This window comes from Glycine max, chromosome 6 (genome assembly GCF_000004515.6).
Source record: "Glycine max cultivar Williams 82 chromosome 6, Glycine_max_v4.0, whole genome shotgun sequence".
In the NCBI taxonomy this organism is placed as follows: Eukaryota; Viridiplantae; Streptophyta; class Magnoliopsida; order Fabales; family Fabaceae; genus Glycine; species Glycine max.
In genome coordinates this window covers 7,509,330-7,763,014 of record NC_038242.2, presented here as the reverse complement: position 1 = coordinate 7,763,014, position 253,685 = coordinate 7,509,330, and the positions used below count along the sequence as shown (strand labels likewise).

The 253,685-nt window shown below is 33.0% G+C and overlaps 26 protein-coding genes and 1 pseudogene across 45 annotated transcripts; 13 read left to right on the top strand and 14 right to left on the bottom strand.

Annotated features, from left to right (window-relative positions):
• Window positions 1-5,131: 5,131 nt before the first annotated feature.
• On the bottom strand, window positions 5,132-7,370 carry LOC100785318 (F-box/FBD/LRR-repeat protein At1g78750). 3 transcript variants are annotated; one of them, XM_014776302.3, is made up of 3 exons: window positions 7,093-7,370; window positions 6,006-6,960; window positions 5,132-5,539 (listed from the first exon to the last, which is right to left on the bottom strand). In XM_014776302.3, the coding sequence occupies exons 2-3, from the start codon at window positions 6,921-6,923 to the stop codon at window positions 5,303-5,305; spliced, it is 1,155 nt and encodes a 384-aa protein (XP_014631788.1). In that variant the 5' UTR covers window positions 6,924-6,960; window positions 7,093-7,370; the 3' UTR covers window positions 5,132-5,302. The 3 variants fall into 3 exon arrangements, with proteins under 3 accessions (XP_014631788.1, XP_014631791.1, XP_014631789.1); XM_014776305.3 differs by having other exon boundaries at window positions 5,132-5,520; window positions 7,093-7,312; XM_014776303.3 differs by having other exon boundaries at window positions 6,006-7,307.
• Window positions 7,371-8,259: 889 nt separating this feature from the next.
• LOC100784257 (GATA transcription factor 24-like) lies at window positions 8,260-15,251 on the bottom strand. Its single transcript, NM_001255457.3, has 10 exons — window positions 14,679-15,251; window positions 12,666-12,752; window positions 12,443-12,576; window positions 11,433-11,543; window positions 11,196-11,307; window positions 10,637-10,696; window positions 9,666-9,734; window positions 9,507-9,581; window positions 9,257-9,337; window positions 8,260-9,073 (listed from the first exon to the last, which is right to left on the bottom strand). Exons 1-10 carry the CDS (start codon window positions 14,937-14,939, stop codon window positions 9,008-9,010), a joined length of 1,056 nt encoding a protein of 351 aa, NP_001242386.2. The 5' UTR covers window positions 14,940-15,251; the 3' UTR covers window positions 8,260-9,007.
• A 2,326-nt stretch (window positions 15,252-17,577) lies between these two features.
• LOC100784789 (GATA transcription factor 25-like) lies at window positions 17,578-23,239 on the bottom strand. Of its 2 annotated transcripts, NM_001255555.2 has the most exon segments (8): window positions 17,580-17,936; window positions 18,039-18,098; window positions 18,765-18,870; window positions 19,041-19,148; window positions 22,031-22,164; window positions 22,469-22,552; window positions 22,653-22,811; window positions 22,866-23,167. In NM_001255555.2, coding segments are annotated over 8 exon segments (861 nt in total). In that variant the 5' UTR covers window positions 22,986-23,167; the 3' UTR covers window positions 17,580-17,846.
• Window positions 23,240-24,924: 1,685 nt separating this feature from the next.
• LOC100801573 (BEACH domain-containing protein B) lies at window positions 24,925-68,292 on the bottom strand. Of its 5 annotated transcripts, none has more exons than XM_041016371.1 (42): window positions 68,034-68,292; window positions 67,777-67,847; window positions 67,475-67,700; window positions 65,949-66,012; window positions 64,456-64,675; window positions 63,901-64,077; window positions 62,387-62,707; window positions 58,801-59,023; window positions 58,340-58,408; window positions 57,495-57,956; window positions 57,030-57,345; window positions 54,579-55,043; window positions 54,289-54,447; window positions 54,033-54,182; window positions 51,082-51,237; window positions 50,842-50,883; window positions 50,364-50,708; window positions 48,250-48,423; window positions 47,964-48,124; window positions 47,533-47,851; window positions 46,963-47,398; window positions 46,526-46,862; window positions 46,226-46,414; window positions 44,122-44,377; window positions 43,728-43,913; window positions 43,437-43,655; window positions 43,115-43,291; window positions 42,501-42,613; window positions 41,924-42,385; window positions 41,431-41,644; window positions 40,607-40,828; window positions 40,018-40,488; window positions 39,604-39,927; window positions 39,026-39,478; window positions 38,880-38,926; window positions 38,660-38,753; window positions 29,572-29,778; window positions 29,266-29,391; window positions 28,779-29,150; window positions 28,432-28,666; window positions 26,551-27,319; window positions 24,925-25,432 (listed from the first exon to the last, which is right to left on the bottom strand). In XM_041016371.1, exons 3-41 carry the CDS (start codon window positions 67,591-67,593, stop codon window positions 26,628-26,630), a joined length of 9,774 nt encoding a protein of 3,257 aa, XP_040872305.1. In that variant the 5' UTR covers window positions 67,594-67,700; window positions 67,777-67,847; window positions 68,034-68,292; the 3' UTR covers window positions 24,925-25,432; window positions 26,551-26,627. The 5 variants fall into 5 exon arrangements, with proteins under 5 accessions (XP_040872305.1, XP_040872303.1, XP_040872304.1 ...); XM_041016369.1 differs by having other exon boundaries at window positions 67,475-67,680; XM_041016370.1 differs by having other exon boundaries at window positions 67,475-67,676.
• A 4,307-nt stretch (window positions 68,293-72,599) lies between these two features.
• On the top strand, window positions 72,600-80,655 carry LOC100801030 (serine/threonine-protein kinase CTR1). 4 transcript variants are annotated; one of them, XM_041016376.1, is made up of 12 exons: window positions 72,600-72,798; window positions 74,136-74,338; window positions 75,082-75,582; window positions 75,695-75,735; window positions 76,001-76,069; window positions 76,903-77,003; window positions 77,095-77,179; window positions 77,255-77,353; window positions 77,444-77,512; window positions 77,926-78,057; window positions 78,290-78,384; window positions 79,871-80,655. In XM_041016376.1, exons 1-12 carry the CDS (start codon window positions 72,785-72,787, stop codon window positions 79,902-79,904), a joined length of 1,443 nt encoding a protein of 480 aa, XP_040872310.1. In that variant the 5' UTR covers window positions 72,600-72,784; the 3' UTR covers window positions 79,905-80,655. The 4 variants fall into 4 exon arrangements, with proteins under 4 accessions (XP_040872310.1, XP_014631782.1, XP_014631786.1 ...); XM_014776296.3 differs by lacking the exon at window positions 79,871-80,655 and adding an exon at window positions 78,799-79,860; XM_014776300.3 differs by lacking the exon at window positions 79,871-80,655 and adding an exon at window positions 78,140-78,191 and having other exon boundaries at window positions 78,290-78,364.
• A 62-nt stretch (window positions 80,656-80,717) lies between these two features.
• Window positions 80,718-81,795, top strand: LOC100783725 (uncharacterized). The gene has a single exon (XM_003526507.4). It carries the CDS (start codon window positions 80,981-80,983, stop codon window positions 81,647-81,649), a length of 669 nt encoding a protein of 222 aa, XP_003526555.1. The 5' UTR covers window positions 80,718-80,980; the 3' UTR covers window positions 81,650-81,795.
• Window positions 81,796-82,451: 656 nt separating this feature from the next.
• LOC100783193 (geranylgeranyl transferase type-2 subunit alpha 1) lies at window positions 82,452-87,759 on the bottom strand. The gene is made up of 8 exons (XM_003526506.4): window positions 87,603-87,759; window positions 87,347-87,500; window positions 87,071-87,231; window positions 86,758-86,862; window positions 85,034-85,819; window positions 84,750-84,930; window positions 84,007-84,190; window positions 82,452-83,401 (listed from the first exon to the last, which is right to left on the bottom strand). Exons 1-8 carry the CDS (start codon window positions 87,716-87,718, stop codon window positions 83,013-83,015), a joined length of 2,076 nt encoding a protein of 691 aa, XP_003526554.1. The 5' UTR covers window positions 87,719-87,759; the 3' UTR covers window positions 82,452-83,012.
• A 1,127-nt stretch (window positions 87,760-88,886) lies between these two features.
• On the bottom strand, window positions 88,887-92,358 carry LOC100782651 (double-stranded RNA-binding protein 1). 2 transcript variants are annotated; one of them, XM_006581446.4, is made up of 3 exons: window positions 92,170-92,358; window positions 91,490-91,752; window positions 88,887-89,895 (listed from the first exon to the last, which is right to left on the bottom strand). In XM_006581446.4, exons 1-3 carry the CDS (start codon window positions 92,192-92,194, stop codon window positions 89,092-89,094), a joined length of 1,092 nt encoding a protein of 363 aa, XP_006581509.1. In that variant the 5' UTR covers window positions 92,195-92,358; the 3' UTR covers window positions 88,887-89,091. The 2 variants fall into 2 exon arrangements, with proteins under 2 accessions (XP_006581509.1, XP_003526553.1); XM_003526505.5 differs by having other exon boundaries at window positions 88,887-89,883; window positions 92,170-92,357.
• Window positions 92,359-103,465: 11,107 nt separating this feature from the next.
• LOC100782113 (protein ECERIFERUM 2) lies at window positions 103,466-107,447 on the top strand. The gene is made up of 2 exons (XM_003526504.5): window positions 103,466-104,109; window positions 106,338-107,447. Exons 1-2 carry the CDS (start codon window positions 103,672-103,674, stop codon window positions 107,232-107,234), a joined length of 1,335 nt encoding a protein of 444 aa, XP_003526552.1. The 5' UTR covers window positions 103,466-103,671; the 3' UTR covers window positions 107,235-107,447.
• Window positions 107,448-109,190: 1,743 nt separating this feature from the next.
• Window positions 109,191-117,095, top strand: LOC100781568 (NADPH--cytochrome P450 reductase). Its single transcript, XM_003526503.5, has 18 exons — window positions 109,191-109,954; window positions 110,853-110,912; window positions 111,112-111,188; window positions 111,277-111,334; window positions 111,456-111,542; window positions 111,619-111,655; window positions 112,202-112,271; window positions 112,427-112,621; window positions 112,697-112,789; window positions 113,502-113,727; window positions 113,886-113,969; window positions 114,079-114,230; window positions 114,321-114,417; window positions 114,581-114,730; window positions 115,348-115,425; window positions 115,504-115,626; window positions 115,705-115,818; window positions 116,522-117,095. The coding sequence occupies exons 1-18, from the start codon at window positions 109,661-109,663 to the stop codon at window positions 116,600-116,602; spliced, it is 2,076 nt and encodes a 691-aa protein (XP_003526551.1). The 5' UTR covers window positions 109,191-109,660; the 3' UTR covers window positions 116,603-117,095.
• A 4,464-nt stretch (window positions 117,096-121,559) lies between these two features.
• On the top strand, window positions 121,560-131,975 carry LOC100799956 (uncharacterized). Its single transcript, XM_003527835.5, has 8 exons — window positions 121,560-121,869; window positions 121,946-122,138; window positions 123,418-123,504; window positions 124,636-125,022; window positions 126,189-126,345; window positions 130,685-131,022; window positions 131,132-131,257; window positions 131,370-131,975. The coding sequence occupies exons 1-8, from the start codon at window positions 121,805-121,807 to the stop codon at window positions 131,835-131,837; spliced, it is 1,821 nt and encodes a 606-aa protein (XP_003527883.1). The 5' UTR covers window positions 121,560-121,804; the 3' UTR covers window positions 131,838-131,975.
• A 1,267-nt stretch (window positions 131,976-133,242) lies between these two features.
• Window positions 133,243-134,129, bottom strand: LOC100781025 (uncharacterized). The gene has a single exon (XM_003526502.5). It carries the CDS (start codon window positions 133,963-133,965, stop codon window positions 133,396-133,398), a length of 570 nt encoding a protein of 189 aa, XP_003526550.1. The 5' UTR covers window positions 133,966-134,129; the 3' UTR covers window positions 133,243-133,395.
• Window positions 134,130-136,027: 1,898 nt separating this feature from the next.
• On the bottom strand, window positions 136,028-139,488 carry LOC100799426 (protein NETWORKED 2A; the record flags this gene model as incomplete). The annotated part of the gene is made up of 2 exons (XM_006581445.4): window positions 136,028-137,089; window positions 137,710-139,488. Coding segments are annotated over 2 exons (2,805 nt in total), but the record flags the coding sequence as incomplete, so codon positions are not given.
• A 1,556-nt stretch (window positions 139,489-141,044) lies between these two features.
• Window positions 141,045-143,068, bottom strand: LOC100798904 (uncharacterized). Its single transcript, XM_003527833.5, has 2 exons — window positions 141,874-143,068; window positions 141,045-141,419 (listed from the first exon to the last, which is right to left on the bottom strand). The coding sequence occupies exons 1-2, from the start codon at window positions 142,352-142,354 to the stop codon at window positions 141,367-141,369; spliced, it is 534 nt and encodes a 177-aa protein (XP_003527881.2). The 5' UTR covers window positions 142,355-143,068; the 3' UTR covers window positions 141,045-141,366.
• Window positions 143,069-144,891: 1,823 nt separating this feature from the next.
• LOC100780483 (argininosuccinate lyase, chloroplastic) lies at window positions 144,892-148,131 on the top strand. The gene is made up of 6 exons (XM_003526501.5): window positions 144,892-145,319; window positions 145,392-145,772; window positions 145,899-146,047; window positions 146,152-146,443; window positions 146,583-146,747; window positions 147,550-148,131. The coding sequence occupies exons 1-6, from the start codon at window positions 145,005-145,007 to the stop codon at window positions 147,796-147,798; spliced, it is 1,551 nt and encodes a 516-aa protein (XP_003526549.1). The 5' UTR covers window positions 144,892-145,004; the 3' UTR covers window positions 147,799-148,131.
• Window positions 148,132-149,895: 1,764 nt separating this feature from the next.
• LOC100779955 (kinesin-like protein KIN-4C) lies at window positions 149,896-155,389 on the bottom strand. Its single transcript, XM_003526500.5, has 12 exons — window positions 155,090-155,389; window positions 154,589-154,705; window positions 154,383-154,499; window positions 154,201-154,281; window positions 153,913-153,984; window positions 153,700-153,793; window positions 153,569-153,600; window positions 152,550-152,623; window positions 151,484-151,546; window positions 151,215-151,359; window positions 150,649-151,089; window positions 149,896-150,541 (listed from the first exon to the last, which is right to left on the bottom strand). The coding sequence occupies exons 1-12, from the start codon at window positions 155,213-155,215 to the stop codon at window positions 150,251-150,253; spliced, it is 1,653 nt and encodes a 550-aa protein (XP_003526548.2). The 5' UTR covers window positions 155,216-155,389; the 3' UTR covers window positions 149,896-150,250.
• Window positions 155,390-159,495: 4,106 nt separating this feature from the next.
• Window positions 159,496-163,029, top strand: LOC100779415 (protein YABBY 8). 3 transcript variants are annotated; one of them, XM_006581444.4, is made up of 8 exons: window positions 159,496-159,831; window positions 160,200-160,241; window positions 160,349-160,483; window positions 160,729-160,855; window positions 160,972-161,020; window positions 161,097-161,172; window positions 161,442-161,549; window positions 162,648-163,029. In XM_006581444.4, exons 2-8 carry the CDS (start codon window positions 160,239-160,241, stop codon window positions 162,723-162,725), a joined length of 576 nt encoding a protein of 191 aa, XP_006581507.1. In that variant the 5' UTR covers window positions 159,496-159,831; window positions 160,200-160,238; the 3' UTR covers window positions 162,726-163,029. The 3 variants fall into 3 exon arrangements, with proteins under 3 accessions (XP_006581507.1, XP_006581506.1, NP_001344732.1); XM_006581443.4 differs by lacking the exon at window positions 159,496-159,831 and adding an exon at window positions 159,903-159,999; NM_001357803.1 differs by lacking the exon at window positions 159,496-159,831 and having other exon boundaries at window positions 160,018-160,241; window positions 162,648-163,018.
• Window positions 163,030-167,962: 4,933 nt separating this feature from the next.
• On the bottom strand, window positions 167,963-169,188 carry LOC100500450 (DNA-directed RNA polymerase subunit 10-like protein). Of its 3 annotated transcripts, none has more exons than NM_001349797.1 (5): window positions 169,042-169,066; window positions 168,864-168,945; window positions 168,669-168,727; window positions 168,401-168,495; window positions 167,963-168,315 (listed from the first exon to the last, which is right to left on the bottom strand). In NM_001349797.1, the coding sequence occupies exons 2-5, from the start codon at window positions 168,897-168,899 to the stop codon at window positions 168,290-168,292; spliced, it is 216 nt and encodes a 71-aa protein (NP_001336726.1). In that variant the 5' UTR covers window positions 168,900-168,945; window positions 169,042-169,066; the 3' UTR covers window positions 167,963-168,289. The 3 variants fall into 3 exon arrangements, with proteins under 3 accessions (NP_001336726.1, NP_001336725.1, XP_040871905.1); XM_041015971.1 differs by having other exon boundaries at window positions 168,055-168,315; window positions 168,864-168,942; window positions 169,042-169,188; NM_001349796.1 differs by having other exon boundaries at window positions 168,864-169,066.
• A 4,493-nt stretch (window positions 169,189-173,681) lies between these two features.
• LOC100778348 (phosphatidylinositol 3-kinase, nodule isoform-like) lies at window positions 173,682-183,093 on the bottom strand. 4 transcript variants are annotated; one of them, XM_006580918.4, is made up of 18 exons: window positions 182,856-183,091; window positions 182,614-182,710; window positions 181,678-181,774; window positions 181,299-181,451; window positions 180,985-181,194; window positions 180,336-180,514; window positions 179,469-179,616; window positions 179,022-179,117; window positions 178,320-178,455; window positions 178,111-178,232; window positions 177,351-177,545; window positions 177,010-177,180; window positions 176,699-176,836; window positions 175,847-176,001; window positions 174,908-175,051; window positions 174,660-174,807; window positions 174,403-174,583; window positions 173,682-174,045 (listed from the first exon to the last, which is right to left on the bottom strand). In XM_006580918.4, the coding sequence occupies exons 1-17, from the start codon at window positions 182,965-182,967 to the stop codon at window positions 174,446-174,448; spliced, it is 2,439 nt and encodes an 812-aa protein (XP_006580981.1). In that variant the 5' UTR covers window positions 182,968-183,091; the 3' UTR covers window positions 173,682-174,045; window positions 174,403-174,445. The 4 variants fall into 4 exon arrangements, with proteins under 4 accessions (XP_006580981.1, XP_040871918.1, NP_001242315.2 ...); NM_001255386.2 differs by having other exon boundaries at window positions 173,684-173,914; window positions 182,856-183,076; XM_041015984.1 differs by having other exon boundaries at window positions 173,682-174,583; window positions 182,614-182,692; window positions 182,856-183,092.
• Window positions 183,094-184,916: 1,823 nt separating this feature from the next.
• On the bottom strand, window positions 184,917-187,956 carry LOC100798376 (kinesin-like protein KIN-4C). The gene is made up of 5 exons (XM_003527832.5): window positions 187,435-187,956; window positions 187,158-187,305; window positions 186,897-186,989; window positions 186,220-186,744; window positions 184,917-185,531 (listed from the first exon to the last, which is right to left on the bottom strand). Exons 2-5 carry the CDS (start codon window positions 187,257-187,259, stop codon window positions 185,064-185,066), a joined length of 1,188 nt encoding a protein of 395 aa, XP_003527880.1. The 5' UTR covers window positions 187,260-187,305; window positions 187,435-187,956; the 3' UTR covers window positions 184,917-185,063.
• A 4,783-nt stretch (window positions 187,957-192,739) lies between these two features.
• On the top strand, window positions 192,740-202,253 carry LOC100777815 (mechanosensitive ion channel protein 2, chloroplastic). Its single transcript, XM_006581442.4, has 14 exons — window positions 192,740-192,997; window positions 193,304-193,516; window positions 193,614-193,673; window positions 195,817-195,974; window positions 196,701-196,824; window positions 196,918-197,015; window positions 197,335-197,448; window positions 199,526-199,586; window positions 199,903-200,052; window positions 200,300-200,410; window positions 200,596-200,763; window positions 200,849-200,962; window positions 201,134-201,190; window positions 201,335-202,253. The coding sequence occupies exons 2-14, from the start codon at window positions 193,439-193,441 to the stop codon at window positions 202,085-202,087; spliced, it is 2,046 nt and encodes a 681-aa protein (XP_006581505.1). The 5' UTR covers window positions 192,740-192,997; window positions 193,304-193,438; the 3' UTR covers window positions 202,088-202,253.
• Window positions 202,254-203,814: 1,561 nt separating this feature from the next.
• LOC100797302 (mechanosensitive ion channel protein 2, chloroplastic) lies at window positions 203,815-210,843 on the top strand. The gene is made up of 14 exons (XM_006581441.3): window positions 203,815-204,084; window positions 204,207-204,336; window positions 204,446-204,505; window positions 204,952-205,103; window positions 205,897-206,023; window positions 206,114-206,205; window positions 206,288-206,401; window positions 206,711-206,771; window positions 207,086-207,235; window positions 207,434-207,544; window positions 207,703-207,870; window positions 207,966-208,079; window positions 209,402-209,458; window positions 210,008-210,843. Exons 2-14 carry the CDS (start codon window positions 204,232-204,234, stop codon window positions 210,677-210,679), a joined length of 1,983 nt encoding a protein of 660 aa, XP_006581504.1. The 5' UTR covers window positions 203,815-204,084; window positions 204,207-204,231; the 3' UTR covers window positions 210,680-210,843.
• An 804-nt stretch (window positions 210,844-211,647) lies between these two features.
• On the bottom strand, window positions 211,648-217,096 carry LOC100777290 (O-fucosyltransferase 31). The gene is made up of 10 exons (XM_003526495.5): window positions 216,753-217,096; window positions 216,542-216,604; window positions 216,315-216,396; window positions 216,110-216,180; window positions 215,848-215,936; window positions 215,550-215,753; window positions 213,932-214,187; window positions 212,452-212,679; window positions 212,074-212,271; window positions 211,648-211,917 (listed from the first exon to the last, which is right to left on the bottom strand). The coding sequence occupies exons 1-10, from the start codon at window positions 216,885-216,887 to the stop codon at window positions 211,708-211,710; spliced, it is 1,536 nt and encodes a 511-aa protein (XP_003526543.1). The 5' UTR covers window positions 216,888-217,096; the 3' UTR covers window positions 211,648-211,707.
• A 556-nt stretch (window positions 217,097-217,652) lies between these two features.
• On the top strand, window positions 217,653-218,922 carry LOC102667391 (protein TIME FOR COFFEE). Its single transcript, XM_006581440.4, has 4 exons — window positions 217,653-217,839; window positions 217,947-218,013; window positions 218,098-218,466; window positions 218,575-218,922. Exons 1-3 carry the CDS (start codon window positions 217,751-217,753, stop codon window positions 218,380-218,382), a joined length of 441 nt encoding a protein of 146 aa, XP_006581503.1. The 5' UTR covers window positions 217,653-217,750; the 3' UTR covers window positions 218,383-218,466; window positions 218,575-218,922.
• A 6,680-nt stretch (window positions 218,923-225,602) lies between these two features.
• On the top strand, window positions 225,603-231,639 carry LOC100776749 (MADS-box protein SVP-like). 2 transcript variants are annotated; one of them, NM_001252943.3, is made up of 10 exons: window positions 225,603-225,707; window positions 225,854-225,970; window positions 226,191-226,397; window positions 229,462-229,540; window positions 229,827-229,888; window positions 230,052-230,151; window positions 230,255-230,296; window positions 230,682-230,723; window positions 231,016-231,194; window positions 231,308-231,639. In NM_001252943.3, the coding sequence occupies exons 3-10, from the start codon at window positions 226,216-226,218 to the stop codon at window positions 231,324-231,326; spliced, it is 705 nt and encodes a 234-aa protein (NP_001239872.1). In that variant the 5' UTR covers window positions 225,603-225,707; window positions 225,854-225,970; window positions 226,191-226,215; the 3' UTR covers window positions 231,327-231,639. The 2 variants fall into 2 exon arrangements, with proteins under 2 accessions (NP_001239872.1, NP_001401566.1); NM_001414637.1 differs by lacking the exon at window positions 230,682-230,723.
• Window positions 231,640-233,603: 1,964 nt separating this feature from the next.
• On the top strand, window positions 233,604-244,560 carry LOC100796777 (probable ubiquitin-like-specific protease 2B). The gene is given in 17 exon segments (XM_041016368.1): window positions 233,604-233,794; window positions 234,918-235,264; window positions 235,349-235,439; window positions 235,544-235,590; window positions 235,991-236,185; window positions 236,271-236,346; window positions 236,547-236,655; window positions 236,973-237,029; window positions 237,393-237,524; window positions 238,792-238,992; window positions 239,079-239,165; window positions 239,167-239,298; window positions 241,142-241,235; window positions 242,186-242,305; window positions 242,798-243,196; window positions 243,585-244,335; window positions 244,338-244,560. Coding segments are annotated over 17 exon segments (2,958 nt in total). The 5' UTR covers window positions 233,604-233,700; the 3' UTR covers window positions 244,364-244,560.
• A 2,327-nt stretch (window positions 244,561-246,887) lies between these two features.
• Window positions 246,888-252,387, top strand: LOC100796245 (pyridoxine/pyridoxamine 5'-phosphate oxidase 1, chloroplastic-like; annotated as a pseudogene).
• The last annotated feature ends 1,298 nt before the right edge of the window (window positions 252,388-253,685 follow it).

Below are 253,685 nucleotides of genomic sequence, written 5' to 3'. Positions count from 1 at the left end.
GTTTTGTGAAACACCTAAGTATCATAATCACCTGTGCATCAAAGATCTCTCAGCTTCTTTCTATCTACGAGAAATTTCATCCAGTAACCATAAAACAACCTCTTTTGCATCTCTATTGAACTGTCTGTAAATTGAGCCGTATGTAAGGCTTTTTTGATGAAAAAAATTCAAAAGTATTAAGTTACATAATTCTTTTAACTTCAAAAGAAAAAGTATTAAGGCTCTGCTACAATAGTAGGAATAAAGACTACATTTAATCAACATGTACAGTTTAGGCATTTATAGAAAAAGAAAATTTTAATAAGAGGCTATCATTAACACTACATTAAATATTAATAGGAGCATTCTTGTTTTAGTTTGCTATTAATAGGAGCATCCTTGTTTTAGTGGACGAAAGTGATAACTTTATCAAAATAAAATTCTTTCTATTCTCAGGTTCTTTGAGGCTATCACTGGTTTCAAGGTTAATTTGGCTAAGAGCATTGCAGTTGGTTGAATCTGGTCCTTAATTCTTTCTTTTCATGCGTCTTTGGCTTGTTGTCAAACCTTACACTGGCCTCATATCTTTTCAGTATATTTGGGTGGCACATGGTAATTTGGATCTTGTAGTTCAAACAGTCTCTATGTATTTGGATAACTTTGAAGGATTATTTTTATTCTTTGGGTACTGAATTTGTGCTTATTCAGACGTGTTTGTTCAAAGTTCCCCTATCATCTCTCTTTTAAACACAGTTCGCACACTGAAAATCCTTTCCTTCTTTACATGGCTCCATTTTTTCCTGGATTTCAACTTGCATAGGAAATTTAGTGATGATGTACATGGCTCACTATTTTGTTTTCCTTTCTCAATTTTTTATGATCCTCCAGATGAAAATTCTCTCATTTCTTTCTATTAATTTATTATTCTCTTATCCCCAAAAATAGAAGTATTATGTCTTTTGAGATTTCTTTTTTTCTTTATTGAATGAGACTGTTATATTTGATGAATTTGGTGGCACTTGAATAGTGTAGTTAAGACAATATAACACACAAGATTAAAATTGGAGCGAAAAAGAATTGCAGTTAATAGGACAAACAAATTGCAAGAGAGTTGCAAGGGGCACTTCAAAACAAAAGAAGTAGTGAAGAAATCAAGCAAAAGTTGACAGAATTCATTGAAGGCATACAGGGATCATGGAAACATAATTGAAATGAAATATTAAATAATCAACGTTACAATGTGAATTCAACTATCTGGAATTGATCAACTGGTGTTCTATATGCTAATTCATTTAAAAATTCCCACTTTTTCAGGAACTTTTTAATTGCAAGGGGCCAAAAGGGGAGAAATGCGGAACTAACATGTGGAGCTATTGAAACAAAGCACTTGCGTAAATAGCTTCATCAAACAATCGATTAATATCAAATTCTGCATTTGAGAACAACATTCTGTTTCTAAACTTCCAAATAGCCCATGTTACCGCTAGCCACCAATATCTCCACCTCTTGCCCCTTATCAACATTCTGCAATGAAAATGTGGCTGCCACCATTAATGGTTTTTGAAAATACCTATCAATGCGAGAAAGTCTTAAAATTGTACAAAAAAAAAAAAATTGTCCTTTCGGCATGACAATAATGATAACAACAAAACTAACCATAATCTCATAGTTATGAACATGATATATTTGCTTTGACAGTACATCTGTTCCCCCTATAAAATTCTCTATAAGAGCTGCTGTTGATATGGCTCCTTTGGCATGCCCTTCAGAATGCTTTTGCAACCAGTCTTCAATATTGTATTTCCTAAGGTAGGAATAGTGCATACCACTTCTGAGTTGATCTCTGTTATCATTCACAGGTTTTATTCTTCCAGTTAGATAGCTATTCCGTGACTTGGTCAAGGTTATTCCTTTTGGTAAGTGACTTGGGAGCTCTCTCAATGCAATATCATAATTTTGCTGCACCAAAAATGTGCAAGTATAAATGGGACTGAAATTTGTTTCAGAAAATGAATAATAAAGTTTGCATAACCAAGTTTGGCATATCTTTGATACAACAAAACATAGAGATCATACTTTTATTAGCATAGCTACAGAAGAAAGACAACAAAAAACCATTACACAGGAAAAGACTCTATATGTAAACGAGAGACTAGGATGAAAATTACCTATCCTGGAAGGTTCACTTCAATGCATAGGCTGTCATTTTATATTGAAGAAATATTGCCTTTACTCATGATAGAAATGAAGAGGGGTACAAGTGCATCAACAATATTAATTCCAAAGAAATTTAATATTTTACTTATTGATAGTTATGGATCTTCAAGTTGTGACTTTAATTCTTAAGGCTACTTGTAATTTGTAAAGGTTATAAGATTTGTTGTTGGTAATTTACCACTTCAGTAAATGAGAGCAAATTTGAAGGTACCCTTGCAAAGAGTATCTATATGTATGACATACTTTGAATTTGTTATAGGACGGAATGATTCAGAATCTGATTTCACTATCTTCTTGCACCTTTCTCTTTCCTTTTTCTTTCTCTCTAGTCTCTACTCTATTTGCATTGTGCTTTTTCTCTAATCCCTTTGATGTTCAACATGTCACATTTTCTAAAATAAGCTACATGTACACAACACCATATTAATATAAAGTTAGCTAAAATTATAATTTACGACTCAACGAAAAGCCTTGTACCGCAAGCTGCATTCCTTCAATTAGATCAAAATGAAGAACACGAGGAGAAGCCATGGCATTGTTGCTTGACCCAGACGGTGCCATAGCTACTGTTTTAATTCGCAATGAAAACGCAAAATGGAAAGAGAAGCATTGAGTTTCAATTTTTATAGCTAGCAATTTCCTTTATTAGATCCTTTATTTTATTTTATTTTTAATTTGTTTTATGTATGAAAGAGATGCTGCAAAAGATTGGAAGGACCATTTTCCAGGTTGAGTGCCACCGCTAAAATTGAAGTATGGAAAAAGAACCGAATGCTTTGCTTTGCGAGCAGAATTTCGAAAGATGCTACAAGTTGTATCGACGAGAACACTTGTTAGCGAAATATAAACCATCAATTTGTTGTTTTTCAGACGCAATCAATTTGTTGTTCAAGTATTACACTCGCTCTTAAAATAAAATAATAAAATTATACAAAAAATTCTTATTGAATATCTGATTTTTTTACGACAAATACTGTATCTAGATAGAATATATATTAATTTAATTCCTAAATCAATCTATTTATTAAATTTCAGAGTCTAATTTGAAAAATTGTTCAATATTATTACTGATATAACATCAAATAGGCATTAGGCATTTATCATGTAAATCAAAATAAAAATTAATAGCATAAAAAACTAATGAAAATAAGATGAGTGACAAGATATATATTTTTTACTTTTATGTTGAAAAGTGAAAACTCATCACTAATCACCATCATGAGTAGATTTACTCTTATTAAAAAGTGGAAATTTATATATTATAAATATTTATTTTGACACATTTTTTCCTAATGAAATCATGTTATTTATCATTTTTTATTGACAAATATTAATTATTAATTTATCATTTTTTATCGGTGAGAGAAATTTGAATATTTTTGTTTCTCTCACTCTTAAAAACGCCACAAAGGCTTGAGCTCTTTCATTTCTAGTCCAGGAAAGTTTTCACGTAATCAATTTCACTTCAATGTCATGCTATAGTAAAAAAAAACATTGCTTTTTAGTTATAGAATTCTAACATAGTCACCTAGGGAGAATCTGTTTGAGTTCTTTCTACACCTTTGAAGCATCATTGGGGTATATGATGCTAGTAGCAATTTATAGGGAAATGGTATAATTGATCTGGAGAAAACAAGACTGTTGAAACGTTTCCAAGCACTGTGTAGGAGATCTTGATCATTCGTCTTAGTGATGTTTCCATCAACAAACTCAAATACGTTTATTATTAGGGAAATGGGGTGTCTTTACATTTCCAATCATTTACTTGTATTTCAATTTACAATTCTTGCAACTTACATTATCGGTCAACCTCTACTACTCGCTTCGGTGTGCTTTCATCTATTGTCCATCAAATTTTCTGCTCGAATATACTTGTAGCTTCTAAAAAAATGCAATTTTGAGCTTCATATTTGGTTAAAAATGATACCATATCAATGAAATGCAAATAAACACAATGTTGCTCTATAAATCAACACGAAAAAGTGGAATTATCTCGATGCAAAACAAAAATCACAGCCAAAAAGAAAATAGTCATCAATATACCTGTCTAGTAGAAACTAAATGATTTATGAAGGCTCCCAAAAACAAAAGGGGTCCATGCATATGCAGACAAAACACATACAAATGACAGAGAACCTGAGTCATACATTAGAATTTAGCATATGAAGGATACTACCGGTAACTTGTTTGACATGCATATTAGAATTCAGGTTTAAAATTGAGATTGTATTCAGTAAGGGGGGTCTTATGGCCATCCAGATGTATTGTCATTTGTCAAATGAGACCACAGATGCTCCACTTAAGTTAGCAATTTTTCTCCCTTGTCTGATATCTAACATCTCTAAGTCATTTTATTCTTAGAATCCAGAATGAATGTTAACAAAAAAGGCACTATAAGAGCTATATAGTTTTGCACTCTTCACTCACTATCTAGCAGTGGATTTGGGTTGATGCTTCTCGATTGTACCTTCATTTGATTCACCTATATAGTTCAAGATCCCCAAAACAGTGAAATCAAGGAGTTGAAACAAAGCAAATATAAACAATAATTGAACATGGAAGATATCAATACTTGTGATCGAAAATCAATCACTTTGCAATAAATTTTTTTTGCTCTGCTGCATTTGATCAAGTTTTGATGTGAAACTTCAGTACGCAGATCCTTTGGATGAGTAGCATCATGAAAATGAAATCAAGCACAAAGAAATTTGAGGGGAAAAACTCCAAATATGCTATAATCCCTTTTACATTATCACCAACTAACAAAATGTACTTGCACACAAATTCGTCTCATTTTCTAAATTCAGAGTACTCCGCATGCTTGCATAGCTGATCATCAACTTCAATCTAACCAAATGTCCAAATAGACTAAGTATATTTCAAAATCAAAAGTACCATATAACAGAAACTCAAAAGTAAGTAAGATGAACATTAGTGCCTCAATTTCAATAATTAGTTTGAGACTGATTTTAATACATCTACAATTTGTTTCTCTACCAAAAGAACTTGCAATCTATCCACTAATAATTAGTCATAAACAGATGAACTAAGGGAAACAGAAACACGGAAGGAAGTAAAAGCCAAACCAATTACAATAATTCACATTTCATCTTGCGAAATCTATCATGTCAACTTTTGCTGATGGCGAGTTTTGAAGCAAAAAATCCACTATCCCATCAGGCATAGGCGGTGGAGATGGTTTCAATGCTGCTTTCCACGACTTGGCAGCTTTCAGTCTCATGGAAAATATAGGTGAGAGTGGTTTCAGTTCCACTTTCAAAGACTTCAAGTTACCCAAGCAAGGGAGTTTAATCTTCAACAACTCTGGAATTAAGAAGAGAACCTAAGCAACGAGGGTTGAGGAAAATTAGAAACAAGTTACTGCAAACGAAAAAAAATAACAATAAAGTAATAATAAAGCCTTAGAACATGCTTATGCTCTATTTAGATAAAGTTCTCCAAAAGTACTGATAGCAAAAGAAAATAAAAAAAGGTAAAATGAATTGAGCTTTTCTGGTAAGCTAAAATCAACTAATGCACTTAATTTTCATAGAAACTCTCTTATCTAACTTTTCCAAAAGCTGAAGTACACAAGTTAATTTTAGCTTGGGTGAGAAACTAAGTGCATGGTCCGAACCAAATGTGCAACGTGCATCATCACCCTCTCTCGATGTTTACCAGAAGCAATGTGAAGTAGCTTCTGCATCAATTGAACCTACTGAATTGATTTTTTTATTGTTGATGTGGAATGGTGGTTTACGTAGAAATTAATCTATCTAAACATAGCCTTAGTTAAGGTGTATATATACCTGAAGAGTACTTGCAGAGACTGTCAATGATTTCACATTGGCAAGCTCTAACAGCCAACTCAACAGAATCAAAGGAGACTCCAACGAAGTCGACCAGATTTCCGCATCAATACTCACTCTTTCGAGCGAAGAAAGATTGCTCCCAAGCAGTTGCTGATAAGGTGCACCGGTGAAAGCAAAAGCGCAAAGATTCGGCGTAGACAGCACAATTTTGTAAAAATCCCCCGACTGATCAGACCGCATAGTCAAACTCACAAGCGTAGCACTCGAAATGCAGAGAATTCTCGCATCCTTCACAGTGCAATAGTCAATAGTCAAATCACACAACCTACGGCAAGCATAAAACGGTTCAGCCATGTCATCATCATCATCATCGCCTTTACAGAAGGTGAAGTGCTGAAGATGCAAGGTGGTTAAGGCCGTGAGATTCAGCGATTTCGGAAACAGCGTGCTGCCGTAGATGTAACCTCTAGGGCAAACGGAGAGCTTGAGAGAGGTCAAAGTCTGGCACGAGAAAACGCACTGGGGAACGTCGCGGATGTCGCACTTGACGGAGATTCCTAACTGGCGGACGTTGTGGGAAACGGCGTATTTGACGATCCGTTTGAGGAGCTGCGGCTCGATGCAGCCGTGGCGCTCGAAATCGAGTTTGAGGAGTGCGAGCGAGGCGTCGCGGAGGGAGAGGAGGCGCGAGACGAATTTGGTGAAACCCTTGAAAGTCCAGAAGTCGGAGGAGTGCAGAATTAGGGTTGGAAGACGCTTCCAGAGGTCCTTCCATCGAGTCGACAACACGCAGGTTCTTACGGCGTGTTTGGCGTTCAGGAATGTTAGTATGTGGAGGAGAACGCATTCGGGTAAGTCGCTCAGTCTGTCTTCTTCGTTTCTGCCCTCGCTGTGGCTGCGCTTTCTCCGTTTCATCTTACTCGTGCGCTAGATTACGCCTTCGGAGAAGAATCTGAGCGTGAAAGAAATAGAGAAATGGAAATGAGAAATTAGGAATACCTGATGGTTGAGAACATGTTTGAAAATACGTTGCAAAATTACGTTTGAAGAAAAAATAATTTTATTAACGGATCACGAGTTTTACATTGGAATAACCGTACTTTGCAGTATTTTTAACTGCAAAACTTCTTAGTTGTGAGCGATTCGAATAAGGGAATGAAATGGAGATGTTATGAACCCTGTTTGGCGTTGGTTCGGAACGGAAGGAACGCGGATAGCAATTGTTGTTGCGTTTCGTTTTCGGGTTGATGGTTTTAATTTCGCGCGGACGGGTAGGGTGGGGTGGGGTGGGGTTTTTAATTGCGCGGTGTGGTGTTCGTTGGCGTTGGTGCGAATAAAATTGTTTTTCAAAGAAATTTGGGTTCCTTGCTATTGAGACTCATATGCGTTAAGTTAAATTAAGTTTCAGGGTGTTACCAAAAGAAAATAATTAAGTTTCAGGGTTGAAGTTCAACTTGTTATTACATAGAATATTGGTTGAAGAACGTGTTTGATGTAAACCCTAATTCTATTTTTCTTTTCTCCCTCACCTATGCACAAGTCCACCGGACATATGATAGAAAAATCATAATAGTGTAATGAAGCACTTGGATGGGTAAGTTTATTGCCCGTGCAGCTGGATGATTTGGCCAGTATTTTTGTGTAGTCTTTTTTTGTTTTTCCCCACCTTATGTACAAGGATGCAAGATATCATAATCGATCTCTAACAGACAGGTTTCAGATGGAAAATCAAAAGAAAAAGAAAAACAATCGGAAAGGCATTGAGTATCAAGATGGATTGACAGTTAACAAAGGCCTCATTGAGGTTGTGTCTTTGACTTTGGGCACTATTTGGCACCTATCCGTGTTATATCACCCTACTAGTTTTGGGTGTGTTTCTCTTCATTCTCGGTATCTGTATGGCAAAAGAAGACTCAGCGATAAAAAAAATAAATTATGAATATAGAAGTATCAAGACGAAATTAATTGCATATAACAATAACACTAATGAATATTGTTGTAGCCTATTTTTTTTAACCCAATGGATTGTCCAAGTCCAATGAAACATGGGGTGTGTTCCATTCGGCTGACATAACGTAATTGACAAATACTGAAACAAATTTAAAATTTTGTAAACAAAAAGTTATATTATTATTATACTCTTACCGTACAATAAATTCAGTTTGAACTTGCTCATAGTCTGGCAGCAATTAGTTGTAACTAACATGAACAGAAGTTAATAGACTTGAAGGTAGCGTAAAAATTCCAATAATTTTATTTGATTATAACTATGCTTAATATAATATCAGGCTATTGGGATATGATGATGACAAGAATGGCAATTATTTTCGGGCACCACAACAGCAATGATAACATAAGTGTGAAAGAACATAGAGAAGACGACAACCAATATTTATTTATGTATGTACATTTGGATCTAGTCTATCTGTATTAATTAACATATCCAAATGTTCTCACCAGGAGCACAGCAGCACAAGCCTAAACTCCATCAAAGGTCGTGATTAGCACACCGTTGCGTTGATATTCAAACCAGCAACCCATCCTTGAGTGGCATAGCATAGCATATCACCGAAATTTCATCTCTAAAATGAGGGTAGCAGAACTTTGATCTCAATGAAATTATTATAGTCAGGGACAAGCAGACCGCATTTTTACAACACAGGCCCTAACTAATGAATTTTTTTATATAAACACAGAAGGAAGATCATCGGATAACATATACACAAACAATGTCTTGGCACTTATACCAGCATCAATATCGCAGACTACTACATAATTGTTAGACCGGAACAGCAGAGCTTCTTGATTGACACTTGCTAATCGGTAATCATTTCCATTTCTGAGGGCTACAATTATTCATAACCCCAAATTTCCTAATTGTCTCTGGTACGTATCACTTTCACTGCTTCTAGATCTGCATCTGATTAGTACACCAACAATATACTACAGAGGGGACCATTATATAAAACTCCTCAACTTAATGAATCACTTAGAACCTTCTAATCAAAGTTTCCTGGAATATCAATATCTGTATCTGAAGGATTAGAAAGCTCGACCAGAGGTTCCTGTTGATCAAATAAACCCCACGTAAGAGGTAACTACTCATATGCATCTTATAAAGAATTTTGTTACCTACATACTCATTATAGTTGGCTCCATTTTAAGTTTCATTGGTAAAGTGGGGCTATTTAAACCCAGATGAAGCCGCCTGTACAGTTGTGTAGGTAAGATTACTCAAATAGGAATACCTGTTCATTCTCATTTGTTGAAGAATGCCCAATTCCCAGTGGCAGAACGTTCGTAAAGTGTTCTGCAGTTTCAGGCAATTCCTGAACAAGAAAATCACCCCAATACCCATTAGACAAGTATCATAACAATTCATTAATTAGAAGCTTTCAATTTCTCAATAACAGAGAAAAGATGTTGGAATCACCCTAAATTATCTGTAAAAGAATTTCTGTGTGTGTGTGCAGAGGAAGAGACTGAGATTAAAACTACCTCATCACTGGGGTTTACAGCATGATTACTAGAACCATCCGCTGCATTGGACTTGGAAGGATCTTCAGAACTATCCTGCATACCCCACAAAAGGTTTCATGAAAATGAAAATACATTTGCACTGCTGAAAATGAATTTGCAACATGTAAAGGATTCTACTTGCTCATCATGGATGCCTGGCAATTCCCCTTCAAGAACAGAAGTAGGCTTGACATCAATAGGAGTGTCCTGCAAATACCATACAGGTTGATAGGTAAACCACCTATGTATATAGGACTATGATGTAATTAAAAGGACCTAACAGTATGCACCACAAAGATTTTCAGGTAAGGCTGTTAAAAACAACTAGTGTTCAAGTCCCAAATCAATTCAAACAACCCAACTCAAACTATAAAGTTGATTTAGTTGCTTTTCACCCTTGTTGGGGTTTAGGTTGTTTTGGAATTCTTTTGAAAAAGAACAGGTTCTGGTTAGAAATAATTTTAACCCAAATCTTCATATTGAACCACAGTGTTCAATAATAAACCTTTTACAAAGAACTAAATGAAAGTTATTATCATGTCAATGTATACTGTTCCATCTGTTTGTGGCAATCAGAAGTCTAAACTGGTGAATTTATTTATTTGTATCATCTTCACTGAAATTTAATTGCAAATGTTGATAAAAAAACATTTTATTTAGCTACAGATGTATTATTTGATATTAGTGTTGTATGAATTATCCATGCATGTCAGAATTCTTTAACTAGTAAGTTTCATCCAGATACCTTATTGAATGGGATTTTGACCTGTGATCTTTGACTTTGTTAAGAAAGGGGGAGTAACTGAATCGTAATTAGGACATCAATAACTTGACTTATGACTATATTATTATCCTATTCTAATAAATTTAATTTTCCCATCACAAAAATATGGAATTATTTTTCTTTTCCTATCCAGAAAAAAAAAAAAAAAAACTTAAGATATTGCACACCCAAGAATTTACAAGTTATAATAGATCCATCACTGAAACCATTTCATTGGGAACTGATAATTAAAAATATAAGTAGAACTTATCCCCCTTCGCATTTACAATTGGCTTCCAATCAAGGAATAAATCTGGAAAAACATTAAGCTCTCTGTCTTACATACCAGATCACTTTGCTCAACAGAAAGATTCCTTCCGCCCTTACTGAGATCTCTAAGTGTGCCCTGTCAGAGTTAAGTGGATTCAGGGTAACCGAAGATATTTGCAAGGTGCAAACAGTTAATGAGATTGAGGATGCAGTGCATAAACAGGAATGCAAGGTAAAAAAGAAACACAAATTAATATTCTAACCAGCATAGCATATAGTTAGAAACTAGCCAATGCTAAGGAGAAAGGGCATCTACTATAAACTCCAACCAGTTCCTCCTATACGGTTATACCATTGGGACCATAGTCCAAAGTAGTTGTCAATTATCTTTTGGAGGGGGTTATATGAAAGGGGAAAAATATTGTAAATCAGATTGTGATAATTCTACTTTTAGTTTATATGGCCTTCCTGAAGACTAGAATTTTGACATAACATGATGGTATCATTTCAACCATGTAGCTGACTCCATTTAGAGGTGAATATTTTTGTTGTTGTTGTACTTCAAATGAAATATAGAAGTTCAAGTTCACAACAAGCATTTCATCACATCCAAACTTTTTAGCACAATGACTAACCTTGTTAGCCCACATAAGGCCGCATGCATTACATAAAGTCCTTGGTCCAGCTGGCCCCCGACGCATTGCAGGAGTATTATTTTCACTGACACCACAATGGTGACATCTACGTCTAGAAGGCATGAAAAAGCAATGTGGATAATATTTACAGAAATGCAATTAAATCATACACGCAAAAGAACCACAACATTAGGATAAAATAATATATATGTAGGAAATTCAAGCTTTAAAACTCACACAGATTCAGAATGAGAAGTGCCATCTTGACCAGAACTCTGTGCAGAATCCCAATTAGATGAACCTGGGCTTTCCTTCAAGGAAGCAAACTGCCCATTCTTCCGATGCATCCTAGCAAGAATAAAAGACAGCAAAAACAGAACAGAATTTTTTTATATAAATATAGAAGAACAAATCAAACTTCAAAAACAACCTGCAATCAAATAAAACCTACAAGAAGCCCTCAAAATGGCACTCAAGTACCAACTATCAACACAAAGCATTATGTTCCTCAGTCCTTAGCTGTTGAGAAATATGCTCACTGATTTGACTTTACCTGATAACAACTCAGGCCTAATATTTCACGATAAGAAAGTTCATCGTAAAAACAATTTTAGTCAGACCAGACACAGACCCTCTTTTACATTATAAATTCTACTTATAACAAGCAAGTTCAAATATATTAGGTTCGTCCTCTTAGTCTGAATAACTTTTCTATAAGTTGCTTACCGCAGGAACATATACTGCTAGAGATGACGACATAATAAAAAAGCAAGTCTTTCTATTTTTTTAATTTTTTTTTGTGGCATTTCAATGGTGTTAGTGCTAAACAGTTTATCACTGGAACATAATGCTAGGGAATATAATAAGCATGTGGTTTTTTTTTTTTACCTCCTTATGGATTAAAGCACATTGCTTTTCTCAACAAACACCCTTGATAATTTTTGTGAAGGGGACAAGGAATGTCTATTAAGTTAGTTTATTTCTTTTTCTAAAATAAAAAACAAATGTAAGCAACAGTCTTCTCAGGAATATTATTCAGATGCCAGCGGCACAAAAATGGTGTAGACATGATAGTATGTCCAAGATGCAAAACATACAAATGACTTTCAAATATCAACCACAATTATCAAGAGCATAAATGGTGAGACAATTGAGTGACCATATTGTTTTCACAGGCAAGTCAATTTCCATTGGACAAGAGTCATCAACTATTTGGGTGAAATGGTGCAGTATGGAATTTTATTTACCTCTGTGCCACCTCTTTTCTGACGGAATACCTAATTTTCTTGTCAAAACATCTTTCCTTGCGTTTCTCACGGAACCTGACTAAGGATGCTATTCTTCGTGAAAGGTTTGAACGCTTTGGAGTATCACCCATGCCCTAGAGATTTTAGTAAAGTGCTCAAATGCAAGCATAAAAAGGCATTACGAGTTATAAAACTGATATCGTCAAGTAGATGTATACACTACCCTGTTACTTTGGTCAAATGGTTGTTCAACAGCAGGCACCCTTGCCTGCACATCACGTCCTCCCAAAAGCAGCAAGACAGCTTGCACCTGCAATGTTAAATTTGATCACCAAGCATTCCTCAGTCATCATCCTTGTTGAAAAACCACCTTAATTGTGGTCACCCGAAGGTAAAAAGGGGTGTCTTGAAGGCCCGTATCGTGACAGTAGCGGTGGGCAAAAAAAGGACGTATTGAAGTCGGTTAGAGATAATGCCGACATAGAATAGATATATAACTGGGAAGTAAAAGAACCTTACAAGTCAATTTTATAAATTTGAGTTAGGTTAAAAACCCATATTCTAACAATCCTTTTGAATAATTTAGAAGTAAATAGATATAATTTAAATGCAGGTTGCCTTGTAACTTTATTCTATGATATTGGTTAATCTTTTATGTTTTATCATTCCATTTTAAATTACAAGAACTCTGAACTAATTTATGATTGGTAACTTCATTGTTAATATCAAAGGTTTGTTTATAACTTCTCTGTCTTGCCATGTGAACATTAAGAGCATTTTAATGGAAGAATTGTTTTTAGATTATTTTTTATAGGTCTCATGATAAAGAACTTTTATCATGTTTACTTTACTGATAAAATTCAATTTGGATTTTTGGATTTTACTTGTACATAAAAGAAAAATAAGATCTTTCTTTTCCCTCAAACGACATTAAAAAATAATACTTTTTTGACAAAAGTAAAATTCTTGAGAGTTCTTTCCTTAGGATTCAACTTTCCGCATGAAATTTTTTTAAACAGGAATAATAATAGATCTGGTGGATAGAAATTCTTGAGCTCAATAATTTATATTAAAGATACTCTAATTAAGCTTAAAAGATGACACACTTTTAATATATTCTTTTATTGATTAAAATTTATGTGAGACCCATCAAATAAAGATTAAGATTTAGTGGAATTCATATCATTTAATGAAACTTACATGAATTTTATTTGATAGTGTATTGTTAGCATGAAGCACATATTGCAATACAAATGTCAAACACTAAAACACAACTAAAGTATAAAACATAAAACACAAGAATATATATATATATATATATATATATATATATATATATATATATATATCAAGTTGTTAAGTTTTATTATATTCATATGATAATAAAGCTCAAAAGAAGGTAGGAAGACCGGTCATATTTCACTATACAAGAACTTTATCTCTTTACATAAACAATATAAATAAAACAATGTGATAAGTTCTTTAAAAAAAGTCTAAAAAAACCAAGAAAAATCATCATTGAAAAGAAAAATTTAAACAAATAACTTGCAAATTTAATTTTTAGGTTGGTTTTTTAAAAGAAAAATATTTAAAAAAAATGTGTCTAACGTATGTCTGACATATGTTCGAGCAGTGTCAAAACAAAACAAAAAAATGAAAACTACAAAAACGTGCCTGATACGTGTTCGTCACATGTTGGTGTCTGACATGTCCTTTAACCGGTGTGTCCGTTGTTCATAGATTTCTTCTGAGCTTAATTTATTTTATATTCTCTCATCAGTCATGCTAAGTTAAAATTTCAAATCCTTAAAGTATTCGTTATGGGAATAATACTCAAAAGATGAAAACACACGCTAGTAGGCTACATCTATTGTATCTATTGTTCCTATTATTAAGCCTTGCAAAATCAAACCCATGCCCCGCATAGTATCATTCATTTTGCATTACCACAAAAATAAGATTAGATAAAACTACTATGTTGATTGAATTTTACTTGACCGTGTACGGCTTCATTAATTATCTCTGCTTTGAATATATTGGCAATCAGCATGCCACTTAGCCTTTAATTTAATACAACCTTGTGTTAATTTTACACTAGTAGTAAAACTTAACAGTTAACAACACTCCCCATCCCCCTCAATTTGTTAAATTTAACGAAATCTATACAACAATCATAGCATAATAAAAAATAAAAAAAACTTCAAAGTACGAGAACTTTCCAAGAAAGTAAAATTACCTTCTGAGGAGTGATAGCGGGAAAGACATAAACCTCGCCCTCGAAAGAAAGAGTGAGCTCGCTAGTTCTGGAAGGCATAGCCACTACCGCTTCATGATTTACACTCGCCGCGGCATTAGCAGCAACGTTCACTGAATTAACATTCGCATCCTCCAAGTCATCCATAGCGTCATCATCACCGCCGTCGTCGTCGTCGTCATCGTCGTCGACGGGTATAGCAGGGTCCTCGAACTGCAGAGGCTGCGGATTCACGGTCGCCATCGATTCCTCCACGCGCCTGTCGGAAACCCTAATTTGGGAGGCGGTGATGCATGGTTTACGTGACGGAAATTGGAAGCGTGAAAATAAGTTTGGGAATTCGTGGGAGAAAGAGAGAGCAGAGAAGTGAATGAAATGGAGAGGGGATGTGTTTCCTGGAACGCACTCAAGTTGGTTTGACGGCGTGAGCGTGTCGTGAATGGAAAGTTGTTTCTCCTTTAAGAACAAATAAAGGACAAGTATTAGTAGGAGTTAGTTATTATCCATTGTGATAAGGTTAAGGCAGTGAGCCTAGGTACTACTTCTCAAGTTAACGGTTCGCTAGCTGAGTGCTGACAAATAAGTTAGGGAATTAATTAATAATTGCTGAATGGGAATGCCGGAAATAACAGCTGAAATAAATCATAAAATAATAATTAAATTTCATATAAATAATTTTTTTTTAATAAATTTTAATCAATCATTAAAAATATATGCTATGAAATTATTAATTCTAAGCAACACTACTTAATTCTCTAGACGATGACATCAAGTTATACTTACATAAGTATCGTTGTTTACATAAATAATATGTTTCATAAATATTTTAGAATATATAAAATTATGTGAAGAATTTATTTTAATAATCTTAACATTAAAGAGAAATTTTGTATGAAGTATTTAAATTTATGTAAAATTATAAGATCCATGAAATTAAGATAAAAATTTAATTTAACTTACTAGTTACTATACATTATAAATATTCACTGAGAGTTAAAAAAGAGTGTCAAGAGGATGCCGTTTATAGAATCTTGCTACCGTTCCTCTTTAATTCACTAGCAATTTACCAAATATCCTTGATAAACGTGTTTGTTAGTATATAAGATTATAAAACAACATTAAAAATAGTGTTGAAAATTGTTGTGTTATCATTTTTATAGTTGTGGATTTCAGTGATGATGTAACGTGTGACGGTCTGGTCTGAGAATGATTGGAAGTGGGAACCAACCATTTATAGATAGTTCGTGGGATGAATATTATGATGTTGTATTGGAATCTGCTTTCTGGTTCATTGGTCTCTTGGATTCTATTTGTGTCATTTTCTCTTGATTAAAAAACCTATAATTATTGTTGCACTTACTATTTTAGATGTTTACTACAATACAATTATGCCATTTGCATTTATGAAACACAGCAAAATCCGAAGATATAATCATTTAGACATGTAGCAAAATTAGAACATATAAATAAGTAAAAAAAAAAAGGTAGATTGATGTATAATTGGATTATAATATATATTAATGTAAAGTAACATATGTATCCATTAATATTAATATTTCACCAAAAAATTATTTATCCATAATTCCATAAATGTATAATTGGAGTGTATTTTATTTTATTGACGGCTGCATTACTTTACCAGCATCTGTCGGTATAATAGCCGTAGAAAGTAGCATCTTTTGTTTGGACTTTGGACAGTCCAGCAGAGAAAGTATAAACATTCCTTTACAAAATCTTTATATTAGTTTGAAAAAGACACCACATTTAATCCCCATATTGTAAAAATATTATGTATAAAAGTTTTATATTTAAAATAGTTTAAAATAAACCCTAAATATTAATTATTTAAGTGTTTTCTAGAGACAGGTTTACTGCACAAAATAACTTAAAAGTCCTAACGTATAACATTTTTTACACTTTACTATGTGTTTTTTTTTTAAAAAAATACAAAGTGTATCTTTAAAAAAACAAAAGCAACACAGTCTGCACTATTACATAGAAATACAAGCGTATCAGATGAGAGCGTGAAAAAAGTAATCTTGATTATTTAATTAAACTAGATGGTCAAGATTATTTTTAACCACTAGTCTTTTTTTTTTTTTTAGGGAACACAATAATCTTTACTATTCACATGGGATAATATGATCAGGAATTCATTTATATATTAGTGTAAATAAGGATAAATGGGGGTAAGGGTGAGCCCCTCAAATTTTTTATTTTATACTAAATTTTAAATAATGAAATAGCAAGAAGACAAAGTGATCACATATATACCCACCCTGTTACTAGCATAGGTACTTGTTTAGAAATTACCCACTGAGTAAAAAAATCTATAGATATCCATGAATGCTTTCTAAAAAAAATAAAAATAAAAATAAAAAATCAAAGAAATTGTAAGCTCCATACACATGCTGCAAATATCACTATAAATTTATAAATTAAAAAATTATTGTCATTTTTTAAAACAAAAATATTTTAAATCCGTACCAATAATCCCAAACGTTTGATGATTCTTTATTACTTTGTCCAATGCGACTATACTGTCATCTTTACTAGTCTAACGACTAAAACCATAACCTCGTGTCTTTTATTCAATCTTAAAATTAGGTTTCGAAAACATCAATTCCATCGCTAACATCTTTGCCTAAGCTTTGGTTAAAAAGTTCAAAATTGTACGAAGCAGGGCTCGATCCCAACATATACACATTCCAAAATAAAAAATAGGGACGTGGAAAAAATTTTCACCAGAACTATTGCATGTCGTTGCGCACATTTTTCACGAGACAAAACTAAAACCACAAACCACTGTATGAGGATCAAGTTCATTTCAAATTCCAGTTTATACATTCATAGATAAACAGTTAATGCAACTGTCCGAGAGTATAGGAATAGATCTCTTGTATTCGATCAAGTCATTCCAAATTCCAGTTTGTACAGTCATAGATAAACAGTTTAATGCAACTGATCAGAGAGTATAGAAATAGACCTCTCTTGTATTGACGAGAGCTTTGCTATATACTGTACATTCTATAGGTCAAACTGAATGGAATTACTAAAAACCTGCGAATGTCACAGTCAAGGACTTGCATTTCCTGTGAGTGGAAAACTCAACGATCAGATACCAAAGCTTTGTTATCATTAACAAGATTGTTAAGCTTTGTTATCATTAACAAGATTGTTATGTTGTGCAGGGATGCCACTCCGACAGTCAAAGTCATTATTATTACTGCCCTCATCAACCTGGTCATCAGATGCAAAAGAAAAAAAAGGATGCATTTGTTACCATACAGGCAGACAGAGTAAAAGATAACCCGGTATAATAATTAATTAATGAAAACATACCTGCTCAGGTGGTGCAAGAGAGTGTTCCTGGTTTCTCTTAGAAAGATCCCTCAAAGTGCCCTGCAAAATTGCAGTGTCAGAGGGACTAATGAACAATCTTATTCAGAATTACTGAATTTAGCAAATTTCAGATAGACAGTTGGGCAAATTTGAATATAAAGCTCACAAGAATATAATCGCACCTTCCTTGGCATGCTTTGAAATGGGAAGGAAAGGAAATTAAATTAATATAGGATGTCTCTAAGAAGAAAATAGTATAATACTATAGAGCAAAAGAATTGTGAGAGAGATCAGTGTAGAAGAATAGGACTTGATGTAGAGCCCACTCCTAAGTCATAACAAGCAGACAAGGCAGAGTCTTGGCTTTAAATGAGTTCTGGGTCTCACCCAGCTTATATGGGACTCATTCCTACATCAATCCCATCTGGCCAGAAAGAGTGATGTCATAAAATACCAAGGGTTTAACCTATAGCACTTGAGAAATAGAGGAAAGAATAGGAAGGAGATGCAAAAGATAGCCAAATGTGAGTGTCGGTTAGAAGAGTAAATTTTGCATTTTTTAATTTCAATAGCTTTAGATAGATTAACATACAAGTACAGAAAATAGAAAACAACATGAACCGACTACCCCCCCAAAAAAATAAAATAATATATATATATATATATATATATATATATATATATATATATATATATATATATATATATACACGGAGAAATACTTACCCTATTTGCCCAAAAAAGCCCACAAGCATTGCAAAGTGACCTTGGACCAGATGGCCCCCTACGCATCATTGGAGTGGATTTTGAACTTATTCCACAATGTGTGCACCTATACATTCATAACCATGCAATACAAAGAGATGGTAAAACATCTATTGGCATATCTCAACCCAAATTGCACCACCAGAAACCCACAATCAGTCACCAAATCATATTAGGATGAAAGAAAGATTCTGATTTCTGGCTACATGATTGCATGGGTAACATGGTGAAACTTACAAGGTTTCAGATTGAACAGCATCCTGCCCTGACTCTTGATCTGAACCCCAACTATTAGTTCCATCCTGATTCTTTGATGAAGTAAATTGACCCTTATTACGATGCATCCTACATTTAAAAATCAAATAAGGAATATGCATTGATGCAAATTAAATCAAACAGCTAAAATGGTGAGCAATAAGAATAAAATGTGGAACATAGATGATGTGCAATAGTCCATGGGAAGATGTGAGGTTCTTCATTTGATAGCATTAATTAAATATGAAACAACAAGTGCCCAAAAAGGTTCTTGCTGATAAAAACGAAGCAATTTTTTAAAATAATGCAACCATGTACATACCAATACACACACACACACACCCATGGCTATAGCAACAAAAATCTCAGTGTCCAAAATTTAGCCATTCACTGGAGCATAGATATCCAACTTGCTGGCAGAGGATGCTGTTGAAGCATGCATTATATTTGAAATCTTGTTGTCATATGGAAAGGGGAAGCAAAAACATAAAAGCACTAATGCCAATTTCATCTTAAATGTATTAAGGTCAAAATTTGTCAAACAATAATAACAAAGTAAGAAACAAATAAAGTAGTTAATGGAAGAACATGGCTGGGAGTGAGTCAAGTGACTACCCCCAAAAACGCTGTAGAGGCATTGTTGATTATAGAATGGCCGCTACAGCAAACATAGCAGCTGCAATGGAAAGATTCAAGAATTTTTAAAAATTAATAGTGCAAGTATATTTTTTTTTGGAAGGCAGAAAATATATATATTATTAATCAGAAACACAGCAGCACCAGAGGTACTGCTGGTGACATATACATAAGTATAGTGCAAGTATATTTATCCTTTATACCAAGAAAAAAAAAAACAGCAAACGAAGTTTCAATTCTCAAAATTTAGTGCACTTATCAATTATCCTAGTTAACTTATTAATTATCCAAGTGAATAAGTCATAAAATAAAAACATAAAATACAGTAATGAAAGTCTACCAAGCAGAATTAAATAAAAGGAAATACACTTATTATCCCCTAAAAAAAGACAGTGTAATCAATTACAAAACACAAAAAAACAGTAATGTAAAACAACACATCTTTTCCCTTGCAGTCACTGTCTACTTGAAAGGTAGAAAGCAGAAAGAAAAGTTCAGAAGACAGTGTGGTGCAAATCAGAGGAAGGAGTGCCATGCGTTTCAGCTACCAAGAGCTATTGTGGCATTCTGCACCATAACAGCAAAACACTCCAATACATTTGGGAGCAAAGAGGCTCCACTCCGGTAGGGCAATTACAGTCACACAGGCCACTATTAACTACTTCAGAAACCTATTATGCATGGATACTCCAAAATTAGTGAAGTATCTGTACAGTTTTACTATACAATACCAATACTTGTCAATATAACAGCATTCATATATCTGGCATATCTCTATTTTTTTACGTAAATGTGTTCACTACCTGCAATGTTTTGGTATAAAATAAATCTAAGATACAGATTCAACTGATGTTCTCACTTACCACTCTCGAATCATATTTCCACTCTTGAAATCATATCTAACTAAAATCATGCATATAATGTAAAGTTTCTCCTTATTACATGAGGGAAGAATTAGAACACATGGGACTTGTATGGCAACAATCATAAGCAGGCGAATTGTATTTTACATACATTATTATATATTTTATTTGATATATCCTGTCATGCCCATATCTTAATTTTTAAAAAAATTATTTTACTTGCATGTCGTATTGGTATTGGATACTTGTACTGGTACACATGCAACATAGCTTGAAACAAAACCCTTTCAATCCTCAGATTTTGAAATACCTTCATTGTAAAAAACACACATTTAAAGTACAATGGAATTGGTTTGGCATATATCTCAGAACCGATATACTTGTTTCAACTTTGAAGAAAAATATTTGAAAGTATCGGTTTTTACAATATGAATATAGGTTTTTACAATATTTAAATGTACCATATAAAATTCATATTGTCAACGCTGAGCCTTTCTCCTTTATTGCCTTCCTCCACCGCTCCAAATCCCATTGTCACAAACCCCATCACAAAATCAGTGAAGCTGTAGATCCACCATGCCTCCACACCTACCAAGGTTAACCCCACAGTCGGCTTCTTCTATCTCCTTCCTTCACTCTCTCAATCAGTAGCCAAGATTGGCCATCGCTGCAACGACCACACTATAATGCTCTCCTCTCGCCCCCGTGGGCATCGCAAGAGCGTCTTCCTTGAGTGTTTGAATGAGAATACGCGAAAGGGATGGACAATAATTGGGAGATCAAGCCACGTGACTTATTAAAATTGAATTTTAATCTCATCCATTAAACTTTTTTAACTGTGATCTAAGGGCTAAAACTGATTCTCATTTCTCATTATAAGATGTGTTCTCATTTGAAACATCCCCTGCCCTAAATAAAATAAAATAAATAAAACACCCGGGTGACAGGAGTGAATTACAAGAACAAAAACATCGTTAAATTTATACAAAAACAAATTAAATTAGAGTGAAAAATAATGCACAGCATTAAATTTATCAAATCTTTAACGGTCTTCTTTGTCAATTAAAAGTTTGCTAGGTATCAGTTTCCATTATTATTGCTGCATAGCATAACAAAATGAAACATAAATCAGGAACCAGTCCTACAACTTCCGCTATACAAAAGTGCTGGCTGTTGTATACTGCACTTTAGAGATTACTCCACGTCAACCTAATCCTTCAAAATATACATCGTAGATTGATCTGAGTTCTTCACACGGTAAAACTACAAAACCTCTACATTCATGATAAGATGATGCTTTTTACAAAGCACATATTATTCTTGGCTCTTTACCATACTGATCAATAATATAATATACCTAGTAACACGCTTAAGATATAAATGGTTTGAGAAACAAAGAAATGCAAAATATCTTGATATAATTTAAGTTCAACATTCCAACTGCAAATAGAAAGCTTACTATCAGATTCAAACCTGAGTGCAACTTCTTGACGTACACTATATCTAACTTTCTTATCAAAGCACCGCTCTTTCCTCTTCTGACGAAACCTATTCAATGACGCTGCTCGCTGTGGTAGACTACATTTTGCAGGATATTCCTCCTCACCCTACATCCATCATCAACAAACAAACAATTAATTAGAAAATACCTTCACAAAGATCCGTTTGAATAAACTAACTGCTCCAAGCACTTACACAGGACAAAAATATAAGAAAGTAAAATGAATTGAGCGTCTCTCGTATAAGTTAAAATCAACTTACACATTTTAACTTTTACAGAAGCTTTCTCATCTAACTTGTCTAAATATTAAGGTGATACGTTAATTTTAACTTTGAATAAGTTCCAATTTATTTTCCCTTCTTAATTTCTGAGATGTTTAAGCCTAAAATTCTCTAAGCATCCAAACATACAGTCTGATTTTGAGATGATAGCTCCGCACATTGCGAACCCGAAGTTAGTTCATTTCCTCCCAACAGCAACAACACTGCTTGAACCTGAAACGGCGCCGTCGTAACAGTGAAGAAAAGAAGAAGCATAAATTAGTTCATTCTTAAAAGAGACAGTGATTATAAAAGAGAAGAAGAAAAAAAGTGCCTTATCAGGTGTAACAGCGTCGAAGACATAGACTTGGCCGCGAAACGAGATCGTGAGCTGGCTAGAATCGTTGATAGAGATTTCAAGGGGCGGAACGGCGGAAACCTCTTCGACAGTGGCGCCGCCGTCTTCTTCGATGGTGTGGGAACTGTAATGGATGTGGTGGTTGGAGACGGCGCCGTCCTCTTCGATGGTGTGGGAACTGTAATGGATGTGGTGATCGGAGGCGGCGCCGTCGTCTTCGATGGTGTGGGAACTGTAATGGATGTGGTGGTCGGAGACGGAGCCGTCGGTGTCTTCAGCGGAGACGATCTTGTTCATGGAGCCGAACATTGTTGTTGTTGGAAGGAGGGTAGAATTGGGGGTTTTCGACGCATTACATTACGCGGGTAAAGTAAAGAAACCCTAATCTTAGTTCTAACCCTAACACGGTTTGATTGAGAGGGAGTAAGAAAGAAAGAACATAACCAGAATGGGGATAACTATAAATAGTCTCAGAATGTGTTTGTTGTGTTGTGGGGTGTGAAGGCGAGCAATGTCGGAGTGAAGAGACTCGAGAGAGAGAGAATGCTGTTAAAGTGTCCCCAATGCTGTCGATATTTACGAGGCTGCCCCTCGTTAATAGTATTTCCTCCGGACTGAAATTTAAGAAATGAATAAATAAATCACACTCATAAAAAAAAGTATTACTCTTTTTTTTTGTCTTTTAAATTGTTCTATCGAAATCAAGAAATATATTAATTTTTTTCAATTCTAATAAAATAATAATAAATTTTTCTATTTCATTTCTTTTCTCATTCCACTCCACAATATAAATTAAATGAAGATGAAAAAAAATAAGCAAGAGTATAATTAATAAAAAAATAATAAATATGATCTTGAACTTTAAAAATGACATATAAATAAAAATAAAATTTATCCAAATATCCAATAACAAAAAAAAACTGAGAGAATAGTCAATATCATTTAATTTTGATAGTCTCAATAAAAAAAAATTACTAGAAATAATTCATTTCCTAAAGTCATCTACATTAATTGCAGAAGGTTGTTATAAATAAAACTTCTATTAAATAAAGAGTGTTTTTTATATTCTATCATAGTAAAAAATTAATTTAAATCTTTTATTTTGTTCCAACACATATTCAATTTTTTTTTCCTTCTATTTCAATTTGTGTAGGGAGTAGTACCTAGTAAGTAGTAACACACTAAGATTTAATGGTTCCTTTTTTGTGTTTGCATTAAAAATTATTTTTTATATCTAAACATGTTATGTTAGTAGAGAAGTTTAAACCTATGATTTTTTTTATCCTTCTAACTTTTATGTCCTAAAAAAAATACTACTTTTATATATATATATATATATATATATATATATATATATATATATATATATATATATATATATATATATATATATCTTTTAACTATTTCAAACTCATTAAGAAAATTAATAATATTAAATTTATTTTATTTTATTTTCCAAAATTTGTCACAAAATTGTTTACACTCATCATCTCTCTTTCTATCTAATTAATTAATGTGTCAATCTTTTTCTCCAATTTTATATGAGAAAATATATTTATTTTTTAATTCATAATATTTATTATAAAGTAATTAAAAATATTTTGATAAAAAAAAGTAAATTAAAAAATCTTATAAAAAAGTACAAACAAATTTGAAAAATGTGTTACATTTAAGAAAAATATCTATTGTCATATAATTTTATTTACACAACTAATATAAATGAAGATATAAAAAGAATTAGATGATTAAGAAAGAATGAAAGAAAAAGAAGATTACCGAGTTTAATTTTTCTGCTAACAAAATACATTTGCTAATAAAAAATTTAGTAACAATGATATCAAAAACTTAATTTTTGCCACGTGTTTACTACAAAGAATGGACTAATATCTAATGAATCAATTGTTTTATTTTTTCATCTTTTTCAATGATAACCGCTTTATTATGAGATTGTGTAGCTACTCGAATTGCAGAAAATCGTGGACTAATATCTAATTTTAACACAAACCTGGCAAACATAAACGAGAAAAAAAGTGAGAGGGATGCATTGGCAAGGGTATGTAAGAAGCAGAAAGGTCGAAGCGGAAGTGAATTAAGAGGTTAGAATATACTGTTTTAATAAAAGAAACTACTAAAATATTCTGTTGTTTTACGAGTGATAATTCTCCGTTGCCGATATTCCCAGTCATTTGTTCTTAGTATCCTTAAATTTCATTTCATAGACATTAATTAAGTGAGCAACATCAGCAGATACAAGACATTGGCGGAGAGTTATCCTTCGCCTGTATGATAAGGCATTCAGGCCTGTCTGTACAATCCAAGTGTTACCAGAGAAAACCAAAAATAATAGCACAGGTACAATTTTAGTTCACAACACAAGAATCCTATTGAAGAATTAACGAATATAATGTACATGTATGAACAAACCCGCCAAGTCTTCACCTCCCTATAATCTAAAACATGAAAAAACTGATTCCAGGAATCTAATTGCCTCACGGAGTTTAGAAAGTAGATGATACACCACCCAGTTCTTCTATTCCACAGTACGAAAGAAGTCGATATGCTGCTTTCTATATTCAGGTAAAGCTGGTACTCACTCATCTCATCTCTGATCTCACAGAATCCACAAGCACTTCATGGGGATGATACTCAAAATTGCCAAAGGAGGAAAATGAGAAGATCATCACGTAAGTGTGATATCAGCAATTTAGCATAACCCCAAATATGTTGTCAATTGCCAGTAGGTGCAACTGTAACATCTGTAAAAGATAAAGGGTGGCAAATTCATGTAACAAATAAGTTTCCAAAGAAGTTCAGAAAAGAGATACATTCAAGGACAAACTGTCACCCATCTATTAAAATGAATTAGCCAGAGTTGTTCAGCTCCAAATATATATCTTGAAGAAAATTACGAGTTCTAAGACAAAACTTGCATTGCAAGTAGTATTGGTGTTGCTGAGCAAAAAAAAAAAGTAGTATTGGTGTCACCTCTGATTTTAACAGTTTAATTACAAGTTCTGAGACAACTTACATTAACCAATTATAACGTATAACCAATAAATTGTTAAGAACAATAGTTTGATTGATAAATGATTTTCTTATGTGGTAAATGTGTATTGAGACATTGGCTAAACATAATGTCAAGACAAAGTATATAAGTATAGGATAACCCTCACCTTATGATCTATCCTTTAAAGTTATGTTAGACCTAACTAAACTCACATTTCTAAGATTGCATCAGAGCTTATCTTAGATCCATTAAATGGGTCACCTATCATGTTATCCACGCACCAAATCCAAAAGTGTTGGGCATGAGGGAGTGTCTTGGGAAATACTCAAGTCTCACATTGACTAGAGATTGTGACAAAATAGAAAATATAAATGCAGACTGGCATTCCAAAAAAATCTCTTCACTCAACACAGTCAGCTCTCAAATAATAATTTCTACACATTTTATATGGAAAATTAAACCAAAGTATGCATCTTTGTTATTTGCAGTATAGTTCGCAAGAAGTCAACAATAGTACTTTGAAGGATAGTTTGATACCTTCCAAAGCTTTCCCAATCAATCAAGCTTAAAGGATAATTATATATAAAAAAAAAAGACCCTCAGATATTATTTGAATAAATTTAGTAATTTCTATATGTTTCCCTTTTTATCTTTAACAGAAGAAATGACTAGCAAATTGTAATAAGGAACAATAGGGTATAGGCATATTGTTAGTCATGGATAACTAAAGTGCATGGGAAGTAATCTATCGGAATTCTTATGTTATAGATAGATATAAGCATTAAGCAATCTGCAATCAAGCACAATCCTAAGTGTTGAGAAAGAAAAAAAGGAAGCAAGTAGTCATAAAATTGACGGCATTTTTACCTGAAACAGTCATCATGGAGCACCTCTAACTGTCAAAATTCCACATGCACCTTCAGCATGTATTGCTATATTTTCTGTTATGTCAGTTTTGATTTTGTACTTTTGCTGTGGCTATTTTTACGAATCTGAGGATTTTCTATTGAGTACACTAGGAGGCTTCCATCTTTTGTGCCAGCTAAGAAGCATTCTTCTGGGGTTACTGCCAGAGATGTCAAAACCTTTCCAACTCCTTGATATTTCTTAACAACTTCAAGGGTGTTCATAGAGCGAACAACAATCTGCCCCTGGTCACCTGCACCTACCAAAAACTCTCCACATCTGCTCAATTGAACAGCATTAAGGCGTCCATTGGATTCAGAGGCAGCAACATATTTTCCATTAATTGAATACAGGTGCAAACTAAGATCATCATCAGCATAAATCACAATCTGGCCACGCTGAGAGACAACTAGCTTGGTGATTGGACTGCCTGATGGATGCCGTAAGGATCTGACATATCTACCTTCTCGCAGGGTGTGGAATACACAAGTTCCATCTTTTGATCCACTAATTATAATATCAAGTTCATGATTAACATATAAACAAGTTATTATATCATCATGCCCACAAAGGATGTGGCATGGAGTTTCAATTATGACATAATTCTTACGGGGCAACTCAGATTGACTGTTGCGAATTCTCTTTTCTGCGGTTTTACCACGAAAAACTTCCCAAACCATTACTGTTGTATCATAGCTTCCAGTTGCAAGGATACTTCCATCAGATGTAACTGCAGCACAGTTATCATTCTCTAGTCAGGCAGGAGCAGAAAATAGAAGGTTCAGGGTTGAACAACACAATGCAAACAATATGTTAACAACACGCTCACTGAAAGCTGTCAAATGAGACATTTATATATAGGAAAGAAATAACAAGTATCAGTAGCAACCTTTAGATATACAAAACATGCAATTCAATCGTTCAACCAACAGCAAAGAAAACATCTTAGAATACAATGATGGTTGAAATGAAGAGAATAGGAATGGACTATTCTGAAATTCATATCGACTCAAATATGCAATTGTTAGACGTGTTACAATGTGATTACAAAAGAGAAACCACTAATCCCTATTTATATATTTGTACTATACACTTAATTCTAAATAAATATGGATATAAATAATCAGATAATAAGGAAATCAAGAAACTAATCTTAAGAAACTCTAAATTATTCCAAGATAGAATCAAGATCATAGAAAGAATATATCTGAATGTTGTGCGTTGTATGTCCACACATGCATCTTATTTATAATCACATCATTAGAGTACACTAAAACAACAACAAAGCCTTATCTCACTAGGTGAGGACTGCTACATGGATCGCACGACATCATTGAGCAAGGTTCAAAAAAGTTTCATAAATATTATGAAGTCTGAGATCTCCCTTGATGATTTCTTCAAAAAAAGTCCTTTTTGGTCTCCCTCTTCTCCTATTCCCCGGACTAAAAATCAAGCAATCTACTCTTCTAACTGGCACCTCTAGTGGCTTTCTTCATACATGCCCAAACCACCTTAACTGATTTTCTGACATCTTTTCCACAATGGGTGCTACATCAATCTTCTATGGTATAACATTTCTATAGTTAACATGTATTAAACATGCTATCTGATAAAGATATTAGTCGATATTTTTCATACATTCTAGCAATGATCATAATGACTGTATTTATGGCTCTATGCCAAAAAAAATCTTTATCACTTCATTGGATAGGGAAGATCACAGAAAAAAATAGATTTAAGGAATGCATGCCACTTTTCAACAAACAAGACATATATTGCAGGACATCAATGCTAATTATGTAGTCACCATATTAGGAATCCTTTCTGAACCATTAAACATACCTGCAACACAGCTCACCACATCCTTGTGCTGTCGAATACTCTGTACCATTCTGCCATCGCTTAATGATATGACCTGAAAACTATTTTCCCAATTGCCACATGATATTAAGAAATTCTCAGAGGGTGTCTGCATTGTTGCAAAACATTGAGCTCCAAGTTCAACATTTTCAGGCACAGGAATCCCAATTTTGCGTGGAGAAAGTATGTCGGAACCAACTCCAAAGAATGGATCCTGCTAAAAGTTAGAGGTTGTTTCATTACTCATGAAACCAAACATAATTCTAATCAAAATACACCAAATAAATATCCAAATGTATTTTTCAGTGTTTGATGAAACCAAACCTAACCTGGGAACCAGAAAATGTAAAATTTCCACCAGACTGTAGTTGAGTTGTCAACCACATCTTTACAGACAAGTTGAGACCCTCATCCACAAGGACAATATTTGAGTCCATCAGACCAACATACAGCATAGCAGACGAATATTGACTTGTATTACAAACAATGGAACTCAAACTGATAGAATCAGGAGCAAAGTACAAAGGATGTGCAATTGGAATAGGTGGCCCTCTTCTTGGGTGTTTCTTACGAAATATCTGGATTGGAGTCTGACCAAAGTTGGCTATCTGGTCTTCGATAGCTGCTCTTTGCAAATCATCTTCCGTTGTTTCCAGATCAACAGCCCCTTCATAAGTCAAGTAGTAGAAGATGTTCGCTGCCTATAACCCAATGTTCAAATTTTTAAAACTCAACTAACCTGAATTTTGAAAGTTTAGCCAATTCTAATTTGCATAAATGGTCATTGAAAAAAAAATGTGATCTTGATGTATATACCTCTACAGCAGGTTTTCCACGTTGCTTGTAACCAAATACCAAATCTATCCAGTGATGAAGATTTGAGCTAACATATTCACTTTCAAGGGCCTCCCGATTTCTCCTAATGAATTCTTCAGGTGAACCCTGTGCAAATAATTTATAACTAAGTCCTTTCTATTTATTTAGATTTGAGTAGAGAAAATGAACTCAGGTTTTATTGAGCCTCAAATAAAATGGTTCAGTAAAAGATCATAAATTAATAATTAATAAATGCCACCAGCAGTGTTTGAGTATGCTACTCTGTTTTGCATATAGTTGGTGTACCTTAGCCCAAGGAGGCAGGCAAACATCCCCAATAGGTTCACCATCCTGTTTAACTCCTAGATGATAAGAGTTTGAATTGACAAGAAACTCAGGCATGTAAAAGAACTCAGGTATTAACTCCTTCACATCACTAGTATTCGTAAGGCAATTTCTGTAGGTACCCTCAACACCTTGAAAAAGACGGTCAGCATGATCAAATTTACCACCCTGACAACAACAAAGAAAAACCATTAGCAAAAATCATGAGGTGTTGTTGTGAATATCAGGAAAAAAAAAAGATAAAAACAGAAGAAGGAAATACAAAGCAATGTTCAATACACACAGAAGGCCAAGAAACTAGCTCTTGGCTAGTCATAGCTAAGTACCTTGAAACATAAGATGAATAATTAAAGGGCATACACATACGTTTATGAATTTAATCAGTTTATAAAAAGTATACTCTTTTCAACCTGATTCTGGTGCTTCTCACCTGCTCATATTCCTCTTGTTTCACCTTCCCCTAATGAACTCATTCTTCTCAACATGCTGAAACTAATTCTACTTCTGTAAGTGTTGATCCCTCTAGATCCCTTAATAATGAATTCCCTAATTCTCAAAATGTCACATCATCTTCTCCCCTTTCAAATGTTGAACCAAATTTTGTTACTAATAAGCACTGTAACATTGTTTCTGACTTAAATAGAAATCCAAGTAAACTGTCCAGTATCTCTTCTTCTCAGTCTCACACTGTCGGTTCTCCTGAAGCCATATTAGGTAATCATTTTGAAAATAAGAAAGAGAAAATAGTGAGATGTATAGAGAGAGAAACACTGGGTGGGGGAGTGATAGGTTTAGAGGAAAGGAAGCCGAGAGTGATAGAAGGCACCTCAGGGAGGCACCCCGGCGGGGCTATGCCGGACACAAAGGAAAAGCTCAGCAATACCATGCTGTGACAAACTGGAGAGATAGTAAGGATATCACATCTTTCTATTTCACCCGTTTTGCGGACGATACTACAGTGAGGGAGTTGTGGCACCATTTCAAGAAGTGGGGGGACGTTAGGGAAATCTTCATACCGAACCGCAGGAACTACACGGGAAGAAGGTATGGTTTCGTCAGATTCAAAGGGATACGTGACATTCAGTACACGGCAAAGCAGCTAGATAAGATCGTAATTGGTGGGTTGAAGCTATTTGTTAACATCCCTAAGTATGAACGGGAGCAATTAAGGAAGGAAGGTCCAGGGTGGAAAACACAGAGCCATGGCGAGAAAACCCAAACAGTGGGAGACCAAACTAAACGAGCACACCAGACAAGACCTTTTTCTTACCGGGATGCACTGTTACGTACTAAATGGATGCCGAAAAATGGTTTGGCCCTCAACAGCCAATCCCATACCCCTGGTTATTCGATTTCTTCGCTTCACATTGACATTGACTCAGAGGACACCAAATGGTTGAAGGACGCGTGGGTAGGAAGATTAACGAACCCAGCCATTTTCGAAAGACTGGAGGATGAATTATGGTGGGTGACGGGAATGGACTTAACGCCCAAATACATCGGAGATGATTTAGTTCTACTTTTCGGTCTCACTGATAAGGATGCAGAACAAATCATGAATGGTGGAACGGACGGAGGCACACTGGTCTTCTATTCCATGGAAAGATGGAACTCGAACCTACGCCCAGGTCGTAGACTAGCCTGGGTTCAAGTCTGGGGAATCCCACCTCAAGCTTGGACCACGAAACATATCCAGCAGATTACGGCGGTTGTGGGAGACATGATAGACATGGACGATGAGGTGGAGGAGAAACGGAGGTTGGATAGAGCAAGGGTGCTTGTCAGGACTCCATGGAGGCCAACCATCCAACATACCATTGACGTCTTCATTGGTGGGGAAATTTTCAAGGTGCATGTTGTTGAAGAGAGTGGGGGTGGGTATCGTGAATGCAGTGGGAAGGCACGGAGTATGGGGGGCTCGTCAGAGGAGATCGCCTCTGACGATAGTCACCTTGAGTGCATATCGCCGACCTCGATGGAGAAGATGCTGTCCGAAGACCGCATGCGCAACTCACCGGAGAGGATGACGGAGAAGTCGATGTTCGCGGACCAGCGGACAATAGATTTATCCAGAAGTCTTGATAACCACAAAAACCCACTGGGTAATGGCGAAAACCTGCGGTTTTCTGGCGGAAGACAGCAGTTTCGGCATCATGGGCAGACACGAGACCAAGCGGCGACAGCAACAGTCACCTACGATCGTGACCACACAGCCACACAAGGATAGGAGCGGGTGATTTCTTTTCTCGATGATGTAGCAGTTTCAAAGCAGATTCACGAAAATGGCAAGTTGGAGAAGGGAGAAACTAGTAACCTTGAGGATTTATGTGGGCCAGAGGAAACATGTGATGAGCCTCAGCAAGGTGACAACTGGTGGCCACGTGACAATGCCCAAAGTCAGGGAGGATTTGAATTAGCACATGAAGACACCATAAGGGAGCAAAGTTCAGGGGACAATAATGGGTTAACTAAAGAACTGGGCCTTTCAACCTACACCCCCTCTGAAATAACAAGCAGATTGGGCCTTAGCCCAGTTTGTAACAAAAATGGATCTGAAAATAGATGGCAGGTATACTCTAGACAAAGGAAAGGCAAAAAGAATTCTCAAATGGGCTGTTATGTTTCTACAGCAAGGTTAGAAAGTTATGAAAATAACATTCAGACGCCACCCATACAAAACATGCTACAGCAAGAGACACTGCACATTGCTGGCCCCACTCAGGGCATGGTTACACCTGATCACAATGGCGAAATAAAAGCAAATCCTGAATCAGAATTTCTGCAGGAACAAGAGGCAGAACATATCTGGACTAAGGCCAAACAATTAGGGGTTTCAGGAGTGGAGGAGCAGGAGATGATCATTGAGAAAATTAAGATCATGGAAGAAAGGGACAAGTTAGAAGCGGAAAGGCGGGGAGACAGAACAAGGACCCAATGAATATAGTCTCATACAATGTTAGGGGTCTGGGGAGGGGGGTAAAATGGGCAGCTATTAGAAGATTGAGAAACATGGAGCAAGCGGATATGATTTGTCTTCAAGAAACAAAAAAAGAAACAATTGACAAAGCTATGTGTCAGGCGTTGTGGGGAGATGTAGAGGTTACTTGGGCAATGCAGCCAGCAAATAATACAGCAGGGGGTATTCTCTGCATGTGGACTGAAAACTCTTTCAAGCTTCACAGGAAAGTCATTGGAAATGGTTTTGTTTTCCTGATGGGGGAATGGGTCAAAGAAGCACAGCAGATTAATATAATTTCCATCTACTCACCATGTGACATTCACAATAAGAGAATTCTATGGGAGTCCATAAAGCAGCTGAAAGGTGCAATGGTAGGGGGACTTTGGTGTCTCCTGGGTGACTTTAATTCTATCAGGGACCATGACGAACGATTTGGTAATAGCCAAAGGCTATCCACAGACAGCAGTATGAAAGAATTTAATGATTGGATAGATGATTTGGAGGTTCTTGAGCCACCATGGATGGGTAGAAAGTTCACTTGGTACAGACCAAATGGTGAATCCAGGAGTAGGTTGGACAGATTTTTGGTATCCCCGGAGTGGCTTGGCAGATGGCCGGGAAGCTTTCAGACCACCCTTAGCAGGAATTTTTCAGATCATTGTCCAATTTTGCTTCGATCTAGAGTTGTTGATTGGGGTCCTAAACCATTCAGGGTTCTGGACTGTTGGTTATCAGATAAGTCCTTCAAAGAAATTGTTTACCAGTGCTGGACATCTCACCAACAGTCAGCTTGGGGAGGATATGTGCTCAAAGAAAAATTAAGAAGATTAAAACAGAGAATGAAGACATGGAACAAGGAGCAGTTTGGTGATACCTTCAAAAAAGTGAAATTGATTGAGTCAGAATTAAACAAACTGGAAGAAGATACAATCCAAAGGCAGCTGTCTCCTCAAGAAAACATGAAAAGGAAACAATTACAGGAAGATCTATGGGTAGCGGCACAAGCTCATGAATCTTTGTTGAGGCAGAAAGCAAGATCAAGATGGATTAAGGAGGGGGATTGCAACTCTCGCTATTTCCACTTGCTGATGAGTGCTAACCGCAGGAATAATGCTTTAAAGGGGATTATGATTGATGGGACTTGGATAGATGAGCCACATAAGGTGAAGGAAGAAGTTAAGAATTTCTTTGCACAAAGATTTCAAGAACCATACTACTGCAGACCCAAGCTTGATGGTATCCATTTTCAGACCATTAATCTTCAACAGAATAATTTGTTGGTGGCCCCTTTTCAGGAGGAGGAAGTAAGACAAGCCATTTGGGACTGTGGAAGCAAGAAATGCCCAGGTCCTGATGGTTTCAACTTCAAGTTTATAAAGAGATTTTGGCAGATGCTTAAACCTGATGTTCTCCGATTTTTAGATGAATTTCATGTCAATGGTGTTTTTCCTAGGGGCTGTAATGCATCATTCTTAGCATTAATCCCCAAGGTGAAGGATCCACATCTTCTGAATGATTATCGACCTATTTCCCTTATAGGGTGCATGTATAAGATTGTGGCGAAATTGCTGGCTAAAAGAATGAAGAAAGTCATGCCATCTATTATAAATGAGACCCAATCAGCTTTTATTGAAGGGAGACACTTACTTCATAGTGCACTCATAGAATATGAGGTGATACATGAAGCCAAGAGGAGTAACAAACCATGCCTTGTCTTCAAAGTGGATTATGAAAAGGCTTACGATTCGGTGTCATGGGATTTTCTGTTATACATGCTGAGTAAAACGGGCTTCAGTCCAAAATGGATTAAGTGGATTGAAGGGTGTTTGAAATCTGCATCTATTTCAGTCTTGGTGAATGGCAGCCCAACAACTGAGTTCTTGCCTCAACGGGGTCTTAGGCAAGGTGATCCACTGGCACCTTTCCTATTTAATATTGTGGCTGAAGCATTGTCTGGATTGATGAGGAGAGCTTTAGAGGCAAATCTGTATAAAGGCTTCCTAGTTGGTACCAATAATGTCCCCGTCAGTGTCCTTCAGTATGCGGACGACACTATCTTCTTTGGGGAAGCGTCTAAGGAGAATGTTGAAGCTATAAAAGTTATCCTAAGGTCCTTTGAATTGGTCTCAGGCTTAAAGATCAATTTTGCTAAAAGTAGTTTTGGAGCTTTTGGAGTATCAGACCAATGGAAGCAAGCTGCGGCCAACTATCTGAATTGTGGTTTGATGACTTTTCCTTTTGTCTATCTTGGCATACCGATAGGGGCCAATCCGAGGAGGTGTCATATGTGGGAATCGATTATCCAAAATTGTGAGAGAAAGTTGGGAAAATGGAAGCAAAGGCACATCTCATTTGGGGGGAGAGTGACATTGATACAGGCAGTACTAACATCAATTCATATTTATTTCTTTTCTTTTTTCAGGGTACCTCAATCAGTGGTAGATAAGTTAGTGAAAATACAACGCAGATTTCTATGGGGAGGTGGTTCTGACCAAAAGAAGATTGCATGGATTAGATGGGAGACCGTCTGTTTACCAAAAGAGAGGGGAGGCCTTGGCATCAAAGACATTAATACTTTTAACCTAGCCCTGCTAGGCAAATGGAAGTGGCATCTTTTGCAGAACCAAGGGGAGCTTTGGGCTAGAGTTCTGGAGTCGAAATATGGTGGAGGGAGGGGGTTGGAGGAAGTGGACAGGGCAGCCAATGAGTCAGTCTGGTGGAGGGACTTAAAAAGAGCTCTACATTACCCATGCCAGGGTAGAGTCCTCCAAGATGGGTTTAGATGGAAGGTTGGAGTGGGGGAAAGGGTCAAATTTTGGGAGGATAGGTGGCTGAGTCAGGGGATATCACTAGCAGAAAAATACCCTAGAATTTATCTCATTTCATCACAGCAGCACCAGTCTATCCGACAAATGGGATTTCACAATGTTAATGGATGGGAGTGGCGTTTCCTTTGGAGAAGACCATTTTTTGACTGCGAAATTGACTCGGCCATTAGTTTCCTTGGAGAAATTGAATGGATAGGTCATCAATCAGGTATATATTCTACACATAATGCATATCAGTTTTTATGGGAGGGGGAAGCAGCTGGAAGCAAGGAGGAAGGTTTTGCAGAGATGTGGAAGTTGAGGATCCCCAAAAAATATGCAGTATTCGCGTGGAGATTGTTTAAAGATAGATTGCCAACAAAGAAAAATTTACAGAGGAGGCAAGTGCAGATTATGGAGTTCTTATGTCCGTTTTGTGGCAACTGGAGGAGGAAGCATCTCATTTATTCATTCACTGCACTAAAATTCAGCCTATTTGGTGGGAAACTTTGTCGTGGATGAATATTAGCAGTGCTCTTCCTTTAAACCCTCGCTGCCACTTCCTTCAACATTCTTTTGTCCAGGTGGATGGCATAAGGGTTAAGAGATGGCAATGCTGGTGGGTGGCTGTGGTATGGTCCATTTGGCAAATGCGCAATAGAATTGTATTTTCAAATGAAAGCTTTAATGGAAACAAGCTGCTGGAGGATGCAATGTTACTAACCTGGACCTGGCTTACAAATTTTGAGAAAGATTTCACAATTAACTTTAACCACTGGTCAAGTCATATTCGACAAGGCTTTTTGTATCACTAGAGGGTAGATTTTTACTGGGGCTTTAGCATATGTATTAGCCATAATATAGTTCCTAATTAAACTGTATTAGTTTTTTTTAAGGAACCATATCTATGGGTTCCTATCTATGTACAAAGTACCTCTGGTACTTCATCAATATTTACATAATGAAATATATATATATTTTTGCCGATCAAAAAAAAAAAACTGTCGGTTCTCCTTCTTCTAATCATGTTCTTCCCTCACAAAATGTCCATCCTTTGCAAACCAGATCCAAGTCCGGAATTCATCAACCTAGGTTGCATCCTTCACTGTTTTTGGCACATTGTCAACCTAAGACTGTTAAACAGGCTCTTGCTGACCCTCAATGGTTTGCTGCTATGAAACAAGAGTATGAGGTTCTTCTTAACAATAAAACATGGGATCTTGTTCCCCTTCCCAAAGACAAACAAGTTGTGGGTTGTAAGTGGGTCTTCAAAATTAAGGAGAATGCTGATGGGACTGTTAACAAGTTCAAGGCTAGGTTAGTGGCTAAAGGATTTCATCAGGTTGCTGGTTGTGACTTTAATGAAACATTTTCTCCTGTGATAAAACCTATTACAATCAAGCTGATTATCACTCTTGCTCTCACTAATAAATGGGATTTGTTCTAGCTAGATGTCAACAATGCCTTTTTAAATGGCCATCTTGAAGAGACTATCTACATGCAGCAGCCACAAGGCTTCGAAAGTTCAGATAAAACCTTGGTTTGCTAGCTACAAAAGCTTTGTATGGCCTTAAACAGGCCCCAAGACAGTGGTTTGATAGGCTCAAAGGAACTCTTTTACAGCTTGGGTTTGTGGCAAGCAAGTGCGATCCTTCGTTGTTTGTTTATAAAGACAAAGGACACATTATCTACATTCTTGTTTATGCGGATGATATTATTATCACTAGTACCTCCAATGTTATAATTCAGTAACTCACCACTAAGCTGCATTCCAATTTTTCTCTTAAACAATTGGGAAAACTTGACTATTTTCTGGGTATTGAAAACAAATCAGTGGCTGATGGGACTATTCTACTGACTCAAAGCAAATATATCAGAGATTTGCTTCAGAAAACCAAAATGGCAGAAGCACAACCTATTTCTTCCCCTATGACTGCTAATTGCAAGTTAACCAAAGCTGAGTCGGATTTATTCAGTGATCCATCTCTCTATAAGTCTGTTGTTAGTGATCTTCAATACACAACCATTACAAGACCTGAGTTAAGCTATGCTGTGAACAAGATCTGTCAGTTCATGGCTAATACTATGGACTTTCACTGGACAGCTGTTAAACGCATTCTAAGGTACCTTAAAGGCTCTATTCATCATTGTCTGCATTTCAAGGCTGCTCCTTTCTCTCAGCCTTTTACTATCAAAGCCCTGTGTGATACTGATTGGGCCTCGGATCCAGATGATAGAAGGTCTACTTCTGGTGCAGTGATTTATTTTGGTCCTAATTTGGTCTCATAGTGGTCCACGAAACAACAAATTGTAGCTACATCTTCCACTGAAGCTGAATACAGGAGCTTGGCTCAAGCCACAACTGAAGTTACATGGATTCAAACTCTTAACAGAGTTATTTGTTCCTTTTCAGACCCAGAGGTTTACTGTGACAACCAAAGTGCAGTAGCTATCACTCATAATCCAATTCTTCATTCCCAGACTAAGCACATGGAAATTGACATCTTTTTTGTCAGGGAGAAAGTCTTAACTAAAGAGCTCAAAGTGTATCATATTCCTACTATAGATCAATGGGCTGATGTCCTCACTAAGCCTATATTACCAACTCGATTTCTCTTTCTTAGGTCCAAACTCAATGTAGTTGAGTCCATTTCTGAATCTCAAGCCCATTGAGTTTTAGGGGGGTATTAGGGTATCATTAGTGTATTAAGTAAGGTTTACTTTGTGACTCAATTAGGGCAACTGTTAGAACAGTTATGATTCAGTTAGGACAGCTGTGGTTTTGTTATTTCTGTTATTTTGTTAGAAGTTGTTATTTCTGTTAGAGCAGTAACTAACTTTGGTTAGTTAACTGCCTAAGTCAGGTTATGTGTAATCATATTTGTTTTTTCTATAAATAGAGAAACAGAATCAGTTTGTAACTAACTGTTTCATTCTGAATCAATAATAATATCTTCCATCTTTCTTCTTCTTTTTCTCTCTCTCAAACTCTATGCAAAGATGTTGTTTCCAGATTCAAACCCATGATCAACCAATCACCAAGGCACAACTTTACCATTATGCTAGGACTCACCCTCAATTTCAACAATTATTATCTTTTGTAAAAATTATTTAACAGAAAACGAGGGGTAAGGGAAAACAGTCCCTAAAAAACTGTGGTACATTCATTGCAAGGCATTTCATGCTAGATTAATAGTACATAGAACACTACATCTACCATCTAATTGAACATAAAACACAAACCAGGAAATAAATTTTGAAAATATGTTGTGGATTCTGATACCTGCAGATTACGGTGAAGAGAGGTAAAGGGCTCCAATCTAAGAAGGTAATAAAGCACAATACCCATACTTGAGTAATGAGATCCATAGTAGAAACTGCATCAATAGACAAACACCATTACATGACACAAAGTTATCTATCTATCTTTGTGTGTGTGCGCGCGCATGTGTGCGATAAATAAAGGATCACTGGAAATCCTAAACCAAGCCTGACCAAATTACCTGGGTATATCAGGATCACAGAAGTTACGGTATCTATCTTCAAATACCTAAATTTAAGAAGCATACACTAAGAATGATAATTAAAAAAGAAAAAGAAAAAAAGACCAATACCATCCACATTTAAAATAATAATAGAACAAACTAACCTCAAATCGTTTAGTATCAAGTGCTCCAACAGGCTTTGAGAGATCTCGAAATGTAGATGATTTGTTAAAATCAAGAACCTCTGATGAGTGGTCAGCCAAGACCCAAGGAAAAACGGGATATTGTGTCAGATCATTATAAGATCTTCCAGCAAGTGTATTGAGAATCATTAAATACTCAAAGTTTGTTATATCCCTTCTCCTCCAGCTTTCTCTGGCAGTTTCTGCCATTTCCTGTGCCACTCGTCGATCAACAAAACTAATAGATCCACTCTTATCCCTTCCACTTCCTTTGGGAAATGAATATTCATTTCTTGTAGTAACTATCAAGTTTCCTATATCTTTTGCATCCTTCTGCGATGCAAAGTTTAAAAATACTGGGGCAACTGAATCACTAAAGAAAATCTCTATTGCAGTATATCTGAGCAAATATCGCGTCCAATGAACAGCTTTTATCTAAAATGATAAACAGACAAAGAGTCACCCAGAAGAAAAGAAAGAAAAAGGGACAATCAAATTTCAATCTGTGAAGTGAAAAAGAATACGTGAAGAAATTAAGAAAATGAAACCAGTAAACCAACCTTGGCTACACTCCATCTTCGGTGGCGTTTAACACATCTCATAAGTTTAACAGATCCATTTCCATTTATTAGCTCCACGTTCCCGACTGCAGTTGCCTTCTGAGGATCCATACCAGAAACAGGCCACTTCAATGATCTTTGTTTTAGATCAGACTTGGTCAGATCAGAATTAATTGAGGCATCAAAGTTTCTAAACACAGATGATCCACCAGTACCCTCTACCAAGAACTGAGCAAAGAAATGCAAAACATTTTTCATCACTGCCAAATGACCAGCTAATTTTCTCTTGGGGGTCACGAGAACACATGGAACAGATACAAGCACCTGAAAATTGAAATTAGGCACAACATCAGCATTACTGTTTCAGACACCCTTTAAATATCAAGAGACCATATTCCTTCATATACCACATACCTCACTAGCTTCTGTTTCAGGAGAAGAGGAAGTATCTTTTCGTTCTTGCACAATATCCTTTCTGTCACTGACATCCTTTAGTAAGTCTGAGGATTGGCAGTCTGAATAGTCAATGGGAATTTGAGTCTTTTGTCCACTTATTTCAGTATTGGTTTCACTAATGTCCAAAGTTCCCTCATCAGTTATTTTTCTCATCCCTTTCAGCAAGATCTGCTTCATTTGTTCAGGTATATTACCCACAAAACCAGGATTACTTTCATTGACAGGAGTAGCAAGCCCACTACCAATGGCAGAAGGAGGACTACACAGATTTTCATCAAAATGGTAATTTTGCCTTAGTTTTGGCCTGCGCCGCCATGTGTCTTCTGTCTTATCAAGTTTCCAGTGTGTTACAATACAATTTGGAAAAGGATTAGTAGACCACGGACCCCTCTCATCAATTAAAGAACGAAACATGTGTATCCATTTTTCCTGTAAAAAAGCAACCCTGGTTGTTAACAAACATACTGATATTAAATTTAACATCTTTTATGAGAAAAAATCAGGGTAAACAAATAAATAAATATATAAAAAAGAATGTTATGCTTACAGCAACATTTTGCTGCTTTTCCTCACAAGTAAGATGGAATTCAGCTCTGCTGCTATCATATGAAGCAAGAACAGAGTTCAAGCTACTTTGTATGTCGTCTTCAAAAGTTTTCTTACTGCTAGATTCTGCCAAGGAGTTTTCATCTATTCTAGAATGAAGCTCCTGTATCTGCTGGGTGCGATCCATTTTAGATGTCTTCATGTATTTAGCCTCATCACTGACCTGAAAAGTGAAAGGCATCAGTTAAAAACACAAAATAGCACCAGTGGTAGACAGAAAAACAAGGATTGCAGAAAAGGTATGGTAAAAACGTGTCATACAACAAAACATTGCATTAACCATAGCCAAAGAGGTAAACTCCATGATCAGTTATAGAATGGAAATAGTCTAGCAGGGAATGAAAAAATTAAATTGATCAGTAAGATTAACAAGCATGAACACATTTTATGCATTGTTTGACCAAATGTTTTGCAATAAATTTCAGTTCATGTGATGATCTTAATTAGTTTTATAACTGACAGTCATCAAATAACTTCAATCCTATGCAGGGGGTAGCATGGACTCACATGCTGATAACTTAATATAGGATATTTTTCTTACAAAATCAACAGAAGTTTCAAATTATGGGTTAATTTTGAACCCATAGTTTAGAAATGTCTTAAAAATTAACATATAACATATTTCAAATAATTGGAAATATCAGACATCTGATCAAATTATTAAATTCTCTCAATGATATTAGAGATCCCCCCCCCCCCCCCCAAAAAAAAAAAATAACAAAGAAATGCAGACATATGTATTCAACAATATATTTTCAGACATACTGCTGTCAGAACTCGATCCTTTTGAATTAAATTTTGAATGGACCCTGCATCTTTTGAATTGTAGCTAGGATCAAAGGCATCATCTCGGCTTGCAATGCTAGTAGCAAGCATTGATTTTCCAATATTGACAGTCTCCCGTATCAAATGTGATAAAAGATGAAAACGAACACCATCATCCAATATTCCATACTGCGACCTAACAAAAAGCAGTGCCCTACCAACATCCAAACCAAAAGTTAGTTTCTGACAATTTAATCTCGAAACTTGAGAATTGACTTTGAGCCTGCTTGTTATAGATTTTTGCGGCCATAAAACACATCTGCGGCATTTCTGTCAGTGGGAAATATTTCTTCCTGTGGTCAAATGCCCAATTGGATACTTCCCACCATGTAAAATCACATTCTTTAATTGGGAGGGGAGGGGGGACAAAAACTATAATCCATGTTGAATAAACTTTTAAATAAACTTGCTCTTATGTATTTAGTAGTGTTACCAGATAATAAGTTGTAGCCTGCTCTTGCTTTGCTCATCGTCAGCGTTTAAAAGGCAAGGTAAAAGTGAGATGAACTGGTGGATACACTGTGATGCTCTTTCTAGAGAGGATTTACACAAATACAGAATAACAAGGCGATAAATAATTCTTGGACACCTCTCTCCTCGTAAAACCATAGCTTTATCAACATTTTTGTTAGGTTTTGCAGCTAAAGCAGTGCCAATCCCTCCTGCTACAACAACTGCAGCCACTTCAGCAGCAGGAATGTTTAATGACTCAACTAAACCACGAGCCCTTTGACCAAGAGACGGTCCTGCAAATGAGGATGGCTTGGGTAACATATTGCCGGGTCCTTTACCATTCATCTTGCTAATAACAACCCACAATTTGTCGTATAGATTCCACCACTTCTCCTCGATTGTATCATCATTTGGTATTGGCTGCTTAGAATTCTGTGATTTTCTGAAAGCACACAGAATCAAATTGTAAAAAGAGTTATCTCAAGCATCAACTAAATATTTGTTTTCATTGTCATAAGTAGTGTCATGGGGGGTAGCAGGCTTCTGCACTTTCATACCTAGATGCTTGCACGTCAGTTTCTTCTACCAACACTTCTTTTAAGGAGGAACTATACTCCTTGTGACATTCCATTTCAAAATCAACATGAAAATCAAAGTCACTTCCAAGAAACTGTAAGAAAAAAAATGACCATCTTGAATAAAGTGTTAAATGGGCTAAAAACATTAATTAATTATATATAGAAATCAAAGCATGATATAATACCTAAATACTATTAAACACGTGACATTATCATATCGCAAGCTCAAAAGCTTTATAGAGTATTATCTCCTGATGTGCAAGTGATATGATAATAAAGTTTGGACAAAATGTGTTTTTCCTTTATTTCTTAGCTTCATACAGTTAGAGAAGAACCCTTGGTTATTTTTAGGACTAGTCCACCAAACCTTGTGGAATACTTAGCTTTCATGAGATACAATTCTTTTGTTAGCATCTATATGTCAGTAAGATAATAGCAGTTTCAACAAAACCTGGGTATTATGTCACACTGATGTCCACATTTGATATAAGAAAATTGCATCTTCCACACATAATTTACTTTCTTCATAACATCAAATTTTATAAAGGAAAAATAAAAAATTCATACAAAAAAATTGCTGGTAAACACAATACCGGGAGTTCTTTATCAATTTCAGAAATCAGCATCTCATCAATCAATCTCAGGAGGTATAATGTATTGTCTCGACAGGGCTGTGAAATGAAAATATTGTCCACAGCTGACAGCTCTACCAGATTCTGAATCAAATCCTCATATATATCACGAAGAAAAACTATATATGAATTGCCACCCTACAACGAAAATTTGACACAAAATCATCACTTGAATTACATAATATATGCTGACTATAATAGCTAGACTAGAATAACTATCATAAACACATTCTTGCATCATTAAAATGAATAATGTCAAGGTGTAGTCAGATTCCCAACATACTTCCTCAAAGTGCATAAGAATGAAATTGACTGTCTCTTCCATCTGTTGCCAGCCACCTTTTACAGAATGCAAATAGTGACAGAGAACTAGGGAAAACAAATTCCTCACCAAGAGCAGCTCATCCATCCCATAGTCACCTTTATCAGGTAATTTGGCATTGTACTCTTTTAACACATCCAGCTTCAGAGATGATGTTAACCACGCATTCCACCCATATTCCTATTAACAATATTATCAATTAAAAAAACAATTTATCAACTGTTAACAAAGAAGAGCTTTCAAAAGCCATACCATAAAAGCTTCAATATTAGAAGCATTTGAATCAAGAAGGCCAAGTAAATCTCTGATTATTTTCATTCTTGCGGGTGCATCCTTACAGCCAGACAGATATCTGAAAATCAGAGGCAACATTTGAGGAAGTAAAAAATGACTACCCTTGCTTCTCACCCTCTCCACGTGGTTATGTCTTTGTAAAACCTGTAAAGAAGAACTTCCTTTAGAAATTGCCAGCGAGTGACCATCAATAAGCATCACAATGTAAATGACTTTGTCTTGGCAACCTAATTCATTTTAACTCATTATCAAGCACACAATTTAAGCCTTGTAATTCTGTTTCGCAACCGTTGTCAGAACAAATACAGAACTAACAGGGGAAAAAACACGAGGGGTCTATATGTCACATTACCTGTTTGGGGCTAGCACCACCAAGAAGAACATCAAATAAAGTGGCACACAGATTGTCTGTCTGTGGAAAACAGAACAGTCTATTAGATAAAGCTAAGAAAATTGGTTGCATTCTGATTTTCCTTTGGTTATCTGAAATAGATCTGGATCTTCCCATTGGGAGATTAAAGAATCTTGACCCCTTCTTCTCAGCAGGAAGGCCAACCAAAAGCCTCCCTATGAACTGTAAGCTCAACAATCTAATAGACTCAGATCCCCTAAGTCAAACCAAAAAAAAATGAGAAGGCATAAGACCCAGATATATAGTTAATGACTTCATAGAACTATTTCTTTAACCTCCAATCTACATGATAGTGGTACAGCCTAAAATATTCAGAAAACAATGCAATTATCTTTTATAATTTCTTTATTGTAAAAGAAACATTGTTTTGTTTGGAAAGAAATTATGTAGAAGAGTGCAAAGGATATGGTAACAGATTTTGTTTGGATTGTTCAGAAAAACACTGAACTCTGAACATCCATTCATATTTAAGCTTTACAGTAAGATACACTTGTTTTTACAGAAAATATGAAAAGAACATAAAAAAGGAACCTAGTAAAGGATAATGTAATGAGCCTAGTAATCTGTACACTGTACATGGATTTTATTTCTACACTCCCCTAAAGCTGGAGCGTATACATTGTTTATATGATCCAAGCTTTTGAAAAGTACAAAGAAAGAGCACAAAGACAACCTCTCACGAAAACAAATGAACAACCACCTATGAGATTGAATCATGTAAGAAAGGACGTCAATTTCTCACATGTAAAAAAACACCTCTAAGATCACAAGCAGGAAAAATAAAAAGGTTAATGAAAAGACATCCGGACCAGGAGCTTTATCTTTATCTTTATCCAAAAGAAAAACAGACATACAAAGGTCTTTCTAACGATGTAGACTTTTCTGACAAAATGGGATTTCAATCCAGCCCCTCTAAAAATGGCCTAGAGGATCCCTCCTATGAAAAATCTCCATATAAATTCTGGAAATTTCAAAAGCAATAACCCCAGAATCCCTAAATAGACTCCATCTTCCAGATCCATCTCAATTGAATTCTTCCTTCTTTTCCCTAACGCCATCCTGAGAAAAACTTTGAATTAGCATCCCCTTTCAGCTGAATCCACCATGAGTTTGACGGGGGAATGACAGTGTACGCACTGGGTTCTACCTAGTTGCTCTCTGTTCAATTTTCTGTTTTAACTAACTAACTAAAAGTTTGTTAGGCTTAGTTATAACCATAATATGATAGGCTAAGCTTGCTTAACAAGCTGTTCGGCAACAATAATATAGTCTGTTGTACTCAGATTCAAAATAATAACAGATTTCAGACTTTCAGTTCAGAAAACCTTATTTCTCTCTCTCTCTCTCTCACTTTTCTCAGACTATTCTAGTTTCTACAAAAACAAAGTATGATTAGAATTAGAAATACAGAATTTGAAAATACAACAGAACGGGGAGGAAGATAAAGAACAAAAAATAAAAAGGGATAGGAAGAAAGTAAAGAGGTAAAAGATAGACGAAGGGAAAGAACAGCAGGTGAAACATAAGTACCAAACAGAAACAGAGAAGGAGAAAGTGAAACAAGTGTAAAACAGAGAAGGAAGAAAAGGGAGGACAGAACATAAAATAGAGAGAGGAAAAATAAATAGAAAATGTTACTTAAAAGTGGGTGAGACTAACTAGAGACTTGCCAGCTGCCGCAAATGACAGAAGGATGGACGAGGTCATGAATGCAAACAGATTGAGGAGTGGGGGAATCTTTTATGAGAGAAAAGGTTTACCAATTTAGTGATGGGAGTAGGACTGACAGAGTGCATACATGTGCTAAGGGTGAAGAAAACAGTCAGTCACACCCAATGTGACTATTCATTTAAAAAACAAAATTAAAACAATTCTGTCTTCTGCAGTGCATGTGACCACTTTTGTTTTATTATTATTGAATGTGACCACTGTTGTGGCTGCTACTGTTTCATGGAATACATACAGATTCTTCAAAATCCACAATGCCATAATGCAACTACAACCGTTATTTAACACTGAGAAAATTCATTTAAAGTGGCCATACCGCTGGAGAAGATTGACAAAAACCTGACAACCACCAATTATATTAACTTGTTCAAGGAAAGAAGCCAATAATGATATCTGAGAAACAGCGCGAATAACCATGTGCAAGACATCTTCAATACAGGTCATATCCTGACTTTTCTCAAAAAATGCTATCAGAGCTTTTATGTCTCCAGCAGCAATGTTCTGCCTGTGTATCCCCAAAAATTTGGAATGAAAAATTGAACATAGTATGTAGAGTAGGAATAATAAATATATTACGTTAAATGTCAAGTGGAAAAGGGGAAAGATGAAACTGTACCTAAGACTCATTTCACCAAGACTCAACAAAAGAAGACGGATCTTATGCATTTCGTCTTTACTAGGTCTTTCCCCTGTAACTTGCTCAGAAACAGAATGTTGAAGAGGATTACTTTCAACAAATGATTGAGGCTTTACATTATCGCAATAGAATTGGTGAATTATATCAAGGACACGCGGAAGCCGGCATAGGCTCTTCAACAATCTAGGATCATTGTCAAATTGCTGGATCAGAAACATGTACAATTCACGTTGCACCTTGTAAACAGTGTAAACCCAGATAAGAGGATTAAGAAATATGTTAGATATAGCCTCTTCGACAAGCAGCTCTGCCAGTCCTGAGAAGCATTGAAAAGGAAATAAAAAACAAATTTATGGCAAAGGAAAATATCATCAAATGAAAATTACACGTAGAAGACATGGAAACCAATTACACACCAGAATTGGAAACAACATTAAAAAGACGCTTCAGTGCAGAAAGAGTTTCCAAATTAAGTTGTCGTGGAGGAACTGATTGTAACAAGAATCCCAGGACAGAAAATCCAGACACAATATGCATCTGTTGTTGATTTGCCAAATTCTCATCTAAAAGAGATGCAATAAGCTCAATAACTTCAGTTGTCACACACTCCCTCATTGTCTGTGTTAGTCGTGCACCCTTTTCAGATTCTCCAACTTCTTCATTTTCAAATTTACAAAACTGGGTAATAAGAGGGAAAAGCACAGATACACCACCAACGCAGTATATTATCTGCTGCAGCAAACGTCTTGAACATAACTGAGTACCACCAATGACAGCTGCTTCAAAAGAATTCTTATCCAATTGATGACTCACTATCGGTGAAACATTAAACAGCATTCTACCAACACTTGCCTGAAAAAAATAACAAACATGCTTGAGTCTAGATGTTGATGAAATATGGCTCAAACATACCTCTTCTACGAAAACAAACAAATACTAAATAAACATGCATGTATAGGCATATAGAGGACAAAATATTCATGGACCTGCGCATTGAGTCCAAAGATAATTCTTGATGCCAGACCATCTTTAGCATCAAGAATCCCACTTGGTACTTTATCACCAGAAAGAGGCAAAGCTTCATTGTCAAGGAAAGAATACATATAACTTGGTCCAAGAGAGTAGATACTCTGTACTTGTTCAGCAGAAATGGCGTCATTAAATAAATAAACAGGACCAATTTGGCCGAAAAATGGGGATGAATCAGCTATGGATTCAAATTTGAGCACATTGTCTTCATAGTGAGGCATCTTGAATTTAGCACCAATCATGCAACTTGTTAATGATTCACTGACTTTTGCATACCTGAATAAACAAACCATACAAACCAAATCAGAGTCACAAGAAGCAATTTAGCAATTAATCACAAAAAATAAAAACATTGAAATAGAAAGAGAAAAAATATCAAGGTTTGAACCTGCATCTTTCAGATGAGACAAGATCACCATCCAAGTAACATCTCAACAAGCTACCTGCAGAAAAGGCTCTTCCTATGCTATGAGTTATGCAAAGAAAATGCCATCTCCTCCTGACTAAATTAACATGCAGGTCCACGCGCTGTCTCTTTAGATTAATTGACTGCAAGGGACAGGCAAAATCAAGCCAGCAAAAAAGTGCATTTAAAATTAAGAACAAAAAAAATGTTACGGAACAATACACAAGTTGAACAAAAAAACTGATTTTTCAGAAGATTTATTTCCAACCTCATAAGTGAGTTTCTCCTTTGCAAGCACAGCCAAGGACCCTCTTCCATTTTCTGTAAGGAAACTGAAAAGACCCATTGCTCCATTTCTAGGGAAGTTCTCAACCCTAAGCCAACAGGAAAAAGAAAAACCCTTATTGAGGGGCCACTGCAGAGGAGTTTTCAGAATGATACCCTACAAGAATTTGAAAAGAATGAGATAATAGATGGAATGTAAGAATGAAGCAGTAATTTGGCAATGAAAAACTGGTTCTACAACAACTATAAGCAGGGAACGAAAACTACTTTTACAAGCATCATACGGCATCAACAACCAGCATAAAGAATGTATCCTATACACCCAAGAGTATTTGTAATTTAACTTAAAGCTCATTAAGAAGAAATGTCAAATAATTATTTTGAGTGAATGTCTAAATATTCAGATTCATTGACCACAATTAATTCAAAATAATTGAATGCTACATAAGTCAAGAAAATCAAGATTGACATGGTCAGGTAATACTTCTGTCAGCTGCTCACTACGATCTGGCATAGCCAGTTTTGATGGTATTTGTCATAAATCATAACTTCTATCGAAGATAATAGAATCATCATAACCCAATCATATCCCCTGTAACAACAGTTCACTAGTATCCATACTCCTTAATATATTCATTGGCTCAGAAAAGGAGGCTTCCAAGAAGTGAGCTTTGTTGGATTTGATGGATTACTTCGTTCCTTCATTATTATACCTCAGATAAGTTCTTCAGTTACTTTATTCAAAATCCTTCCAGCAAGAATTTAGCCCTTGCTAGTACTTTCTTAGAAGCACTAAGCTCTCACCAAAGTTAAAGTCTTAGTTTTGACAAAACTAAATACAACTTGAACATATAAATGATATCATTTTTTTTTATCAGCTATATATATATATATATATATATATATATATATAATACTAAAATCTGTACATCCCAGTGTGCAAGTTATCAATGTGAGATTATGGTATGGAAATATGCTATGGATATTAGAATACCATAATCCCCATCCCTGGGCACACTGGAATACCCATTACAAAAAGTATCTATGGCCTAGTACCTCCCCTGTACAAGAATCCAGATTTAATATTACTGGCCCAAAAGTGGAATGGCAGCTCAAAATCATTATCTAAATATCTAAGCCACGTCCAGCAGAAGAAAATTGCATCCTCCATCAATTTCTGTCCATTAAACTCCTCATTTGAGAAAACAATTCGCCATCTGTTTTGGACTATTCCTGGTGCCTTACAGTAAGAATGCTGTAGAAAGTGTTCCTTTGGTGATGCAGGGAACACTGTTACAACTTCTATCCATACAAGACTCTCCCACCATAAAGGCATTATTCTTTGGCAGCCAAAAAAACTGTGGGACGCTTCCTCCTCATGACTCGAACAAAATGGGCAGCATCTAGCTGCACATTCCTTCTCCTTAGGTTTGCTCTTGTTGGCAGTCTATCCCTCACCAACCTCCAAACAAAGTGTGCAACCTTGTCTGGCAGCTTTGTAATACACATTCTATTATATTTCGGGAGCAGTGGGCGTACAGCGTACCTGCTACCTTAGTAGAACGCTTGGACCTCCCATTTCCATGTTTCAGACTTTTTAGGAGACAAACACATATTCTGTTGAGACATGCACATATTTTGCAGTTAAAGTAAGGGTAGAAAATAATGCCACCAGCTTTTACAATCTGAGGATGGACTAGTTTTTGGGGCTTCATTAAGAATAAAGGCTCATTTTTTGGTCAGGGAGAGGAAAGATTCCCTTATCAACTTGGCAAAGGGATCAGATACCTCTTTTAAGCTAATGGTTTCCTTATATATCTTTTTCATCAACAGTCTTCTCTGTAAACATTTTCAGAGGGTATTATGTCCTCAGTTTTCTTCTCTCTTCCACTAACCGTATTAATAAACGATGTTTATTATTCAAATATGACTCTTCTTTTCTTCTATTGATGTCAGCAAGTCACACCAAACTATATACTGAATATTAGCATATATCTAGGGTGGAAGAAAAAGTACTGTGGATGCCAAATACTTCAAAAGTAACTAAAGAAGAACATGGAGTTCTAGAGATATATCTATAATGGCTTCAGGACTTACAGAATCAATCCCATCAAGATCAAAAAAGGCAGTTGGCCCCTTCTCATGTAGCATTGTCAAGAGACTTGTTAACAAAACAGAGCAGTACTGCCTCCTCATCCCAACTTTCTCACTTCTAAGTAAAGCAAAGATTTTGCGGATATCCTTCCCTGATATGCTATGCCCACCAATAGATTGAATTAACTGTGCAATCTGAAAGATCACGCTGTCATTATCTTCTTGAGAAAACCAATTAAGAAGAAAATCAAGCATTCCTGCTCTGACACAAGAAGCTCTATTAGAAATGGAATCTCTTAGCAGTTGCTGAAAAATGTCTAGCCCATGATGCTGCAACGACTCACTGCTCTGCCCAATCAAAAGATAACAAGCAATAAAACAGATGGCATTATTTTCTTAAAACAAACTTTAGCAAAACCACTAAAATAATCATTAAAGATAATAATTAATCAGAAAAAGCAAGGGGAAATGAATTGCAAACCTTTTGCAGTACAATCAGATATAATATTATTACATCTTCATTCTGAAATCAAAAAAGAAAAGCAGAAAAATAAGAAAACATGAAAACAAGATTTATTGAATGAAGATTTCACAGTACTAAATAAGATTTAGCATCAGGTCCGCCAGATACCACTTTCTTCAGTTTCCTGGAATAGAAAATGAAACAGTGCTAGTGGATCAAACAATTTTTGGAAGCTAGGCCTATGTACTGGCACATCACCTTTATCATAGGACTCATTTTGACATTGAATTTTCCATCAACAAGCATATCAAGCAAAGCATCTAAAAGGCTTTCACTTGAATGCCACTGGCAAAAATCCAACAGCAGACTCTGCAGCGTCTGGTATCCCTTTCCAGCAAGAGTTCTAAATGCCGCCTGCAAGAGATGATAATACAAGACGTTATTGAATTGAAAATTTGAAATGCATTGGTACAATGTAAGCAGGTACAGGAAAGAGAATATATAAAAATATGATCTAGTTGCAAAGCAAAAAGAATGACACTTTAAAGGAAAAAGCATGATTATATCATCAAAAGGCAATCAGCCTATACTCAAATTTGTATGCAACCAAAAATACAGAAAATAGAAAAAATAATGGCAGTTGATAAACCATAATTTGAGTGATATTTTATGAGTTTTCGTGTTATTTCATGTATTTTCTTGGCAGAACTCACGTTTGAACATTAGTTTTTACCTTGTAGAAATACAACCACTCAATCAAGCGAAAAAGTTGAAAAATACACAATTTCATGAAAATCTAATGTTGTTCTCACTTGATAACGGCCGTGGTACATTGACCACAACTCTGGTCAACTCCAAGAGGGTCGTGATCAGTTTGCAACGTCCCAAAACATCACAACTTCCGACAATGGTCATGGTCAACCACGAGGGCCCTCGTCATTTCACAATATCTCAAGCTTTAGCGTCAAGATTCCAATAACGATAATGGTGGATATCATTATGGTCGTAGTGGGCTTAATTAAGGAAACTATCTTTAGGAGTCTAATTATAGTAATAATCTTTGGAGATCTAATCAAAATATTTATCTATAGTACACCTAATTAAAGTAATTATCTTTAGAGATCATATTAGAATATCTATCTATAGTGTGCCTAATTAAAGTAATTATCTTTAGAGGTCATTTCAAAATATCTATCTATAGTGTAACTAAATAAAATAATTATCTTTAGGAGTCTATAAATAAGATGTTGGAGTTTGTACTTGAATACATTCAAAATTCAATAATTAGTTTACGTTTTTGAGAGGTTTTTGAGCGTTTGAGGCGTGGGCATCACCGTGAGGACAAATCGTGATCATCGTTCCTTTCCTACCGGTATGCTATGTTAATTTCTTCTAGGCTTTCTACTTTTGCTTTGGCCATGAGCGGCTAGTCTCCCTTATAGTCTGAAGATTATGATGTAACTTTCCAATTATACTCCTTCCCTTGTTCTTAATGAAATTTCTCAATGTTTTATGTTAATTAATTATCTACCTTATTGTTATTGTTAATTAACACTTGATCAATCTTAACTTAATCGAATAAACAGTGGTGATCATCCACGTGTATTTGGTGGATCTACTAGGTAGTGAATGTTTTATACCAAACTGCATGATCAAACTGTTTGAATAATCTCCAATAGATTAGTTTATCTTTAAATTAGTCATTCTGGGACTTTATTTTATCCTTTGTCTTAATTTGATATATTCATGATCATTGGAGTATCGATTTAAGGCAAAACTGTCCATTGACCCGAATCAAAGGCTTTAGGTAAATTTGAGAATTGGTAATTAACTTTGGGTAGGAATTTCCTAGGATTAGGGTTGGGGGAAAATTAGTCCTAGTGAATCATAACCCCTAGTCGCTTCAAATATCACTTCAGTTTTCTCGTTCATCTTATTTTACACGTTCTTTTAAAATTAAAATCACAAATAATTCAATCTCTTCTTAAATTACTGCAACTGTTTAGTTTAATAATTTTTACTATTTGGAAATACAACTGGTCTCTAGGGTTTGATATCTGGACTTTTAGACCACTGTTACTACTGCATAGGGTACATTTGCCCTTGTGCATACATATTTTATGCATCAGCAGTTCAAGACCTAATGTGTGGTTTTTAAAATCTGGTTTTAAAATTTTTTGAGACTAAAACTAAAAACCGATTGTTTTTAAAATTTTGGAAACTTACAACTAAAAATCACCCCAAAGCGGCCCTAAAATTTCAGCTTATCTGTCTAGCTCCTACCCAAGTAAAAACCCTTTGAATCCATAGACAAAATTTGCTCGTAATCATCTTTGGGCATAGAGAATGAAGAAAATTCCAAAAGCCATTTTGTAGTTAAAGAAAATATTTTGGGCACCAAGCTTCCATATCTTTTGTTCTTTGGGCATATCTTATTAGAGATGTAATAAACACATTCAGATGCCTTTACAGCTTCAGGAAAATTGGTTATAACATAGTTCCAGAGTCCCTTTGTCTAAGTAGAGTTTGATCCTTGTCGACCTTATATTCTTCTAAATAAAAATTGAATTTGAGTATATTAGAATGTGAATTTGGACCTAACTCAACTCCAAAAGCTAGCTCCTAGGGTGAGGGTTTCCCCCCACTTATATACTATATATTGATCTTATCTCTAGACAATGTGGGACTTGAATTTTTCTCAATATACTTCTCACACCCAGCACTTTAGGGCTTGGTGCGTGGATGACATGATGGGTGACCCATTTAATGGATCTAGGATAGACTTTGATACCATCTTAGAATATGGGTTTGGACCAAACTCAATCCCAAAAGCTAACTCATAGGGTAAAGATTATTTCCCACTTATATACTCTATATTGGCCTTATCTCTAGCCAATGTGGGACTTGAATTTTTTTCAATAAAAAGTATAGGATAAAAATGGGCAAGTGTTTTGTTCATGTCATAAGCCCATAGGCTCTTGTGTAAGGTGTGATAAAGAAATAATTTTATGCATGTGTTATAGTCCAACAACTTAAGTTTTTGCCATAATTGGTTTGCCACAATCCAAAAACAGCTAAAGGACAACAAAAGAAAGAACTTATGATACTTAGTAAGATACAATTCATAAATGTGCTTAATCGAAATGTTTTAAAAAAAAAGTAACAGCATTAGGGAAGAAACAAGGGAAAAAAACAATGAAGACATGTACCTTTGAGGTATCATTACTTGCAAGCAGACAAGTAAGTGTTTGGAGCACATTCAGAACCAATTTCTCCCCATTTGCCTCATCAAGGTTGCTGTTCAGTAATGATACAACATGCAAAAAGCATTCCCCATCTCGAAATAGAGTCTGATAGTACTGAAGCAATAAAGCATTAAAGCCAAGCCTTCAGTTAAATTGTCAAAAGCATTTGAAGACATTTAAGCAAATAGAGTAAAGAAATAAATAAATATTGGACACATACTGCTTGGTTAGCCTGGAGCATATCTCTCATTCCTACTAACAAATCAATAGATAGATCAACAAAACTTTTCTCGTGTTCTCTTAAATGAGTAAACATTTCTAAATACTTAGAGCATAACTGCAACTTTGCTTTTTTATCTTCCTCGGAAAATGGCATAATCTGACCCAAAAAAAAAAAGCCATGTTAAAACTGGTAACATAATATTCAAAAAATAATTATGACCAAGAAAAACATTTCCCCAATTACATTATAGCACAGCCAAATTCAAGCAAAAAGCGCATAAAGAATACCTTCATGAGATCAACTATGTGTCTAAGTACATCATCTCTCAAACCTTCCACCCAAAATAAATCAAACAAGTAATCAATGCATGTAAAACTATGTAATATCAAACTCCTAGTATCTTCAGCAGCTGCTATAAACTTGGCAAAGAATTCCATGCACATTTTCATGCAATTAAAACAATTTTGTGTAATCTCAGGTGAATTGCATGTATCTTGATCTTGAAGTGATACCAACGCTTCCATGCCACTATTCTCATTGGAGGGCTCCATACTTCCTGGTCTTCTAGACTCTTGTGCTTGAACACAGGCAACATGTAGAACACGAGAGACTGCATTCAACTTCTTAAAGGAAGCAATTGTTCTCCCAGGGGAAAGCTGCAAGATGTGAACCAAACTCCCCACAAGAACACGTGCAATTTCCGGATTACAAGCAGAATGTTCAAGTGCATCCAGCAAAGCAGCCAATTCTCTCTAATTAAAACAAGGTATAAATATTGTCAAATAATTTACTTCAATTATACAATGCATTCAGAAGTATCTAAAAAATTAAAAAAGAAAAAAAGATATTCAGGAAATTAAGATCATGAATAAATAACACAAGCATGCAAATGGATAATATATACACATCAGAACTCTTAGTTCAGCAAAATAATAATGTATAAAGCCAAATTAACAAGACAGGTAGTGCATAATTTAAAACAAATATCCAACATGAGTGACATAATTTTTTTTTTTGCTCAGCAAAAATAGATATATATTATTGTGAAATAGTACCAGAGGTACTAGAGATACAACTACATGAGTGACATAATAACATCTAGCTTTAGAATGCAATCACTGTATCGCTTAAAAAATTCACTGTTTTACTGTAAAATCATATCATTGGTTAGAATGTGAATTTAGACCTAACTCAACCTCGAAAGCTAGCTCATAGGATTAGGGTTATCTTGGCCTTATCTCTAGACAATGTGGGACTTGGGTTTTTCCAATACACCCCCTCACACCCAACACTTTGGGCTTGATGCATGGATAACATGGTGGGCAATCCTTTGAATGGATCTAAGATAGGCTTTAATACCATCTTAGAATGTTTGTTTGGACCTAAATCAACCCCTAAAGCTCATAGGGATAGGGTTGTCCCTCACTTATATAATTTATCTTAGCCTTATCTCTAGCCAATGTGGGACTTAGGTTTTTTCCAATATCATTTCCTCTCTACCTATTATTATGAACAAAAGGTCTAACTGAAAACAAACTCAAGAAATTTACACTTCATGTCAGAAAACCTTACTAGACAGTAGACACATGCATATATTATATCCATGAATCTCAAGTAATCCCATGACAGCCGTGTAATATTAGAGTGATGAAAAACATTAAAACAAAAAGTGCTAATTATAGACGCTAAGTCCATATTTAAGCCTCAATTTCACAGGATAGCTGATATTATCTAACTTACCTGAAAGCTGAAGTGCATAAGTTAATTTTAGCTTATGGGAGATGCTCTCTTTAGAGATAAATAATTGTAATATGTGATTGTGAATATGAATATAAATTCAAGCAAATTAGGGGATGGTAGTTCAAGTCCAGCATCAGGATAGTTGGTTGTGGGAGGGGGATCCGGGAGGGAAATACACAGTGGGAAGTGCATATCGGGCACTTAATCAGTTTATAATTGAAGAAGATGATGAGAGGGCACTCTCTATCCTCTCTGGAAACTAAAATTTCCCAGCAGGGTGTCTCATTTTGCTTGGAAATTGATTCAGGATAAATTGCCAACAAGGATGAAACTTAGAAGCTGAAACATAGTTATGGATGAAGTCTGCTGCCTGTTTTGTCTGAACCACGACAAGGATGCAGGTCATTTGTTTTTTGGATGCACCTAAGTTATGCCATTGTGGTGGGAGACCCTGTCATGGATAAATACGCTCATTGTTTTTCCAGAAAGACCAAAAGAACATTTTCTCCAACATTCTCAATGCATTCTGAATGGTATTTCTCAACATAGATGGCAGATTTGGTGGACCTCTCTGACTTGGTGCACATGAAACCATAGGAATAGGATTGTTTTCTCAGGTGACAGCTTTGATGGTCAAAAATTGATGGATGATGCTCTCTTTTTCTGCTGGTCATGGCTCAAAAATCTGGAAAAAGGATTTGGCATTCCTTGCTATTTATGGTCCAGCAACACCAGAGCTGCTTTTTTTGTATAAGGGGGATTGGTCTTTAGAATTCTTTGTAGAAGGGTACCCCAGCATAGATATAGATCTATGGTTGCTTAATATTTGCTTTCAATTGCTAATATTAGGCTACCATAGCTCAAAGTACCTCTTGTACTGATTTATTTTATTTATAATATATATATACTCTTTTGCCAATCAAAAAATAAATAAATTCAAGCAAATTAAAAAAAACAAAAAAATATGTATGCCAGAAGAGGGAAATAAAAGAACCAACCATGTTCTGTGTGTTTCCATCACTAGTTGAAGCAAATTCAACAAATGAAATTACTTGCATCTGTAGACTATTAACCCCAGTAACTTCTTCTGTATTACCAGTGCTCCTTGAAGCAGATGATATTTCAGACTTCTCAGTGTCTGCAAATATCTGTCCAGCAGATTCATCTGAACCTGATTCGAAATAAAAGAAATTTTCTGAAAATATAAGATCCCATATTCCCTCTTCGTGAAAAATTTCAAGTGACATGGGAGAAGAAGAAAGAAGGTTTCTAAATGCATTAAGAACTGTGTTCTGTAGAGTTGAGACAAAGACCCTGCAACATGGAAAGAAAAACAACATATCAAAAATTAGTTCAATAAGCGAAGGTCCTACTTGAGAACCTTATTAAAAGAAATACTTTGCAATACTGTTTTTGATAGTTTATCACAAGGAAAGACATTGCAAGGCAATGGTAAATTTCACCTTAAATAGCTTGGCAACTCATTCTGACTTGAGCAAGTTTTGATGCAAGGAAATATTGTAAATAAAACCCTCATGACCCATTTGATTGACAGTTCATAATACGCTGAGGAAATAGGCAATGCAAGTCGACCAGAAGATACTTGAACATGAAGAGATTTTGAACCCTCAGGAACTAACAGAAATGAACAGAGACCTCTGCTCAACATAACAACATAATTATTCCAAAAATCAGAAAAAGAAGCACGTGATGGAAGGCCAGCAGAAACCACCACTGGATCAGGTTTTGAGCAATTCTGATTTTCTTGAATGTCAAGACCAGGCATACCAACAGCATCCTGTCCAGCAAAATCCTTCTCCCATCCCAAATCTTGAAGCAGAAATGCCGGTGAACAAAAACTATTTGCAAATTTATGCACCCTACCATTTTCACAAAGAAATTGCAAGTTGTTCACATTCCCAAAGCTGTATCAATGTCAAGGTCTCAAGCATCAATAACTTTTACACTAAATTTGAATGAGATTCAAGTAGCAATCAATCAAAAAAAAATAACTCAAGTTAAATGCAAAAAAGGACAACATTGTCCTAACTGCCACAGGAATAAAAATTCAGAGAGGAATACCTAAGAATGACGAGCAAATACATCTCTAGTAAATACACACATGAAATGTTTCAGAATGTCAATAGGCAATGATGTTGATGCAGAAAAAAAATTGTTTTATGTTTTCAATTTTTTTATAATTAGCATAAAACAGTTCACATCAAAGAACTCATCAAAATGACCATGTTCACTGAATGAAAAGTGGAATCTTCTGAAATTCACAACATGAGCAAATTATGAAGGATACACAGCCTCCCTCAAAACTTCCATAGCAAGAATACGAAGATGAAAATTTTTTTGCAATGGTTTATCATCCCTGCAAAAAACAAGCAGACCAATTTATCAGGGAATGCAAGACAGGCTGTATAATATAACAATGTAGATAACATAGTACTCTCTGGTAGAGAAACAAATAGGAGAAATACCAAATATATCCTACATTAGACAAGACTAGTAGAGGAGAAAACAAGTACATTTTAATCCCAAATATTTGTAAAACAGACAGCAAACTCAAATTATGATGAATGAAATAAGGAGATTCACCAACATCAAGCTAGTCATGAAATTATTTTCCACAAACTCAAACTTCAAGTCATTCATTGATCCCTCAAAAAAGAAAAATGCAGATACAACAAGCTTAAAAGAATCATCATATCCTGCCCCTAAATCAAATATAGAATAATTGGCTAGAGATACACCCAACAATACCTGAATCCATCAGCCAAAATAAAATTGCTGTAAGTTTTTGCATAATTTGATGGAAATCCAAGACCATCCAGTAGCACTTCCAGCCCTCCAATACTTTTAAAATGATTCTGACCCCGGGAATTTGCAGATAAGGCCAAAGAAAGGATTTTCAAGCACAAATAGTGAAGTGAATCATCCATCAACAGTTCTTTCAAGCTAAATCTTCTAATGACACGTAAGAGCTCTGAAAAAATTAAGTTTGGTGAATAGAAAATGGATGATAATTGAACAAAAGATATAAAATAAGTTTAAACTAAGCAGTATGGATATAAACATCACATTTTTTTTTTTTTGCTCAGCAAAAGTAAATATGTATTTTATATATAAGAGTACCAGAGGTACTATAGGTACAGGTATAGTTTAAACACATAGCTGGTTCGAAAGTTGAAATTAACATTTAAATATTATGGACCAGCCACACCCCATATAAACATCACATGAAATTCAATAAACACGGGGTTGGCCAAAGAAAGGAGTGGTAGTAGAGCTATTTAACAAAGGATTGTTGTGATGCAAAATTAATGCTAAGGAGAATGTAAAGCTCAACCTCTCAACTTAAGGAGACCCAAATCATTTTCATTAATTTTTCATATGAAAGAAGAAATTTATATAGACAAAAAAAATGAATTCTAAAAGGATGACAAGGAATCTTCCTAAACGAAAATCAAAACAGAAAACAACAAAGAAAAATCAATGAAACAGTGCTTCCTAATCCCTTAACATATGTGCTACTGAAAACCCATTAAATGGCACGTGTTTTACACCAGTCTTAGTGAATTGCCAAAGAAGCCTCCTTAAATATCCCTCAACATGAAAAATAATAATCAAGAATTTGTCCAGAGACATCAGAAACAGCCAATATTTGCCAAAATGCTAAATAATGGGTGATATACAGAGACCATAGCAACCAAAACAATGAAGAACAGGTGAAGAACAGATTCAGAGCAAGCATCAGAGGGAAAACTTAAATAAGTAAAAGAAGTAATATAGAAGTGATAGTCATAATTATAAGCAGCAGCAGTAGTGTAGAAATCTGAAAAGTGAATGCATTCAACCAACATATAATTTCTCTATGTCAACCACTACCATAATTTAGAAAACATAATTTCATAGTAACAAGCATTGATTGATTATTGTGGGACCAATCATCCTAAAAACTTAATCTAGTGTAAAAATAATGACAAAGCAAAAACCAGACCTTACCTTGTGCTGAAACTTATTTTACTAAGAATAGGTAAGATGGAGACCAAACTCTAAACCACTTAAGCAACTAGGCTCTGTCAAAAAACTAGTTTTTTGTATGATGAAAGTCCATAAATTTATTCTTTAATTATGCCCCTATATGTCCCCCCTTACAAATATCCTTCAGTAATTATGGAGACAAAGGTTTCAATACATCTTATAACCATTGGTCTACCAATCTTATGGAGGCCTTTGGTTAATCGATATCTGTATTGATGTCCTTTGTGATGGGCTCTGTTGGGGTTTTGTTATTTCTGTTTTTGGAAGGTGGCACCTAGTGCCTTGTAATTGCTTTCTTCAGTACCTCTGGTACTGTTTACTTTATTAATAATATCCTAATTTTGCCTTCCAAAAAAAAAATCCTTCAGTAATGAAGGGTAGATATAAACCTAGATTGGTTCCTAAATTAAGCTGAAATTTAGTTTAATTACAAGAATGAAGAAAGAGAACTTAATACAATCTCAAGAACCAATTTAACCTAGAAGTCCAAGGTATTTAGAAGAACGCCAATAAATGTTTTATCTTTTAGGATCCATTTGATTCATTAAAAAACATGGTACTGGACGGAACAATGATATTTGTTCTACGTTTGTTTTGAAAAAGGATCTTGGGACAGCACAAATAAATAAACATGAACAGGACAAAAATTTCAAAGTTTGTTACTTAAAAAATCATGAGACAACTTTTTGTTCCTAGTACAAAGTATTAAAAAGATATGCATACCTCCACCCCTCTCATATCCCTCACCCACCTATCCCTCACCCTACTCTCGTTCTCTTCTCTCTCTTTTTAACAACTGTATCAAATAAGAAACAGAAACACTCAAGCTTTTGTTTTCGTGTTTCTCCGTGATTTGAAGAATCGGAATTCGGAAGAGCTGTGCCGCTTTCCACCATTGACATCTTTCTCTACCAATAGCGTGAAACAATAATTGAAGCCCTACCAAATTTTCAATTGCATGGAGTTTTTTCATGCCAACTGCAGAAATTTAGTCCGTAATTTGAAGGATTAAATATTCAATTGAATGGAGTTTTTTCAGTTGCAAAAAATTGTACCAATTTCCTCAATTGAATTGAAGCACTACTACGTACAATTGATTTTCTTAAATCTCAGCCAATTGATTCTCTTACTTCTTAAATCTCAGCCCTGTTCACGCTTTAAAAAATCTTCAATTGAATTGAAGCCCTTCCTAACAGCTCACGTAATTGCATAAGATGAGTGAGTTGAATCATTGAATCCAAACACTAATGATTTATATTATTTTTTTAATATATAATATAGGAGTATATTTACTCGATAGAGTCTTTTCTTTTCTTAGCTACTGTGTAGGCTTAACAATAGTTCTCAGTGCTTTCATAGTTAGTTAGTTAACTGACTAGAGTCAGTTGACAGTTACAACTGTGTAACTGCCTATATAGACTGAGGTGTAACTTTTTCTCATTTGGGTTGAATATCACAATCTTTCTCCTCAATTCTGTTAGTGTTTTCTCTCTCCTTGAGATTCGTTTAAATAATAACAATAATAATATGAATTATATTAAAAAAAATTGACAAATTAAAATAATTAACATTAAAAAGGTCATTTCAGTAATTTTATAATATTTTGTTTGTGCTGTCCACTGGCTATCAAATAATGCACAGATGAAAAAATTGTCCTGTAACTCAAGTGTTTGTTTTGTGTTGTTCTTCTTGTACTGTACTCTAGACTGTATCAAACGCACCCTTAATTAACTTATCTTCACATTCAAGTAGGAAACAAGGTAGGTCCAAGTCACTTCTTTCTTTTTTCTGGAAAAAAAAAATAGGGGGCCCAGGAGGCATTTCAGGTTACACAACTCTAGGTCCCTGTACAGTAGTTCCATTAAATTTTGAAAAGGTCCCTAAAGTTCAGAATTTTTTACAAAAACATTTAAATAGGACCCTAAAAGATTTTACTTAGAACCTAACTAATTATGAAATTTCATAGTTAGTCGTGGATACCTGTAACAGTAACACAGCTGCAGAATGGCAAACATATAATGAAGTCTAAATGGTCGTCAACCCACATGACTACTTAAAAATTTTATAGGGGCCCAAATAAAAACTTTTTAAAGCTATAGGAACCTATTTTTAAGTTAGTGAAACTATAGCAACCTAAGGATCAATTTTTTTAGCCAGCATTTAATAATATATTAACTGAATTAATTATACCCCTTCATGCATCTGTATTTACCTAGTGAACATATTTTTGCCAAATTAGAAAATCATTTAACAACAAATGACTAATAACCTCAAAATATATAATGATAACAGATGCCTACCTTACCTACTAACCAATTTAGGCCACCAGCTTCCATCACAGAAACAATTGCTTTCTGACGCCAATGTAACCTAGCTTCAGTAGACAAAACCTTTGAACTATTTGAAGAGATGATTGGAGCATCAGCATGTGAAATAAAGCCTACAAGACTGCAGAATAACTCATCCTTTTTGTCTATATTTGAACCCAAATCAATGAAAATATAAATTATTGATACAACATATGTAAGAATTTGTTGGAGCAGCTTGATTTTCTCAACAGCAAAGTCGGACAAACTTTCATCAGCAGAAAGGGCACCACTTATGGTTTTAAGTTGGACCACGGCCCCTATGACAAATTGAACACAAAAAAAAACAGTTCCGTTATTTTCCCATCATGAAGGACTCATATTAGGAAACTACAAAAGGCAACTACTTAAAGCATCAAAGGTAAATTTCCAAAACATAAGCTTATAATTCATATGAAGAGTGGAAAGTAAGATTTGGAAATAAAATCCTGTCAAAATTCAGGAATTGATTTCATATTTTGTTCATAAACAAAAGCCAGCTAGAACAAAATGCATAGCAGTATATCCTTTAAAGTGAGACTGAAACAAAAATAAGCAACAATGAGCATTTGTTAAGCTATAACAGCGAAACGCATAGGTCTAAAGTCTTTGGCAACATTAGTGAATACTAAAGGATTATAAAGAAACAATATGCAGACCATAATACTAAAGGATAGCGTCTTTAATGATTTATGGGAACTCTAAATTCCAACTAAAGCCTCTTTCTTTGCTTGGAGATTAATTCGGTACAGATTGCCTACAAATACCGATTTACGTCAGGGAGAAATGTGGAAATCAATGACAGTATGTGTCCATTCTGCAGGAATTTTGAAGAGGATGCAGCACATCTATTCTTTTCCTGTGATAAGGTCATGCCGCTATGGTGGGAATTGATGTCTTGGATAAATATCGTGGGAGCTTTCCTGCAAACTCCAAGGCACCATTTCCTCCTGCTGGCTTTCGGGTACCAGGATGCAGCGCTGACTAGGAGCATTTGGCACCATAGGAATAGGATTGTCTTCTCAAATGAAAATTTCAGTGCCAACAAATTGATGCAGGATGCTATATTTATTTGCTGGACATGGCTTAGAAACCTGGAAAAAGGATTTGACTTACCTTTCCATTACTGGTCCAGTAATATCAGGGATGGTTTTTGTAATAAGGGGGGGAGTATTCTATAGATACTGGGTAGTTATATACCAAGCTTACAGTCAGATGTATGGTAGCCTAACTCTTGTTAATTAGCTTGTATTAAGATACCATATTTCTGCATATCTTGGTGCTGATTTGTATTTTGAACAGTACCTCTTGTACTTCTGGTTATATCTAATATAATGGTATTTTTGCAGATCAAAAAAATAAATAAATAACATAAGATAAAACATATTACAGTTTTCAGCAAACATCATCCACAGAAGCAATCAATATCAGGAACAAAAGAAGAAAATCATTAGTCAAATAGTATTGATTATACCTTTCATTAAGGCTGTAAGTTTTTGAATTCCACCATAGTATCCAAAAACTCTGCAATTATATAATGAACGAGTGATAATTTTCAGCGCATCCAAAATAAAAAATCCTTCAGAAGTAATGAACAATTTTGCAGCAGCCCCAGATAAATCTGTTGACGATTGCCCCATGCTGGTGTTGACTGAAAAGAAGGGAAAACATAAATTACTGTAATTACATGTAACTGATGTAAGCAATGACAGTTTTGGTACAAGTGACCAAAATTACCATTTCTATATTGTTAGGTTAAACATCTTGTATTCTGAGAAAAAGTCTGACTCATTTTAGAACACAACAAATGAAAATTTAGAAGTAAATGAAACAGTTGATACCAATAGAAGAATTTTGAATAAGTATATGTACTCCCTTCTTGCATCTGTTTCACATATAGATGGTCCCTATCTCCAATTTTAATTGCATCCATAAACTTATTTGGACTTCCTTGTAGTAGAAGTTACTTAACACTTAAGAGGAAAGAAGGTGACGATAATAATGATGATGGAAATGATTTGCAACTTACACTCAGTAACTAGTGAGCTTAACTGTGTGACCTCTTCAATTAATACCCGAATGACTTCAACAGGATGTCCAGCTGAACAACCAACAACCACATCATCGGCAGATGATAAACTCTCAACAGAAGTAGACTCTAATAATATGCCCAAATTCACAGGTTCCCAATCCTTGTAGGCAATTACAAATTGCTTGATGAAAACATGAAGCAGCCTCCTTTTCTCCACCTACAACATCAAGGTCACTATCTTATATTAAGCAAATTTACTAAATAGACAACTACTTTTGTGAGGGAAAGATATTAAGCAATGCATTTAGCATCATTCTGAACAAATGCAGAAACACAAGCTAAGAAAGCATGTTAATTAATTCATATACCCAACATTGTACCACATTTCTCAACAGCAACAATAATATATCCAGCAGCTAGGGGCGACATCAGATGAAGGTTGGGAATGGCAGTTCCAGTGGAGGAGATTCTTTTTGGAGGGTGAAATAGACATAGCTGCAAAATTTATGGAGGATATAGAAAGTCTAAAAGACAAGTGCAGCGACAAGACACTTGGATTTGAGAGGGAGATACAAGTGGGAGCTATACAGTGGGGAATGCTTACATGCTGCTCGATAGATATTCATCAGATGAGAATCAGGATGGAGCGTTTACTGCCCTATGGAAGCTAAAAATCCCAAGTACAGCCTCACACTTTGCTTGGAGACTGATCCGGGACAGACTGCCAACAAAGGACTTAAGGAGAAGGAATGTGGAAATCAACGATGTCTGCTGCCCATTCTGCAGAATTTACGAGGAGAATGCATCTCACCTATTTTTCAGTTGTGTTAAATCTTGCCACTATGGTGGGAATCACTGTCTTGGTTAAACATAGTGGGTGTATTCCTGGACATTTCAAGAGACCATTTCCTTCAACACTCCTACTGCAATCTTAATGGTATCAGATTACAACGATGGCAGACTTGGTGGATCTCTCTGACCTGGTGTATATGGCATCATAGGCATAGGATTGTCTTTTCAAACGAAAGCTTAAATGGTCACAAATTGATGGAGGATGTGTTATTCTTCTGCTGGACCTGGCTTAAAAATATGGAAAAAGGATTTGACATTCTGTTCCACTCCTGGTCTAGCAACATCAGGGCTGGGTTTTGTGTTCACGGGGGGATTAGTTCATAGATATTTTGTGGTTGGGTGCCTAGCTTACAGACAGATCTATGGTTGCCTAATTCTAGCTTTATAGCCTGTATTAGGACACCATAGCTCTGCATATATCATTGCTAGGATGTATATACAACAGTACCACTTGTACTGAGTTTACTACTATATATAATATAATCATACTTTTGCTGATCAAAAAAAATAATAATGCACCTACAGACAACATATCTACATGACTTAAATGCACATATGTAATTCTCAATAAATAGTTCATATGAAGCTCATCAAGCTTCAGAAAATTAAATATCCAATAAGTATAAATCCAACCGTACCTTATCATCAACTTTCTCATGTCGCTCCCAAAGAGTATTTGCAATTGCCTCATCGCCAACATCACTGGAAATAGTTAAAAATTAAACTAAACGCAAGTATAAGAAAAAGGGATAGTAAGTAACAACTATTAACACAAATGATTTTGTGACTTGTTCTCTGGTAAAATCCCGCTTTTAATTCCTCACTCAATCCCTCTTTTAATTTGCTATAATTTGGTGCAGAAATCTAGAGCAAAATGCACACATCTTTAAGGGTGTCACCTTGCCCAAAAACTTGCTTTGGGATAGGTTTTGTAGTGCTAGGCTTCTCTGGTGTTCTGAAAAGTTTGTTTCAAGAGACCAGACAATGCTGATGACATGCAAAGGGATTGGACAGCCTCACTGCATTCCTAGTTCCTTTGTAATTTGTGTCTTGTTTTGTTTTGTTTTCCCTTATAATCTTCTAGTTCTTAATGACCTTATTGTCACCAACCCAAATTGCACTTTCAGCCCTTAACTATACATTTTTATCTATACCACCACCACCCATAAAAAAATATCATATAAAACTTCAGACAATGTTTGCCAACTCTACATAGTCATGTACCCATTAAATAAACAAAAAAATTAAATAAATGCCATCATATCTTGAACTTAGGAAATATACATTTGCATAAAAAGTAATTCACATGTCTTAACAGCTTACAGCATCTAACAACATTCTCTTCTATGACCACCAGCAACAGATGTTACACCGATATAGTTCACCATAGATATCAAAAATGTTGAAGGCTTATATATATAAGCACTCTTTCGAATTTGAAAGCTCTAACATGGAAGGCATTTCAGAAATAATAGCATGAAAAATAAGGCATGTTTCATCAGTGTCATCCCAAACAGATCATATGCCATACAAGGAAAGGATTCAAGCAAGTCCAAAAAGGACGAGATAACCAAGGGTAGTATTGTTCCATAAGACAATAATCACCCCATTCTTTGATACAAACTCAACAAGATTTAAACATTAAATTTATCATTTATTCTCATAAAGCAGTAACAAAATAATAATCTTAATAAAGCAATGTGTCTGTCCTCATTGTGGGTAGAGGACAAAGGTTCCATAAAAATAATTACACTTAATTTATTATTTAACAACCATACACTCCCAATCTCAAGAGGGATGACACCTACAAGCCCACCACTGCTAATGGCAATACCTATTAGTAAAATATGATATTAATAGCCCCCAAGAATTTGTCTAACATAATTTATTCTTTATGCACCAGAACATTAAATGAAACATTAGATATATGATAAAACTCCCTTTCCTAAAACTCTACTCAATTATGGAAGAAGGCTGGCAGTAGCAGCCATAAAAACTTGCTAAACACTCTGAGGACACTAGATGATAACTTGTGCTTCTTCCATACATGTGAAATAACATACTTTTCACATCACCACAACTCAAAAAAAGATATTAACACAAATATGGAGCTTTATTATTTGAGTCCATAATAAAAACCGTTTGAAAAAAAAGTGTATGTTACCTAAAGCGAATCCTGGGCCCAGGAGGAGAGTACTTTTGAGCTTGTAAACTAGAAGATTCGCCAGTATGCCCAGCAGAAGTTCTTCTGATGAGGTCAGCAACACCCTTAACGATATTCATCCTTCCTCACCAAAATCAGCTCAGCGTTGAGAGTTCACGAACCAATCAACAGTTCCACCCATCACAATCGTGAAATTAACTTTCTAGCTAAAGCAAACCAATCACCACTGGTAAGATTACACAATCAAGTTGAGTGTTGCACAATGATTACCGATGACAAAAAAAAAGGTGAAAACCACTTACTCAACAAAAAGAACTTTAGAAAAACACCAGAAATTCCACACACTAACTTCAACCGTCCCTGTTTCAGCTCACTAATCAGACATAAAATTAAAAGGATTAAATTAGCTCCGACGAAGATCATTCGACTCACTAATTAACACTGGATTGTGAGCATTTCAATAATCTAGAGAATTCAATGTAAAAGACACACGCCATTCTCGAAAACAGAAAATATTCAATTAAACATCGAAAATAAAATCGAGACGGAGTATATATACCTGAATAGCGTGAAGAATCAAGAGTTCTAGGGTTTGCGAATTGAGATCGGAAATAGCGATTGTGGGAGCTTCAATATAAACCCCGCTTTTTTTCTGTTCGGAGGAGCTACTATAATAGCGTCGGTAATGAAATTGTCATCGTTGAGAGAATATGATTATGATTATATGATATGATGAAGGAATGCGTGAGAAAGAGGAAAGCACTAAATTACTCGTTTAATTTCCACGTTGCCCTTCTTCTGGTTTTTTTTTTTTTTTCTTTTCCATCTTCTTTTCATTTTCCATCCATGTAAGAATGTACGTAGAAATAAATTAATTATTAATTAATTAAATGAACACCTACTCACCCTTAGGTAAAGATTCTCCAATCCACTCCGGATCTAAGAAAATTTTACAAGAAAATAAATTATGGATTTTCTCATATGATTTCACACTTATAAATATAGAATTTTTATATTATTGTGTCAATCCTACAAGTAAGGATGAAAACGAATCAAGTTAAATCAAATTTTACTTATAAATTTTATATTACTTGTCATGAGGCTATTTTATAGGTTTAGGCTCAATCTTTATGTAAATTTGAAATATAGAGGTGTGTTTGATATTAAGAAGTGTAAAAAAAAAAAAATCAAGCTAGAAAATTTCATTAAAAATAGTAAGGTAATTTTAAACCATAAAATATAACTAAAACTCGACTACAAACATTGCATGTGATAAGTTATTAGAATCTTTTAAACCCTCACAAAAAAAAAAAAAACAATCATTATTCTCATTATTCATGCATACTTATAGGAACTAACTTATTTCAAATATTAAAATAATTCACATCGTCAAATCATTAAAATAATTTTGTAATTTCATTAGAACAATTATAATATTATACATCATATTAATAATAATATTTTTTCGTCCCTATAAATATCAAAAAGTTCAAAATTCGTTGTTGTAAAATTTTCAATGTGTTTTCATTCTTATGAAATTGAAATGTGTTATTTTTTTACCTAGAGTTAGGCTTTGAACGAATCCAAACCTAAATGTACACTAAAGTTGGACACGTGGAGTTATGTTTCCCCTGCACCACCTCGTCCACCACGTGCCACTACCTGCACCAACCAACATAGCACGCACACTGGCATCAAGGGTCACAAATGGTGATATGGCGATGGTGGAGACATGCGATAGCATTGAGATCATAGATTTGAGGGGGAAGGGAACACACACGATGTTTGGTGGTTTAATGGTTTTGATGGTTATGTTCGGGGGTGGCTTTGAGTAGTAACGCTAGGATGGTGTTTGGTGTAGTTGTGATGGGTTTGGGAGAAAGGGTTTTTTTGGCAAAAAAAAATAATCCTATAATATGTGGCAATTTCTAACCCTTATGAATTACATTTTAAAATATAAATTAAAAAAATGTCTCCTGCGTTCGAATATGTCAAAGTCTAACTCCAAGCCAAAAAATAACACATTTCAATTTTATGAGTACGAAAAAACATACAAAAAAAAAATTGCAAAGACAAATTTCAAACTTTTCGATATTTATAGTGACAAAAAACATATTTTAGTTTAATATTTTTATCAACAAATATTGTTGTTAAATAAGTCAGTCCGTCAAGTTTAATAAGTTTTTTTTAAGACCTATGGTTTGTACTTATTTAACTAAAAATGTTTTTTAAAAAATTTAAGCTTGACAGTTTTACTAAACAAGTCAATCAAATCATGTTTTAAATGGGCTGGGCCATAGGCTCCCAACACATAACCTAACCTACATTCACCCCTACCTATGAATTACCTACTCATCCTTAAGCATGGTAATTACGCAATTTTACTACGTATTCCATTTGATCTTAAATATAATAAGAGAATAAAATGATTCAAACTGAGAAAATTAGTTAACTACATTTAATTGCACCAATTTCAATGGTTAAAATTTAAATTTTTCTCCAATTTAACTTCATTGAAACTCGGTATTAGGAAAGAAAAAAAAAAGGTCTTTGGAACTAAAACCTCAATTAAATTAAAGGCATTTTAGAGATAATAGCATTAAATGAAGATAAAGTTGATTGAAATTTTTTATATTTGAGACCAATTTTTTTTTATTTTCTTATATTTAAGACATATTAATATTAAAATATGACTAGTTTTTTAAACGGAAAACATTTAATGGAAATAATATTGTTTTGGAGATATGTTTAGCTGTAGTTTTAAAAAAAATTCATAAAAGTGATATGAATTTAACTTTTCCAAGTTAAAACATTACATAAAAAAACACATATTACTCTTTTATTTAGATTATTTAATGTAATAAATAATTCATGTTTTTGGTAAGAATGTCACTTACTTTTTTATTCTAATAAAATTGTATAATTAATTTCATAAACATTTTTGTGCCTGCACAAGGGAATACATGTAATCTCTTCTCCTAATTTGCTTCTTCTTCAAAGTCTTCTTTTTCTCTTAATTGGCATCCGACAATTCAAAAGGTGGGGTATCTAAATGAGTCTTGGATCTATGGGCCATTGTACATCATTATCATATCAGTTAATATTCTTATAATCATCATTAGAGGTTTTACTTATCTTAAAATGTGAATTTTGACCTAAATCAATCCCAAAAATTAACTTGTAGGTTCAGAGTTGTTTTCTACTTATATATTATCTTAGTCTTATATTCAGTCAATGTGAGACTTTGATTTTTCTTAATACATCCCTCACACCCAGTATTTTTGGGTTTGTTGAGCGGATAATATGGTGGGTGATCTTTTAATAAATCTAGAATAAATTTTAATACCATATTAAAAGGTTGGCTTGAGTCTAATTCAACCCCAAAAACTAACTGTTAGGATGAGAATTATCTTTTACTTGTATATTATATTTTGACACCATATATAACCAATGTGAGATTTGAGATTTTCCTAATAAAGATAAGGCTAACATAATATATAAGTGAAGGAAAATTAATATTTACATATCTAATAAATATTTAACATAAAAATTATCAAAATAGTTATATATCGACTAGTTTCTATTCACCATTTCACAACATTCAATTTGTCAAATAATCTCTCTTAAACACATTAAGAAAAATAATTTTAGATTATTAAATACACATTATGAATTATTGTAATGGTGAATGCGATGTATTAATATTAGAATGAAACGTAAACGAGATTGGAGTGTTGGGTCTATGCTAGTGGTTTAAGAAGTCTTTGTCAAACTATGCGGAAAAAAGAAGAAGGAAATGTAGGGATTTAAAAATATTTGAGAAATGACATTAAAAACACATTTCTTGCAACAACGATGCAAATCTAAAAAACTGAGATGTCTTGATAACTGATTAAATACTTGAATGCATATAGGTATGTGTACAAATTGATCCACCCTCTGAAAGCACGTTGTCAACAAAGTTAGTTCCACATAGACATGTAACATGCCATTACATTTGACGTAACCCATGCTGATTTATTTACTTTTTTTCTAATAGGAAAATATGAATAAGTTTAAGATACAGAACTTGAAAATGATAGGAGAAAACAAAACAAAAATTTTCACATTACATAAAGAACCATGATCATAAACAAATATCATAATGTCATTTATAATGAAACTCAGTTGAATATATCATTTAATTTTTACAAAGTAAAAACAACTATAATGAAATATGCATGGAAATACATACGACTTAACCCACCAAGTACAGTAAATATCCCAATCAGAGCAGTGTACTACCCTTCTGCAACCTCTCTCTGTCTCTTTTGTCTGTGTAGTGCTTGAAGTATCCGAAACAGTAGAAGAACTTGACCATTGAGCAAGACTATATCGTCTTTACATATCCAAGACAGCAATGTCGGGTTACCATCAAAAGCACCGAATTTCCCAAAAAAAAAAAAATTACAATATAGAAAGTGTAATAGAATCAAATGTAGAAAATTATAGAGTTTAAACTTTAAAAACATGAAAACAAAAGAGTAATATCTTGAAAATATAAAAATGTCAGGAGCAATAAGAAAAATGTTAAAAAATGATTTTGTTGTGCGAATAGAATGTTTAAGAATATTACAAAAATTTAAAGGGATGAAAATTTTAAAATTATAAAAAAAATGTCATGAAAAATATGAAAATGTTAGGAGCAATAAAGGCACAAAAATAATGATGATGTTTGAGAATATTTTAAAAAAGTTGCAAAGATTTTTTTTTTTAAAATAACGTGTTCAAAAATATGAAAAAGTTGAAAGGAATAAAAGCTTAAAAATACTAAAAACTTGAAAAGAATAAAGTTTTAAAACATGAAAACAAAAGAGTAATATGTTGAAAAAAATCAAAATGTTAGGAGCAATAAAAAAATGTTAAAAAATGGTTTACATGTGAATAGAATGTTTAAGAATAGAGCAAATTACAACAATTTTTTCTGAGATTTACTTTAATTTCACGTGCATCTTCTCCTTTTTTTTTTTTTCATTCTACATAAACTCCCTAACTTTTGTCTTTCTATTACATAAGCAACCACTACACCCTTAATGACGTTAGTTTCGTTTAATTCAAGGGTCATGTAACATGCATGTGTATTTTCTTTTTCCTAAAATGTCCCATCTGCATGTTCTTCATTGAGCGTCTCTAAAGCAATTTTTTTGTAGTGAGTGAAATTTTTTATTTCTCACAGGAGTTAAATCTTTTTTTCCTCTAAAACAATTAATTCATCCGTGTCGGCGGTAGAAACATAAGACACTCCCTTCTCCTCTATCATTGCAACCTTTCATGGCTACCACAAGGTTCAAATCCCTTTTTCCTTTCTTCGCATTTCGTTCTGCTTTTGTCTTGCGCATGTTATCGCCCTCGTCATCAGGGTTTAATTTAGGGGTGCTACTGTATTAGGAACTAGGAAGACAAAAGTTAGGGGTGCTTCTTTAGGGCGAAAAAAAGAGAGAAGAGAATGTATGTGTAATTAAAATAAATCTCTTAAAAGGTTGTTGTAATCTATTCTTAATAATTAATATTTTTATTAAAAAGTTCAATGAGAAGGAGGAAGTTAGTGATATGGGAATGGCTTGCAAAAAAAAACTTAAAAAGTAAAAAAGTTTTAAAAAATGTGTATATTAAATGGAAATTTCGTTTTAATTACTATCATAGATAATGCATTTTTACTTTTTTATTATATTAGATACATTATATCACATTTTCTGTTATAAAAAATATACAAACATTATTTACTAATATACCTTTTCTTTATTTTAGGTGAGTCTGTTAACTATAACTTAACCCCTAACTTAATAGATCTATGGCGGTCAAACTTAAAATTAAAATGCGTAAAAAAAACTTGAAATTAAACAAGACAGGACAATAATGCAAACTATACACAAAGGAAAACAAAATCTATGCATGAAAGAGGACATGGTGAGAGGGGGGAAAAGGAAAGCTTTTGATTAAGTAAATATTTAGACAGGATCACGCATGCCAAGTTAAAATAGACCAAAGGAAAAAAAAAAATTGAATACTTTACACAAAAAATACCAAGCAATTTGCCTTTACAGCATGTACATGACTTCCATCAATATCACAGTCCAAACTCCAAACTCGAAACTCCCAACAGTCATCACACGCTGTTATATAAATAAATAGTGAAAAAAGTAAGAGCTCTAGAGTCTTCTTGCCTAGTAAGGTTGCAAGTATTGTGTTGCAGATCACAGGTCTTCTTGCCTAGTCAAAATTAAAGATGACAAGCAGTTCTCAAGGTTAGCACCACACGGGTTTAGGTCCTCTTTTTTGTTCTGTCTTTTACGTTTTGACCGTAATGACAATGTGAATATTTGTGAATCAAAAACATAATTGCGGGTATTCCGTCAGTAGTTTTGACCATTTTTCTTGTTTCCCCCTGAATTTTCTTGTTATTCTTGTTATTGTTTGTATTCATCTTGATTCCAATGTCCTTGGGCATCATCAACAAGTTATGTTTACCCATATTTTGTATAATTGCATCTACCTTTTTGCTTGCATATCAGGACTTTAGCAGGGAACTGATAACTTCTTGTAGATAAGTTTTTTTAACAGAGGCATCTGACATTTATTTCATACCTTCCAATGTATCACGTTATGTTTTATAATTGGACAGGGAATATGTGGTCGACCTGGTTGGGGAACCAGGAAATATCCATGGGCCAGACTCCTCAATTAATGGAGCATATGTTTGGTCAATGCCTTCCTCATTTCAAATTTCTCATTTAAAAGAATCACAATCACCATATTTGGATGGCACAACAAGTTGTATAAGTTCAAATCTCAGACCTATTAATCCTGAGAGTCTTCCATATTCAGGTATGTTGTGTTTTATGGATTAAGATCCTCTGCAGTTTCAAAATGAATTGCAGAATGTGCAGTCCTAAATCTCATCCTTAAAATTTCTTAAATTATATTTTAAAAGATAAAATTTCCATTTAATAAATTAAATCAATGGACTAGGTTGATGCAGTTCTTTATAAAACTGTAGATGATCCTAATTCTGTGTTTTACATACCTGGAAAGTTGATCTTCAAATTGCTTGTTAGTATTTTAACTTCAAGGGATGAATCTGTGAAGCCATCAATATATACTTGGAACCTCAAGATGCATATTACTTACTCATTTGAAGTATGGTCTCAATATTTCCACACATTTTATTTCGTATCAATTATTATAGTTTCTATAATGAATTAATTGTTGAAGTACATGCCACAACCATCATGGGTGCTTATATTTCCTTGAGCTATTCAATTCATTGAATCAAGTTTGAGCCAGATATTTCGTTTTTACTTTCACCACAAAACTGGTGTTTTATACCTTACCTCTGTTCAAGTCCTCTCTTTTCATACTCCATAGTAAATACATGTTAAAGTTTCTTTAAGCTTTTTGCCACCTTCTCAAGCTTGTGAAGCATGTATGTCTCTTAAATTTTAAACCTTTGGGGGACAGGGTAACTTATGCTTTTGCAATTCTGTTAATAGTAAATCTTATAACATTAAGAGAGGATTTCTAGTAATCTAGTTTAAAGTTGGTCTTAGCCATTATTCAATGATCTGCAGGCTCTGAACAGAATGATCAACAACTTAAAGAAACTGATTTGCTGAAAAGTCACAAGGGCTCCATTTATGCTTCAGTTGATCAAATCCGTGAAGGAACAGAACCATCTCTAGTTCCTTTTGGTTTAGAAGGGAATGATGAGGAATGTGCAGTTCATAGTTCAGTTTTGCCTACCATCCATGAAGATGTTTCAAAAGTTCTTCATCCAGCCATTGAAGCATCATTACATGAATACCCAATGCTTAGTGAAGATGTAGTACAAGAAACTTCCAACAATGAGATAATTGTAAATGAAAGTTCTGTGGTGAAAAGTACTTTCCAGCAATCTATGCTTGGTTCATCCAGCCAGTCAGAACTGAAACAGGTAGACATCAGAATTGAAAACCAGGGTTGTTTACCTGCTGGGAGTATTCCAAGATATGTGAATCTCGAACCATCACTTGCAATGGATTGGCTTGAGATATCATGGGATGATTTACGAATTAAAGAGCGTGTTGGTGCTGGTACTTTTTCTGCTTCCCCTGATTTTTCTTCTTGAATCCATGTAACTTTGGCATCATCGACTTGTTTCACCATTAGGTGACTCTAAATGCTGCTGCCTTTTTCACTTTGCAGGCTCATTTGGGACAGTGTACCGTGCTGAATGGCATGGATCAGTAAGTGTTATTACACACCTCTTTTTATCATGTTGAGTTTTATGTAGGGTATTCCCATTTGAGTATATAAATGTAGCTTTCTGATTCCTACATACTGTTTACTTTCTTACTTCGTCTGGTTGGAATTGGATGAATGGCACTTATCCACCAAAATGAGTTGATTATATAGTATATTTATTTGAAATATTAATGTGTCTTATGTTGGCTCTATGAATATATTTATTTATTTATGTTTTGGAGATTCTATTTATTTTATAAATTGCAGGATGTTGCAGTCAAGGTTTTAACAGTTCAGGATTTCTATGACGATCAGTTGAAGGAGTTTCTGAGAGAGGTATGTATTCATGAGACAAATGTATCAGGGTGCCTCTTCATTGCACATTGTTTATGATTTGGATTATATTAGCTAAATAGTATATAAATATGGTACTGAAGACCAGGCATATATATTAGTTGATCATCAATTATACTCATCAGAATAATGTATTCCTTTGGCTTAGTGTCTTATACTTTGTCATTTGTCCTTTTCTATTTCAAAATAATTTCTCTTTCCTAAAATTACTATTATTTTTTTCGTCTCATGTTGTGCTAGTGTTGACCATATCTCTGCCTTCTTGATGATTGTGTACCTTGTGTTTTCAGTTTCCCTATTTGAATGCTTGTTCCAAGTTTTTTCTCCATCTTGATGGGCGGAAATTATTTATATTTTATTAAGGCACTGCCTTGGTTGTTGAATGCAAGATTCTTGCACAACTAAATATACACATGTCTTCCACTCGTTCGTGTATGGCAGCATTTCATTTCATTGGGCGCACACCGGCCTCTTGTATTTCTCTTTTCAGTTCAATATGCACACCTCTTTTCAGTCTATCAGATTTTTGGAGTGTAAAAATCACCTGTCTGGTATTTACAGACACCTCATTTCTCCAACTAGAATAATACTGCTGCATGTCATAAATTCTAATTATTCAAGTTGGCTGCATGACCAGTGGGGCACAATAGTGAACTCTCTGTTGCGCTGACATGCTTAAAACTTGTATATGCAATACTAGTTGTGCACAAAAAGATTTAGAACTTGGTCTATCAAAGCCTCTTCTATTTCCTTTCACTATCAATGGGGTAAAGCAGAAGCTAGTTATGTTGAAGTTGTTATTTGCATTGCTTTAGGTTGCAATAATGAAACGAGTTCGCCATCCAAATGTGGTACTCTTCATGGGGTCTGTTACAAAACGCCCCCATCTATCAATAGTGACAGAGTATTTGCCTAGGTAAGACAAGCAACTGCTTATATCCTTAAAACATTTCACATTCTTGCATAAAGAATTGATTGTCTTACTATGCTGTACAATTTTGTGACAGGGGCAGTTTATACCGCCTGATACACAGACCAGCATCTGGTGAAATTCTGGATAAGAGGAGGAGATTACGAATGGCTTTGGATGTGGTATGTGCCGGTTATTATTATTTTTTTACACTGAACAATTATCTTGTGTATAACATATCATGTGTTTGATTGCAGGCTAAAGGGATCAATTATCTCCACTGTTTGAAACCTCCAATTGTGCACTGGGATCTCAAATCCCCAAACTTGTTAGTGGATAAAAATTGGACTGTGAAGGTAGAATGAAACTGATTTAGCAGTTTATATTATGGGATTTTTTAAACATTTTATGCAAGAAGATAATTTCTTTTTTCTTTTCATGTTCAGGTTTGTGATTTTGGATTGTCCAGGTTTAAGGCAAACACTTTCATACCGTCCAAATCTGTTGCTGGAACAGTTAAGTTTCTACCTCCAGTCTCTCACTATAAACTTCATCATATCAATTCTTGTTATAACTCTTCCAATTTATCTTATGAATAAAAAACCACTTCTTTCCTCATCTTTTGGAGTAGCACTTTCAAGTTTGAAATAAAAACTTCAAAACTTGAACTGTTGTAGCTACTTGTGAATGCATGTTCATTCCCCGTCATTTCTAATTAGCCTTTCAGATACATGGTACCGAGATCAATGATACAATCATGTTATGTTGGTCCAATCTTTTGGATGGGAAGTATGCGCAAGTGAACAAGGGACTTGCTTTCCTGTCTTTGCACTTGGGTTTTGGGACATTCTTCTAATATCTAATAGGTTGAAATTTTAATTCATGCTACCTCTCAATAAGTGTGTAACTCTCTTGATTTTAATTTTAGCCCGAGTGGATGGCTCCAGAATTTCTTCGCGGTGAACCCTCCAATGAGAAATCTGACGTATTCAGTTTTGGAGTTATCGTGTGGGAACTTGTGACCATGCAACAACCATGGAATGGACTTAGCCCTGCCCAGGTAAACTCGATGAATTTATATGCTCTAAATTTTAAATGTTTGAAGCCAATTATTTTTACTCATGAGTTTATTTATACCGTAGTAGGGACCATTTGCAAGAATTTGTTAGTTTAAAAAGGACATATAATGTAAAGGTATACATGCCAACTTGCATATTTCAAACGACTGCTTGGCATAATGTAACCTCCTCAATAGATTGTAAAGTAATTATCATCATCATGTGAACTCTCAGGTGGTTGGAGCTGTTGCTTTCCAGAATAGGAGGCTTGCTATCTCTCCAAACATCTCCCCGGCTTTGGCCTCCCTCATGGAATCTTGTTGGGAAGAGTAAGTGTTATTCATGTAGTTTCTTTGTAAATTGTGAACATCTGTGTGCCACTTAGTCCAATTTTATTAGAATAGTGCATGTATTTTTTATTTTTTTTGGTTTTCTATGAACACTGATATAAGTATTATTAAAATTATTTGAAAATACAATTATCCTATATTCTGATACCATTTCTTAAAAATGGAATTCATAATTTTGGAAAACCTGGCTTTTATGTAGAGTGACGGAGTTTTCATAGCCAACATGAATTTTGGATCTCTATATTCATGCTAAATTGTCAACATCATTGATTTTTCTTTTGCCTTAGAAGGTGGGAATCTTACCAATTTCAGAAAAATCTGCATAATTCACGTGTTCCTAAACGTTGCTTTTATTTCTGATGCTTGCTTTATTTAACTTGGCAATGACCCTAGTGAACGCCCACCTTTTGGTAGCATAGTTGACTCACTAAAGAAGCTGGTAAAATCTCCAGCAGAGGTGATAAAGATGGCGGATACATAGAGATACGCCGCAGCCCAAAATTGGGTTTTCTTGCGCCTGAAACTTCTTGCCCATTTTATGGAAACGATAATTAACAATTAGCAAGTGTTATTTTTTTTTGTCGTACTTGAGCAAAAAGGATTTCTTTTCAATTTTCTTGGGATATATATATAGTGTACAAATTAGAGTGGGAAAAATTATAATTATTATTTGAGCTGTGGTCTCCCCAAAAGGGGTCGAGACATAACAATTGCTAAATAAGCTGTTAAAAATAGAAATTTAACCCACTTTATTTAGTGCATTCAATTTATCTTAGTTAAATAATCTTTTTTTTTCTTTCAAAAATCTTAAAGAAGGTTATGAAATGATTATTTTTTTCTTTCAAATATGGGCTTAGAAAGCGTTAAAGTTGTATTTATTGCTCGACATCGACTCTTCTCTCTCATAAAAAAGGTAAAATCATAATTTTCATTTTATGTTTCAAAATTTCAATTCTGATAATTATTTAATTAAAGATGATATTTTCTTCTATTTTTATTTAATTAAGTTGTTTTTTATATTAACATATTCTTCTATTTTTTTTCTTCTATTTTGTTAATTCACCCTTTGTTTGGTAAAGGGGTTCAGAGTGAAAATAGAGAGGAAAAGTAAGGAAAATTTAAAAATGAGTGAGTCTCATATTTTACCACATTATTTTAATTAAAATATTTCTCTTATTTGTATTTATTCTATTTCTATTATCTCTACCAAACAGAGTATTAGAGGATATTTGATAATTTATGTAGATGTATTTATAATGAAGATAATTAACGACATTTGTTTGGCAAAAATATTTTATAAGATGGTTAAAACTTAAAAGTTTATAAAATAAAGATGTGTGTTATTGTGGAACACCATGGTTTATATTGGATCACAATAGTTGTTGAGTTAATCCATTTTACATTATTAGGATGTATTTTTAACATTGAACTCATTTTTACTCTACTACTATCTCTCCTTTGCTAGTAAAATTCTATGTAATCACTTTGCAACAAGTTGAAAGTTTGCTACTTCGGCACTGCTATCACAAAACTCTATCTTGCTGGCAAAAACATTAAGAGGATTGATTCCTTGGGGTCACACTCTTATGGTTCAACAAAAAATGAAAATCGAATCGAGTTTCTTTCTTCATTCTCAAGATTAGAAATCCTTCACTAGTGGCTCTGCAACATCAACATTGTTGTCGATGAGATGGAGAACTAATAAGGGAAGTGTCATTTGGTATTATACATGAACGTCGTTGATGGTGGAACACAATGGAGATCCATTTCGTTGACTCAACTTGCAATGTTCGCAACAATGGCGGTGGAAAAGGATCTCAAGACGAAGATAAAATTGAATCTCAAATCATTGCTCAAGGCCAAGTGAGTATTGTATTATAAAAAATTCGGTTGGGTGTGGAAGCGAACTTCCTCCTGTATAGTTTCTCTGACACAGGTGTCAAACTTCATTGTCGCGATGGTTTAACTTCCTCTGCTACGATGTGTACGAAATAGATCTCTCGAGGATTCGTTGCGTTTTGAATTTGAAGTTCCTCCTGATGGAAACATTAATGAGGATGATCATCAGCTATGGAGAATCTAGACCAATTTATAGTCAAAGATACTTTTGTTAGCAAGATTGAACTTTGTGCTACCATTCATGAAGTAGCAAATTTCCAGCCTGACACACGATGAGGTTATCATACCTGCTTGATTAATTGAATAAAAATGTAAAACTTTACATGTATAATTTTTTTCTCATATTTATAATAAATATATAAATTATATATCCCTTCATTTACTCCGATCACACCATCCAACTACACCTAGTGGAAATACTTAATATATATATATATATTTTGAAGCAGAAATACTTTTATATAAAATCTCTCCTTTTTTACCTCAATTATTATTTCCGTTAACGAGAATAATAATAATGAGAAAAAAGAAGGAGATAAGTCAAAGGAAGCAAGGCGGCTACGGTATGCATAAAGTCTCTGACGGAACAAGAGCTTCACTACACAACTGAGCCCTTCCTCAACACGTCAAAAATTCATCTCATCTATCTGTAGATCGGAGAAACCAAAAAAAAAAAATGGAGTTCGACGAGAAGAAAGCAATGATCCGCGACGTGGCGTTACAAGTCGTTTTCATCTCGCTCACGATTTTCAGCTTCCTCTGGATGCACGGCATCCCTCAAAACCTCTACGCCAAGCTCCGCCACCGTCCCCCGAACCCACGGGCCGTGCAAGCCAAGCGCCATTTCGTCAAAGGCGCGCAGCTCCTCGCCCAAGCCAGAAGATCCAAAAGCGCTTCCTCCGCAACTTCCCTCGCCAAACAAGCCCTAGCCGAGGCCGAGAAGGCCATCGCGCTCGACCCCAAGGACGCCGCCTCGCACCTCCTCAAGTCCATGGCGCTCGACCTCCAGGGCTTCCGCACCAACGCGCTCGATGCGCTCGACGCCGCGTTGTCTCCACTCGCAGCGGGTTCGCTCGCGGAGGACGAGAGAGGTGACGCGCTTCTGAAGAGGGCGGAACTGAAGATCGCGATGAGCGAGCGGCGCGGCGTTGACTCGGTGCTGGCTGATTTGACCGAGTCGGTGAAGCTGAGTCCGCGAAACGCGAAGGCGTGGTGCATGTTGGGGGAAACCTACGAAGGGAACAAGATGGGAGAGGAAGCGAAGAAAGCTTATAAAGAGGCTTTGGAGTTGGAGCCACAGTTGAATGTGGCTCAAGAAGCGCTCAGCAGGTTGGGATCGTCGTAATTTGGTGTTGAGTGATGTGAGCTTTAAGATGTGATCGATCGCTTTGGTTATTGTATGTTTAATTTATAACTGTTGTTTCTAATCTTCGATTATGGAGAGTAATTGAATGTTAAGTTTGAGCAAGCAATAAAATGATTTTCGCCGAAGGATTTTAATTCTACGCTATCTTAAGATGCGAAATCTTAGAAATTGAAAGGGAACAAAATTTCTTACTTGGGGACCTCCTTCTGCCAAAGATCTAAGAACCACAACCAGTGGATCATGCAGTCCTGCCTTTTATATAACACAAAATTTCTCTTTCTCTTTCAAAATGTAGTATTCCTTTTTCGCTTATGTTTTGTTTTCTTTTTGCCATGGATTTTTCATCTCACAAGTTGTGGTATGTAGAAAGAGAAAGAGAGGATTTCAAAAGAGTGTATATTCTGGATAAAGAGACTCTCTTAGTAACTGCAAAAGGGTGTGTGCTTTTGACTGAAGGAGGTCTCCCTCACTGACACCTTTGCTGAGGATTGGTTCCCTTTGTTTACAAGGCTCACTTTTTGCATGTTCTCTACTTTGGAGAGTGCCATTTTCTAGAACTTCATCAACTGTGACAATCCAACAACCTCCTTCAAATGTCAAGCCAGTTCTGCCCTCATCAAATCCACCAAGGATTCTATCAAACCGCAGCATTTTTCAGCTGTTAAGATTTTTTTTGCAGGTCTTAAGAAGATCAACTCTAAAAGGGATTGGATTTGTTTAAAAAATGACCGAGATTATTTGTGTGTGTTAATAAATTAGAGAGATTATTAGGGTGTAAATATGATTCCTAAACTTGTCTAGTTGTCTTCTCTATTTTAACAAGGCAACAAGTTACAATCACTGTTTCAAGCATGCAATGTTCAAAAATACAAGGTTAAGATCAAGGAAACATGAGAGAGATTGATTACACAAATGATACTTTTGTCCTTCACGAGAGAATGGACTACACCTTAATGTGTCAGTGCACCATAATTTGAGAGAAATTCAAGCCTAACAAGGCTAATATCAAAGATCGGGTACATGTTTAAGACTTGTAAAATAAACTGCACCTTCTTCATGACTAAGGCGAAGCACTGAGATTTGAACAAGGAGCTTGTATAACTCATCAAGGACGTCATTTGGTATTTTGTATAGACAGTAAAATATGTTACCCACTTTTATTAGCACAATCCATAGTAGCAATCTAGGATCTTATGCCAGTTAGGACCAAATGATAAATGGGTTAAAAATGTCCTTTGTCAAGGACAAGTTTACCCAATGAATGAACAATCTTCTGGATGAGGAAGTATATTTTCACATTATACCGGTAAGATAAAACTGTATCCCTAAAAGCCAGGATAGGTCAAGATAATTCTTCATCATCTAGCCACTTGAGTGTTGGCAAAACTTTGACAAGAAATGACCTGAAGTTCTCATCAGCTACTGCATTCCCTGTTATGTTTAACTCTGTCAATGTCAAGCTTCCAAATATCAAGAAAGCTTCCCAAAATTTTGTGGCATTAATGCTGTCAGTGAGGAGTTCAAAACGGTCCCAGGCAAATTCTTCAGCATGTGATACAGGAGAAGAGCATAAGTATCTCGTGGTGTCAATCGAGTGAGAGCCTAACTCATTGTATGAGATATTCAGCACTTTAAGTGACTTAAGCAATCTGACAGGCTCCAAAGCAGTAAAACTACCAAATTTATTATGACTCAGGTTTAAGCAAGATAGAAGTTGCATGGCCTCCAACCCTGTCAAAAGATTCAGTATGAGACATTTGATTTCCATTTTTGGATACAACGTCAAAAGCTAAACTTTCCAAAAGAGATTAAAGATACAACCTAAGCTAGAGACAACCTTTCAGGATTCAGTTTCTCTGCATAACAACTTGAAAATCATGTTTGCTATAATTGGGTAAATATATATTGCAAGAAACAAAAAATATTCAAATCATTAACATTAATTTATTAAATTTTATTAAACTATTAACATCAGTAGTCCTGCTGAAACTATATAGATTCAAAAGGCGGACAGCTTATGCTTCATTAGCATAGGAAAGAATTGGGGTTAGCTAAACATGGATAGAAACAGAAGGGAAGAAGACTAGTGGTTTGTTAATACAAGCAAAACATCCTGATAAGAAAGTTAAAAAGAAAATAGGAGAGCATAATATTATTCAGTTTAATTAAGAATAAGAAAAATTAAGGGTTCATGAATCTATGATACAGGATTAAGCACGATGACATACAAGAATACATGTTGCTGCACCCACTAAGAAGGAATAAGGATAGACTCTTGTATTTTAAGGGAGGGAAAAGCTAAGTTACTGTAAAATAATCAGATATGCAAGTTCTACCTTCAACGGATTGAAGTTCGTTGTGGCTAAGGTCTAGCATTTGCACCCACAATAAATTCTCAATGGATCCCATCCGTGACAATGATAGATTTCGTAATCGTAGACAGACATAACCAGTGATTGTTTCTGTTGCATCTTTATAGTAGTGGCAGTATGGTAGTAAAGAATCCCTAGTTGAAGTTATCTGCAGAATCATCAAAACATAAAAAGAGAAAAATGATTTATGGTGGAAGAAACAGAAAATTTGCACTAGTGTAATGCTAATAGCAAGTATAAAAATACACAAGCATGGCCAAATAAAAGCTTCCAAAGACTAGCACAATTTTATAGGAAAACCAGCATAATGGAAAAAAAAAAACAATAGAAATTGGAAGATTCTTGTATTTTCTAAATGCCTTTTCTCCAGTCAACAGATTTGTCTACAAAGTGCAAGTTTGGTTCTGAAAATATTTTCAGCTTCCACTTTTTTCCCACACCTCAAATGGGAATCCAAGGAAATCCTTTTCAGTTAAACACAAATAAATACATTCTTAGTCATGTTTTCAGTTTTCAATTTGGAAACAGAAAAATAAACACGTTCATTCGAGAACAGATACAAGAATGAAAGGTCTTTTTATTCTAGCTGGCATCATATTATTTAATGTATGCTGATAGAGATATTCACATGAGTATTTGTCATCTTTATCAACAAAAGTGAATGGCAAACAGGATCATGTTACAATAGATATTTAATACTGAATTACCCGCTTTAGTGATATTAGACTATGCTCATCTTTGTAGTATAGATAATGTGTTGGATCCAACTTCATCAGATCAGTGTAAAGTTGAAGAACTTCTTCAGTGTTAGATTTTCTTCCATCATATTGAAATGATAACGAATCAAGAGCACTCAAAAGTCTTGCTAGTGTAAGCTTACCAATTTTACTACAAAAAGAAAAGGGCACACATTATTATCTAATAAAACAGGGACAAAAACATGGGAATAACTTTAAATCATAAGATTATCCATTTAAGAAATCAACCTTACCAGTCATACTCGGACAATAAGTCCCGAACTTTAGTTATTTCTTCACCAATTTCCTCAGTGCACCAATTGGAAGTTGTTGGAATATGGTGATTTTGATCAGCAGGAAGAATGGAATCTGATTCCTGAAAATGGTCAATTTTTTGGAAATTTGTATCCTTCCATGTAGTCCTTTTCCCACCCTGTCCTTCAGTAGGTTCACTAGATGCAGTCTGCACAAACACTTTACAGGAAATTTGGGAAGGATCATCAAAGTGATTTCCATTTGAAGATATAATACCCTTAGAATGTCCAATGTTGATCTCTACAGAGTAAGTTTTTGACGGTTGAAGCTCAAAATTTCCAAGGTTTAGATATACAACCCAAAACTGAGCAGTATTTGAATTGTTCATTGAAAGTGGTTTCCAAATAAGTTCCTCCTTTAAAAGTTCAGATTTAATAGCCACTGTGGATGAGTTTATTCCTTCTACGGCTTGATTGAAATAAAGAATGATTGGAAGTGTTCCAGGGTTTGATAGTGTACCATTCAGAAGAGACAAACCACAACCACGAAGATCATTGTCCCCAATTAGAGTTATATTAGATCCATGGGAAGGCCAAGATGAAACAAGTAGAGGAGCATCAATTTTCACTGTTTGTTGAATGAGCCAAAGATGATAAAACCAGCCACTCTGATCATCTGGATCGGTAAAAATAGCATTGTGGACATGCTCAAACTCCTCTTCCAAAACTTTTTCTTTAGGGAAATATCCTTCAGCCTTTCTTTTCAGCAAATTAGACAAAAGCACACTGAAAAATTCGCAATACAATATGTATTAATAAAATTAGTTAATCCGCCTTTCTTGGCCTTTTGCTTTAGATTAATAAATCATGAAGAGTCACATTTTACCCAATGAAACAAAGTCCTAAAGAATGGTGTTGGTTTGAACCCACCCAAAAAGAAACACTGAAGGAAAACCAAAAAGAAAAAAAGGGTTTCCCACTATTCTAATGAAGGGTAGTATTACTACCTGGTGCATACAGTTACACAAACTTTTTACAACAACATAAAAATATCTCTCATGTTCAAATGATAAAAGTCATTGCATCATGTATCATGATCATTTAAGATGTGGGAAATGGGAATGTTTATATTTCGATAGAACATGGCATGTAACCATATCAAGCACCAAAAGGGTGTCATTTTTAAAGTACATGCAATAATATACTTTTAGTTTGTTTATCCATATGAGAATCATGTAGAATGCTTCAAAGTAGAAGCTAATTGATTATTATTGGCAATACTGAAACAAATATTTGCCAAACAACGAGATGGGTGTAAACATGAAATCAAACCACCATTCTCGACCACAATTGATCAAGCATAGATACCAAAGGTACACCTCCAAGATTCACATTGAAAACATTTAAATATGTAAGGTTGATAGATGGCAATGCTTATTTCAAGAAAATAACATAATAATAAAACAAACATAAGTAGACAAATCAATCTTGACTACAAATATGTCAGCAAGATGCGCAATACAACAACAGAACATCATTTCTAACATTGCAATTTCATGCCCTTTCAGAGACACATGCACACACAAGGAAAACAGTCTATGGTCGATTCACAAGTTCTGAAAAAACATATTTATGTAACTCAGGCAATAAAATGAGCAAAGCCATACCGAAAAGGTGCCAGAATGTCCCTTTGAATAAGTAAACTTCAAGCTAACTATACCAACCTACGATTGTGCCATGCAGAGTAATTACTGAAATTAGTCGCTATCACTTCCTCTGTGTATTTCAGCTCATCCTCATCTGATCGTTTCATCAGTTCAGCAACAAACCTGGAAGTAAAATCAACACAAAAAAAGGACACCAACTTAGCCAATTCGGTTTAAAGATTGAACTAGAGTTAAATACTGCACTGGAAACATGTGTTTATTTATTTATTTATAAATGCGAGATTTGATTTTTAACTGTAAAAAACACAGTGGTAAAAAAAACTCTCAATTTGCATAATTTTTTTTTCTCTGGTTGAAAAGAGGGATTAACCTTCGGTAATTCCAGGCATGAAAATTCCGAGGATCCATCTTCTGAAAACCATTCAGAAGGCGCATTTCGTTGTCTATGGACGAATGCCCCTTGTTGAGTACCCATTTTCTATGATGCCACGCGCCGTAAGACTTGAAATTCTTCCTCAACGCATTCTCCACCTAAATAAAAAACCAAGCATAGTAATTCATTCAATTCATAGAAAAACAAAATCAAGTAATTATTTATTTTCCAAATTATATTGAATTAAATTAACCGACGAGAGTGAAAACGCACGAGTTTGAGCTCGTCATCGAAGATAGAGTGGGGATCGGAATCGGAGTTAGAGAGAAAATGTTGAACGGCGAGCTTTCTGTAATTCCAAGCTGTGTAGCACTCTGGATTCACTTCTAGAAGCTTCGCGCTCAAATCTAGCGCTTCCTTGCTATATCTGCAGCCAACCAGATTTGCGCAATTCTTGAATAAATCGAGAGAGAGAGAGAGAGAGAGAGAGAGAGAGAGAGAGAAGAAAGTTGAAGGAAGAAGAAGCAACATGTGATTGTGGTGATTGGCGAGGAACTGAGCTTGTACAGAACGAAGCTTCTCAGTTTTGGCTGCTGAAGCGGCTTCATCTTCTTGCTTCAACGCTTTGCGAGGCCGACCGTGCATTTTCAAACTTAATTCACACTACCACGCACAAGAGTGAATAGTGTGCTGAGATCACTTTAGTAGTTTCCAAAATCACTTTTTTTCCCCTAAAGAATAGATATTATTTGATGCGATTTATTTTTAAATATTTTTATTATAAAAGTAAAATTAATAGTTAAACTCTATAAAAAAAATATCCAACACCAAAATTGTTTGAAATTATTTCAATAAAAATCAATTTTGCACACAAAATTAGCTCTTATTATGGATAGTCAAATTATATCAAAATTGAACCTAATCCACATGATCAAATTATAAAGATAAATATCATGGAAAAATTGAGAATCCTAATTGAATCAACTCTTTAACATGGAAGGGGACAAGAAAAATTATCTTAAGAATACTTCAATATAATTCTAAAAAATCTAACATCAAACCAAACAACAAACTCATTAGTAATTAACAATTTTTTGATAAATAAAATGTTAAATCAAAAGAACATTTTTATTCAAATATATGAAATAATAATGTTATTTATTACTTCTATTTTTCTTATTCCCCTAAAGCCATTTTGGGACACCACCAAAGGCGTAGATGTAAATCAATTGATTAATTGACTAAGTTTAAGACTGAGTTATTTCGTCCCGCCAATCATCACATTGTTAATTGTTTAGACATTACCCTTAACTTATATTAACTTCATATAATAGATTTTTCACACATGAACAACAATTATTATTATCTTATACATTCTGTACTATTATTATCATATACATTCTGTTCTGTAAACAATTAAGAGTTAAGTCGTCAAGTCGTCAAGTTTTTTTTTAAAAAAATACACACATGTGTGAATTATCTTTGTAAGACTAAATCTATTATAGTTCTCATCTATTTTTATTCACCCTATTTCTATCTCGGATCTGCTCAAAGACCTACAAGTTTTGGTAAATATCTAATGCCTTACCCGACAGGAGAAGTGATTTTTGGGGGCATTTTTCCTCATCCTACCAAACACACCGTTAAAGTTCTCAACTTCGAATACATGCATTGATTCTTATTAAACACGTTTCAAATGTAAAGTTAAACTCTGAAAGGAAACAGCGTTTTTAATATAAACTCAAACCCGTCCAAATCCATGTCCCATGTCGCGGACAAATGGAGCAGATAACTCAAATATACTAATACAACATAAATAAATGGTGTTAAAACACCCTCATCAGTTAAACGATAAAAATTATCAACATGCTATGAGAATCATCACATCCTGTATTTTACTTTCCTAATTGAGTGACACCCAACAAAGAAAAACAGTTGGAAGCCTCAAGGTTCCTAACACTAATAAATGACTGCCATTGCTTGAATCTTACCTTCCAATTTAAATAATTCAATAAGCCTCAACCCCCCACAACACAATGGTCAGAAACCATTTCTCCATTGTATTGCTGTTTGTTCACCTCCACACCTGTTTCCGGTATGCCTCCATTTGACACAGAAGATAGTTCTGTAACAACAGTCACAAGATTGTTCTCCTTGGAATATAATTCTGTTGACTTCCCATTCTCAAAAATTCCTTCCTGGCTATTGACAGCAAGAGAACTCTCCCCAGCCAATGTTTCTTTCTCTTGATAATTAACTGATACTCCATTCTCAAAATTGTTGGCGGCTTCTGAAGTGAATGTTTCGGATTTCTTTTCAAGGACGCCAGATTCACCATTAACACTTGCATGTGTTTCTACCTCATGATTGATATTTGCTCCAATGCCCAAGTTTTCAGTATGAATTTGGCCCATCTTGTCTCTAGAGGGTTTCCTCTTGGAAGACTTCCTCTTAAACCGCGCTTTCTTAGGCTTTGGGGGATTTGAATTCTCATCAGCTATGGCAACAGATTCTGTTGCCCTTTTTCTGCATGGAAGGACTGTCAACTGTGGATGGCCAACCTGGTCTTGGGAAGCTTGCGATGCACTTGACTGGATAGCTAATAAAGCAGTTCTGGCAGCTTTTATCTCTGCTTCCTTCTTTGTTTTTGCTGCTCCCCCAATATATAGAATCCCCCCAATGTCAACCGTACATGAAAATACTGATGCTCGGCCTGGTGTTTCATCCTTCTTGCACTGATACATAGGCATTGCATAGTTCATTTTCTGAGCATATTCCTGAAGTAAATTCTTGCATAATCCTGTTTCATGCTGGAAGAAACACTACTAACATGGTCAGAGGCAGCAAATATTTAATAACTTGTACAGCTGAAAGAGACTACAATGCTGAAATAAAAGTCTCACATGTCTGAGAGACAATACAATCACGAATGCCTAAGATAAATTGTTCAACAAAGCTATAAGCTCTCAAACATTAAATCTGAAAACTAAGCATATTTCAAGAAGTAAATAATGACTAAGGTGGGTGAAAATGTAATCTGCAAAATTTAGTTCTGCGTGGCCAAAAAAGTTACCCAGGAATTGGTGGTTGTTGGATACAATGAAGTGGCAGTGATCAATCATCCATCCAAGAGTAAATAAGCATTCAACTATTCAAGTCATACATTATGGCAAAACAAATGTGGTTATCTACAATTTTCCATGTACAAAACATGCAGCAATTATATTTCTGCTCATAGTCAAAATGGACAAAAACAAGGTTGGTGATGAGTGGCAAGTAGTATGGATGGTCAACTTGGGTTGAGCAAAAACATGAACAAAGTGTTGAAGTTTTTGTTTTCAACCAACTACCCTTCTCTACCATTCCCTTGCACATAATTATTACGGGGTTAAAGGATGAGGATAATTCCTGTATGAGTGAGAAAGAACAATAGGACTTCAACTACAGTGGGACAAAAGTAACTTTAAATCCCAGGGCAGGCAATGCTTCAGCCTTCAAACTGACATTTTCTTTTCACAAAAATCCATGCATTCCAAGTAATTATTCCAACAGTATAAAGAACTAAAAAGTACAGGATTATAAACAAAAACCGGAAAACAAACAGAAGTATTCATCAGATGAAAATTTAAGACAAAGATCTCCAATATAATGGTAGAAACTCTATTAATAAGACATGGTTATCAATCTCAGATTGGCAGTGTGTAGCAGCCAACATTGAAAATGCTATAGTGAGAAGTGGGATGACTGCTATTATAAATATTATGCAAACTAAATATTTTATACCACACAAATACTAAGAAAACCATAGTTAAAGAAATTCATGATGAACAATAACTAATTAGTCACAGCTTACACATACAGTAACTATCAATCTAGGAGCAGAAAAAAACATAGTAGTGAAGTAAAAAATGAAAGATGGTTGTGAAATTAATAAAAAAGAAAATAATAAATTAGATCAAATTAGTAGACTGTGAACTTGTAACAGAGATGGGAAAAAATAGTCTTGTAAAGTGTGAAGAAATGAAGTTCAAAACAGGGGTAACTTTTTGCAGAATGGTCAAGGAAGAAGGGTTTCAAATCCTATTATGTTTTTTGACAACACGGTTTCAACTTTCAAGGGTAAAAAAGAGGTTTTGAAACCCATATCATGGTAATGCCGCTATAGCATGTGAAAAGCAGCAACTATGGCTTCAACGGCTGCTATTGGAAACCACTCCTATATTTCAATCCCATAGCAGCCCGGGGCCAGTCCATTCTGCTGCTCCACTATAGTGCACTATTGACTACTAGAGAAGAGGAGCAGCAAAAGGGTGCAAAGTACAAACAAACGAAGGAAAAGAAGCATTAAAAAAAAATCAACTACTCCCAAACCGTGCAAACAACAAAAAAAGTTTATACTCGGTAAAGACTACTTACAACAGGTTGAGTGATGGATTGATTAACTAAATTAGATTTGATCAACTCCACCAAAGCAACTTCGGCGGCCGACTGCTCTGCTGCCTTGCGGTTGAAAAATCCAGGCAAAGAATCATACCGAACGTCGTTCACTATCACTGTTGACCTGAAAGAAGGTTCATGGGAAGGCCCTTCCTTAATAGTTTCATAGACAGGCGTGGGCAGCCCCGCCTTCTGTGCATACTCCTGCAATCGGCTCTTGAACACATAGCAATTTGAAACACCTGACAAAACATACATATAAAAAAAAAAACATGTAAAATTGTAAATAATTAGAGCATAAAGCAATATCTCAAAGACTCACTCGAACTATATAAGTAGCGTGACAAATAAGCCTGACCTAATCTATATTCAATTCCATGTTTACCCTATCTTTGATTTATCTAGTAACCAATATCATCAAGAAAGGAATCAAATTTCTCCCGGTCCTAATCAATTGAAACCTTTGGACGAAACCTAATAGTCCACTTATTCCTTCTCAAATTCTCTTTCTTGGGCATAAAACACATTTCTCTTCAACTTACATTTACATTTTTAAAATCTCCCTCCCTCATCCAAAACAATAAAACAATTCAGAAAACGCATTCAAGATTCACTTCAAAGAACACAGAAGCGAGAAATCAATGACAGAGAATACATACTCTGGAAGTCTTCGTTGGTGGGCATAGCCTCGACGGTGACGGTTTGAGAAGAATCGAGTGAGTGAGTGTTTCTGAGACTTATTAAACTAGTTCGGTGTATTTGATTGATGGTGTGAATGAGTTTTTATACGGTGTGAGAAGAGAAGAGAGAGTTGGCGTGTACTACTGTGGAAGCAATGCCGGAATCTGCGCCGCTCTCGTTCGTTCTATTTAAAGTGGATGGGACGCGTTTCTTTCGGGTGGGGTGCATAGTACCCGATAAAAGGCCCATTCATCAGGTCCATCTGATACAATTCCTCGCTTGTTCATCTTCTTTTCTGCTTCATCATACGGTCCATACTTCAACAACAGGAGTTCTAACTGTTACTACTTATTAGTACTTAACACACTCACATTACTCTCACTATGAACACTTTTTTTTCATAAAAAAAAAATAGTCTAACTTAATATTTCTAATTCACACTTTTTTTATTAGTTAGAAGTTTGAAATAATAAAAATTATGAAATCGTTAATAAACTTCATTAAATAAAGAACAAGTTCCACATAATAATATTATGGTTTCCAGTCATTTTCTGACAATAATTAAAAATATATTAAAAGAAATTATGTTGATGATGAAAAAGTTGTAGAGTTGGAGTCTCATTAGCATGTGATTACAGTCTCAAGTCTGGCTATAGAGGCAAAAAATCTGTGTAATATATTCCTTTCTTCTGCATGAAATCCTTAGCTATCAATGTGGCCTTATATTTTGCAATTGTTCCATCTGGTTTGAGTTTAACCTTAAAAATCCACTTGACACCAATAAGAGTCTTGTTCTCCGGTAATTCTACCATTTCCCAGGTTTGGTTCTTCTCGATACTCCTTAATTATTCTTCCATGGTTGATCTTCATACCTCACTTACAATAGCTTCATCAAGATTAATAGGTTCCGCATCGGCCATGAGTGCAAGGTGTTGAACCAATTCACCATCACTAGAAATGGCATTATTAAGATAGAGTTGATAATCTGAGAGTCTTTAGGGGAAATTTTTGTTTCTTTTAGGTCTGTTGTTCACAATCTACTGCTCAGTATTCAATGTACCCTATGTGACTTCTTTTCCTGAGTCAATTTCTTCCCAATCAAGCTGTAATCTTGAAATTGTTTCATTTATGGCCTGTAGTTCACTCCATGATTTTGATTCATCAAACTAAACATCTCTGCTGAAGAGAACTTCTCTAGTCTTGGGATTGTACAGCTTGTATGAGCCTGTAAAGTTATAGCATACAAAGATCATTGGTTCACTTTTATCATCAAGTTTTTTTCTCTTTTGTTCTGGAACGTGTCTGTAACACAATGAACCAAAGATTCTAAAATGTTAGACTGAGGGCTTGCTGCTAGACCATGCTTCTTCTGGAACCACTGAGTTCAGCCTCTTGGTGGGACATCTATTAAGGACATGGGCAGCAGTCATGGCTGCTTCTCCCCAGAAGCTGTGCGAGAGATTTTTCTGTTTAAGCATACACCTTACCATGTTCAATATAATCCTATTTCTTTTTTCCACTATTCCATTATGTTTGGGAGTGTAGGGGGCAGTAACCTCATGCACAATTCCATGCTCCTTGCAAAAATCTTTTAGCTCACTAGAAGTGAATTCTCCTCCTCCATCAGTCCTCAAAGTCTTCATGCACTTTCCTGACTGCTTTTATACTAAAGCCTTGAATCCCTTAAAGGTATTGAACACTTCACTCTTGACCTTAATCAAGTAAAGCCATAGCTTTTTGCTAAAGTCATTCACAAATGAAACAAAATAGTTGTTTCCTCCTAAAGATGGAACATCAAATGGTCCACAAACATCATAGTATATAATGTGTAGAAAATCATTATCCTTGGACATGGTGAATGAGCTAAAAGATGTTCTGGGTTGCTTGCTGATCAGACAATTGTCACACACTTTCTTTGGAATCACAATTGAGGAGAAACCAATTACCATGTTTTTTTTTATCTCGATAGGCTTAAATCTTTAAAATTCAAGTGGCCTAGCCTTAGATGCTATAACCATGAGTCATCAGACAATGTAACAACAGAGAGACATTGAGGTTCAATAGTATTCAGATTTACCTTAAACGTTCTATTTTTGGCTAATGGGACTTTCATAATCATTTCTTTTGTTGTATCATAGACTTCCAGAGATCCATTACTCATTTTCATTGAAAATCCCTTCTCCAGGAGCTGACCCATACTTATCAGGTTACTCTTCATCCCAGGAACATAAAGTACATTTGTGATCATTGCTTGTCTTCCATCTAGTCTTCTAATAGCCACATTCCCTACTCCTTCAGCTTGTATAACTCTATTGTCTGCAAACCTTACTTTACTCTTCTTCATTGCATCAAAATTAACAAGTCAATCCTTATGCCCAGTCATATGGTTTAAGCATCCAGAATCTGTGTACCAGGTTTCATTATTATGAGATTCTGAATTGGTAATCATCATCAACATCAAGGGTTGTTCTTCAAAGTTTGCTCCATTCTTTTCTTTGGCCATATGTGCTTCATAATCATTGTGTGACTGATTCCCCCTATGATCTATGCTACTTGGTGCGGCTACACACTCTGTTGAAAAACGTCCAATTCGATTGCAATTGAAACATTTGATTCTTTTCCTGTCAATCGTCTTTTTCTTTTTTTTCTCTCCAGTTACTAAAATTCCCTTTTCCGTTAGAGCTTTCTGGTTGATTTTCTTCATTCTTTTCTTGTTCTTGATTTTGTGTGTTTCTTTTAAAGTCACTTCTGAAAATTTTCCCATGTCCACAACCTCTAAAATTACCTTTGGAATTATTGCCTACTCTCTCTTTGATGTATGAGCCTGCAATGCCTGATGATCCCCTGGCTTCTCTGTTTTTCTTTCAATGAGTCTCTGTTCATGTGCTTCAAGAGAACCTTGAAGTTCTTCTATTGTTATTTCCCCAATTTTCTTGGATTCTTCAATGGTTACGACAATGTGGTCGAACTTGGGATTAAGAGTTCTCAGGATCTTTTCTATAATTGTTTGGTTTGAAATCTTTTCACCATAGTTCTTCATAGCATTTGTGTGAGTGATGACTCTATTGAAGAAATCAACTATCTTTTCATTGTTCTCCATTTGCATCAATTCATATTGACAACTCATCGTTTCTAGTTTCACCTTCTTCAATTGTTCTACACGCTCATTACATTTCTCCAAGATCTTCCATGCTTCTTGTGAAGTTACAGCGCCTACAATCTTCTCAAAGTATGCATCATCTACACATTGATGAATCAAGACTGTAGCTTTACAATCTTTCTTCTTGTTTTATCTGTAAAGGGCTTTTTGTGCTTCTGTAGAGCCTTCAGTGATTGTGGGATAACCTTCCTCAACAATTTCAGCCACTTATTGATAGCCCATAATTGTCTTCACCTATACACGCCATCGATCTCAGTTCTTGCCATTGAGGACGGAAGATTTGCAGAAAAATTCACACCGGTTGATCTCATTTCTTCTGTCCCTTAACTGAGAACTTGCTCTGATACCACTATGTTAGAGAGAAAGAAGAATGCAACAGAGAAATTGTTTTTGTATTCTGATGAACAGTACTTATACAATATTGATAACTATCTATTTATAACAATAATTTTTTCGTAAAAATAGAAAAAATACAAGTTATTCTCATTTTCTAATTATAATAGAAAAAATACAAATTGTTCTCATTTTCTAATTATAACCGTACTCTACATTTAACCCCTTAACTATTTGAATCACTTTCTAACATAGCATCAGTCAATCTCTACATAACACATGGAATATATAGTTTGTTTCCATCCGCATTTAAAATTCACATATATGATAATTTTGGCATCAAATAAACAAAATCACATAGAAACTAGTTATTGTAACTTGAGACAAATAATCAATTAATTTTATGTGTATCCAACCATGTTATTATATTCATATATTTCAATTTGATAATTATAAACTAACTAATAACTTATCGTTAAAAAATATATGGTACTAACATTAAGAAAAAATTATCTTCCAACAGATACAAGAGCTACATACATGTGCACACATTTCTCTCCCCAACACTAACAACACAAGTATTTTTCTTTTCAAGTGTCCTAGCAGCACAAGTATTAAATGAGTGGTTAAATGCACTTTTCGTTTTCAATTGAAGATGATTTTTTTAATTTTTAATAATTATTTTAAAAAAATTCCAACTAAATATGTCTTGAATATTTAGTTAAAATACTTTTTAGGTCTCTTAATAATTTTGGTTTTATTTTATTATAATTGGTGAATTTTATTCTTTTTATGGAACTCAGATACTAGGATGAAGAACAAAATCATCACTTATAAAAAAAATTCCCCTATGCCAGAATCAAAATCATCATTTTTATCCTTAATTTTTAAAATTACTCTGAACTTTTAATGAATATTTTGTTTTGAACTATTTTAATGTATATTAAGTTAATATGTAGGTGCATTTTTGTTGGTATAGCAGTATTAATCATAGGGATGAATAATTGGAACCCTGATTTTTTTTTTTCTTATTAAAGTTTTTAGATGTTGCGTATTATTTACTAACTCTCTTAATAGTCTATTGAGTAATACAAAAAATACGTTTAATATTTTGAGAGTACAAAATACATTTATTTTTTCTTTCATTTAATAAGTATTTTTTTTTTTTGTAAAAACATATTATAAGAAGATTCAGTATCAACTTCTTATTTTGCATCTGTTGACATTGAAAGGTCATAATGTGCATCTTTTTTAGTGTACGGAAATGGATCCCAGTTATTGTTTCGCGCCTACTTTCTCAATGACCTTGTGCAAAATGTAGGGGAAAGCCTAACTAGTAGTGGAATGATATGGGCCTAGCAATGTGGAGTTGAAGGAGGAAAACACTTTGTTGAAAGACAAAGACGTTACAGAGATGCTCAACTATATGAAGGTGAAAAAAGTGCCAATATTGTGTTCTTAGTTGACTTTGTGTGAGTCACATGAACATGATACTCAGACTATGTTCCCATTGTCACGTGATATTCAAAAACTGTGTGAAAAACTTAGCAGGTTTATAAATAATGTTATAAGCATCTATTTTAAAGAATTTAACGGTGTTCCTGTTCATCAACCAATAACAAAACATTTATGGGAACGTATTTCTGTTTTGTGTATTTTTTGCACATCCCCTTATATAACAGAAACATGCATACTTTATACAACGAGTTCTGTTATTTTTGGAATATTTTTTTAATGCACATAGGGGTATGAATAGAAAATTTGAGGTGAGAATAGCAACTGCCTATTGGATTCCAAACTTGGGTGGAGTTGGGCTTATCAGTTATCATTAGCCTGGCACATGAAAGGCTTTCCCATTCTTGGCCTTCAAGGATCTTTGTCCTGATAGTGATATCAAGATTTCTTCATACTTGCTATGAAACAAAATGATCAATAAAAGTGATTGGAGATATTTTTACAACTCTTGGTTGCGTGGTGGTACTATAATTCACCCATTCACAGAGAGTTGGAACATAAAGATCACCCACGTTTATCTGGAATCTATCAGTACTTCCATGCTATATACCAGCCAAACACGGGGGCGATTTAATTCTAACAATCTAAAATCAATTTAAATGTTCACATGAAAATAATCAACTAAGTTCTCAAAACCTCCTTAATGTATTTCTTATGCATACGAATGGAACAACTAAAATTTTGCAACAAATGTGTTATCAGGAACTTACTAGGAGTTGCACAATTTTTTACAACACTAAATGCTAAGTTTTTGTGATCAATTTTTAGGTTATATATTTAAGCATTCTCAAGCAGAGACAAATATACCTGTCTCTTTAGTTATTACATAGATAATCAAAGGCGGAAGTAGAATAGTCTAATTTACGGACCTTGTGCAAGCGACACACACCACTTCTAATTTTTGCAGCTTGACACGCACACCCTATCCCAACAGAGGTAGATAAATTTAAATTGAAGTCTTCATCACAACAGATTCACCCTTAGAATTCAAATTGCCACTAATTGTCTTACTGCTAAAGGCCAATACTGAAAAGACAAATAATTACATGTCAAACTCAAAGACAAGAGAAAAGAAAAAAAGAAGAAGGTTGAGATAGAGAGTAAAATGAAAATAACAAAAAAAAAATCTAAATGATAAATGATGTGATAGGTAATAGTTTGAGCTGTTTAAATACATGATAATTGTTTGATTCTTGCTTATACTAATAAAATAATACTTGTAGGTAGAGAAATTGTCCCTTAATCAATACTCTTATACTTTTTTAGAAAATCAGTCTCATATATAATTTTGGACTATAAAGATATCTTATTTTGACGAAAAAAATAAAATAGTAGAATGAAAATAGCAAAAGCATAATGTTAAAAATAATAAAAGCAAAATAATAAACTACCATTCACAACATTTTTCAATTGCTTTAAATAACAACAATGTTTTCCCCGTCACGGCCCTCGCCCCTATTGATGCAAACCTATCAACTATTACTGGATATAATTGTCTGAGAAAGGCTTGTGAGAACGAAGAAGATTGATTGTGTCTTTGAAGATGGAAATATATTTAAAGACACACGCTGACTGTGTTTCACAGATGATCACAATCAAATTCCTGGCAAATTTAGAATAAAAAACAGCATCGGAACACATTCCCGTTTTTGCTCGCTTCTTGCAACTAGCATTGAATAGTTTTGTAAAAGAGGTGAAAACGAATAATTCACTCATAACATAATGTAAGGTAAAAGAATTTTCTCAATAAATCCTTTTTCTAGGTGCATGAATAGCCAAACACAGATCTTGATGATGCAAATTAAATCTTTGTTCACCAACATCTCAATGAATGGACAACTTGGATCCCTCTATATGATATATTCCCGCAAAAATACTAATTTAATATTAAGGGAATAGAACATTAATAACTTTATTTTCAGATTATTTTTGGAAGGGGTGAGGTGGTAGACTTGGAATAATTAAAGAGTCAGACTCTAAGAAAAAACATATATTGGAAAACTAAAATAAAAATTGTGTATATTTACATGGATTAAACTAAAAATTATAAAAAGGTGATATGTCATCACATGACAAATTAAAACAGTAGTTAACACTAATTAAGTAATAACAAAAAATAACACCAAAAATTAAATATTGTAAGAATTATTATAAAAAAACTAAAAAGTTATATATGTTACAAAAACTAAAAAAATATAACATTGGGTGATCCCTATCAAAAAGTATAAAGGATTAAAGTACAATACTAAAAAGTCGGTTTCACCTACGGACATTAAAAGCGATCAATGTGACGGTGACCTGTGAGGCTGTGACCATGCTCCTAGTTTTAGCAAATGCTAACTACTTCGAAAAGTAAGTCCTCAATGTTTCTCTCACAGTTGCTATAGCAATATCTCCTATTTGTTCGTGTTAAAAGAATTTTTTTTATGTTTCTAATAAAAATATACAGCTTTTTTAATGGAAAAATATACAGTTTCTAATAAAATTTTAGTTATATATTTAATTTAAAAACATATTCTCTAATCTCATCTAATAATTTAAAATGAACTTTATCAAAATCAATTACTCATAGGCTTTTGTGTTGTCCTTTACTTTTGTTTTCTCACATCACCACAAAAAATCAATTCTACCATATTTTAAAATAAATGACTCCATAATTGATCACACATAAGGTTTCACAGGATTTAATTATTCTGGGATAGAAGCATTTATTGCACTGCATACATAGTAACTAGATTATGTTTATTATCATTTAATTCTTAAACTTTTTAACCAGATACGCATAAAAATTTTATACATTCACATATTTTTCTATCTTATTTTAACTTTATTTTATGTTTTGTCTTTTTCTTTTTCTCCTGCTTCCATTCAATCGGACGCTAAAACAGAATATAGGTTCATCATTTTCCTAAAAGTTTTACAGAAACGCATCAAAAACAACTTTTTTTCCCGATCTTTTTATATACTTCTCTTCAACACAAAAGGGAAATAAAAACTAAAAGTAAAATGGAGAAGATACCAAAACTATAAGAACTATCAAAGCCTTATAACTGGTTATGTAGGGGTGTTGAAGGATGAGTGATTCGTGAAATTAAATCGATTTAAATTAATCTAAATAATTTGGATTATATTTTTTTTAGTCAAACTTATTTAAATATTAAATTTTGGGTTGAATTACATATTTTAATATATAAACTTATTGACCTGCTGATCCTTAATTTGTATTAAATTCTTTTTTAATGTAATTTGTATTAAATTATTATTACTATTATTAGTTTCTACGTATAATAGATATTTTAAAATTTTAAAAAATTAATTATTATCATTATCATACTTAGTAATTAGTAATTAAGAATGAGTCATTTTATTTTCACCCCAACTTATAATTACACCTTAATTATGCTTGAGCTCAAAAACAAATCGAACAAGTGTGATTGAGATTAACTAAAAATTTAGCTTATAAAAAATATTAGATTTTAAATGTTTTAACAGATAAATTTAAATATTTTAACCCATTAATTCAAATCATTTTGTTTACAAGCAAATTAGTTTGAGTTAAATTTTAATTATTTTTTTGAAAAAAAAAATATTTATAAATTTGTTTGAGTTAGTTTGTAGGTTTGACTCTCAATTTAAACTGACCCACACCAATCCTAAATACTAAAAAAAAACTATTGATTTTAATTTTTTCTCATATGTGAAATAAAATAAAATAAAATATTTTAATAATTATTGATAAAAATATTAACTAAAAAAATCAAAACCCAGTTGGTAGCTTTCAACTACTAACTCCGAACTACTACAATTAATTCCTAAATATACTTATTGGTACATGTATACGGCATTTTTAGGTAGAATATATGACACCTGTGCTGGAAACGTCGCTTTTAAGCTAGAAACAACTTACATCAGTTATCATTAATACCCGAAAAGATTATTCCACAATTTGTTTCATGGTTGGGTATAGACGGTAGATTGAATGGCCAAGAAGTTCATTGAATAGTGGCTAGCATGCATGTAGCTCAGTTCGGATATTTATTTTCCGAAAATTATTGTATGATATACCAATAAAGACATATATTCCTTAATAAAAACATATATTCCTTAATCAAAGTAATTTTAACATTCGAATTTTAATTCATCATTTATAATGAAATAAATTATATTAAAAAAATTAAATGTATTTGTTCATAATTCTTAGTAAAAATTAATAATTATTTTTTATAATACCTCAAATGAATCACGCTAGAATTAGAGGGATTCAGACACTGTACAGCTTAAAACAACTTAAAAAAATGAATTAATATTATTTATATCAATAAAATATATTTATTTTTCAATAGTCCATTAGTTAAGAATTTTAACTTGAAGTAATTATAGAATAAGTGATTTTCTGTAAAGTTTTTTTAAGAAATATATGAGTAAGGACAAATATACTGAACAGCCAAAAAAGCACCCATCACAAATTGTTAAAATCTCAAAAAATATTATTTTAAAAAAAATTAACTTAAAGATTCTAACCAACAAAAAATTAATTAAAATATCATAACGTGAAATACCATAATATGAGAACCACCAAAAAATAAAAAATATTACACTGTTGACAAAGATTATTCCATACCAATATTATATTCCAAAATATATGCGACTATAATTCAATTTCACACATATTTGTTAACGAATACTTATTTTTAATAAGTGTGTCAAACATCAAAGTCACAGAAAATTTAAAAAATCTTTGTTTGAAAATAATTAAAGTTGTTTGTTTTTCTAGTTTGGTTAGCAGAGTACTCATTTTATCGTGGCTGGGATGCAGTGTAGCATCTTTTTGTTTGGGGTAGCATCCTCGCATAGAAACTGGTATCGATTGTGGTTCACAGATGTTGAAGAATAGGAAAATAAACTGGTATGGGCCGTACCCGTAGACAACTTGACACGATGTACCCGGTCACATTAATTATTTTCTGTGTTTGTAGAAACTAGAAAGCACCCAAAGTATTTGTTTATGTTTGATAAATAAGTTTAATAATGACGCATTGTGAATAAAAAATAGGTTCATACTGATATTTAATAACAAATTATTGTTGATATAATTATTGTGTGCAATTCCATTTAGGCAGAACTTTGGGATCTAAAGCAGGAAATTAGTCTGGCAAGGAGTATGAATCTTCGTAATGTCATATTTGAAATGGACTCCTTGGTTGTGGTTTCAGATGATTCAATAAGGAACATCAACTCTTCATTGCTAAAGCCTATGATCGGATAGCTGCCTATTATATATGCTGCGGAATACAGATAGGAGAGTAACCATTACTCAAAGAAGCAATAATTGTGCCGATTATTTGACAAATTTGGGTCATGAATCTGAATTCTTTATGACTATTGTTACTTTTGTCACCCCCTCTTCTTGTCATGCTTGTATTTGCTGATGCTAGATGGTGTACACTTGTCCTTTTCCCTTTGATGGGAGTTTATAATATTGTTTTCTTTTATTTAAAAAATTAAGAATTTTATGAAAATTAAAAAACTTATATAATAAATGATAATTTCTTATTAAATATCAATGTAAAATTATTTTATATTATGTATTATCATTTTTCTCTTTATAAATACATATGTTCAGGAAAATATATAATAAAATAATTCTTATTTTAATAATATGAAAATAATTCATTTATATCGTATAAATATATTTAATATGACCCCATGATTAGGTAAAAATATCGTGTACATTTATTTTTTAATTTTATTATTTAAAATTAGATTTAATAATTAATTTTATTGCTCACATTTGAAACAGTTTATTGTAATTTGAAGACTAAAAAGTTTTTCGTAATTAAACATATTCTTTCAGTTTTGTTATATCAGAATTTATCTTTTTAAAATAATATATATTAAACATAAAATTTAAGGTCTGACAATATAAAATTATTTTATAATATCATCTAATCATAAATTATTATTTGAATTATTTAAAATAATTATTTTTAAAATTAATAAACTTATTATTATAAATTATGACTGTAATTTTATTTTTCCTGTAGGCGTATAATTTTGTCAGTTAAGTATAATCCATTAATCATACAGAATTTGTGGAATCGGCCGAATATGGCTTTCACTTCTTTCTTTTTTTCGACAGGAAGGTATTTCACTTGTTAGTAAGTGGTTTAATTCCATTTTTTTTTGTCGTTTCAAAACTTTATTATCTAAAATATTTTATGGCAAATTCTTAAAAAAATCGTCAAAATCAAGAAATTTATTGTGACAATTTGGAGAGGGAAGTTTGAATAACTTGGCACTAATTGGTTCTTGGGCTTGGTGGTATACTTGCTTCCTCTATAAATGAAAAAGCACTCCCAAGTCCCAACCAATCCAATGTAGAGGACATTCACTCGTATTAATATTGTTCCAAACTCCCAAGTCCCAACCTTCTCTCCCTGTCTTTGCTTCTGCAATTACTCCCACTCTGGAAATGGGTTCGCTACCCGATTTAGACACTCTCCCCCCTCTGAGCTCGAGGATTTCAACGGTGGTTCCAGCAACCCCTCGAGAAGATGAAAACGGTGCGTTTCAACTCAACTACATGGACCTCCTCGTGAAGCTCCATTACATACGACCCGTTTTCTTCTTCACTTCCGAAGCCGTTCAAGGCCTCTCAATCTCCGACTTGAAGAAACCCATGTTCCCGCTTCTCGACCCGTATTACCACGTTTCGGGTCGGGTCAGAAGATCCGAATCCGGACGCCCCTTTATTAAGTGCAACGACGCCGGTGTTCGCATCGCTGAGTCGCACTGCGACAGAACCCTCGAAGAATGGTTCCGTGAAAACGGAAACGGCGCCGTTGAAGGGCTTGTCCATGATCACGTGCTTGGACCTGATCTTGCCTTTTCTCCTCTCGTTTTCGTCAAGGTACGTCGTCTACTTTTATTACTACGCCTCTCTTTTGATAACTTCTATCGTTTTTGACATGAAAAAGATTAATGCTATGTATTATTGATTTTAGAGTTTAATTTCTACGTCCACTACTTAAAAACCATCATAAAGTTTAATGTAATTATTATGCATGACAAGTTATAATTTTATGACAATGTAAATACTACCTTTTACATTATTAATATATATTTATTATTATATACTCTTATATTTGTCTTTCATTTAGTCTTTATTCTTTCGATATACACGTCTCAAAATGAAAAATATATCACAAAGTTAAAAAATATAACTTTTCTATTATTCTACATGACATTAAAGAAACACACTTCTATTATTATTAGGTGTTCACTGTTCATGTATAAATGTATAATTATAAATTTTAATGGATTTTTTTAAAATATGGTTTTTACTAAAAAAAATATATGCGGTTAATAATAGAATAATAGTTATGGAATTATGTTAGACGTACTTTTCTAACCTATAAACATCACGTATCGTCATATACCAGCCACGCGTTTGAACGGACCAAAGTCCAAACGCGAGAAGGAAACTATTTTTTTTAAAAATTTTTCGTTATTTAATTAAAGAGAAAATTTAAAAAAAATGTTGACTTAATAAAAAAATAAATTTTTAATTTTTTATTTCCCGTCAAAATGAAGGTTACTTTCCTTTTTCGCCGTCTCTATTCATTAGCTTTTCGTTTGAACATTAAAATCGCGTGTGTTAACAATTCCATAATACAGGATACATATATTTATATTACTATAATAAAAAAAATCATTTAAATGTAATTTTTAAAATAATTACTATAAATTTAATAATCTTATCATACATAAGAGTCTGTAATTAGATGATATGTTATAAATTAAATTCATAATGTAATAAGAGCTTAATTTTTACGAATTGTTAGTATGAAAATTAAAAGCAAGTAATTTCAATGTTTTAAAAATATAAAATTAAATTAAATTTTCAAAAGAGTTAACCTTCATATATTCATGAAAACAAAGTCTTACATTCGAGTTTAATAAAAAAAATATAAATTTATATAAATTTAAATTTATCAAATATTTTATATTTACTTTCGTATATGATTTTTTTCTTCTTTTCATTGAAAAAGTTAAGTTTACGCATAAGATTCACAAATTTTTAAAAGTTATTCAAATATAATTTTTACTACGTTTATTTTGACGTGTAAATAAAGCATTCACTTTAAGATATTTTAAATATTTTTTTTTAGTTTTTGAATAAATTATTTCGATTGTAATTCTTTTTTAAATTAATTACAAGAAAATCTAAAATAATAGTTTTTCGGTAAACTTCTCAGGATCAGGTGACTTTGAATTGTCATGTATGAAAAAGGGTGCCCAAAGTGGGCATTTTATTATGATCTATGGTCGATTTAATATGGGCAAATACTAAGTACTGACAGAAGTCAGTGAACTATGATCCAAGATCCAACACTGCCATTTAATACTGAACAAAATTTAATGTAGACTGAGCCAAGAGGCCAGACACTGGAAAGTTGTTAAGAATATAAAATTAAATTTAAGTATATTTTAACCTTATAAATATAATTCATCTATACTTAATTTTTGTTAATCATTTTTAAAATAATCATGTTATTGCTTGATAATAACTTAACATTCATTTAATAATGTTAGGTGAACAATTATTTTAAGATAATGTATAATATAAAATATTTAAATAGATATTACATTTTTTTTCTATTGTTGATAAAGTCTATGTAAATGTAAATAAAAATTGTTATATTTTTTTTTACAATCTATAAAAAAAATAAATAACTAAAATAAAAATTACCTGCACTTATAAGAATATAAAAAGATATATAGATTTATAATTTTAAATTTAACTATATTTTTAATTTTCAATTTTTTCCAATATTTTTTATTAAGTTTCTTACTTGCTAATTTTTCTTTTATCTCATTGTTTGCATTTATATCTTGTTATATAAATATAAAACCATTTATTTAAAAGTAATAAACGTATATAACGTCCTTTCTCGTTGCAAATGAGTTTTTCTCAAAATAGGAATTTAGTACTATTTAATAATTTTTTAAAAATATGAAATCTAAACTATTTACTATTTTGATTTTTATTTACTTGAAATATTCCTTAGTTAAATATTGATGTTGGGCTCAAAGGCACTGAATTTCTGAGATGCTATTATGTTTACCTCTTTTCAGTTCACTTGGTTCAAATGTGGAGGATTATCCGTGGGATTAAGCTGGGCTCACGTTCTTGGAGATGCCTTTTCTGCATTTAATTTCCTGTCCAAGTGGAGTCAAATACTAGCAGGTCAAGCTCCACCAAAATCTCTTCATGTGTCAAGTTTCCCTGAACCCAAAATCTCACATAATTCCATTGTTGATGACCCTCCAGTTTCCATTAAAAAGACAAATATTCTTGGAGAGTATTGGCTCGCTACTAATTACCACGATGTGGCTACTCACTCTTTTCACATCACTTCCAAACAACTTCACCATTTGGTAACAGCCACATTTAATCAAACCAATGACAATACCAATAAGGCCAAGACCACCACCTATTTTGAAATTATTTCAGCATTACTTTGGAAGTGTATAGCAAACATAAGGGGCCAAAAAATTGGACCAAATGTTGTGACTATATGTACTAGTGAATCTAATCGTGCAGAAAACGAATTCCCCACCAATGGCTTCTTAGTGTTAAGCAAAATTGAAGCAGATTTTTCGACTGGGAAATATGAAATTTCAGAATTGGTGAAGCTGATTGCTGAGAACAAGATGGTTGAGAACCATGTAATGGAAAAATTGGTGGAGGCAGATGAAGGGAAAGAGGATTTTATAGTTTATGGGGTAAACTTGACGTTTGTGAATTTGGAAGAAGCTAATATTTATGATGGGATGAATCTGAATGGACAGAAACCAATTATGGCAAATTGTACATTTCGTGGGGTGAGTGATAAAGGGGTTGTTTTGGTTCTTCCAGCACCAGAAGATGACGAAGATGGTGGTAATGGAAGGATTGTTACTGTTTCTTTGCCTCGTGAAGAACTATATCAGCTGAAAGATAAGCTAGGAGGAGAATGGGGCATACACTAATTGTTCGTGTCCGTGTTTTTTATTTTTGGAAGCAAAACTGGTTTAAGTCGTGTGGATTGTTTTTCATCTATTTGTTATTGCATTTAGTATGTTTGCCGGTAATAAAATACTAATGATTTGGTTATCCACTGTCTTACACGGAATTGGACTGGATAAAAAAAGCATTTGTAAAAATTATATTGATAATTTTTTATGTATTAGCTCAGACAACTATTTACTAATTTTCTTTATATTATTAGTGTAAAGAATTTATTAATTTTATCATGACTAATTTTTTTGTTAGAGAACCTTGTTAATTAAATTAAATATATTCCTTAAAAGATCTGAATGTAAATTCACTCAAACCAGATAATTAACTTAATAAGTATTTTCAAATATTAAATATGTTTGTGTAAGAGACATCGTTTGACAACTTATACTAGTTACATATTTATTCTACCACACGAGTTGCAATGGGTTCTTCACATGCTTTCATTACCCTTACTTTTGTATGAATGAAACAAAAATTGATTATTGTAATATAATTTTATTTTAAATATATTTTTATTTTTTGTAATTTAATATTTTTTTTATTTTTGTCCTTATAAAATTATTATTTTTATTTTAGTTATTATAAAATATGTTTATTTTATTTTTCGTTATTATAATATTTTAGATAACGTTTTGAACAATAAATCACTCATTTAAATATTTTAAGAATAAAAAACAAAATAAATATATTTTATATAAGAACTAAAACATAATTATTTCAGAAGAATAAAATAAAAATACTAAATTACAAAGAATAAAAATCCTAAAATTTTTAATAGCAATTATATCGTCTAATGATTGATGGTAAGAATTTTTTTTTTTTATAAAAAAACTAGTTATATTTATGGATGTAAATTTGAGTACCAACGACGCTCAAAGAAATAGTCCAATCATTAGAGTTGTACAAAAGTCTCTTGCTCCCAAAATCTATGAATTACTCTTGAACAGATAACTTTCAACTTTGTAAGTTCACTAATTTTGTAGAGAATGGAAGAGGAGGAACGTTTTGACTTTTTATTTTGTTATGGAAGAGGAAGACAACAAGGTCTCCCTTGATTTAGTGGGTTACAAAATTATATATATATATATAAGTAAAATATTTTTAAAAAATACTTAAATATAATAAATAAATGCACAAATACCAACATTTTTTTATTATAAAAAACACTGAATTTTTTTATTTCCATAATTAAAAATAATAAGAATGTTTTTTTGTTTTTTGTATTTGACCTTTTAAGTTTAAAAATTATATTCCTAAATATAATAAATAAATCCATACAAATCAACAAAAGAATGTAGAAATTCAAATACTCAATAATAAAATCATTAAAATATATTCTTCTTCTCTCAATAATTATTAAATAAAAATTAAAAATAAAGTATTTTATAAACTGCGCATTAAAAATTACTATCTATGAAATGTCCCGTAATATATAATGTATTAAATAAATAAAAAAGTGAAATTATTAAGAAGGAAATTAATAAAGTGTCTCTAGATGGGGTAGGAAAAATTGAGCGAAAACTTTCTTTCTTTATTATGTAAAACATATGATATTTTTTTTTTAAAAAATTAAATATCATAAATTTAAGAAGGCTTAAATATATTCTCAAATTCCTATAACACGCACATTTTATGCCTTTAGTCTTTATAAATTTAGGACTATTAGGTACTTTTATTTAATTATTTTTTTTCATTAACTCCCTATTATTTAAGAAACATCAGACTTGCATTTTATTCACTGATTTGAACGGATTCGGTGGAAAGGAGAAGATTTATTTTTTATTTTTTTATGGAAGTCATAAAAAAAGCAAAGTATCAATCAATGAAAAACTTTCCTGATATATGCTGCTTTATTCACGTAGTCCAGAGATGGAAGTCATAACATGCTTAAAATGGATCCAAGATACTTAAAAGTTATAACTTGTTTGTTGTGACTTGTGAGTCCTGAGGGTATATTAGGAGAATTTTCTCTCTAGTGTGTTTTTAAAGATAAAATGATAATAAAAGCAAGAGGGAAAGGTAAAAAGAAACACAAAAGCAAGGCTTCAGGGGTAAAAATTGTCAACGCGAACTCGGCGATATCTGGTATTTATTAAATTAAATTATAGCTTGGCAAGTTGCGAAAAGGAAAAAAGGAAATCCATTGACATCGATGGAAAGAAGTGGCCCAATGTTTCTGGTTTAGCTTAGTTAGCTCCCGCTGGGTCCTTCCTTCTTCTCACCACTGCACCAACCCATCCCCTCTCGCGTCGAGTCACGAGTTCACGAGTCACGAGTCACGAGTCACGAGTCACTCACTACAACTACTTCTTTCTCTTTCTGTTAGGTTTCTCTCTCGCACACTTGTCACTGTCTCCTCCTCGCTCCCAATTTTGACCGAGTTGTTGACTCCACGATGCCTTCCAATTCCGATTTGGTCCGCGCCGTTGAGTCGCTCCTCGGCGTCTCGCTCGCCGATTCCGTCTCCGATTCGCTGCTCCTCATCGCCACCACCTCCGCCGCGCTCATAATCGGCCTCCTCGTGTTTCTCTGGAAGAAATCTTCGGATCGGAGCAAGGAGCTAAAGCCGGTGATCGTGCCGAAGGGCTTGCCGAAGGACGACGACGACGAGGTTGATGTTGCCGACGGGAAGACTAAGGTCACTATTTTCTTCGGTACTCAAACCGGTACCGCTGAAGGCTTTGCTAAGGTTGCATTTCCTCTTTCCCCTGTTTTGCTTCTGCTGGATCGAATCGAATCGAATCGAATGTTCTGGATCTTTTAATTAGATGAAGAAATTGATTCGTGTGAAGTATGGTAATTGCAAATTTGAGTTTGGTGAATAAAGATGATATCGTAGTTTTGACTTGTGCCATGACTTGGTTAACCCTAGGTTATGATAGTGATAGGTGATAATAATATTTGTGCTCATGTTGTTATTGGAGATGCCAAGGAATGAGGAATGATTATGCTGTTAGTGTCAATTTGAAAATACTTTATTGTGATAGTCAAAAGGCGTGCCTACGGTGATGAAGTGACAGTGCCTCTAGTTGCTTCGGATGCTTTGCGCGACTTTCTTATTGTTATTAGTACCTGCGAAAAATCAAAAAAGGTTCCGCAATTTGCTCAACTGTGATATTGGATAGGTAAAGTAGTCAAAAAGCTGTAAAAGTGTCGATATTTGAGGGTTTTGTAAATTGAAAATTTTAGTATTTTGTTTTTACCATGGATTTATGCTTTGAGTTGTTAATCAATGTGACAGATGAATTCAAAATAGTCCAACACTATTGTTTTCGTTTTTTACTTTTCCCCCTTCTAATGTTAACGCCTTTTTTGGGTGAAGCTAAGCCTGAACTTTCGTGCCTCTTTCTAGGCTTTCTGTTCCCACTAATGTAACCTGTCTTCATAGTTGGCTTATTGTGAGTATTCTAAATTTAGCTTGAAAATGAGTGCAGCTTATGCGAATATATTTTGTGTAAAGATGATACTAACTTCCCCTTTTCCATAATGCTTGAAATGGCCCCTGGGACAGCTACAACAATCTACAGGCAGTTATGTGCCAGTTTTATATAATTACTGAGTTTTTTTTTATATATTTTTAATTATAGGCATTGGCAGAGGAGATCAAGGCAAGATATGATAAAGCAGCTGTCAAAGTTGTTGACCTGGTAAGTTGGATTGAAATGAAATTTTGGCCATCCCTACATTCTGGTCATAGATTTGTGGGTCAAACATTTTCTTTGAAATATTTGATTCCTCACTAAGAGAGTTCTAGAAGGTTTTTGGTATCATTGTACAGGAAGTCAGGAATTTCAATTTAAAATTTAGGTTTGGCTTAGTGTCTGACATATATTTAATTTGAACTAGGATGACTATGCAGCGGATGATGATCAATATGAGGAGAAGCTCAAGAAAGAGACTCTTGCATTTTTCATGCTGGCAACGTAAGATTTATGTACATAAAAATGGTTGAAATGCATTTATTTATTGAAATGTGTGGTGAATGTGATTCATTTTGATTTGACATGACAGTTATGGAGATGGAGAGCCAACTGATAATGCTGCAAGATTCTACAAATGGTTTACTGAGGTTTGTAGTTACATCACTTTTAAGTAAATCCTACATCTTAGGCCTTGCTCTCTCCTTGCAATTTCATAATTCACATGGCTTACTTTAAATGATTCTAAGTTTTGGTGGGCATTAATTTTAGGGGAAAGATGAGAGGGGCACCTGGCTTCAACATCTCACATATGGAGTTTTTGGCCTGGGTAACAGACAATACGAACACTTTAATAAGGTAATATCAGATGATTTTGTTTTTATTTAACAATAAAAAATCATCATTTGATTCTGATGCTGTTCTTTTGATGCAGATAGGTAAAGTTGTTGATGAAGATCTTAGTGAACAAGGTGTGTAATTCTATCACCTGTATTTTCAAATTATTAAATTGGTTATCTGCCTCATCGCATTTGCACAGAATCATTGTCATTGATCAAAGCTGAAGAGCCTGCTACATCTTTTCATTTTTTGGCATTTGTGCTTTTGATTTTTGTTTTAGTTCGTTTTGCCCACCCCAGCAAAGTTAATCTACAAGTGCAACTTTCATTTTTTGTTTGCTTAGTGGAATGGTGCCTGGCATTGTTAGATCAATGTATTTATTAAGCCTTCCAAAAAGTCTAATGGATGTATAATACTTGAATCAAACTTTCAGAAAGTACTATAAGTCATTTCTGAGGCAATCTACATTATTGAAGTTTGTTTACTATCTAGGAGCATACTGTCTTGTTAAGTTTTATATTTCTGCAGATTTTTATTAATGCTTTGAAGTGAGATGTATACTAAATAAAAACATGTTCTAATATAAGTTCTGAAGTTTGTACATACTTGAGAATGGTATTAAAGTAGTAATTGACTTTTCATAGATATCTTCTTACACAGAGTTGTGTTTGCTGCAGGTGCAAAGCGTCTTGTTACATTTGGATTAGGCGATGATGATCAATCCATTGAAGATGATTTTTCTGCCTGGTAAATATAATCCTCTGATTCCTGTCACCATCGCTATCTATCTACCAATTATATTGTTGTGATAATATGCACTTGGCTGTACATAAAATTGTGTGAAAGGTGCCTTCTATTTTTTTGGCATTTCAATCAATCACGAATTGTCTTTGGCTTTGCAGGAAAGAAACTTTGTGGCCTGAGTTGGATCAGTTGCTCCGAGATGAGGATGATGCAAATACTGTCTCTACCCCATATACAGCTGCTATTCTTGAATATCGAGTAGTGATTCATGACCCGACTTTCACATCATCCTATGATAATCACGTAACCGTGGCAAATGGGAATGCTGTGTTTGATATTCATCATCCTTGCAGGTGCTTGGAATTGTACATACTGACACTGTTTTTCTTACTAAACAAGGCTATAAAACAAACCTTTTGTTTTTGAAGGGTGAATGTTGCTGTACAAAGGGAGCTTCACAAACCCGAGTCTGACCGTTCTTGCATACATTTGGAATTTGATATATCAGGGACTGGCTTAACGTAAGTTGGACTATGCTTCCTGAAAAATAACCCATCCTATCATTTTTTTCTTGCTAAACAAGAAAACAAAGAACACTGGCATTGGTCAATTATAATTATTTTATTTGTATTAACTTTAGATGCTTTTTGTTAATAATTATTTTTATAATTTTAAACTTATTTTGCAGATATTATTTAATTATTATTCGATAATTGAGTCCTGGTGGAATATAGTGTGTTACAGAGTTTTTCTATTAGGGTTTTTACTTGTAATTCTAAGGAAATGATTAAATGTTGGTTTAATAGATAAAAAAGGTTTTAAGTATGAAGCTTGTTAGATATCAAATTTTAAGCTTGTCATAAATTTAAAGGTATGCAATCCTAAAGTATGAATCATAAACACTTGTAAAGTTATCAGCAGTTATTTATGGATAAGGAGTGCTAGCAACACAATCTCTATCATATTCCTTTCAACACTCTTTTATTTGTTAAAATTTATTGAAAACTACAAAATCATGTGTGAGATTCATTAAATAAGGAATGGTATTTGCACAATTTTGTGATTTCTAATGAATTTTAGCCAATAGAAGAGTGTGCTAGAAAGAGTCTGTTGTTAAGTCTTCATAGATTGATGTTTTGTCATACTTTATCAGACGGCAACTAGACATATCCTTCCCCAATTATGTGATAGTATTCAATAAATCTGTTGATGGCTTTTGTCTGATTTTCTCAGATATGAAACTGGAGACCATGTGGGTGTTTATGCTGATAACTGCGACGAAACTGTTGAAGAAACTGGGAAGTTGTTGGGTCAGAATTTAGATCTATTGTTTTCTCTTCACACTGATAAGGAGGATGGCACTTCCCTAGGTGGTTCTCTCCTGCCTCCTTTCCCTGGCCCTTGCACACTGCGTACTGCATTAGCACGCTATGCTGATCTCTTGAACCCCCCACGAAAGGTTTTTATATTATCTTCACTTTATGTGCTTACCATTTCTTTTTTATTTTTGTATTATGTACTTATTTGGTTGTACTGGTTATAAGAGTGTGATTTAATATGGATTTGTGTTTGTTTTATATTAATCAAAAGGAATAAATAGTTACACTTCTCTTTCAGGCTGCTTTAGTTGCTTTAGCTTCTCATGCATCTGAACCTAGCGAAGCAGAAAGATTAAAGTTCCTTTCGTCTCCTCAGGGGAAGGTAAAAAATTCTTAGTCCTGTTTCTGTCATTTTTTGCAAGTATGAAATTTTTTTCTTCCCTTTTTTCCCCTTCCTCTTTTGATGATGATTTTCAATTTTTGGTTTCCAGGATGAGTACTCCAAATGGGTGGTTGGAAGCCAGAGAAGTCTCCTTGAGGTGATGGCTGAGTTTCCATCAGCCAAACCTCCACTAGGTGTTTTTTTTGCTGCAGTGGCCCCTCGTTTACAGCCTCGTTATTATTCTATTTCATCCTCTCCTAGGTGGTTATCTTATCTTATTTAAAGTATCCAAATGAAGTTTTTATAAGATAATTGGTGAAAGAGATAATATCATATTACTTGATTGTCCAGGTTTGCTCCGCAAAGGGTACATGTTACTTGTGCCTTGGTGTATGGTCCAACTCCCACTGGTAGAATTCACAAAGGAGTATGTTCAACCTGGATGAAGGTAGCTCTATGCAATTGATACACTTGCAATCTTATGCTCCTGTTTCATTATCTTGGACTCTTTTTTTTCCAACTTGTCATGCTTGCGATTTTCATCTCTCCCCGAGGGGTGCAATACCTAATCAGTTTATGTTGTTTTTAACTTAAATCTCTCTTATGATCAGAATGCTATTCCCTTAGAAAAAAGTCCCGACTGTAGCTGGGCTCCTATTTTTATTAGGCCATCAAATTTCAAGCTACCAGTTGATCATTCAATTCCTATTATTATGGTTGGACCTGGTACTGGTCTTGCACCTTTCAGGGGATTTTTACAGGTATGTGAATATGCTATGGATGTGTGTATGTTTATAATTTTCATAAAAGTTAGTTTGTTAGATAAATATAAAATGACGTAGAAGAGAAATATTGGAACCGAATAGATAATTATATGATAATATAATAATCAATTACAATTGTGAACCAAAATTCAAAGCGCCTAATTTTGATTCTGTCACTATTAGAAAGCTCCAGTTTGCTGTGTTGTGAAGTCAACTAAAGCTACTTATAAGTGCTAAAACAATAACTTATTTTAGTTTTTCAAGATGCATGGCTAAAATTGCTTTCAAGTGACAGAAGGTGAAAATCTGCAGTTAACAAGTGGCAAGAAATTGGTGCTTGTCCAAGGAAGCAAAAGTGGAAGCTGATTCTTTTTTCTGAATCCGAATTGTTTCTTTTTCATAGTGCTTTTCTAAGAAGTGTTTTTTAAGAAATAGTAGTATTTTTTTTTAAAATCACTAATTGCACATCATTGTTAAACAGGTATCTAGTTTATTGTAATAGACCAAAAATTTCACAATGGTTAGTCCAATCATGAATGGCATAGTTCAGGTGGTGATAATTATTATAAGCATCTGCTTGTTCTTAATTCTTGCTTTATCTTTGATTTACCCAGGAAAGATTTGCCCTCAAAGAGGCTGGTGTTCAACAAGGCCCTGCAATACTCTTCTTTGGATGTAGGAATCGTCGATTGGTAAATTAATTGATCTTTGTGCTTTAGATCCAAATGGGTTTTCAGAGCAATTTCTGATTTCCCAATATGTTTGTATAGGATTTTATTTATGAGGAGGAGCTAAAGAATTTTGTGGAACAAGGTTCTCTGTCAGAATTGATAGTTGCATTCTCTAGAGAGGGGGCCGAAAAGGAATATGTTCAACACAAGATGATGGATCAAGTAAGTGCAAATAGCAGCCTAGTGGGGATCAAATGTAGCCGGATAAGTTTTTCCCTGCATTAATTTTTTTATGTGCAGGCTGCACAGCTGTGGAGTTTGATTTCTCAAGGAGGTTATCTTTACGTCTGTGGTGATGCCAAGGGTATGGCCAGAGATGTTCATCGAACTCTTCATACCATTGTCCAGCAGCAGGTGCTGATTGTTTTTCATCATCCCTCCCTTTTGCATAATACTTAATTATTGATTTTCAAAGAACGGAACCCAACTAGTATGAGAAAATAAGAGAAGCTTTTCTATCTTCTGCTTGAGTCTCTTCACCAGGAACAAATGCCTAATAATAATATTGCTAAGCTGCGAGTATAATAGTATATTTATGCAATAAAAAAGGTGTGACTGATTTTTAAGCCTTCTCTTTTTGGAGTACAAACCCAGAATTTGCTGTGTTTGTTGAAAATTTCAGCACTAAATTGTTTGACTGTATTTGAGCTTTTGAATAGCACAAAAGGCTATTTTTTTACCTTTAGGTGAAAAATCTTCATGAATTGGCTTAGCAGTATGATTCCCCTACTTTATGCATCAGTTTTTGTTTTTTAGTGCCATTGGAGGAATTCTCTCTTCCAACCAGAAATTGTTTTAAAAAATTAATATGGAAAAAATCATTATCAACTTCGTTTCAATCCTTATGTCTGTTGCGTTTAGTTTTTGAAGGGACACAACAATTAAATTTTCATCTCTAATTATATCTTTTTAAGCCTTTTGCAAAGCATTTAGTTTACAATGCTATAGTTTTCTGATTCACCATTCCAACGTGAATTTTTTAGTTGCAATTGCACATACACTCCATACCTATGGAATGAAACTGACTTAAAGATCTTGTTTCTGCATTCAATTTCAGGAAAATGTGGACTCGACAAAGGCTGAGGCTATAGTGAAAAAACTTCAGATGGATGGACGTTACCTAAGGGATGTGTGGTGATTTTTCTGATCATTCTTCTGCCCAGATTGTGGTATCCTTGCTATTTGATATGCTAAATTCAGGATTGGCTGAAGGATATTCTTGAGATTAGTCACTGCCTTTCCGGAAATTTAGGACACCAACAGTGGAGGTTAAACAGGTTTCCTTGAGAAGAAATGCTTTTCTGGACATTTACCCTTTTTTCTTTTATTTTCTGTTATCTTTATATTCTCTTATTATGATAGGTTGGATCCCTCTGAAGTGGGATTATTTATCGGGGGACTCTGTGATAGTTAGTCTCAGAAATCGGTAAACAAATACCGGTTACAGTGGATGGTCATGTATTATTAAGTGTAGGAATTGGTAACGAATAATTATTTTATTAATGAAACATGTATTTTTTTTAAAAAAAATACAGTGGATGTTCTACACTGTAACTTAGTCTGTGTACTGTTGAAGGACTAATTGAAAGGTGAAGAATTCACATAATGATTCTTCTCCCCCCTTCCTTTTATTTTAAGATAGTTTTCTCAATTGTTAAAACTTGACACAAATTTTTTTACAAGTCTGAACGTAATAACTAATACCTCATAATCTTGATCTTACAGGTGCATATTGTTTTAAGATGTTAACTTTTTGGCTTTTGATGTTGAGGGGCTGAAACTTGGGTTCTGGCCAAGTCAGTTCAAACTTTTTACAAGGTTTACTGTATTGGAAAGCTTAAAATCGGGACACCTTAGAAATAGAACTTCAAAAACTAACTCAAAGGAAACAAGACTGGAAATCTCAAGAGTTAAGCATCTAAACAAAACAAGTTTATATCTTGTAACTTATGTCTAAATTATGATGTTGAAGTTTCAAATGGGAATTTAACCCGCTAATAGCTTGTGCCATTTGCCGCGTTTCAGTTTTCAAGGCGTTGAAGCCTTCCTTCGACTTTTTTGGTGGCGATACTGTTTTTAAAGTTTTGACCGAAAAAAATTGGTGAAATCTGGATACAGGTTCCTGTCATGGACCCATCAGCTCGAAAACATTGTTGCACCCGTCATTTTTGTTCACATTTAACTATTTGCTTAGATTTACATGTAAATTTGTGTCTCACTCGACTCGTCATATATCGCGCGCACACAATAGAGGGGAGTAATGGTTCTAAAGCCTGCATAATTACATATAAACCAAAGAGGATAAGCAAAGTGACTGCTGTGGATCGTAAATGCTAATGAATTTTTCATTAACTAATTTAGGTAAGCAGAGTGAATGCAGTTTTTTAAACATATTCTCAGAAAGAATAGTACTAGTATTACCCAATAAAGAACCGGTAAGAATTAGGTTGATTTGGATGTACAACTGCAGACTATCATAGCCGACAAAAAAATCTCATTTCATTAAAAATATATGCATACAAAGTAGTATAAACACAATATCAAAAGTTGAAGCCCTCATATTATTACGGAAGTTGGTTTGTGATTGTGAACCGTAGAGAACCTCTTCTGAATAATGTTACGCAGAATTAAAAATACAAGTTAAGTGCATCACAGCTAAAAAACGATTCTTAATGTGCCATAGGAATTAGGGTTCAAAGACAAATAATACTACAAGCTAACGAGTAACGACGTTTTCTTCAAACTTCGGTGTTTGACGTGTAGTGCTGTTGGGATCCATGTTTCTCACATGTGCTGGAAGATCAAACTCTTGAGAGCTTAACTCTTGTAGGTTCTTCTCTTATAATGTTTTATGCCATTCTAACGAGTGTCGTAACTCCTCCTAAGGATATAAATAAAAATGTTTTATTATAAAAACTAATTTTCCGTTATAATATTATTTTTAGTTTCTTAATTAATATCCTTTAAATTCATTATCATTTTTCTTATTGTTTTTCATTAAAATATTCTCATATTTTTACATCATGGTATTTGGGCATAAATAAATTGCAACATTCAACTAAGATAAATGAAACATCTCATTTACAAGTCTAGCATCAACATCATGTAATAAACCACCAAATATCACTATAATAATTTTTAACATTTACCACATCGATCCATATATATACATATAGTCACTTTAGATGGTCAATCTTTGATGTTGGATACCTTTGTAGTCACCATAAGATTAAACTATCACCACATAATTCACCACAAAATTAAATCATTACTCTCATAGTTCATCACACATTCCAATTATCACCTGCATAGTTCACCATGAGACTAAACAAACATCACCCACACAGTTCACCATATAATTAAACTCTCATCCGCATATTTCACCACATTTAAATAAGTCAACTTAATGTTTATGAAACATTTTTCACCACTTCGAAAAACCATCAAAGTTCAAAACTTTGGGCGAGTACTTGAGAAGATATTTACTAAGCAAAACTCTTGGGTCTCTTAGTGGATTAGAGATCCATAAATGATGAATCTCACATTCACCAAGTAGCCATTTCTCAATCCATATGAAGACATAATTGACTCACTTAAATGCTTTTAGATAGGTTCCAAAATAAAAAATTCAACCACAACTTCATATTCTATTATCAACAATAACACACTCACCTCATTAAACATTTTTCACTTCAACAACAATGAACTTATCTTAGCATAATATAAATGTTTCACTTCAATGATCGTCAATTTTAACATCTCAAGTACTCACCATATTATAAATTCATCAAACATTAGTTGAACAAGCATAATAAGACATTTAACATTATGAATTCTTACCATGAAACAAAAAAATTCATATAAATATAAATATAAATTATATGATCTTAACTTATAATCCACTTTGCTCATTTCATAAAAGCTCTCGAAGTAAGGTTAATTGCATTTGGATTCCATTTGGAGGCTCATTTAGAAGCATTTTAAAACTTAACTCGCTTATCGTCACGACTTAGGCTGCACAAATCCATGACTCAAGCTTAAGTGCTGACAAAGGTCATTGTACTCTCACAACTTAAGCTATGGATCCCCAAGCTTAGATTTCTTAGAAGAGAATAGAAAGGGGATGACTTGAGCTCAACAAAGAGGTCTCCCATCAACACCTCACAAAATCCATGAGAACATAACCCAAAACAACACCATTGAGAATTTGCACATGTACCCATTATGGGTCAACATAGGGAAGGAAGAAAGAAAGAGAACTCACCGTTCAAAAATAGAATTACAGGCTCAAGAAAATAGAATAACAACTAGCCTTGAAAGGAGATTAAGTCTCATTCGTGAAATTGAGTGAAGGATAAATGAGAGAATGAATGTGCTCTTAAGAGAGGAGAAAACTATTAGGCTTTTGAGGAAAATGAATGATTGCCCCTCTTAACACAAGGGTGACTTGTATGAATATAAAGAATGAAAAAATGTACATTTTTCATTAAAGACCAACCCAACCAAAATCCCACATATTTAGTGTGTGTTTGGTTAAGCGGTGCAATGACCACATTTTGCTATTTTTTTTTCATAGCGCCGACAAAGCAACTTTTGTTGCTTTTGATTTTTAAATTATTCATAGTAATTTTGGGAGCTAAAGTCGATTGTGATTAGTATGCAAATATGCACCTAACCCATATCTCACACATAACATAAAATATCATCCACTTTATTTATATTTTTCAATAACTTAAAAATATATTTAATTATTCCTGTAATTTAATTAACATCACTTAATTATATGATTAAAAAAATCATAATGTTATATGTGGAGCCCACAAAGGGTTGTATTTTCTCTCACTCACTTAAAACATTTGAAAGGAACTAGACTGTCTTTATAAGTGTTTGGGATAATTTATAAAAATCATTTATGTTTGTTTTTTATTTTGTGCACAAATAGTCAATATACATGTAATTAACGCGTGAAAAACATAAACTATGAATATAAGCTTATGCGTAAAGGTGACTTTTAATGATTTTAGTTCTACACTAAACTAAACATATGATATATTTAATTATTTATAAGTTTTTTTTTTATCTATTTCAACAAGTTCTGACTTATAAAAGTAATTTATAATTTACATAAAATTAATTTAATGTTATTTTTTCTTTAATTATAAATTCTTTTATTGACACTTTGTACAATAAATACTTGTTCAATAAATATTTAATTACACTATTTTAGAACCTGGTTAAAGACTTGTGAATAGTTTTTTTTTTATTAATTAGTATGTTCATTATAAGATATATATTTAGTCTAATATAACTATAATTTGTAATAAATATATATTTTTAAATATAATTATTCTTTAAATTTATAATAAATAATTAAAATTTTAAAATACACTCTTTAGGAATAGAATAGAGAAGATTGGTAATCTCTATTTAAGAAAATAGTAGCTTTAATGTCCAAACAAAAAATTTCATTTTGTATTATATGAATAAATACGAATATTAAAAATAGATAAAAAAAAAAACACATTATAATAAGCATAAATCAATATCATTAGCAACAGTTGCGATATTCTTCTATAAATAAATATAAAAAACAAGACAATAATTAATATCAATGATTTTGGATTGTTGTTTTCTTCGGTTATATCTCTCATATATCACCAACCATCAAAACAAACTCAACGATAAAAAATAGAATCGTGGACTCCATTTCGTGAAACCGGTCATGCCTCGTCGCGCTACCTCCTTTTGGCGATCCTTCCTTGTCACACAATCAACTTTTAACCTTCAATCTTTTCAATAAACATATCCAAATCTAAAATAAACCCCCAATAAAACTTCAAAACACAACAGCCAACAAGCAAATCTCAAAATTCACCAGAAGAAATAAAAAACAGGTGTCCCAGGTTCAGATTTGGAGTTAGGTTTGATTTAGACTAGCACGAACCGACGACAATAGATTCAAACTATAAATTTCAATCTGTATTATATGAATAAATAAATACAATCAAAATAGATAAAAAAAAGTTATAATAAAATAAATAAATTAATATTCTCCTATAAATAAATAAAGAAAAACAGGACAATAATTACGACCAACAACGATTTTGTATTGTTGTTTTGTCTTCTATAATCTATTCTACCTTATTTAATTGTTGTTTTTTCAATAATTAGATTGGAATAATCTCTATAAGTAATCAATCGGTTGACACCGTCTTAATCCCAATTTCTGACTATACACTTTCTTCAACGGTTAATCCCTCTCTGCACTTCTTCTCTTTTATTATTTTCCGCGCACCAAACAGCCAAAGCACAATTTTGTTCTCTCTTCTAAGACACACCAATGCCGGAGAAGAAGAGCAAGAAAGTCTCCTTCACCGAAGAAGATGCTGTGACATTCATACAGAGGTATTTTTTTTTGTTTTTGATTTTTTTTTTATTTTAAATTTGTGTCGGGGCTTCAAAGATTTGGGATTTTGCGCAGGTACGACGCAACTACGGTGCTCACTTTACTTCAGGAAGTGGCGCATTACTCTCAACCGAAGATTGATTGGTTCGAGTTGGTGGAGAAAAGTGCGACTGGGATTTCTAACGCCAGGGAGTATCAAATGCTATGGCGGCACTTGGCGTATCGCCATTCTTTGCCTGAAAACTTCGAAGATGGGGCTGAACCTTTGGTCTGTGTAACACTTACCTTATGAAATCTCTTTGTTATGCTAATTTTTTTTAGGTGAAACAGTGCCAAAATGCTTCCAGTGATTCACTTCTGCAGTAGTTCGAAGTTTGAACAACCGAGTGTGACTTCTGTAGTATGGGATTTTTTTTTTGTTTCTCAAATAAGCTCTAGGGTGTGTTTGAAAGAACTCATTTACAACTTTTTTGAACTGATCACTTGAACTCCTGTGTAAGGGTTTGGTGGGGTTTATGAAATGTGCATAAGATGTTTCCGATTTATTTCATTAAGCTCTCTAAGATAATTCATGAAAATAGCTTAGAGCTTGTAAGAAAACGATTTGACGGTCTTTCCTATTTAGGATCGGTTTGGAATAAGAAAATAAAATGAATTAAGCTTCACCCCGTAAGCTAAAATTAGCTTATACTTATGTTAAAATTGTGTTTCGAAGAAGCTAAATGAGAGCTTCTAAGTTAATTTTAACTCTTGAGAAGCAGATTATATCATTTTACCTGAGAAGTTTGTCCAAACAGGGTTTTATTCAATAAGTGATTAGTTAAGCTGTTTACCCAAACAGGTATGCTCATGCTATTTATATCCATGTCAGTACTATGTATACCCAAACAGATTATATTCATTTGTATATTTTGAAAGGTTTTCCTTCTTGTGCTAGCTTCCAAATTCTTTATGACTGTTTAAGAGTTACTTTAGCAACGTGAAATTCTATTTAATGAAGAGTCGAGTTTTGTTACTTAATATGCAAGACCATCGTGTTTATGATTTTGAAGTCCTGAATGCAACCAAGTTTTATGGTGTGTTAGGTCCAATGTCAAGATGCATGAGATGTGTGAATTTTTGGAAGCAACCTACTGTTGCTTCTACTATTTTTAAAAAATTGTCATGGTTTTACATGTTTGAGACGTGTGTCCAAGCACATTTAGTAAATATTTAAATACATAAAACTTAAGGTTGTGTCTGAAATTTCAATGCATAAATATTTGAATTAGTTCCTTTTAGGTTCAAAGTTTACACTTGTTTAATCTGTTTTCTGATAATGACTGACAACAATTATAGTTGAGTTTGTCAATGACATTAAGATTCACTTCTTGCAGAAAATAAAGAACTTGTCAATATTCTGTATATTATTTTAGTCTTAACAACCTTCACTCTACAAATTGCTATCTCAGATTAGTTTTGCACAAACTGCTGTATTGTCATTTTTTTCACTGGATTCTTGGATTAACATTGAATATGTTCATACTTATGTGGAGTCTCATTTCCAGGATGACGATAGTGACCTAGAGTGTGAGCTAGAAGCATTACCCCCTGTAAGTTTGGAATGTGCATCAGAGGCTGCTGCATGTGTGAAGGTAAATATGCTTGCCTTAATTATTATGCATTCTATCTCAATATGTTATGCCTTAGATAGTTATATGATTATCATTTGATTAGACTCAGCAACAACAAGAAGATATAAGGTGGGTTGGATGGTTAAGGGAGAAGGGAAGAGGGAAAAGGTTGTGGGTTTGATCCCCTCCGCTAACAAAACTAACATTCTAACAAACTAACATTTGCCTATAAAAAAAAAAAAAGACTCAGCAACAACAAAAACAACAACAAAAGTCTTATGCCACTGGGTGAGCATATGATTAAATTCATTCATATTAAGTAGTATTTGTGGCAGAGTTTTCTAATTTTTGCCTATCTATAACAAATGCCTTTTGTAGAGTCACACGTTTAAATTTTACTAATTTATTTTTTATGGTGGGGGATTTATAATTGCAGTAACAAAAAGATTTTTTTTTGGTATAAAAAGTTTAGGTGAGTTGGGTCCTAGGGGCTTACTAGGGCCAGGACATGTCTCAAGGCTCAATGAGCGCTTAAAAAGGTACTTACAGATTACCCACCAACAAGGTTCTCACATCGGCCGTGAGAATCGAACATACATCCTTGTGGGATATAAATTGGACCAATCTTTGTTGGCTACAAAAATGATTTCTTCAGGTTAATATATGACTGCTAGTTGGCTTGCCTTGACTTGACAAACATAAAGCTAGTCATGCTGTATGGTTGTGAATGCTAGGCACTGAAGTGTCGACAAGAGCAAAAAAATAAGTGTAGTGAAAGTGAGAATAAATATTCAAAAAGAAAAGATGGTATTTGGAATGAAATGATTCTGGGAGGAAGTTGGTGCGACACCTATAAAGAGATGATAGAAATTCTTAAAGGTGGTTAGGTCACTGAGAAGACTAGTGGAGTCTCCATTGAGAAAACTTGAGCTATTTAAAGATTGATTGATTAAATTGGGTTGGGGAAGACCTAATAAAGTATTAGAAGAAACCAATAAAAACACCTTTATAATTTTTATTGAAAATTTGGTATTTGGTAGAACTCATAGATGATCCCATGCAGTGAGGAACAATTGAGTTCTCTTTACGGTAACTGGAACAATTGTGTTTTTTTCTTGTTATTCAATTTTGACCAACCTGTTTATTCATCAGGTAATGATTGCTTCTCGTACACTGAGTGAATCTGCCCCTAGTAGCTCAACAATCGAGGCTCCATTGACTATAAATGTTCCAGTTTGCCATTCATCTAGAACTCGTATTGAAAATTCACAACCCTCTAATTTGATGCAAGGGACAAGCTTTATTTTTCCAGTTACCGTTCAGAGACAGACACTGCCAACTATATCATCGACAGATGGTATAGAAACCAAGGGAATAGTTGGTGGTAATATGGCTTCCAAAAGAAAAAGAAAGGCATGGTCAGAAGAAGAGGACATGCAGCTACGAGCTGCTGTTCAAAGATGGGGCGAAGGGAATTGGGCAACCATGGCAAAAGGAGACGACTTTCCTATTAAGAGAAGTGCTACACAGTTGGCCCAGGTGGTTTTCAAATCCTAAAAATTTATAAATTACATTGCCGTTATCAACTTGTATTATATATTTCCTTAGTGTAGTTATGTGAAAATTTCGTTGGTTGTCCATTTAAGGCAACATGGTTATCATTATCTGTTTTGATCTTTTGATTAATAGCTAGAAGATTTTGCAAATGGTCATGTCCATTGAGGGGGTAAGAAGTGTAAGAAAGAAAAGACAGCAAGGGTTTAAATTCTTTAAAATCACGTTCTCCTTTATTTTAAAACCAGCAACTTTTTTTCTTTCTTTTTCCATTATCTCACTTTTTGTACTTTGTTTTTAGTGTTAGCTTGTTTGGTGGTCATAGCTCTAGACAGCACCCTATGGTAATTGTAAATGATGAAGTGTGACGGTTCTGGCATTCTGATCATATAATCCATCTCAGTTAGTTAGTCCTAGACCTTGTATATCACCAAGATTCATTATACATATGCTATCCATTACATTTGGATACCAGCCTGATTTTCCCTGAAATTCAAAAACAGATAAGTTAAAATTATTGTTTAATCCCTAAGGTTTTAGTCTTGTGCTTCTTCCTTGTAATGAGTTCTTTGAAAGCAGTCAATTTTTGGTCTGATGTAGCAGATCTATACCCATCAACTATAATATTGGAGAGGGTACTTTAGCTTGATTGTGCAGCTGTTGAGTTTGGGCCTGTTGAAAACTGACTGTTTTTGGTGTACAACTGTACATTGTGGGTTAAGTGTGTCATCCCTTGATTCTAAAAGGGTGAAGGGAAAATTGCCAATGGAAAGACAAAAGTGTATTATTGCACACACATGGTGTCATCTTTCTGTGATTATGTTTGATTGTAATATAAGATTGATGGTACTGGGTATATTTTTATTCGTTGTCATTTAGTCAGGTATGATGTCTGGCTATCACCCAGTTTTCCTGGGTTCAAATCCTAACATTGAAAATTTTCATGTCCAACACTTTCAAGAACTTCTCGTATGTGATGGTTTAGGTCATAATGAATGATATTGGGAAAAACTAAGTCCCACATTGGCTAGAGACAGTGTTAAGATAGATTATTTAAGTGGAGGGAAAAATTCTGAGTCCCACATTTTACCTTTATTGTTATTTACTTTTTATTTTACATACTCTCATGGGTTATCTACAAATACTTGCAGAGGTGGAGCATTTTAAGAAAGAAAGATGGTTGTACAAATACAGGAACTGTAACCAGCACACAGTATACTACTGCTGAACAACTGGCAACACGACACTCTTTATCTTTAGCCCTTGACATGCCATTCAAAAAGTTGACTGCTCCTGGAATGACTGATGGTAATTTTCTTTGGACCTTTTTCTATTTTATTTCAATTTATCTTCATATTAATCAAATTCTTGGATTTGCCACACTTGTCCATTGATTTTGTCCCTTTTTTCCACGAATTTCGGTAACCCCTTTGTTCGGATGTGAGAAGTAGGGAGGAAAGAAATTGGAGAGAAAAGAAAAGATAAGTAGAAATAGGTAGATATTTTTAGGTTGTTTGGATTAAGAGAATAAGAAAAATGGTTGAGTTCTTATTCTCCCCTTATTTGGTTTTGATAGAAAAGAAAGAAGAAAAAAAATATACTTTTGTTAAATGACATTTTTACCTTTATTTTAAAATAAAATCAAAATAAGGGTATTTTGGTCATTACATCAAAGCTCTCCCCTTTTCTTCAATATATGGAGATCAGTTTCTTTGCAGTTCCCACATCATTTTCTTTCTTTCTCTTGAATCACTTCATCTTTTCATTGTTCCAAATGAGAACTTTTTCTTGAAGTGTGTTCTCTTCCCAACCCAATTTTCTCTCCTAAATCATTGGTTCCATACACAAAGTTTAAGTCCTGAACTATCAACTGAGTCTGCAGGTTCTATGAACTATGATTCTCTATTGTTAAAATAGTAGATAACAAAGGGATATGAACTGGAAACTGTGTGTTAGAGTACACAACGGATGCATGTTTATATACTTTTTTTCTACTATCTCCCAATACTATCAAATATTTTTTGTTAGGTCTGTGCGTTGAAAAGAATGAGTAATGGTAAGACGGTGGGGCCAGACAACATACCTATTGAAGTGTGGAAAACTCTTGGAGATAGAGGTCTTGAGTGGCTCACCGAACTCTTTAACGAAATTATGAGGTCAAAACGCATGCCGGAGGAATGGAGGAGAAGCACGTTAGTGCCAATCTATAAGAACAAGGAGGATATACAAAATTGTGCAAATTATAGGGGAATCAAGCTCATGAGTCATACCATGAAATTATGGGAAAGAGTGATCGAACGGAGATTAAGAAAGGAGACTCAAGTTACTGAGAATCAATTTGGTTTCATGCCGGGAAGGTCGACCATGGAAGCGATTTATTTATTACGGCGGGTGATGGAGCAATATCGCATGGCCCAACAAGACTTGCACTTGATTTTTATTGACTTGGAGAAAGCGTATGATAGAGTGCCTAGAGAGATTTTGTGGAAAGCTCTAGAGAAGAAAGGGGTTAGGGTTGCATATATTCGAGCTATCCAAGATATGTATGATAGGGTATCGACTAGTGTTAGGACACAGGGTGGAGAGTCAGACGATTTTCCCATCACAATTGGTTTACATCAAGGGTCAACCCTTAGCCCCTACCTTTTTACCTTAATTCTGGATGTCCTCACGGAACAAATCCAAGAGATAGCGCCGAGATGCATGCTTTTTGCAGATGACATAGTCCTCCTTGGAGAGTCGAGGGAGGAGTTGAATGAGAGGTTGGAAACTTGGAGACGAGCTCTAGAAACACATGGCTTTCGCCTAAGCAGAAGCAAATCGGAGTATATGGAATGTAAGTTCAACAAAAGAAGGAGGGTTTCTAACTCAGAGGTGAAAATAGGAGACCATATTATCCCTCAAGTCACACGGTTTAAATATCTTGGGTCTGTAATACAGGATGATGGGGAAATTGAAGGGGATGTGAATCATCGCATTCAAGCAGGATGGATGAAATGGAGAAAAGCATCGGGGGTGTTATGTGATGCAAAGGTACCGATCAAGCTAAAGGGAAAGTTTTATCGGACTGCGATAAGACCGGCGATTTTGTACGGAACAAAATGTTGGGCGGTCAAGAGCCAACATGAGAATAAAGTAGGTGTAGCGGAGATGAGGATGTTGCGGTGGATGTGTGGTAAGACTCGACAGGATAAAATTAGAAACGAAACTATTAGAGAGAGGGTTGGAGTAGCGCCTATTGTAGAGAAGATGGTGGAAAATAGACTTAGGTGGTTTGGGCATGTAGAGAGAAGACCGGTAGACTCTGTAGTGAGGAGAGTAGACCAGATGGAGAGAAGACAAACAATTCGAGGCAGAGGAAGACCCAAAAAGACTATAAGAGAGGTTATCAAAAAGGATCTCGAAATTAATGGTTTGAATCGAAGTATGGTACTTGATAGAACATTATGGCGGAAGTTGATCCATGTAGCCGACCCCACCTAGTGGGATAAGGCGTTGTTGTTGTTGTTGTTAATATCTGTTAGTTGTCACTTGTTAATATTAGTGAGTGAGTTAGTTGTTGATATATTTTAGTTTGTTGGGCTGAGATAGAGAGGAATTAAGGCAGATTGTCTACGAATAAGCGGGGGAGGTTGAAAGAGAGATCATCTTGTTTGTAAGAGTATTGGAGCCTTTGGGCATTAAGACATATAGATACCAAGTTTGGGAGAAGCCGGTTGTTCTTTCTAATAAGATACCAAGTTTCTATCAACTGGTATTTCGATCTTGGAGCTGTGGTTACTGAGTTTTTGAAGATGATTCCTACATTTGATGGAAAAGAGGCATATTAGTGGTTTGAGCAATATTTTGAATCCATTAGAGCATATGAGGAAGAGAAGCTATCAGAGGCAGTGAAGGCTCTAGGAGGTGATGCTCCCAACTGTTGGCTAACATGGAGATGGCGCAACCTGAGTGCAGCCCAGTGGACATTTGACCAGCCAGTAGCATGGGAAGACAAGAAATGTAACCGAAGATGATGAATCTTGGGTGGAAGAAAACATAACGAAAGAAGATGAAGGTTTGAAGAGAACAGAGCCATTTTTCCCTGTTGCTCAAGAGCAAGAAACAAATATAAGAAATCTACAAGAATTGGGAGAAACCCAACAACATCCTGGACAAAGAATCAGAAAACAGAACTAAAAACAAAGTTATTGAGATCAAGAATCATGGTGACTGAGATGACAAAGATGGGTCTTTTTTGGGGTTGCAAAAGGAGGTTAAAATTGAGGGTAGCCCTATTTTTGATAGGGAGGCGGAAAGCATGGAGCATTATGGGGGAGTAACATACCATGGTGAACCAGAACCATTAACAAATCTAGAGATCAAGAAATCAAGGTGTTGGAGAAAGAAGCAATAGTGAGGAAACAAAAGAAACAGAGAGCAACAACCATTTTGATGATGACAGGGACAAAAAATTTGATTGATTGAGAAGAGTTGTGACTCTGCAGAGAAAGAGGCAACTGAGAATAAGGGAAGCACTGATATGAATATGGGGGAGGAAGAAACTGATTGGCCAATAACAGAGAGAATGAAGGAAAAACAGAGGGCAATATGAGGGATGCCATTGTGGAGACTACCTTTTGAGTTGCGAGATGGAGAAGCAAAATCAGCTTCATAAAATGGAAATGAGGATTGAGATGGAAACCAATTCTATGGGTGGAATGAAGGAGGAGCAGAAAATGTTTGTGGTCCAAGCAAGATGGTCAACCCACCACGATTGCTGGAACCACTAGATTCGGTTTCTCCCATGGAGGCAGATGGGTGTGTGTCCTTAACTGTGCTGAGTTCTGGATCCCAGGCGTGCAGATCAAGCTCAGCTTAATCATCATGGGAACAGTAGTGGGTTGACCCAGGAGGCTATTTTGGTACTGGAGTTGTGGGATTTGGCTTGATCATTATGCTGCTAGCAGCTGAAACCTCAGTGAGACTTGTTCAGTTGCTATAAGTTATTCACCTTGAGGACAAGGTGAACCAGGGGAATGGGGAGTACGGGTCTGTTAATATTAGTGAGAGTTAGTTAATTGTTGATATCTGTTAGTTTGTTGGGCTTAGAGAGAAGAATTAAGGCAGATTATTTATAAATAAGAGGGGTGGTTGAGAGAGAGATAATTTTTTCATTTGTGAGAGTTCAGGCCTTAGGGCATTGAGATGTACAGAATCTTAGGGCATTGATACGTACAGAACCTTGAAGTTTTGCAAGTTAGGTATTGAATGGAAAATTCCCATATTCTTTCTAATAAGATACCTAGTGCCTATCACTTTTCAATTATAATGTATGTTCTCTTGCTCAAGATTATTAATTTATCATATATTATGTGATGGGTTTTATTTATTTATTTTGAATTTTTTATGGCTTTTAAACTTCGATATTGATAATGAAGTGTTTGATTATTTAATTTATTTAATTGCTAGTTAGAGAAGTGTATTATTGAGTGACAAAAGTACAAGGTGGTATGCTCATGAATCTTTTAGAAAATGTTTTTATAGCTCCCTGTTGTAGTAAGATTACCACTTCAAAGAAAATTCATTATTTATAGTTCATTGTTCTAGTAATGTTATTTCAATCGTATGTAAGGCATTTGAATAACTTCTATTTAAATGGTTGCAGTTAAGCCATCCACATCAGTTAAAAATCAAGTGCAGATTAGAAATACTACAGAGAAGGTTGCCAGTAGTTTTGTACCACCTCAACAAGCTTTGTTGGGATCTTCTGATTTGCATGCAAAATCCAAATTAGCAGATGAAAAACCAGTCTTGAAGGGTAATCTAATTTCAGATCCTGTGGTAAAATCTGCCACAGCAACTTTGGGGACACGAATTGATCCCCTTTCAAATACTATATCACAAATTAAAGTTGCTCAAGTAAAAAATGCCATAGATACCAAGCCAGCAGTCAGCTCTTTGACAAAGCCATCCATTTCTACCAATTTGCCTTCTGATCCAAAGGTTCATTCAAATATAACTTGTGTATCTCTTGCATTGTGCACTAGTTAGATAAAATCTGCTTAACCTAAAATGGAAAATTCACTCACTGTTTTGTTTATTTTGTCAACAGAACAAACATGTTACCCCTTTGGCTGATAAAGGTGCTCAAGTAAAAAATGCCGTGGATACTACTGAGCCTGCTGTTAGCTCTTTGACAAAGCCATCTATTTCTACCAATTTGCCTTCTGACCCAAAGGTTCGTTCAAAGATAACTTATGTATCTCTTGCATTGTGCATAAGTTCAATAAAAGCTGCTTCAGCTGAAATGGAAAATTCACTCACTATTTTTTTTTATATTGTCTCAACAGAACAAACACGCTACCCCTTTGGCTGATAAAGTTCCATTGAAGCAAGATGTTAATCCCACAAAAGAGTTACAAGTTTCTAATCCGAGCACCACACCAAAAGAGAAGTTACAAGAAAATGAGCCTCCTAAAGTTACCACTGGAAGCCAGGTTGATAGCAACCCAGAGAAGGGAAGATTAGAAAAAGGTCAAGAGACGAGCATACCTCTTGTTAAAATTAGTGGTGGTGAGGAAGTTTCAAAAGATAAAGCAAATCAAGGAGTAGTGTGTGAAGAGCAAGGAAGTGTTAAGAAGGCTACTGAGAAAAACAACATTGACAAGGGGAGTCAAAGTTTAGAGCAAGACAAGAAGATAAATTCAATTAATCAAAGTTCAAATGATCAAAACGGGAATGATAAACATGTAAATTTGCCAGTACAAGATGAACTCAGCCAAAGTGCCAAGGTAGTAAAAAATGATGGGGAATGTTGAGTGATTTAGTTTGTGAAGATGAGTAGATTATTTATTGAATTCTAACTTAAAAGTTTGGATGAAATTTTAAGTTATTTTAGGAATCTGTAGCACATTAATGTGTTGTAATATTTTATTAAATTCTTCTTTAGTGGTAAATATATTTTGATGACTTGCATATTTCTATAAGACTAGTAGTGAAATGATTGATACGCAATGTCTTTTTATCGGGTTGCTTTAGTTTTTTTTTATAAAAATAATAGGTTGATAATATAAGTATCATTCTCAATAGAAATGTTTATATTCCTTTTTAAAAAAAAGATGTTTATATTTTTTTCAGCATTTCTTTAAATGTTTGCGAAATAATATTTGCCCTAACACATTGGAAATTAAAGTTTCTAATTTTAAAACTTTGTAAATAATTTTATATGGATATTTAAATAGTTTTTGTTGTAAATTTTCCTAGAACACCTAATAGTAGTTCTTTTTTGTAGGTTTATGTTGGGGTGTTCTAAAACTTTTCTCACCTAATTTTTAAAATATGAAGACATTTATGTATTAACATTTTTTTGACACTATGCCCACCACTTAGTAAAAAAAATGTTCAGTTTCTTGTTTTGAAAATGAATTATAAGAAAATGATATGAAAAACTTCAGAATGATGAGTTATTTTTAAAAGTAAACTTCAAATTTAATATACAAGGGTGAATTATTGTAAAAAGTTAATTATATCTATGAACATATGCTATCCATTTATTTGGAGTTTCTTTAGGGTTCATCTTTCATGATAGAATTTTACTTGTGCGAGTTTTCAACAAATTATCTCTGACTTATTTGTCTGCTCTTCCTGGTGTAATATTTGTCTAAATTTCATATGATTCTGATTTCATTCTCTTTACCAAGCCACTAAGCCAGTCTAAGAGTTGACAAGCTCATCATCAATCCTCCTTGAAATTTCTGTCAAACTGAGGTAGTTGCCTCAATCCTTCCCATATTCCACTCTCTTCACATAGTAATAATTCTCATTTATCTCTTCCCTCTATGCTTTTTTATTCTGTTCAATCTTCATCCAACACTTGTAAATATTCTGAATGCATGCATGCAAAATTACTGCACAAATTCTTGTCTAATCTCAACGTCAAGATTTTTGAAGTCACTGTAATTTATTCTCAATTTTCCACAGCATCAAACGAAACCGCGGCAATTTAACACCCTGCCTAAGTGAAGGAAAATACATAAATTTAGTTCAGAAGACCGTCATAAAAGGACCTTGAATTTAAATTTCTTAGTGGGTGTTTGTTTTTCCGCTAAACAAGATCCAAACGTATTTTCAAGGAAAAATAACAATTTATTATTTCTCATAAAATGGTGCATCCTGCCAGTGGATTGAAACGGTAAAACAACCACACCCTGAACTCTCTCAATCTGAAACAATAATGAGTAGTATCTTATCATATCATATCCAAAAAGCAACATTCATTTCAACAGAATAATAATTTACAATATATTAGCCAAAAATAGAAGCACGTTTAGCTCCACAAGCTATAACAAGTAAACTCGGTAGTTGAAAGTGATTTCATTATTTGTTAGTTGAAGAATCAGTTTGGGGCCAAACGCTGATCTTCTCCTTCTCATACTTAACAAAGACAGCTCCAACCGCGGCCACGAAATAGATCTGAATCAGAATAATAGCCGGCGAGTGGTAGTTAATGACACCCTTCCCGGTGGCGAGCTCCACCAGCAACAGCGCCGTGAGACCTAAAATCGCAATGCGACCGTTCAATCGCTCGCTGTACTGGCTGAACCCTAGCTCCACCTTTACGCCGCCGGAGACCGGTTCCTTCAGCGGCACCGGTGGCAGGAACACGCCCGAACCGGATCCGGAGGTTCCTTTCTTTGATTTTTTGTTCTTTCGGAGCTCCGCCTTCTTCCCCGTGCCGCTGCGGTACCGGAGGCGGAGCTGGTTGATGCGGTCGTCGAAGGTGTCGTCGGAGGGGTCCGGTTCGGCCTGGGATTGGTCCGAACCGGAGGGTGGGGTTTCGGGCTCGGCGGCTCGGATGGTGAAGAGTCTGCGAGGGTTGGGTTTGGAAGCTGACAGGGGGAATGAGAGCGAGAGTTTCACAGATGGTGGTGATGCTAACATCGCCATTTTTGCTTCTATCGGTTCCTTCTTTCTTTCTTTCTTTCGGTGTTTGTTTCGGATAGCTTGTTCTTTTTTTATTTTTTATTTTGTGTGGTGCGATTCTCACTTCACTTCTGAACCATAAAATCAACGTGTGTAATACATATATTTTGAATATTACATAAAAATTGAAATATTCATATTTAATAAATTACTTCTAGAATATTAATAACTTCATATTAAGACATAATTGTTCAAGTTTGATTAAAAAATAATGAAAATTGTTCAATTTTTTCCCAATAAAAACACATGCTAAATAGCCAAATTCACTCTTGAAAATATAATATAATGATAAATTGATCTGAAAAAATATAAATTTAGTTTGTAAATGTATAAGAAATATTATAAAATTAATTTGTGGTGCTTTTTTGTATATTCAAAATTAAATTAAATTTTTTTATCTTTTATAAATTAATTTATCACATATTTTCATAAACAAATTTAATTATTTATCCCGAAATATATGCAACATGAATTTTGAATGTAATAGGAATTTGAGCCAAACAAATCCAACACTATATTTGTTCGGTTTGCTAGTTTGTTAATTTATTTTTATATTACTTTCAATAGTATAACTAAATGAGTTGTGACTAGGATTGAAAATGAGTAAAACTTTATTAGACTTGAGTTGAATAAGTAATACTTGAGTTTGACTTATTATCTGTTATAGGCTCCTTAAGGGTTCGACCCGACTGACTTACATAAAAGTCTGACTTGGCCTTTGAGCTTATTTAAAAGTTTGCTTAAAGACGTATTTAACTAGTTAATTATTTTAAAACCTAGTGAAATACTAACTAAAAAAAGAAACTTATAAAATTTCGTATAAGTAATGTACAAATCCAAAAATAATCGATAAACAAAATCATATTGAATTCAAGTTATTAAAACACAAAAAGAGAGCATAATATTAAAAAATATGTGGATTAGAGATGATTTATACTAATATAGCCAAATAAAAATATTTAAATTGTCTGAAAATGTCTTTACAAAACATTCTTCTCTTTGGAAGTATTAATCTGGTTGCATTATCCTTTTAACTCTTTTTTTGTTTGAAAATTTTTCACATGCAAGTGAACTCTCTAAACAATTTATGTCACCTTATCCTGTTATTATTATTATTATTATTTAAACAAGCCGACTCGTCAAGCTTAACAAACTTTTTTTATAATTTGATTTTAATCTTTTTATCTAATTTTTTTTTAAAAGCTTGAGCTTGACATTTATAGTAAACAAGTCAAGCCTAGCTTAGCCTTAAATAGATCTAGACATAAGCTCTTGATAAGCAACTCGGCTCATTTTCATCTCTAGTTATGACTAATTCTTTGAAATAGTATTTACATAATTATAAGTAATAGAACAACAACACAAAATAATAAGATGATAATAATTATATTACAAATTTCTTATAAGAATATATTATAATTCATAATTAATTAGTCATGCATCGTGAATGCCAATTTGTCATCAATCCTTATATTATCATTATAAAAATTGAATCTTTGACTTAGATAAGGTTAGAAGTATATGCTGGTTGATTCGATTTTATTCTATTATAACAATAGAAACTGATAATCGAACCAAAATATAATAAAAAAATTATGTTTTTTTAATTATTGACTTTCGGTTTAACCCGTCTTCACTTAAACAAAACATAAGTGATAGATAGATACTACATATTAACAACCAAACGTGCTGATACGGAATTGTTGCAACTTAATATCCAGTAACTCGGTAAGAATACTTCTAGGTTATACTCAAAAAAAAATATAGATAGTAGCATGCATATTAACAACGCAACTTGAATCATAATGAAGTGATTATAATTTTTTTTATAATATTATGCGTATTGGATGGATAGGTTAAAATCTAGAGAGAATCTTTAAATTTCCGTGTAAGTATATATACACATACGCAAATGCTGATCACATACCATAATGGTAAATATCTCAAAATAGTTTGTACGAGAAAACTTCAAAATCATAATCAGACTAACAAACCTTCGAAAAACACTAAACAGAATGTAGAGTTTACCCATCATATACTCAAACAGAAGATGAAAGTGTGTCTATATAGGGGCATCTTCTTCAGCCAATGCTAGATCCCTGTGTTGTTTCTTTGTTGGAGTTACACATGAGAGGACCGTTTGCTTTTGCTTCCTTAACTTGATTCCAAACAGAAAAGACTTCAAGGGTATTCTAGGACGACTTGTGGAGTGTTTCATATGGTCATGATTGTTAACTCCAACTTCCTGACTCAGTTCTTCTACCATCTTCTCAACTTCACCTTTTAGTTCCTTCACAAAACTCACACATGCTTGCAGTTCACTAGAAACCTTTATACTCTCCTGTTTCATGTTGAGAATCTCACCTTGAAACTTTGCAGCCTGATATCCACTTAGTTTTGCCATGTTATTTGATGATGCAGAGTTTGGATTGGCTGCTCTTGCTATTTCATCTTGTAAGGTGCACAATGATGGATGCCTACATTGCAACTCTTCATGCAACTCTTCACTGTGTTCCAGCCATAGCGATAACTCGGTTCTTATCTCTCTCAGGTGTCTAAATATTGGTTTTATCTCAGATTGTATAGAACTTGAGTTCTCTTGGGACATGTTGTCCCTTATTGTTTTAAGCTCAAATTTTAAGTCCTGTATGGAACTTTGGAACTTTTGAACCTGGTGCACTGAGGTGCTAAACCTCAACCAGAACTCCAAGTTCTCCTCTAGCAAGTCATCCATGTTGGAACGAAATTTCTTTTCCAAGGTTGAAAGTGAGTGGGTCCTATCAAGCTGGTTTGATCTCACCTTCATCAATATGCCAATCCTTGCTTTGTTTTCAACATATTTTTGGTGTTGCCCTGCATAAGAAGTAGTAACTGCACTTGCATTTGTGTTTGAAGATGGATTTTCAGGGTCCTGAGGGTCTGTTCCTTGAGCTGCAGTTCCAAGAAGTGCTTCTTGTGGTGTATGTTTATAATCTGTGAGAGGCGTGGAAGGACTTTCATCTGGATTTGTTTTTGAGCAGGTCAGCATCTGTTGCAAAATGTTTATCTCTTGATCTTTAGTTTCTACAGTATCCCTCAATTCCCTCACCTGCAAGTGTAGATCTACATTCTCAGAACTGGAGGTAATGTAGTGCCAAGTATACAACTTCTAAATGTAAAAAATTGATCATAACCATTACTACACATACAATTTTCTTAACTTGGTATGAAACAATTTCAAAGTAATTATAATTAGTTTATTGACTAAAGTCCAATTATGAAAATAAGTGAAACTTTTCTTCTGGTTTGTTCACGTTAACAAGATTAGGGCCTTTAGGCAAATGCTAACAAATATTCTTAGGAAGGACCTTGCTGCTACTAATTACAAAATGAAAAGTTAATCTTGTAGCGTTCTAATAATGTATTTAATGTTGTACTAGTTTTTTTTTTCTTAATAAAGTGAATTAATCTACTTGTTAGCAGGACCCATAAAATTGTACTTTTAGCAGATTTTTGTTGTGAAATTATATTTTACTTAATGTGATGAGTTATTCTGTATAATGATTATTAAAAGTATATCCATATATCAAATTTGTTGAAATTATTGTTCTTGCAATTTGGCTTTAACATTCTTAACAATGAAGTTCATCACAAGCTGAATTTTTTTTATCTAATTATGCATTAATTTTATTGGTTCACAGTAAAGTATATAGATTGATTTCTGTGTACCTGAAGTGCCAACTGGAAAATGCTGTCCTGGTTTTTCTTCACCACATCATTGAGCTCGTCCTTTACATCCTCGTAGTTCTTTAAAACTGATGTGAATTCCGTCAGAATCTTTTCTCCGTCATCTAGTCCACTTGCCATCATCTGACTCCTGTTGGATTGATTTTCTTCCTCACCAGTCCCCTGATCAAGTGATTCAGTGTCAAGATTACTCCTTGCCTCAGACAAATCATCCTTATTCTGCAGCATTTGCTCTGGAATCTCTTCAGTCCTAAAATCAATATTTTCTTTCGAATTGGACTTGTTATCTTCATTTTCAACATCACCAAAATTTACACTGCAATCTTCCTTTGCTGTCTCAACATCTTTCATGTGTTCTGTGTTATCACCTGATTTTTCAAACTCCACTTTTATTTCTCCATCATGTGCACTTTTGTTTTTGTGAAGTTGCAAGTTCTCCCCCTCCTCATCTAGCTTCACATCGTTCAATTTTCCTGAAAGATGTTCAAGATCACAACTAGCTTCAGCAAAATGTGTTTGGAGACTGTTGTCTTGCCTATTGGCACTTTGATAGAGAATTTTAACTCTCCTCAACTCCTCCTCCACTTCTTCCAACTTCTTTTTGGTTCCTTCTGAATCTTCTGTCAGCACTTCCTTGTCCTCTTCCAAGCTCAGTATGTTTTTTTGAAGTTTATCTGCTTCTGATCTTAGTCTTTTTACCAAGCCAGTCTGAGAAGAGACCGCGATTTCCAGGGTAATCACCTTATTTACAAGCTCATCAATCTTCTCTGTCATTTCTGTCATAGAGAGGGAGCTACCTGAATCTTTCTCAAGCTTTTCCTTAATCGTGTCTCTCAACAACTCCACATCAGGCTCATGCCTTTCTTCTTCCAAGCTAGACATGTCTTCTTCCTCTATGCTTTTTGGTTCAGTTCCTTGGTCTTCTTGACTATTAAGTTTAGAAATGAATTGGCCTCTAATGGTTTCAAACATGTCACGAGCTTCCTTAACCCTTTGGTAGGATTCTTTAGCCTCTTCAGATGATTGTGCCTGTGTCTCTTGCAACTTAGCAAGGGTCTCTTTGCAAGAATTTAAAGCTGTTGCAGCCATCAAAGCTCGTGCATCGTTATCTTCTATCATTGTATTAATGCCAAACTCATCTTGCAAGCTGCAAACCCTTTTCTGCATTTCTGTAATCCGGTCTTCAATCTCCCAATGCTTTTCATAGGAATTTTCATACAAGCTCCATACAAACTCTTTCTCAGTCTGCAGTGCCAATATTTCTTTCTGAAGCTTGTCAACTTTTGCTAGTGCTTCAGCCTTACTCAAACCTGAACTAGGACTAGAAGAAGGAGATTTTGCAGAACTAGCAACCCTCTTAAGTGGACCCTTCTTAGAAAGCAACATTGATGGGCTTCTTAAGTCCTTATTTGGGAAATTTGGAGCTTTAGGAATGCCTGGTTTTGGTGTTTGATTGTTGTGGTCTTGAGATGATGAATTTGTTCCTGGGAAACTTTCTTCAACATCATCCTCATCAATTCTACAACGGACTTGTTCTGGGAAAACAATGGCAATAGTGCGGTTGGCGCTTTGGAGCTCTTTTGATAGAAGATCATATCTATCTGCTAATGCTCTATATGAGCGAAAGACTTCTTCCACATAACCTACCAGCTGTGGCCTCTTCCTGTAGTACATTTCTGCCCTTTGGGAAAATGACTCTCCTTCATTATGAATGATGTTGAGGGTTTCAGCCATTACATCCTCCATATCTGTTAAATTTTTGTTTGCATGTCATTGACAATTGAGTTATTTTTCCAACCCAGATTTATTATTATTCAGCTGGAAACTTTATGCTACAAGAAAAGTGGGTTGGAGTTGTGAACCAAATGAAACTGGTAGAACTACAATATACCATTATCTGGTTTTCGGGTCATTGTAATATGTTATCTTTTGTTCTACATTACAATCATTTGGCTTTTCTAAACTTATCAGAAAAAAGGTGAATAAATAAAAAAAAGGGTAAGTATTTATATCTATATGGAAGGGAATACATCTTGTTTAAGCAAGCATACCTCCCTGCCATCTTAGGACAAATCAAGAAATATTCATCATTCCTAAATAATTAAGTGTTTGTGAAATCAAGAGAAAATGAAAAAGTTAATCATTCTAAATTTGCCTGTGAATTGAGGCCTACTATTTTGTTGAAATTAATGGCAAAATGATAAAGCGTTCTGATGGAATTAATGATAGATAATGGAAAACTAAGAGAGAAAAGTATCAAGCTATATATTAAGAGAGAGATATTATATGCCTTGGAGACTTTGTTCTAGCCATTTGGATTGCTTTGTCCTGATATGGCTTGCCCACCACCATGAATATGCATTGGTTGCTGCTCTTCCCAACATTTTTTATGTTGTGTAACAATCAAACACATTCAACCCATTGAGGTAAGACCTTGATGATGAAGATAAATGAAATCAACAAGGTGGTGCAAAGATGAACAAATTAAGGCTCACAAAATGTGCAGTAATTTTATTAATGATATTGGTGGTTTAAGAAAGCTTGGGAAAAAGAGAAACAAATGCTGTCGAAAATGCCTTCTTACGGGGCAGACATGAAGAGGAGGATACTTCTCCACAATCATTGGTGTCTAATGTATTGGATCTCTGAAGAGCGAATTTTTTGGAGGGCTTTGTTATAATATTTTCCCAACTCACGGAGTTTGAAGTGTGGTACTATAATATAATCTTGTAGGGAGATTTTTTTTAATTAAAAAATATTTTTCAAAAGAGTGGATTACTAAAAAAATTATAGAAAAAATGATTGAAAAATCAGTACTAAAAAAAATTGAATTGTACTTTTTGTCAAAAAAAATTGGTCAACATTTAGATATATAATTTTCTCTACTCTCTAAATTCTAAAAGGAACTTTTAGAATTTTTTGTTAATAAGATTAGATTTTCTTAGAATAAGTAATGAATAAGTCCGAATAGAATGGGTGAAACCAAAAGACTAATTTCTTCATCTTAATAACTATAGGAAATTGGATTGTACTAAACGGACTATGTATGGACACATTGATTTACTGTAATTGAGTAATAAATTATTAAAAAACTAGCATTGGTGAATCATATGAGTAATATTAAATTTTAAGTATAATTTTAAAAGTATAAATTATAATTACCTAAGAAAAACATTTAAATTATTATAAAAGAGTATCTGTAATTGCCTTTCAAAAAAAAAAGGAATATGACTAATTAATTTGTGAGAAAATTTAAGAACATATTACAATAAAAAATATTTAACCCTACTTCTAAAAAGAAGTTGAATGCAACCACGTTATACATATCTTACTTTTAATTGATACTTAAATCTGAGTAAGGTTTAACATACATGATACAACCAATTTCACATGTACATAAATATTTACAACAAAGAATTGAAAGCTCGGTCCATTCAAGATGCATTCATCCATATCATTTTCTTCTCTTTCCAATGTTTTGATTAATTTTCAACAGTTGAGAGTGGAATAACAGCTGCACATCGATCATTCTCAATCTCAAACAGTGCTAAAGCATCATAACTACCTTATTATTGACCACACCTTCTCCTTATAACTATTGAGGCTGTTCTATACTGCAGAAACATCACTAATTGCTAATCAGGTATGTCGTCGATGAGAAGAGATCCAATTTTCTACATATTTCTTGCTCTCTGGAGAAAGCAAAAGAAGCATAAACGTTAACTTTAGCCACCCACGAAAAAACGAACTAAGAAAAGAGAAAAATTATGACAAACAAATAAACCAAAAATCATCACTCAGCAGGTTCATCCTCCAAATTAAAACTAAATGGAAACTCCCTCTCCTGGCCTCTTGGAAAAAAATATCTTTCCAAGAGTCAAAAGATCATAAATTATTGATAGGGAAAGATAAAACCAAGTTCTCCAAAATCGGTATTCCATGCACAAACTCCATCAGCAATTTAAAGGCAGCCAACATTTGAATAGCTCATACATTTTATCCTAATTTCAACTCTGAACTAATGCATTCAACAATTCAAATGTCAATGACCCCTCAAATAGAACATAGTGTGTAAAACTCAGTTGACAACTATACAAACAAAGCAAACTCTCATAGATGTTAACAAAACTGCTCTTAGTCTCTTACCATCAGAATAACTATTTGGAAAGTATCCAAAGTGGGTCAATAAGTTGCTTTTAGTATCCTCCTCAACCATGGCACTATAGTTGCTTCCATAACAGGGAACAAGCACAGCGAAACTGTTATCCGTTTCACGAGCTTCAACATCATCGTCACTTGAAAACCCAGTTCCATGAGGCTCCAACCAGCCAATAGACCAATCAGAACCATCAGATTCAGAGCCAGAAACACATCCACCATCAGATGAAACTATAACAACATCATGTTCCCTATCTATTTCTTCCTTGCTATGCCCCTTGTGCTTCACCTTCTTTGAAGAGGAAGGCACGTTTGCCTGCATAACAAGAGGAAATCTCAAACCATCCAATTCCCACATAACAGAATCAGCAGAAGAATTTATGGTAGACCCATTTGAGATTCTTGGCTTATGATATTTCCCATTCCACAACCACCATGAGAGATGGGAAAAAGCCACATTCATTCTCATATAGTGTCGAATACAAAGCTTGTCACGAGAGAAGAGAAAAAAGTACAAGTTCTTTTAGGATTCAAAATCACAAAATATTAGAGTTACTTGGATTTCAAGCTGAAAGAAAAATAGAGTTTATTGTGTTAATATGAGGCGTGGCTTTGTTGAGTTTGTTCTTCAGGTTCTTGTGTACACGCCAAAGCATAGATTGATTCACAGGTTATAGAAAACGCAAACTTTTAAAATAAACATCTCTCCTGAAATTTGTATATGCACTGAACATACATACCCATTTTCACATAATCTAGAATCAAGAGGAATAAACGTAAGTTGGTACAAAATTGACTTAATGATAGATTCAAAACAGAAAACCAGTTCTAAAATCAAGAACCTAGAACAACTACCTAATACTAACTGCTGTTATGCATAAATATAAATCGATTTCTCCTCTTAATGGAATACTAATATAAAATTTATAACAACAAAAATTATCAAGAGAATCGGATCCAATATTCCTATCCTTGCAGTTTGATATGCTTCGTCAACTGAAGCAATGACTTGAAGTAAAAGAAACTGAAAAGGTGAACGACAAAGCCTGGATTCCTGCCTTGTTTTGAAAAATGGAATGTTGGATGAAAATTGGAAGCTGCATATTAATAAAGTAGATGATTGCTACCTTTTAAAAACCCATAAAGTTTGCTTTCTAAAGGGTTGCTATATCCAAAGAATCTTACTAGAAATCATAGTTTTCATCTCACGTGAAGATATAATATGACCTTCAGGACAAAACAGAGGGAGAGCACGATTATAGTATCAATATTACATGTTCAATTTGTACAAGACTTTCGGATCAAGTAAACGTGTAAAGTGGTGAAATAAACGTGTAAATTTGGTTGATATAGAATAAGTTAAGAAATTAATTTTGGAATATACCACCTATTTAGGGCCAGCACTCGAGGCCCAAACTTCTCCGGATCAAAACCTGATTAGCAGCCCATAAAACTCAAGTAACCCAACCAACCTAAAAAGAGTAGAGACCATCAAACAATTAACTATACTTGAACTCACAAATTTATAATAAGAATATTTTAATTCAAATTAACAGTAAATACATTTTTATTTTTAAATAATTTTAGATAAATTAAATCAAAAACTTTCTTGTAACTTTAGACTTCGGTAAAAAAAGTAACGAAGATGATGATAACCTAATAAAGAAAAAGAGATATACAAAAAATATATAAAAATATATTTAACTCTAAAATAAAATGTCAAACTCAATTGAATAATAATAATAATAAGGATAAATAGTCACTTTTATCTCTGAACATGTAATTCGCTAACAAATATATCTCTGAACGATAAAAGTATAAAATTTAGTCTCCGAAAATATAAAAAGTGCAACAAATATATATGACCATTAGTTTCTGATTGTCACCCTTAATAAAATAGCCTACGTGACCCAGAAGAATGAATTTGTCTCTCAAATGATTGTCGGCGTGACCATCTCTCATTGTCAACATAAGGACATATTTGTTATATACTATTTTCTTGACTTTTCGTCTTCCTACTCCCTAGAAATAAGAATGGGTAAATAATCACTTTTGTATCTGAATGTGTAATCTGCTAACAAATGCGTCCTTGAAAGATTAAAATACAAAATTTAATCACCGAAAGTGTAAAAAGTGCGACAAATATATTCGACTTTTAACTTTTATCTGTCACCGTTAATAAATAGTCAAGATTTGAAGAAATGAAATATAAGATATATTTATCTTTTATTTATAATAGATTGTGACTATTTATTAGAATTTTAAAAAAAATTGTAATGATTAGAATACTGTTACAAATGTTTATTTTGGTAAACTGGTACAAAGTTTATTTTGGATGATTTTTATTGTAACAGATAAATTATGATTGATAATTAATATTATCGTTATTATTATGTTTATTTTAAATTATGTTTATCAATATATTTTTTTAAGTGATTATAATAATGTTATGTTTGTAACGATGAAAAATGACAAAAATTTATCCTAAAATTATATTTTACTTTTAAATGAAATAAAATTTTGAATTTAACAAGTTAATCCAATAGAAACACACTAATATTTATGTTCAACAAAAAAATTACTGACATTTATGTCCAAAAATAATATTTTGCTTGCATTTTCATCCAATCTAGTCATTAGTTATTATTTCAGTGACAAATTCGTTCCTCGATATTACCTGGACTATTTTATTACTGGTGTTTGACTGACAAGACTTAACGGTTCAATATATTTGTTTCATCTTTTACACTTTTAGAGATTAAATTTCAAAGTTAATTTGTCACACTTTTGAAGACTAAATTTATATTTATTTTTATACTCACAAACAAACGACTAAATTTATATTTTTATTCTCACAAACAAACGCGTTTACACATATGTGGATTCTCGGCAGCATTAATCATAATCATTAATTTAAATACAATGGAGACTCTGGCTACACCATTTCCCAAACAAACCCACCACCTGACCGGAGCCTAGTCAAAATATATAACAATACAAAGTAACTAAAGAGGCTTTAACATAATAAGAGAGCTAAAGACAATACAAAATTAAACGAAGCCCACAGTGGCGCAGTGGCTCAGTTACTCTTTCAAAACCCTGAAAATCCAAAATCAGCCATGGTTTCAAATGGTAGGATGCTGTGTTCAAGCTTGATTACAGCACCTCCGTCATCCTCCCTCTCCAGAACTACTCCATCCTACTTCTGCTCATTTCCTTCTCGTAGAATCATCTTCACGCCAAGAATTGGATCATCTCCGGCCCCGGCCCAGGCCCAGGCCCAGCCCAAGGAAGCCAAGCTCTGGGGTGGCAGGTTCGAGGAGGGCGTAACCGACGTTGTGGAGAGGTTCACCGAGTCGATCTCCTTCGACAAGAAGCTCTACAAACAAGACATCACGGGAAGCAGAGCACACGCTTCAATGCTCGCTCACCAGGTTCGGTAACCTCGAAAGCATTCAGTCTACTAATTCGAACATGAATACTTAATATTATTCTTTGTTTGTTAGGGTTTGATAAGCGAGATTGACAGAGACTCTATTCTCCAAGGATTGGATGAAATAGAGAGGCGCATTGAGAATGGAGAGTTCAATTGGAGAGCTGACAGGGAGGATGTGCACATGAACATCGAGGCCGCGCTCACCGACTTGATCGGTGAGCCTGCCAAGAAGCTTCACACTGCGCGGAGCCGGAACGATCAGGTCTTGACGGATTTTCGCCTCTGGTGTCGGGACGCCATTGACAAGATCCTCCTGAGCATGAAGCAGCTCCAGGTCTCGCTGATCACCCTGGCTTTGAACAATCAGGGCCTCATTGTTCCTGGCTATACTCACTTGCAGCGCGCGCAGCCGGTTTTGCTGCAGCATCTTCTCTTGGCTTATGTTGAGGAGGTTTGCTCATCATTTAGTCTTTGTTTTTGTTTTCTAAAAATTATTGTTCTTGTTAAAAGTATGTACTATCCAATTTATTCATTCATGCATCTGGTTTTTTGACTTTAGACATTATTTATTATCCAGATTGAGCGTGATGCTGGTCGTTTGGTAGATTGTAGGGCTAGGATGAATTTCTGCCCCTTAGGAGCTTGTGCCTTGGCTGGTACAGGGCTTCCTATTGATCGATTCATGACTTCCGAAGCTTTAGGGTTTACGGCTCCTTTGAGGAATAGGTATCTCACTTCATTTTATTTTGTGTGTGATTATGCCTGGCATGGTATTTGGTTTTAGATCTTCATTTTACTTGCTAACTGCTTTTATATTGTTATGTAAATAGTATAGATGCTGTTTCAGACCGAGATTTTGTACTGGAGTTTCTTTCTGCTAATGCCATCACAGCTGTGCATCTTTCTCGACTTGGTGAAGAGTGGGTATTGTGGGCTTCGGAGGAATTTGGATTCATCACACCAAGTGACTCTGTTTCAACTGGAAGTAGTATAATGCCTCAGAAAAAGAATCCAGATCCGATGGAACTTGTTCGTGGGAAGTCTGCCAGAGTCATAGGGGATCTTGTTACTCTTCTCACATTGTGCAAAGGACTTCCTCATGCTTACAACCGCGATTTGCAGGTGGCTAAAGAATAAAAAAATAGTTTACCTTTTCTCATTTTGCATGTCTTGTTTGTCCGTGTGTTCCTGCATTCATTTATTTTCTTTCTGCACTATTTTATCTTTGAGATTCATTAAAAACGTTTCTTTCTGGAAGTAGGAAGATAAAGAACCAGTATTTGACAGCGTTAAAACAATTTTGGGGATGCTTGAGGTATCAGCAGAATTCGCTCTAAAAATTACTTTCAATTGGGAAAGAATACAAAAGGCATTACCTGCTGGTCATCTTGATGCAACCACACTTGCTGATTATCTTGTTAATAAGGTAAGTCACATTCGCTGATCTGCCTTCTCTCAATAAGCATTCTGTTTGTAATAAAAAATTGAGACTGAAAGCAAAACAGTCCATCTGGTGGAAAATTAATAGCAATCTGCATGTCACTGTCCATGATTGGATTTGAACTCATCTCAATTCCCACTCCATGTGGCCCCGAGCTTCAACTGAAAGCAAAATCAAGCACATTACTCCCTCCCCATCCCCAAAATCCAATTGAGTGAAAAGGAAATAAATGTTTACCAAGTTTAGATCCTAACATGTTTCAGACGCCGAATGCAATAATAAACTACTTTGTGAAATGCTTTTCATGTTCATAATGGTCAGTACTCAGCTGTTGTGTTTGGTACATGCTCCTATTACCAACCTATCCAGTTTTCTTCTTTTAAAGATATAATACCCCTCCTCTTCCCCTAAAAAAGGACTCATGCATCTCTACATCTACATCATCAGGATTCTGTTGTAGGTCCATCTGCCTCTCTTTCTCTGTATGGAAATTGTAAGGCCTTTGGCAGGCTCAATCTGGTCTTCTACATTTTAGTACGAAACATGTATAGATGTTTTAGTTTGGCAAGTGTTGACATGTGGGTGCAAATATAGACATGCTTCATTTTTCATTGTTCATAGTGACTGTCGTGACAAAACCTTGTATATCATAAAATCATAATATGTCTGGACTCGTTGCTCATTGGTGTAGCTTTTATGTTCCGACTGTATCAGATGATTCTTTCTCTTCTACTAAGAACTTCTAATTTTTGAACTATATCTTTCCTGTTCTCCTTTCTCCTTCCAGGGCGTGCCATTTAGAACGTCTCACGATATCGCTGGAAAATCTGTTGCTTTATGTACATCGAAGAACTGCCAACTGCTAGACTTAAGTCTTGATGAGCTGAGAAGTATAAATCCAGTCTTTGAGGAGGATGTGTATGAATTTCTTGGAGTAGAAAATGCAATTAAGAAATTTGTCTCTTACGGCTCCACCGGGTCAGCATGTGTTGCCAGCCAACTTGATTATTGGCTGAGAAAACTTGAAATGAAGTGAAGGTTTCTTTAATTGTCATGAAATTCTCATCGTGCTAGGGAAACCAATTCCTAAAACTTGAATGATAACTCACTGCATTGCGAAAGATCCTGCAACACGTAATTCTGGAATCAACCAAGATGATACCTTTGAGTATTTGAAGTCTGCGAGAACATCAGTTGTTATATGCAAATTAGTCAGGGTTACTGAATAGGTAGTTTCAGAATCAAATGTGCCATGCCTTAAGCTATGAGCTTTTTGCATTTTACATTACCACCAGTTCGACTGTAATTTTCAGCGTGCCGAATGAATTTTGTGTAGCTTTTAACCAAATAAAGTTATCTTTAGCCACCAGACGGCAAGAGCTTTTTTCATTTTACATTACCACCCGTTCGACTTTGATGTGCTGATTGAAAAAAAAAGGTTAATTATATATAATCGAGCGGAAAGGTAAATTATACCCATGATTTGCATTGTTATCAATATCATAATCAGCATTTTTGCATGATATGCGCTCATTAAATTTGCCGCTTTTATTTATATTATATTCTTGAATTATGATTTATAAGCAATAACTAAACATAAAATTGCAGGGGGGCATAAGACAATTTAGATTTTTTTTTTTTCATTTTGTCTTGTGGTTTAAATTTGGAAAGGGGCAAAGCTTGACTTGTGTTGAAGTAATGTTAAAATGGAAAAGTTACAGGTAGGTGAAGTGAGTTTGGATCATCTTCAATTTTTTTTCTCTATTTCTTTTATTATGTTTTGGAGAAAATAAATGTTATTATCCATAAAGTGTACATTATCTTCATTTTATTTATTTTTCTAAATGCTTGTAAAATGAAAATGAAAGAAATGGAGATTCCGGTGAAGTGTGGTTGTATTAGCCTTTTTTTTTTTTGTTCAAATATTAGCCTATATGTAAGCAACCACGAATGCTGACTTATGATATAAAATGGGCCTTACTTTTGATTGTGAGATAATTTGTTATTACTTTTAGAGTTTAATTAAAACTCATTGACAGTGTTAACAATTTTTTTTACATATATTCAATAATAGATTATCATGCTAATTTGTTGATTTTTGTAATAATTATTTTTTTGTTTTATATTTGTAATAATTAATGTATAATACTTTGTCATTTTTAATTCTTTGACAATGTAAATTATATTTATATTTATAGTTTATGCAAATTAAACTTGTAGTTTTGCTATAATGTTTTCTCTTCAAGATGAAGGATTTTAGTGTTTTAAAATTTATAATCACTTTCTCTTTAAAGAAAGGTTGTTGTGTTAATAGTAAAAAAATATAAATTAAAATATGCAAACATAATGGGCATATTATTTGGATGCACGTGTTAAGTGAGGCCAATTACTAATCATGTAGTGGATAACTTCGCTATGTATGGATTACATGCGAAAAAAATTCACATTTTTGTAGGTTCTGATTTTACTTGTAACGCCTTGAGGGCAGATTTGTCTAAGATAAGCTTTGTAGAGGTTTCTAATTTGTTTGTATTGTATTTCTAGTCACACAAAACAATTATTTGATCTTGTCTAATTTTCTTGTTTATTTTTTCCTTTTATTTCTAATTTATCACAATATATAATGACAAGTTCTTATCATTTTCACTTTTCTTTAGATATCTTTATTTCAAGCAATCATACATTATTCTTCCCATATCATAATTAAAGTTTTACTCTTCAATTGCACACTCTTATTTTTTATTTAACTTCCTGCTGTTTATTTTATATTTTATTTTCAAAGAAATATAAAGAAACATGAAGTGTCTCTCCTTTTCCCAGTTAAAAAAATATAAGAAATGAATCCCTATAATATATTACCTTCCGTCGTAACTAAAACTTGTTTCTTATAATATACTAAAACGTATTTCTTATAAAAAGGACAGGAGGAGTACCTTCTTTTTTTTTAATCCTTAAAAAATTATTTTTCGAAATGATCCCAGCACTTAATATAAGCAAACTAACAAGAACCATAACAAAATATTTTACAGGTATCATATAGAAAGATAAAAAAAACAAGTTAGCCTTTAAAACATGATTAGGCCTGTGTAAAAAATGTAAATACAAATTAAGATATCGAGGAATAATTGGTATGTAAACCAAAATTAGGTACTTCCGAGTTCCGACACTGATATCAAAAGGTTTTTGATCATTACACTCGCCGTTTCAAGCGATGGAAAGCAAATAATGAAATGCCCGTATTTCAAATATAAGGGCGTTAGAAGAGAGGGGAAACAAGAAAAAGACAAGTAACTGAGTATTAATTTATCTTTTATGACTCCTCTATGAAAACCACGCTATGGAGTTAATGAGATCCAAATCAACAACCTAAACACACTCGACAATTCAGCATAGGCATGAATTTTCAACACCCAGGAAGAACAAAGGGGAATGCTTGCAGCTGCTTATGGTATTCCCCTTAAAAAAAGAGACTTCACACTCAAGTCTTGTTAAATGAGACAGTTATCTTTCTCGACAACGGATTTTGCTTGTCGGGTTGGATTTCTTAGACGACGAAATCCAGGTGCGTCACTAATGGATGTGGCAAATTCATTTGTTTGGCCAGAATTATTCTCTGTAGTTGAATTTGCCACCTTGTCCAACCCCGTTGGATTATTTTCCTGAGTTTCAATACTGCTGCTATTTTCTGGAGAGGAAGATATTGGGTCATTGGTAATTAGCTGAATTACTGGTTTCCGCGCTTTCTTTTTCTTACCTTGCTTTTGATCATCCAATTTAGCCTGCAATCAAATTTGTCCCTGGGATTAGTAAGCTAATTGGAAAACTGTACACATTAACAGAATTATGTGGGGTTAAATGCAGTGAGAGCTTTGGGAATGTAGAATACCATTGAGTTCTGAATGTCACGTAATGGCTTCTTTTTGGGAACCAGATTGTCCTTGCAACTAGCAGGTTTCTGAACAAGTGCACTCTGGAGTAGTTTAGCACATTCAGAAGCAATCACACTTCCATCTTTGTCTTCAGCGGAAGCCTCTTGAGTACATTCTGTATTACCTGATTTTAGCGGTTCACTTCCTTCTAATTGGTTTGGTTCCCTATTTGTGCACTTTAAACGTGTGCAGCCACATGATGCTCCGCAGCTCCCTCCACTGGATCGACACTTGCATTTATTAGTTTTGCACAAGGACTTCTTACTGCATGAGCAGCAAATCCCTTCACTTGTTCTCTCCCTCTTAACACTATTCTCACTTGCACTGCCCATTTCGGGTGTATTCATTTTTATCTTGTCATTGCTCTCTTCAGAGAGAAGAAACAGACCCAGGTCCCCCTGATTAGAAGATGACAGTGTTATTTAATAATTTTTAAAAGAGAATTGTTCATACTAAATATTGTTTTAATTTTGAAACATGCTATTCCTAATACAGATCCAATTTGATGTCAATGGCCCAAAACCTGCTTCTTATCCTTGAAATCAAGCTTCTCCTTCCTCGATTGTAATTCTCTAAGTAGAGAACCAAGACTGTTCATTTGTTCCTTTAAATCTTGGATATCAGAATCTTTCTCCTGACTGTCACAGTCTACCTCCTGTAGCTGAGACCTTGAAGTAACAAAGAACAGAGTTGAAACAAAATATTAAATTAGTGAGTGAGCTATATGGTACTGCAAGCTGATAGAATTCAAGTATTCAACATTGCAAAAGGAAATTGAGTAACAGTTTTCACCCTAATTTTTCCTGCCTAAGGATCTCATTTTCTTCCTTCAGCTGTGAAATCTCTCCAGCCATCCTGGTCATGCCAAATTGTTAGAATTGGAGAACTTAATATGCATTTCACAAAACATATTGACAGTGACAAGGATACTCTAGCAAGCAAGCTGTTATATTGTGCGACATAACCAAATTATACAGTTTTGTTAACATCAATCCAAAATCCTCATGTTCAATACTGCCCATGCAATGCATACACTAATAAAACACTCAATAGATACTGGAATGCTTGGAAAAATTAGACATGAAAAAGATTGTCTCACAAATCATATAATCAGAAAACTTTGAACTATTGATGCATTATTATATGGCTCAGAGAAATAGGAAGGAACAGCATAGAGTTAGGAATATTTATTAATGGATGCTCCTCCCCCAAACTGAAATCACAAGGACTCGGTGTTGGAAAAGTGGACTGGATGAATACAATGTTGATCCCTCATCAATCACCTTGTTTCAAATTTTCAATTGGATAAAAAATCAAATGGGCAAGAAACTAATACCTCAAATCTAAGAAGAGAGAAATACGGAGCCACATAATGAAATAGAAGATTAAAAAAATGGCACCTCCAACCGAGTTGCTGCAAGTCTATAATACACTTGACATTTCAAAGCAAAATATATGCCAACATTAGTGTCATAGGATCAAATTCCAGGCTTGTAAAATCTGACACACTTATGGTAGCCTTCAAGCAGTTCTAAAAGCTACTGTTGCTCAGTTTTTAGTGTCTCAAAGTAAACATTCCTACCATAGCATGAATTATAGAAAAAGATGCATTTCCACATTAGAAGAAACATACATATAAGTACATACCATTATTATTAGCTTTCAGACAGTATTTAGTAATGAATTGTTCCAGATTAAAAGTGCATTTCATTTCATTCTCACTAAATATAAACAAATACAAGTGAGGGAAGTTAATAAAATATGAAATGAACAACAGAGTTGAACATTTAAAAGACCCATGAAAAAGGGCCATAAGCATAAGCCAAGGAAGAGAAGATAGGAATGACATCAGACTTACTTTTCCATTTTGGATTCATATTGAGAACATAACTTGTGTAACTGAGTTGTGGCTTCTAGTTCTTGCTCAGCATCCTGCACCAGCCACATTTTAGTATTGTTTTTGTATGTTAGGACAACATATAAATTAGGCCATTGCTACAAAACAGTAATCAAACCCATTCAATATACATTTTCAATGGAAGCAACCCCTGATTAAGTTCAAACAATAAAAAAAAATAAAATATCTGCACTAGACCATAAACAGTACAAATTCAGAGCACCAAATCTATATGAAAGTGAAGGACATATTGATACAATCTCCAACATGGATAACATCAAATTTAGAGCATGGTGAAAATAGCATTATTGATACAATCTCCAACACAAGCCATGAACCCATTACAGGAGAGATGCATTCAATCCAGGCTTGGCCTATCTCTATCCAATCTCGGATTTACTTTAAATTATTTAAGGTAGCTAGGTCGTTCCTAAGTTAGGAGTTAGAGTTGTAGTGGATAACAGATCTGAAATCTTATAAAGCTCCTCTTTCCTTGCTTCTTAGTTTGTCTAGGGGAAGGAGTAAGAAGTCATAACTAGTGGTAACTCAATTGAACCTTAATAACAGATCAAATAAAGACGTCGTAGTAAAGGATCTATGAGCAAGATTCAACCTAAGGGAATAAGTAGGAGGCAAAAAGTCATAATTCAGCACAACTTATGAAACACATAGCACTCAGTCAAATACAATCCTAGAAAATGACCCATGAACAAGCTTCAGGAAAACTAATAATGTGCCTCTTGTAAGGTTCTATGAGCAAGATTAAGCCAAAGTTGTAAGGAAATGAGTAGGAGGTAAAAGATGTCATTATTCAGCACAACTTATGAACCATATAGCACTCATTCAACAGATATCCTAGAAATGGACCCATGAACAAGCTTCAGGAAAACTAGTAAAGTGGGTGTCAAATTTAAATAATACCAAAATCTAAAAAATTTAATCTACAAGCAATCAACAATTTTGAATTGATTTAAAATTACCAGAATTAATTGACCATTTCTACTTCTAGCACCTGCATGAGAACCAGCAGAAAGAAGTGGCAATAAAATGTAGTGGGGCAAACACAAATCAAATAAAAATTCAAATGTAACAGGTATTCGGGTCTTCTAACCAGTTGATCTATGTGATACAGCTTTTCGTGCTGTTATCATGTCTTGTAGACGTTTAGTAGCAGCAGAAGCTTCCTCTGTCTTCCGCTGTAAAACCTGATGCAAAGAAATAGAGAGAAAAGTGGTCACGCTGTGAGAAAAACAATAGGCAGATAGCTACAACCAAAAGAAATAAAAGGACATGGAACGCATTGAGGAAAATACAATGAACCAACCATTTTAAGCCTATCATTTGAAGCCAGCAAACTTTGGGTCTTGACTTCATTCCTCCTTCCCTCTTTCTTAAGCTAATGTTACATGAACAAATATTCCATAAGATAAAAATGCTAACAGGAAAGGAGATTTATACTATAAACAGCAGCTAGATCTGTAAACAACAATTGCTATGTTTACCAAATATATACCTCACCGGTCTTCCACTTAAAAAACAAACAATTATTTTCATCAATGAAATCATAATCATTCAAAATCTTAGACACAAGAGAGTGTAACTAAGTGGATACCTGAAGAACCTCTTTTTCAAGTAGGGCCTTGCATAATCGAAATTGCACAGATTCTAATTTGATCTTACATTGCAGTTGAACCTGTATAGAAACACAAAAGTTTATTTGATACCCAAAGCAAAAGAGGGACGGATAAGAACTAAAACAGCACTAAAAAAAATCATCCACACAAGTAATGCCACCTTTTGAGCCTTCAAATTTTGAATATCGAATTGCAACTGTTTAGTTGATTCATCGACTTTTTTCCTTTGAGTTGAAAACTGGGACCGAGTACCAAGTTTCATCTTCAATTCAGTAACCTGCAACAGCATGATATTGAAACAAGTCATGGCCTCACCAACTAAAAAGAATCATTTTCATTCTACTGACACCACAAACAAATGTTTACCTGATCTTCGAGCAAGTTCAGCTTCTGAAGATACTCCTTCTTAAGCTTTTCAACTCCATTCCTAGTAGCCGATGAATCACTCCCCTGTCGTTGCTGCCTTAGTTCAGCAATCTCCGTCTGCAAATCACACAACATCCAAAGTAAGCAGCAACGACTACTTCCTCTCAATATAACAGCAGTATGCATGCAGCAATAATGATAACTGGTTCATCAAAATCTTCTCACATCAACATACTCAATCAGTGAAAAAAATTGTCAAAAAATCATTTGAACAATAACTTCCCAAAGCTCCAAATATTTTAAAATTAGTGAAATGCTTTTTCCCTTCTGATAGATTATTCCATTTCAAAATCCAGAACCCTAAACCTATTCTGATATAAACGCTATACCAAACTAAATAAATGCAAACACTGAATTTAAACTCGATCAACTTCTCATGAATAAATATCTACGAAATCAGATCCTATAACCAGCAAAAAGTTGATAAAATTCAAAACTAACCTTATATGCTTTATTTTCCGCCTCGAGCTCGCGAATCCTCTCCTCGTAGATTTGCTTTTCGTTCGAGTCCGACGCTGAGGTATGGATTGGGCTCGATTGCTTGGATCGGCGATTCGTCTTCTTCATGATCCTCTCTTTCGAAATCGAAGATGAGAAAGAATGAAGATTGAAAAGAAAGAGCGAAATCGAACAAGTATCGAATCATACACACCCCTCGCTGCGACTATTATAACGTTACTGCGTTGAGTAAACAACCAATCACGATGTGCCACGTAAGCAACGCAATTGAAGCAGTTCGGAGGGAAACGAAACCTGCTTGATTCAAATTTTCTTTGTCCGAAATCTGCATTATACCCTTTCGTATATTTGTGCTATTTTCTGTAAACACCAGTATTTTGTTGAAGTACAATGTGTCTTAAGAATAAAATCTGAAAAGGGAAAATGCCTTTTAAATTAATATATTAACTATATTATTATTTTTTCTAAAATGATGAATATCTTGTCTTAGTATGGTATAGTACTATTACTATAGTGTATAATTAATATATTTTCTTAAACTTTTTTTCAAATAAGTAAAATGCTTTTTAAAATAAATATATAAAAAAATGTTTTTTACATTTATTTTTACTAACTTTATATTTTAAATGAAAATTTTCATTATTTTTAATTTAATTTGATAAGAGCTTAATTTATATACATATTAATAGTGTAAAATATTTTCATACAAATCTCTAATAAGATTAAACTATTTTACTATGTCATCATATTTTTTGCGGCTGATATTTTTATTTATTTATTTGCTGCAGTTACTATGTCATCATATCCATCAATGTGATGTAGTCATGAGGTCAATTTTTATTAAATCTTTTGAAATAACTCGTTTAGTTTACACACAAAAAAAGCTCCCATCTTTTAAAAAAAAAAAACCAAAAAGACATGAAAATTCATCCCTCCTCTCTTTTTATTTATTTTTCTTTACAGTAGAAAGTCCATTTCTCTTCTTCACTTCATCTTCCTCTTCCTCTCCTTGCTCTATTCTCTCCATTGTCCTAAAACTCACCAAGCTCCTTACACGCATGAGTTACACAAGCACAAGGAAGGTACTTTGAGTTGAAAGAAGCAATATTTATCTCTTTAAAAATCTATTTGAAGATCAATGGGATGTGAATTGGGTCAAATATGACTCATTTTGCTTTTTTTTTACTAAATTTATATGATTTTTTTAAAAATAACATGTTAAAATAGGTCTCCTTAAATTTAAGTCTATATATGATTTGACTTGTGCAATACCTTAAATTAGATCATATTGACTAAGTTTTGTAAGATCATTTTTTTTAGTCCAACTATTAGGTTTATCTTGTTTTATCAGTTTTAATATTAGTTAATTCACGCGCTGGATTATATCAAGAGCATGTTTATGTTTAAAATAGTTAAAATTTTAAGATTTCAACTGTTTTTTTAGGGGGGGGGGGGGGGGGGGGGGGGAATTGTTTGAGAGTGTTTATCTTCTTCTTTATTTTTAATTTCAAGTTCAATGATACTTTTGGTTTTGAATTTAAATTATGTGTGATTTTGATTCTTCAATTTTTTAAACCAATCATTTTCTTGATTTTTGAATTTAAACAAATTCAATTTCTTCATTATTTTTTATTTAAATCCCTTGAATTATCTTTCTACTCAACGTTTTCATGATTGTTCTCAATTAAAATCTCTTAATACTTTTGGTGAAAGCTCATTAATGAAAATATTAAATTTCACTAAAAATATATTAAAAAAAACACTCAATTTTCCCTCCTGAAATGGTATTTTACAAATTTGTTTAAAGTTTTTCAAATTTCTATAAATTTCCGAGTTCTAAACTTTAAAGTCTTTTCATATAGAAAATCATAAAATCTCAAATGCTTGATAAAAAGGAAATTGAAAGTACTAGATGGGTAAAAAATGGGGGAACCAATTTTATTTGATTTTGTATATATATAACTAGGAGGTGTGATTCCCCTCCCACTCTATGTCCAAGCCAGAGATTTAACCGTAAATTTTGGTTAAGTGATTTAATTATTGAACTACTCGTGCTTATAATTTTTGGTAAATTTATTTGATTTTAAAAATTAATAGACTTAACTTACTCAAAAGAGGCTTAGAAGATTAAAATGTATATAGTCAAAATTAAAAAGGTTAAAATTATAGTTAAACCTTAATTTTGTAATCAATATTTATAAGTGTATTTTGTCTTCTAAAATGTATCTCTCGCTTTAAAAGAGACAAATTATAATTTTAAAGGATAAAATTGATTTTAATAACATTTTTAACCATTTATAAGTGTATTTGGTAAGTCAATTTTAATTCATTTATAATTAATTTAAGAAATTTATAAGGTTGTTTAACTAAAATAAAAAGTATTTTCTGTAAAAAAAAAAAAAACGAAATAAAACTATTCAGTAACAAATTTACCTCACTAACTTATAATATTTTTTCACATGTTACTTAAGTATATATAGCTTATAAATTATTGTTACTTTCTTTTCTATAAATTTTTACTCTTAACACTTAAACAAAATCCCTCATTTATTACTTTATTTAACAGTATACTGTTTATTTTAATAAAATTTATCTTTTATTATCACATTATTATTTTTAAATTGTTTCGGTATTTATACTATTTATTTAAATTTTTATACAAAAATATTTTATTTTTTAGCAGAAATTAAAAGATTTTATATTTTTCAAATAAAAACCTAAAACTATTATTATCCTAATTTTGTGGGGATGTGAATTGTGAGAATCTTTTGCCGTAAATAAGATAGTAGTATTAATTTACAGCATTGTCCATGTATATTCTAACCCGTCTAAAGCACAACCACACTATCATTGAACCAAATCTCTTTCTGAATGAAAGTAAGGAGTAGGTGGAAACTTTCGATCCGACTTCAATGGACAACAATGACACCTCATCGTATCACTACAAGGTTTAATGATCTGATATTTGACTCACTCATTTTAGTTCAAATTTCAAGACTTCAAATACTTGGTCCCTTTCTTGATGTTTAACTACTACATCCCCACAATTATGAGATACCCTTTTCGGTTCTGATGCATGTGTGCGCATGCTAAAAAGCTCAATTTACTCTCTTGCTTTCATGCCATGAAAATGGTGCTTAGCTTTACGCTTAATTAGTTTTCACTGCAGGTTCATTTAGAAAGTAAAAGTTTCCGTGTGTCAAGGGCTCCAAGCATTCCTTATGCGCAATAATGAACTAGTACAAAATAAAAGGCAACCTTGATAGCAAAATATTGCTGCTTTTTTGGGAAATCAGAACCCCAAACTTTTCATGAGATGTATAATTAAATCATTTTATTCTGTGGATTCGTTCCATTTCCACGAAAAAGGTTTGCCAAAACTCATAGTGGTGAGTTACAAATCAACTTAAAGTTAGAGTGAGTGCATGTAAATGCAATGAATGAACAGAAAACAAACAAGATTGCCTTGAGACAAAATCTTTAAGGCAGAAAAGGCCAAAAAGTAAACTATAGAGGGTAGGGTGCTAAGAAAAAATGAGACTATAATTACAAGGAGACAAAAACATCTCTATAGGTTAATTAAAAAATTGGCTTAAAAAATAATGCAGCTATTGCTATATATAAGAGAAGCATATCTTCATTCTTCCTACCTACCACACAGCTTCCGTTCATTTTGCTTGTAGAACATGGCCATTGATGACTACATATAAAGATTTTCAAAAAGTCTGTTCTTTGTGGAAAAAAAAAAAAAACTAGTCCTTGTCACCCCACATGTAAGACTAGGCCTACAGGAATAGGTTTACCAAAGTTAGTTGTCTGCAATAACGTTGTAAGGGCAATTTTCTTATTAAAATGCATTGAATTTCATGAAACAAAATCTAATCCATTTTGAGATATGTTGAATCAATTCTTTGTCAATCTCCTATTTACCAAAAAAATCTTTGTCAATATCCTGATAATTAGTTTTCCACCTTGCACTTCCAAAGTCTATTGATATTTCAAGGTACATAGTATACAGTATTTATTAAAGTTTTTAAAAACTGGTCTCCGACTATAATTTTGGCTGCAACTTTAAGGTTTTTAGGTTGTCCACAATCGCAATGCAATTGTGATTGTGACCATATTTGTCTACAATTTTCTACAATATCAAATAATGTAATGAAATAGCAATTGCGACTGCTATTTAAAATCTCGTTTATATTAGTGTTTCATTTTGGTGAATGACTACTTGACCCTTTATTCTAGGAAACTCTAAGTTAAATTCATGTGCTGTCACATGGAAGGGAGTTAAAGAAACAGCAGAAAAAGCTTGAATGAAATCAATACGTGGTTAATACAGAATCTTAGCTCAAAGTGAAACAAAAATAGATGGGAAGTGACAAATGCCAAGAGAGAGCACAGAAAGAGGGGAGCATCCTCTTTCATTGGTCAATTTCTTTTGCTGTCATTCAGGAAAGACAAATCCATAAGATGCCTCATTGCCCTCTCTTTGTGCCTTTGTGGAAACTCACACTTCCCTCAACAATGGAAACTTTTTCTGCACTTTCATTTTCATCTTGGACAGAGAGAGGGCTTGGAGAGGTATAGCAGTGTCAATAAAAGAGAAAACAACACTTGAAACAAACTAGTACTTTTGTCATTCTGCAAAGCACCATGAGAACTTTGGGCCACTGCAACCCTTTGGAGAAGAAATTGCCAGTGATAACTAATGTTCATGCAAATAGGTAAAATTATCATAAACCCTCTTCTGAAGGGTGTGGCTGTAATTTGACGCCCTAGACAAGACTTGAAAAAAAAATAATTAAACTCTCCCCATCCTTAACGTCAATGTTGTTGGAGTGCTATCCGGCAATGAAAACCACCTTAAGCACCCCATTCCACAAATCATTAAAGTAAGATGATGATTGATTATGAGTGTCCATCTTCAACTATATATAAATGCTTCCTAGCTTGTGTCAAAAGAGCTACTACACCTTCATCTCTCTATCTCTTCTTTTTCTTCCACTATAACACACACACACTCTCACAAATTAATTCAGACATATAGACACCAATGTCTACACTGACCCGTCTTTTTGATCTTCCGGAACAGATATGTTACATACAATGTGGATTCTGTAACACTATTTTAATGGTAATGAACTCTTTGCACTTGTTTGAGTTCATGTGGTTTCTATTTTTTAATTCCACTTTCCGTATTTCATTTTTTTTTTCTGTTTTCAATTCAACTATGAGATGCAGGTAAGTGTTCCATGCAGCAGTTTGTCGATGGTGGTGACAGTAAGATGCGGGCACTGCACAAACCTCCTTTCTGTTAATATGTTGAAAGCTTCTTTTATCCCTTTCCACCTCTTAGCATCTCTTAGTCATCTTGAGGTGATAAGTTATTACCTTTCAATTTCTATGTTTATTTCCTTTGTGTTGTTCAAGTGAGTCCAATGACCCACATACTTATTTTTAGTTAGTTTATTTTTAATTTTATCGACAAATGTTAATGGTTAATTTCTCTTAATCACCCAATTAACCTTATATGTCCTTATTTTTAATTAGGTAGCTAGGTGTTTTTATCATTTATTGGATTTTTAACTCAAAATGCATTTGTGATTGTCTCCGCTCTCCAGCCAAAAGAAAGTAGTCCAGAAGAAGATGCTAACAAGACTTTGAACAGTCACAGTGCATCCATGATGACCTATTCTGATTGTGAGGAAGAGGATATAATTCCAATGAGTCATCATGTTGTGAATAAACGTATGTAAGGCAATAGTTACTTTAAGAATGAGATGAGTTATTATTGAGTTTGAAGCAAGTTTTGTGCACTCATACAGTTTCCTCATAATTTTTTTTTATGCATGGATTGTATACAGCCCCAGAGAAGAGACAGCGAACACCATCAGCTTATAACTGCTTCATCAAGTAATGATTCAATAAACAGGTTTGTATAGAACTAGTTAAACTTTTTTGAATTTTAATGAGTATTAGTTTACTGCAGGGAGGAGATTAAAAGGCTAAAGGCTGAAAATCCTGAAATGACCCACAAGGAAGCTTTTAGTACAGCTGCAAAAAATGTAAAGTCCAATTTTTTAAGTTATTAATTCAACTTATTTACATATTAGACGGTCTTTAAACTTGTTTGGATACAAGATTAGAAGTGTTCTTGAGAACTTCTTTACTAAAAAAAGTTTTATATTTTTAGGAGAGGAGCTCTCAAAAGCACATCTAGCTTATATTCAAATAGACCTATTCAAATAGACCTTTTATAAGATTGGTAAAATTATTGGATAAAGAAGAAGGTAATTTTCTTAAGTTTTATCTTAAAAAATTTTGTCATTTTCAGTGGGCCAATTTCCCCCAAACTCAGTGGTGCAAAGGAGATGAAGAGAGGTGTAGCCAGACAGAAAAACTTGTTGATCTTGACTCACTAGTGGACCCTGCTGATGCTGAGGTAAGAGCATAATTATTTGAATAATTCGGAAATTTCTTTATTTAAGACAGAAGGTTATCTTATAACACAAACAGATTACTGATTAAAACTTGTTATTAGTAGGAGATTCTTTGGTTTGGCACAATTGGAAGATTTAGATATTTTTTTAGAGAAAAAATAATCTAATATTTTCTCAAACAAAAAATTATATAAGTTTTATTGAAAATGATAATAACAAATTAAAAATAGTAAAATTTAAAAGGATAAGTAGGTAAAATTAATATCAATTTATTCTTTTTTTATCTTTTACAGTTATTCATATTCATCTTATTAAAAAAATTATCTTGTGGAGACAATATTTATTTTTTATGAGAATAAAAAAATATTTATTCAATATATTCAAATAAAAAAAATTACTTTGTGGAGAAAATTTCCCCCATTACACATAATGTACATCCGCCATTGTTTGGCACCGTGTGCATCTATCTTTAGTATTGCATGTCCCTTTCTTTATATCACAGGAAAAATAGAAGTAGGCTTCATTCATTCAATGGCAAAGACTTATCCTCGTGGTCATGGCCAATCAATGTGACATTGAGACATTAAACCATTATTAGAAATTATTGTAGATTCTAAAAAAATTTAAATTTATAGTCAGTAATAGTATTGCATGTCCCTTTCTTTTATATCACGAGAAAAATAGAAGTAGGCTCCATTCATTAAACCATTATTAGAAATTAGTGTAGATTCTCAAAAAATTATAATCAGTATTTGATGTTGATTAACATGGTGTTCTCAAAAAATGTAGAGCTCCCATTAAAGATTTACTACGTGCTAGAATAATGAGACAAGATGAAATTTGACAAAAGAGGACCTAAAGTAGCAATGACACTAAAAGTAAATAAGACAACCCGGTAACACTAACACAAAATTACAATCTTGGTATTCTTGTAATGTAATGTCTGTAGCTAGTCAATTTCCTGGCACTGCCCTTAATTTGTGTCAACTTTTCTGGAGTAATGTAGATGTACTTCCCATACTACTTTAAGCCTACTCTTCTTTCTATAGTAATTCACCATTGTAATGAGTGTGTCACTTCATGTGTAAAACTTTTTTCAGGTCAATGAAGAAGTTCAAGGTTTCCGTGGAAGAAAGGTGCCAAGAAATTCCATCTTGGAAACGACACAGTTTGAATGAAGAAAGCTCAGCATATGTGACATAACTAGCTATATTACTATTTTCTGTCTTTATGGTTTCCACTAAATCATTTTCCTAATTAAGAAAAGATGCTCTTGGTAATGAAAACGAATTAAGTAGGGTTGAGACTTGAGAGCTGACAATTTGAGACTTTAGGAAGTGCTTTACAATTGATACTTTTATCTGACACCTTTCCTTTCCAGCATACCAGTTCCTTTAACTAGTCTTCAGGACCACAAATGTTCTTTCTTTTGTTTTTATGTTTTTGGTTTTCATAAATGTTCATTTGTTAAGTGTTCCTTGATGTTAATTCTCAAACTCTGTGCATGTTATTAAGGGCAAGGTAACAGATGATGGCTACAGATTTTCGTGATAGATAAACATGCATCACATCATATTACTACAGAATCTGATTTTCTAGTGATTTTAATTCCCTCGAAATTAGGTTCAACCTACTCCTAATTATTAATTTAGGAGCAAGATTATCTTTATCTGTAGTCGCTAGTCACGTAATAGTACACAAAATGCGTTTGGGACAAGTGGAGTAACAATCAATGCAAGTGGGATATCAGTTGAAATATGAAAATTTAAGACTTTCTATTATAAATTATGTTCAATGATATGTTACATCAACAACTTTGAGCTGGAAATTTAAGGCTTATAATTTATGGGATATCAATTGAAATTGGTAAATAAAAAAAATCCTTTTATTCAAATTTCTCAACAACTTTTCCTTTCAGCCTTTTCCTCAACAACTTATACAATTAGACTTTGAATGTGCGTTGCACGAGTTTTTTAAAATTATATATATATATTTAGTTTTTTATATAAATAAATACAATAATTTCTAAATATTTTATACAATAATTTGATTAATTATATTTTTAATTGAGTTAATTTTATCTTAAAAATTAAGTATATTAAAATTTATTGTTTTGTTCATTCAAGTAATTATGATAATGCAATATATTTTGAAAAATAAATGTACATAAATAAAATATTCATTTAAATGTTTTTAGTAGTGAAGCAAATATGTAAATATTAAAATTAAAAAATAATGTTAAATACTATATTTTTAATGAACACATGTTTTCTTTAAATTTATTAAGTCTTTTGAATTTCATTATAATTTTTTTTTCTCCAAGTAATAATAGTAATGCAATATCAATATGAAACATAGAAGTTAAAGAATAATAAATTTTATATATATAATATACAATATGTATTTAAATTAGAGTGTACATTTATGATAAAAATTGAAATATTTTTTAAATTTGTTGAAATAGTATGAATTGTATTAAATAGATATGATCGTTGATTATTTTTAAAACTATAATTTTAATTATTTTAAATATATTAGTTTTGTGTAATATTTTTAAAGTTTTGAAATTTTAATTAATTAACCTCACTTTGACGTAATATAAATTAAATAATCTCAATTTAATAATAATAATAAATATTATTATTATTATTATTATTTATTTTTCCTTAGTTTTAGTTTTATTTTCATTGCATACTAATTTTCAAGTTATTTATAAAAGTAATTATATGTTTCAAATTTTCACTATTCTTTTTGACATATTTAATAACTTATGAAAGATGTCACCAATTATTTTTATTTATTATTAATTTTTAATATGTTATTAACTATTACATTTTATCTTTTTCTTTGTAATAATAATTATATTGTTGCATACATTACCTCTCTCAAATTAATAATATTTAATTGATGTTTATTATCTTTAATGGTTTAAGTGTATAAGGATATTAAATTGTAATTTCTTATGATTGACCTTTATAAATAACGGTTGTATTATTACTATTATTATTGTTATTATTATTATTAATATTATGTAATGTTTATTATCAAATTAATTAATTAAATTATTTATTTTAATTTTTAGCATATATTTCAAAACTAAAAAGATTATTATGAAATTGACTGAGTTAATGATAATTATTAAATTATTTACACTGATAGCATGTATTTTAAATAAAATAAATTAGTCAATTGATAGTTAAAAATTATCATTCGACAATTGATTTGAGTAGGAAAAATAAAAATTTGTAAGAGAATTATTTAAAATATGATTGATAAAAAAATAAAAATTATCATAATAATAGAATCTCTTTGTGACTTCTTGAACAAATATAATGTAAAACTAAGATTTCTAATAAGTACAATAGTTACAAAGGAAAAAACATGAAACATATATAAAAAAACCTGAACAATAATAATAATTAAAACTTATAATAGCATAACACTAAAATGAAGAAGAAGAAGAAAAAACAAACGATTCTTGCAAAGAAAAAAGATAAAATAATGAAAGATAAAATGAAAGATGATTGATGTAAGAACCTTCTAATAAAAACATGATATTAATTTAAATATTTATTCAATTTCACAAAAATTATTTAAAGAAAAAATTAGACCTAAAATCAAAATATAAATATAAAAAACACTAAAAATAAAAATTTAAACAAACTTAATTTTTTTTATCAATGATGAATATGGATCCACATTATACCTTTCCAATCTAAAAGAGTTAAATTTTTTGTCTTGATGATGGTCGATAACATGTTCAAAGTATCCTTTCATACATAAACATGAAGAATAAAATAAATAATATTATATCAAAACATATAATAACATAATAATAAAATGAAGAAAAAAAATAGTAGAGTGATACTTGCAAAAAAAAAATAATGATAAAAGACAAAAAGTAAGATAATATGGTCTTCAATTTTCACTCGTCATTCCTCATAAAATATAATGGATAAATGATTTATATAAAAACTTTTTAATAAAAACATACATTGATTTAAATGTTTATTCAATCTCACAAAAATCATTCAAAGAAACAGTTAGACATAAAATTAAAATATAAATATAAGTAATATTAAAAAAAAATTTAAACACATAAATTTTCATCAATTATGAATATAGATAGAAAGCACACTGGAAAGAAATTGAGCTGATGTTTACAATTCTTTGAAATAAATTTTATATAGAAAATGAAATCACCAATTTGATAATAAATGTGAAAACGGTAATATAGCTTTAATCATAATCAATTACTATAAATATTATTAATTTTAAAAATAATTTTATTATTAAAAGCTTTAAATGATAGTAAATTTTTATAAAGAACCAATTAAAAAAGGCAAGAAATAAATAATATATTATACTATTTTAATATATAATAGTAATAATGTCTACTAATTTATTATATACAATAATAATGTCTTAGACAATTTTAATATATATTATTTTACTGTATATAATATTATAAATATTTTTAGTTATTTTGTGAAATATATATTTTAATGTACCTTATTTTTCAAAAAAATAAAATTAAGCATAGTCAAATATTATTTAATTTACTATTGATGTGAAAATTATTATTTAAAATAATATCAAAATTATATAATTATGGTTAATATATTTAAAAGACTATGGATGAATTTAATTGAAAATTATATTTCACAATTAAGTTAACTTGAAGTTTAGATTTATTTATTTGTTTATTTATTTTACATAAAATTCAATCTTAAAACTCATTCATGTATATATAATGAATTCCTATCCATCTTTTTTAATATGCCCTTAAATCTTATTGGTATTCATTGTGTAACTTCAATGTGGTATTAGAATAATCTAAAATATAATTAATTTTTTTAATCATTGAACAAAGAATTATTTTAGAAAATATAATTTAAAATTAAAAATAATTTTAACTTTATCATACCATAAATTTTGTAACATATTTTTACATGTGATTATTTTTATATAAAAGAGAAGTTAGTAATATTTATTATTTAATTATTACATTTATATTTTTTTTAAAAAATATTTTATAAAATAAAATTTACAATAAAAATAATATAAAAATTCTTATATTTATATTAACTATTAGTCTTCTATAATTAATTTATATTTATCTAATTAGTTCTAATTTAAGTAATTAACATTGAATATAACTATTAATAATTTTTTTAATTATATATATATATATATCTAATTTGTATATTTTTTTATTTTCATATTATATTATATTATTTTATAAATTTAAAGTCGTCAATTTAATTTATTATTTTTTCATAAATATATTTTAAAATAACTAATTATAAAAATAAATAAATTTGTGCATAAATAGTAATATTAAATTAGTGTAAATTTTTATATTTATTTTAATTAATATTTTTTCCTTCATATTAATTGAATATGTAAAATTAAATATTACAAATTATTTAAATTATTATTAATGTGAAAAATTATTGATTTTATTAAAATATATCAACGACTATTAATTACACCACTTTGAATTAATATAGTGACATAAAATTTAAAATCCTTTCATTTTTTCAAATAATTAATTGACATGATAATATAATATTAAAAAAGTCAACTTATGCTCTTATTCAAAATTTTACTAAAGTAACAGCATGATATTGACGAATTCAACTTTTATATATTATAAATAGATAGATATTTTTTTGGTAATTTATTATGCAAATGCAAATTCTCTAATCCTATTAGTTTGAGAATAAAACCCACATATTTAATGAAAGTCACATAAGCTTCATCCAATGAAAATATATAAAAATGAATGTGTTACGTAAACTTCCAAGAATGTGAAGATGGTTTTTTAACATGGAGAAACTAGTGTAAAACACGAAAGGACGATAAACCAAAAGTGGGGAATAACCATGAATTTTTTATGTGCCAATTGAACAGTATAAAATTGCTAACTTGTATGTATCACTTTTTATAGGCTTTAGAAATCAGCGTTGTCAATGATGGATGGCGTAATAATGAAATATGGCAACAGGCTAAAATTCCATTACAGCCTATGACACCGCCATAGCAGGCCTCCCTTCACAAATTGCCTATGGCAGTTGGCAAATAATCTGCCATGCCGAATCATGCTAAATCTTAATTAATATTTAATGATGACATTTAATTTTAAAAATCATGAAAATTATATAATTTCAAAAGAACAGCAAAGAAACAGCATGATAAGGAATAACAGAAAAGTCATATCCCTGTATCCTCCTATTACCTTTTATGATAAATATTAAATAAAAAGTAAAAACATTTATTGTCCTGGAAGTATAAAACATATTTAAAACTTACCATAAAAAGTAGGAGGAGGATTTGCAGGAAAATATAGTAGAAGGATTAAGAATTATTCATATGCATTGTACAATTTAAATTACAACAAGCAGAGTAAGTCAGGTAGCAATATTCCTAATATAAATTAAGGACATGCATTGGTGTCAATGTCGACATTCTAAAACAATCAGATTTTTAAAAATACCAGTCAGATTATTCAAAAGTTTGGTCTGTCATATCATATCATTATATGAGATATTAACATAAGCTGTGTCTTTTCATAGCTCCTCAGAACTGATAACAAACACACTTGACCTGAACCAGCACACAAACATGACCTGCTTGTACCAAAGCAATTCATAAAAGAAAAGAAAAATTGATGCATTGCCATAGGGCATGGAATACAACAGAAGCATCTTGGTCATCTGTTATTCCTCAAGCCTTCTTCTTAATTGAGATCAGACTTGTCCAAAGCTGCAACCAAAAGTATAATTAGTTAAGACAGAATGATATTAGAAAATTCACACAGAAAAAGAACAATAGAAAGAACAAAACTTACTATTGTAATTGAGCAACTTCTCAATGAGATCAACGTGGGTCATAAGCATGCGCCTACAACAATACCGAACCAGTCCCAATGCATCCAGTGCATCTCTGGAATCCATTATTATGTTAATACACCAATATTAAAACTGATATTAGGGAATCAAGTGTATACACAAAATAGTAGCCTATATCCCATAAGAATTGAAAATATTTTATTAATCTTAAAAAAATAATTGAAAAAAGAAACCAAAAGAGACAGAGAGAGGGTTTAGGGTACAGACCCTTCACTGTAATCTGCCTGGAGAAGGTCCAAATAGGTATCCCATTTGTTTCCAATTACCTAAATCGGAGAAAAGGAATGAAATTAAGAACTAATTCAACAAAACCCTAAAAGTGTAAAAGAGGCCCAAACTTATTTATTTATAATTCAGCGCGAATAGAGTGAAAAGAGGAAGAAAGAGAGTAAATGGGAATACCTTTCCACAGGTAAAACAACGAACGGGGATGATCATCTTCTCCCTCTTCTCAGCTCAGTACTCACAACAAAACCACGCCCTTCTTTATATTGTTTTTTAAGATGTAAGAAAAGAATTAACAGAGAAGAAGAAAGAAGCGAAGAAAATGACGAAATAGAAAGAAGATAACCGAACTCACTCTAATAAATGTGCTTGCGGCCGTTGAGGTTATTTCATGAACAAAACGGCTTTGAAGATCTTTGCTATTCACAACTAAATGGGCCGCTTCATGACCCCAGGGTAGCCCACAGTAGGCAGCTTAACTTTTTTGGACTCTTCCATAAGGGGATTAGTCTTCCATTCTGCACTGCACTAAGCAATTAAAGTGAAATAACTAAATTATCCTTCACTTAAAATTGAATACACCCGTCCCATTCCCTCTCCCAACTAAATTATCCTTCACTTAAAATTGAATACACCCTTCTCATTCCCTCTCTCATGACACAACATTCATTTATGGATTCCTGTTGTGCCACTACAAGTCTCTCTCTTTAGTTCATCTTCACCATTATATGATGTTGCATCTCGTTGTCGTCGTCATTATTCCTATCTCTCCAAATATATGTTTGTTTTTTAATACGTTAAACCTATATGGATTACTAATCCGTATAATCTATATGAAACATGGATTGTCAATTCGTATCATCCTTACGGATTGTCAATCTATATAAGTTATATGAATTCTCAATCCTTATTTTTGTTTATTTTCAATTATTTAATAATTTATTATTATTTAAAAATCAATATTTAAATTTTGTTGGTATTTAATTATTTTATAAATAAGTATTGTTGTTTATTTTAAATATTTTTTATTTAATTAACTATTTTTGTTTAGTTTAATTTATTTTTTAAAAAAATTGTTATTTAATAAATAATTCATTTAATAATTTTGTTTATTTAAAAATGAATGTATAATTTTTTTGTTATTTTATTATTTTATAAATAACTATTTTAATACATTTATATATTTAAAATAGTTATTTATAAAAATTTTAAATAACAAAAATTCCAAATTTGCATAATGTATGTATTTTAGAATTTAGTTAAACAAAAAAGGTAATCTTGTATATGACAAATGTCTTTATAAATATTATTACATTAATAGTATTAAATATTTATATAAATAGTGTTTGGAATTATAAAAATGAATTTCTTCATTTATTTATAAATATTTAAAAGTATTAAACTAGTTATTTATAAAATAATGAAATATTTATTTATTAGAAAAAAAATATATACTTTCATTTTGATCATATATTTTAGTTTGTTAGAATTTGTGATGTGAAGTATAAAAATTTTTAAAAAATGAATTTCTACATTGGTTTATGAATATATAAAAGTATTAATTTAGTTATTTATAAAGTAATTAAATATTTATTTATAAATTATTTTAAATTAAATTGTAGTTTGATTTTGATGATGCATTTTACTTTGCTACATTAATCATTTAATGTTAATTTAAATTTTTTTATTACATTTGTTAAAATATACTACATTTAATAATACTGTAGGATTTTAAAAGATTTATTAGTGAGTTTGTTAGTTAGTTTTTGAGTAATATAATAAAAAAGATTGTTATGAAATATGAAACTCAATTACTTGAACAATGACATTAATTGATATTAATGCGTAAATTTGTAGATTATGGTTAGAATGAGAGAATTGCATCGGACTTTAGGTAGAATTTTAGGAAGAACCTTAGGTAGACAACTTGTTAATGATGAGGAAGAAGCCCTTCAGTATCGAAGGCCGACAACATCTGCACGTAGACAACGAGCAACTGCAGTTGTTACTGAAGATGTTGAGCATATGAATTATGCTGCTGATGAGATTCATAAAGAGTCATATGAGTTAGTTACGGATCATGTAGGTGCTGATACAGAGGATTTTCCAGGTAGGTCACATGATACATCAGTGTTGACGTCATATGTTGATAATGTGACAGCCAAAGTTTGGGCATGAGAAATAGTTATTTGTTTAATTATATCATATTTGAGCATTTATTTATCATTTTAATTTAACTAATTAATTTTAATTATTTGCAGGAACGTATTGAGCTGAAGTTAGTCTCCTATGAAAGGAAAGTAACAAAAATTTGGAAGGCTTGCACCTAAGATTGAAGGCATAATGGCTACTACAGGATTAAGTTCTATGATTATATGTTTGTTGGAGACAAATGATAGGGGACTTTTATTTTCTTTTGTGTAAAGGTGGTACAAAGAAACTAGTAGTTTTCATCTACCAATAGGAGAGTTGACTGTAACCCTCGATGATGTGGCATCCTTATTACATTTGTCCATTACAGGTGCCTTCCATACCTTTGATGCTATTGATGTAGAGGAAGTTATTGACTTCTTAGTTGAGTTGCTTGAAGTCAGTAGAAAAGGAGCTAAAGATGAGACTGAGCAATGCAGAGGGGCATATGTTCGCTTAGCATGGTTGCGAGACAATTACCATATCAAATGTGACGTAAGACAGTGGACTGTAGCAGCTTGCGCATATTTATTGCATCTAGTAGGTTGCACACTCTTTGCTAACAAGAGTGCCACACACATCAATGTGGCATTCTTGAATGCATTTCGTGACCTTAACCAAACTTAAGGCTATTCATGGGGAGCGGCTGTACTGATCCATATGTATGACAATCTAAATGTTGCGTCTAAGCATATGACAAAACATTTTGCAAGATATATCACTCTGTTACAGGTAATTATAATTATTTTTGTCATTGTTATATGTGTTAAACTTTATATGTACTATTGATTAGAATTTTTATTTATATTTTTTAATATGTAGAGTCTTCAATCTACGAGCATTCCCCTACAATTGTGTCTATTATTGTTGATGAGGATTACCATGAAAGGAAATCACGTGTTTGTCGTTGGAAGTTTGGGAAGACATTACCAGTGATGACCTATCGTAAGCGCTTGGATAAGTTGATGCTAGATGTTGTGTGGTAGATACCTTATGGTGACCATTGTGCATTCAGAGAATTTGAACTCATTTCATTATTTTTTGGACATATCAGTTGGGGTTCATCTAGTGTTAGACGCCAACCAGAGAGGGTAGTGCAACAATTTGTAGTTCTCTTTGTTAATGAGCTGCAGACTACATGGAGTGATTCTATAGGATATCTCACCCATTCATGAGTCTACCACAGCTTGGGGAGCCTCTTAGACATCCACTTGTGGTGCATGATGATACATTAATTGTACTATATCCATTTGTGTTGCTCATTCACTCAGCAACTATGCTTCAACCACCTACACTTGCAGCTACCGATGCAAACATGTCTCAACATGCAATGTTATAATATATTTTCAATTCACTATTAGTGATTTTTTGTGTCCTACTTCCAATGATTATTTTTTACTTTGTTGTCAATGTCATAGGTCGCTTGCCAAAAGATAGTAGAAAGTTTGGAACACATTATCAACATGAAGATGGTCATTGTTGGAACTGATGCATACACTCTAACTGAGCACTGTCTAAGATTAGCCAATGGTGTCACTGACCAAGAAAATGTTTATCTTTGATCCAGACAAAAGAGGGATACATAAGACATAGATGATGGTGGACGACGATGAAGATAGTTGTAATTCACTGAGTACTACAGGATATTTGTATAATATGACTAAGCAATGTTTATTATTTTTATTATTTGATTAACTATGTATATTATCATTGTGGGTTTCATTTGCATTTATGTGGTATTTTGCTATTATGGTTTTTACGGATTGTCAATTCGTATGAAACTTATGAATTGTCAATCCGTAAGTTTATTACAAATTTGCACAAATCCAACTTCAAATTGCAAACGAAAAAAAACTTACCTCCTTCGTTGTTGCACCACAACACCTACCACGACGATAACCATGAACTACAAATGAACCATCACGACAATGTACCTCAACCAAACTAACAACAACAATGGACGAGGAGCTCAACCAAAACGGAGAATGGTGTATGAAGAAAGAAAAACAACAAGCCAAAGAAGAAGAAGAAATAAATAGAGGTAAGGTTAAAATTTTAATAATTATGTTAGGTGTAGAAGAATTTGTGTTAGGTGCAAGAAAAAAAAAACCCTTCATAAGGTTATCTAATCACGTAATTTTTTTCATCTTATAGTTACATGACTATAGAACAAAAAATATGGTTTGTATTTTGCTGAATATATGAATGGTTTTATTTCAAATATTAAACTTTATTTTTTTTAATTATATATATATATATATATATATGAATTTTAAAGTAGAATATGATAATTTTTTATAAAATTTTAGTATAAAATTTATAAATTATATTTTTTTAATATATATATATATAGCAATTTACATAGTTTAACTAACTATTTCACCTATGACCTATTAACCTAGAGGGAGGCATTCTTCAGTTTGAGTATGATATTATTTATTTTGTACTTATTTTATTTTATTTAACATAATTAAATTGAATGTTTATTGGCTAAAATCTATTATATATATAAAAAATTATCCATAAAAATTGAACATGATACCAACTAAATTAGATTCTTTTTACAACTTACACACCCTAGTCACTGAACTATATTATCTTGGTTCTATGTTTGAAAAAAAATTCTCAAATAATCTATTGTAGTATGCGTATAAATCATCTTTTAAAAAAATCATATAAATCATCAAGAAACTAATATAATTTAACGTTATTTGTTGTATGCTTTTAGCAAGTGTTAAGATGTCATTAATGCTTTCATCCAAGCATAACATAAACTTGCAATTCAGGGTGGGGAAAAAACAACAGTTCGTGCAGATACAGTTTTGATCATTTACCCTTGTAAACTGGCCAAACATCATAGCAAAAGTTATTTACATATATATCAAACTGCAGATTATGACCAGGTAAGAGTTATTTACAAAAATGAAATAGGATGATTTAAACCAAACAACCATTAGTCTGTGTATGATAACGATTTTTTAAGTTATGCTGCTGTCTTGAGGCCAATGTCATTGTTGCCGCCAATGTCACTAAGTGGCCTTCAGGATAAATAGTTCAGAAATTAAAAGTGCATACAGCTGCAGTGGGGTCTCTGATTGAGGAGTTACAAGAGAAGATAAAACCACATACATTATAAGCTTCTTAGAAGCCTAAAAGACAGCATGAGATGCTGGAAACAAGAGAGAGGATGTGAGAAAGAAACCAAAAATAACTTTCATTTCAAGTTGTCTATCATGCAGAGGTTTTCAGCAGATGAAATCGCTCTGTTAGACAGAAAATGCTGCAGATTCAGCAAAAGGAATGAAAAATGCAGGTACTATGATGTTCCATTTTTAAGAGCCAAGGGCAGGTGCTCTGGAGCGGTTATGATTTTATTTGAAAGCTTAAAAGTCATGCTGACAAAATTGTATTTGCAAAAAAAAAATAAAAAAATCAAAACTTATAGTTGTATGGTAAAACCTATCTCAGTCAAAATACAAATTGGGTGGTTCTACCTGTTTTTACTCAGAACAGAATTAAAAATTACCTGGTTAATTACTTGGTGCAGTAACACCCAATAAATATTGGGGTTACCGCCAATATTGAGCCCAACGATGGATAGTCTCAACCATCTGAGGGAATAATGCACTCACACTCTCATTGATAAGATCCTGGAAGAAATGTATACTGGCTTCATCATCCAAGTCCAACCGAAACTTTTCCTGAAGCTGCACAGCCACAATGCCTTGGTATAAGAACAAATGAACAGTTTTCACCTATTTATTGAAACACAAGGGAGCTTACCTTAAGAATCCCCTTTTCAGGATCAGAAGCTATATCAGGAATATTGGAACCCGCCATTAAGTAAAATAGATTTAAAATTAGGTTACTGGATTTGCGAAGAATGTTGTATGCTTCACAACAATAGGACTTGAACCTTGTATAATATTGGCTGCATAGGGACAAAGAAATCAACCACTATTTCACAATTTAAGCTACAGATCGCACAACCACTCTTGAATCTAAAGTGAATCATCCAATGAGAACTGTACCTTTCAGCTCCACCCATAGCCTCAACCATTTCCTTGCAAAGCTTCATTGGTGGTGGAAATGGCTTAGGATCTCGCCCAAGAATAAAACCAAAATCAACATGGAAAAGACCTCCGTCATTTCTAAGGAGGAGATTGTCTAAGTGCCTGCCAAAGAAAAAAAAAACACACTCTAAATATGGACAAAATATAAATTCAATGAACAATTTAACATTTCTACAGTCTACGTGTGTGCTTGGGAGCATTTGAAAAATTGGTTTCGAATGAAATTGTTTTTGCAAAATTGACTTTGGTTAAAATTGGTTTTGAGTGAAGTGCTTTATGTTTAGATGTTTTTATTCTAAAAGCAAGTAGTAAAATTTAATATAATATTTTTTATCAAAAGCAAAAAATATCTATAGGTTTTTAACATGAAACCAAACATGTGAATATTTATCTAAAATCACATTAGTTTGTATTTCAACATAATTTTGGATAATCCAACGTGTGAACTATAATGTTTGGTTCCATGTGAGTTATATGCAGTATAAATTCAAAAATTCAAGACAGTTAAGTTAGACAAATGTTAGCAACACTTAATAACCAAATATTAAGATTAAGTTTCGTTTAGAAATTGGTTGAGAGCCTAGTTCATTTATTTTCAACCTCCTTTCTTCCCCCTTTTAGCCTTCATCTTCTTTAATTGATGGAATGAGTGGGGAGTTGTTCAATAGAAACCTAGATTGTCAATAGCACACTATATGGCAGATCAGCAAGTGGCCACTGTATAAGCAATGTAGCATCGTGGTTTAAAACCCTCTGCCTCCTACGTGTAATCCAGTCTCCTGATCTGTGTTTTCCAGCTCTGTGTTTTCTGGCCAGCATGTGGCAGTTTCTGGTGAACCCAGTCTCTATTGTTTATTAGATATAAAATGACATGTTACAAATAAAATCAACAATCACCTGTCTCCGATACCAAGTATATATGTTATAACAGAGTAGCCAGCACAGCTTTTTATAAATGTTTCAAGGCAGGTGGCTGTAATTCCAAAAGGTCCATGGTCATCAGGATGAAACTTTTGCAAATAGCTTATGATGCTACGATTCTCGGATAAAATCTAGACATGAAAAAATTATATGTAAGTCTTTTTTTTTGTGAAAATATTATATATTAGTCTACCAATTGCAAGATTGTGTATCCTACAATACAACCAAGATGATAGTTTACTAAATGTCAAAAAATAAAGAGCTAAATATACAATTTATATATGCAATTAATAAATTTCAATAGCAAATATCAAAGGAACCACATAAAGCAATTAGCAACCTGACAGGCATTTGAATTCCTATTGTGAACAATTTTGAAAAACACTATCTGAAGAAATAAAATAGAAAAATCTTTCACAAAAATATTAGCAACTAAACATATAAACTTAGACAAAAATTGTGCTTATACATAAGTCAAGTGTGCATGCTAAAACACAGCAACAAAATTCCAGATATTTTAAATATTTTCTACTGTCATGATGCTTAAATATTTTAATCATTTTTAACTCCTTCAACTGATAACACCAAATTATTCACAATGTGTTAGCAGATACGAAAGTAAAGACAAAACAAGATTCATAAAACTCAGACCAAAGCATTAGATTAACAAAGGTAAGTATGTTATAACTTTGTGTTGAAAAAATCACGATGGGTCATAATTAAACTCTCACTATACATCAATTTAGAATAAACCTTCAGTCACAAAAAGAAACATTGACTACATGCTAATACAAGAAACAGCTTTTAAAAAAAAGTATATCAGCATACTTGTGCCAATGAGCGGGATGGAATAAATTCCAACATGCCTTCATCTTGTCCAGTTGCTAGCACCTTGTATGGTGTTAGGTGTAGATCAAGATTTTCTAACTTAAGCAATCGATCCATTAGTGATACCATTTGAACAACCTACATAAGACCAACATTTATGTAATTGAACTCATGTCTTCTAAATATCCATCAGGAGTGTGTGTGTGTGAGCACATGGACAGGCATGTGTTTTTCGGTGCATCAATGCACATGTGTACAGGTATTCATTTGCATGCATAACAGGGTGACAGAAGAAGGATTGGTTGGAATACCAACTGGTCCTGCCGAATATCGTCGCCCTTTTTAAATATGATTTTACAAGTTCCACCATTTGCTGCTCTAAAAGTAAGGCGCAAAGGATGCAATGCACTTTTAAATATTGATGACTCTGAAGGTACAATTCCAGTAATGAGGACACCTGGTGCCAAAGGTGATCGTATTGGCTACAAGTGAAACATAGCAACAATAAGCATACAGTTGAAGAACCTTCTAAGAATTTGCTAGATATAATTGTTGGAAATAAATAGTTTCTTCAAGATGCATCATTAATTAAAGTAAAAGAGTAAACAAAAAGAACAATAAACTACAATACAGCTTCATGTGAGATTGATACCTCATCAAAATAGGTAAGTTCACTAAGAAGACCAGAAAGTAGTTGTCTAAGCTTTTCAATCTTCTTCTGTGTATTACCACGAACATTACTTACTTCTCTAGTGATTGAACACAACTGAGCAGTCAATTCTGTCTGGCGTACCAAGCTCTGCCACTGTTTAAACCCATCTTCCTCTCCATTAACACCAGCTGCCATCTGAATGAATTCCAGAATGAATTAATCCAACTAGCTCTCTAGTTTCTATCACGTTAAATTTATTAATGAACTTAATATGTTGGAATACTTTTTTCAGTTAGATTCCTTTATCAAAATTTTGTTGCATGATGTAGGATATAAAAAATTATGCCACACAAATGAAATCATTATGCATAATTACATATGCCAGCTTACACCTGCAATTTTTTTGTTCAAGAATAAAATTATTACATTGTCTACTAATTATAGATCTAGTAGGCTTCTTCAAGGTGTACATTATGGAAACATAAATTATTAAAGAAATCTACTTACTCCTAGAGGGAGGCAAATTTCAAATATGGTGAAATATGGAAAGATTTTCTAATGTAGGAGTACAGTTACCAATGATGCAGAAATGGATTAGGTATTAGGCTAAATAATGAAAAAAAAATGTATAGCATCTTGAAAAACTTTTCAAATGCAGAGAACTAAGACAAGAGACAAAAGTATTTATCACAACAATAAGCATCACAGAAGCAGAACTTACTGAGCAAATGCTCAGGTATTAAGAAATCTGAGTTCAAACCTTCATCATATTCTCCTCCAGAATCTCGTAAGTGCAGTAAAATCGTTTGGCATATGCAGGATCATAAAGTTCAACAGCCACATACCAGCGAAGAAAGCTTGCCAATTCAATATTGCGTAAAGCTGTCAAAATTTAGGTTTCTTTCAGAAAAGAGCCAAATATAACTAGAATCAGCACCTGAAATAGCTCTTCAACTCTCATGCACATACCACACTGGATAAGGAAATGAGAAAGGCGAGATTTGGCAGAACGCTCAAACCGAAGAGCCTGAACCAATTGAAGCAAATAACACTGAAGCTCTTCATCATCAGCTCTTTCAAGAACACTAACTGCATAAGCACGGACCTGGAATAAAGCAGTTGAGAAACGGCCTTGAAAGATGTATAAATTTCTACTATTGAGTGAAAAATAATAATTGCAATATTAAGTGATACATGTGCAATGGCATCTTTGCTCCTACATTTGCCTTTCTTCGGTGTTCAACTCATGGCTGTATCAGGGGAATCACACTTTCTGATATATAGCGATTGGGGTGATTTACTATATTCATTTGCTCTCTGTTAAATCCAGTTCTGTCTGTTGTGGAGGATATACTATTCTCTCCCCTAGTCCCTAGTTGTAATTTTCCACTTTTCTATCAGATAATTCTTTTTACTATTTCTTTTTCAAACTAACAAGTAATATGTAGGAAAACTAAAAAGAAACTTTCTTACTTCTTACCAATATGTCTGTTGATAGTTAAGTGTATTACTTATGTGATTAATGTGTCAAGGGCATTAAATATATGATTAATGCGTAGAGTGTTCTCTGCACTATATTGCACTACATTGTACTGCAAACCTAATTAATATAAACACAAAGACCTACACCCATATTGGGTAGAATTTCCACACAAAACTCTGCAAAATTACCTCTTCACTTTCAAAAACAGGCGACAAAAGTTCCAGTGCATCACAAACATCAATCATTTCCCACTTGCCCATCAATTCTAATGCTTGTTTGGCTTCCTGTAGAAAAACAGCATTGGACAATGATAATTTCTACCAGTGTTTTTTTAGCAATAAGAATTCAAGAAAAAAAATATAGAGATAAGATAATTATTCAAGAAACAAAAAATCAAATATCAATTAAAAAAACTAAAGTAAAGTTTTTTCCCCATGTCCCACTAGTGGGGTTTGGCTACATGAAAGAAATGACGCTGTTGTGTTACAGCAAAAGCCACTACAGAGGTCATTTAGACCTAATTCCTTTTTAATGGTTTCACTTAGGACCACTCTTACATTTAAGTACCAGTCCTATAGCATACCTGAAATCATATATAATATCTACTACTAGTTTCCAAGATAATAAAGGCCAACCTGAACATCACTCCATTCAACACAACGCAGGAACTTTGTAAGAGCCCTCTTTTCAGACATCAAAGAGAAGCGGAATTTCCACAAGAGCTGCCTCTCATCTCCACTCAAAGTCCTTGTTGGTGGATATTTTAGTATTCTCTGAATGGACCTTGACATAAAGGAGCAAATAAAACAGTTGAAGTGTTAAGCAATCATTTATATCTTAAAAAAGATAAAGAAGCACAATATTATTATTATAGAGGGAAGAAAACATTGTTCATAACAGAACTAAAGAGAAAACTAACTAGGAAAAAGAAAAAAAAAAGTTTTATGTTAAAAGAGCTACTAGTAACACTTGATAAAATTTTCCAGTCTTTGCAGCTAAGATAAACAACAATGCAATCCCAAAATTTTCTTCAACTGATATTTTGATGGTTTATTTGCTTTCAATTATCTCAAAGAAAATGGTCTAAATCCCTTCAAAAAGTAAGGACAACGTGGTCCTAAAGTAAATACATTACTTCAATTATTTCACATTAATAAATTTTCCTTTGCAAAATCATTTAGTTTAGAACCACCTGCCATTAAAATGTGGCAATCTAAGAAGTATGGCCATTGACACTGACATTGTTACACTTTGAAGTGTACCCGTGTAGTTTGAAGTGTTGCATTAACTCTGATATGAACATATCCCCTTTCTTAAAGTGTACATTCTTCATAGGTGGAACTGAAACTTCATTAGCATGTTAATTGTGTTCACTTCTCCTTGATTATATATGTCAGTGAGCAAATTAACCATTTCAAGTACTGAAGAGGTAAATCATTCCTACTAATCAGATCATAGATATAACAAGGAAATTATATTTGGACACAAAAGCTTAAGCTTACTTTCTCTCATTTGAGCTTGGCTTCAGATCTCTGTCTATGACACCTCGGGTCAAACTCCTGGCCAGCTTTAACTGTTTGTGCTCAGAGGGATTTATCTTTCCCACTTCAGGATCCCAGACAACAACAATATCATTGGTGGAGGCTATAGGTGATGGAAACAAGAAATTTGCACCTGATTCCTACATTTTCTAACAAATATGAGTTAATGCACATGTAGGATCTGTATCAGTATTTATTATATTATTGAAGAAGAAAAAATCTGCATCAATAACTTCAGGGGTTGCTTCGTAAAGGTAAACTGGCAACTTCACACCAGTATGCAGGGTAAGATACCTCAATAACTTAGATGGTATATGCATGAAATGTTAATAGTCTTAGTCAGAAATGTAGGATGCTTGTGAACCCAAGAGGCCAAGATTACATTCTAGGAATCCCATGTACATTTGAATTTACTTTAAATTGTTAAACTTAATATGATCATCCTAAATACAAAAGCATTTGATGCAGGAATATATCACATACTAGGAGGGGGAAACCAGTACATCATTTTAACATTTTGCACAATTTTTTTGTTATTTGACTGAATATCCCCACAGGCATTGTTGAAACTAATCCTTTGGGCAATGTCACAACTAGGAGGCAAGAATACCTGAAAAACAACTCGATGCTCAAAACTACAGAAGTCTACAACAAGGTACATATGAGAACTTCCATTTTTCAAGCTTTCACGCTCCTTGATTCTCTCCATAGTTTTAAATGTGAGGCGATCCAGCCAGTCCACCCGTTGAATTTGACCTCGTTCATACTTATTCACAAGCTTTTCTAATCGTTCCAATTCCCCACGTTCATGCCTAGGGACCTAATGAGGACAATTCAAAGTATGCTTATTAGGACTGAAAGATTTCATAAAATTAAAAAAAAAAATGAAAAATGGCACCTAAGTTCACTTAAAATTTTCATTACCTTTCCAGGTGTACTAGTAGGGAATGTTCCATCTGCCTCTTTTCCTGCCCAAAGCCTAAGCTTTTGCTTCCCAGTTTTCAGCTGCTTTTTGTTGTTGAAGAGAAGAATTGTGGCTCCTCCAATTAATCCTTCACCATGCGAAAGATCCCAAACCTATTTACAGAACAATATTACCAAAATATAAAAACTCACACTTCACAAATTTTTAAGTAAAATTTGTAGAAGACTAGAAGCTAATAAAATTCACACATAATTTTATTTTATGCAAGGCAAAACATAACCAGATTGTGATTCTTGCTACAATTCATAGAAATGAGTTTTGTGATATCACTACTTGAAGAATGCATAAATAAGCTTGTAAGTTAAAGTTGCAACTTACAGTGAAGGTGAGTTGTGACTGAGCAGTTAAGTCTCGATATTTAGTTGTCAAAGTGATGAGCTCGTTCCAACAATATGATGGTCCTAAGGACTCTAACCTTCACCAGATGATTTTAAAATATTAAAATCCATAAATACAATAAAATTTCAGTGTAATATTATTATCACATTGCTGATTGATTAACAAATATGAGGTATCAACATAAAACATCCCAAAAATTAATTAAAAAAACCCACACAATAGTATCCAAATCTTCATTTTTAATACAAAGGCCAATAAGAGTATACTTACTCAATGTGTATTTTTACTTCCAATTAGTAAGCTGTTAGACTACCTACTGTGGTTAGTAGTTACATTGTTAGAGTAGGACAGCTGTGTGACAGCTGTAATCAACTAACTCAGGTTATCTGACAGTGAGGATCAACTATATAAACTGAAATGTAATCAGTTTTCAGGGGTTGAATAATATTTCATCTTCACAATTTATCTTCTTCTCTGAATTTTTTTATGGTATCAGAGCCTATCCTAGATTCATAAAACGGGTCACCCACCATATGATTCACGCACCAAGCCCAAAAGTGTTGGATGTGAGGGGGAGTAATGGGAAAAACTCAAGTCTCACATCGGTTAAAGATAGTGTCAAGATAGAGTATGTAAGTTGGGGGAGCAACCCTCACCCTATGAGTTAACTTTTGGGGTTGAGTTAAGCATAAACCCACATCTTAAGAAGGCCTAAGAAGGTAAAAGCACATGGAGATGAAAATAAAATAGTTATAAAAGAGGTAAATCAGCAAAAGAAATCTCAACCCATAATAATTATTTTTTCAGTACATCAGTTGAAACTAGTAAGGTAACATTGTATACTAAAAAGTCGAGTCATGTGAGAAGTATATATACTGCAAATTAATAGCTCAATTAAGTTAAAAATATAATAACCTTGTTCTCATAGGAAGGCCAAACGGTGCACCATCAATGTACAATGCACACTCCACAAACAACTCTGTCGTTCTATTATCTGTGGGGGCATTATTTTCTGTAAGCAAATTGTAGTAATATGAAATTATCGATTGCACAATCATCAAGTTTAATTGATAGAGATTTTGTATTGCATGAGAACTAAAAGATTGGTCAATTCAATCATGAAATGAGAATTCTAGAAAAAGAGTGGGGAAACAAACCTAAATCAGGTGATTTGGGAAGGGGCAAATTGCCTTCAAGGCGCTCAACGCGGAAGGTTACAGGAACACTGATATCGCAGGACAAGAAGAAGCGAAACTCGTTACCGGTCATTGGAACTTGTTTGTGATGAATTAAGGTTCGTTGAATTGATGATCGTCTTGGTCTCTCTGCGTGGTGCTATTCTCTGTGCTCACACCTGACACAACACCCTTCTTCTTCCGCTTATTTATATGTTTCTTCTCTCGTCCAATTAGTAGCATTTATATTTAATGTAGTTAAATTGAATGCTTTATTTTGAAGCCCGGATGAAAACTGACTACCCAAAAATATAAAATTTGGATATAATATCATTCCAAAACAATTTTTTAAAGATAATAAATACATTTAAGTTTAAATATCTCTTAGAATAAATAATGAGTTTATCAATGTTTTGAAATCAATCTTTATATATTCAATGGTTGGAGAAGGATAAAAAAAATAAAGGAGAAGAAAAAAATCACAAATTTAAACCTTTCAACTGATATTTTTAATAAAATTAACATTAATATTTATCTGTAAAAAAATCTTTATATATTTAAATAAAATGGTTGAAATAAAATTATATTAGATGGGAAAAAATTAACCAAACAATCCCGAAAAATACTTCAATATTTGACTCATGATGGTAATGATAAGATTATTCTTTTTTGTAGTTCACGAATTATTATGTCTTTGAAATAGATGTTCAAATTGTGGTGGATGGTATAAACAAAAATGCAGCAGAAAAGTCAGAATTTCATTTTTTTTTTTAAATGTAAAAAAGTCATTTCTAGTATTTCAAACTCTAGTGAGTTTTGTAAGACAACAAACCAATCATATAACTCATCATAACCAGAGTTTCAAGATTATATATTGGCACTCAAGTCTTTAATCAAGTTCCTTCATGCATTTCTTCAACCATTATGAATGAAATGTCTTAAGTGTCTTTGATTCAAAAAAAAAGACTAGCGGAACAATTCAACAAATTTGTCCTTAACAACGTGTTGGATTGGCATTAAGTTGAGCAAGTCAATGGATTTTTTTGGTGAATTGCACTAAGAAGAGGAATTAAAAGCCTCTAGGGAAACAAATTTGAGTTATATAAGATCTTACAGCTTCAAGAACAAAGTTAGAGACGAAATCAAAAATATGAAAATTAAAATCTTTTTCTATAACATGTTTTGCCATACCATCCGCTACTTGGTTGGTTTATTAAAAAAAATATGATTTCAAGTAATATCTCCTTCGTTACTATGAATTAAGTGTCTAATGAGTGTATAGCATGAATGCAGCATACAGCACATCCACATATAAATGAATCACATAACCCAACTTGTTTTAACAAGTTAAATAAATCATTGTGTCAAGTTCAATTTAATTTTCTCACCCTTATAAAACAATTGATATTTTTTTTTATACAAAATTATTGACATATTATAAACCTAACATGTTTTCATTCTATTTTTATCTTATGAAGTGTTGCTAAGTTTCTAGTTTTTTTTTTTATAAAAATAAATATGTTAATGGTAGATAACTCATTGACCTAAAAACTGCTACTTAATTAGGGGCATTTATAGGTTAAAATCTATTATGTACAATCGGTTCTATATTAAATTTAAAAAAAATTAAATAATAGTTATTTTTCATAAAATCTAAAATAAAAACTTTAATTTTTAAATATATCTAAATAAAATTTTACATATGATGAAAATGGACTTATCCTATCTAAACTAAGAATTTGAATTAAATAATTTAAATTAATTTAGATAAACAAAACAAAAGTAAAAAAATCAAAACAACGTAAATTTCACTCATTTTAAATTCTCTAAAATTTTAAAATTCCTCGTCTAAATACAACCTTGTTTATTTACAATACTATGGCCATTCAGCAGAAAATATTTTTCCGAGCGAGGGATCAACTCAAATACTGAGCTTTGACACAACTTATTCTGACCTCACCACTTGAGTAGACTGGCCGTTTTCTGGCCTTCATCTGAAACCTTATGGAATGCTAAAATTTAACAGTATAAGAACCAAGAAAATCGAACCAAACGTACTTAAATCGATTCATTTGTCTGTACACTGATATCTTCTTTCTTCAACAAAACCTCCGCAAGACATATTGTTCTAGTACTGGTCTTCTTCTGGGTATAAACATGATCAAAATGGTAAGAAACAAATGTATCTGATCAGCGTCTGTTGTTCTCTTTTTCGTCTAGTGATCTTTTGTGCCGTAGTGGATTCCTTGTTTCAAAAACTTCAGGTTCATCTGACTTATTACCAGCAGCAGCATTCCTGTCCCAAAATGGAACGCCACTACTATTGGATGATGCTTCCCTTCGAACAGCCCTTGGCATTTTCAAGGGTGCATCTGGGTCCACGAAATTACCCTCTGCCCTTGGGGCTGAGGCAGCGTTTTCAGGTCTGGATTTGGACCTTTTATGTCTTGGTTTATTCACAGCTACACTTGTTTCATTCGTGTTGTTATTATTTTCTTTCCTGAAGTTGAACTTTTCTTTCCTGAAGCTGAACTTGAGGTTGTGGATGGGGATGGGGACTTCAGAATTCTCTGCCTGCGAAGAAGGTGGCGGATTTGGAACAATAATTACGGTGGCTGTTTTCTTTTTGGGATTATCGTTCTTGGCATTTGATTTGACCTGCAATAAGAAATTGTAATGCTTAACAGGACACGACAGATAAGAATGCAGAAGGATGGATGCGATATTATTGCCTTAACTAGCAATTATTAATACCATTTAAATAAAGAATTAGTGACCCAGCTAATGCAGAATGTATATTTTTTGTATATTATAGTTTTTGGTTGAGATTAAGAAAATAAAACCAAGAAAAAAAATCGGTGATAACCAGTTTTAATAGTGATTTCTATAATACATTAGCTGGACTCCTTAAATGATACTACAAAATTATAAAATAAACAAAAAAAAAACATTTTAGTAATAAGGAAGTAAGGAACACGTAATAAAAAAGAGGATTAGCGGATAACCATTACAATTTCAAATAAATAAAGTGTGAAAATAGTACTTCCAGTTCCAATCTTAACATTTTAAGGACAACATGAAAAAAAAAAGATTATTTAAATTAAATGAATTGCTAATGCATGGAAACTTGTTTTTAAGAGAAATATTAGCAGCATACTATTTTGAACAATCATTTATTATCAAAATTTATTGAATCATAAAAATTTATGATCTTACCTTTTATTTAATTAGTTTCTTTCTTAAATTCATAGTTTTCAATTTGTCGGAAAGAGTAAACTAACACTTGTTTTTTTTATTAATCAAGAAAACGTCTTTGACGTTTTAGAGGATGATGATTGACACGCACCTGTGTATTTCCTATGTCAGAGAGAGGTTTTCTGTGCCCTCGGCCACTGTTTGTCTCGTCAAGCCTATCAACCAGTGCTCCCTGAAGTAACCCTGCACCTTGAGTAACAAGAAGGCCTGTTTCTTCAATACTTGCAGATTGTGTTGGCTCCTGTGATTCACTTGATATTGATGCTCTGTTGACACACTTGGTTGCTAGGCAACCGCAAGAACTCCCACAACTATTGCCCATAGCTTTGCACTTGCATTTTGCTGTCTTGCACAATGAGGTTCTGCTACAAGAGCAGCAAATATCTGATGCAGTTTCCCCAGGGGTATCTACAAGTATATCTCCTGAATTTTCTTTGAAATCTTCTAAATTGTTGATGTTGGATTGATTATTTTCAATGTCTGAGCGTCTTGTTTTAGATTTCCTTTTCCAAACCTTTAACTTTCCTGATTCTTCCCACCCGTCATCTGTCAGATCATCTGACTCTGTCTCAGATATATCCATGTCCTCCAATAGATGGGTAGACCAGCGGTATTCCTGAAGTTAAAATAAGTTTGCAGTGAATTAAATAATAAGCTAGTTCCCATTAAATGCAGTGGCTAAAAATGCTACTAGTTATGAGATGGAAAATCCTTTGCAAGCGTTGTTGTAAGAGAGCTAGTGAGTGATGTGTATTGTGTGAGACCTACCGGCTTGCACAAGTAATACTTGTGGCCTCCAACATTCAAGTCAGAATATTCTGAATCTCCCACATATTCTGAGTATCTTTTCAAAGCATCACTCTGCCATACAGTACAATTGCACAAATGATACGGGGAAAATATTAAATAGTTGGAGAATCAAACAGTTTAATTAGGACAGGTACGTCAAACTTGAAAAGAAGGAAGATTGACGAGTTATTTACTTAAAGCTTTATCTGAATGATAGATAATATGCAGCTAAACACAAACCTGCAACTTCAACTTGTGACTAAGTTCAGCTTTTATCATGTCCAACTGTCGAAGTGAGTAGCTTAGCCCCACAAATTTTTCTTTTAGATCTCTTATTTCCATGTCCTTCTCTCTGCAAATCACTTACTTATTATCTCGTAATGAACACCTGTGATAAAGAAAATCCGGAGGAAAAAATCTCAATCATATTACGACATGGAAAATTTTGGATTACTTGTGATTTAACACCTAGTTTAACTTCGCAAGGTATATAATCATTGACCAAAACATATAATACCTGGACGAAGATACAATATTGAACAAATAATTCATCACATTCTTGGCATCAGCAAGGGACCGGACTTGGTTCCAACGCTCTTTACCACTGAAAACCCGTTTCTGCTCTTCTGCCTCTGACAACTGGGATAACATAGACACTAGAGTTGCAGAAGAAGTCGAAAGCATGTTTTGAAGGGCAAAAATCCTAGAATTTCTTGCACCAGGAGACATCGATGTGGGACAATCACTACATCAGCAACAATAAGTCAATGGATGAATAGATTCCATCTCTGCCTACGTTTTGGAAACCCTAGACTCGTGATTGAGCGCGAAACATCGGGATCAATGTAAAAAAAAAAAAAACACGAAGCGCCGAACTGGTGAAATTCTGAAGTTATCAAGCATATAGAGAGATTTCGCGTGTGAGCTGAAGAGTGTGAGAGGGAAGAGAAGGAGAAATCAACAGAGGAGGGGGGATTTTCAGCGTCCTCGTTGGAGAAGAAGGAATAGAATGGAAGGGAACGAAAGGGTTTACGTTTCGTTTTGGATGTCTATTTGAATGAGGAGGACGTGTTGGGTTTGCATTAAACGGAAATGGAGAAAAAGGCGCTCGCTCGGGTCGAATTCAAATACGGAATGTAATCACGCGCGTGTCACGTGAACGGAAGCTAACGGTCTAGTAGTCTATGTCGGCTGAGTGAAATTTGTGAAGACAAAGAAAAGCCCCACCAAAATTCGGTAATAATGGATTGGTTTTTATCCAAAACCAACTTTTATCTTTGCTTAATTATATAATTTGTCATTATAATTAAAAGTTTCTCAATTATTAAAAAATTCAATAAAATCCTATAGTGGTTTAGAAATATTATAAGTGTACTATTTTTATCAGAAAATAATTTTTTATATTGATTGCATTGTATAAATAGTATTATTAATAGATATTTTTATATTGATTTTCATTATCATCAATATAAAAAAATGATTTTATATTTATTGTCAATAAAATTGATATAAAAATGTATATTTATATAACTTTTATCAATCAAACTAATCGTGCTAACAGAAAGGATACAATTGTGATATTTTCAAATAATTAGAAGATTTGTTGAACTTTTTAATAACAAAAGGATTTAATTAAACTTTTAATTATAATTAAGAGATCAATTGTATAACTAACCCTTTTTTATACTTATAGTCTCTTAGGGTCCATTTGATTTACTACAAAAATGATACTAAATAGTTGTGTTTTACAATTAATTTAAAAAATATTTTGAAACAAGTCAAACATAACATATTAAACACACAAAGACAAGAGAAAAACTCATTTCCACGCTTACTCTCACTTTTCTCTTATTTTCTACCCATGTTTTCTTATAGTAACACGAATTAAATCATTGTGTTTGAATTTTCATTATCTAATAGCTATAATAATTTTATCATGTCATATATTTTGAATTTATATTATCTATTAGTTACAATTGAACAACTTTATTATGTTATGTACTTTGAATTCATGTTATTTACTAAATACAATAACTTTATAAAGTGATGTATTTTTGAATTCACATTATCTATTAGATAACTTACTTATATGTATTAAAAAAAATCACATAATATATAATAATAATGTTAAGGGTAAAATGTAATTTTTATCCTCTATTTTCTTTATTTCTTAATTAAGATAATTTGTCTCTTATTTTTAAAAAAATTTGTAATTCTAATCCCCTAATTTTTTAATTGATTGTCCCCTATTTTTAACAAAATATGTAATTTTAGTCTTCTTCTTCAATTTAACACTTGATTGTGTACTTTTTTCAATTCTTTGTAAATAAATTAAATTTGTTAGCAATTAAATTATTTTTAAAAATATTTGTCATATGGATAATAAATAAACATGCATCATGTTTATATTGACCACAAAGATTAAAATTACATATTTTTAAAAATAAAAAATAAAATATTTTAATTAAAATATAAGAGATTAAAATTATAATTTTTTTAAAAGTGAGAACAATAAAATGTCTTAATTAATAAAGAGGGAACTAAAATCACAAATTTTTAAAAAATAGAAGATGAAAACTGTATTTTAGCTTAATATATTTTCTTAAGATAATTAATATAAAAAAGGTTATTATAATAAGTTTGATATTATTTTGTTTGTAATAGATATTGTTAATTAAATAATATATATGATAAAATTTTATTTTATAAATATTTGTTTTGTACTATTGTCTTCGTCCTATACTATAATACGTATCAACCAGATCCTGAGTAAGTATCAAACAGACTCACATGTGGAGTAAATAGATTACCCCGCATAAGAGATTAACTGATCAGCGTTCAACAATCCAGCACGTTTCTCACCGTGTCGTTTTCATGCATACGGACAACTTCTCGACCATATGCTCCAAGTGCCATATTATCCACTCAATCTGTTCAAGAAATTTATATTTTACACAGGATAAAATATATTTTTAGTTATTATAAAATATTAAATATTCAGTTTTAGTCTTTTATTTTTTATTTTAAGAATATGATACATCTAGACACTAATTATAATATATTTTCTTTTGAAACAAAGACACTAATTATAATAATTTAGTATTGATCCGGCACGAAACAATTTTTCTTATATCAAACGCCGCCTTAAAATAACGAATACTGGAAAAATAAATTCTCCTAAATAGTCTGACAAAATTGGGGTGTTTTAGTAATTACTTTGTATTAAATTTAAACTATTTTTTAGAAGAATATAAACAATTTTTAGGTTTAGAAAGAAAAGATACAATTTTCTGACAATTAATAACTAATTAAATTTAAATTTCAAATATTTTACACATTGATTAACTATTAAATTCAAATTTCAAACATTGTTAATTAAATTTATAAAAAAAATTTATAGGCACAATTTCGTAATTTGAGTGATCTTTTGTTTGATATATTTGTAAAATTAATTAAAAGTTGAAAAACTAGTTAAAAAATTGAATATTAATAATTGAAAATTTTCAAATTAGCTTATTAAATTGTAAGTGTCCGGTGAAACTAAACTTTTTAAGTAGTTAAAACATATAAAATAAAATTTAAAAAAATAAAAAATTGAATAAATATTTAAGAAAAAAATAGAATAAGATATAAAATGTTAAAAAACTGGCACCCTCAACAACATTGAAAACTATCAAAAGAACTTTATAAGCGACTTAAAAAGACTTCACTGAGTCGTCAAATAAACTTTTAACTAATAAAAAAATTAAAAACTGACTAAAATGATTTTTCAAAAATAACCTTTATCTTTCTAATATTTTCTCTACTGGGCATTAATCAGTTGAGTGATTAATCAGTTAAGTGAGTTCAAATTTAAAATATTTTGTTATTTCAATTTTTTTTTATCAAACCATCTTTCCTATCATCTTTTCTCCTTGTCTTATCTTTTTTTTCTTTCTTTTGAATATTCTTCTTCCAATAATAATTTTTCACTCTCAAGTTTTTCTTCTTCCTCCCATCATTACCCTCTCAACTCTTTCAAACTTGAGCTACTCAATTTTGTGGTATTTTTTTCTCATTCCTTTTCTCCTTTCATTTTGTTTTCATTTTTTTTGGTTTTGTTGTATATAACTTTGAAAATGAAAAAAAAAATGAATACAGTAAACTTATTACATGACATGACAACATGTTGATGTAATAAATAATTTGACAATCTGATACATACTAATATCACATTACCAGCAAGCTCAGTCTTAACATTTGATGGGTTAAAAAAATATCGTATTGTATGAGTATTCTAATATATATAATGATATAATTTATTGCATACAAAATATTACATGTAAATAGGAGTTTAATCTTTTGGTGAAAATTGAAAGAGTTACAGGGAAGTCAAGAAAATAAAGTTGAAGCATCATTAGTTGATTACCAAAAATGATTTTCTTTTTATATATTAGAGGTATGTATTTTGGGGCCCTCTGGGTCATCGACCAATAACCCCCCTCATATCTAAATTTTAGTCTCTATTATTATGTCAGCACAATTTCATAAATGCGCTGTAAGGTAGGGAATATCCTACTTGCTTCTTCAAAAACAAAGAATGAAAAAGCATTCCTTCGTAGTAGCTAAGAGGAATCCGAACTTATTTATTTTAATTTATTATTGTTATTATATTTTACTTTCGTTTATTTTACACTATTTATTTTAACTATTATATTATTTATAATATTTAATTTTTTATTTTAACATTATACTTCATGAAATTGACATTGACCAATGTTAAATTTATTTATTTTTTCAATTATTTTTCGAATAACTTTAAATTAAACATTTTATTTTAACTATTACTCTAACCAACATAATAAAAAATATAATATTTACTTAGGTGTATATTTTATTTTTATTTATTTTTCCATGAATAATTTTTTTTAAGATATAATATAAAATTAAAAATTCTATCTATCAATTAAATTTTTAACTTTCAACTATCTTTTTATTTAATTTTATCAAATATAGACATCATTACTTAGATGTGAGGTTAGTAATTTCTATTAAAAATTAACGACAAACTAACCATGGCTAAAAATTATTAAAATTTTAAAATTTAAGCACCAAATGTACAATAACTTTTTTTTTAAGAAACTTAAATTGTAAAATCCTAAAATTACAAGACCAAAAGTGGATTTAATAAGAGAAAAAAAACTTTGGAGAAACCATTATCCTTTCCTTCTCTTTTATTAACAAACGGATATACTTTCTCACAAACTAGTATGTTGACAAATAATTTATATTCATTGAGTTATAATTAGGTTCAACAAGATATTTCAATTAATTTTTGATTTTTTTATTAACTAAAACTTTTATTTGATTGTTTAGTAAATAATTTTTTTAAACTTCTAGTATTTTTTAAATACTAATTTATAATTTTTTAATTTTTATTTTTTTTATTATCATATTTATTTTTCTTGTTATATTTTTTTTAAATATATTATGATTTTTTTTTATTTTACACTTTTAAACTATTTCATCGGTTAATTTTACTAAATACTTATAATTAAGTTAATTTTTCAGCGTTTAACTTTTAACTTTTTAAATTTCAATTATTTTTTTTTAGTTTTCAGTTAGCTTTAAAGCTAATTTGTTATCTCTCAGTTTTTTTTTTTCCTTTTAGAAACCATTCTCAAATATTTGGAAAAATCAGAAAAAACGGAAACAAAAATAATAATAATAAAAAAAGGCAGACGCACATGTCGTATAAGTTACTAATATTAGGATATGAGGGCCACCTTCTAGGCGCCACATAAATCCACAACAATCTGTAATTCCCGGGTTACCAGCATACAATAATCCGAAACAAAGCGTTTTGATTGGACCACGTACCAGAAACCCGTTAATCGCCGCATTATAAGAACCGAGTTTACCTTTTCCACGGCCTCGTCCTTCTTCAAAAGTACGTTGCATTCCACGAATTTCTTCTCTCTCGAAGAGGGTAAACTCGTAATGTTGGTTCCGATTTTTTCGGAAAAACGCCTTCGTTTCTTTCCCAGCGAATTTTTCTTTTGTTCGACGAACCTTGGATTCATTTCAGTAGCATAGTTCAGGTTCGTAGATCTCGAATTTCACTCAATCGCGTGTTGTTTTCCACTTTTCCTTTTTTGAAGAGCCGTGAGCATGTTGAATTAAGTGCCGTTTTCTGTTGTTAAAAACTCCGATGGTTTTATTGTAATTTTGACACCAATATTTAGGGTTTTGTTTCTTGCTTTTTGCTGATTCTGAAGTTAATCTCCTCTCAATTTAACCCTGAGCTTAGTTCAGATGCTGAGAATTTGTCAATAGATCAAGATTGCAGTGAATTGTTGAGTTTATTGCTTTGCTAATTGCTGATGTTCTTGTTTGCTTTCTTGCAGGGTTTATTTTCCATTGAATTTTGAAACTTCTTTTTTTGGTAATTTCATCATTGAAAAGCCGAGGCATTGGGTTGAAAGGGAGAACTGGTTTTCAACTGTGAACTGATTGAATTACCTTGTACGGCAATTTCAAGAATGGTCTGTCCGGGTTCAACGCAATTGTCTCATGATGTTAGGCTCAACAGTAATATTGGATTCTGTAGTTTCCATCACGTGCGTGCTTTTTAAAATTTTAATGTTTAAGTATTTCCCTGTTGTTTTCGTCTTCAAATTAAAGAATGCTGAGTTTCATTTCCATGTCATTTGACAGAATCGGATGGGGGTTGGTCGATTACATTTGGTCACTATAAATCTTTCACCAAGTAATTTGGTATGGTTTTTGTGAAATAATTTTTTTATGCATAGTCTCTCCCTCCTCCCCTTCACACTTTTATGTATGTTTGATGGATGTCTTTTAATCCTTTTCTGCTTGAATTCCTCTTTGATAGGGGTGCTCAATTGCTCATGAGCCAGCAGGCTTACTTTGGCCTGGTATTTTGATTGGATCAATTTTTTAGGCTAAATAAATAATGACAGAGTCGGACTGGACCCAAAGTTTAGGCAAAATGTGCAAATTTCGATATTATGTATAGCTAATGCATAAAATTTTAAAAGCAGAAAAATAGTACTTTTATAATATATATTTTTCAATCGATGAGATTTTTTTTTTATCCGCAAAAATAATATTATATATTAGATAAGTTTCTTGTCCTGTGATTTTTACAATCACCAATGAAGTCTCCCATGTGGAGGTTTGGTTCCCTATTACAAAACTAATCATGATGGATTAAAGAACCAAAACTCTAACAATATATTAGTGATCCCTATCCGTGGAACTATTTTCCACTAATTACAACACCCTTCTCTAATATGGCTTGACCATTGATGAAAAGGATTGTCGAATCCTTTTTCCAGGTTCCTCAGCCAGCTCCAACAAAAGAAAATGGCATCATCCAGTATCTTATTGGTGTTGGGGCTATTGTTTGAAAATATGATTCTGTTTCTATGGTTCCATATACTCTAAGTTAGTGCCACCCACCAAATTAACCATCTTTGTGACTTGATACCAAGATATGTATTGCAGAACGAGTGCTGCATGAAATTCTGCCTTGGGTGTTGCAAAAAAGGTCCCACTATGTTGATCCAAGACAAGGATTCCCACCAGATCTGTCTAAGGCTATGACAGCTGGAAAACAAATGCCATGCATCCTCCTCCTTTTTTGTATAGAATGGGCAGAGTGTATCATTGATGTCGATATTTCTTCGAGTCAAGTTCAATTTAGTGGGCAGTCTGTCCCTCATTAATCTCCAGACAAAAAATGCCACCTTGTTTGGTATTTTTAGCTTCCATATGGCATGAAAAATTTCATCTGTGTTATCATCTTTTGAGTTCTTGTCCAGTAATTGGCATGCACTTCTAACTGTGTATTTTTCAGTGGTATCATTTGTCCATACCCATTTATCCGATTGCTGGAGATTTATATTAATAGCTTATATTTCCTCCAGAAAATCAGCCCCTATACTTATTTCAGTCTCGAATAGTAGCCTCCTCCATTGTAGACACCATTCCCATTTTTCTTCTGAACTGTCTCCCATCTGCAAAATGTATTGCTTTTGTTGTTTCGAGTTCAGGTATAATTTAGGATACTTTGCCTTTTAAAGGGATCCCATCAGCCGTCCATCCATCTTTCCAAAATCTAGCTTTTGAATCAGAACCTACATTCCATCTTATGCCCTGTTTGAACCAGCTTTCCTCCCCTGAATTGTGGCACACCTTTTTCGGGTCATACCACCATTTGGAGACTGCTTGAGGTGTATTGTTGCCATCCAAGCTCTGCCAACCTCCATATTTGGAGTCCAACACTCTAGCCCAGAGTTCTCCTTAATGGTGAAATAGATCCCACTTCCATAGGAGAGCCTGATTGAATTTGGTCAAGTCTCTAATTCCCAGGCCTCCTTTTCTTTTGATATACATGCTGTCTCCCAGCTCACCCTAGCAATTTTGTGGCTATCCATGTCTCCACCCCATAAGAACCTTCTTTGTAGTGTGACTAGCTTGTGTACCACCTTCTTTAGAATCCTGAAAAAAGAAATAGAATAGATAGGAATTGAGTTTAGGGTTGACTTTATCAGAGTCACCCTGCCCCCAAATGATAATGGCTTTTTTTTCGATTTTGCTAATCTGCTTTACATTTTTTAACTATGGGTTCCTAAGTCACACAACTTTTTGGGTTTGCCCCGATGGGGATACCCAAATAGGTAAACGGTACAACTAGCAAGCTATACAAGGTTTAATTTTTAGAACCCAATCCCCGCAAAAATTAGCTTTGAGACTGGTTGGGTTATTGGCCAGAATTGAGTCTTGAGCACCCCTACTCTTTTCATACAATTGCTGTTTTTCTTTCATATAATATTGATTGATTGTGTTCATTTAATCTAAATCTTTGGAGATCTGTTACTTTTGGAAATAACAGAAGCAAGACTCTTCAGCATTCCATCTTTTAAGTAGACTACATGCCCCAATAAGGCATGTGCCTTCCAGATGTAATGTTTTCATTTGTCGGTCTGTCCTAATACCTGGTGGAGGGAGTGGGACTCCACTCATGAAATCTGCTAGTGTTATTTTAACAAGGTTGGCTTCTCTCTCTTTTCCTTGTTAATGAAGAAAGGTTACCGGGATTTAGCGGAAATACATGCTCATATCTATATATGGCTTCTTACTTATTCACTTTTTCACTTTTGCTGTAAAATTTATGTTTGTTAACTTGTTTACCCCTGATGTTTGCTAGCCTTTCTAATAATGTTACATGTATATACAATCATGCTTATGCCATGAATATTTTTTGTACCTCTCTTCTAACTTTCATGTTAATGAATCAGCTTGTAGTTATGATTCAGAGGTATATAATTTAATATCATATTGTGGTAAATCATTAAATGCTCTTTTATATCTTTCTTTGACTTTGCTTTAAGCCACCTGCTTGTTTTCAGTCATCTAGTGCCTAACACAGCTGCATGGTGACTTTGTCCCTCTTTGTTTTTTTATCTATTTATTAGCTTGTTGACATATATTCTAGAGTAACTTCAACCTCTCAAATGATCTGTTTCTCTTTTCTCTTTTAGTAGTGAATATAAAATTGGCGTTGACTGGACCTACCAAGACTTAAATTAATTAGTATATGAACTTGTAAAGTAATCTGCAAGATTATATAATGATATGCTTAATTTGTATTTCTGAAGGACCGGGATTGATTGGTGCTAATTTTATGCATTTCTTGTTGCTTCTCTCTCTGTCTTAATCTTTTATTTAATGCATAATCTCTATGGAAACATTATTTATTTTTTGATATTTATTCAGGTCATATGATGCTCTACAAGGAAACCCTATTTTCCTTCAATTGATCCCAGCCATTGGTATCATTGCCTTTGCTGTTTGCGGTCTTGAGCCACTCCTTCGTCTCAGCAGGGTTTTGTTCCTTCAGGTAGTTACTGTTGATTTTTAATTATTCACATGTCCCGAATCTGATTGATTAATTTAATTAATGCCTTTTCTGTTTATGAAAAAATATTTTCAGAGTACTGACATTAGTTGGAAGAAAAGTAGTTCGCAATCTATTATGACATCTTATATTCAGCCATTGCTGTTGTGGACTGGGGCAATGCTTGTATGCAGGTTTGTTTCTGGGCCAAAAGATTTTATTGAAAGAATTATGGTATTGAACTAGAATTTGCAGTACAGAACACTAACACAGGCCTAAGCCCAAACAAGCAGCTCCTTCAAACAAACGCCAGCGTTTAATACACAATCAGGAAACTATCAATACTATTTAAGAAAAGCACACTTAACTGCCATACATCACATCATTTAACTGTCCTACAGTTTCTAAACATTGATAACTTCCGTACGACACATCATATAACTGTCCTATCGGCTGACGGTTATATCTCCTGAGAAGCTGTATTGTTGTTAATCATAGAATTATTTGTTTCAGGGCATTAGATCCACTAGTCCTACCATCTGAGTCCAGCCAGGTTGTGAAGCAGCGGCTGCTGAATTTTGTGAGATCTTTGTCAACAGTGATTTCATTTGCTTACTGTTTATCAAGGTATTGATATCTGGAAGATGCATGACCAGTAGAAATTGGAAATGCTTTTTAAAAATGAATTTCTGTATTCTATTGTTATATTAGACTTAATTTTATGGTATGCTACCTCCTGCCCCCCTAATGCTGTAAGTTTACATTGCTCTTGCTAAGTAATTTATTATGGTTTTCTGCCTGTACTAGTCATAAAGAGATCATTTCTTTTTCTTTTTTTTTTTGCTATTGTCACAACCCACTTTTGGACCATGACCGGCGCACAAACTATAATTTCCTCAGTCTGGCTAGCCTAAGAATCCTCACTCTAAATCAAAATTAAAAGATCAACCAAAAGGGGTTAACAAAAATTCAGCAGAGTTTTCCCTCAAAATAGGATGAATCCCATATTGAATAACTTGTAAAACCATATCATATATCCAAACAAATATATATATATATAGATATATATTCAGATCCAATAGTTAGATATCAAGGTTACAGGTCACAACATAGGCTCTTGACATACTATCCAAAATATCAACTAATAGTGATGTTGGTCATACATACTAATCATCGAAGTGTCTCAAAAATCATAATTACACCATAAGCATATCTATAAGATAAGATCATCTAAATTTCAAAATAAAGGGATTTTCTCTATATCTATTACTACCCTTATCCATATAGCTGCATTATACCGGAGTTACAAAAAAAAAACACTCTCCATTAAACGCAATTGAGGCCTACCAAAAAGATAAACAAATTCCTGAGTAAGTCAGCAAATAAGTGGGTAAGTCACAAACACTTAGTGAAAGCATAAAATACAAAGCAGGAAAGAGAGCACAACATTGCACAAGTCTTTACATCCAATTTTTTTTTTAAATGACATTAAATAAAAACAAAACAAATACAACTTACTTCTAGAAACTATTGTATACTCTCTTGAAAACTTTTAGAACTACATATAAACTTGTATTCAAGAATAATAACTTTATAAACAAACTTTCATTCCACTATGTGCACATAGACCACATTATCTCTTGGTTGTGGCATATGGTAAATTATAGGACTACATCATTTAGTTTGTAGGTTGCATTATCTCTTCGTTGCAGCAAACAAAAAAATACATACATATATCTATCTATCTCTCTCTCTCTCTCTCTCTCTCTATATATATATATATATATATATATTATGAGTGTTTAATTTATAGGTTACATTATCTCTTCGTTGTAGCGAGCGCCAATCAATCATGAACTCACAATAAATAAAATATAATCCAATATTCGTTCTTAAATACCTTATCGAAAATCTTAGAATAAATTCCAATCATGCCAAAATAAACATTTTTCTTTATTATCAAGTACTCCTAAAATTTCAAAGATCACAAAAGAATATATTTTGAAGTTTACTTGTTTTTCCTAAAAGAATTTTTTTAAAAAATATCCTTAAATAGATTAGCTACTCACTCAAAAAGAACGCAATCAATGTCTTTCAATGCCCTTGGGAGGATCAATCACCATATTTTCCACAGGATCTGAGCATTTAAAATAAAAAGAACAAGAGGTTGGGCAAAATTTCCTAATTTAGCATACTAGGGTTTTGAGGAAACCACTATAATCCCTAGTACTTAGTTTTCTAACCCTTCTCACACAATCCATGACTAAACTATGCTATAAAATATTCATCTAACACAATGGGTTATAAACTTACCTTAAAGAGATCAAATAGAAATTTTAAAGAAATGAGTGGTGTTCCCTTTTACTCCAATCACCTTCCCATGCTTGAGAGTGACACAAGGATGCAAGAAACTTGATAAGTTTTGGAACAATGGAAGAAGATGAGTGAAAGGTTGAGAGATGAAAAAATTGAAAGAGGGAGGATTTGAGAAATGGGGGTGAGTTATTGAAAAGAAAAGGGAATTAGGAGAGGGGGAGGGGGGTCTCGGGTTTTAGAAATAGAGGGATGGGGGGGAGTTTTTTTTTTTTTTTTTAATTATAATTATATGAAACGGTGCGTGCCAGCTATTTTCCACTATTAGGTGTATTGGGTCCTGCATTGTTTTTAAATTATAATGTTATATGGTTGTATTTCTTGTTTTCAGCTTAATTCAACAAGCGCAAAAATTCTTTCTGGAGGGAAATGACTCCAGTGGTGCAAGAAATGTATGTTTCTGTTACATATTCATTTACTACTTTGTTTGTTCTTGTCATTTTTCAATTGCTGTGTCAATAACATTTTGCTGCAATAATACTGATGGACTAGTTATTTTTTTTGTCAGAGCATGTGACTGAATGAATATCCTTAGATCTTTTTTTTATATAATTAAAAATTAAAATTATTTATTTACCCTTGTTTTTCAGTATATGGATTGAATGTATTTTTATCAAATCCTTCTTCATTTTCTGTTTGGATTTTTTGTGAGGGAACCCAAAATTGATAATCTTTATCAGCTTCTCATTTAGGAAAAATTGACTGCAGATGGGCCTTGATTTTGCTGGGAAGGCAGTATATACTGCTGTATGGGTTGCTGCTGTTTCGTTGTTCATGGAGTTGCTAGGTTTCTCCACACAGAAGTGGGTAACTGCTGGTGGTTTGGGCACAGTATTGCTCACTCTGGCAGGTCGTGAGGTACAGCATTATTTCCTTTATACTGGCTACTATTATGGTTTGTATGGTTACTAGCTTTGTTTCTTGTTCATTGTTTGTTGTGAATCCATCTTCAAATCAACTTAATCAAATTCTGTAAAAGTAAGATTTCTAGGTGTAGCAAGTAGCCATTTTCAATCAGTAATTTGTAATTTTGTATATACAAAATAATTATTTAATACTCTTGTTTGGTGTTGCGATTCTGAGTTCACGTTTGTGATTAATTCAGATATTTACAAACTTTCTTTCGAGCATAATGATCCATGCAACTCGGCCATTTATAGTAAACGAGTGGATTCAAACGAAGATTGAAGGATATGAGGTTTCTGGCACAGTTGAGGTTTGTATCTCTACCTTAGAAGGAACTTTTACTAGTATAAGTTTGATGCTGGTCCATTATGAATAATTTATAATTTTTTTATTGTCACAATCATGTGACAAATAGAAGAATCATTACCAACTGCAGATTTTCTTTTTGTGCAACAACTTAAATTATGTTGTATTCAAATTTTGTTTTTTCTCCAGCATGTAGGCTGGTGGTCACCAACCATCATCAGAGGTGATGATCGTGAGGCAGTTCATATTCCTAACCACAAGTTTACAGTAAATGTTGTGAGAAATCTGAGCCAGAAATCTCATTGGCGTATCAAGAGTTACATTGCTATCAGTCACTTGGATGTTAACAAAGTTAATGTGAGCATTATTGGTTCACATGCTTAAAAAATGCTCTAGGACTTTCTGATGTGCATTTTTCTGATTAACATGTTTCTTCGTGCAGAATATTGTAGCTGATATGCGCAAGGTTTTGTCTAAAAATCCTCAAGTAGAGCAGCAAAAATTACACAGAAGGGTCTTTTTGGAGAATGTCAATCCTGAAAATCAGGCTCTTATGGTTAGTGTTTGTTCTATTGATTTGTTTATATTGCACAAGTTTTCAGCTTTTAGCTTGCAAATTTTGATGTTTTCTGTAGTGTCTCAAGAGGCATGATTCTTCAGAAGTTTCTTTTTTTAATTGTCCTTTCTCAATATACCATTCTCTTACTAATTATCTTCTTTGTTGCAGATATTAATATCTTGCTTTGTGAAAACTTCTCATTTTGAAGAGTACCTCTGTGTTAAGGTAATATGGTATACACAGTAATTACAATTGCTTATGGTGAAAACTTTAAGTTTGTGGATGCCAACAAGTCATTATTATATGATCATTATTCATTATATTCATAATATTTTCTTTTTGTAACGTCATTTACATGTAAAAAAATAGGAGGCAATCCTTTTGGATCTTCTCAGAGTGGTCAGTCATCATCGAGCCAGGCTAGCCACTCCCATCCGCACTGTTCAGAAAATATACAGTGAGGCTGACTCGGAAAATATACCCTTTGGGGACACCATTTTCACTCGATCTAGAGCAGCAAATCGTCCATTTCTACTGATAGAACCACCGTATAAAGTTAATGGCGAAGATAAAGTTAAGGCTTCAACACGTTCAACTCGTGCAAATGAGGAAAAAGATTCCAAAATTGATGAAACCATGGCATCTGACACCAAAGAAGATGAGAATTTTACAGCAACATCAACCTCCTCACCTGATGTAATTTCCAAGGATAAATCCAAGTCATTGTCTGATGCCCAGCCTAAAAAGGAAAATGCAGTAGATGCAGGAAAGGGAACTACAGTTCCTGTATCTAAAAACCTTGTTCAAAGTGCTGTTCCTGAAGCCTCTCTTGCTACTACCCAAGAGATCACTTCTGCAACTTCTTCACAGTCAAAGCAAGATGAAGAGAAATCTTCTGTGTCTTTGCCATCAGTTAGGCCTTCCTTGGAAGAGAACATTCTTCTCGGGGTTGCCATAGAAGGCTCAAAACGAACTCTTCCAATTGAGGGAGAAATGACTCCATCTCCTATGCCTGCAGAGTCACAAGAATTTGCTGTTCAACGGAATGGGGGTGGACCTCCGGCTAGCAAGGATAAGAAGGATGGTCAGTCTTCATTTCCAACTGGTAAACAGAATGACTAGATTAGTAGCTAAGTTAAGCAGATTAGAAGTTGATATTTCAGTACATACCTTCGATAGAAGCTAAAAAAAATAATCCAGCTGTCTTTTTTATAAGTTGGAATTATGCATTGTATTCTCCTTAATTTGCCCATGTATGTACATAATTATCAATTCATGGTTCACATAACTTTCAGAATCTCTAAATAGTCCTGATATATGGTTTGTTCCCCACACCCGGGTAAATGCATACATTTAAATAATTTTCTCCAATCTATTACTTTTTAGGCGATTAGAAATCATTATACTCTTTTAATAAGTGTTTTTTGTAATATATATATATATATATATATATATATTATAGATATCATTAATACATTTTTGTATATAATCATTTCATATTATGTTTTTTCTTGTAGAATCACACATCTTATTACTTATTTCTACTATTTTCATTTTCTCCGTGAGAAATGCTAACATACTTCTTTCTAACTCTCTTGATATGACAGGCCTAACAAACACAACAGACTTAACAAAATACTTTTTTTAACATGATCAGAAGTACATTGAAATTGGACACAATTAATCGAATTCACTATTTCATTATATTTGATACCCACCTACTCAATCAAATCATCAAAACTCTATAATTTCATTTTCAAAATAACAAATGCATACCAAAATGTGTATACACCAGCCAAAATAAAAAAATTTAACCCATCAAATCCATTTTTTTCATGATATTTTATACTACTCAAACATTTTAAGCTCACTTCCCTATCTATGATCGTAGTAGTAGCACTCTTGGAATTATTACCAGCCTGCAGTGACATAGTTATCTTCCTCAGTTATTGTGCGTTCTGTGTAGGCTTGGCCTTTGGGCCCTTCTAGTAATAAAAAAAAAACAATAATAGAGTTAGTAAGATAGATTTAGTTGCAATATAACAAGTCCCGTGAACTAAAAGGAAAAATTAATCATCATACATTCCAATTCTTGTGAAAAGAAAACACTCGTATTATTGTAATAAATGTATTGATACTTTATTGAAATCAAATCATTTTAAATATTGGAACAAACAAAATCATTTTAAAGATTTGTTTACCCATTCAATGAAATCTAACATTATTTTCAATTGCGTATTTTATTTATATTTATAATAAAAAATATAATAAAAATAAAGTTCTTTCCGAGTTCATGGTCATATTTTTTATTTCTCTCTTAAACATTTTTTTCTCTTCTCTCAGAACTATCTCACTCTCACAATTCAATCTTTCAAATAAAAGCTTTTGTTTCAAAAAAAAAATGATGCACAGACCAAGATTTGTTAAAAACAGTCTCAAAAATAAGGATTGACAACAATATTTCATTAATTAGAATATACTAATAGTATAAATAATTTTTTACATTAACATGCAATCACAAATTGATACATAACATTATTGACTTTTGCGATAATTTTTTTAAAAGTCACAATTAAAGTGATTTTTAATTGGTTAAAAATATAAAAAAAATTCACAATACATGAAAATTAAATTAAATTATATACATGTATTAAAATATTTAATTTGAAGATTTAAAAGCTACATAGAAAAATCAGTACAAGCTACAGAAATATAAAAAAGAAACTTTGTAAAATTTCTTTAAATACTAGTATTAAATCGTAAACAGTGGGGAATAATTCGTGATTCCATTTTATGCCACTGCCATGTCACATTTTATTTTAGTTTTAGTTTTTTTTTATTATAGAGAATTTTATGGCTGAATTATCATTGTGCAAGGAAGATTCGTATCCTGATCGATTTCCTTTAGAAGTGGAAGAATACAAATGTGTGTGTTCTAATCTGCCTATTTGTATTTGCGATTTTTCTGTTCCCTTCCCGAGGAGACGATTTTTTTTTTTTTTTTCCTTCCTCCCACTTCTTTGGAATATTGTCCGCATCAAACGTTAGCGTATCACGCCGGTAGGGTACCTCTGTCTCTCCTCGTTTCGTACAAGTGAAACTTTCCGAGCTTAGTTCAGGTGCTCAGCGATACAACTTTTAGCATTTTTGTTCCTTTTACTTCTAATTATATAATTTCTTCCTTTGAGACCCTGTCTTTTTCTTTCTTCGCTGCTAACGTTACCGTTTGTCTCTCATGCAGGTTAAAGTAGTTTCGATTTGTTTATATGATGTCGTGCTCATCGCGTGACCTCGGACTTCACTTCACTTCAATTAGGTTGTCTCGCGACGTCAGGCTTTACAGTAATAATGGAAACTGTAGCTTTTGTCATGTATGTGGTTATTTAATTTGATTTGTTTTTTTTTTTTTTCTAGAGATTTCCTTTTAATCCTATTACTCTGTAAAATGTTGAATTTCATTTTACTTATCTCTCTTGACAGAAACCTCTGCGTGGCGATCGATTATGTTTTGTTGCCATCAGTCTTTTGCCACATGGTTTGGTATGGCCTTCATGTATTAAAACTTCATGTTTCTTGATATTGTGGGAAACGTAGACAAATGAGTGACCCTAATTGTGCTTACGTACACTTAAAAAAACCATACATTGCGGCCAAAATCACGGCCGCAAACCATTTTTAAAAGGACAAATAGTTCATTGGGTGTTGTTCTCCAATTAGAAATGGAGTTTCACCTTGGTAATCCGTGTAATCCTTTAATACAAACCTTTATTATACTAAGGAACTGTATCTTGGTTTGGTCCTTTTTCAAAACCCTGGTTCTCTTTCTGTGATAGATATGTTTGTTTGTTAGCTATTTATCTTTCAAATTTTTGTTACAGCAGTTTCATTCGCAATTCTTCATGCTTCATGGATACAATTATTGTATTGGATGTATGTGTTTCTTTTAGTTATAGTCTAAATCCATGGAGAACTTTGTGCATGGACAGAGGCAGGATTCTTCAGCACTACATTCCAGATTACGGACCCCACTTAGGCCTGTACCTTTGAGATGTAATGCTTTGCCGTGGCGGTGTTCATTAATGCCAGCTGGTGGGTGTGAGACCCCACTTGTGAAAGTGGCTGCTGTTTCTTTGTCAAGGTCCTTCCCTCTATTTCTCTCCTTGTAGTTGAGAGAAGTTTCACCAAATTCATTGATATGCATATCAAGGTTTATATGTTGTTCCAGTTTTCCTGATTGGGGCCTTCGTAACATTGCAAAAAACAATTAGTTTGATGGGTGTGTACCTTTTACTTTTGACTGGACTTCCTCTGCACTGATAACTCTAGGTCATGCAACTAATGTTACAAGAATAAACAATCATTTCTATTCCATATGTATTTTCTGCAGTTATTTTACTGTGTATGTTACTGGTTGTAAAGTTAGAAAGTAATTATGATTAAGAGGTATGACTATATTCTTCCAAAATGGACTTTCTGTGATATGTTGGACACCAATTTTTTCTTTGATATGTTGACAATTTTACTCCTCTTCAAGCCATTGCATGTGATTTGCTTGCTAGTACACACTGCAGCTGTATGGTTGCATCCTCTCATTTTTCCTTCTTTATATCTCTTTCATATTTTGTTGATATTTTTGTGATGGGCATCTAAAGTACTGACTTCTGATTCCCCTTTTTGGGAGTGGTGGTGGAGCAGTGGGTAGGAATAGGGAATCAACCAAACCCCATCGAGACTCTAAATTAATTAGAAATGAACTTAGAAAACAAACCCATTGCATGGTATTATGATATTTGTAGGCATGAAGTTTTATCATCATAAATCATGTCTTCTGGTGCTAAATTTTGTTATTGTTGTTCATATCCTTCCTTTTTCATCTATCTATTGCTGAATACAATCTCTATTGATTTATTTATTTTTGAAAATCAATGTAGGTCATATAATGCTATAGCAGGAAAACCAAGTGTGATTCAATTGATCCCTGCCCTTGGTATCATTGGCTTTGCTGTTTTTGGTCTTGAGCCGCTCCTACGCCTGAGCAGGAATCTTTTTCTCCAAGAAGTTAGCATCTTATCTTATTTCATTTGCATGTTTTGTCTAAATCAATTGAATAGTATCAATTGCTGATTTTCTATTCCGTGATCTTTTCAGAGGACAGATTGGAAGAAAAGTAGTTCACATTATATTTTGACATCTTATTTTCAACCTTTGCTGCTGTGGACTGGGGTAATGCTCATCTGCAGGTATCTTTCTGGATCAACAAGTCTTTTCCACTGGAAGTTTGTCATGTCCTATTGGTGAACTCCTTAGCATAAACTGTTTCAGGGATTTGGATCCACTAGTCCTACCATCAGAAACCAGTCAAGCTATTAAGCAACGGCTGCTGAGTTTTGTACGAACATTGTCAACTGTGCTTACATTTGCTTACTGTTCTTCAAGGTAGATTTGATTTCTGGCAGAATTATATCCCCAGTGGTTTAGTAAACTAACCTAGTTACTATTGTATTGCACTTCTTAATTGTAAGAAAAGCTTTTGTTTCCTTATTGTTAGAACTATAAGTAAAAAACACACTAATGTAGAATTTTCTATGCAAATTGAAAACTTAAAGAAATGGGAGGAGAAAAAAGCACTGAAGCACATAAACAATGAGGAGTTTGCTCGGTTGCTCATTACTTACTACTATGTGTTTGGAATCTTTTGTCTTGTTCAAATTCATAATATAATATGCTTGTGCTGCCTATTTTCAGCTTAATTCGACAAGCACAAAAAATTTGTATGGAGACAAATGACTCCAGTGATGAAAGAAATGTAGGTTTCCATTACAGATCCTTATCATGTTTCCATTTCTGTTTACATAGCATTTTGTTGTAGTGTTGTGTTGCTCCAGATAAGGATTAAAAAAGTAGTCAACCTCTAGGAAATAAAAAATTTGATTGCTGAATATTAGTTTAACAGAATTTGAATATGTGTGATGAATAAGGTAGTGTTATAGGATAATATTCCTCATTTTTGTGTTGGATATTTTAGTGAGGGGGTATAAATTTGTTAATTTAGTTTGTTGACTCCTGAGGGCATCCCTGAATTGTAAACACAATTCTTATTCAATGTATTGCCAATGACAGATGAGAATTGATTTTACTGGGAAAGCTGTATATACTGCAATATGGGTTGCTGCTGTGTCATTGTTCATGGAGTTGCTGGGTTTCTCTACACAGAAGTGGTTGACTGCTGGTGGTTTGGGCACAGTATTGATTTCCCTTGCAGGTCGCGAGGTACAGTATAGGTTCTTTGATACTCTGTCTATGAGAATGATTAAGTCATCTTTGTCATTAGAGTTTTTATGGATTGTCCTGTATATTCGATTTCTCAAATTTTGTTAGAGTAACTCTTCAAGGCATAGCCATAGCCATTATCAATCAGGTAGGCTCTTGTTTGCTGTCATCCTCACTTCATTTTTGTGATGTATTCAGATATTTACAAACTTCCTTTCGAGTATAATGATTCATGCAACTCGGCCATTTGTTGTGAATGAGCGGATTCAAACAAAGATTAAAGGATATGAGGTTACTGGTAAAGTTGAGGTTTGTATCTATCACCTAACTAACTGACAAGGTTGTTTAGGAGGAACAGAAAACATAATGTTATTCAGTGCAAGTGATTTTCATAATAAGTGATATTTTCCCCAAGTATATATAACTTCAAAAAATTTCATTGTAATCAAATTTCATATTTTCTCTAGCATGTAGGCTGGTGGTCACCAACAATAGTTAGAGGTTCTGATTGTGAAGCAGTTCATATTCCTAATCACAATTTGAGTGTAAATGTTGTGAGGAATCTTAGTAAGAAATCTCATTGGCGCATCAAGACTCACCTTGCTATCAGTCACTTGGATGTTAACAAGATTAATGTGAGTATTCTTGTCTTTAAAAATTGTTCAGGGACTATTGATGGCTATCTCATCATCTGAAAACAAAAGTAATCTCTCCTAGTTTCTTTATGCAGAGTATTATAGCTGATATGCGCAAGGTTTTGGCAAAAAATCCTCAAGTAGAGCAGAAAAAATTGCACAGAAGGGTTTTTCTAGAGAATATTGATCCAGAAAATCAGGCTCTTATGGTTGAGATATCTTTTCTGTTCATTGGTTTATATAATATTTACGAGCTTATAAATTCCAATATCTTGTTATCTTCCCCTTTTCTTCAATTTTTGTTTTGAAAGGCTTTTTTAAGATTCACCCTGAGATACTTCTTGAAGCATAGTGCTTAGAATGAAAAGCCCTGCCTTCCTGAGCTTGTTCAAATTTCTGGAATCCACCTTTCTTAGACTTTATTGGTCAAGTGAATGAAAATCTTGGGCATCTTTTTATTCTCTTTCCATTTAAGAACTATAATTTTTATAATCATATAGTCATGAAATTAAAGTTGTTTTAGACAAAAAAGTAAACTAAAAAGTTATATATAAAGAAAGCTTAAGTGAAAAAACATATTTGGATGGAAATCATTAAGACATAAAAGTATGCATTATAATCTAACATTGCCAATTTACTTGCTTGTTTGTGGCTTACAGCTCACCTAATTTATGGACAAAAAGCATCATATCTTACACTATCTGATATAGGGCAACATCCCTAGGGTTAGCAATTTAGTACTAGGGAAATGGGGATAAAAGTGAACTGGGAAGGAGATTTGGTATCCTTCCAATAGGCTGGCCTTCTTGTTAACCAGGGAATATAGAAGAAAAATTTCCATTATTAAGATAAACCTGAACTACTACTTTCAGTTTTCAAAATCCTTTTATATAAGGTAGTGCTCAAATTCAAAATTAGTCTTGATTATCTAAAACATAATCTTTAAATCATGTTTGCAGTTTTAGATATTTTCAGTACACTACATGGCATGATGGCTATTATATAATATATTGTAGCTTTCATTCTTATCCTTCTGTGTTATTACATTAGCAGATTTCTGTTTCTGATATAAAAATTTCCAGATAGATTGTTAAGTAATTCTGGTGTCAATTTGATAAAGTATCAGAAGTATGTTTTGAAACACCCTATATTGGTTGTTGTTCTTTGGCACCATCAGTGACTCAGGTGTCTAGTAGTCAAAAGTTTTCTCTTAAAATCTTCTTTGCAATAATGAGTTCCAGAATGCTTAGAAAAGCCTTTTTTATTTATCATGTGCTACATTCTGAGAGGTTTGTCAAGTTTCTGTTTATACTTTATTCTATGATAGGTTTTCCATCTTTTGTTTTATCTTGTATTTTCACCCATGACAGGATTGAAGCATTTTTCTATTAACATCTTGCAATTTGTAGAAATCTGCTTTCTGCCCCTCTTTATGTTATCTGCTTTAGTATTCATTGCCAAGAATTTGTGACTTTACACATTTTCATTTCTCAACCACCATTATCTTATAAATGTCTTTTTTCTGTTACAGATATTAGTATCCTGCTTTGTTAAAACTAGACATTCTGAAGAGTACCTCCGTGTAAAGGTCAGTACCCCCTAGTTAAGGAAAACAGTTATAATATTGCTTAAAAATGTTTGCTAAAGCAATTCTTTCAACTCCATTATATAAGTAATATCCTCACCCATTTTTATGTTTTGAAACTCATTTATAAGGGGATTTTTTAACTGCTTTCATTGCAGATGATAACTTGCAACTGTTTTTGCAATTCACTGTACATGGTCAGAATTTATAGGTTGTTTAATTGTCTTAGAATGTGATTTTGGATCTAACTCAATCCCAAAAGCTAACTCCTAGGGTGAGGGTTGTCTTCCACTTATATATTCTACTATGGTCTTATCTTTAGCCAATGTGGGACTTTAGTTTTTCTCAACAAATTGCTTTCAACTTTGTGGATCTTTTAACTTTTGACAACCATATTGACCCAACTATCCAATACGTCAATTTGTTTCTGCCAAGCTATTCTTCGTAAAAGATCATTATTATTTAATTTATAGTCAAATTAGTCTGTCTGGTTGATAAAGATAAGTGGCTCACTTAGGTTTGGTGGTTAATAATTTTTATTCAATAAAACAGGAAGCAATCCTCTTGGATCTTCTCAGAGTTATCAGTCATCATCGAGCTCGGCTAGCCACACCCATCCGCACAGTTCAGAAGATGTGCAGTGATACTGATTTAGATGTTGATCCATTTGATGACACCATTCCCACTCGTTCCAGATCAAAGAATAACCGTCCTTTCCCACTGATAAATCCACCTTATAAAGTTAAGCCTTCAACTACTACAAATGAGGACAAAGATACTAAGATTGATGAAACCTTGCCATCTGACTTCAAAGTAGAACGTGACAAATTTGCTGCGACATCGAGTTCAGTCCAGAAGACCTCCAAATCCCAAAAGCTCAAAAAGGAAAGAGTAGGAAGTTCAGAAAAGGGAACAACATCCAAAAATTTGTCAAAATCCAACGAGTTTGGTTCTGGAGAGACTACTTCACCATCAAAACTAGATGAAGAGAAATCTGTTATGTCATCATCATCAGCTAGTCACTCCTTGGAAGAGAATATTGTTCTTGATGCTGCCCTGCTGGGCTCAAAGAGAACTCTTGCAATTGATGAAGAATTGATTCAATCTATCCCTGCAGAACCACAGGAAGTTGCAGTCCATCAGGATGGGAGTGAACCTCCTATTTCCAAGGATAAGAAGGATGGTGAGATGTCTTCATTTCCTACTCCTAAACAAAAGGATTAGGCTGACGATCAGAGTAGATGTTGATGTTTAAATAGAGTAGATGGTTTTGTTGAAGTTACAAAAATGATCTAGCTGTCTTTTTTAAGCTGGGCATTGTGCATTGTATTATCCATTTGTATATTAGTGGGAATGAATTCTCATGTAATTACAAGATTAAGTTCAAATCTCTATATCCAATTTTAAACATTCCAACCTATTTATTTAGGCTTTTTCTAACTAACCCCAACAAAAAATAGGTTAAACAATCTCATCCTAGGTGACCCAATAAAATTAGAACAACTGTATTAAAATTTGAACCCACTTGTTTAAAAAAATTTATACACAAAATTTTGAGTAGTTACATATTTCAACTTCAGATTTGGGATTTTTTGTTTCTGCAATTGTTCCTACATCATTTCTTACAAGAAAATGATGAGAACTATGGGGTGTTTGCCTTTCGAAAATATTTTTTATTTTCTGAAAAATATTTTCATTTTCAAGTTTTCATTGTTTAGAAAATATGTTTGTTGGTTTTCTATTCATTTTCTTCAACATTTTTTTCACCATGTAATTTGAAAATTTATCCAATATTCCAATGTCATTCCAAGTACTGCACCGCTTGGGAGAGTATGCAAGTTTGGATGCAGGATCCCGGGCTATTGAATGGACGATTGCTTGCTTCGAAGAGAGAGAAAGTACGTCGCAGATGAAGTTCCATAGTTTGATGATAATGCACATTATTTATCCAACAAAATTTTTATTGTGTTCAATTTAACTTGTTCTCAAATCTGAAAAATGAATAAACTTTTAGAGACAACTTTCAAAAAATAAGTAATCATTTTAAGCTGAGTTGAATACTGTGTCACGTCATAAAAAGAGTTCCGTGACTCCGTGTGCCAGCATCTTAATTTCACGAATTCGAAAACTACTGGAACATCACCACTGCAATTAGAAGTTGGGAGAGAAAAAATGAATTTTGGAGAAACTAATAAGCCAAAAACGTAATTTTAAGCTAAAGATCAATTTACAACTGTCAAAACTTGTTTCCATTAAGCTCTACACATGCAATCAGGAGCAGGATACGTATAAATTGATTGATTCTCCTTCCTTAATCTTATCTGCCCTTGTCTGTTCTTATGTCCATCAAGAACTGCAAGCTGAAATTCTGACCAGCCTATGCTTTTATTCTGAAATAGCTGCCCCAACAGTCTCATGTTTGGTCTGATAGTCTTCAGATTCATATAAGCACGATGCGCCTCCTAAAGAAGCAAAAGATGTTAGGTTTAAATGATAATTTTTGGGAATTTACATCAATTCTTGCACCAAAACAAAACAAATATAGCTCAAGGCTCTTTATGTAACATAATTATTTAGATTGTACGGTTTGAAATAGAAAATTTAACAATGATTCTTACTAGAGCATTGTGCATATTGCCTGGAGAAGCAGAAATGAAGATGTCACTCTGCATGCTCACGTAATAATCAACAGCAGCTAACAGTGATGCCTTTCCTTTAACCTTGGCCATTTCCTCTGTGGAGACTAGGCTCTTCTTATCTTCCATAAGAGGAAATAACTTGCTTAAAGTTGCTAGCCTAGCTTCTCCACCATAAACCTGAAAGCATGAAAGCAATCCAGATAAGTCCCAAGTCAAAGCACAAAGTGCCCTATGCCCCTATCAATAAAGGTGTCAAAAGGTAGTAGATTGTTAATCATTGGGCATCATTATGAATATCAGAATGAAATATATGCTGTTACATAATCACAAGCCATCCTTCATATGTTGTTAATGAACCTTGTGGGAAGCAAGATAAAGCCGTGTTCTATTGTTGAAACTCAAAGCTGCCAGGAGCAATCCAATCTCTTCAGGAGTCAGTGGGCAACGCCCCTGATTTCTCAACTCTTCATCAGTGAATTGAGAGTTCAATACCCTTCCCTGCCAAAGCACCTGCCGGTACTTCGCTAGAGCAAGTTTCTCAGCTTTACCCCCACCAAAATCACAGGCTGAATGAGCTGCCATATCCTGCATAGTACATTTGGAATCAAAGTGTTAAGGGCTGAGATATGTAATGATGATGATGATAATAATAATAATAGATACTAGAGATTAGCTCTAAAGAACTCAAGGATAGTATTCTGGATTTGTAGAAACAAAGATGGAAAAGAAAATAAAAACAAAATAACAGGGTTCCAGACACCCCTGAAACATCCACAAACCAAACCCCCTAATTTGCTCTCAACACCCGCCTAACTACACAAGCCCACTCCTGATTCTCAATCATTATTTCTGAATCTCCCATTCACAGCATGCCTGCTATCCCTGTGTATAGCCAAATCCTCTCTTGTCCTTCTCACCAAATTCCAAGGAGACTACTCTGCTCTGCTATGCCCTTTCTTTCCCAGCCCATATTTCTTCTATATACATGGACTAAGGGTGTATCACATAGATGTGTGACCATCATGAAAATAAATAGGACCTTCAATTTTCTCAAAAAAAATGTGTAACTTACCACAGAAAATTAAAGATGTATTACACTGCTACATAGGGTAGTAGATTATATGGCTTTTAGTTTTGTGAAAAGGAAGAGAAAGAGAACAAAAAGGACTTTGGAGGGAGTTGTTAAGAGGGATCTCATGGTAGATAATATCTCTTAAGATTTGGCCTTCAACCAAGTCAAATGACGTTGTGTGATCCATATAACTGACTTCACCAAGTGGGACAAGACTTTGTTGTTGTAATATAGAGTTACATAAACAATTCTTAATAACAGAATCATCCTTTTCGTTCAATAGAAGCATATGTTAACATGTAGTAGTCAACTATAGAAGGATGAATTATCATTTAAATACATGAAACCTGCTCACACATGCACACACAGAGGCAACATAAAAATGTAGTTCCTTGAAGTTGTAGTTTCCCTGAAAGGTCTTTACAACAGAATCGACATATTTTCCATATATAAGCATGTATTATTTGGCTACTCTAGTTAAGAAGCATGAACAATCAATTCATTATTAACATATGCAAGATCAATTGCACTCACACACAGGGAAAGTATTTTGGTGCTAAGGATATTTGAATTAATTATCCTACTCTAAAGTTCTAACTACATATCAAACTATACGCAGCATAGAAGATTGATTCCCCAAAGCAATAACTGAATAATAAGATTTTTCAAAAGAAATTAGAATGACAAGTGACCTAGAGTGTCATGAAGCTACATGCCTAAGCTTCAAATCTTAGTAAACCACTCAAACTAAAATGAAGACTTTACTTTGTCAAAACGCAGATGCAACACAACAAACTTCCCAGTTTGCTGTTTTCCAAACTTATCAGTTTCCTCCAGCGGATAGTCATTCCCTTCTGTAGGGTGGCGAAGACGATGAACAATGGCCTTTCCTAATTCCTTGATATGTGAAACAAAGATCAGTGCTTCAAAGTTGACCTTACAACGGAGGCGCTGGATGTATGATGGCAAGTTGTTGAATGTCAAGCGATGAGAGAATGGTGCAATGGCAGCAATTCCATAACTGTATCAACGAGAAAATTTACAGCATTTGAAAATAGATTTTTATGTAAATAATGTATATATAAAGGAATACATAGAGTGGTTCATGGCCCTGCAAATGCCACAGATTGATACCAACTATATAGTTTTTCTGCTAATAAAAAAAGTTGATATTTAGAAAAGAAAAAATTATCTTTCTATTTATCTTTTAGACAAAAGCCAAAAGATAAACCAAAAGATAGTTATTTTATCTTCTATTCCCAGGATCAAATGCTATTTTCATGTTTGCCAGACAATAAGTTATAATAAGGCATATTATTTTCCTTCCTAGTTCCTAGAGGAGAATTTGAAGGTAGTCAAAAATGCTTCCTGAGACACCTTAAGGGTACTGTGCCTCATAGATTACTCCTCCAGTCTGCTACTCCCCTGAAACCCTTCTCCTTACATCCCTTTTATGATACTTCTTGGGCCAGTGGTCTAGATAACAGAAGATTTGCATCAAGTTCTTACATCTACCTAGGACCTAACCTCAGTTCTTGGCAGTCCAAGAAATATAGCCCTAGCATCCAGATTCCAGATCCAGCACTGAAACTGAATACAAAAGTTTAGTCAATACTGAAGCTGAGATCTTATGGATCCAAACTCTACTTCAATAGTTAAAAGTCTCGGGGCTCACCCTTATTTTTTTTTGGCAAAGACAATTCACTGTTTCCCTCTTTCAAGACTCAATGCTTCACTCCCGATTCTCCTGAACTAAGCACATGGAGTTGGACTTGTTTTTTTTTTTTTTGTCAAAGAGAAGGCCATAAAGAGCTAACTAAGTCCCTCTCAGCATACAGGTTTTTTGAGTTGCACAACAAACTCAGGGTCATGGACCAATCTTTTTCTCCATCCCCCTTGAATCTGAGTGGGGAATATTAGCATAACTACTCATATGGTAGTCACTGAAGTCTGTTATACTAGACTCTCAGGCTAGATTGTTATTACACCTATTGGGTAGTTTAGTTACATGGTCAGCTCCCTCCCTAACTCTCAACCCATAATTGTACTATCTCTTGCATTGCAAAACTAGTTCATTTCATTCAGCCATTTCCGCTTCCCACCAATATAATTCTCAAATTCTGTAAAATCTTTCTGAACATTTTATTTCCTTTTTTCCCTCATTTTGTCACACTTTCTCACACACTATTAATTCATATCACAGAGAATAACACTTATAAATTGTTTTTTAAAATCCATCTCAGCATTAGTAACAAAAGCTTTTAAGTCATATTTACAGAAAATAGAAGCCCGTAACTAACCAAGTAAAGCAATGAACAATAGTGGAGGATGGGGAGTGGGAAGAAGGAACACATCAGAATCTGATGTTAAGCTTTGTACATACCTCTGAAGTACAGGCAAGACATTTTCTATATACCAATCAGAAGTAGCTTGAACAGGTGCGGTTTTAATTCTAGTAGCTCTTATGCCTGTGCCATAGTACTCTCTTGTGCTCCAAGAGTAGTCACTAGGAAGCTCCTTCACTATGGACACTTCATCACGGAGGACATCAATAAAGTGATCCACGTCAAAAATATCTGCAAATGAACTGCGGAAACACAACAATTTCATATAAATGGAAACTTTCCGGTTTGAAAATTAAACATATTAAAGGTTGAAAAAATAGCAGACTCTGAATATACCTTGAATCTTGCCACACAGGGTTCACTTCAAAATGTGGGAGCACCAGCGTCGCATTCAAAATCTTAGCAACAGCAACAGCATCACATACCTTTTAAAGAGAAAAGGAAGGAGAATGATATTAGACAAGTGATCAAGTTTTGACTTTTGAGGTAAATGCCAATGAGATACATGATAAAACACTATCTTCTTTTTTTTTTCTTTTTTTCACTTTATCTCTGATCATATTATACCCTTTCAACACAATCTCATCCATTCACATACCCCCATCTTCTGCTGGTTCAATCCTCCATCAAGGAAAACCTGGATATAACCCCGTGACTTTTCAGGTAGTGCTGCAAGAAATTATAAGAATAAGTAAACATGTAAAATACCAGACACTACCGACAGACAAAACAGACCTCATTTTCAAGAAATAAATGTCCAATGTATAAAAGAAAATGAAATTCGATATAAAATTTGAACTCACAGTGTGGTTTTGGACGCTCAGTGCAAGGTTTCCATCCTTGGAAAGCCAAGGGAGACCAGAGACTAGTTTGAAGTTCAACTGACTGAAAAAACAAATAACCCAATTGGTAATCTTGAAACAACTAGAGACACAAAAAGCATGTCAAATCAAATCAACCTAATTTTTTCCACATTTAAATAAAATTATCATTATGATCATGAATTGATTGACGTGCATGCTTCACTCACAGTTTGGCGTTGCAAAGCACCCTCTAGCAAAGCCACGTGCATAGGCCTCGGAGCATTCCACTCCTGCAACGGCAATTCATTGATTCCAAAGTAAAGTCAATCTTTTTTCTTCTTTTTTTTTCTAATTTCTCACAGAGAAGTAACAGTTAATTTGATAAATTTAAGGAAGGAAAAAAATTTTAAAAAATAAAAGATGAAAATTAGGAGTTACAGAGAACACAGAAGGCGAAGAACGACCGAGAGGTTGGAAAAGATTGGGAAAGAAAGGCGGCAAGAGAATGACGAAAACCACCGCCAATGCGGATTTTTGAGATTGGTTTAGTTGGGTGAAAATCTGAAGCTTCATTGTTCGTGCAAAAGAGTTTCGCTGGTGCTCTAAACGCTGCGTTTCTGTACCCAATCAACTCAACTCAGAAGATGATTTACCCTTAGCTTCATTAGATTCATCTTCAATGGCAGGTCAGGGATCCAATTTTGGAGCATAAGAACTTTGTTTTATGAAGATTTTGAAAGATCAATGTGGTACTGACCGGACTCATGATTACAAGAACAAGTAAAAAATATATATTTTACGTTTATTAAAAAAATTAATTAACTTCTTAATAATTTTTTTCTTGAACTGTTGCTCCTTAGAATTCGATATCAATCATAAACTTCTTCTACTATTAAATAGATCAGAATGACTTTGAGATCAGATGGATTTGCAAAAATATAATAAATTAAATATTAATAAAATTAAAGTATTCTCAATGCTTTGTATATTAACAACTCAATTTTATATTATCAACTCAATTTATGCCACCTTAATTTAAAAAAATTCAATCATTTTTTCACCAAATAACAACAAATATCATCACATATTTCATATTATTTCCCTTATTTAATATTGAAGTAACATTTATTTCATGGATTATTTGTTTATTTATGGAAATATAAAATTAAAAAAAATTATTTTCACATTTGTTATAAGGTAACAAAATAAATATTGAAAAATATATCACACATTTTCTTTCAAATATTCAAAAATAATATTTTCATATTATATTTCCAAAAATAATATCTCCAGTTTGTGATTAGGGTTGATGGTCACATGTCAACGTCCCATAGGCAGGCACGTGAAACAGTTTGCGAATTTTCAATCCTCAGCGATAATTTTTTTACTCTAAAAGAAACCCTAAAAGCACAATTTAAAAAATCCCTAACCCTAAAATGATGGGTTTGTCTCTTCTACTTCTTTCCGTTCAATCCAATTCTTTGCCTCTACCATTGTCAGTTCCTAGCGGGCTTCCTCTCATGGGGTACGACAAGAGATCCATTATTGTGTGTTTAGTGTTGTTTCAGATATTTGTAAAGTTTTTTTTGGCATAAATTTGATGTGATCCTCTTCTCATCTCATTATTAGCAGATATATGACACCTCTGCAAGGAGTTGTATCCATGGATGGGACTCCTGTGAAATCTACAACAATATCGGTACTTTCCCCCTTTTTAAACTTATGATTTTGAAACAATGTGGAAATGAATTCCTGATTAATAACTTTCTCCCTTAAATTACAGCCTCCCCATCTTCTTTTTAACCAGCCTTGGCCAAAAAGGTGTGCAACCCACTGTTATATTGCTCGCAATATATTGTGTCACCAACAAATTGCGAGGATGAATTCATTTTGGCCAACAACAGCAGGTTCTGCATCACTATATGGGGGTAAGCCCAACAATCTTAATGTTGTACCCTCCACAGAGTTGCATGAGAATGTTCCCGGCAGGGCTGCAAACTCTTCTCAAGACAAAGGGCATGGTATTGTCAAGTTTTCAGAACATATTGGGAAGGACAAAGCCTATTAGCCTGCCATTGTGGATAATTCATCAAGAAAACAAATTTTGCTTCAGCAAGCTTTACCCCCAGGAGCAGCACCTAGTAATATCTTGGTATGTTCTTTTTTCTTTTGTTTGTCTTCTTCTAGAACCATAAATTCTCTTGTCTTCTTATGTTTTGCTTTTTTCCAATATTAATTTGTGCTTTGTCACAAATTTCAGCATGGCCCTACATTCATATTCCCGCTGAATCAACAACAAGCAAGTGCTGCGGCATCTGTTCGGCCTGGATCTTTGAAGTCTTTGCCAGTTTCTAGTAATGGAGCACCCTCCAGTGTCTCCAATTCAACAACAAAAGCCTAATACGGTAAGGTTGTTGCTTCGATGACCACGAGGACGATGAAGCTGCATAGCCTTTTAGGGTTAGGGATTTCTGAAATTGTGTTTTTAGGGTTAGTAAAAAAAAATACCACTGAGGTTAAAAATTACAAACTGTTTCACTGAAAATAAACTGGGGACCAAAAATATAATTTTTTCAATATGTAATGATAAAAAATCATTTAGGATCCATTCAAAAGTGTATTATTATAATCTTCCTCGACATAAACAACACCTAATCTCGAGGGACATCTATAATTTTAATATATCCTTTCTTTTCCCAATTCCTTTTCAATTTAGTCTCCAGTTGTTTGAACCCCACCTTCCTTCCCAACACTGTCTCGTCACCATAAGTGATCCCATTTGTGATTTGCATCACTCGCTAAACTCTTCATCCCTAATTGGAATTTCTTTAAATCTTTTCTTCGTCTACTTGAGAGATAGGAGTAGGCGAAATTTCCTTGTCCAGATTACCATAACATCTACCATCAAAAGCAGAAAATGACACTGCACTATCAAGTAGCTTAGCCCAATAAGACACGTCAACATGACCAATTCCCTTACCTATATCATTTTCTACATCCATCTTGCTTATTACATGGAGTTTTCCATCATCTAATTTTCGTTCTACCTTTCTCATTAGTCTTCTCTAGAATAGAAACTCTAGGAGAACTCTTTGTTTCAACCTCCATTCCTCCTTTTCCATCTTTTGCTTGTTCTTATTTTAAAAGAAAGTATTTATTATAATTTAATATTTTTAATGTAATAATTAGTGAACTCTTTAACAGTTCCCTATATTGAATTACCACATTGGTACAAAGGATTGAAGCATAGTTTAAATTGCATTGTTCATAAACCATTCCATCTAATAAAAAATTATCCAAAAAAGTGAATATTGAATAACGAACAAATCTAAAAAAAAACTGAGTGAAAACAAGATAATTTGTGTGTTTGGTGTTTTATCCCACATAAAATACGTGAAAATCAGAAGGTATAACAAATGGCTTTTACTTTGATACATATAATTAACGCGAAATCATAGAAACTCTTTGATCAGTTGATGCTTCAAAGTTAACACGCTTGGATTTACATCTCTTTCTTCTTCTTTTTTACTGCCGTTTAGATTTACATCTAAAATCACGTTATCACGTCAATGCCATACCAAACACGATTTACATTTTTTTTTACAGCCGCTTAGATTTTCATATAAAATCACGTTTTCACGTGAATGCATAAACAATTCATTTATGCTTCAAAGTTAACACACGTATGCGGATACCAAAGAAGAATTCCAACACGCTGAAAGAGAAATTTGTGGCTCAAACTATCTATCCCTGCAGAATCACAGAAATTTGCATATAATTGTTCAGAACTTTTAATACTTCAAAGTATTTGTTATTTAATATTAAATCTGATTTTTTTTAGAATTTAATGTTAATGCTGTAATTTTACATTATCATTTGAATTATTTTAAGATAATTATTTTAAAAATAATAAAACTAAAATTAAATTATTGAGGTAGTATCCAAGTTGAATCCTTTGTAGAAATATATTTTTTTTTTTATCAAATTTTACCTATTTTTTTAATTAAATTTTAAATTAAGCAAAGTTTCTTTTTTATTATGAACATGAAGAGTTAAAGAACAAAACTTATTATATATGAATCATGCCTGCTATTACCTCTCTAGCCCATATATCCTCCTCCCTCCTGAACTCCTTTACTCAAAAGATTAATCATTTACCTGAACAGTTAACCTACCCACCAGAGCACTTGTATCTTAATCCAAGTATTACCCATAATGGTTAGAACATCATAATCTAGATTGCGATTTCTTTTTTAGCCGACACACTCTTCATCCAACAAGGGCAAGGTTGCGGTATACCACCCATGAAAATCCCCCACAGCAATTTAGTGAGAATAACGTGGCAGCATCAAATGAATGATGATAACAAAAGGATACAGCAAATGTGCCCGAAACAAAATTCTTTAAAGTTCACTAATGAGTATATTTATGTAAACAACATAAGAATGTTCCCCAAATAATCCATATAAAGCTAGAAATAAATAAATAAAAACGGTGATGATATTGAGTGACATACATTGATTTACAATGTTCCATAAAATATTTATTTATTTTTATTGTTACCTTTTTTAAATAAATTGTTTTAATTATTTTTCTGTCATTTTATTCTTTTTAGGAATTTCTAAAAAATTTACGAATTAGTTTAAAATTAATGACATGTGTAAAATTTGAATATGAGACTTTCAGATTATTAACACATACTCTAACCAAATAAATTAATAAGTTAATGATGTTATGAAATAATTAATGTTATTATATATAACACTAAAATTTCTAATGTATGTTTAATGCACCAAAATTAATTGTCACAAAATTTATTATGTAAATTTATATGTGCATTAAATATACATTAGAAATTTAAAAAAATATTTTGCAAAACATTTTTTAAAAAAGCTATAACCCGTAAGTACATATGGATGACAGATTTTTCTTACAAATTAATTAATAACCCATGCAGGATTCGAACCTGTGACTTTCATAGTTGTTAACACGACGCTCTAATTAACTGAACTAATAGATCAATCATATTATAAAATAGTTAATGTCGTTATACACAACACTAAAATTTATAATATATATTTAATGCATATGTGAATTTACATAATAAATTTTGTGACAATTAATTTTGTTATAATATATTTAATTCACCAAAAATTAATTGTCACAAAATTTATGTAAACTTATATGTGCACTAAATATACATTAGAAATTAATGCACAAAAATTAATTGTCACACAATTTATCATGTAAATTTATATGTGCATTAAATATACATTAGAAATTATTGCATAGAAATTAATTGTCATAAAATTTATTATATAAATTTATATGTGTAATAAATATACATTAAAAATTTTAGTGTTATATATAGTGACATTTATTAGTTAATAATATAATTGATCTATTAACGTGAAAGTCACATGTTCCAATCCTACCTAGGTCATTAATTTTAAATTAATTCGTAAGTCATATATTTTTTAAATTTTTTTAAAAAAAATCCATTGGGGCCCATATAGATTATGGATCCATAAATTTATCAGGGATGATTTTGGAAAAGAAAAAAAGCACTGGGTGCACAAGCAGTTTGGCTGGTGTGCAAAGCAATGCCCTCAAAACTGCCACTGATTGGGTCCATTATGAACCATAGGCCGAGGCCCATTGGAGCCCAAAGTTCCAAACACAAAGGCCCTTGGCAAGCGCTCCGCTTCGACTGTGCTTGTGTTCATTTATTTATTTTGTTATTGTTGTGGGGAAGGGAGTTACTGACTTACTGTTACGGTGGCATGTTAAATATTATTGACTTCTACTTATGAAGCACTCGGTCAGTGACCCAAACGAAGCAGCAAGGAGATTAAAAACAAAAACCCCTCAAGAATACTCCATCTTCCTATCGTCCACATATTAAACCTAGGTATATAATCCACATTTTAAATATTATAATTAAATCATACTTAACTTTTTAAAACTATTTTTACGTTTCACTGAAAAAGTGCTACCGTTCATCAAAATTTTGATTGTCCACCGGTGCACCACCTAATTCATAGGTGCACCGTAAAATTTGTCCTCTTTTTGGAGACTAAGCTCACGCGATTTTTTGGTCCACGAAATCTTCTGCTCTGTTTTATATGGCGTTTTTCAAAACTAAAAAAAATGTTATATTCAAGAAGTGGAATAATTAAACATGTTAATAATAAATTTATTTATAAATACACACCAATATATGAATTTTGAGTTTATAAAATTTGAAGGTGAGGATCGAGAACAAAAATAAGGAAAATAAAAACTTGTCACTTTCTCCCATCCAACATAAATATAAGTAAAATTGGTGATATCTAAAGGGTAAATGTCGTGAGTCTTGTGTCATATTTAAGAATTTTTTATTGAAAAATATTAATAGTTAATGTTATATTAGTGGTAACGAGAAAGATTCTAATTCAAAATCTTAGTTTGTTTGAATTTTCGTTTGAAACCCATCAAACATAAGTTTGTGCATTTCAATTTCCAAAGCAACAAAAGTATATAAGTAATTCCATTGTTATGTTTGTGAAAATGTAACTTACAGTTCAACGTAATTTTTTTTCTCAAACACACCCTATGTTTTTTCCTAATTACCATAAGACTTGACCCCCTCCTTTGAGATCCTTTGTGTAAATGAGAGGGAAAAAAATTTAAAAAAAACATTAATGGAGAAAAATAAATAAAATACATGTTTTTGAGTTAATATTTACTAATTTTTTTTCTACATGGATTCTATCTTTAATTTTTACGCATAAAATAATAAATATTTAGTTAAATTCATTATCTATGTCCCTTGATATATTTTTGGATCCGTTCCTGCACCTTGTAATTCCATTAAATAATATATTATTATTTATTAAGTACAAATATATTCTTTATTTCAATATGTTTTTTAGGCGAATTATTTCATTATGTTAAAATTAAATTTTTAGGATACGAAAGACCGAAATTATCAACCCACTTTTTTATGCCCTACCTCTTGGTCCATCTGTGGCTTACATCTGTCCAAGTTAGAACAAGTGGAATTCAATTATTAATAATAATAGTCCTCCACATGTTCAAGTAGACTTAGATCCTCTTTCGGTATTTTTTTTTTGTTGTTTTTTATAATGGCCTAAATTTAATATCTTAATATATGGAATTAAAAAAATAAAAAAATCTTACCATATGGATCCCAATCCCCATCCGAATCCTGTATTTTTTTCCCTCATTGCTGCAGGTGTACTGCTGAAGAAAGATCGAAGAAACTTCGTAAGTAATTATGATGTATCGATCTCTTCATCTCAACATTTCTGTAAGAACTATATGAAACTAAGTTTATAATTCAAACACACTCAATGAAGTTTAATAAGTATTAATTAAGTAGTATCATGATCGTATCAAGAATTTAATTAGAATGTATTAGCAATTAATTTTTTTACGATTCAGCAAACGAAAAGCAATTAATTTTTTTATGCATACTTCCAACCATAAATTGATATGTATAATAATTAATGAAACTATTAACTTTTGTAATTTTTGCTTTAAAAACCAAATTATTGTAATTTTAATTATTTGACAATATAAAATGTAATAATGTATAAAAAATGAACTCTTTCATCAAAATAGAAAACGGGAAAAATGACATCTATATATAGAAATTTATAATTTGTATATATAAAATTTGTACATTCTCTCTTTTATTGATGATAAACGTATAGTATATATTAATAATAATAAAGGATATGAATCAAGCATATTTAGCAATTATTTTTTAATAATTATATAATACATACTAATTAGTAATGAGTTTAATTTTATTAAATTATCAAGCGTACAAAATTGTATACTATCATACATTTAAAAATTATCATAAATATAATTCTAAAAGAACTATTATAAAAGTAAATAATATTACCATATATATATATGACATTGCTTGATTGAATAATAGTATAATTTTTTTTTCATTATCACCGTATATTTCAATTAAATTTATTATAGAATAAACAAATAAATAAATATATTGTGAATTATTTGCATGTTGATTATCGATTTAAAAGTAATAGAAAAAATAGTATAGGATAGGAATAATGTACTATATGAAATAATTATTCAGAGGTAAAAGCACTTCAGACGACAGGCAACATGGCCATGATCGATGTACGAAAAGCAATCCTCTACAGAAATATATAAAATATTAATTGAAAATAAATACAAATTAATTTGTAGATAACCAATCCCTTTATATTATTAAATGAAATATAATTGATCTACATCATGTATGTTAGGGTGTTCATGATCTAGAGTCTATTTTACTAATTCTGCTTGGCTCAAAAGAATTTTTAACATATTTGGATTTGGGAAATTTGAAGTTCGGGTTATATCCCGAGTCATTCCAACCAGAATTTTTGTCAACCCTTCGCGTTCCTATATGTCTTATTTAATCCTATATATTTAGTATTTTATTTTTCAAAAATACATTTCTTAATTTTTATTTTATTTTATTTAACATGATACCAAAAAGTTATTTCTAAACTATCTCTAACTATTTTTTATATATTTAATTTTCTTAATTACTTATATTTTTAAAATCAATTTCAATATCTTTTTTATAAAAATTCAATAATTAAAAATAAATTTATATGATAATATAAATGCTTAAATCTAATTTTGATATATATATATATATATATATATATATATATATAGTTTCACGATTGTGTGATTTTAATCTCTCAAATTTTGGTATTTCAGATTATTTTTTTAATTTAGAAATTTTGATTTACCTTGATAATATGCGGTCAATTTTTTAAATTTTAATACACCAAAATTACACAATCATAAAACTATATATATATATATAAGTTTATTATAAATTAGTTATTATAAATTTAAAAATCCTTAATTATTATAAGTTTCAATTATATAAAAATGAATATTTATCATAAAATAACTTTAAGAGTGTGTTTAGTTTAGAGGAGAAAATTAAAAAAGAGAAAATTAAGAGTTTTTTTTAATTAGAATAAAATGAAATTTCTATGATTATTTCAAACAAAGGCAGACTAAAAGACTAAAGGAAAAATATGAGATCAGGTTCACATCTACTTATCTGTCAATTCTCAAGAACCAATGACAGACTGTCCAAAAAAAAAAAAGAACCAATGACAGTTTTCCCAGAATTAATTATTCCTGGTTTCGAAATATCCTTATCCAACTTTGACCGCTCTTCATGGTCATATTTTAATTATTTAAACGAATTTCAGGCAAGAAAAGATTCAAAAAATAGAAAGTATATTGGATAATTAGTAATAAAAATAGAAAGTGTCCAGCGTTTACCTATTAAGGGAAGGGTTTCTTTCCTTTCTTGATACCAAGCCAGCATTTCCAATCAAGGTTATCTTTCTCTCTCTCTCTCCTGTGTCTCTTTCTCGCTGTGTTCCTGACTCCTCAAAGTTCTCGTTCTCCTTCTACTTCCTTTCTTTCATACTATATCTGATTGGTAACATTTTTTTTTTCTTCTTCAATTTTTCCCCTTTCAGTAATCGAGATAGTGCTCCAACTAGCTAATAGAGTGAAATATATCAACAAATTAAAATCGAACCCCACCAATCCAAAGCTATCATACCCTTGCATGTTCACGAGCTTCCTTTTGATTGGTAGGTTATTTTTTCTGTTTCCCTTAACCAGATCTGAAACTGGGCGTGCCTTTTATTAGGTTTTTTTTTTTCTATCTATGTTACGCAAGAACCCAGTGTTTATATCATTCCATATATATCCTTATATGTCATATATTATTATTATTATTTTGTTTTAAGAAAAGTGTGAGAGAACGTGTTTAATTAAAATAGTTTTTTTTTTTTTTTTTTTTTACTTCAGGTTTGTGCAGCTGCTAATTATTAAAATGACGAGAACGAGGATAAAGATAAAGAAAATCGACAACATAACGGCGAGGCAGGTAACATTTTCTAAGAGGAGGCGAGGGCTATTCAAGAAAGCTGAAGAGCTTTCTGTGCTATGCGATGCTGAGGTTGGTCTCATTGTTTTCTCATCTACCGGGAAGCTCTTTGATTATAGCAGCTCCAGGTACGTGTACGGACGACGACTGGTATATTATAACACACCACTCTTGAGTTTTTGACTTTTCTCTCAGTATTTTGTATACACATACTAGTAGACGTATACATTGTTGGGAAACCTAGGGGATAAAAACTGGGGTATAAACATGTGTAAAGCACGTTCTTAATTACGTTGCTTTCAATTAATATTAATATGTCTGTATGGTTCTTTCTATCCTAATTCCTAGCCAGTAGTGCCAGTGGTTTATGTACGGAGTGAGTATCTGGAAGTCTGTTAGAGAGAGAGAGAGAGAGAGTGTGTGTGAAAACTGAGAGGAGAAGGACGGGGATTAGATGTAATCTCATGATGGGTTTGGAACAGAAACCTCGTTTCACTCGCTTATGGTTCTAATTTTATGGAAATTTAATAGTAGGCTATTGAAGTTTCCATGAAAGGTTGTGTTGGGAGAGAAAAAAGAAAATGAAGCATTAGTTAAATAGTAATTCCTAAGCGATCGTTTTAACTATTTTTTTTGTAAATATTTGAAAAATAGGAAAATAAAGTAAAAAAAATGAATGGATTTTTTTTTATAATTGTTAATAAAAAAGACAAATTAATCCAAACTGAATCCTTTCCTATCTGTCCAACACATGAAACTGTAAGCTAGCTAGACAAAATATTCTATATCTTATGTACTTAATGAATTAGTTTAGCTTTTTTCACATACAATCAAACGGCCTTGTACTACTCAATGACACATTGACAATGGATAAGTTCACGAATCTGCCTGATATTGTTTCATTATGTCTTGGTTCGGTTAACTGATCAATGGAGTATTAACTTTCGACTTTTCACATCTAATTATTTTCTAGCTGCATGATTCTTCTGGTTGGCCATCTTCTCGTACTCTACCGATCGATAAAAAAAATAATTGATGTTATACTGTGCATCTAAATAGTTTTATATACTGTTGAAAGTTGTTTTGTTGCAGTTTATGCACTTTTCCCAAATAATTAATCATGCATGTGTGTCGTGTAGGAATTTAATTAAAACCCTCGAATTTTTTTTATGAAATTCGGGTTGATGGAGTCAGAAGTAAAGCTTGACTCGTATATATTTAGTGTGTGGTTAATTAAGGCTTAAGGTGTTGAGTTTTTTCTTCTTTGTTTTGTCTTGATTAGTAGTGTTTTAGAAGAAGGTCTTTTTTCAAAGATTAAAACAACTTGTGGTTCAATTTGGAAGATTGATTTCTTTAAATAAAAAAATAGGTCCAATCCAACATGATAAGATGTAGTTTGGATTAAGTTAGATGATTTGTTTTTACCAACACATTATGTCTAAGAACATATTGCAATCCTATATTATTTATTGCTAAGCCAAAACAAAAATCTGAATTGCTTAAATCATCTAAAAACCATAGTACCTACTAGACACATAGAAACATCATGCAAGGGAAAGATAACTTCCGAATTTCAGGGTGTGTATGCTTTTCCTGATGTAATTATTGTAGTATTTGTTGATGCTAATAATAGTATAATTTTTCAAATATAAACTATTAAAATTAAATTTACATAATTTGGTTATCACATTATATGCCTTTGTTCAAATAGTTACTAAAAATAATCTTAAATTAGATATATTAGTTATAATCCTTTAGCTAATATATTTTAACAATATTGGGGAATTAATTTGAAGGATTCTTCAGTACTTAAAAGATTACATAGCATCATTTTTATACTTTAAGGACTACTAGAAGAGATGATGATACCTTAAAGACCAATTTAATGGTTTATTCATTTTACCTTTGGAGATGAAAGGTGAGATATTCACGGATTTAGAATAAAAAATTATATTCTAGTATGACCTTAAATTCTTTGATACGCTGGACGACATGCATGGGTGAAACTATACATGTACGTGAATAAAAGTCCTAAGTTCTAAAAATATTTCTTATGGTAGCTATTGGTGAGGGTATATTTTTTCCCTTACCGAACTACATCCTTCAAAATTTCATCATTATCAGACATATGAGCAGTATGGGAAATTAAGTTGACAAAGTATATTTAGCTATCATGTTTTAACTTGGGAATGACATGCATAATTGCTTTCTCAACAAAATGTCATTTTCAGGTTAATTTGGTAAAGGGGAATATAGCCCCAACAATATACTTAGCTTTCCCAAAATAATCCCAATAAAAAAAATAAGTAAAGTAACACAATATACCTATATAAATCCTATAAATCGACTCTGCATTAAAGTAATTAAAAAATATATAGCATTAAGAATAGATAAAAAATATATAGAGTTTAATAAGTGTAAAAAATTTTACATTATCAATTAATAAAAGATTATTATTGATATGATTTTAAAATAATTAATAGAAAATTTAACAAACTTATATATATATATATATATATATATATATATATATATAAGTATGTTGAGATTCGATATGTGGTTTAAATTGGTGGTTGAAGCAGAGCGAAAATGAGTGAATAGAGGAAATTGTGTTATAGTGATAGTTAATTTCTATTTTCAGTTTTCTATTATATATGATAATGGTGAATGGTGTTTTTCTGTTATGCCTTGTGGTTAGCTACTCTTTCTTAGTTACCCCATCTAGTCTTTTTGCAATATATGCCAACTTATATATGCTTATATTTGTTCATGTTGATCATATGTTCGTTACTTCGTTTTTTAATTTTTATCCTCAAAATGTATTTTATATATTGTGGCTTAGCTTCCTTCTAGTTTGATTTATAAGGAGATTTTTGCCTAGTTCACAACTTCGAGTTGCAAATCAGAGTAGAGTATACAGCTATTGTAATATTGGAAAATACTGTTCACTTAATTATATTGGCTTGAGGAAATCCTTTAATTAATTTACGACTAATAACTAATATAATTTTGTTTTTCACAAATGTAGCACAGCGCTAAAGGGTGGAATAAATTACTTGCACTTTTGCAATGTTGTTTGAGTTGGGAAAAATCCTTGACAAGATGCATCTTTTTCTTTTAAGAAGTTTATTTAATTTCACACCTGTGACTAACTCTCTTTTCTTCGTCTCTTCTTGTTTTGGTCGAGTAAAGTATGAATGACATAGTTACAAAGTACAGTACGCATTCCCATGGCATCAACAAATTGGATAAGCCATCACTAGAACTGCAGGTTGTACAAAAAACTAAGTTCTTATATTTGCTTTTCTCTATTAATATTTATGAGTTTGTTATGATTCTGCAGAGCTTATACCGCCTGAACTTCTTGGTGACCAAAGTATAAAATTCACTATGTTTATATAATTGCTCTAATTATTTTTTATATCTATTTTGACCTATTTCTGTTATTACTTGTACATTTGAAAGAGGTGTATATATAGTTAAGGAAATAGTCACGTTTTAACGTTTTAGGCTGTAGTTAGTTACACTAACTGGTTTGGCACTTTTGTTCATTTCAGCTAGAAGCTAGCAATAGCGCCAAATTGAGTAAGGAAATTGCAGATAGAACCCAAGAATTAAGGTATATCAATTTTGTTAAATAAAGAGGAAAAAAAAGGTGAAATACGTGAAGATAAAGAGATAAATATATTTGAGTAAAATTCATTGCTTGTGTTTATATATTTTGATCCATAAAAAAAAATAAAACTAATAAATTATATTGACTGATAAAAATGATCGATCAGTTGGTTGAAAGGCGACGATCTTCAAGGACTAGGTCTAAATGAGTTGCAGCAACTGGAGAAAACACTTGAAATAGGACTCGATCGCGTGACTGACATAAAGGTACGCAACTACACATACCATGAAGTCATTTGGTTAATTTGGACAAACCTCTGCATGTTGATGCATGATTTATACTAATTCTCAATTCAACTTTTACCTTCAGGAAAATCAGATAATGAGCCAGATTTCTGAACTTCAGAAAAAGGTTTGTTGATATAGTTTGATAATGAAGCTATTATCTATCTGATAATGTTTAGTTAATCAAATTGGAATACACATTTAGTAATATGCTCTTTTCTATAGTGTAATGGCTATATAGATGCAAGTTGTTTTTAATTAATATGCTTACTTTAATGAATATCATGATGTTCGATAGAACTTAGTTTGGTTATATTATGAAGCATATAATTCGAAGAAACACATAAGATCGAGTGTAACATTAAAGCCTGTGCTTTAATTCTAGGAATATCATAATATGCATATTAAAGTGATCATTTTATCCAAGATTTCTGCATTTCTAGCTAGATTTACACTCACTTCAGAATTTTGAGGATTGTTGGTTTCTTTTGTGTGCATCTCTGCTAATAAAGGGAATCCTGTTAGAAGAGGAGAACAAGCATTTAACGAAAAAGGTGAGAAAACATTTTAAACTTTTTAACATGAGATTCACTACTGTTTCTCTTTCATTTATGATCAATGTGTAAAAAACATAATTGATGAAAATATAATAATTAATATTATCTTAAATTTTTTAATTAGAAATAAAAAATTACAAGCAGACAATTAACAAAAAACTTTTCTGTAAAAAAAACAAAAAACTTGGAAAGGGTGATAAAAAATGTCTTGGCATGGGTTTGTTTAAAAAATGAGAATGTCTTGATTTATTTTCCTTTCATTTACTACGTTAAATTAATAATTAATCAGCTAGCGGAGAAGGAGAAGGAGGCTATGCTGTGTAAGGCAAAAATTCCTTTCATGGTGGACTCAGATAAGGGAATAATGCAGGAAGAAGGTGTCTCGTTAGATTCTACAAATAACATTAGTAGTTGCATCAGTGATCCTCCTCTCGAGGATGGTTCCTCGGACATATCTCTTACGTTAGGGTAAGCAACCGAAGCAAACACTTATACACAAGTTACAAACTATACATTGAATTCTACAAAAATTAGCTATTTTTTATTGTTCATTAATTTGAATAAGTCCTTTGTTTTTTCAGGCTACCCTTCTCTAACTGAAGAGGTAACATGGTGAAAGAGTCTTGCCCCGTTTTGAGCGTTATTAAGATTTTTTTTCTTAAAACTGTACCAATATTTTTTTTAATTAAGAAAAAAACTGCACCACTATATATATGTTTTTGTTGGATTTGTTTATAAGTGAGAAGTGTATTAAAAAGTAAAATGTATGATTGTTAGCTAAACCAATGAAATATATTTTATATACTTCCGTGTGTATTAATTTAATTTAATATAATATATTAACTATTAATTTTCATCACATGTATATCTTTGTAGTAGTAGTATTTTTTTTTTGTCAAATTTGCACTTTGGATCCTTTAATTTCTTGTTGAATACTAGAGTACATTCGTATAGTAGTTCTTGTGTTTTTTTTTTTTTTGAGGGGAGTAGTACTTATGTTAAAGAGAGAAATATTTTTTATCAAATAAAACCTCGCTATAATTTCACTAAAAAAAACCAATGTACTTCACTATAGAATTTACAAATCATATTTGATTAAAATTGTCTCTCTTCCCAACGTGATCATATCTTGTTACTCAATAAAATTAATTTTAAATTCATAATTGATTTGGTGAAAAAAAAATCTTAAAACTTAAAAGAAAGTTACATTTCTTTTCTAATTATATTATTCAATAATATTACACAATTTAAATGAAATTTTAAATTAAATTATATATGAAGATTAGTTTAATTTCTCATGATACGCTAATCTTAATTATTTTACTTTACCAAGAATTCTTAATATAAAATATAGATGATATTTCTATAAAAATAAAACAATAACATTGACTAAATATATATACATATAATCTTAATTTAACAACTTACGTTTCATGTTAATATAAAAAAATTATCAAAATATTAATCTTACTTGAATTATTATGCACACAAAATGGGTGAACAAAAATCATGCAAAATTATTATATATGTATTTGTCATAATTGAGAGATCTGATATCATCTCAAGATCCATTTTTATCCTTTTTCTATTCATTTGCATTAACCTTTTCTCATCTAGTTTTCTAGCATTAAAATCTTAAATAATCTTTTTTCACCATTCTCATTAATTGCTATCCCTATTTACATTTTTTATTAACTTAATTGTTTTTTAGCTTATTTTCCACCATGTTCATTATTTTTTACTTGTTTTTATACACAATTAAAAAAAAATGTTCGTTTGATTAATTTTTCCATTTGCATGTTTTATTTCTACTCATTTTAATAAAGTTATTATTATTATCATATATTATAAACTATATTATACTGTATATTATTGTATTATTATAATGTAATAACTAAGTTATATAATATTTTATATAGATGACATTTAGTAACATAATAATGTGTGGGTATATTATAATATGCATGATAATAACACTATAATTTTATATAATATTTTGAGAAAAAATAGAAAAGGCATAAAACTAGTGAGAATCCTTAATCGTAAAAAGGACAAACATTTTTAAAATTGATATTGTGAGTTTAATTTATATGCATTATCAACATAAAAAAAATATAATCAATCAAATTAAAAAATTATCTTTAATATGATTTTTAAAATAATTAATATGAAAATTAACTTATTTATCATATATTGTAATTCATGATTAAATTAAAGTATATAATAACTTTAAATACATAAATTATTTATTTTATAAAAAATAAATGTAATAGATTATGAATTGAAAGTTTGAAATAATTTTAGACTATAATTTAATTATAAATTATTGATAAGTTTTTTGAAAAATTAAAGTATTTTTCAAATTTTAGAATCAACGAATAATATTTTGAATTACTCATTTATTTAAGGAATTAAATTATTATTACATATATTTTTTCATAAAATACATGATTACATATTTAAGAGATATAGTTATTTATCAATAATATTATGTTGGTATATAAGTTTGTTAATTTTTATAATAATTATCGTAAAAGTCATATTAAAAATGATATTGATAGTGTAAATTTTTTATACTAATTTTTCATAACCATCAATCTCATAAAAAGTGTTTCTATCTTTATTTTCAAAACTATTATTGCTAATATTTTTAAAAATTATAATTACTAATTACTAATTTTGGATTTAAAACTGAAACACAGTAAAAAAAATTTATAACGGCGTTCAATTTCTACAAATAATAATAAAAAGAATCACTTAGAATAGAGTGGTAGCTCCATACTCCAAAGTCGAAAGAAAGATACAAGAGCCTTCCAACCGAGTTTAGGACAGGTGGCAAATTATAATTGGCGGGTTTCAATTACTATTTAGGGCACTCTTTCAACGCACCCCCAATCCCAAGAGTGGCATTACAGCTTGCATCAATCTCGGGCTCTCAATTCGCTGTTCCCCCCAAAAACCCTTGCTGGGGACCATGAGCAAGTCTCCGCGCAGAGATCTGCAAGTCTTCGATTTCAACGAAGAGGATGAGGTCGCCTCCGATAAACACCACGATTTCCTCGCTCGCGGTAAGACCGATTTCCCTAATTTCCTAATTCCAGAAACAAACGTGAAACGTGATCTTCAATTGGAATTTTTCATATACAATGCTTGTTCTGCCTTTTAGATGGTGATTTAATTTGTAGGTGTCGTCATTGCGTTATATTTAGTGTTTTATGATTGATAGTTTCGATTTTAAAGTATATCGTATGCTTCTTAGAGAGACAAATTGAAGGAACTGGAGGAGAGGAATGAAACCTAGAGAGTTCTTCCTTATAGTTAATGTTTTCTTTTTCCGAGGACTTAAGAGTTTGTAAATAATATTAAAAATCTAATGTCATGAGGGCTGGTTATCTTTATTGAGATAAGTTGGATTGTCCTTAACACAAGACGTTGTGTAGCATAGGCAGTAGTCTTGTTTTGATTCTATGAGCGTAGTGCACACCATGGTTGTTGAATTCGTGGAAGGGTAGATATTGGTCGCGTTGCAATTTTGTCGCGTTTGTTGATTGCTGCAAATCACGGACAAATGCAGTCCCAATTAAAACTGTGATATTGCGACCCAAATCACAGTCACGGACCATTTTTTAAAACCTTGGCAGTAAACTTTACACACTTCCATAGATTGATAACGAAGAATGGCATGTGTATATATAATTTATTATCATGAAATGAAAAAGGATTAAAGACAAGCAAATGCTAACCAGGGCACTGGTTAAGGAATTATAACTGGATAGTTTTTATGAAAAGTGTTATTAATATACTCTTGCCACAATTTCCAATGCATCTCCAGCATGATTTTCAATATATATATATATATATTTTAATCATTATCCTCAGAGCATGGATAGCAAGACCCTTAAAAGATAATCAAATAATAATACTCAATTACTCACAAGTACTATCCAGTTCAAGATCAAGTGTCTTTCTTAAATCTTAATTTGCATTATGGATTATGATTGGCAAGATTGAGGGTCCTACTCTTTATTGTCGAAAATATGCTTCAGCTATGCCATTTAGTTTTTATTTTAGTAATTTTGCATCCTTGAAATGGTTTCCCTCTTTTGTTCCCCACTTCTTTCTATTTTTCCTTTTATATTATGTAAGCATTTCAATTAAATTGATTGTACATATATCGTGATGTATTGACAGATGCGCAGGTCAACAAGGTTGGCATCAAGAGTGTTGCCAGTATTTCTCATGTTGATGTTGATGAAGCTGGTGCTATGTTTAATTTGGAAAAGGGTGGTTCTGACACCTCTCCTGACTCAGTGGAAGATATATATGATAGTAAAGAGAATAGTTCTGTGTTGGAAGCTGACAAACAATCAAATTTGATTAGTCATGAAAGTCGTCATCATTTTAAAATAGATATTCATAACCATAACAAACTAGAGAAAATGGATACAAGTAGCGAAGTATCTTCACCTGAAACAAGCCAGATTGACCCTTCAGGATCTTCATTTTTTTGCACAGCCCCTTCAGGGTCTTCATACAGTGTACTGTAACTTCAATTTGTCCGACTACAGCCTAAGTAATTGATTTAATTGTGAGATTTATATCTATTTTCAATTTTTTTACAGAATGAATCAATTGATGTCAATTCAGAGGCTGATGAGAGCATGAATGAGAGTGCTCCAACAAGTCCTGCTTCTGATATTCCAGAGAATGGTGGTGTGTTTTTTGTAATCCTGGATTCCTTATACTTAGTATACCATGTTTAATTTAGAAATATTATATTGCAGTTTACTAACTAAACTTAGTATTCATTGTTCCAGTGTCATTAGATGGTTGTGGATTGAATGGCACAGACAATTCTGACATGGTAATTTTTTTTAAGCACGTGACCTTTTTGTGCTAAAGAAACTGACATCACATGCAGTATTTTTTCATCTCTTGGTTTTTTTTTTATAGATTTGGTATTGCTTTAGTTGTTTTTCTACTGTTGTCTTTTATTGCTTTTTACTTTTTCATTACTGATGCATATTAATTTTGGGATTGGTTTGTCTTTCCCCTTACTGCTTCATCAAGTTTACCTACCTTTTATCTGAGAATATAAGCTGATGTAGTAACTGTTCAAGCTACAAACTTTGTATTTTCTTATCTCTAAATCTAGTACATCAACATAAAATGCTTTCTACGGCATTTGATTCACTATTTTTGTGGCATATTATGCTTCATTTTGTTTTTGTATTCACTATTATTTTCTTTCATGTAATCTTCAGGATGACACAATGGAAGTCGTTCTTCATCCTGATTATGTCATATACCAGGATAATTATTATCTGGGGCCAAAGTTAACCTTTTCACCTTGTTTTGTCAAGATCAATGTTTCAACTGCATGTATAAAGCAAGAAGCTTTTGATCTTGAATGGGCAGTTGATGATCTCATTGACATTAATTGTCAGTTGTTTCAAAGTGTGAGTTTTATAGTTCTATTGCTTGCAATGTGTGTGTGTGTGTGTGTATAAATTCTATAATTCTCCTTATATGCCCTTTCTTCAGAGTGGAACTGTCATTATAAAGCTTCGAGTAATATCACATAATGCAAGCCAATCAAATCATGTAAGCGATGCTTCAGGTGAGTGCTATTATTATAGTTGATCAATGGGAATGGTTTTCTTCATTATATCTTGGCATACATGACATAACTTGTCATTTTTATTCAAACTAGCTAAATTTATTTGGGTAATTTCTGGTAGTAGGAGTTTGTAGATTGTTTTGCAGATAGTAGTTTCTCTCTGTTATTACTGATTAAATATATGTCTATACATATGCTAGGCATTGAGGAATTGGAAATTGCGGTTGCTGATTACAATTGGTCCCTCAGACATAGACAAATCACATCTCTTAATCTGAAATACTTGGCTTCTTGGAACATGGCTCTTCGGTTAGTCATTAAGTTGTATTTTCTATTACATTTTTCCTTGGTCAGTTGGTTATCGATTGTTCTATAAAATGCTATACAGATTGTAGGCTTTCAACTGTTGGATACTGGTTTCTATCAATTATAATTGATGGATAGGTTGCAAGTCACAGATCTTGAAAGGACTCTGAATTGTAGTATTTGCCTTTTGTTTATAATTGTGACGTGTGATTTCATTGTATGGAAAAGTTTATTCTTGGTTCAAAATTGATATGAAGTGGATATGTTTTGTGCTCTGAATGCCAGTTTATGTCATTTTATGATTAATTTTTCCCTTGTAGTGTGGATGTAGAAGGCAATGGAACTGATTCACGTGGGTCAAGATGCTACTTCCCTAAGTAAGAATCGTTTGCTAATTTCCTTTTCCCTTTTTGACAAGTATATCTACATGTATGGATGCCATAGCCCATAGCTTTTATTTGAAAATGTTTTCAGGTTTCATGCTTTATGGTGTCCAAATTTCCTATTTGCTTTCACATAAATCTTCTGATTTCTAGATACTTTTTTAATGTGTCTATTGGAGTGGATGTAAAAGATCATCATATCTTGTAAATAACCATTAGAGCCTATTGCTTTCTACTATCATTTTTCATTTTCTTTTCTTCTTGCTTTGTGTTTATTTTTTTGTTTTTTTGGGGGGGGGGGGGAGGATGTAGCTCCTGATACCATGTTTTATTCTAAGAATTTATGATCTGAAACAGTTTTGAGGAGCATTTTGATGATGTTATCTATCCGAAAGGGGATCCGGATGCTGTTTCCCTAAGCAAGAGAGATGTAGATCTCTTGCAACCAGACACATTCATTAATGACACAATTATTGATTTTTACATCCAGTGAGTTTGCGCTCTCTCTCTCTCTCTATATATGCATGTATGTATCTCTAATTATCATTCTTTTGTCCCATGTTTTTGTTAAAAACTTTATTCATCATATGCAAGACTGTACAAGAACATTTATATCTTGTTCTATCCTTCTTGGTTGCATTTTATTTCTTATAGATTGTATCTTTGTGAACCATGCTATGGAGCGTCCTTTATCTTTTCTCCTTTTAAAAACTAAGTCCTCTTTCATATAATTTTTGTAACGTGCAATTTACAATTGAAAATAGATGATATATGTAGGCACCTATGGGCAGAGAAATATCAACATATATTGCGTTTATATAAAGAGAATACTAAAAGGATTGATGATTGTAGGATATTGTGAAAATGCAGAAGATATTAAATAATGAAAAATTGATGGATACTGAAATTATAATATAAGTCGAGGAGAAACTCTCCTTTACGGGGTATAAGTTGATTATTAAGTTCTGAACACAGAAAATGGAGCAAAATGAACAGAAGAGAAATAAAATGCAGCAAGAATTAGTGGATCCTTCCCTACCTGGCTAAAGCCATTAAACCCTTTAAAAATTTCTCTTCTCTGTCAATCTCTTCTCCTTACACTTTATTCATGTTTTCCTTACCCTCAGCATTGCAGAATTTCCTCCCCAATTTGCTAATGCCACATGTAAAATCTGTTACCTCCTTCCTTAATTTTCTCTTTACTCATGACAACATTTCTCACGGTGGTGGATAGCACTGACTTGGACCATATGGAAGCACAGAAATAATATAGTTTTCTCCAATAACAATTTCAACGCAAATAGAATGATGGAGGAGGCACTTTTTGGTATGGACTTGGCTGAAATATTTAGAGAAGGATTTCAACACTCATTATAATCAGTGGTCTTCAAATCTTACACATGGTTTTAGATGTAATTGACATTAGGAGTGCAGGGAAAATACTTGTAATAGGTTCTTTTATGAGGCCCCCATTCTGGGATGGATCAAACAGTTGGCTGAATTCAAATACAGCAGAATTGTAATCTCAATCCTGTACCTTTTAGTACCTCTGGTACTCATTTAATATACATATATATTTATTTTGGCTGATAAAAAAAAATGACAACATTTCTCACCCTGCTTTTATGTACCATCCATTTCCTTTTTTTTCTCTCTTCTTGCATACATGTGATAAAGGCCCATTATAATTGTATGGTTGTTGATCTATATTGTGATTGAAGATGGTTCGATGTTTTGGAAATCTCAATTTTGGCAGGTATCTCAAGAATCAAATACCGGACAAGGAAAAGCCTAGATTTCATTTTTTTAATAGTTTCTTCTTTAGAAAGCTGGCTGATATGGACAAAAATCCATCTAGTGCTTCTGATGGAAAAGCAGCATTTCTGCGCGTTCGTAAATGGACGAGAAAAGTAAATTTGTTTGCAAAGGATTATATATTCATTCCTGTGAACTTCAAGTAAGATTCTATTGAAGTTTTCCTTCTCCATCTGTCTCTATCTGAATTCAAGTTCTGATCAGCGTTATCTTTTCATGTGATGGTAGTCTTCACTGGAGTTTAATAGTCATATGCCATCCTGGTGAATTGGTTAATTTTAATGGTGAGGTCTCAGCTTATGATCGTTCTTGTGAAAGTATTTTCAGAGATTTATGTTATTATATGTATTCCAGATAAGGAGCTGGACAATTCACTTAAGGTACCCTGTATATTGCATATGGATTCCATAAAAGGAAGTCATAGTGGTCTGAAAAACCTGGTGCAAAGGTAGATTAAAACTTCTCACTTTCTTTTATTCCCCTCTCAACCCCTCCCCTGCCCCAAAAAAATGCATGCTGGTTATTATGTGCTTTATAGTAAAACTGAATTTGATGTTATATTATGTATGCAAGTACAAGTTATCTTTGGGTTGATGTTTGAGACCATTGCAGACTATCTGCCCCTGCAGCTGAATTTTAAAATATTGATTTGGCAGTAGCTTTATTAAATTGTAATTTTATCAAGCAATTGATAATGAAGTTCCTAGTGGTTAATGTTTTTTTTTGGAAGGCAAAATTATAGTATTATTAATATATAAACCATACAGTACCAGAGGTACTGAGTGAAACAGATACAAAGCACTCAAGGTGCCACCTTCCAAACACAAACCCAACAGCAAGACCCCACTATTAGAGATAAGTTACAAATTAACCGAAGGACTCCAGAAGATTGGTAGACCACTGGTTAAAAGGAATATTAAAGCCTTTCTCCGTAGCTTTAAGCCAAGTCCACGCATGAAATAAAGCATCATCCATCACTTTGGGAGGTTGAAATGGGGTGCCCTTAAACAATAGGGAGTTCCTATGCTGCCAAATAGTACTAGTTAAAGCAATCCACCAAATACAGCGCCTATTGTGATTCCTCTGTGCCCCAAACCCATCACTGAATTGGATAAAATGAGCAGCAGGATCATCTGAGAAAGCTCCCAAAGTCCGGGTCCAGTTCATGGATTCCCACCACAACCCTACAGTCATTCTGCAATGGAAGAAAAGGTGCCCAGCCTCCTCCTGGTGATTTCCACATAGAGGACACATAGTATCCTGTAGAGCCACATGTCTCCTAAGCAAGTTAGCCCTGGTAGGGAGCCTATCTCTAAACAACCTCCATGAGAACAACTCAGCCCTTGGGGGAATTTTAAGCTTCCATAAAATCTTGAAATTCCTAGTGGTTAATGTGCTTCCTTTAATTATGTACTTAGTAATTAGTTGTGAAAGTCTTACATGACTGGTCAATCTAATCAAATTTTGTAAACATATGTATCAGTCCTAGAACCATTCAAGGGAACTTTTCTGGCCTTAGAACAGAACCTTATATCCTTAGCCAGTATTTTGTGTATAATAATAATTCATTTAAACGTAGTCCTCTTTGTACTCAACTTTTTGCGCAATGTTAGACATAAATAAATCTGAAAATAGAGCTCAGACCATTGATTAAACTCTAAGTGAGTCTTCTAGATGAAATTTCTTCTTAGCTACTGGAATTCCTAGAATTTGGGCTTATGGCCTAACTCAGCCTCACAAAACTGACTTTTAAGGTGAGGATTGTCCAAGTGTTATGAGCACTACTTAGGCCATATTTCTAATTGATGTGTGATCTCAACCTGCTAAGAGTTGACTTCTTGGTGGCTCCACACTTCACTCAGCCTTTCTGGTCAGCCCCTTTGTAGGTAGTCTTTTCCGAGACACTGACCCAGGGGTGACTAGACCACAACTAAGGCAACTTTCCAACCAAAACACATACTTAATGTTAAGTTTTCTAATTTTTGACTTTTATGTAGTTATTGAGTTTCTCCTTTAAATTAATATTGAACCCTGAAAATGCAAATATCATGATTGTTTTATCTTTGATTATGAATGATGATGTAAACAAATAAGAAAACCAAAATTATGTGCTTATGGATTCTGCTTATTCGTATTGGCATTTTCTGTTCCTTACTTTAATTTCAACATAATATCGATTATACCTGCTTATTTCTATTACTACTATGCAGATTCCTTATATTTGTATTCTGATTTTAAAAAATGAACTCAAGAGAGTTGTATTTTGGTCTTTTCTCATCTGATATTGACAGTTACTTGTGGGAAGAGTGGAAAGAGAGACATAAGGATACTTTGGGAGAAGATCTTTCATCAAGATTCTTAAATATGCGTTTTCTTCCACTTGCGGTATTGCCTGCTGATATTTTGATGACTTTCACAAGGACAATTATTCTTCCTTTAAAGATCCATTGGTGTTTAATGAAACATATTTCTGTTATATTTGTTGAGGAGTAGATACTACATTGTTTTGGAAATTACTATAAAAGGTTTGCTGTTTTTTGATAAAAAAATCTCTTACTAGTTGATGAACTTTAAAATCTTTTCCTTCACTGTCAAAGTGAGGCACCTAATTATTCATATAGAAAATACAGGTATTTGTTTCAATCCATTATATATGTTGGGAGTTGTTTTGAGTAAACCCCAAAATTAATGAGATTGTAAGGGTGGGACATTTTAGTTCTTGAGATTTCAAAAACTTTGTTAACCCCTGATTTTGCAAATAAATAATTCATTTTAATCATTTTGTACTTTGTTTTCCATTGTCGTTTTGCACCAAAAAGGGTTAAAAATGAATGATTTGCAAATTCAAGCATTAACAGAGGATTTTTTAAAATCTCGGACTAAAATGCCTTACTCATTCAATCTTGAAGACTAGTTTGGGGTTTTACTCAGTTTTTCTGCAAACCATTTGTGTTACATACACTTGAAGAGGAAAATCCCAGCATTTGATAATCTTAAATTTTCCTCTATTTTTTGTTCGCTATAGAAAAATTGGAGAGAAATGGAATATGACATACCTTTTGCATTTGTATCTTTCCTCAATTGCCCATGGCTCATTATTAGTTGAGTTATTCAAGGAATACTGATCACTTTTTGGTTTTATGCTCTTTATTTTTTTTAATTTAATTTTTTATTGTATTATGATTGAATATTCTTACTTGTTGACAATTGGCACAACAAGAAAACTCATGATTGTTGCCTATTTCTGCTGAACACTGGTCACTTTTTGGTTTTCTGCTCTCGAGTTTTTCTTTCTTTTTAATGTTTTGTGATTGAATGCTCTCACTCCATGACAGTTGCCACAGCAAGAGAATTCATATGATTGTGGTCTATTTCTGCTTCACTACCTAGAGCTGTTTCTTGCTGAAGCACCTCTTAATTTCAATCCTTTCAAACTAACCAAGTTTTCCAACTTCGTAAGTGATCTACTTATTCTTAGTTCTCTGGTTTATTTCAAACTTTTTATGAGAACACAAACAAGAAATCATTGGAAAGAGTATTTATTTCCATTCTAAAATCAATCATTCACTCAATTGGTTATCAGTTTACAAAGAGCAGCTAATCAATAACTGCTGGTTGACTTAATTAATCACTTGAGTGGTTCAATATTTTCTTAAGTTGAAAATAATTTTACCCATAGTTCTTCTGTTGCATCGTCCTCAATTTTGTTTATCTCTTCATCTGAGGAGTTCTAGCTGAACAGCTTTTTAGCATTCTCTTCAACACACTATAATTGGGTTAAGTAATGTCCTATTAAATAACCTGTGTCCCACATAAATTCACTCAGTGATAGTATGTTGAAGAATGTGTTAAAAGGAGTGTGTTGTTAACATTTCTCTTAGTTGTTGGTCATGCCTATTTTAGTATTACATCTCCCAATTTTACCTAACATAACTAGTAATTTCCAGCTCAATGTGGACTGGTTTCTGCCTGCCGAAGCTTTTCTCAAGCGAACACTGATCCAGAAGTTAATCTTTGAACTTTTGGAAAATCATGGTTCACATGAAATCTCTTCCTCTGACTGTAGTGATGACGATGAGTGCTTACAAAATAATGATAATAGAACTGGGATTGATCACCCTGAAGTCAATAAGGAGTCAACAACTTCCCATGCTGGACAGGGAATAGAAATCACTCTATTGTCTGGTTCATCGTCTTTGGATCCTCAATCCTTTAACAATTCAGGATTGGTTCTTAAAGAGCTTTTTGATCCAGGAGCTACTGCAGGAGCAATGTTGGGACAGTGTCAATCTTTTGACCAGCGTTCATCTGATTATCGTTTCAGTGGTTCAATATTTTCAATTGAGGTATCCACCCATAATCTGTCTGCATTTTTTTTTCTTGAATTTGTTTGAACCACTTCCTAGGGTCATGTGTAGTCTGCCCTCCCGGCAACATTTTTATCACATGGACATAGCCTTTCCTCATCCCAAATACAAATTTTGAACCCTTATGCTACAAAAGGCTTCTATGCTTGTCAAATAATTTATGCTGTCTGCATTACATTTTATACGATGACATAGACATAGGACCTATCACCTCCTCCAGCATAGTTCCTAAATATTGCCGTTGAATTATGTGTAAATTTCTTCTAAACTTAGGACCTATCACATATATATTAGTTCCTATCACTCTTTTTTTGCATTGATGTTGCAAAACTAACGCCCACCCTCCTTTTCTATCCTATTTTAATAGGAAGACACGGATCTTGGGAACCAGTTTATGTACTTGCCTACAGATCCCAACTTCCAGCAAGTGACTGGAATTACACCTCCAACATGTTCTTTGCCATATCTTCCTAGGGATTGTGGAGATGAGACATGTCATAGACCACAAATCTCTCCGCTAGTGGATCGTGATGTGGTGCAGCCATCTTTAGATACATCAAATGGTGTCTTAGATGATTCAGAAGATGTAACAGTCACCAAAAGTTGCCTTGTTTTGAATGTGCCTGGGTCATCTAATGAACCTGAACAAGGTGAGAAAACTTGTTCAGCCATGGAAAACGCTGAGCATGTTATAGATATTTCCAACTCGGTTGTGGGAAATTCTCTAGACTCAATTACGAAGTGTGATGATAACAAGAATGGAGATCTCCACTATACTGGTCAAGAAACTCTGACAATTCCAGTGCAGCAGGTTTCTGATGCAGTAGATGATGAGGAAACTCCAATACCATTGCAACAAGTTTCTGATGCAGTACATGATGAGGAAACTCCAATACCAGTGCAAGTTTCTGATGCTGTAAATAATGAGGAAACTCCAACAGTATCATTGCAACAAGTTTCTGATGCAGTAGACGATGAGGAAGCTCCCACAACACCATCACAAGTTTCTGATGAGGCTGGATGTGATGATGGTCAGATGATAGATGACATGGAACCTGATAATTGTGAGGAACAAGCTGCAAAGAGGAGGCGGCTAATGCCTCTACAGTGCAGAAGTGAGGCATTGTGACAGAATCCGATTTGTAGATAAATAGGTATAGATAAATATGGCATCTTGTTTTACCTTTGCTTTTGAATTATTTCTAGGCTTTACTTTACCAATATGTGAATAGTGTCGTTGCTTGGTAGTAGTTAATTCTGCGACCAAAATTGAGAAATATCTGCGGACTTTAGACACGATTCATCCGGGCAATGGTAGGATTTTTTTTTTCCTTGATGAAAAACCTTTGAAATTCTTCACCCCCCCGTTTCTTATATTCTAAGCTCCAGATTATAATTTTGCGATTGTTGCTTTTGATTTTGTTTGTGAAACTCGGGTTAACAAGTTCTCTTACAAATAGTGGAAAACAATAAAAAGCTTAACTGTAAAGAAAGTTACTTAACAATGTTCAAGGGGAGGTAAATTGAAAATAAATAGTAAGTTATAAAATTAGTGCATGGATCATGTTAATCCTCATTTTTATTTCAACAACTATTCTTACCAAATAAATCTTGAAAAACAATATAATAAATTTAAATTATTTAATTATATTGTTTTATTGCAGTGTTTGACAACTTTTTAACTTGAATGTCTTATTTATCAAGGGTTATGTTGAGCACCTTTTTAGACCCTAATTAAAATGTTTTCCTACACTTTCTTTTCCTACGAACATCTCAACTCCTTCAATCAACAAATTAGCCCGATTACGAGAAGTATACATACGTATACTTTACAATTGTGCCAACACTTCAACAAGTTACTTCCAATCTTGTGAAACCTTATAACAGTCTTTAGTTTTGTTTTTGTTACACCTTTCTTATATAAACTTGTTGAATAACAATTTAAAAATTTTGATTCGTCATTAAAAAAAACATAGGTAACACTGTACCAGTAGATTTCCTTAATACTTATTTGAAGAATTTAGCAGAAAATAGTGAATATTTCCAACTATTGTTAGTAAGCTTTTCCCACCCGAGTTTTCCTCTCCAAACGCTTGTCACTACTTTTTTGATGTACAAAAACAACCCTTTCTAACCATTGCATTGAGGTGGGTACAAAATTTTACTTTTGATAATGATGATAATAATTATATAATCTTAGATTGATGAAGATAATGACAAATATATTGACAGAGACTATTCTCAGTTAACAAAGACAATATAAGAATCAAAAGAATGATAACAATATTCTCATTTTAACACACACTATATTATTAATTAAAATTTATTAAAAAATTAAAAATCATATAAAATTTATTAGATCTGAAGTAAAATTTATAAAATTATATAATTTTTAATAAATTTGATCCAATAATAAGGGGGTGCATCAGATTAAGATTTCAAAAGATTTTTTTTTTTGTAAAAAATGTTGTAGTAGAATTTTTAAATAGTATAAATAAGTCTTGTGGTATTCAATTAAGACTTTTAAGATTTTTTAAAGAAAATAACAAAATTCGGTAGTATTCAATTAGATTTTTTTATGACTTATAAAAAAAATTGGTATTAAAAATATACAAGTCTCAATGGATTGATTATTAAGAAGAATTTTGATGGATTTTATCATACTTTTTAGTATAAAATATTTATCAAATAATTTTAGCCAAATCTTTAAGATTTTGCTAGACTTTTTTCTTTTTTTATTGGCTACCAGACTTTTTTTTGTCTCATCACATATATCATCTTCTCTCTATAGTATTTTTCAAGATGTTTGTGTCATATATATTTCTTTTATTCTTTTAGAATAAAAAAATGGTAAATATACTTCTTTCCTCTGCATTTCTTCCTTTATTTTTTAAATTAAATTAATATTTATCTTATGTGTTAAAATTAATCATGATTTTCTTATACTGTCTATATTCATCACCAGCACAACGTAATATTTTTGTGACTATTATATTTAATTTCGTCATTCACATAACTCATTAACCATCCTATCAACTTTTTACCCTTATTACTCCTTTCTAGTATATATTATTATTATATCTATTTAAACATGTCAATAAATTTATTATGAAATAATTGTAGTAATTAAAAAAATATATTAGAAAATCAACGTATAATGTTAAATTTATCATTCAAATCCAAAGTGAAAATGAGAAGATATTTTTGTAAGAAATGTTAGTATATGAAAACATAAGGCTAGAACCATTATAATTATTAAAAGATTAAAAAAATTATATTGATTTACTTTTTTTTATTCAAACCTAATTTTTTTTTATTTTTTTCAACAACTCTTGTAATCTTGTAATTTTGAATATATTACATAATTTTTTCAAAATCTTATAAATCTATAAAAAAAATTAAATTCTTATAATATAAATTATTAAAATCTAAACTATCATAACAATCTTGAATAATATTTTTAAGTAATCTTTAAACTCTAGAAAGACTTTTTTAAATTAAAATCATCTTTTAAAATCTTAATCAAATACACCTAAGAATGCATTAAGAAAACGTGTTAATAACATTTTCAATCTAAAAAAAAAAAGACATTTTCTATCACTAAATCTTAAATTTTTATACAGGAACTGATTTGTAAAATAATACTCCTTGATTTTCAAATCATTTTGATGTCATTGCCTTATCTATTAAGAGGTATAATCACTGGTGTTAGGAACTTACAATGGTGGTTGGTGAAGTTAATAGCGGGGAGGGAGATGCAGAAGCGCAACTACCATTGGTGCCGAAGGGAAGCAGCAGCATAAGCATGACATGTCTATGCCTTACCCATTCAATCACTCAAACTCATAACCATAACCATAACCTTCCACACGCTACTACTACCTTCTCTTCTTCTCTCCATAACCGTAACCCCCTCTTTCAATTATTCTCCGTAAGTAACCAATTCCCTCTTCTATCTCGCGCTTTGTTTCAGAGTATTATTCTCCGACCTCGAATTCGACCATTTTCCACCAACTTAACTGCTTCTTATTCTTCTTCTGCCTTCGCCCAAATCATGGCGAATTTCGACGCTGATTCCGTCACTTACCTTACGCAGCGAGATGCCGCGGAGATCGACGAGACACTCATGGGTCCACTTGGCTTCAGCGTTGACCAGCTCATGGTCATTTCATTCTTCATCCCTTTCTCCATTTTTTTTTACTTTTCATTTGTTAATGCATTTCTTAAGCATTATTTAACGCCTTTCATACCTAATTTCAGGAATTGGATGTTTTGAGCGTCGCCACTTCCATTTCTGAGGTATTTCCGAGGAATTGGCTTAAATATGTTTAAGATTCCCAATAAACTTTTTGTCCTTGTTTTGAGTCCTGATATATTGAAACTTTTGTTTTGAATCCCTTGAAGGCTTAAACCTATTTAAGCCTAATATTATTAATAACTGTAAATTTTGAAACCATCTAGGCATGAACGTCTTTCTGTTGGTGTGTAGTTTACACTAGAAAGGAGAAAATATTGTCTGAGGAAAAATTGTTCTCTTTCTCTATGGATTATCGTCTATTAAATTAATACTGGTGCGTTTGTGCTTGAATTGGTTTTTTCTTTTACAGGTTTACAAACCATGTGAGCATAGTCGTGTTCTTACTATTTGTGGTCCTGGTAACAATGGCGGTGATGGTCTCGTAGCTGCTCGGCACCTGCATCACTTTGGTTATAAGCCCTTTGTCTGTTACCCAAAGCGTACCCCTAAGCCTCTCTATGCTGGGTTAGTCACTCAGGTAGGATGGAAGTCATTTTGACATAGTTTTGAACCACTTCTCTTTTTTAGTTATTCTTTTTGTGTCTATTTGGGTTTAATGAGTTACTGCAAGTCTCATATGAAATGCTGATGCTGTAGCTTGAAGCACTGTCGATCCCATTCTTGTCAGTGGAAGAACTACCATCAGATCTTTCAAATGACTTTGACGTTGTCATAGATGCAATGTTTGGATTCTCATTTCATGGTAGGTGTTTTCTTTTTAAGAAATTGTTTGCAATCCATGTACATCTAGAACATCTACTTTATTCTCACCTATGTTTTTGCCAACCAGGGACATTACCATTGTTTTTCTGCCTCTAGTCATCATCTTGCTTACGTTACTTTTCTCTTTTTTACATGTATGCTTCCTTGCTATTTTGATGCTTACTGTCTCCTCAGAAGTCTGGGTGGGTTGCTCTCCCTGTTATGATCAATATCATTGCTACAATTATAAACTATAGCTTGAAACACTCAGTTAACTAAATTAAATAATGCTTTCTTTTGTTATTAAATAGGCTTTCACATCACATTGGTTCTGAATTCCAAAGTACTGTATAGATCCTTTAACAAATAGTTCCATTTAATGTTTATTATTTTCTGTTTGTTCAGGTTCTCCAAGGCCTCCTTTTGATGATTTGATCCAGAGACTAGTCTCGTTACATAATAATAATAATCAAATTGGCCAAAAAAGATCAGTTATAGTCTCTGTAGATATTCCCTCTGGGTGGCATGTTGAAGAGGGAGATGTTGATGGTACAGGCATTAAACCTGATATGTTGGTATGTTTCAGGGATATATCTGTCTATTTATTTCTTTGAACGTTGAAATTTAGATATTATATAATACCCTCAGATATTTATTCCAACATAAATTGTGTTTCTATTGAGATGCCGTTCCACCGTTGTGCTTAATTTTTTGTAGGTTTCTTTGACAGCCCCATAATTAGGTGCAAAGAAGTTTTGTGGTCCTCACCACTTTCTAGGAGGTAGATTTGTCCCACCTGCTATTGCAGAAAAATATAAGCTTATACTTCCACCATATCCAGGAACATCCATGTGTGTTCAAATTGGAAAGCCTCCACAAATTGATATCTCAGCTCTAAGAGAGAACTATATCTCTCCAGAATTTCTTGAAGAGCAGGTCGAGGTTGACCCTATTAATCAGGTAAAGTTCATGTGACACAATACTGTTTGTTGCAGAGATGATGTCCATCTTTTACTCGTCAGTGGTTGTCAATGACTTTGGTACTTTGCCATGATCTATTTCAGTTTCCTAATCTGAGTATTTTGAGTACTTAGATTTTAATGGCTGTGAATGATTGCAGATCTATAATATTATATTTGTTATCTGCAGTTTCACAAATGGTTTGATGATGCATTGGCTGCTGGTTTGAAGGAACCAAATGCTATGGCCTTGTCAACTGTAGGGAAGGATGGAAAACCGTAAGATCTGATTCTGTTCCTTATGTTAAAATACTGTATCTGTGGGTCTTGTAAAATGAATTACTCTCCCATAACTCTGGATAATATGTGTAATATCTGAACTAAGATTTCCAAATTACTTTACTTCATGCGGCTGCAGCTCATCAAGAATGGTATTGCTAAAAGGCTTGGATAAGGACAGATTTGTGTGGTTAGTAATAATCTGTTATTTTTATGTTAGAACTGCTGAGGCAATGCTATTTGGCAAATGCTTATTTGTGTTCGCCTGCTACTATTGCTTTGCGCTGGTACACAAACTATGAAAGTCAAAAGGCATGTGAATTATCTGAAAATCCACGTGCATCTCTTCTTTTTTACTGGGATGGTTTAAACCGGCAGGTGACTATTGCTTACATTCTCGCTAGCCACATCTTCAGATTGACTTATTCTTATTGAGTATTTCTATGTAGTTTACTAACATACTCTAACTAAAACACAAGTAGGTGTACATTAGCAAATCCCATTGAAGTATTATTATTTTGCATTTGCTGACTCATTTTACATTGATGAAGTACAATGGTTTGTGTGCCAATTTAACAGGAAGCATCTAGTTTGATAATGCAAACTTCATGTCACTGTACATTTTGGAGGCATGCCACATAACTTATTGATAGTTGTGATATTTTACGACTATACTAAATTGGAAAATATGAAGCAGCTGTGATTTGTGATTGACTGATTCTGTTTTCCCAGGTCCTTTTAGTTGGACCAACTGTAATCAGTAATCTATTTGTATAGTAGGGAAAGAAATTTTTTTCCTTTCTATTTTAGGCTCCTAAATTTGTGTACAGTTTTCATTATTTATTTCCTCCCTGTAATTCATATTTGACTAAGGAAACAGATTGTTGTCTATATCTTTTCTTAGGTACGGGTGGAAGGGCCTGTTCAGAAAGTCTCTGATGAGGAATCAGAACAGTATTTCCATAGCCGTCCTAGAGGAAAGTCAGATTGGAGCAATAGTCAGCAAGCAGGTCTACTTCTGCCTCACTTCAAATCAAATTGTTATGTATGGAAATGATATGGTATGTATACTTATAATTTAATTTCTTGGAACATTAGAGTACTGTAGTGCATGTTCTTTATCAGGAGTACAAAGAGCTGGAAGAAAAATACCTGATGGGTAAGTTATTGAACATCTACTTTTGACTCTGTTATCAGCAAATTCTGATAAAATATGATAGTCCCACGAGATGGTCAATAATTCCACATCTCCCCTTGACTTGGACTTGGAAATCTGGTTAGCTAATCATCTCATTTGGCCACAAATATACCCTATTCTCCCATGCTAACTCTAGGGGAGCTGGAAATAATCCTCATATTTTTTGCTTGCAGAAGTTTGATCCCTAAACCTAAGAACTGGGGAGGATATAGACTAACACCACAACTTTTCGAGTTTTGACAAGGACAGAAATCTCGCTTGCATGACAGGTGGTTGCTACCCCGTTTGTGATAGGTTTCTTGTTTTCATTTTCTTTTAATGGATGAAGCCAAACAATATGCACATAATATTCTTGTCTACATTAATTTTTACTTTATTTACTCCCCCCTCCCAATTGAGTTACTCAAATAGGTTTGAGGTTTATATTCAAAATCAACACTTACAAGCTTTTGCTGCATCTTTCTTCCCTCATTAGTCATCCAAACACAGCCTATATTGAACATTGGGATTGCTTAAAATTTGGATATACTTATTCTTGATGGGCAATTTTGATTTGGAACTCTATAAATAAACTATCCATAGAAAAATGATAGAAGCATGGTACTTTATTAGGAAGAAATATTTATAAAACCCAATTACAAAGATAAAGCATTGCCTTTGTTCCTTCTTTGAAATTGTTTAACCAGGTACTTCTCCACCATATCTAGCATAGCATTTTTTTTTCCCACTGTTCCTCCTTTGCTGCAATTCTGGTTCTTGATCTTCAACCCTTCATTTTCCCTTTTGTCTTGCTCCCAAGATTTCCCTTCCCTTGGACCCTAACTGGCAAATTCAGATCATACCTGGCCTGGAATTTCTTGAGCACTGACATCTGAAGCTCTTCCCATGATACCTTAGGATTACTGACCCCCCACTGTTTATACCAATCATAAGCATGTCCTTCTAGTACTTTCACAACCAACTGCAGCTTCCCTTCCTTCTTCATGTCAAAGTGCTGTTGGATTTGAATCAGCCATCTGCACGCATCATCTTGGAACACTGGGATTCTCAGACGTCCCTCCTTGAGTTCTCTATTGAAAATTGCAATCTGGTTCCTCAGTTCTGCAATGATGTCAATAATGTGCTTCATTATTGTTGAACCCTGAACAGTTCCTGGAACCTTCTATACGCACTACCCACAACTCCGAGATTGGAGTTCCAGTACCAGTTCATTGTAGTTCTGGTACCAGTTTTTTTTTTTTTTCTTTTCTGGCAAATGTTGTTTATGAGCGAGATGCCTGATTGCTTCTAAATATCCCAGCTCAACTAACTAACTAACTCCCTTACTAGCAGATGCTAAAAGATATCTAACAAAAACAAACACCTAATAGAAACATTTCACACCCTTTTCTGCATTATAATAAAGTATGTAGAATTCCTTTCCTTAAAAGATTAGTTTGAAATCCTAGTTAAAGGATTATGTTGTCCTAGAGGAGTTCTCTAGGCTATCATTCTGTTCCAGAGCAGAGCTTCACATATAGTGAGGTAAATTTTCCACGAAATTTTTCTGATATTGTGTACATGTTTTATTGACAAGTTGCAATATACTCCCCATGAGATCAATGGACAGCGGCTGTGGAAGGTTGAGCGGTTGGCTCTCCCTGATCATTATTTTTTTTTCTTTTCAATACCTCTACTTGTGAAAAACAAGGGAAATAAACTTTTTTCTTCAATATATTGATTTGTGCTGTGTCAATTTCTATATACATGAATTTTCTTTTTCTTGGCATTCTAAGTAGACTTGACCGCAGGCCTACATTCCAAGTAATTTGCAGAACGAAGAACTTTCGCCCGCCGAAAATTGTAAAATTGAGATCCAGGTCAAATTTTAAGTTAATGAAAAGACAAACCAACAATGTTGAAAAAAGATTGGGATAAGCAGTTCCTTTGGAAATTGGGATAGTTCAGCATAAATTAATAATCGTCCGATATCAATCACGATTTAGCGATAGCTTCAATTGGTCAACTTGAACTATATTTTCAAAAATGGCAAGTGCAAAACTATATCCGTTGTCTTAGACAGTGTCTTGTAAGATGTTAATGATAATAATTATGTGAATACTTTGCCTTTATTGTCCAATATTGGTCGCTCACTTGCTCCCCCTTACCTTGTATTTTTATGTTACTTACAACCCCAAATACTGTTGCAGGATATATGGTGTTAACCTTTTTCAGCTTTATTTGCTTTGCACCCAGCAACACAGTAAATTGGTCAAAATGTCTTTCACTTTTTCACGGATAAAACACTCATAGTATTTGTGTCTCCTGCATTAGTAATAAAACACTCAAATCAACTAAGTTAATAGACACATTATGTTATAAACAAATAGTGTGTTATATATAATACTAAATTTTTAATTTATATTTAATGTACATAATAAATTTTGTGATGATTATTTTTTATCTAATAATTAATTTATTTACATATATAAATTATAAATAAAAATCATAGGTTTAATAAGTATTTACATATGTAAAAAAATATCAAATTTATTTAATTATCAATTGCTATAAAAAAAACATTTAAATACATCATTCAATTAAATATCAAATTTTGTAAATAAATTAAATGAAAAAATTTCTATAAAAAAAATTTAATTTTTTTTTACTATTACGATAGTATATAACCTGGATCATTAAGGTCTTACTTTTGTCGAGTTCCATAAATTTTGTAAACAATTTTTAAAAAATTAGTAATTAAGAATTGATACTAAATTAAGGATATTTTTGTAAAAATGTATTATTTTATTTTCAAATAATATATATTTTAGAATTTTAGGTGTCTTTCTACTGTAATTTACAACATTAGTAGTTGATTTTGCATTGTAAAGTACAAAATTGCTAAATTTTAAACAGATTTGAAAAATATATTTTATATATTGAAAAACTCATTATATAATTTTTGTGTTTATTATATATAGCGATACTATTTGTTTATAACATAATGTGTCTATTAGTTTAGTTAGTTTGAGTGTTCTATTAATAATGCAAGAG

Coding starts and splice junctions, on each gene's coding strand:
- LOC100799956 (XM_003527835.5), top strand. CDS start 121,805: ATGCCGGAGAAGAAGAGCAAGAAAGTCTCCTTCACCGAAGAAGATGCT. Junction 121,870..121,945: donor GCTGTGACATTCATACAGAG/GTATTTTTTTTT, acceptor GATTTTGCGCAG/GTACGACGCAACTACGGTGC. Junction 125,023..126,188: donor GTGCTACACAGTTGGCCCAG/GTGGTTTTCAAA, acceptor AAATACTTGCAG/AGGTGGAGCATTTTAAGAAA.
- LOC100780483 (XM_003526501.5), top strand. CDS start 145,005: ATGGTTTCAAATGGTAGGATGCTGTGTTCAAGCTTGATTACAGCACCT. Junction 146,048..146,151: donor ACGGCTCCTTTGAGGAATAG/GTATCTCACTTC, acceptor TTATGTAAATAG/TATAGATGCTGTTTCAGACC. Junction 146,748..147,549: donor CTGATTATCTTGTTAATAAG/GTAAGTCACATT, acceptor TTCTCCTTCCAG/GGCGTGCCATTTAGAACGTC.
- LOC100779415 (NM_001357803.1), top strand. CDS start 160,161: ATGTCTACACTGACCCGTCTTTTTGATCTTCCGGAACAGATATGTTAC. Junction 160,242..160,348: donor TCTGTAACACTATTTTAATG/GTAATGAACTCT, acceptor TATGAGATGCAG/GTAAGTGTTCCATGCAGCAG. Junction 161,021..161,096: donor GCTTATAACTGCTTCATCAA/GTAATGATTCAA, acceptor AGTTTACTGCAG/GGAGGAGATTAAAAGGCTAA.
- LOC100783193 (XM_003526506.4), bottom strand. CDS start 87,718: ATGCACGGTCGGCCTCGCAAAGCGTTGAAGCAAGAAGATGAAGCCGCT. Junction 86,863..87,070: donor CATGCCTGGAATTACCGAAG/GTTAATCCCTCT, acceptor TTTTACTTCCAG/GTTTGTTGCTGAACTGATGA. Junction 84,931..85,033: donor TTATTGTCCGAGTATGACTG/GTAAGGTTGATT, acceptor TTCTTTTTGTAG/TAAAATTGGTAAGCTTACAC.
- LOC100779955 (XM_003526500.5), bottom strand. CDS start 155,215: ATGAAGAAGACGAATCGCCGATCCAAGCAATCGAGCCCAATCCATACC. Junction 153,794..153,912: donor CAAATGATAGGCTTAAAATG/GTTGGTTCATTG, acceptor TCTTTGCATCAG/GTTTTACAGCGGAAGACAGA. Junction 151,360..151,483: donor CTTAGGCAGGAAAAATTAGG/GTGAAAACTGTT, acceptor TGTTACTTCAAG/GTCTCAGCTACAGGAGGTAG.
- LOC102667391 (XM_006581440.4), top strand. CDS start 217,751: ATGATGGGTTTGTCTCTTCTACTTCTTTCCGTTCAATCCAATTCTTTG. Junction 217,840..217,946: donor AGCGGGCTTCCTCTCATGGG/GTACGACAAGAG, acceptor CATTATTAGCAG/ATATATGACACCTCTGCAAG. Junction 218,014..218,097: donor TGAAATCTACAACAATATCG/GTACTTTCCCCC, acceptor CTTAAATTACAG/CCTCCCCATCTTCTTTTTAA.
- LOC100785318 (XM_014776302.3), bottom strand. CDS start 6,923: ATGAAACGGAGAAAGCGCAGCCACAGCGAGGGCAGAAACGAAGAAGAC. Junction 5,540..6,005: donor TCTCTGCAAGTACTCTTCAG/GTATATATACAC, acceptor CTCGTTGCTTAG/GTTCTCTTCTTAATTCCAGA.
- LOC100797302 (XM_006581441.3), top strand. CDS start 204,232: ATGATGTCGTGCTCATCGCGTGACCTCGGACTTCACTTCACTTCAATT. Junction 206,402..206,710: donor TTTGCTTACTGTTCTTCAAG/GTAGATTTGATT, acceptor GCCTATTTTCAG/CTTAATTCGACAAGCACAAA. Junction 207,871..207,965: donor TGGATGTTAACAAGATTAAT/GTGAGTATTCTT, acceptor TTCTTTATGCAG/AGTATTATAGCTGATATGCG.
- LOC100782651 (XM_006581446.4), bottom strand. CDS start 92,194: ATGCCCACCAACGAAGACTTCCAGA. Junction 91,753..92,169: donor CACCAACGAAGACTTCCAGA/GTATGTATTCTC, acceptor ATGTTTTGTCAG/GTGTTTCAAATTGCTATGTG. Junction 89,896..91,489: donor AATCCATCACTCAACCTGTT/GTAAGTAGTCTT, acceptor CCATGTTAGTAG/TGTTTCTTCCAGCATGAAAC.
- LOC100801573 (XM_041016371.1), bottom strand. CDS start 67,593: ATGAATATCGTTAAGGGTGTTGCTGACCTCATCAGAAGAACTTCTGCT. Junction 64,676..65,948: donor ATGAGAAAGTTGATGATAAG/GTACGGTTGGAT, acceptor TTGATGTTGTAG/GTGGAGAAAAGGAGGCTGCT. Junction 47,852..47,963: donor GTCTCATCTGAAAGATGCAG/GTTCAAACCTTG, acceptor TTGTTTATTCAG/GTATGCAAAAGTCAGTGAAT.
- LOC100784257 (NM_001255457.3), bottom strand. CDS start 14,939: ATGGCGACCGTGAATCCGCAGCCTCTGCAGTTCGAGGACCCTGCTATA. Junction 11,544..12,442: donor AGAAAAGAGGTGGCACAGAG/GTAAATAAAATT, acceptor TATTCTTGCTAG/GATGCATCGGAAGAATGGGC. Junction 9,735..10,636: donor CTGTTGAGCAAAGTGATCTG/GTATGTAAGACA, acceptor TGGTATTTGCAG/GACACTCCTATTGATGTCAA.
- LOC100782113 (XM_003526504.5), top strand. CDS start 103,672: ATGGGTTCGCTACCCGATTTAGACACTCTCCCCCCTCTGAGCTCGAGG. Junction 104,110..106,337: donor CTCCTCTCGTTTTCGTCAAG/GTACGTCGTCTA, acceptor ACCTCTTTTCAG/TTCACTTGGTTCAAATGTGG.
- LOC100777290 (XM_003526495.5), bottom strand. CDS start 216,887: ATGAAGCTTCAGATTTTCACCCAACTAAACCAATCTCAAAAATCCGCA. Junction 216,605..216,752: donor CTTCGCCTTCTGTGTTCTCT/GTAACTCCTAAT, acceptor TTGCCGTTGCAG/GAGTGGAATGCTCCGAGGCC. Junction 215,754..215,847: donor CCTGTGTGGCAAGATTCAAG/GTATATTCAGAG, acceptor GTGTTTCCGCAG/TTCATTTGCAGATATTTTTG.
- LOC100801030 (XM_014776296.3), top strand. Junction 77,180..77,254: donor TACGAATGGCTTTGGATGTG/GTATGTGCCGGT, acceptor GTTTGATTGCAG/GCTAAAGGGATCAATTATCT. Junction 77,354..77,443: donor ATAAAAATTGGACTGTGAAG/GTAGAATGAAAC, acceptor TTTCATGTTCAG/GTTTGTGATTTTGGATTGTC.
- LOC100798376 (XM_003527832.5), bottom strand. CDS start 187,259: ATGGAAATAAGAGATCTAAAAGAAAAATTTGTGGGGCTAAGCTACTCA. Junction 186,745..186,896: donor AGTATTACTTGTGCAAGCCG/GTAGGTCTCACA, acceptor TTTTAACTTCAG/GAATACCGCTGGTCTACCCA. Junction 185,532..186,219: donor CTGACATAGGAAATACACAG/GTGCGTGTCAAT, acceptor TTCTTATTGCAG/GTCAAATCAAATGCCAAGAA.
- LOC100798904 (XM_003527833.5), bottom strand. CDS start 142,354: ATGAGAATGAATGTGGCTTTTTCCCATCTCTCATGGTGGTTGTGGAAT. Junction 141,420..141,873: donor TCCAAATAGTTATTCTGATG/GTAAGAGACTAA, acceptor TGCTTTCTCCAG/AGAGCAAGAAATATGTAGAA.
- LOC100500450 (XM_041015971.1), bottom strand. CDS start 168,899: ATGATCATCCCCGTTCGTTGTTTTACCTGTGGAAAG. Junction 168,728..168,863: donor GTTGTTTTACCTGTGGAAAG/GTATTCCCATTT, acceptor TCTCCGATTTAG/GTAATTGGAAACAAATGGGA. Junction 168,316..168,400: donor GAAGTTGCTCAATTACAATA/GTAAGTTTTGTT, acceptor TTTTGGTTGCAG/CTTTGGACAAGTCTGATCTC.
- LOC100776749 (NM_001252943.3), top strand. CDS start 226,216: ATGACGAGAACGAGGATAAAGATAAAGAAAATCGACAACATAACGGCG. Junction 229,889..230,051: donor GATAGAACCCAAGAATTAAG/GTATATCAATTT, acceptor ATGATCGATCAG/TTGGTTGAAAGGCGACGATC. Junction 230,152..230,254: donor ATCGCGTGACTGACATAAAG/GTACGCAACTAC, acceptor TTTTACCTTCAG/GAAAATCAGATAATGAGCCA.
- LOC100778348 (XM_006580918.4), bottom strand. CDS start 182,967: ATGACCGGTAACGAGTTTCGCTTCTTCTTGTCCTGCGATATCAGTGTT. Junction 182,711..182,855: donor TCCCAAATCACCTGATTTAG/GTTTGTTTCCCC, acceptor ATTTGCTTACAG/AAAATAATGCCCCCACAGAT. Junction 178,456..179,021: donor CTGTTTTTGAAAGTGAAGAG/GTAATTTTGCAG, acceptor GCTTTATTCCAG/GTCCGTGCTTATGCAGTTAG.
- LOC100781025 (XM_003526502.5), bottom strand. CDS start 133,965: ATGGCGATGTTAGCATCACCACCATCTGTGAAACTCTCGCTCTCATTC.
- LOC100783725 (XM_003526507.4), top strand. CDS start 80,981: ATGGAGTTCGACGAGAAGAAAGCAATGATCCGCGACGTGGCGTTACAA.
- LOC100784789 (XM_006580925.4), bottom strand. CDS start 22,985: ATGTTCGGCTCCATGAACAAGATCGTCTCCGCTGAAGACACCGACGGC. Junction 22,165..22,468: donor TATCATCTCAAAATCAGACT/GTATGTTTGGAT, acceptor TGATGGATGTAG/GGTGAGGAGGAATATCCTGC. Junction 19,149..22,030: donor CGTCAAGAAGTTGCACTCAG/GTTTGAATCTGA, acceptor TTTTAAATGTAG/GATGCATCGTAATAAGGGTC.
- LOC100781568 (XM_003526503.5), top strand. CDS start 109,661: ATGCCTTCCAATTCCGATTTGGTCCGCGCCGTTGAGTCGCTCCTCGGC. Junction 110,913..111,111: donor CTGTCAAAGTTGTTGACCTG/GTAAGTTGGATT, acceptor AATTTGAACTAG/GATGACTATGCAGCGGATGA. Junction 114,418..114,580: donor TATGTTCAACCTGGATGAAG/GTAGCTCTATGC, acceptor TCTTATGATCAG/AATGCTATTCCCTTAGAAAA.
- LOC100777815 (XM_006581442.4), top strand. CDS start 193,439: ATGGTCTGTCCGGGTTCAACGCAATTGTCTCATGATGTTAGGCTCAAC. Junction 193,674..195,816: donor ATCTTTCACCAAGTAATTTG/GTATGGTTTTTG, acceptor TGGAAATAACAG/AAGCAAGACTCTTCAGCATT. Junction 201,191..201,334: donor AAGAGTACCTCTGTGTTAAG/GTAATATGGTAT, acceptor GTAAAAAAATAG/GAGGCAATCCTTTTGGATCT.